Genomic DNA, 273,416 nt, shown 5'->3' with positions numbered 1-273,416 from the left:
GGGCCATGTAGGTTACCTGGTGGGGGGGGGGGCGTACGGTAGGAACGTACCTGTCTCACCTGGTTCCCATGTGCCCGCGGTGTGCATCATCGTACATTGCGTGCATTTTTGCGCCCTTACCACCTTACTCACTTGTCTGCTTCTTTTGTCTCCCACCTCCGAGGATCTGGCTTTGGGGCAGAGAGAGAGGAGAGAGAGGTGCTGGCTCCGCAGTTGTGGGCCTGCACTTTCGCTGCTTGCTGCCGGGATCGATACACCATATGGACCGCAATTTTTGTGGCCGCCCACCATGGACCGCAGTTCTTTTGCGGGCAAGCACCACCCGTGGATGGACCTATGGGTCAACGTGGCACCTATGCCATACAGGTGAACCACTTTTAGTTGGCCCCCTGACGGCCACAATACAGAAATGGACGCGGTTGGCGCCTTTCTTTATTTTTGAAAGAAGCAAGAAGGCCAAGTGCACCACATGAAGGCAAGACCAGCGGCAGAACATCGGCCGGCTGCGACACCACACAATGATTTATAGACACTTTATTGGTGCACCGGATGGTGCTGACTGTGTGATGGGGTGGTGCTTTTGATGCTTGGAAGGGGTGCTCTGCACATTATTAAAGGCCGTAGGCCACAGAGCACTCGTGGGTTGGTGTATCGATGCTGGCATGCGTGCTCTCTCTATGCATAACATCTGCATGTGTTCCTCCAGAAACAGGTCCTGGATCGTAGTGTAAATAGCAGCGTAGTGGTGTAAATAATGCTCCCTACCGGCTGTATGTTTAGTTTGCGAATTCTTTCCGGATTCGGTTATCCTGTGGGTGTGTTTCTGTGAGGAGAAGGGTGCAACGTCGCAGGGGGACATATTTACTCATTTGTGAATATCTGTAAAACTGTCGCACTCAGGGTAGAGTTAATAGTAGAGGGAACTACATCTGCGTGCCACACTAAAGTAGGTAAAAATTTATCGGGTCGGGACGCCCCGAGGGTAGAGAAGGGTGCAATGTTGCGAATATTTGGCCTCCATATCCGCTTGTAAATATTCCCCTATTTCCCCAATAATCCCCAACTATCCCCAATCCCCCATTCCCTAGTCCCATTGTCTGTAAACAACACTCTGTAGAACCGACCTTCCCCTTTTTCCCCCATTAAATGTCGTGCCCAGGTCCACCGCATCTCACGTAGACAACTTTAGGACCTCTTGCTAGTTATTCTTAGTCTATGTCAGTTAAGGACTCGTTTCCATTAATTCTGACTCTTCGTTGCACCAGAATGTGATTGTATGGCACCAGTAGTGAGTTTAGGACCTCCCAATACCTCCCCCCCAACCTCATCTCCGCATCCTCCCATCATCTCATGGAACAACAACAACTACAACCAAAGCGGGGGCGGCGCGGCCGCGGTGCGGGGAGTGGGCGTCCTCACTCCGGCTCGGTTAGCCGCCATGGCCCATGTGCTCCAGGTTACGGGGTTACCACGAAGGGGCTGGCTGTCAGCTCCTCGTCAGGGGCGGAGCCCGGTAACCCCCCGCAGCCAGTGAGAAGCGGCGGGCCGATTCCATCTGGGGCGGAGCTAACGAGCCGAGGGCGTGTCACTCCCCGCCGGATATACGCAGCCACTTACCGGACGTGAAGCGAGATGCGCCTCAGCCACGAAGAAAAACCAGTCGCGACCTCCGAGCGCTGTGACACCTCCCTGCATCTACTGGACCGTACTGTATCCTGTCCCTGAGCCAAGAGTGCACCTTGAGCCATCGAATACCTGCCCCTCCTTGCCATCAATCCCCGTGTGAGTCAGTTTTGTCCCGTTTATCTGTGGTCTGTCGGGAATAAGATAAGTGTGTCTAAGTGCCTATCTTCCTATGCTGTCTCTCTCATCCCTGTAATCTAACCTTCCGCAATATTATAACCTCTCCGGAGGCCTTGAGAACTGTACCCCTGGTGTCGTGTCATTTAACCTAGCCGTTGTGTCCTTTCCTTCATTGATCTAGCGTAGCGCGACTCGGCCAACGTTCGAGTATAATCGGGTAACTTGTGCGAACACGGCGGCCATTCCGCTCGGCCCATCATAACATCTAAGTCGTGTCCGTAACAATTGGTGTCAGGAGTGTCGGATTCGGACCTGGGACTAAATTCATTTAGCCCAAATTTTGGAACACCAATTGTACCATTAGGGTAACAATTGGTGTCGAGGAGTGAGATTCGATCCGGAGCGCGTTTTACGCGCTCGAAATTATAACGGCGAAATTTGATTGTGTTTTACAAAATATAAAAACCCGAATTTTGAAGGTCGCGCTATGGCAGACCAAGTCGGCTGGGGTCCGGTAGAGGAGAGTGAGGCAGGGTCGATCCAGGACCAAATTGAGGGACATGAGGAGAGCGAAGCAGTGAGGGTAGCAGACGCACAAAATAGCGTCGTTGCGCCCGACGTTGCGGGCGCGCAAAATGGCGCCTCGCTAGAGCGCGCGGTAGCCGAGCCCGCTGTATCAACGGGCTTTAACATGCAGCCGATTGACATGCAGGCCCTCATTGCGCAGCTACAGGCAGCTGTACAGATGAGTATGGGGAGCCAAATTGAGCGATTGGGTGAGCGGTTGGGAAACCAAATTGTGGGAATGAGGGCTGATAGTGAGCGATTGGAGGGCCAAATGGGGGTAATGGGGAACCGGATGGATGCTCAGGGTGAGCGATTGGAGGGCCAAATGGGGGTAATGGGAAACCAAATGGGGGCAATGAGGGACGAAGCGAGGGGTACCGGTGAGGGGTTAGACAAGAAATTTGGGAAGTTAGACAATAATTTTGAGGAGTTAGACAAGAAATTTGGGAAGTTAGACAATAATTTTGAGGGGTTAGACAACGGGATAAAAGAGGTAAAGAATGGGTTAATGGGGGTAGAAAACAGAATGGCCGCTCAAGAGAATCAAATGGAAGGGATGCAAAAGGGGTTAGAGGGGTTAGAAAACAGAATGGAAGGCAAATTGAGGGACATGAGGGACCAAGCGGAAAGGGAAGTTAAACAAATGGGGCAGCAGATAGAGGGGGTCAGAATGGGGGTAGAAACCAAACTGGATGCTCACAGGGAGGAAATGGAGCAGATGAGGGTGGCATCTGGGCAGGAGATGCAAGTGATGGGAGAGGAGATCAGAAGAGGTGTGAGTGAGGAGGTCGGAGGAGTGCGCGAGGAGGTGAGGCACTGTAAGGAGCGCATGGAGAAGGAGGTGAGAAAGGGGACTGTAAAACTGCAAGGGGGTATAGAGGAGTTGACGCTGGGAGTAGAACAACTGACAGTGGGACAAAAGGAGTTGGGGGACCAGGTAAAGAAGAACACAGCGGTAATAGAGGGTTTAAAATCGACACAGAAGGAGATGAAAAAGGACGTAGGGGTAATTAAAAAAGAGTGTCAGACGGTACATGAGGACCTGACGAGGAAAATGGACAAGGTGGTAGAGGTGATGGAGGTTAAAGAGCGGGAGGTGCGGGAGCACATAGAAAAAAATTAAGTGGAGTTAGAGGAAGAACTTAAAGGGGCGCACGAAGAGATGAAGGAGGTGAAGCAGAAATTAGAAGAAGTGGAAGAAGGGGTGAGCGAAATTAAGAAGCGACGGAGAGAGGATAAGAAAGAGATAAAGGAGGAAGTAAAAGAATTGGTCCAAAGTCTGTGTTCGGATCGTGATGATGTGCTCATTAACCGGATGAGGGATTCGCAGGTGATGGAGGAGAAGCGAAGAGGAAGAGGACCCGGTGTAAGTGGTGACCAATATGGTCGGGCGTATGATGCGCCAGGTGATTTAATGAGCTTGGGGGTCGAGATAGACCCGGGTGTTCGTGAGAGGCCGTTGGTGAAGTGTGCGACAGGTCTGGTGTGCGAAAAAGGAGGTGTGCAAGAAAGTCCGACTCTGGGGTGTGTGAGGAAAAAGTGCGTGCCAAGGAGTGAGGGTGCTGGCGAGAGTGAGTCGGTCGTAGCGCGTGTGCGAGGGAGCACATGGAAGCGCGGTGTGGTAAGTGTTACAGAGGGTGTGACAGGAGAGTTTGCGCGAGAAAGGTGTGTGACGGACAGGTGCATGGGGAAAGAGTGCGCTGTCAAAAGTAAGGAAGAGTGTACACCTGTGGTGAGTGTTACAGAGGGTGTGACGGGAGAGTGTGCGCAAGAGTGTGCGCGAGAAAGGTGTGTAACGGACAGGTGCATGAGGAAAGAGTGCGCTGTCGGGAGTAAGGGTGAGTGCGCTGTCAAGAATGGAGGTGAAAGTAGAGAGAGTGACAAGGAGAGTGAGTTGGTTGTGACAGGTGAGCGAGGATGTACACCTGGGATGGAAGGATGCACACCTGGAATGGTAGAGCGTGAGTGGGAATGCACGCTGGAGTTGGTGGTGAGGCACGTGGTTGGGTGTGCGAATGAGAGCACACTTGTGATTGTCACAGAGGAGGTGACAGAGGAGGGGGCGCGAAGAGGTGTGTTGGTGAGGTGTGCGACCAACGAATGTGTGCCAAAGTGTTCGGTGGTCAGGTGTGTGACCAAGGCTGTGAGTGGAATGGGTGTACCTGGGTGTGTAAGGAAATGTACGAGGAGCATGGAAACGGCTGGATGTGTGAGCAAGGAACGGGCTGCGGGGTGTAAGCATGCAGGTGAAGCATCGACGTTAAACGGAGCAGTGGTTAGGTCGACTTTTAGCCTAATCGGGCCCTCGGTGCGTGCTGGGCCTCGCTTTGAACGGCCGCGTCCGTGCTCCACTAGGCGGAGCGGGCAGCCCGATAGAAAGGGTCGTCATGGCGACCACGTTTTGTTGAGGCATTCCGGCAGGTCGAGATCGGGACATTGGATGGCTCCACGCCGAGATGGTGCGTGGGATCTCGGCCCGGGTAAGCCCCCGTCCCTGCACCGAATGCCGGACGCATCCAGCCGCTGGCACAGAACAACCCGCATTCATGGCTTGGCTTTACGAAGCCGGGCTTTGGACAGGAATTGGCGCACCGAGAGGCATTAGTGAGTAGACTGTGTGACGAGGATAGTGTTTTGGACCCAAAATTAGAGAAAAACAAAATTTGATGATTGGCAAATGATTGGCAGTAATGATTGGCAGATGATGGGTAGTGATTGGCAAAATTTTTGATTTGTTGAAATTTGATGAGCAAAATTGGATTGATGAGCGATGGGCCCGGTGGGTAAGGGTGGCATCCCTGCCACCTTTCCCAAGTGGGGCAAAGGAGCTATAGCTTATGGGGTGTATGGCAGTGAAAACTAGCCCGGGTGGGTTAGGATATTGGTAGGGATCTAGCGAAGATGACATTAGGTGACGATAAGGTTAGTTAGTGACTGATACCTGTAGTGGGGACGCAGGTAGATTAGTATGGATGATAATGACGTGGGAGCGCAATAGTTTAAAGGGACGACTGGGAAGCGCAAGTTTCAGAGGGGAGTAGTTAGATGAGATGATGCTGTGTGAGGATTGAACAGGTGTGATTGCACAGGTGTGCAACTGGACAGGTGTGTGGAGCAGTGTATGAGTAGTGAGTGTGTGGATCAGCGCGAATGCGCTTGGGGAGAGAAGGGTGCAGGCGGCACCAAGAATGAGAGCACAGGTGTGCAAGTACAGGTGTGTGGAGAGAGTTGGAGTAAGTGGTACGGAGTGGTGCGCATGGTGCGAAGGAGTGGACCCCTTTCACGAGTACCCGGGGCGGGTAGTGTAAGTGTTAGGTAGAGGGTATAGGTAAATTGTGGTTGGATATTGGCATTTGTGGTGCGGTTGCAGAATGGTATTGTGGATGGGTGCATTAGTGTTGTGGAAATGGCTGGGCGTGTAGCCTGTTAGTGTGTGTAGTTGGTTGGGCACTCCACCACTGTGAGGATGTCGGCCAGGTGAGGCCGCAGGTGGGCTCTGGGAGCCGTTAGTGTGGATGGGGCCCGAGGATCCGGAGGACGGACCCGGGTCGCCCAGTGCCAGAGAGGGCACTGAGTGGGGAGAGCGCCAGAGGGCCTTCCCCAGGTAGTTAGGTTAGGGTAAGGAGCAGGTAAGCTCGGAGGCAACTGCAGTGGTGGGGGTGTGCAGGTGGGCAGACCCGCTGGGAGAGGTACACGTCGCGGCCCAGAAATTGTGCGAGGGCACCGGGAGATGAATCGGGGGAGTGAGACCCCAAATTGAAAAGCACCACAGTTTGGTCAATGGGAATTGGTTTTTAGAACCCATAGTGTAAGAGGGCCAATGGTTTGGCCGGAGAAAGACCCCGGGTAATGTAAAGTTGTTAAAGTCATTTAGGAAATAGTTAGGATTGATGAACCTGTCGCACCATACGCAGCCACTTACCTGTGGTGATGATGACTCCACACCTGTGTTTTCTTTGTTTGTGTTGCAGGAAGGAGAATTGCTGTTGGATTTGTGAGACGCATCACGACGTGGATGAGACATTGGGGTGATTCCATCTCTCCCTCCTTAGGAGGGACTGATGATGAATTGGTGATGGCAAATTATGATGTTGAGTTGGAGATGGCAAATTTTGATGAGAGTTGAAAATGGCAAATTTGATTGGTTAGGAGGGAGAGAAGACGAATTTGGTTTATGGGAGGAACGGGGAAGACAGTAGGGACGTTTGTTGATTTGTAAAGTAGATGTTTATGGGTAGTGTTGTGTTTTGTGGATACAGTAAGGGGTAAGGGAGGGGCCATGTAGGCTACCTGGTGGGGGGGGGGGGGGGGGCGTACGGTAGGAACGTACCTGTCTCACCTGGTTCCCATGTGCCCCCAGTGTGCATTACCTTACATTGCGTGCACTTTTGCGCCCTTACCACCTTACTCACTTGTCTTTTCTTTTGTCTCCCACCTCCGAGGATCTGGCTTTGGGGCAGAGAGAGAGGAGAGAGAGGTGCTGGCTCCGCAGTTGTGGGCCTGCACTTTCGCTGCTTGCTGCCTGGATCGATACACCATATGGACCGCAATTTTGGTGGCCACCCACAATGGACCGCAGTTCTTTTGCGGCCAAGCACCACCCATGGATGGACCTATGGGTCAACGTGGCACCTATGCCATACAGGTGAACCACTTATAGTTGGCCCCCTGACGGCCACAATAAAGAAATGGACGCGGTTGGCGCCTTTCTTTATTTTTGAAAGAAGTACGAAGGCCAAGTGCACCACACGAAGGCAAGACCAGCGGCAGAACATCGGCCGGCTGCGACACCACACCATGATCATTAAACATTTTATTGGTGCACCGGATGGTGCTGACTGTGTGATGGGGTGGTGCTTTTGGTGCTTGGAAGGGGTGCTCTGCACATTATTAAAGGCCGTAAGGCCACAGAGCACTCGTGGGTTGGTGTATCGATGCTGGCATGCGTGCTCTCTCTATGCATAACATCTGCATGTGTTCCTCCAAAAACAGGTCCTGGATCGTAGTGTAAATATCAGCGTAGTCTTGTAAATAATGCTCCCTACCGGCTGTATGTTTAGTTTGCGAATTCTTTCCGCGATTCGGTTATCCTGTGGGTGTGTTTCTGTGAGGAGAAGGGTGCAACGTCGCAGAGGGACATATTTACTCATTTGTGAATATCTGTAAAACTGTCGCACTCAGGGTAGAGTTAATAATAGAGGGAACGACATCTGAGTGCCACACTAAAGTAGGTAAAAATTTATCGGGTCGGGACGCCCCGAGGGTAGAGAAGGGTGCAATGTTGCGGATATGGGATTTGGCCTCCATATCCGCTTGTAAATATTCCCCTATTTCCCCAATACTCCCCAACTATCCCCAATCCCCCATTCCCTAGTCCCATTGTCTGTAAACAACACTCTGTAGAACCGACCTTCCCCTTTTTCCCCCATTAAATGTCGTGCCCAGGTCCACCACATCTCACGTAGACAACTTTAGGACCTCTTGCTAGTTATTCTTAGTCTATGTCAGTTAAGGACTCGTTTCCATTAATTCTGACTCTTCGTTGCACCAGAATGTGATTGTATGGCACCAGTAGTGAGTTTAGGACCTCCCAATACCTCCCCCCCAACCTCATATCATCTCATGGAACAACAACAACTACAACCAAAGCGGGGGCGGCGCGGCCGCGGTGCGGGGAGTGGGCGTCCTCACTCCGGCTCGGTTAGCCGCCATGGCCCATGTGCTCCAGGTTACGGGGTTACCACGAAGGGGCTGGCTGTCAGCTCCTCGTCAGGGGCGGAGCCCGGTAACCCCCCGCAGCCAGTGAGAAGCGGCGGGCCGATTCCATCTGGGGCGGAGCTAACGAGCCGAGGGCGTGTCACTCCCCGCCGGATATACGCAGCCACTTACCGGACGTGAAGCGAGATGCGCCTCAGCCACGAAGAAGAACCAGTCGCGACCTCCGAGCGCTGTGACACCTCCCTGCATCTACTGGACCGTACTGTATCCTGTCCCTGAGCCAAGAGTGCACCTTGAGCCATCGAATACCTGCCCCTCCTTGCCATCAATCCCCGTGTGAGTCAGTTTTGTCCCGTTTATCTGTGGTCTGTCGGGAATAAGATAAGTGTGTCTAAGTGCCTATCTTCCTATGCTGTCTCTCTCATCCCTGTAATCTAACCTTCCGCAATATTATAACCTCTCCGGAGGCCTTGAGAACTGTACCCCTGGTGTCGTGTCATTTAACCTAGCCGTTGTGTCCTTTCCTTCATTGATCTAGCGTAGCGCGACTCGGCCAACGTTCGAGTATAATCGGGTAACTTGTGCGAACACGGCGGCCATTCTGCTCGGCCCATCATAACATCTAAGTCGTGTCCGTAACAATATATATATATATATATATATATATATATATATATATATATATATATATATATATATATATATATATATATTGTTGCGGATATGAGGACTGTATTTTTTTGATTGTGTGCTGTATTATTATTATTATTGTTTATTCTGCGCCCCCCTACCTCCGGAGCTGTGTAAAGGTGAAAGGGCATCCCATAATTAGTCCACAAGCATACACGTCAGCCAAATAATAGAATACCCCTGTTTGATAGTTATCTCTTATTCTGTGTTTTAGGGTAAGGCTGTGTCCCCCACGTCACTTTGATTTGAGGAATCCCCGTCAGCTATCCGAGTCATGGCACCATAAAAATGTGGGGAAAACTCCTTGATCGTAACAGAAGTCCACCAACAGATTGAGAATGACGAACTTTATTAAATACCAATTATACAGATCTGGAGGAAAACGGAGACGTCTACAGCACGAATGACCCTCATGCCATGTCAACCTTCCAACAAATAACGGCTTTGTCAGGTAGCAGATTTGTTACTGCATAAGCTCTGTTATAAATGTCGTTTGACTGATGTGTTACTGCATAAGCTCTGTTATAAATGTCGTTTGACTGATGTGTTACTGCATAAGCTATGTTATAAATGCTGTTCGAAACATGTTATTTCATAGTTAATAAAAAGGTTTTCGCTTTGCCATAGTTTAAAATGAGAAAATACTCGCTTCATCTGTGCAGAACAGATGGCTTCGTTGTATACGTGTGTTCCTTACAGGCTAGAGAACCTAGTCGTAAACTCTCTCCTTGATCCGCAGACGGCGCCTCGAGCCGCGGGCAGGAAAGCGGATTATATGCGTGTGGAATGTGAAACTTACGTAGGATGCGTGAATTGTAGACATAGAGACTGTTAAAACATTAACTAAATACTTCGTATAATCAAAGTGACGCTTGAGTTACAATAAATATGCTCTGGATTTAGGTTTAAATGAGAAAGTGAGCTGGAAGGTACATTCAACACCTGGAACTCATCAGAACGCCCTCATACATTTTATGGCCTTATCAGAACCAGGAATGCAATCCCCCTTCAGTGAGTTATATTTTCTGTCACCTCGGAGCCTTGAAACCACATCTGGTCCGGATCCTAACGGTGCGTGCTTCACTCCTCCAAGACGAAAGGACGGATGACGGTGGGGGCTTGGCCCACTGGGGATGACGGTGGGAGGAACCTTTGCCAGTTCCTTTGTCCTCTCGGAGATTCTCTGATAAAGCGTGTCCCTATATAACTGAACTGTGAATCGATGTGCTTTTAGGAAGGTTGACATGGCATGAGGGTCATTCGTGCTGTAGACGTCTCCGTTTTCCTCCAGATCTGTATAATTGGTATTTAATAAAGTTCGTTATTCTCAATCTGTTGGTGGACTTCTGTTACGATCAAGGAGTTTTCCCCACATTTTTATGGTGCCATGACTCGGATTGCAGCAGACAGAGGACAAGAGAAGCGGACCCTGAACGACAGGAGGGAGGCTGCCTGAGGCCGGCGCCGGCACGCTGATTTGTTTTAAGGTGAGCATTGTCTTGTATTAAAGGGCTACTTTTCCAAATTCGAACCTCCCTCCCTCGAGCGGGCTCAGTCCGTTTCCTTGTCATCTGCCCTGCCTGCTCTCTGAACGAAAATTGTAAGTAAAGGCTATTTACCAGCCTCAGAATGACGAGCCTTTGTTAAATTCACCAGGATAACATTAAGAGTAACGCTAAGGGTAGAATTTTCGCAGGATAACATTAAGAGTAACGCTAAGGGTAGAATTTGCGCAGGATATCAGTAAGGATAACGTTACAGTTAACAAGGAGGAGGGGGAAATGTGAGGTCGGACAGCCACAAGACTGCGCCGGTGGCCAAGAACTTTCGAGGAAGGATCAGCCCAGAGCAATAAGATGGGAAGCAAGCTAACGAAAGAGGGGGAACCCCTCAAGGGAACCCCGGCATCTTTCATGTTTAAGAGGCATCATTTTGCCGCGGTAAGACCAGGAAAGGACTGGGCTGTTTTAACTAAAGATTTGAGTAATCCCTGGCCAGAGGAGGGATCGTTTGCACTTGACAAATTGGAAGTGCTGTACGGAGCTTTGGATAAGCGAGAGAAAGAAAGGAAACACTTCCCACCCGATTATTGGAAGGTGTATGGGTGGTGGGAAAAGGAAGGGATGAAGCGACTGGCGGCCTCAAGACAGGCTAGCTTGGCAGGGGAAGTACTGAAGCTTCAGGGCCAAAAGAAACAAGCAGATGGAACAAGGGGTTAAACAACTTGCTTTCGTCTCCTGGAAAGCAAATCCAACGGAAGGAAATCTCATTTCCTTTCACAAAGCCCGAAACAAGTGTGTGTCCACCCTCAGGAGAGCCAGGAAACAATATCTCTCCGTTCTCAGGACCGAACTCTCTTATCTGTCTCCCTCTTCCAAATCCTGGTGGCGTCTGGTCAAATCTGTTTCTGGTGTTTGTTCCCCCTCCATCCCCTCCCTCACCTCAAATGGCCACACGGCTGACTCCGCACGTGAAAAAGCTGAATGCCTCAACTCTGTGTTTGCCTCTAAATCTTGTGTCCCAAACCCATCCCTCTCTGTACCCACCGTACCCAGTCGTACCCAGCTGCTCCTGGACTCTGTGTCCTTTCCTCCTGACAAGGTGGAAAAGTTTCTGTCAACCCTCGACTCGGATTCTGCAACTGGACCTGACGGCATCAGCCCACGGGTCCTAAAATCATGTGCTTCCACTCTTTCACTCCCTCTCTCTGTTCTCTTCACCCTCTCTTTTGCTCAAGGTCATCTTCCATCTGCTTGGAAATCTGCCAACATCACCGCTTTGCACAAACAAGGTGCAAAAACAGATCCCAGCAACTACAGACCAATCAGCCTTCTCCCAATTATCAGCAAAGTCATGGAATCCATCATTGCTTCAGATATGAAATCTTTCCTCTTCTCCAATGGCTTGATCTCTGATCATCAATTTGGTTTCAGACCTGGACACTCTACTCTGGACATGCTGCTTCTGCTTTCTCAACAATGGATGGAGGTCCTCAATGCCAAACAGGAAATTAGAGCAGTCTCCCTTGACATATCACGTGCCTTCGATACGGTCTGGCACCCCGCTCTGCTCACCAAACTCTCCTCTTTTGGTATCCATGGAAATCTCCACGCATGGCTGGCGGACTTCCTCTCTAGTCGTAGTCAACGTGTGGCCCTGAATGGGTTTCTCTCATCTCCTCTTCCTGTTCAGGCTGGAGTTCCACAAGGCAGTGTTCTAGGCCCTGTCCTTTTTCTGGTCTTCATCAATGATCTCTCTGACTCTCTTGAAAATCCTCTGTATCTCTTTGCTGATGACTCTACTCTCTGTCGCTCCATTCTTCATCCCTCAGATCGGCAGTCTGGTGCCTCCTCACTCTCTGCAGACCTGGACAAAATCACAGACTGGGCAAACAAGTGGAACATGTCTTTCAATCCTGACAAATCTCACACTCTTACGATGTCTCTCCGAAAAGACCGACTGGACAACCCTCCCATCCACTTTCTGAATAATCCTCTCCAAGAAGTTCTGTCACTCAAGCTTTTGGGTCTCACTATCTGCCATGATCTTTCCTGGGAAAACCACATTTCAAATCTGGCCTCCAAAGCCAGTCGCCGACTGGGCATCCTCCGTCGTGCAAAGTCCTTCCTTGGCACACCTGAGCTCCTCACCACATACAAGGCTTTCATCCGCAGCTCAATGGAATACTGCTCTCCCCTCTGGGCTGGTGCTCCTGCCTCACACCTAGCTCGTCTTCACGCTGTTGAAACCAAAGCATTCAGAATTATTGGAATCTCCCGCGATGAAGCTAACTCCAAGGGCCTCTCACTCACTCACCGCAGGCAGGTTGGTGGTCTTTCCATCTTCTACCGACTCCTCTCTGGCCTTGCCCCCCCAGCTCTCTCTGGGCTCTGTCCCGCAAATATTCCTACAGGTCGCACAAGATCTGCCTGCAACCCTCTTATGGTCAAATTGCCAAAATCAAGACTCTCTGCTCACCTTCACTCCTTCATTCCTCTTTTCTCCCGCCTCTGGAACAAACTCCCTCACTCTCTTCAATCCCACTCCACCCTCCAGGTCTTTAAAACAGCTGTTCACCACCATCTCTTATCTTCCCCCATCCAAAACCTTGATATTTTCTACCCCCGCTAATTTCACCCCAATTCCACTTTTTTGAAATGCCAACTTCTGGCCTGGAAGTCATTGGTGTCCTTGTGTTTTATACTTCTCCCTCCACCCCCCCCCCCCCCCCTTCCCATGCCTCCTCCCCCCAGGCCCTCTCCCTTCCACACATCTCCCTGCTCTCAAATGTTGTGTTTGTGTGCTTCACCTTCTCTCCCCATCTTGTTTTCCGCTCCCGCTTTTTATATATTTTGTTTGTCTGGTTGATTTGTTTGTGAAGTAAATGTTAGCTCTTTCACGAGCCTCGATTCAGTATACAAAAAAAAAAAAAAAAAAGACAAGGTCCAGGACAAAACAATTAGGGAGGTAGTTAAGCAAGCAAATCAGCGGCTAATGCCGCTCGTCCAAAATCCGGACCAAGACCCCACGGTAGAGGAGGTAGCTACCATGCCTCTACCCCCCCAAGCCCTGAGCCCTGTCCCCGGGCCACAGGCGCCACCTCTCCCACCCCCGCCCCTGTTTCCCCAGGGGTTAGACCCCCAGAGAACTAGACCAGCCGCCCCTCAGGTTCACCTTAGCCCGGGCAATCCATTTAGAGGACAAGAAGTTAGTGGGGCGGAGCGGGTTCGCGGCCCCAGTAGGGCTAGGAGAACTGTACCCCTCATTGGAAGGGTTCACGGAATCGGAGAACCCACAGCCTACAATCGGTATCTGTCCCTTAAAAACCATAGGACTGAGAGCGGGGGCACCCATTAACATCAGGGTACCCTGGAGAGAATCAGATTTGGCGTCTATGCAGGAGCGGGTGAGAACCTTGCTGGCCGACGAGCCCGGTCAGATACCGGAATTTATGCGTTTGTGGATACAAAATACCGGCGCAGATTGGCGGGACGTCTTCCACATGGGGAAGGCTGTATTGCCCGCGCGGGTGTGGGACCAGGCCAAAATACACGCACGCTGGCCAAATGTAGCACCAACCCCGGCCCAAACCGTGGCCCAGACCCTCGCCGATTGGAATGCCCTTGTCGACCTATTGTTGGCCGGGGTATACACCGCACTGATGCCAGCCGCGGGGCCAGATTGGAATAAAATATACGGCCTAAAACAGAAACATGGCGAAGCAGCCATCGATTGGAGAGAGAGGGTAGAAAGAGCAGTGTTAAAGTGGGGAGGACTGGGCCAGGTGCGGGCACAAGATCTCCCTCGCGCTGTAGTGAACAATTTTTTGGTAGAAGGGATGAGACCGGCAGTTAGGAAGCGCATTCAAACGGCTATGATAGGATGGAGAAACACCCCAACCGACCAACTAGTTGAAGCGGCCGAGCAATGTGGCGACGGCGACGATAAGAAGGCCGATGTAAAGGACGACATGTTGCAAATGCTTGTCCAGGAAAAACGGGCCCAACTCAACCAAAATAAGAAGGGAAATCGAGGCCAAGTACGGGCCCAGAATCGGAACACCAGGATAGAGCCCAACGAAGTGGGGCCGCGATAACGAAAACGACGTCGACGACAACGACGGTGGACGAGTCGACATGCGGACACAAGGGCCCCCTCCCCAAAATTGGAACCCACAAGGGCCCCCTCCCCAAAATTGGAACCCACAAGGGCCCCCTCCCCAAAACTGGGACATGCAGGGGCCCCCTCCACAGCCGCAGAGCTGGGCCGTGCAAACACCCCCTCCACAGACCTGGGCAGTACAAACGCCCCCTCCCCAGAACGGGTATCCACAGGGACCCCCTCCCCAAAACGATGGGCCTCCCCCAAGTTATTGGGCCCCAAGCGGAGCAAACGGGAATGGGCCGCCACAATGGGGACAGCGGAACCAACAGCCTGCGAGGCGTCCGACGCAACAGGGTCCGCGCAATAACAACGGGTACCCCGCATCCACCGCTCCACAAGGGGCGTGCTTCCGCTGCGGACGGATGGGACATTGGAAACGTGATTGCCGGGGGCCCCGTCAGGGATACCCGCCACCGAGAAATCAAGTAGCCTATTGATGGGACGCCGGCGGGCCGCCCGTAGAATGCCCCCTCTTGACTATGACACCAACCGAGGAGCCGACCTTGACACTAGACGTGGATGGGCAACAGGTAGACTTTCTCGTCGATACGGGTGCGACTCGCAGTACTATTAACGAAGGCCAGCTACCATCCTTGCGCCCCACAGATAGGGACGTTCAGATAGTGGGAGTTTCAGGCTTGCCCCAAGCGCTCCCTATTTCAGAAGAGGTAAGAGTGGTGTGCGGCCCACTAGAGGCTAGACACGCTTTTTTGATGACTACCACCGCCCCGACTAACTTGTTGGGACGGGATCTACTTTGCCGTTTAGGCTGCCAAATTTCATGCACGGAGCAGGGAGTTTTTGTAGATGTCGCGGAATCCAAACGCGATCTGTTAATGACGGCATTGTCTCGGCCCGGCCCCACCGCTTACTGGTGGAGCTGGACAAGGGGGCTTTGGCCACTTGGACACACGTCCTAGACACAGTGTGCTCCCGGAGCGACGGGTTGCGAGATTGGCTGCGCGTACACCAAATTACAACAGACGTAAAGGACAACCCTCCCCACTGCACGGCTTACTACGATGCCAGGGGCGATGACGACGAGTACCGAGAAAAGATAAAGGGGTCAATAGGTAAGAATTCGGACCTACTATTGTCAAATATATGGGTTGGACGGGAGGGAATAGGCGTCGAGGTAACCCTAACTGCGGAGCAGCGGGCGTTGTCTCAGTATCCCACAGGGGTGGACGCCCATGTCACCCTCACCACCGCCAAGGGGTGGCCGGCGGAAAGTGTAGGCTGGATGGTGCGCTTGCGAGAAATTCCGTGCAGCGCCATTTATGAAGTGGACCACTGGACAGTGACGATGCTCGACAATGACGAGGGGTATTTGATCACCCTTGAGGAGCAGAGTATAGAAGGAAAATTTGAAGAGACAGACCTGCCCCCAAAGGGCACCCACGTTGTACGAACGGTGTCTCAGAGCCCGGGCGAGTCCGATGACCTTTTGGAGGAGGTTCCGGCCGATTTGTGGTCCCAACACGACAACGATGTCGGGCGAATTCGCGATGCCAAACCTCTGGTAATACCGGTCCAACCAGGAATGCCCCTCCCAAATGTGAGACAATATAAATTGCGGCACGAGGCCGATGCGGGCATAGAGCCAGTGATTCAATCTTTGGTGAAACAGAAAATAATTGTGGAAACTAACAGCCAATGCAACACACCAATTTTGCCCGTGAAGAAACCAATGCAGGATAAATGGAGGTTCGTGCAGGATTTGAGGGAAGTGAACAAAGTCATACAAGGCATACACCCAGTGGTACCAAATGCGGAAGGCCTTATGACATCTATCCCACCGGACGCAACACATTTTACCGTTATTGACCTATGCTCTGCCTTTTTCTCCGTACCTATTGCACCTGAGTCACAATACTTGTTCGCCTTCACCTTTAGAGGGCGCCAGTTCACCTGGACGGTGTTACCCCAAGGGTTCTCCGACAGCCCCACCCTGTTCTCCCGAGCGTTGCACCGCGATTTGGCAGACGTGGAACTAGAGGGGGGATCGGTGTTGTTGCAATACATTGACGACTTGTTGATTTGTTCTCCTTCCAAGGAAGCCTGTGAAGGGGACTCCATGGCCCTGCTAAGAGCCTTGGCGGCCAAGGGCCACAAGGTGGGACGGAGAAAGCTCCAATTTGTACGGAAGGTAGTAACCTATTTGGGTCATGCCATTTCACACGGGAAGCGAGAACTGCATGCTGGACGGGTGACCGCCATCATGGAATCGCCACGGCCAAGCACGCAACGACAGATGTTGCGCTTCCTAGGTATGACGGGTTACTGCCGCTCTTGGATAATTGACTACGCACTACTTGCTAAACCGCTGTACGAAGCCACCAGAATAGGAGAACCGAACTACTTGGTTTGGACGGACGAATTGATGCGCTGTTTCGAGGGGCTGAAAAAGGCATTGGTAACGGCACCGACTTTAGGACTCCCCGATTATGCGAAACCATTCACCCTTTACACTCATGCAGTAAGGGGTTTTGCTCAGTCCGTTTTGACACAGACTCATGGAGATAAGGAATGACCGGTAGCCTACTTTAGCAAAAAGCTAGAACCGGTCGAGCAAGGGTTTCCGGTGTGCCTGCAAGCCGTGGCAGCGGCTAGGTACGCAGTGGAAAGGACAGCGGACATTGTGATGGGGCACCCGGTAACGCTACAGGTGCCACACTGCGTCACTTCACTGTTACTACAGCGGACAACACAACACTTGTCTACCACTAGATTAATGCAATACGAAACAGCACTGATTACGGCCGCCAACGTCACCATTAAACGTTGCACTACACTCAACCCGGCCTCACTGATGCCCACCCCAGAGGAGGGCGAACCCCACGTATGTGTCGATGTAGTACAGCAAGTCTCCACGGTACGTCCGGACTTGAAGGACGTTCCCCTCGACAACCCCGATCGTGTGTACTACGTCGACGGATCAGCTAAACGCGGATGGGACGGCTCTTTGCTATCCGGATACGCGGTGTGTTCAGATAATGAGACGGTAGAAAGCGGGCGCCTTCCGCCCACATTTTCCGCCCAGCAGGCGGAGCTGTGCGCCTTGACTAGAGCATGCAGCTTGGCGGCAGACCTTGCCGTCAACATTTATACAGATTCAGCCTACGCGCACGGGGTAGTTCACGACAAAGGGGCAATCTGGAAGATGCGAGGCTTTCTCACATCTGCGGGTTCGGTCATAAAGAACGGCGAACTGGTTGAAGGGCTACTCCGAAGCATCTTGCTTCCCCACGCTGTCGCGGTAATTAAATGTCGCGGCCACCAAAAGACAGACTCTGACGTCACCCGAGGCAACGCCAGAGCGGACGCAGCGGCAGGAAAAGCGGCCAACCAACAAATAGGACGGAACATGCCGATGGTAACGCGAGCAAAGGGGGCACACACGCAGACTGCCAACGTACCGACCTCAGGACCAACCCCCTCCTCGCAAAATGGGTGCACCATCATCACCGCCTCACCGACTAATGAGGACGTTATAAAACTTCAAAACGCAGCAACAGCAGCCGAACACGATGACTGGGTAAAACGAGGGGCCACACGCCCCGGACCAAATGTGATGTGGACCCTTCACGGAAAACCAATAGCACCCAAGGAACTACTGCCTTGGCTGGCACGTATGGGACATCAAAATGGCCATGTGTGCCAGAGGGGGGTGATGGAACAGATAAACTATACCTGGGCGGCACCGGGACTGTCGCGAATCGCCTCAGAGGTGTGCCGGTCATGCGTGGTTTGCCAACAACACAACAGGGGGGCACCACCAAGGCACCCACATAATGCGGGCCATCCCCGACCAATCGGGCCCTTCTGTCATGTCCAGTTCGATTTTATAAACATGGAACCGAGTATGTCGTTCCGCTATGTCCTGGTAATCGTGGACATGTTCACAAAATGGGTCGAGGCCTATCCATGCGTTAAGTCAGACGCCCCGACAGTAGCCAAGCGCCTCGTGCGGGATTTCATGTGCAGATTCGGCATCCCTCAGAAAATTTCGTCAGACAAAGGGGGCCACTTCACGGGAGAGGTGATTAAGGGTATCCTAAAGGCACTGGGCGTGAAACAATCTTTCCATTGCGCTTATCACCCACAATCAGCGGGACTTGTGGAACGCACCAACGGGACTGAAACTCAAGGTAGCCAAGATCTGTGCAGACACAGGTTTGAAGTGGCCGGAAGCACTCCCGCTGGCGTTAATGAGTATTCGGTCCACCCCGGGCCGCACCACGGGCCTTTCCCCCCACGAGATATTAATGGGACGACCTATGAGTTTGCCTGTTTCGGCCCCGATGGACATGTCCAAATTTGATTTGCCTGTGATGGATGACATGCTTTTAAAGTTTTGCAGAGGATTGTCCAATGTGGCGCGCAGCATCCACGCCCGGGTACGAGAGGCGTTGCCTGAACCAACAAGCCACGCCATCCACGACTTCCAGACCGGCGATTACGTGCTCGTAAAACACTTCACCCGCAAGAACGCCTTGGAACCAAGGTGGAAGGGACCAGTCCAGGTATTGCTGACTACACCAACGGCTGTCTTTTGCGAGGGCAAGACCTCGTGGATCCACGCCACGCACTGTAAGTTGGCCATACAAGCACCAGACACTACACCACAGCAACCACAGTAAGGATGGGCCTAATCATAGGTACGATACTATTGATAGCGACAGCAGCTAGGGGAAGCTCCGATTCCAATAGATGCGAAAACGAAACCCGACACCTCACCGTAACATGGGGACAAAGAGTATCACTACCATGTTTCGAACAGAAAGCCCTGCACACAAATTGGGTAAGCGTAAGATGGCTAGCACTGTCGGCAGGGCCTGGACGCGTTGGCATTGTACTACGAAAGCAACGAGAGTTCCAGGAAAACGGGCAAGCTAGCATTAAGACCTTGGCCCAACCAGGATACAAATGGGGAACCCCTGATTTTAAGCTACAAACACGCACACGCCTAGAGAAAGGCATGACTATGCAGGTCCGGTGCAGCGTCTGGACCCCTGGCCCGGCCAGTGGCGAAACTAAATACACACCATGCATCGAATACATACTCACGCCGCAACCCCAGGATAAGGCCCCAAAGAAGGGTGAAAACACATATTGGAAAGTGGCAAGGGAGGTGGCGACAATTCAAAATAGGACACACTGCTGGTCGTGCATGCACTGTCCCCAAGCAGGCACCACAGGAATACACATGATAGTGCTACCTCTGTCCCTCAATGACCTTTGCTCACAACCTATCGATTCCCCATGTTTAGTCACCACGCTGGAAAGAGAAGGGGTTGGCAACGGCAAGAGTTGCAATCGACAATTTAATTATCGCCCGTCAATGATTGCCCATGTGGCCGAGAGGCCTGCCCCCGTCTGGGTCAAACCACAGAAAGGGATGGTCTGCCTCCAGGGTTCCGGCCACTTGCGTATGGGAGAATCAGAATGCGCCTACACTCTCCCCGGGAAGCTGGGACAAGGGAGCTCGGGGATTACATTACGAATAGTACTGCAAGATAAACACAACCACAACATAACGGCTATAACATTCTCTAGGGGGGTTAGTAGGATTAATGGGGTGATAAAGGGACTCCAGTGCTTATCCACCCACCTGGTCCCACCCCATGGGACAATGTTTATATGCGGCGACAAGGCTTACCCCTATTTACCAAATAATTGGGGGGGCACATGTTATCTTGGTTCAGTCCTTCCTGACGTTGAGATACTGGATGAGCTAGACCCAAAGTCCTTGGACAGGCGACATAAGAGGTCAGTCATGAACGAAGATGGAACCACTAAACTACACGGGAGCCTATGGGAAAAGGTGTTAGGTTTCTTCTTCCCAGGTGCGGGCACAGCCATGAACAGCTTCCGGATAGATAAATTGGCTCTGGCCCTAGAAAAGGTGGCAAACGACACCGCTACGGCTCATGACATACTATTGGACACGGTAGTTCACATGCGTACAATGGTGATGCAGAATCGGGTGGCTTTGGACATGCTCCTGGCAGAGAAAGGAGGGGTATGCGGAATAATAGAGGGAAAATGTTGCACTTACATACCTGATCCACCCGAAGGAGTGTCAGCCGCAATAGTGAGACTAAGGGAAACTAGCCACGCCCTGACGATTGATCGGATCGCGCGCGGGAACTCTTATAAATTTAGCTGGCTCACTGACTGGTTCCGGGGATGGACGGGCACTATAGTGAAGTGGTTATTGACCGCACTGGCCGTGATAATCGGGGTAGTAATTTGGGGGGCACTAATGAAATCTTTAGTCCTCCTCTGTATGAGAAAGTACTTTACAGGATGGAAAATGAAGAAGCCGCCGACAACGACTATGGTTCTGACCACAGAGGCCGTCGACCTGAATGGGTCCTTCAACAAGGCAGATGTGACCGGCGCTTCAGAAAATTGTATTGATTTTTGTGATGACTGTGATACTTGTGTTGTAAACCCCTTGCGTGTACTGGCTAACGCCTCTTATGTATTACAAGCTCACAGCTGTGCACCCTCTTCCGACCCAACTATGGATCTGATTGCGACGCTGGGTCTGGCAGTCGAGGGACCCGACGTGGATATCCTAGACCCGCAAGCCGACCAGGCGTCCATGGGAGACTTTGACATAAAGGAAGTCCCTCTCTTTGCTTCAAATGTTTCGGATCTCTTTGCTTCAAGTGATTCGGATTTTAACGCTCTGTACCCTGACCAGGAACATGAGACACAAGATACTGACAACATTATGTATTTCCCAGAACAGCAGCACATGAGAGATCTCATGGGCATGATCGTTGATTAACTTCGAAGATCTGCAAGGACCGCGTCTGCAAAGGGTGGGGGGAGCAAGTTCCGCAGGGGAGGTAGCAGGCCCCCTGGCGGGGCAGAACCTCATCTGGACCAGACGCCTTCGTTGTGGATCCGAAACGTTAATGGACTTTCATGTTCTGAGCCCTCAGGTTCCAAGCACGCACCACACGACACATTCCCCAAATGCACGGGCGAGGCGCTATGGGCGCACGGTATGCCCTTGGGAGATACCCGTATTACACGATTGCCTTTCAATAAAGCCCGATGCGGCATGTTGTCTCTTGAGATACTTTGTCTCGACGAGACAAGAGGAAGGGATGTCAGGTAGCAGATTTGTTACTGCATAAGCTCTGTTATAAATGTCGTTTGACTGATGTGTTACTGCATAAGCTCTGTTATAAATGTCGTTTGACTGATGTGTTACTGCATAAGCTATGTTATAAATGCTGTTCGAAACATGTTATTTCATAATTAATAAAAAGGTTTTCGCTTTGCCATCATTTAAAATGAGAAAATACTCGCTTCATCTGTGCAGAACAGATGGCTTCGTTGTATACGTGTGTTCCTTACAGGCTAGATAACCTAGTCGTAAACTCTCTCCTTGATCCGCAGACGGCGCCTCGAGCCGCGGGCAGGAAAGCGGATTATATGCGTGTGGAATGTGAAACTTACGTAGGATGCGTGAATTGTAGACATAGAGACTGTTAAAACATTAACTAAATACTTCGTATAATCAAAGTGACGCTTGAGTTACAATAAATATGCTCTGGGTTTAAGTTTAAATGAGAAAGTGAGCTGGAAGGTACATTCAACACCTGGAACTCATCAGAACGCCCTCATACATTTTAAGACCTTATCAGAACCAGGAATGCAATCCCCCTTCAGTGAGTTATATTTTCTGTCACCTCGGAGCCTTGAAACCACATCTGGTCCGGATCCTAACGGTGCGTGCTTCACTCCTCCAAGACGAAAGGACGGATGACGGTGGGGGCTTGGCCCACTGGGGATGACGGTGGGAGGAACCTTTGCCAGTTCCTTTGGCCTCTCAGAGATTCTCTGATAAAGCGTGTCCCTATATAACTGAATTGTGAATCGATGTGCTTTTAGGAAGGTTGACATGGCATGAGGGTCATTCGTGCTGTAGACGTCTCCGTTTTCCTCCAGATCTGTATAATTGGTATTTAATAAAGTTCGTCATTCTCAATCTGTTGGTGGACTTCTGTTACGATCAAGGAGTTTTCCCCACACATATATATATATATATATATATATATATATATATATTGTTGCGGATATGAGGACTGTATTTTTTTGATTGTGTGCTGTATTATTATTATTATTGTTTATTCTGCGCCCCCCCCTACCTCCGGAGCTGTGTAAAGGTGAAAGGGCATCCCATAATTAGTCCACAAGCATACACGTCAGCCAAATAATAGAATACCCCTGTTTGATAGTTATCTCTTATTCTGTGTTTTAGGGTAAGGCTGTGTCTCCCATTAATTGAAGTACTCCATTGCACCAGTGAAAAAGAATAGATCCCCTTTCATTCCCATCCCCAAAATCTCCATTTCCTTTTACATCCCCTCTCGTGATTGCCAACCCTCGATTGCCAATTACCTCCCCTCCAAAACCGCCATTGACCACGAGACAGGGTCGGAGAAGAAAGGCATGTCTCCACCTCGTCATAGAGGGGAGGAGTGAGCCAGAGGGTCGCGTGACCAACCAGGGCCGAGGTGAGCACACCGATGGGCGTGTCCTGAAGGCCGGCGGCTTGATCGCTGGAGGCGCTATAAAAGGCGCGCACGCAAGAAGCAAGCGAGTGAGTCGTCAGAGTTGGTCGTCAGAAGAGGGTCAGTGGTTGCGTTGGTTGCGGTAAGAAGTCGGTGGTGAGAAGTGGTGGCGTCGAGTGGTCAGTGGTTGCGTTGGTTGCGGTAAGAAGTCGGTGGTGAGAAGTGGTGGCGTCAAGTGGTCAGTGGTTACGTTGGTTGCGTTGAGTTGTCGGTGGTGAGGAGACACCAGGGCCAAAAGAGAGAAGGTTCAAGGTCAATTACCAGCAGTTGCGCCAGAGACGGCAGACGCGCCCTGAGGTGAGCCAGAGAAGCAGCTTTGGCTCCACAAGCAGCGTTGACTCCACCAGGCAGCTCCAACCCGTTACCCCGCGGGGACCAGATAGCGGTGGCATCGGTGGCCGTCGAGGTCCAGCCGACGTCCCGTGCGGGATCAAGCCCGAACCATCTGCCCCAGCTGAACCTTCCCATTCCTCCTTCCAGCATTCATTCCTTTCCTCCACCCTTCTTGTGTACGTGAGTTTGTTCTGTGTGTCTTGTCCCTGGGTATTTAATTAAGTCTGGATAAGCTAGTATTTGCACTGTGTCACCTGCGTCTTATGTGTTGTAAATAAACTTGATTGCTTGCTTTTTGCTTATGTGTGTAATTAGTAAATAAATTCAGTAGTATTTCCAAACCTTTCTTTGCCTTCGTCTTCCTCTTTGCATTCGTCGTTTTAGTCTTTTCCCTCATTGAGCAGCCGCGGTGCGATCCGGCCAACGTTTGGGTGGAATCGGGTTCTAATCGGGGAATAACTGTTCGGTCGCGGAGCCTTCGCTCGGCAAAGTAACATCTAAACCGCAATCAGTAACAATTGGTTGTCAGGAGTTGGGATTCGGACCTGGGACTAAATTTGTTAGGCCCAAAATTTTGGACACCAATTGTGTTATTACAGTAACAATTGGTGTCGGGAAGTGGGATTGGACCCGAAGCGCGCTTAACGCGCTCAAAATTACGAGCTGCTGAAAAATTGTGTTTTAAAGAAATAAAACCCGAATTTTGAAATCGCGCCATGGCTGGTCAAGGCGATCGAATGCCGGTGGGTGAGTTAGAGGAGGGGTTAGGAGTAACCCAGGATCAAATGGAGGGGAGCAATGAGGAGGCGGGTGAGGGAGTATCAGACGCACAAAATGGCGTCCTCGCGCATGTGGGTGTAGCGGCACCAAATTTTGCCGCGCCCTTTGTACCAACGGTGGAAGACATGCAATTATTTATGGCTGAAATGGAGGCCCTTTTGGACAGGAACAGTGAGCGATTGTTAAAAAAAATGGATGCTCATGGTGAGCGAATGGAACAATGGGGAAACCAAATTGAAGCAACAACGAACGGAATGAGGGCCGATAGGGAGGAAAGGGAGCAGAGGAACAGAGACCGCAAGTTGGGCGAAAGGGTCCCAGGGGTGCACGAGGAGTTAACGCGGGTCGAGAAGCGCCGGTTGAGCGAAGCGGAGAAAAGCATGGGTACAATGACGGGGGTAGAAATCGCGACACGGGGTTTGGAAAAGCCGGCGACCGATGAGGTAGAGGGAATTTTATTAAAGCCAACGGTCGTCGAGGTGAACAAAGAAATTATGGGTATAGTTGAAATTGGAGAGACCGGGGACTTAAAGTTAAAAGAGCAACAATCGGAGGAAGGAATGGAAATTGCTCAAAGTCTAAATGCACATCCTGATGCTGTACTCGCTAATCCAAATGGAAGTTTGCAGGTTTTGGGGCAGGGAGGAAGAAGAACCCCGAAGGTGAGGCGTGCTGTTGTGTATTGTGCTGGGAGATTTTGTCAGAGGATGTTGAGCGACAAAAGAATTGTCGCGCGCTTGGGATCGAGGAAGCATCCGGGCGTTGGTGAAGGGTCCCGTGTGAGTGGAAATGGCACGCGTGTGAGGAAAAAGTGTGCGTCGGCGAGTGGGTGTGTTATAAAGTGTGGGAGTGAAACCGAGTGCGAGCGAGAATGCACGTCGGAGTGTACGTGCGAGGGTGAGTGTGACACGGAGAGTAAGGTGGTGGTGGAACGTGTGCGAGAAAGCACACCTGAATTGGTGGTAGCGCGGGTGTGGGAGAGCCCATGTGAGCGCGTTAGTGGGTGGATGCAAGAGTGCACGCCCATGGTGAGTGTTACGGAGGACGTAACGGAGGAGAGGTGTGGACCAAAGTGTGCGCAAGAGTGTGCGCGAGAGGTGTGGTGTGTAACAGGGAGAGCGTTGGTGGATTGTACGGACGGCGTTGGAACGCCGGGTTTGGTGAGGGTGAAAGGGGTAGCGTATGCGTGTGAGCATGCAGGTGAAGTATCGACGGTAACCGGGTTAGCGGTTAGGGCGACGGATAGCCGATGCGAGCACTCGGGGCGCGGGGTGCTTTGTTGGGTGCGAGGCCCGGCGCGGGTCGATGCTGCGTCGCTTCTCTTCGAAGCGTCGTTGCCGATTCGGGCTTGGCCCCGCCCCGCACGGTCGAGTCCGGGCTTTGTCGGGCGAGGCGACCGGTCCGGTTCAAGGGCGAGTGGGAGGAAGCGGAACGGTGCCCCCTCGTGGGGACGGGGTTCCGACCAGGGGAGATTGAGCCATCGGGCCCGGGACCGCAAGGTGCCGCGCCGAGATGGTGCGTGGAACCTCGGTCCAACCAAACCACCTCCCTTGAACCGAAAGCCGGACGGATTCAACCTGCAGGCGACCAAACCACCCGAATTCATTGCTCGGCTTTACGAACCGAGTTTAATGATGTCACGACGCACCGAGGCTAGGATATAGTGGACTGTGATGATGGTGATGATGATAGTAGTGATTTGATACGAAATTTATAATAGTGGGTAGATTTGGCAGTAAATGGAAAATTTTTGATTTGTGGAATTTGGATGTGCAAAATTGATAGTAGGACCTCCCCGATGTGGTGGGATGGCAAATCCACCATCCCTCACAGACAGTGGGGGCAGATGTGCAATAGTTTATGGGGTTGAAGGCAGTGAAAACTAGCCCGGGTGGGTTAGGATATTGTGTGTAGGGATCTAGAAGAGATGACATTACGTAACGTTAAGATTAGTTAGTGACTGATACCTGTAGTGGGGACGCAGGTAGTTTAGTGTGGATGATAATGACGAGGGAGCGCAATAGTTTAAAGGGACGACTGGGAAGCGCAAGTTTCAGAGGGGAGTAGTTAGCTGAGATGATGCCGTGTGTTTGAGGATTGAACAGGTGTGATTGCACAGGTGTGCAACTGAACAGGTGTATGGAGCAGTGTATGAGTGAGTGATGGTGATGTGTATTGTGATGACCAAATGGTCCAGGAAGAAAGGAGGGTGCAGGTGGCACCAGGTCTGAGGGCACAGGTGTGCAACAACAGGTATGGAGAATGGTAGTGTGGAATAAATGGAGTATTGGAATGGATGGTCGTGGAGTGAGTATGGTGGAAACTATGGAGTGGAGTGGATGGTGCGAAGGTGTGAATGGGGGAAGGATGGACCCCCATCACGAATACCCGGGGCGGGTAGTGTAAGCGTCAGGTAGAGGGTATAGGTAAATTGTGGTTGGATATTGGCATCTGTGGTGCGGGTGGAAGAATGGTCTTTGGATGGGTGCATTAGTGTTGTGGAAATGGCTGGGCGTGTAGCCTGTTGGTGTGTGTAGTTGGTTGGGCACTCCACCACTGTGAGGATGTCGGCCAGGTGAGGCCGCAGGTGGGCTCTGGGAGCCGGTAGTTGTTGTGGATGGGGCCCGAGGATCCGGAGGACGGACCCGGGTAGCCCAGTGCCAGAGGGCACCAAGGGGTGACAGAACCAGGAGGGGTCTTCCCCAGTTAGTTAGGTTAGGGTGAGGAGCTAGGTAAGCTCGGGTGGCAACTACAGTGGTGGAGGTGTGCAGGTGGGTAGACCTGCTGGGAGAGCTACACGTCGCAGCCCAGAAATTGTGCGAGGGCACCGGGAGATGAATCGGGGGAGTGAGACCCCAAATTGAGAAGCACCACAGTTTGGTCAATGGGAATTGGTTTTTAGAACCCATAGTGTAAGTTGGCCAATGGATTGGCGGGGAAAGACCCCGGGTAGTGTAAAGTGTGTTAATGTCATTTAGAAAGTAGTTAGGATGAAGTCTCCTCGCACCATCTGCATCCACTCACCTGAGATGAGGTAACTCCACACCATGCCATGTTTTATTATTTTTCATTGATGCAAATGTTTGGATTGTGAGACACATCATGACGTGGGTGTGACATTGTGCTTTGATGTTCCATCTCTGCCTCCTTATGAGGATTGATGATGAATTTGGTGATGGCAAATTTTGAAGTAGAGGGATTGTGGCGACGAATTTGGTATAGAGGAAATATGGGGAGACGTGACAGTAGCGACGGATTGGTAATGTGTAGATTTTGTACATATGGGGTAAGGGCAAGGGTAGTGTAGGTGACGGGGGGGGGGGGGGGGGGGTGACGTACGGTAGGGACGAGCTTTCTCATTTCGCTCTCCGTACGCATTTCGCCTTGCATTGCCTTATTGATGTGTACCCTTGTGACCTTACCCCTCGCTCATTTGTCTTTCCCCTTTTGTCTCCCACATGACCTGTGCGCCATTGGGCGCCGAGGGGAGCGTGCGTGGGTCGGCCATTGTGCGCCCGAAATTCCCAGAACCAGCTGTCTGCATCGATGCACCACATTATGGACCACATGCCTGTGGCCGAGCACCACTTATGGACCCCATGGGTTGGGGCATGGCCCCTCTGCTGGAACCGGCCATGAGGGCCCGAAATCTTGCTGGCGGACCTTGGCCACAGGGCACCGATGCCCCACAGGTGAACCACACGTAGTCGGCCCTGTGGGCCATAAATAAAGAAAATAAAAAGGACACATTGGGCACACTTTATTGCAAATAGGCCGCCAGTAAGAAAATGAAAGAATGACAACATCTGGAAGAACAAATAATAATAACCAGCAGAGGGAGCCAAAGAGCAAGAGATCACCTGCAGGGTTAGGGGTTGTTGATTTATTTTTTATTGTTGAACACTGATGAACTATGGTGACTGCACCGATTGGTGCTTGAGGGTGTGTATTGGTGCGTTTTTAGGTGCTTTCATGGTGCATTGATGCAGAGCAGACTGTCTCCCCCCCAGAAAGAACAATCACAGGTCCTGGGTTAGTTTTGTAAATAAAAATAGCGTCATTGTAAATAATGCTTCCCACCGTCAGTGTGTAGTTTGAAGACCATTCCGCAATTCGGTTAACTGTGGGCGTAAGTCTGTTAGGCAGGGTGCAATGGAGCAGCGGGACACATTTATTTATGTTTTAAAACTGTCGCACTCAGGGTCAGGTTAAAAGTAGAGGGAACTACACCTACGTGTCACACTAAATAAAAGTTGTAGGCCCGGGACATGCCTAAGAGGAGGAGGGTGCAGTGTTGCGGATATGAGGACTGTATTTTTTTGATTGTGTGCTGTATTATTATTATTATTGTTTATTCTGCACCCCCCTACCTCCGGAGCTGTGCAAAGGTGAAAGGGCATCCCATAATTAGTCCACAAGCATACACGTCAGCCAAATAATAGAATACCCCTGTTTGATAGTTATCTCTTATTCTGTGTTTTAGGGTAAGGCTGTGTCTCCCATTAATTGAAGTACTCCATTGCACCAGTGAAAAAGAATAGATCCCCTTTCATTCCCATCCCCAAAATCTCCATTTCCTTTTACATCCCCTCTCGTGATTGCCAACCCTCGATTGCCAATTACCTCCCCTCCAAAACCGCCATTGACCACGAGACAGGGTCGGAGAAGAAAGGCGTGTCTCCACCTCGTCATAGAGGGGAGGAGTGAGCCAGAGGGTCGCGTGACCAACCAGGGCCGAGGTGAGCACACCGATGGGCGTGTCCTGAAGGCCGGCGGCTTGATCGCTGGAGGCGCTATAAAAGGCGCGCACGCAAGAAGCAAGCGAGTGAGTCGTCAGAGTTGGTCGTCAGAAGAGGGTCAGTGGTTGCGTTGGTTGCGGTAAGAAGTCGGTGGTGAGAAGTGGTGGCGTCGAGTGGTCAGTGGTTGCGTTGGTTGCGGTAAGAAGTCGGTGGTGAGAAGTGGTGGCGTCGAGTGGTCAGTGGTTACGTTGGTTGCGTTGAGTTGTCGGTGGTGAGGAGACACCAGGGCCAAGAGAGAGAAGGTTCAAGGTCAATTACCAGCAGTTGCGCCAGAGACGGCAGACGTGCCCTGAGGTGAGCCAGAGAAGCAGCTTTGGCTCCACAAGCAGCGTTGACTCCACCAGGCAGCTCCAACCCGTTACCCCGCGGGGACCAGATAGCGGTGGCATCGGTGGCCGTCGAGGTCCAGCCGACGTCCCGTGCGGGATCAAGCCCGAACCATCTGCCCCAGCTGAACCTTCCCATTCCTCCTTCCAGCATTCATTCCTTTCCTCCACCCTTCTTGTGTACGTGAGTTTGTTCTGTGTGTCTTGTCCCTGGGTATTTAATTAAGTCTGGATAAGCTAGTATTTGCACTGTGTCACCTGCGTCTTATGTGTTGTAAATAAACTTGATTGCTTGCTTTTTGCTTATGTGTGTAATTAGTAAATAAATTCAGTAGTATTTCCAAACCTTTCTTTGCCTTCGTCTTCCTCTTTGCATTCGTCGTTTTAGTCTTTTCCCTCATTGAGCAGCCGCGGTGCGATCCGGCCAACGTTTGGGTGGAATCGGGTTCTAATCGGGGAATAACTGTTCGGTCGCGGAGCCTTCGCTCGGCAAAGTAACATCTAAACCGCGATCAGTAACAATATATATATATATATATATATATATATATATATATATATATATATATATATATATATATATATATATATATATATATATATATATATATATATATATAAATATATATACATACATATATATATATATATATACATACATATATATATATATATATACATACATATATAAATGTTGAGTTGGATCTTGGAGATGACATGAAGCTGGAAGGTGTGAAAACATTTTGCTACCTCGGAGACATGCTTAATGGAGAAGGTGGATCAGACTCGGCAACGGTTCCTCGAGTGAGATGTGCATGGAAGACGTTTCGGGAACTGAGTGGCGTGTTGACGAGGAGGGGAGCGTCGTTGAAGCTGAAGGGAAAGGTGTATGCTGCATGTGTGAGAAATGTTATGATTTATGGGAGCAAGACATGGGTAATGTAGAGCAGCAACGAAGGTTGGAAAGGGTGGAAATTCGAATGGTTCGGTGGATGTGCAGAGTATCGTTGAGAGAGAGGAAGACAAATGATGAATTGCGAAAGATGATGGGAATAGAGCCTGTGATGGATGCTGTGAAGAGAAACAGGTTAAAATGGTTGGGTCATGTGTTGAGGAAGGATGAAAGTGACTGGTTGAGAAGAGTGATTGAAATGAATGTCGAAGGAAGGAGAGGATGGGGAAGACCGAGAAAGACTTGGCTAAAGGTGGTGGAAGAAGAAATGCGGGCAAGGGGGTTAACAAGGAGAGATGCAGAAAATAGGGCAAAATGGAGAAGATTGTCATGGGGACCACAAGGCTAACCCCCGCTCTAGCAGGGAAAATGGCCTTAAAATGCGTGTGTGTGTGTGTGTATGTGTGTGTGTGTGTGTGTGTGTGTGTGTGTGTGTGTGTGTGTGTGTGTGTGTGTGTGTGTGTAAAGGAAGGAAATCTCACTTGCTGGCGAGCCAGCCACCAGGTGGTAAGTTGGGGATGCTTTCTGAGGACAGGAGGCGCATGATGTAAATCAGGTCAGGGATGCCCTCCCCAGTGTGCTTGTTCACGATCTCTGCACACAAAATGTTCCCATTTAATATGACAGAACAACAAGTTTGCCTTTTTGGCATTACAATCTGAGCACTTAGTTAATGCATGATGTTGCCGTCCCAGGTTCAAATCCCATATACTGTATTGGATTGTGTTTGCATTGTCTGCATAATAACGTCCTTGTCAGCCATGTTAAAGACTAAAGTATAACGGCAGCATGCAATGTCCATCTCCTACAATTAATACAAGTGCAAGCTTCTCCACAAGCCTTGGAAAACTGGTAATTAATAAAATAATAAAATTCAGTCGTGCCTTCCCTTTTCATTCAGTCGTAGGAAAGACCTCCCTTTTTACCTCTGCTACTGAAGGTGGATGGAGATTATGTTTTCACTCCTGTCGTTTGTCTGTGAGCAGGATATCTCAAAAAAATAAAAAAAAAATAAAAAAAAAATACAGATTTGCATGAAATTTGGTGGACAAGTTGGGTGTGTAATAAAAACATACCGATTCCATTTTGGTTAAGATCTGGATATGTATTCGATAATTTTTAAAGTGCTTACATCACAATTGAGAGATAGGGCCAAATATGACACATCATGCGATGGGACGATAATCGTGCTTTACATTTGCTATCGTGATAATGATAATGGAAATTAATTATCGTGATAACTGCTGCGTATGCACAGTAGGTAAATCTCACCTTGAACTCGGATATTGGCGGTGTATTGACTGTGTTTGGTGGTTAGTGAACCAAAATCTAATCGGATAGTTCTTGTCACCTGTCCAACTAATTTACCAAGTTTCATCATAACTCATCCAAAACTTTTTGAAATATTGTGCTATATATAGTTTATGGCCCTATATATAAATGGTGAAGAATCACTTAGTATTTCTAAAAACTCTCGTATCCAGATCCATACTCAAATCTTCACCAAAATACGAACCGATTCGTCCTCGTCACACACCTAACCTCTCCACCAAGTTTCGTCCAAATCCATCCATAACTTTTTGAGATATCGTGCTATGTATAGTTTTTTGCCCTATCACTTAATGGTGAAGCATCACTTGAAAATTCTCGGATCCAGATCCTAATCGGGATCTTCACCAAAGTCTAATCATTTCATACTTGTAACTTATCCAACCTGTCCACCTAATTTCATCCGTATCCATCTACAACTTTTTGAGATATCCTATTCACATACAGACAAACAGACATGGGTGAAAACATAACCTCCATCCACCTTCAGTGGTGGAGGTAAAAACAGCATGCTCCTAACACAGGCCTAAAAACAGACATTCATCTTTACATTCAATGTCCAGTGTAGTTGTCATTTTGGTGGTAGCAATATGAGCTGTGCGATTTCTAATAATTGCCTTGAAAAGCAGCAATCGATTATTGTGCAAAGAAAACCTGCTGGTCAACTCCAACCAATGGGCTCCTTTTGAAACTGTCACTGACAAAGTTTTTCAGCATTAAAAAATAATAATAATAATAATAATAAATAAACATTTTTCCAAAAACTTGGGGAGAACAAAGGCAGTCATTCAGAGAATAACTTCTCATCACACTTACCTTCCACCTTTTCCTCAAGCAGCCGGTCCAGCTCCGCCTCTTTGAGCACAGCTTCGGCAGAGACTTGAGGAGCACTGGGAAAAGCAACGAGTACCACGCTCATGTTGTCACGACTACCCTGCATGCACACAGTGGTAAGGGAAGGGGATATTTCAGATCTCTTAGCATAGAATTTGGTGATCAGCAAACATGCTCTGAGCCACTTCTCCGGGATTCAACTCCCGACCCTACTTTAAGTTGCCATCCCAGTGCTTCGCATACAAGGCATCGCGTAATCATATATGCCGCCCTCTGGAGGGGTCACAAAGATTGCTGTCCCTTCTGCTATTGTCTTGTGGATGTCAAAGTCCCTGTGGTCCCTTTTGAAAACGATGCAATCATACACCAGCACCACCCTGGTCAAAATCAAAATTCCTGCTCTGATTGATGGCTGTTTCTGCAGCACCTTGCAATAGATAGTGTATCAACTTGTCCAAAAAACAGTTGCTACCTGTTGGGTGCAGTCTCCAGATAATCTGAACATCATGCGAAATGGTGTGTATGGAGCAAGTTGACAAAAAGCCAAATCTACGGGAATAGCAAGCGGATGAGCTGACACGTGCCACACATCTCACTACCACATGGCAATGATAAGCTCATCAACACACTAATCTGATTTCACACTGAAGACTCGCCATTTTGGGGCCAAATGAGGGTGACCATGGTCGATATAGATAACAGAAAAACAGTTTTTACAAGGCCTAGTCAAGTCTGTGTCAGAGGTAAAATCAGGACAATTTGAAATGTAAAGTTGAGGGGCAAAAGCCCTTCTTTTAGGGCCCTCCTTTAAAGCAAAAACCAAACAGTTAGACAAGATGGATGCCAATGAAGAGAGATGGAAAATGTTACACTCCACCCAATAAAGGAATTTGATTTTGACCAGGGTACTGAGCCAAAGTAAAAAGAAGAACCAGTCTTGCTGGTGAAAGCCAGGGTTGATCTGCCTCAACGGACAGACAGAACAACAATGTGATGACGATTGCGGTATAGGAACCACCGTGAGAAGTAAGAAGCCGACAGTTTTTTTTGTATATATAGTCGAAGCTCGTTTTTGGCCTTCACCCTTCATTGGGGCAAAATAGAAACCCGGTGCTTCGCAGACAGGGCATTGCATCAACCTGTTATTACATCCGCCACCAAAGGTGGATGGAGGTTGTTTTCAGCCCTGTCTGTCAGTTTGTGAACACAATATCTCAAAAAGTTGTGGACGGATTTGGACGAAACTTGGTGGACCGGTTTGGTGTCTGACAAGGACAATTCAATTCGATTTTGGTGAAGATCTGAATATGGATTCGGATATGAGAATTATTTAATTTTTTTAATCATTCTTCACCATTGAGAGATAGGGCTAAAACCAGCATATAGCAGGATATCTCAAAAAGTTATGGACGGATTTGTACGAAACTTGGTGGACAGGTTGTGTGTGTGAAAAGGAAGAATTTATTCAATTTTGGTGAAGATCCGGATCCGGATCCAGCTCGTAGAATTTTTCAAGTGTCTTCACCATTGAGTGATATGGGCAACCAGGCGGAGGTATGCTCTCTACTGAGTGCAATTCTAGTCATTCTCTTGTGCCAACTTGTCCTTTATGGCCTGCATGTCGCTCTTTTGCATTGCTAAAGGGTAAATGGCCGAAACATCAGCTTATCGTTGCTTCCCACGGGGGTCAGTATACCTGAATCAACGTCCTATTGATTTCATCTGTTGTGCTGCCCCAAAGGTATACTCTTCTAAAAAGATAATATGGGATCAAAGACAACTTTGCAGGTGCGACACAGCCAGCCAAATCAGATTTGCAGCTTGTGGCGAAGTTTCATCAACATAGTGTGTGTAGTTTTGGAGAAGAGAGCAAATACCTATTTTGGGGGGTCAAACCCTCCTCCCCAGTAAACCCCCTTAATGAGCGCAGATTTTGATGCAGTCAAAATACCTTCATTCGGCATCAGATATGCAGCTTGTGGCCAAGTTTCATCAAAATCGTATGTTTGGTTCAAGCGATAATGACTGAAGTGTTTACGGATTCACTCGCTCACTGACTTACCTAAGGACACTGCTCGATCACACAAGTTCACCGGACTAAAGTCCAAGTGAGCTAAACATGCTAACCACAATATATTGGCTATTGAGTGATAAAATATACAAAAGAAGAAAAGTAATAAGAATAGCAGAAATGCAGATCTATTTACGCATACCCAGGGTTCATACACTTGTTAGAAATCAAATTAATGTCAATAAATGATACGGGAACGCAAGACAAGTGCAAGTCTATCGTAAAGTTCGGTTTCTCAAATCTCTTACTTTTAATGGGATATGTTTTTATATTCAACCACAAACCTGCTAATTTGAGCCATGGGTTTCGCCTCATCCTACCACCACCATCGGCAAAATAAATGGGCAAGCTTCACGGTCTATTAACAGGAGTTAGGCACAGAGCCAGGTTGTGCTGCGGCCTCATCAGTCAGGTCGGTGGATGGCACGCAAGCGGCAGGGGTTCCCCCCTTCCCCCATAAAAAAACAGGAGGGCCATATTTAAGCAACATTATTCACAGGATCAGTTTGATTGGATGCTTTTAGCCAAACTGTTGGCGAGGAGAGGAATAGCAAATAAACGTCGACCTAGTTCAGATTCAAAGTATAGCCCTAACAAAAGGCCAAGTAATAAAGAATATCTCTCAACTGATCAAAACATCCTGTGGTGCACCGTTCAATAGGCAGACGTCAGCCACCGGATTTTCCAAAGAACAGCATAATGATACAAGCTTGATAAATAATCAAAAGCAGTAAGACTTGTTCTTTATATTTTACGTAAATGTCTGTATGCGTGTCTGCATCTGCATCACCTTATAGAGGCAGGTGTCCACCACCTGGTTGCACACCTTCACAAGATCATCGCATACAAGCAGGCGTGACCGCACAAAATCACACAGCTCCTCGTTGCTCATCACATCCCAGATCCCATCGCATGCCAGCACTGCAAACTCGTCCGCATCATCCCGTTCCAGAGCACAAACATCTGGCTCGGGGGACACCAGCTGCTCCGTGGGACCCTTCCCATCTACTGACTTATAGTCAAAGTCCCCGAGAGCCCGAGAAACAGCCAGTGAGCCATTCACCCGTTGGATCATGACACTCCCGCCTGCATTCTGGATGCGCTCCTTCTCACGTGGGTTGCAGGGCTTGTGGTCCTCTGTGGAGAAGTGCACAGCACCTGCGCGGCTCAGCACGGCACGAGAGTCCCCACAGTTGATGAAGTACAGCCGCTGTGGGGATACCATCATTGCCACCGCTGTTGAGCCACTGCGGTCAGATCCCGAGCGCACCTCCGAGATGGAACGCATCCGCTCATCAATTTGCAGGAAGCCAGAGTGTATTCCTTTCAGGACACTTTCCACCTCCGGCTCGTCTGGTTCCTGAAGCTCATCCCCTTTCTCCAGCTCTTCTGCCTCATCCACCAAGCTATCAGACAGTCCTGTGCAAGGCCCAGTGACTCAGACAATTACAAACAATCCCTCAATAATATAGAAACTGTAGCAAAACTCAAAGTGTAATCTTTCACATCATTCTCATCATTGGACCTCACCCATTACAAAAAGGAGAGGAAGAGAAGATTCTCATCAAACCATTCCAGCTATTTTCACTATCACATCCATCCTTTTACAACCTTTTTCATTTAAAAAAAATCTGACTTTTGGCTTTCAGTTTCATAAGAATCGTCACTCAAAAACAGCAATAAGTAAGCAGGAACAAGAGCAAGACCAACAGTGAGAACTACCTTTGAAATTTGTGTTGGAAGTTATGTGACGGAGAAGGTGCTCAGAGCAGAAAGTAGCGACACGGGAACCAGCATGCCCATCGTACACGGCAAAAAAAGACCAGGAGCGCAGACCTCTTGGTAAACCAAGCACTGCCGTGTGTGCATCCTCCATCTCCACACGCCATCCTTGCATGGAACTCAGCCCAAAGCGTAGACTGTTGCCTTGTCCGTACGAGGTGTGTTTGTCCGTCTTGGGCTTGTCCAGGAAAGCACCCATGGCTGTTGGAGAGAATGTCGAGACCAAAATAAGGTACAAATGGTGAGAAATGAATATTAAAAGATCATTCCAAATAAGTAAGCAGGAACAGAAGAAGTTGTTTCTTGGGTTTGTTGATCTGGAGAAAGCATTCGATAGGGTTCCACGCAAAGTATTGACATGGGCATTGAGGAAGTTAGGAATGGAGGAATGGTTGATCAGAGTAGTGATGGCAATGTACAAAAGAGCGCGCACAGCTGTAAGGACGAAGGACGGGAACAGTGGTGAGTTTGAGGTGAAGGTGGGAATGCATCAGGGGTCGGTACTAAGTACACTACTATTTGTAGCTGTGATGGGGGTGCTGGCTCAGAACGTAAAGGAGGGTTTACCGTGGGAGTTGCTGTATGCAGATGATCTGGTGTTGATTGCGGAAAGTATGGACGGACTGAAGGAAAAGCTGAACAAGTGGAAGGAATGTATGGAGACAAAAGGTCTGAAGGTGAATATCGGAAAGACGAAGGTGATGGCAAGTGGTAAAGCATGTGGTGAGGTGGAATGAACTGGGAAGTGGCCCTGTGCTGTGTGCAGGAAGGGTGTCGGAGTGAACTCCATTCAATGTACAATGTGCGCTGAGTGGGTTCATCAAAAATGTAGTGGTCTGAGAGGGTCATTAACCAGTGTGGCAGCTACATTCAAATGTAAGGTGTGCACAGAGGGAGCTGCAGATGGAGGAAATGTTGAGTTGGATCTTGGAGAAGGCGTGAAGCTGGAAGGTGTGAAAACATTTTGCGACCTCGGAGACATGCTGAATGGAGAAGGTGGATCAGACTCGGCAACGGTTGCTCGAGTGAGATGTGCATGGAAGAGGTTTCGGGAACTGAGTGGCGTGCTGATGAGGAGGGGAGTGTCGTTGAAGCTGAAGGGAAAGGTGTATGCTGCATGTGTGAGAAGTGTTATGATTTATGGGAGCGAGACATGGGTAATGAACGTAGAGCAGCAACGAAGGTTGGAAAGGGTGGAAATGCGAATGGTTCGATGGATGTGCAGAGTATCGTTGAGAGAGAGGAAGACAAATGATGAATTGCGAAAGATGATTGGAATAGAGCCTGTGATTGATGCTGTGAAGAGGAACAGGTTGAGATGGTTTGTTCATGTGTTGAGGAAGGATGAAAGTGACTGGTTGAGAAGAGTGATGGAAATAAATGTAGAAGGAAGTAGAGGACGGGGAAGACCGAGAAAGACTTGGCTATAGATGGTGGAAGAAGAAATGCGGGCAAGGCGGTTAACAAGGAGAGATGCAGAAAATAGGGCAAGATGGAGAAGATTGTCATGGGGACCGCAAGGCTAACCCCTGCTCGAGCAGGGAAAATGGCCTTAAAATGCATGTTGTTGTTGTTGTGTATTCCAAATGCATAATTCCCTTTACAAACTATAACGGCACTCGGTAGAGCAGATACCTCTACCAGGTTGAACAGTTTACATTTTGTATGCCACAGATCTGTATCCGGACCTTAACCAAAATCACATCAGCTTGTTCTAGTCAGCTACACAACTCATTCACCAAGTTTTGTGATAATCCGTCCACACCTTTTTGAAATATCGTGCCATGCAACGTTTTTGGCCCCATCTCTCAATGGTGAAGAAAACTTGTTGATTAAAAAAAAAAATTCGCGTATCCGGATCCACGTCCACTTCTTCACCTACATCAAATAAATTCGTCCTCGTCACACACCCAACCTGTCCAACAAATTTTGGCCGAATGAATCCACAACTTTTTGAGATATCCTGCTCACAGACAAACAGACAGACAAAGACAGGGGTGAAAACGTAACGTCTGTCGTGGAAATCAATCAGGTCCACAACTTTGTCCCAGAGGTAGGTTTAATCACAATTAGATCTTTGGCATCATCCTGTAAAAATACAATCATGCAATAGATATCAGGATCTTGGCATCATATAGAAAGGATCGATAATAATAGTCAAAGCAAGCGAGTCTAGCATATATGTGCGGGTATGTACCATTCAAGACCACAAGACTACATGTCATAGTAAATGTCACAGGAGTGGCTCAGCGTCGCGGATGTCCCAGGTCTTATAGACGCCCCTCAGTGGTTTAAGCGAGCATCACTCCCGGGTTCACCTTTGGTATATTTTCACTACAACCTCTGTGTTTCTTTTAGTGTTCCTTGGTAGCAACACCTGAAGAGATTATGGAAACCCTCACTTACTTATCCAAATATTTAAAAATGCACAAGAGAACAACAAAAGAGGAAACTATCCTGCCATTAGGAGATATGCCAATGATGTAATATTTATTATTTATTTTCATGATTGAATAAACAGGAAAAAAAGGGAAGGAAAAATATTAACCTGCAAGTAAGAGCGTTGGGTTAGGAAGGGTTAATGTGGATAAGAAAGAACACGGATAGAGTTGGGGATGGGACAAGATTGTGCTGCCAGGATTGAGAAATGTGTTCCTTTGATCAGACCAGCATATAATCAATTCCAGATTAGCAGAGTGATGCAGTGGTGCATCATCCTGTTAATGTGGTGGTGCCCGTCAATGAATGGGGCTTTGCACAACATAAGGTGGAGTCATCTGCAAAAAGGGAGAGTTTTCCAGAGCATCACAGAGGTCATTTATATAGCAGAGGAATGAGACTGGGCCCAAAACAATGCCTTGAGGCACTTCAGTTATGTGAGAAAGGAGAAGAGGGTTCCATTGATGGCAACATGTGAATTGTATTAGTGGAAGAATTCATTAAGACAGGTGTGAACGTGGCACTATATGCCGCAGGTAGCGAGCTTGGCAAGCATAGACAAATGACAGGCAAGCAGAGCAGGAAGGATGCTGGGATGTCAAATGGCTGAGACATATCCAGAGAAATGATCAGGACCTCTTGCTTAATAAGATCAAGGACCTCCAATCATTGCTGAGAGAGAAGCAGCGGCATTCCCAGAGCTGAGTGACTGGGATAGTATCGAAAACAATGTCAATGATCATGGTGTATGAAAAGAGGAAAGACATTCAACAGCAATAATGGATTCCATGACTTCACTTTAAAATGGAAGTAAGTTCCTGGTCTGTAGTTGAGACGATGATTTTGCGCCGTTTTTGTGGACATTGGTGATATCTGCCGACTTCCAGGCAAAGGGGAGACAACTACGGGGCAGGCTGATTCATATCGACAGAGGATACCATCTGGGCCCATTACCGAAGCATGGTCGAGGCTGGACATAACATTCTCCACCTCCTCGGTTGAGAACGACATGGAGTCCAGTGGGTAGTGGCCACAAGGGGGTAGGAGGGGAAGGAAAGAAGCAGAACAAGAAGATTGCTTGGGACCCTTGAGATTTAGAGACAAATAACAAATAGACAAACATTCATTACCTTGATAAGGTTAATCATTTTGATAAAATAAATTGTCCCTGCACGTTAAACTGCCCAGTTAAAAGTAAAACGGAAGACATGGAACATATTCTGTGATGCAACACCTCATTTGAGGGAACACAAAACACGAAGTTGAACAATGTTGCACTCGAGATGGAGAGGGAGAGATGTATCAATACTGGCCTGGCTTAAGGGTGTAGTACTGGTGAACAGGTGATTTTTATTTTTTATTTTTTTTATTTAGCTGAACAGTTTCCTTAGTCTTATAAACAAGAATCATGCTATTAGAGGTCATAGAAGTACCTCTAATTATTGAAAAATTTCCAAATTTTCTAACATCACACATACCCCTCAATAACCGGAAGTAGAATTATTTGTTATAACTTTAATTTGCATCATTCTTTTGGGCTGAAATTTGGACAGGGTATTCAGAATATCACTTCCTTTAAAATGATGAAGGCTTTTGTTTATAGGAGTAGCCATTGTGGATTTATTGAAGGACAACCAAGTTTTATCTGGTAATTGGCATAATAAGCTAATTAGTGAACATTTGACATAATTTCACAAAATCCTCTCATCAGGTAGTAGAGTAACACATGTATAATACATGTACCAAGTTTTGTGTGAAAAGAATGATAGGTGACATAGAAGATAGAAGTAGAAATGTGTTCTTTGTTTTTCCTTGTTTTTTATTGACGGTCTAATTTATGCAAATTATATGCATGTAATATGACAAAGAAGCGTTGAAACTGGTCTGAGAGCCAAGATTATATCTTTCAAGAAAAACTGAAAATTAGATACCTCTCAAAGGTACCTATGTAGTTTTCTCAATTTTTCACCAGTACTACACCCTTAAACAGATGCTGTTCATTCATGGCAGAAAAAGGAAAGAGCTAACTTCATTTCCATTTGATGTTGGAACTTTATAAACACCAGAGTGAAGACATTGTTTTGCATTTCAACTTGTATATGATCAGAGGCAAAGATGGACGAAAATTATTTTAGTAGGATGTGGGTAGATCCCTTTCTAGATAAGAGACAGCAGTTTAGGGAGCACCGAGCACCGATTGAAATGCTCAGGAAAAAGTCAAGACTGTCAGAGGAGTTTCAATCGATTATTATGCAGCATTTAGAATGACTGATATTATATCAATACATTGTAAACAAGGGGAGACACTAGACCTGGACTGGACAAAATCACAGACTGGTCAAACAAGTGGAACATGTCTTTCAATCCTGACAAATCTCACACTCTTAATATGTCTCTCTGAAAAGACCATCTGGACAACCCTCCCATCTACTTTCTGAACAATACTCTCTAAGAAGTTCTGTCACTCAAGCTTTTGGGTCTCACCATCTGCCATGATCTTTCCTGGGAAAACCACATTTCTAAGCTGGCTTCCAAAGCCAGTCGCCGACTGGGCATCCTCCGTCGTGCGAAGTCCTTCCTTGGCACACCTGAGCTCCTCACCACATACAAGGCTTTCATCCGCAGCTCAATGGAATAATGTTCTCCTGTCTGGGCTGGTGCTCCTGCCTCACACCTAGCTCGGTTTCACGCTGTTGAAACCAAAGCTTTCAGAATCATTGGAATCTCCCGCGATGAAGCCAACTCCGAGGGCCTTTCACTCACTCACCGCAGACAGGTAGGTGGCCTGTCTGTCTTCTACCGACTCCTATCCGGCCTAGCTCCCACAGCTCTATCTGTGCTCTGTCCCCCAAATATTCCTACAGGTCGCACAAGATCTGCCAGTAACCCTCTTCTGGTGAAATTGCCAAAATCAAGACTCTCTGCTCACCTTCACTCCTTCATTCCTCTTTACTCCTACCTCTGGAACAAACTTCCTCTCTCTTCAATCCCACTTCTCCCTCCAGGTCTTTAAAACAGCTGTTCACCACCATCTCTTATCTTCCCCCATCCAAAACCTTGACCTCTTCTACCCCCTTAATTCACCCAAGATCCACTTTTTTTTGAAATACCGACTTTTCTTTCCTGGAAGTTCTAGCAGTGTCCATGTATTTTATATCGTTCCCACCCCACCCCCACCGCCCTGCCTTCCCTCCCATGCCTCCTCCCCCCAAGCCTCTCCCTCCCACAGATCTTCCGTTGCCCCTGTTCTCTGCTGTTGTACTTGTGTGCTTCCCTCTCTCTCCCCATCTTGTCTCCCACTCCCTTTATTGTATATTTTGTGTGTCCGTTTTTTTTTTTGTGATTGATGCATACAAGGCTTTGTCTCCAGCTCTTACACGAGCCTCGATCTTGTACACAAATTTTTTTTTAAAAAGACATGCGTCACAAACAATGAAAAGCAAAAAAGTCCACCTTGAAGCAGCCAGCTTCTCCAAGTACACCTGTTCTCTGCTGTTGTACTTGTGTGCTTCCCTCTCTCTCCCCATCTTGTCTCCCGCTCCCTTTATTGTATGTTTTGTGTGTCCGTTTTTTTTTTTGTGATTGATGCATACAAGGCTTTGTCTCCAGCTCTTACACGAGCCTCGATGTTGTATACAAAAAAAAATAAAAAAAATAAAAAAAAGACGCGTCACAAACAATGAAAAGCAAAAAAGTCCACCTTGAAGCAGCCAGCTTCTCCAAGTACACCTGGGAAGCACAAGGACACGTGAAATATTATATTTGAAAAAAAACATTAAAACATCTGAAAAAGTATTCATAACATATCCATCCTCCCTTTTGTTTCATATGTTGCTGAAAATAAATTTGGTTACAAAAAAACAGCAGGACAAAATAGATGACTTTATTCAAAACCTCGTTGTACATTTGAGAGCAAATGGAAAAGGTAACCAAATGGTCACCTTTATAGCTTTATCTGCAGCGCCTTCAGAAAGTATTCACACCCCTTGACTTTTTTCACATTTTGTTGTGTTACAGCCTGAATATTAAAATGGATTAAACTGAGATTTTTTTTCACTGATCTACACAACATACCCCATAATGTGAAAGTGGAAACATGTTTGTAGAATTTTTTACAAAATCATGAAAAAAATGAAATACAGAAATATCAAATTTACATACATATTCAGCCTCGAGTTAATACTTCATAGAAACGCCTTTGGCAGCGACTACAGCTTTGTGTCTTCTTGGGTATGCCTGCGTCAGCATTGCCCATCTGCATTTTGGAAGTTTCTCCCATTCTTCCTTGCAGATTTGCTTAAGCTCTGTCAAGTTGGATGGGGAGCATCGGTGAACAGCAATCTTCATGTCTTTCTACAGATTCTCAATGGGATGCAAGTCTGGGCTTTGGCTGGGCCACTCAAGAACTTTCACATTGTTGTTCTGAAGCCATTCCAGTGTTGATATGGCTGTATGCTTGGGGTCATTGACCTGTTGGAATGTAAATCTTTGCCACATTCTAAGGTCTTTTGCACCCTGAACTATGTTCTCCTCAAGCATTTGCCTGCATTTGGCTCCATCCATTGTTCCCTCTATCCTTACAAGTCTTTCAGTCCCTGCCACTGAAAAGCATCACCATAGCATGATGCTGCCATCACCATGCTTCAAAGTAGGTGTTAGATGAGCTGTGCTTGGTCTCCGCCAGATATAGCGCTTTGCATTCAGGCCAAAGTGTTCAATTTTAGTCTCATCAAACCACATAATCTTTTTCCTCGTGCTCTGAGTTTTTCACGTGCCTTTTTGCAAACTCCAGCATGCTGTCATGTGCCTTTTTCTCAGGAGTGGCTTCCATCTGGCCACTCTCCCTTAAAGCATAGATCTATGAAGGGCTGCAGAGACTGTTGGCCTTCTGGCAGGTTCTCCCATCTCAGCCAAGGAACTCTAGTTCTGTCAGTGGTCATTGGGTTCTTGGTCACCTCCCTGACCAAGGTCCTCCTTGCCCATTTGCCCAGTTTGGATGGACAGTCAGCTCTAGGAAAAGTCTGAGTAGTTCCATATTATTTCCCTTTCCTTATGATGGAGCTCACTGTGCTTTTGGGAACTTTCAACACTCTAGAAATTGTTTTATACCTTTCCCCAGATCTATGCCTCCTCAGAATTCTATCTCAGAGTTATACGGACAGTTCCTTAGACTTGATGGTGATGTTTCTGCTCTGACATGCACTGTCAACTGTGGGACCTTACATAGAAAGGTGTTTCTTTCTAGATCACTAGCATATAAGACCCGTCGCTTCGCTGACGTGAACACCCATCTTGGCGTAATTGAAAAAAAAAAAAAGGTTGTTGTTGTTTGGTGAAGACATTTAAGAATGTAAAAAGACATTTAATGAAAGAAATGTGGAAAAATAAAATTAGGACATGTATAGGGAGAGTGTTAACGAAATATCACAGCCTATTTAAATGCTGAATTGCAAATAATAATATTATACAACACACCAAGAGGAAGATCAAAATGCAAAAATTCTCACCCCCCCCCCTCCCCTCCCCTTCTTCTTTCTTTTGAATAAATTGTCTCTGGTACATATATATATATATAGATGAGTATGATTTGTATTATTTGGATTCGTGGAGATTTGGAATCAACGTGGTGGATAAAACATCTTTGTAGGGAGAGGGACATGTGGTTAATATGTCTACTTCCTGAGAGTGGTTTCATTGAAATCCGATCTCAAGTTAGCAAAGAAGGATTCCAGGGAGATCCTGCTCTCTTCTGCAGAGATAACCAATGTCACGTGTTGGCATTTGAAGTTTAGACATGCGTGTCCATGTACCCATTAAAAAAAAAAGAAGTTTTTGGATCACAAACATTCCCGGGAATTACCCGAATCCACCGTAGTTGGATTTATTGAAATCCGTTAATCTGTTCTCAAGTTATAACACGACAAACAGACAAACACGGCTCCTTTTATAATATAGATGTTCACTCAATTGAATTGGCCACAGGTGGACTCCAATAAAGTGTAGACATCTCAAGAATGATCAAAGGAAATTGGATGCACCTGAGCTCAATTTGGAGTGGCATTGCAAAGGGTTTAAATACTTATTGACTCAAGACATCTCAGCTTTTCATTTATAATTATTTAGTTAGTTAAGGCGTCGACACAGTAGTGACTGCTGCTCCCTATCCTGCCATGTTCCATAATGATGATCTGTCGCTAGACTTCGATGTTGAGCCAATGTTTGTGCCTCTGCCAGTGACGCTATTTGGCTGGCCCTGCAATCTGCCTTGATGCAGTCCATCCACCTTTTTGGTGGCCTTCCTCTTGGTCAAGTGTCATTTACTCTTTCTTCTTTGAGGATTTTTAGAAGTCTGTGTTGGAGCATCCTTTGAATGTGCCCAAAGAATGTAAGCCTTCTTTGTGTTATATTCTCTGTTATTGCGTGTTTTACTTCAAGGGTTTCCCTGATAATATTCCTTATTTTGTCCAACCTAGTCACACATTATTTTTCTGAGGCATACCATTTCAAAAACAAGGAGTCGATGTTCATCTTCTTGCTTTAATGTCGAAGTTTCTGACTCGTGCATCAAGATTGTGAGAACCAGGAAATCAACATTTCAACTTTGGAGTTTTTTTTTTTTTTTTTTTTTTTTGTTTTGTATACAAGATCGAGGCTCGTGAAAGAGCGAACATTAATCACACAGAAAGACAAACAGACACATAAAACAAATAACATCGGGAGCGGTAGACAAGATGGGGCGAGAGGGGGAAGGACACAAACACAACATTTGAGAGCAGGGACCGAGAGACATGGAGACATCGAGAGATCTGTGGGAGGGAGAGGGCTTTGGGGGGGAGGCATGTGAAGGGGGGGGGGGGGGGGGGTGGGAGAGGTATAAACATATGGACACTGCCAGGATTTCCAGGAAAGAAGTTGTAATTTCAAACAAGGTGGATCTGGGGTGAATTAGTGGGGGTAGAAAAGATCAAGGTTATGGATGGGGGAAGATAAGAGATGGTGGTGAACAGCTGTTTTAAAGACCTGGAGGGAGGAGAGGGATTGAAGGGAGTGTGGGAGTTTGTTCCACAGGCGGGAGAAAAGAGGAATGAAAGAGTGAAGGTGAGCAGAGAGCCGAGATTTCGGCAGTTTAACCATCAGAGGGTTGCTGGCAGATCTTGTGCGACCTGTAGGAATATTTGGGGGACAGAGCACAGAGAGAGCTGGGGGAGCAAGGCCGGAGAGGAGTCGGTAGAAGACAGAAAGACCACCTACCTGCCTGCGGTGAGTGAGTGAAAGGCCCTCAGAGATAGCTTCATCGCGGGAGATTCCAATGATTTTGAAAGCTTTGGATTCAACAGCGTGAAGCCGAGCCAGGTGTGAGGCAGGAGCACCAGCCCATAGGGGAGAACAGTATTCTATTGAGCTGCAGATGAAAGCCCTGCATGTGGTGAGGAGCTCAGGTGTGCCGAGGAAGGACTTCGCACGACGGAGGATGCCCAGTCGGCGACTGGCTTTGGAGGCCAGCTTGGAAATGTGGTTTTCCCAAGAAAGATCATGGCAGATAGTGAGACCCAAAAGCTTGAGCGAGTCATGTTCAATGTCTTTTGACGTCCAAATACTTTGTAGCCATTGAAATGGTCCTCGTGCTTCCCCAATTCTATGAATGGCGTCTTCATACTATGATATAGTACACCCAAATAAATAAATTCCCGAACTAGTTTTAAAACTATGCCGTTTATATTGATGTTAATTTGATTTGGGTGGTGCCTACTGATGACTTGTGTCTCTGTTTTTGTGATGTTGATCTTCATGCCCAGAGCACAACTGCTGCTGTAAACACAATCTACAAGGATTTGCAGGTCTTCTCCCATCTCTCTTAGCAAAACAATGCCGTCTGCGAATCGTATGTTTCATATAACTTTCCCTTGGATGTTAACTCCTTGCGGCATATCATGTATTGCATGCAGCATTACAAGTCCAAGCAGCAAGTTGAAGAGCTGGGGTGATATCACACATCCCTAACAGATCCCAACTGTCATGCTGAACCAATCAGTCAGATCTCCATTCACTGTTACTGTTCTCTTTGACTTGCTGTAGAGTTCCTGAAGCAGCTTGCTGTTTTTAATAGGGAAGCCAAATAATTTAAGTGCCCTCCATGAGCCAGACTGCCAGAGTCAAATGCTTTTCAAGGCCTATATAACAGCAATTTACATCCTTGTTTATTCCAGGTATTTTTCTATTATTTGTCTTAATGTGAATATAATAGGGTGTTTCAATTTTCCGAAGTTGCTATTTTCGTGTCACTTTTCTCGTCCCCTTGGTTCTATTCATCTAAGTGACCCGTATGCCAAATTTTAGACAAATTGAATAATATTTAGAGGTTGCACACTTCTATCACTTTTGTATGGCTTCAGCATTGTGCACACTGTGTTAAGATTGCATCAGTGTTGCGTCATATGGGTCACTTAGATGAATATAAATTTGGCATATATATATATATATATATATATATATACATATATATATATATATATATATATATATATATATATATATATATATATATATATATATATATATATATATATACAACTGTAAGAAATAGTAGAAACTCCACAGTACGAGCAGGGCGTCTCATTTGCATTGAATAAATAATCGTTAGATTAAATAAGACGCGGACGTAGCTTCAGGACGTCGATCTTTAATTGTCGACAAGCTTTCGACCAACAAAGGTCTTCTTCTGAGTCGGCCCCAAGTTCAACGGAAGTGAAGCGCACCGCAAACGGTAACTGGAAGGTGCGCTTCACTTCCGTTGAACTTGGGGCCGATTCAGAAGCAGACCTTTGTTGGTCGAAAGCTTGTCGACAATTAAAGATCGACGTCCTGAAGCTACGTCCACGTCTTATTTAATCTAACGATTATATATATATATATATATATATATATATATATATATATATATATATATATATATATATATATATATACACAGACTTGGCATTTAATATGGAATATATTTTTTTGTGGGGGTGAACTTACTTTTCATGATGTCTTAGAACCAAAAGTTCATTGGAATTATGTTGAAATTATTCTAGATTTTGTTAATGCGACCTTTAAAAGAAACAAAAACCACATTTGACATTTCGAAACAAATAAATTGATCCTTGAAAGTGATGTAAACTGATATCAAACTCAATTCATGGACAGTACTGTGTTAAACTTCTGTACGTTTTCCAGAAGTATCTCCTTATTTTGCACATTAGCCAAAAAATTTTTAAACAAAAACAAAAGTTAAATTATGACTGGGATTATGGACAGTAAAATTACAGTTCAGTACTTCATGTAACCCCCATGAGCATTCAGGAGAGCACGTACACGTTGAGGCATGCTGTTCACGAGATTTGCCAAGGTTTGGACAGGAATCGCTTGCCAGGCAGTGACAATATCCTGCTGCAATTCACGCACAGAGGTCGGCTGCTGGTCCAGGTGGTCGATTTGACGCGTTAATTCTGCCCACAAGTTCTCTATCGGATTCATATCCGGTGACATGGCAGGCCACTCCATATGCTCTACACCACGGTCAGCAAGAAAGTGTTGGATCATGCGAGCATGATGAGGCCGTGCATTGTCATCTTGGAAGACAAAGTTTCCTCGAAAGGCTGCATGAGCAAATGGAAGCAATGTTTCTTGCAGAATGACCCTGTACTTGAACTGGTTAAGGTTTCCATTCAGAACAACCAGGTCAGTTTTTCCCCCTGCATGAAAAGCAGCCCAAACTGTCACCCCACCACCTCCAGCTTGGACTCTTGGCACTATACCATCTTTGTTGTAGGCTTCATGCACTTGTCTGCGCACTCGGACGTGGCCATCTTGACGATAGACCAGAAATCTAGACTCGTCACTGAAGATCACGTGATTCCAGTGTCCTGGCTGCCATTGACAGTGCTCTCTGGCCCACTGCAATTGGCGCTGGCTGTGTTGTCTGGTCAGGCGTGGCTTTCTCGGGGGACGCCTGGCACGATAGCCTGCTTGAACCAGTCGTTGGTTGACTAGCCTTCTGGATGCAGGCACATTTGTCAGTTGCTGCCACTCAGCCCTAAGCCGATTAGCTGACTTGGTACGGCCATTGCGGACTAACCGGTGCAGCTGGCGATCATCCCTCCTTGTGGTTCTGCGGGGACGTCCTGGCCTCGGTATTGAAGTAGGGACACCCCTCTGAGCATTTCGTTTCAGGATCTTTGACACCTGACCTTGAGTGATGCCATACTGCCGAGCAATAGCCGGCTGTTTTATGCCGTAATTTCGTAAAGCCACCACTCCATGACAAACAGCATTGTCGAGTTGACGGACCATCTCCAGAGGAATCGGCAATAACTTTTGGAGACGTGCAGCAGTTGTTTTCCACTAATACAGAACGCAACAACCCTTGTATACCCGACTGTGAAGCCAATCATCAAATGCACCTGTCCGTACATTTTGCCTCGCCACCTGTGATATAATCCTATTGTTGACTTCTTGCTGCGACAGACAATCAGTGACATGGTTCTTTTAACAAATAAATCACCAAAGTGTAAAATAAACTCACCAGATTGATATACTGAGTTAAGAAAGTAAACCCAAGTCAAGAAAAAAAAAATATTCCATATTAAATGCCAAGTCTGTATATATATATATATATATATATATATAATTATATATATATGTATATATATATATATACAGTCATCCCTCGCTATATCGCGGTTCACTTTTCGCGGATTCGGTACATCGCGGTTTTTTCTCGCTAGTATATGTAAAATTATATCGCGGATTTTTCGCTATATCGCGGGATTTTGCGGTATAAATGTATTTTTATATACTATTATTTTAAATATTTTTGTGGTAAAATAAGCATTTTCTAGCCTAAAAAATTAAAAAACGTAAAGAAATAAGAAAAATACAGTATTTAAAACATATTACAAGAAATAAAATACTGTACATAGTGTACAATAGAAGGGTAGACAAAGAGTCGTGCGTATGGAAAACGCCAGTACATTCATCATCGTCATCACCTTCATCGTCATCAGTACTGCACAGCTAATTCATCATCATCTTCATCACGCAAGTTGTAGTATTGAAGAGCCGGGGCTCTTGCTTGATACGGACGAAATGACGGGCAAGACACAAACTCGTCCGAGAAGATATTTATTCTCAAAACCAACTCGGGAACACTGAAAAGCCCATTTATCGGGCTGCATTATAAAGCACAACCAGAAACCGAAAGCCACGCCTCTCAAGCGTGGCGTGCTTCGGTGGTCACGTGATCAACAGGTGTAGCTGATTATACCCGCAAAGCGCGGCACGCTTTAGCGGTCACGTGACCAGCCACTCTCGCGCCGGGAATCCCCGCCGGTGACGTCACCGGCTGGAGCAAGGAGATTCTGATGCTGGTCTTGCTTGGGGAACCCATGGGTAGCTACAGTATCTTCAATGGTGAGTACCCATTAGAATTTTATATGTTGTTAAAATTACGTATGTTTAAGAGTGTAAAAAGTGTTTAAGAGTATAGGAAGTGTTTATAAGAGTATGGGAAAGGTTAATAAGAGTGTGGGGAGTTCATAATGCTTTAAAATATATATATAAAAAAAAAAAAATATGGTCGCTACTTCGCGGATTTTCGTTTATCGCGGGGGGTTCTGGAACGTAACCCCCGCGATAAACGAGGGTTCACTGTATATATATATATATATATATATATATATATATATATATATATATATATATATATATATATATATATAGTTGTGGATATGAGGATTGTGTTTTTTTTATTGTTTTATTGTGGACCCTCCTTCCTCCATTTGTTGTTGTATAAAGGTCAAAGGTCGTGCCCGTAGTTATTTCACAAGCACCCACGTAGCCAATAATAGATTTCCTCCTAGTTGACAGTTATTTCCTTATTCTGTGTAGTTGGGTAAGCCCTTGTCTTCCATTAATTTGACACTCCATTGCACTGCATTAAATAAGGTAGATCCCTCTCACATGGCATCTTCAAAGTGCCAGGTTTGCCAGGTTTGCTGCAATTGCCAACTGCATTTGGGCGGTTTTCTTCATTCGCCATTGCTGCCCTTTGGCTGGGGCTTGCTCGAATCACCCCAAAACCACCATTAGCCACGAGGTAAGGTCGGGGAAGAAAGGCGTGTCTCCACCTCGTCATGGAGGGGAGGAGTGAACCAGCCCTTGCCGACTAACCCAGAACGAGGGGTTGGCTTTAGAGGGCGGAGAGAGAACGTTTGGGGGAGGTTCGCAAAAGGGTCAAGGGTGGGGCTTATATAACCCACAGGAGACGCCCCCCAGGAGAGTCGTGGAGGGAGGTGATCAGAACACAGACAAGTCTGAAGAAAGTCCTGCGAGTTTGTGAGCGAGGGAGAGAGAACCCGTCACGCCAGACCCCCCACCAGCAGCGCTGGCTCCACCAGGCAGCTCCGACCCGTTACCCCACGCACACCACAGGATCGGTGGCATCGGCGGCCATCGAGGTCCAGCCCGACGTCCCGTGAGGGATCAAGCTCCAGCCAGCTCCGTGCCTTCCTTCCCTTCTCTGCCGTCCCAAACCATTCCAGTCCTTCCATTCCTGCCTGCAAATTCCCCATTCGTGTGAGTCCGTCTTTTGTTTGTTCTGTCCAGGGTATTAATTAAGACTGTAATAGGTAAGCTAGAATTTTCACTGTGTCCTCTGGTCCGTCCCTCTTTCTGTCTTTATTTTATTAACTTTCCTTCTTCCTTGGTTTCTTTTGGTCCTGTAAATAGTAATAAATTATATTCGTATTTCAAACCTTTTTTTTGTCTTCTTCTTCTTCTTCACATCCGTCGTCTTTGTCTTTTCCAAATTGAATATCTGTGGCACGATTTGGCCCACGTTTAAGGAATCGGGTCTTCGTCATTGTTAACGGTTCGGGCCGCGGCGCCATCCGCTTGGCAAATTAACATCTTATCCGCGGTCCGTAACAATTGGTGCCTGGGAGTGAGATTCGGACCTGAAGTGCGAATAGCGCGCTCAAAATTACGGGTGGCCCAAAACTTTGTTTTATTTAAAAATCTTAAATTTGGAAATCGTGCCATGGCTAGTCAAGGCGGCGGGATGCCGGTGGGGGAAATAGAAGAGGGGTTAGGAGTAACCCAGGACCAGGGGGAAGAACTGGAGGAGAGAAATGATGATGTGGTTGAGGAGGTTTCAGGCGCGCAAGATGGCGCCCTCGCGCACGAGGTTGCGGGCGCGCAAAATGGCGCCTCGCACATGGCTACGGCGGCCGCGCCCGCTGCACAAGTGGGAGGGATTGACATGCAGGCCCTCATTGCGCAGCTGCAGGCAGCTGTACAGATGAGTATGGGAAACCAAATTGGAGGTTTGGAAAACAGAATGGGGGAGTGACTAGGAAATCAAATCGAGAGGCTAGGAAGCAAAATGGAGCGAATCGGCAAAATTGGGGACAGGATGGGTGACCGCATGCAAAAATGTGGGGAGACCATGGATCGCATGGTGGGCGAGAAGGTCCCAAGGGTGCACGACGAGGTAACGCGGATCGAGAAGCGCTGGTTGAGCGAAGCGGAGAAAAGCGCGGGTAAAATGACCGGGGTAGAAATCGCGACCCAGGGTATGGGGAAGCCGGCGACCGCTGAGGTACAAGTGGGAATTTTAATAAAGCCAGCGGTCGTTGAGGTGAATAAAGAAAGAGCAATAGTTATGGTTGAAATTGAAAAGACGACGGAGGTAGCCCGGGAATTGAAGGGAGAGATGGATAATGCTCAAAGTCCGTGCTCACATCACGATGCTGTGCTTAATAAGCCAAATGAAGATTTGCAGGTGTTGGTGCAGGGAGGAAGAAGAACCCCGAAGGTGAGACGGGCTGCATGTGGTGCCGGGAGATTTTGTAAAAGGGGGTTTGGCGCGAAGAGAATAGTCGCGCGATTGGGGTCAATATGGCACCCGGGCGTTGGTGAAGGGTCCCGTGTGAGTGGAAATGGCGCGCTTGTGGAAAAAAAGTGCGCGTCAAGGGGTGAGCGTGTTACGAAGCGCGAGTGTGAAACCGAGTGCGAGCGAGAATGCACGTCGGGGTGTACGGAGAGTGAGTTGGTGGAGGCGCGAGTGCGAGAGGGCACATCGGAGCGCGAGTGTGAAACCGAGTGCGAGCGAGAATGCACGTCGGGGTGTACGTAGTGTGACACGAGGAGTGAGTTGGTGGTGGAGCGGGTGCGAGGATGCACGTATGGGATGAACGGCGAGGGTGTGCGAGAAAGCACACCTGAGTTGGTTGTGGCGCGAGTGCGAGGGAGCACATCGGAGCGCGGTAGTGGGTGGATGCAAGAGTGCACGCCCATGGTGAGTGGTACGGAGTACGTACCAAGTGAGGAGAGTGCGCAAGACAGTGCGCGGGAGGTGTGGTGTGTAACAGGGAGTGCGTTGGTGGAATGGACGGAGTGTGTGGGATGCACTGGAGGCGCCGAGACGCCAGGTTTTGTGAGTGCGAAATGGGTCGCGTATGCAAGTGAAGCATCGACGTTGACCGGGTTAGCAGTTAGGGCGACGGATAGCGGGCGCTCGGTGCGCGGAGCCCTTTGTTGGATGCGAAGCCTCGCGCGGGGCGCCCTTTGGCTTTGTTGGATGCGAAGCATCGCGCGGGGCGCCCTTTGGCTTTGTTGGATGCGAAGCCTCGCGCGGGGCGCCCTTTGGCTTTGTTGGATGCGAAGCCTCGCGCGGATCGATGCTGCGTCACCCCGCTTCGGGGCGTTGCGCACGATTCGGGCCTGGCCCCGCCCCGCACGGTCGAGTCCGGGCCTTGTCGGGCGAGGCGACCGGTCCGGTTCAAGGGCGAGTAGGAGGAAGCGGCACGGAGCCCCCTGGCGGGGACGGGGTTCCGACCGGGCGAGCCTCGGTCATCGGGCCCAGGACCGCAAGGTACCGAGCCGCGATGATGCGTGGAACCTCGGCCCGAGCATGCCTCCTCCCAAGAGTCATGAATGCCGGACGGATCCAACTGCAGGCGACCAAACCACCCAAATTCATTGCTCGGCTTTGCGAAGCCGAGTCTTAATGATGTGACGGCGCACCGAGGCTCAGATAAAGCTGACTGTGATGATGATGATAGTGTTTTTGATCCGAAATTTAGAAAAGTGAATAGAATTGGCAGTAATTGGAAAATTTTTGATTGGTTGCAATTGGATGAGCCAAATTGGTAGTGAGAGATACCCGAAAAGGTGGGATGGCAACTCTGCCATCTCTCACAGCGGGGGCAAAGGAGCACTAGTTATGGGGTTTGTGGCAGTGAAAACTAGCCCGGGAGGGTTAGGATATCGTGTGTAGGGATCTAGATAAGATGACAATAGGTAACGGTAAGGTTTAGGTAGTGACAATGATACCTGTAGTGGGGACGCAGGTAGATTAGTTTGGATTATAATGACGAGGGAGCGCAATAAAGTAAGGGACGACTGGGAAGCGCGAGTTTCAGAGGGGAGTAGTTAGATGAGATGATGCCGTGTGTGTGTGTAAAAATGTATTGTGAATTGTATTGAGGATTGAAAGTGTATTGAGCAGGGTATGAGTAAATGATTGTGATTGTGAGTTGTATTGAGCATGGAAGTGTATGAAGCAGCGTATGAGGAATACTTGGTTGTGCATTGTATTGGTGTTGTGTTGACCGAATGGTCCACGAAGGAAGGAGGGTGCAGGTGGCACCAGGTGTGATTGCACAGGTGTGCAACAACAGGTGAATGGAGAACAGGTGTATGGAATAAATGGTCTGGAGTATATGGAGTATTGGAATGGATGGTCGTGGAGTGAGTATGGTGGAAACTGTGGAGTGGAGTGGATGGTGCGAAGGTGTGGATGGGGGAAAGGAGGATGGACCCCCATCACGAATACCTGGGGAGGGTAGTGTAAGTGTTAGGTAGAGGGTACAGGTAAATTGTGGTTGGATATTGGCATCTGTGGTGCGTGTGGAAGAATGGAGTTTGGATGGGTGCATTAGTGTCGTGGAAATGGCTGGGCGTGTAGCCTGTTAGTATGTGTAGTGATTGGGCACTCCACCACTGTGAGGATGTCGGCCAGGTGAGGCCGCAGGTGGGCTCTGGGAGCCGGTAGAGTTGTTGTGGATGGGGCCCGAGGATCCGGAGGACGGACCCGGGTAGCCCAGTGCCAGAGGGCACCAAGGGGTGACAGAGCCAGGAGGGGCCTTCCCCAATTAGATAGGTTAGGTGAGGAGCAGGTAAGCTCGGAGGCAACTACAGTGGTGGAGGTGTGCAGGTGGGTAGACCTGCTGGGAGAGCTGCACGACCCAGCCCGGAAATTGTGCAAGGGCACCGGGAGATGAATCGGGGGAGTGAGACCCCAAATTGAGAAGCACCACAGTTTTGTCAATGGGAATTGGTTTTTAGAACCCATAGTGTAAGTTGGCCAATGGATTGGCAGGGAAAGACCCCGGGTAGTGTAAAGAGTATTAAAGTCATTTAGAAGGTAGTTAGGATGGAGATCTCCCCGCACCATTTGCATCCATTCACCTGAGGTGACAGGACTCCACACCATGCCAGGTTGTTTTGATTATTTTTTATTGTGCAAATGTTTGGATTGTGAGACGCATCATGACGTGGGTGTGACATTGTGCTGATGTTCCATCTCTTCCTCCTTATGAGGATTGATGATGAATTGGGTGATGGCAAATTTTGGTTAGAGGGATTGTGGTGACGAATTTGGTATAGGAGAGATATGAGGAGACGTGACAGTAGTGACGAATTTGTGAATGTGTAGATTGTTGTACATATGGGGTAAGGGCAAGGGTAGAGTAGGTGACAGGGGGGGTGACGTACGGTAGGGACGAGCTTTTCTCCGCTCCGTCTCCATACGCACCTCGCCTTGCATTTCCTTTATTGATGTGTACCCTTGTGACCTTACCCCTCGCTCATCTGTCTTTTCCCCCCTTTGTCTCCCACATGAGGACTGTGCGCCACTGGGTGCCGAGGGGAGCGTGCGTGAGTCTGCCATTGGGCGCCCGAACCTCTCGCAACCACAGCTGTCTGCATCGATGCACCACCTTATGGACCACATGTCTGTGGCTGAGCACCACTTGTGAACCCCATGGGTTGGGGCATGGCCCATCTGCTGGAACCGGCCATGAAGGCCAGAGATCTTGCTGGCGGACCTTGGTCACAGGGCACCTATGCCATCCAGGTGAACCACACATAGTCGGCCCTGTGGGCCATAAATAAATAAAAGAACAATGGACACGTTCGGTGCATTTTATTTTCTGTGCAAATAGGCCGCCAGCAAAGAAGATGACAACACCTGGAAGATAGCAATAGCCAGCAGAGGGAGCCGAAGAGCAAGACACCACCAAGGGTTTGTTTAGTTATTTTTATTATTGAACTGCAATGACTGTGCACCGATTGGTGCTTGAGGGTGTTTTGGTGCGTTTTGGGTGCTTCATGGTGCGTCGATGCAGAGCAGACTGTCTCCCCTCCCCCAAAAGAACAATCACAGGTCCTGGGTTAGTATTGTAAATAAAAGTAGAGTCATTGTAAATAATGCGCCCCCACCGTAAATGTATAGTTTGAAGACAATTCCGCAATTCGGTTAGCTGTGGGCGTGAGTCTGTTAGGTAGGGTGCAATGGAGCAGCGGGACATATTTATTTATGTTTTAAAACTGTCACACTCAGGGTCAGGTTAAATGTAAAGGGAACTACACCTACGTGCCACACTAAAAGTAAAGGTAAGAGGCCCAGAACGTGCCTAAGAGGAGGAGGGTGCAGTGTTGTGGATATGAGGATTGTGTTTTTTTAATTGTTTTATTGTGGACCCTCCTTCCTCCATTTGTTGTTGTATAAAGGTCAAAGGTCGTGCCCGTAGTTATTTCACAAGCACCCACGTAGCCAATAATAGATTTCCTCCTTGTTGACAGTTATTTCCTTATTCTGTGTAGTAGGGTAAGGCCTTGTCTTCCATTAATTTGACACTCCATTGCACTGCATTAAATAAGGTAGATCCCTCCGACATGGCATCTTCAAAGTGCCAGGTTTGACAGGTTTGCTGCAATTGCCAACTGCATTTGGGCGGTTTTCTTCATTCGCCATTGCTGCCCTTTGGCTGGGGCTAGCTCGAATCGCCCCAAAACCACCATTAGCCACGAGGTAAAGTCGGGGAAGAAAGGCGTGTCTCCACCTCGTCATAGAGGAGAGGAGTGAACCAGCCCTTGCCGACCAACCCAGAACGAGGGGTTGGCTTTAGAGGGCGGAGAGAGAACGTTTGGGGGAGGTTCGCAAAAGGGTCAAGGGTGGGGTTTATATAACCCGCGGGAGACGCCCCCCAGGAGAGTGGAGGAGGGAGGAGATCAGAACACAGACAAGCCTGAAGAGAGTCCTGCGAGTTTGTGAGCGAGGGAGAGAGAACCCGTCACGCCAGACCCCCCACCAGCAGCGTTGGCTCCACCAGGCAGCTCCGACCCGTTACCCCGTGCACACCACAGGATCGGTGGCATCGGCGGCCATCGAGGTCCAGCCCGACGTCCCGTGAGGGATCAAGCTCCAGCCAGCTCCGTGCCTTCCTCCCCTTCTCTGCCGTCCCAAACCATTCCAGTCCTTCCATTCCTGCCTGCAAATTCCCCATTCGTGTGAGTCCGTCTTTTGTTTGTTCTGTCCAGGGTATTAATTAAGACTGTAATAGGTAAGCTAGAATTTTCACTGTGTCCTTCTGGTCCGTCCCTCTTTCTGTCTTTATTTTATTATCTTTCCTTCTTCCTTGGTTTCTTTTGGTCCTATAAATAGTAATAAATTATATTCGTATTTCGAACCTTTTTTTTGTCTTCTTCTTCTTCTTCACATCCGTCGTCTTTGTCTTTTCCAAATTGAATATCTGTGGCACGATTTGGCCCACGTTTAAGGAATCGGGTCTTAGTCATTGTTAACGGTTCGGGCCGCGGCGCCATCCGCTCGGCAAATTAACATCTTATCCGCGGTCCGTAACAATATATATATATATATATATATATATATACAGTGAAACCTTGACTTACGAGTGCACCAACTTACGAGTTTTCCGAGATACGAGCCGTCGCTCGGGCGGTTTTTTGCTTTGAGATGCGAGCCGAGATCTGAGTTACTAGCTTACGCCACCCGCCACTAGGTGGCCCAACGAGCGTTCCGGTCACGTGGTTATCTTGCCGTGCAAGCATCTCTGCCGTATATCGCTGCTGCTTTGTTTTTGCATGTTGGTTATTTTGGAAAATTTCTTAGTTTTAACCATGGGTCCTAAGAAATTGAGTGCCAAGGGCAGTACTGAGAAGAAGAAGAGGATGATGTGCTTGGATATAAAACACGCAATCGTCGAAAAACATGAGCGAGGTGTGCGTGTTGTCGACTTGGCGAGGCAGTACGATCGTAGTACTTCTACGATATGTACGATTTTGAAGCAGAAGGAGTCAATAAAGGCTATAACGCCAGCCAAGGGCGTTACGATTATTTCAAAGCTCCGGACCTCTATCCATGAAGAGATGGAGAATTTTCGAAACATTTTGAAAGGGAGGAAGAAACAAACCTCGTTGGACAGGTTTTTATTGAAACGCCCTGCAAGTGAAAGCGAGGAAAGTGTGGCGAAAAGGGCAAAAGTTATCTCCTCCACCTCCGCCAGCATCTTCGTCTGGTCTTCAAGGTAAATACACTGTAGCGCGATGCTGCGCGCGCTAATGCTTACGCAAGGAGCAAGCGGACAACGCGGTTCATACAAGAGTCTTTATTCAAACTGCAGCACTAAGCTGCTCACGGCTGCGCGCTCCGTCTATATCCTGAGGCCACGCCTCTCTCCCCGGCGTGGCCCACCCCCACTTGGTGTGCGGGGTGATGTCACCACGTCAGTGCTTTCGTGTCCGCCACAACACTTAATAAAACCAGTTTATTTCTTTACATTGAAGGAGTCTGGACTCCAGCAGAATACGGATAAAAGGATGGCAAGGCACAAACTCGTCCGAGAAGATGTTTATTTGTAAAACCAACTCAGGAACACTAAAAAGCCCGTTTATCGGGCTGCCTTATAAAGCAAAACCAAAAACCCAAACCGAAACCGAAAGCCACACCTCTCAAGCGAGGCGTGCTTCGGTGGTCACGTAATCCACAGGTGTAGCTCATTATACCCGCACGCGCGGGACGCTTTGGCGGTCACGTGACCAGCCACTCTGGCGCCGGGGATCCTCGCCGGTGACGTCACCGGCTGGAGCAAGAAGATTCTGATGCCGGTCTTGCTTGGGGGACCCATGGGTCGCTACAACATTCTCTTTTATTATGAACAGTATATACGAGGTCGTGCTTGTTTATACATTATTTGTTATTTATAAAGTACATTTTTCTTATTTAAAAACACGTAACAAAAAAAATTGGTGTGGTTTTTTGGGGGCTGGAACGGATTAATAGCATTTCAATGCCTTTTAATGGGGAAATTTAATTTGAGAAACGAGCAAATTGAGTTACGAGCTCGGTCACAGAACGAATTAAACTCATAAGTCAAGGTTTCACTGTGTATATATATATATATATATATATATATATATATATATATATATATATATATATATATATATATATATATATATATATATATATATATATATATATATATTGCTACGGTTTTGAGAATTGCACATATTGATCATTAAAGGTTAAAGGGTTGCCCCCCATAGTTAGTCCACGAGCAACATGTAGGCCACCTGTAGTATTAGTTATGTCATAGTATGTGTAAGTATAGGCCATTTCCCCGAGTAATATCTGCGTTGTGTAAAGACATGAGGTTAGGTCCCGGTCATTTTGCGTCCATCCTCCAATTCCACCTCAATGGGAATAATTGATCCCGCACCCCATTTGGCTGACCCACTCAGTTTGTTACGCTTTGGCTGACCCACTCAGTTTGTTACGCTTTGGCTGCCCGCAGCATTTGTTACGCTTTGGCTGCCCGCAGCATTTGCTGCCCATTGCTCGCTCACTAGTCGAGTAACACGAGGTAGGCCTGAGAAGGAGGAGGAGCGCGAGGTCAGGGTGGGGGGCGGCGTCAAGGCAGCGTGTCAGAGGCGATGACAGTAAGAGCCACCAGCCAACCAGGGCTCTAACGGCATGGCGTGAAGGGGCGTGGAGGCGCGTCTGGTGAGTTCTAGAAGGTTCTTGGGGCGTACCTATAAAAGTGATTGCACAAAGCCCTTGAAAGGACTCGGTCAGGACTCGTTGGGAAAGGGCGTGATAAGAGGACTCGCAAGGGGAGAGCGCACGTGAGAGGACTTGTTGATTAAGAGGACTTTGAAGAACTTGATTCGCATCGCTCGCTTTGGAGGCATTGCACTATATCTCGAGTATAACGTACGCGCCGGGGGAGAGGAAGAAGAGGCGTTGAGTACACGGCTGCAGCCAGACGCGCCGGTGACAAATAGTGCCTATTCAGCCCCATGAGTAAACGCGGTAATAACCTGCGAGCGAGTAACCGCTAACCACCGAAGTCCGCTCCCTACCAAATCGCCCCGTATTAACCCTTGTGCGCCAAACGACACGCGGAGAGCTCCTGTCCCTCTACTTACCATCTGCACGGGACGAGCCGGAGACCGGAGGGAGCTGCACGAGAGCCATCGTTGGACGCGGACCATCATCCTGCAGCTGCAAGCCCCGTGTGAGTGTGTCTGTGTGTGAGACAGGCCCGTTTGTCCTGGGTAGTAAGTTAAGACTGTTTTAAGGCTGACTGTGTCCTCTTTTCTCTGAACCATTGTAAATAGTGTAAATAAACCTGTTCTTCCTTTTTCCCATTCGACCGCTTTTGTGATTTATCCATTGACTAAGCATGGTACGATTAAGATCGCTAGAACCGGGGTCACCATATAAACGGCACGGATCGCGTATACGCACCGCTCAGCGTCTCAACACACGTGGTTCGTGCGGTGCTTATTTCCTCGCTTCCAGGGCAGCGTGAGCATTTAGGTAATAGCGAATTTGGTCCTAATACCCTATTTCTCGCTGTCCGGAAGGGACGTCATAGGTCCCGGGTCCCACCAGGCCAGTCAAAGACAAGGGGACTAACCCCCCCCCCCCCCCCTTTGGTAAGGGGAGAAGGCCGGCGGCAGATCCGCAACAATTGGTAGTGAGGAGTGGGGATCTGGAACCTGGGAGAAATTTTTAGACCAAAATTTGGACACCAATTGTACATATTGGCCGCAACAATTGGTGTCGGGGAGTGGAATTTGGAACCCTATCAAATTTTTTTGGACGAATTGGCTCCAAAATTATGAGCGACCAAAATTTAGTATTAAAAGCCTAATTGTATTCGTGCCATGGCTAGCCAAAGCGATCGGATGCCGGTGGGGGTAGAAGTAAAGGAAAAATTGATAACCCAGGACCGAGAGAGACAGTTGGTGGTAGTGGAAGCAGAAAAGGGTGCGGCAGCTGGGAAAGAAAATGGCGGCCTCCCGTACGTGACGGCGATAGCCGGGCCCGCAGTGCCAATGGACTGGGGCCTTCTTATGGTGCATTTCAGTGCATCTATGGAGGATGACAGTAAGGGATTGGATGCAATGATGGCTACACGGGGGATCGACATGGAAAAAATGAGGAACGAAGCAAGCTACAACCCGGATGGATTTAAGGAGCAAATAAACACCACGATGAAAAGAATAGAGGAGGACATGAGGCGCAGGTCGAGCGGGAAGGTCGCGGTGGTACGCAACGGGGTGAAGCGATGTAAGGAAAGCGTGGGGAGCGAGTTTGGGCAAAGCGCAGTCAAGTTGACCGAGGGTGTAGAAATCGCGACTCGGGGTGTGGGAAAGCCGACGGCTGCCGAATTGGAAAATAAAATTTTATGTGCACCGGCGGTCATCGAGCTAGATAAAGAGAAAGAAATTATAGTTGAAATTGGGGCCGAAGAGACGGCAGAGTTAGAAATTGAATCGCCAGAAAAAGAAATGGAATGTACACAAAGTCTGGATTTGCATCGTGATGTCGTGCTGCCTAACCCCAATGAGAGTTTACAGGTGTTGGCGGGAAAGCCGGAGAAGAAGGTCCTTAAGGTGAGTAGGAGCGTGTATGGCGCGAAAATGTTTGGCGCGAAAAGATTTTTGGCTCGCTTGAGATTGAGACGCAACCCGGGCGCTCGTGGAAGGTCCGTGGTGCGATGTGCGAGGGTGAATGGCGCGCGTGTGCGAACGGCACCGAAGCGCGAGGGTATAACGGAGTCCATGTGGGAAGAGTGTGAAACAGAGTGCGATAGAGTGTGCGATGGCCGAAGTGTGCGAGAATGCACACCAGAGCGTGTTGAGGAGAGTGTGCGGGAGTGTACACCAGCGCGTGGGATAGGGTGTGTACCAGAAGCGTGCACACCCGTCGTTGTTACCGAGTGTGTAACAAGAGAGTGTGCGCGAGGGTGTGCGATGGCCAAGTGTGTAACGGAGTGCGCGAGTAGTATGAGAGCGCCAGGATGTGCGCGAGGGTGTGCGATGGCCAAGTGTATAACGGAGTGCGCGAGTAGTATGAGTGCGCCAGGATGTGCGCAAGGGTGTGTGATGATGGAGTGTGCGAACGGCGTGAGTGCGCCTGAGTGGTGTGGACCTGAGTGTGCAAGAGAAGTGAATGCACGGGAGCATGCGCTAACAGAATGTACGGAGTGTATGGGAGGGCGCTGGAGCGCCTCGGTGTGCGAGAGTGGAGTGTGTCACGAATGTTGAGAATGCGACTCGGGCATCGACGCAGCCCGGGGCAGCGTTTAGGGCGACGGATAGCCGACGCGAGCCCTCGGTGTGTGATGTGCTTGGTGTGCAGCGGGGATCGTTGCCGCGGCGGCGTGCACGATTCGTGCCGGGCCCCGCCCTGTATGGTCTGTGCCGCACCTTGGCGGGTAAGGCGGTCGGCACGGTTCGAGGGGGGGGGGGGGGGTAGGAGAGGTCGGAGCTACGCCCCCTGGCGGGCGTGGTGCTCCGACCGTGGGCGGCTGGGCCAGCGTGCCGGGGACCGAAAGGCTCCGGGCAGGGATGGTGCCTAGAACCTTGGCCCAACAAAACCTTCTCTCCTGAATCGAAAATGCCGGACGGACCCAACCAACAGTAGACCAACCACCCGCATGCATTGCTCGGCTTTTCGAAGCTGAGCTGTGATGACGACAATGTATTTCCGCACCAACAGGTTCGAGTGGAGTGGACAGTTAGACATAGTGTTGGCGAATGGTAGCTTTACCATTTATCGGGGGCACATGAGCAGTTGATTATGGGGATGGCAGTGAAAACTAGCCGAGGGCGGGCTAGGATAATTGTTAGGGATTTAGAAATGACAATAGGGACGACATTTAAGTTGTGACATTGGTACAGGTAGAGGGGACGTAGAGAGATTAGATGGATGATAATGACGAGGGAGTGCTTAGTGTAAGGGAAGACGGGAAAGCACAAGTATTAGAGGGAAGTAGTTAGTTAGATGATGCTGTGTGTGTGTAGTAGTGTGGAGAAATTGTGTGTGAGTATGAGCTTGAGATTGAGGCGCAAATGAGGCATTGGTCAGGGATGACCAGAGGTGGTGTACGAGTGGTGTATTGAGGACAAGTGGAATTGTGTTGAGTGAATTGACTTGCATGGGATGCAAGTGGAGAACAGGTGTGAAAGCACAGCAGATGTGCAAGAGCTTGGTGTGTGGAATGAATGGTGTGGAATGAGTGGTGTGAAATGCATGGTGTGAAGGAGTGAATGGGGGAAGATGGACCCCTTCTTGGATACCCGGGGAGGGTAGTTTAAAAGTCAGGTAGAGGGTTTAGGTAAATTATTGGATATTGACACCTGTGGTGCAGGTAGTGGCAAGAAAGTGCTCGGATGGGTGCATGAATCTGTGGAATGGCTGGGCGTGTGGGCTTTGTTGGTGCGTATGGTTATTGGGGCACTCCGCCACTGGTAGTCTGTCGGCCAGGTGAGGCCGCGGGTAGGCTCTGGGAGCCAGTCAGAGTAGTGTTCAGTGGGGCCCGAGGATCCAGGAGAAGGACACGGGTATCCCAATGCCAGAGAGGGCATCAGAGGGGTGAGAGAGCCAGGAGGGGCCTTCCCCGATTTAGGGTAGTCGCAAGGAGCAATGTACGCTCGGGTGGCGACTTTAGTGGCGGACGTGCGCAGGTAGGTAGACCTGCTAGTGGAGCCACACGACCCAGCCCTGAAATTGTGCAAAGGCACAGTAGTGAAAAATTGGGGAGTGAGACCCAAATTGGATGGCATCACAGGATGGTCAATGGGAATTGGTTTTTAGAACCACATAGTTTAAAGATGCCAATTGGCAGGGCATGACCCCGGGTAGTGTAACTGAGTTAATGTAACTAGTGTAGTTAGGATGAGGAAGTCTCTTTGCACCATCCACATCCACTCACCGAGGAGACGGAACTCCACACCAGGTTTTGTGAACTATTTGAGTGGGTGAGACGCACCTCGACGTGATTAGACATTGTGTGTAATTCTATCTCTTCTTTCTTGGGAGGGATTGGAAGACGAATTTGGTTGAGGGGGATATGGGAGACAAGACGTAGAGACGAATTTGTAAAGTGAAAATACAGGGAGGGGTAAAGGTACTGCAGTGTAAGCTGACATGGGGGGTTACGAACGGTTAGGGATGAGCTTGCTCTGCTCGCTCTCCCGCGCCCCTCATATTGCATTGCCTTGTGTTGGGTGTACCCTTGCGTCCTTTCCTTTGTTAACTGTGCTCTGTCTTCCTCCCCACCCATGGACCCATTTTGGAGGGGAGTGTGCAGGAACCCTGAACTGTGCCGCTGCACCTGGCTACACTTGTGCGGCACCCCTGCTGCATTTTGCTGCACCAAAACACCTTATAGACCACACGTTCTGTGGCCTGGCATTTTTGCTGAGCAGACATTTGCTGCAAACTTACCTTGCACCTGCGGACCACTGGCTTTAAGTGGCGTCAATGTCACGCAGATGGACCACAAGATTGGCCCTGCTGGCAATAAAAACGGACACGGTTTGTACATTGTATTCTGGTGTGTCAGGAAAGAAGACCTTGAAGTTTTTATTATGGCACACCGAAGACGAAGCAGGAAGCAAGAAGATGCAGCCAAGCAGCCGCCAAGCAGCAAATGTGACATTTATTATGACATTTGATTTACATTTTGTATACAAGTTCTAGGCTCGTGAAAGAGCTAACATTAATCACACAGAAAGTCAAACCGACACATAAAACACAAAATAAGGGGAGCGGTAGACAGGATGGGGAGAGAGGGGGAAGGACACAAACACAACATTTGAGAGCAGGGACATCGAGAGAACTGTGGGAGGGAGAGGGCTTGGGGGGAGGTGGGAGAGGCATAAAACATATGGACACTGCAAGGACTTCCAGGAAAGAAGTTGGAATTTCAAAAAAGTTGATGTTTGACAAGGATGAAATTATTCGATTATGGTGATAACGATCCGAATCCGAATCCAGATACTAGGATTATCTAAGTGATGCTTCACCATTGAGTGAGAGAGCTATATATAGCATGATATTTCCAAAAGATTTCGACAAAACCAGGTGGATGAGTTGGTTAGGTGACCAGAGCAAGCAATTAGGTTTCGGTTCAGGTCCGGATCCGGACCCAGCTTATCTGTGCAATACAAAATATAAACTGTTCAGCCAGGTGGAGGTATGCTCTCTACCGAGTGCCGTTCTAGTTTATGATTGCTAGAGAAAGTACGATCAGGTTTCACGGTGTTTGTAAATTCCCAACAGTGCAAGGCATTTTATGAGATTGGAAAATTGAGTGCAAACTTTACACCTTTGGATAATCCTTCACGGGGCATTATTTGAGGGTTGCGAGACTACATTTGACATTGACATTTGATTGTGCATTTATGACATTATGTCATTAATATGTCACCATGACATTTGAACTTTTGGTGCCATATGTATTGGTGTATTGGTGCACTGCTGTGTTTTCTCCCCTCCAAATTTCTTTCCAGAAAAGAACAGCTCCTGGGTTAAAGAGATGTAAATAATTAGTTTAGTGTTGTAAATAACATGCTCCCCACCGGCTTTATGTTTAGTTTCAAAACAATTCCGCAATTCGGTTAGCTGTGGGTGGGTGTGAGTCGGTGAGAGTTAGTTACACAACGCAGTAGGTGGGACATATCTAGTGTTGTAAAACTGTCACATACAGGCTGTTTGCTTAAATGTAGAGGGAAACCTCATCTAAGTGTCACACGTAATTTTTAAAACTAGTCCCGAACCTTTCTCAAAACCGGTCGTTCTCACTTGTGTGGGTTCGACTCGGGGACGAGTCTGGCGAGGGAGGGGGGCAGTGCTGCGGTTTTGAGATTGTACATATGACTTCAATAAATGCTAAGGGTTTGCCCCTCATAGTTAGTTCCACGAGCAACACGTAGGCCCACTTGTAGTATTACTTATGTCATAGTATGTGTAAGTATCGGCCATTTCCCCTAATAATATCTGCGTTGTGTAAAGACATGAGATTAGGTCCCGTTCATTTTGCGTCCACCCTCCAATTCCACCTCGATGGGCGGAATCCATCCTGCGCCCCATTCGGCTGCCCGCTCAGTTTGTTAAGCATTGGCTGCCCGCTCAGTTTGTTAAGCGTTGGCTGTCCACTAGTCAAGTAACACGAGGTAGGCCTAAAAATGGTGGGGCCGGTGTTGAGGTCGGGGCGGAGTCAAGGCAGAGCGTCAGAGGCGATGACGGTAAGAGCCACCAGCCAATCAGGGGCTCTAGCGGCATGGCGTGAGAGGGCATGGAGAGGCGCGTGGAGAGACTCTGGAGAGACTCTGGTGAGCGTGGAGAGACTCTGGTGAGTTCGGGAAGGTGCGCGGGGCATGCCAATATAAGTTGCTACACAAAGCCCTTGAACAGGACTTGTTGGGAGAGGGCTTGATGCGAGGACTTTGACAGCGAGCGCATATCGAGAGGACTGAACTTGAGGGGGCGAGCGCATTGTGAGCACTTGTTGGAGCGCATCGAAAAGGACTTGTGGAGAGAACTTCGTTGCGATAGCACTTTGAGGATTTGAGGACTCGCTCACTTTGAGGCTTTGAACTGTAACTCACCATATTACGTACGCGCCAGAGGGGAAGAAGAAGAGGCATTGGCGGTACGAGTACGTGGCCACAGCCAAACGCGCCGGTGGCGAATAGTGAATATTCCAGCCACGTGAGTAAACGCGGCCCTAGATGCCAGTGATTAACCGCCAACCGCACCAGAGCCCACCCCCTACCGCTTGCCCCGTAATAACCCTGTGCGTCCAAACGGCGCGCTACAAGCTCCTGCCTTCTCCTGGATCCATCTGCACGGGACGAGCCGGAGACCAGAGGGAGCTGCACGAGAGCCATCCCTGGACACGCGGACCATCATCCTGCAGCTGCAATCCCTGTGTGAGTGTGAGTGAAACGGGCCCGTAGTCTTTTGGGTATCAAGTAAGACTGTGCAAGGATTGCCCTGTGTCTCTGCTTCTGAATCATTGTGAATAGTGGAAATAAATCTTGTTCTTCCTGTTTCCAATTCGATCGCCTTTGTGATTTCTCCATTGACTAAGTGTGGTAAGAATAAGAACCGCTTGAATCGGGGTCTAGTAAGTGATAACGGCACGGATCGCGTGTACGCATAACCGCTCGGCGTATCAACACACGTGGTTCGTGAGGGCTTATTTCCTCGCTTCCAGGGCAGCGGAAGTATTTAGGTTATATATATATATATATATATATATATATATATATATATATATATATATATATATATATATATATATATATATATATATACTGAAACGCAAAAGAAACTTACCACCTTTGAAACCTTTAAATATCAACAATAACACTGCGTGTAGTAAATGTGTGAACTTATTTGTGGACAATAGTGTCCTCGCTGTCAGACAAAACGGTCACGGATGGTCACTTGAACCTTCAATGGTCACTTCATAGCACAGCTGTTGAACAGCCGTTTTGACTGTCAGTGATTAGCCAAGGGGTACGGGATGATTTTAATGAGCTGCACGTGATGTCTTGATATTGGCTTTTAAAAGGCCAGTGCAAAATGGGCATTTCAATCAACATGCCACGATTGTCAAGGCATCAACGGCAGCGTGCCCTAGGCATGCTGCAAGGTGGACTGAGCTACCGTGAGGTGGCACGTCGCCTTGGCTGTTCACACCAGACGATAGCGGCCCTGGTGGACAGAGACACCCTCCACAACTCTGCAGATGACAGACCTCGATCAGGGAGGCCAAGAGTCACCACTGCAAGGCAGGACAGGCAGATGGTCCGAAGTCACCTGCGGGATCGATTCCGTCCAGCATCCCGCACTGCGGCAGAAACTCCGGGGCGTGCAAACCCACGGATCTCCAATGATACTGCACGAAGACGACTGCATGACTATGGTCTGACTGCCAGAAGACCATACAGAGGCCCCGTGATGACAGTTGCCCATCGCCGCAACCGTCAGAGATGGTGCCAGCAGCATCAGCGGTGGACCTTGGCGCAGTGGAACGAGGTCGCTTTCAGCGATGAGTCAAGGTTCTGTGTGGACAGTCCTGATGGGCGTGTGTGTGTCTGGAGAAGAACTGGCGAGCGATATGCCGCGCACACACGACTCGATTGCCAGAGAAGTAGGCCACAACGCATTGGTATAACAAAGAGTCTTTATTCAAAGCTCGTACTTCAGCACTGGGCGGGCTCGAGCTTAGAGCCCGCATATATGTGCCGAGGCCACGCCTAGTCCCCGGGCGTGGCCGATCGGTCGAAAGGCGGGGCATGCACGCTCACGCCACCCACTGGTGCGCGGAATTATTGCCCCTCACATGCGCCCCCCCAGAATTCCCGCGCACCTGAAGGGTGAGTTTGCGGGGAAGCCGGATGACCCGGCCGAAACGCCCCCTGACGATGGGTGCAGGGCTGGGGGGGTAGCGGGCCGGCGGGGCTGAGGGGTGCCGGGGGTCCGACCGCCGGGGGGCGGCCTCAATGCGGAGGCAGAGCTGCTGGTGGGGGTGCCGGGGGTCCGACCGCCGGGGGGCGGCCTCGACGTGGAGGCAGAGCTGCTTGCGGGGGGTGGTCCGGATCGAGGTGGGCCAGCTTGAGGCGGTCCACGGAAATGTGATCCGGGGCACGGCCGATGTCGATGGTGAAAAATTTGTCCCCGGTCTCCAGCACGCGGAAGGGCCCGTCGTACGGGGGCCGTAGCGGTGCCCGGTGGGCGTCGTGCCGGACGAAGACGTACTTTGCCGTGCGAAGCTCCGGGGCGACGTGGGAAGGTGGGCAACCGTGGTGTGCCGTTGGCACCGGGGCGAACCTCCGGGCGGTCTCCTGAAGGGCGGAGCGCTGTTGCGCCGCGGACCAAGGAGCCGTGGAGTCGGGGATAAATTCACCCGGTACCCGCAGTGGTTGCCCGAAGACCAGCTCCGCCGAGGATGCGCGCAGGTCGTCCTTGGGCGCCGTCCTGAGACCCAGCAGGACCCAGGGGAGTCTGTCGACCCAGCCGCAGCCGCGGAGGCTGGCCCGGAGCGCGGCCCTCATTGAGCGATGAAAGCGCTCGCACAGGCCATTGGCCTGGGGGTGGTAGGCCGTGGTGCGGTGTAGTTTCACCCCGAGCCCTTGCGCCACCGCGGCCCAGAGGTCTGAGGTGAACTGGGGGCCGCGGTCGGACGAGATGTCCGAGGGGGCACCGAACCGGGCAACCCAAGTGGCGATGAAGGCTTGCGCCACATCAGCCGCAGACGTCGCCGCCAATGGGTCGGCCTCCGGCCACCGTGTGGTGCGGTCTACCATGGTGAGGAGGTGGGTGAACCCCCGCGAGGGGGGCAGAGGTCCCACCAAGTCGACGTGCACATGGTCGAACCGACGCTCGGGCACCGCAAACGGGGCCAACGGGGCCTGGGTGTGGCAGTGGACCTTTGCGCGCTGGCACGCGAGGCACGTCCTGGCCCAGTCGCGGACGTCCTTCCGGAGGCCATGCCAGACGAACATCGCCACGACGAGCTTCTGGGATGCCTTCGTGCCCGGGTGGGACAGGCCGTGGATGGCGGCGAAAACGGGGAGCCGCCAGCCAGCGGGCACGATGGGGCGAGGCCGGCCGAGGGAGACGTAGCATAGGAGGGCCGTGCCCGCGGCGTCGAACGGCACCTCGGTGACGCGGAGGCCCGTGACGGCGGTCTGCAAGGCCTGGACGCCGGGGTCGGCGGTCTGGTCCTCCGCCATCCGGGCATAGTCGACCCCGAGGTGGACCGCGTGCACGACGGACCGGGAAAGGCAATCCGCCACAGGGTTGTCTTTACCCGCCACGTGACGGATGTCCGTCGTGTACTCGGACACGGCAGAGAGGTGAAGCTGCTGCCGTGCCGACCATAGCTCGGCGACCTTGGCCATCGCGAACACAAAGGGCTTGTGGTCGACGAAAGCCGTGAACGGGCAGCCCTCCAGCAGATGGCGGAAGTGTCGGACCGCCAGGTGGAGCCCGAGCACCTCGCGGTCGAAGGTGCTATAGCGGCGTGCGTGCGGGCGAAGCTGCCGGCTAAAAAATGCCAGCGGTTGCCAAGCACCACGCACCCACTGCTCGTGCACCGCGCCCACCGCGTAGTCCGACGCGTCGGTGGTGAGGGCGATCGGTGCATCGGGCGCCGGGTGCGCCAGCATGGTGGCGTCGGCCAGGGCCGGCTTTGCGCCCGCAAACGCCGCGGCCATCGGCTCCGACCAGGCGATGTCACCTTTGCCCGGCTTGCCCCGGAGGGCCTCGTGCAAGGGGCGGAGGAGCTGGGCGACGTGGGTCACGAAGCGGTGGTAAAAATGTACCATGCCCAGGAACTCCTGGAGCCCCTGATCGTGCGGGGCCACGGGAAATCCCTGACCGCCTCCACCTTGGCCGGTAAATGGACGGCTCCGTGCCTGGTGATGCGGTGCCCCAAGAAGTCGATGGTGGCGACGCCGAAACGGCACTTGGCGGGGTTGATGATTAGGCCATGCTGGCCCAGGCGTTCAAAAAGCGTGCGGAGGGTGGAGCAGGTGCTCCTCCCGGGACGCCCTCGCGACTAGGACGTTGTCCAGGTAGACAAACAGGAAAGGTAAGTCGCGCAAGACGCTGTCCATAAGCCGCTGGAACGCCTGGGCCGCATTCTTCAACCCGAAAGGCATTCTCAGGAACTCGAAGAGGCCGAAAGGGGTGATGACGGCCGTCTTCGGGACGTCGTCCGGTTGGACGGGGACCTGGTGGTAGCCCCGGATGAGGTCCACCTTGGAAAACACGGTCGTGTTTGCCAACCGGGCGGAAAAGTCCTGGATATGCGGGACCGGGTAGCGGTCGGGGGTGGTGGCATCATTGAGCCGGCGGTAGTCCCCGCACGGCCGCCATCCCCCGCCGGGCTTCGGCACAATGTGCAGCGGAGAAGCCATAGCGCTGTTGGAGCGCCGTACGATCCCCAGCCGCTCCAGCGTGGCGAACTCCGCTTTCGCCACGGCGAGCTTCGTGGGCTCGAGTCGGCGTGCCCGGGCAAAGACCGGCGGCCCGACCGTGGGTATATGGTGCTCCACCCCGTGTTTAACGGCCACCGCTGAGGTGGGCCGCGTGAGGGCCAGGAAACTAGCGAGGAGGCGGGTAAAGTCGTCCGCTGCCGGAAGCGTGCAAACTAAACTCGCCGGGACGGAACCTTCCAGCAAGCCGCTTGGCAAGCCGCTCGGTGAGCCGCTCAGCGAACAAGCGAGTGAGCTAAAGGTTTCGGCCTGGACGAGCCATCTGCGCTTCACGTCGACCAACAGCCCATTCGCACATAGGAAGTCCGCACCGAGCAGTGCCATTGGCACGCTGGCGGTCACGAACGACCATTGAAAGTGCTGCCCTCCGAACCGCAGTGAGAGGCAACGCTTCCCGAATGTGCGGATGGGTGTAGCGTTGGCGGCAAGCAAAGCGGGGCCCCGGCCCGCTTGTCGGACGTGGAGGCGGGGAGGACGCTTACCTGCGCTCCTGTGTCGCAAAGAAAACGGCGCCCGGACAAGGTGTCCATGATGAACAGGAGGCTGCCGGAGTGGCCGACGCTCAGGGCCGCTGAAGGGAGGGAGCGCCGGCCCGGTCGTTTCCCGACCTGTCAAAAGAGCACGGCGGGCGACACGTTTTAGCCTTGCGGCTGAACCTGGCGTGGTAGTAGCACCAGGTTTGCGGCGGCGGCGGCCTTGGTGGTGGCGGCGGCGGCGGTGGGCGGGGCGCGGCAGTGGCCACGAGGGAAGCCGGGGGCGCTGTAGCCTCTGCCCTGGGATCCACGACGGCAGCACCGTAACCCGACCGTGTGTCGCAGGCCGCGAAAAACTTGTCGGCCTCTACGGCCAGGGCGCGGGGTTCCTTTATTTTGGAACCGGCCAGCGCGAGGCGTACCTGTAGAGGTAGCTGGCGTAGGAAAAGCGCCCGGAATAAGAAATCCGGGGGCTGGTCACCAAGCAGCGACAGCAGAAAATCCATCCGCATGGATGGTCGTGTGTCGCCGAGTTCGGGAAGGTCCAGGAGGCGGTCGGCCCGTTCGATCTCCGTGAGGCCGAACGTGGCGATGAGGAGACGTTTGAGCGCCTCGTACTTGTCGCCCGGCGGGCGCCGAAGGATGGACACGACTCGGGCGGCAGTGCTGGGCCCGAAGGCGGCGACCACATGGTAGCACCGGGTCTCGTCCGCCGTTATGCCTCGGAGCTGAAATTGAGCTTCGGCCTGCCCGAACCAAACATCGGCTTGCGCTTCCCAAAACTCCGGGAGTTTAACTGCGACGGCGTTGGTGGCCATGGCGCGTTCGGTGGTCAGCAACGGCTGAACCAATCGGGGTCACCAGTGTGGTGCTGCGCACACACGACTCGATTGCCAGAGAGGTAGGCCACAACGCGTTGGTATAACAAAGAGTCTTTATTCAAAGCTCGTACTTCAGCACTGGGCGGGCTCGAGCTTAGAGCCCGCATATATGTGCCGAGGCCATGCCTAGTCCCCGAGCGTGGCCTATCGGTCGAAAGGCGGGGCATGCGCATTCGTCCCCCGCCTGGACGCTCGCGCCACCCACTGGTGCGCGGAATTATTGCCCCTTGTGCCCGCCACAATCTCGTTTAAAATGGTTTGGGCGCGTTATTGACTGCGCGGGGTCAGACGTTCAATTACCTCCATGGTTGTTTGTTATTTTAATCGTCAGAACAACGATTGCCGACGTGAGTTTGGTTTTTGTACGATCAGTTTGTGTTGAAGAGGATCCTCGATCACTGAGTGTGGTTTTTATTTTATTATTTAGTCCGAGAGGAACCGCGGGTTTCGACACTTGGTGCAGGCATCTGGCGGAGTATTGGGAGGTTTTGCCTGCGAAGGAGCGTCTTGGACCCTTGGTGATTTCGAGAGATAAGAATACGAGGAGAAGAATGAGGCTCGTTTGCACGACGTGCTTGAGGCCTCCTTTCCTGCTTCCTGAGGCTCGTTTGCACGACGTGCTTGAGGCCTCTTTTCCTGCTTCCTGAGGCTCGTTTGCACGACGTGCTTGAGGCCTCCTTTCCTGCTTCCTGCGGCTCGTTTGCACGACGTGCTTGAGGCCTCCTTTCCTGCTTCCTGAGGCTCGTTTGCACAACGTGCTTGAGGCCTCCTTTCTTGCTTCCTGAGGCTCGTTTGCACGACGTGCTTGAGGCCTCCTTTCCTGCTTCCTCAGGCTCGTTTGCACGACGTGCTTGAGGCCTCCTTTCCTGCTTCCTGAGACTCGTTTGCACGACGTGCTTGAGGCCTCCTTTCCTGCTTCCTGAGGCTTGTTTGCACGACGTGTTTGAGGCCTCCTTTCCTGCTTCCTGAGGCTCGTATGCACGACGTGCTTGAGGCCTCCTTTCCTGCTTCCTGAGGCTCATTTGCAAGACGTGCTTGAGGCCTCCTTTCCTGCTTCCTGAGGCTCGTTTGCAAGATGTGCTTGAGGCCTCCTTTCCTGCTTCCTGAGCCTCGTTTGCATGACGTGCTTGAGGGCTCCGAGTGCTTCTGCTCACTGAGGATCTCACCTTCGAAAGTGTTGCGTTTACATTCTGTATGCCTGGCCATCTTAGCTACTTAACATGCAGTGTAAACGAACCTTTTCTTTGTTATCAATGGTGATCTCAAGCTTGTGGAGGAGCCTGTATGTGTAATGTATTTGGGAGGACGACTCGGCCATCCTTGTACTTTTACATGAATTGACTTGGACCGGTGTGTACGGTGTGTACCCTGGTTAGAATAGGTACACCGTATCCCTGCATGTCGTAAGAGGCGACAAAGAGGGTTGGCGTCAGGAAGGGCATCCGGCCATAAAAACATTGCCTCAAAAAGAGAACCATGACAATTACAACTACATATGGGCAGGGTACAGCCCGAAGTGGAGATCGGTTTCTGAGGTTTGGGACATGGAATGTAGGGACAATGACAGGGAGATCAGGAGAAGTGGTGGAAGTATTGGTCAGAAGAAGAGTGGACATATGTTGTGTGCAAGAGACGAGATGGAAGGGAAGTGGTGTGAGAATGGTTAAGGGTAGGCAGGGACAGAAATACAAGTTTGTGTGGTTTGTGTGGCTTTTTTTTTTCGGGTCACGAAAAGAGGCGAGGTCACGTCTTTTCGAAGCTGCTCCATGCGCTCACGCTTTCGAAGCTAAGTGATATTTCTCAATTGTGTTTTTGTCGAGACTGTATCTATCTTTCGGTGTATGTACCTATAGCGTATCTTTTGGAAAATTTTCTGTGCTAATTTTTCGTACATGTATACACAATCGTCGGTTAATGGTATCGAGTATTCTGCAGCCTAGAACTCGTAGGCTTAGACTACCGTACCGTCTCCGACCTTGTGGTTTGTTTTTCTCTCAGCGATTCGTCGAATGCGCTGAAATTATTTTCGTTCTCTGTTTCGTACCAGTCGTTCACCCCGTACCTCCTTGTTTAATATCAGTACTCACAAAAAAAAACAAAAAAAAACCCCAAAAAAATATTTCCTTCCCAGGTCTTATTCGTTTATTTGTTGTTCTTTTTGTTCGTTCGTTCTTCGTTCGCGATCACGCGGTTAGAAATGTATAATCTCTCCCCTGAACAACTATTTTCTCTCATATATTATAACACCCTTTTCTTCTTTTCCTACAAAAGGATGCTTTCGTCTTGCTCACCAAATCTATTCATTCCAAAAAATATATATAATACCATCTCTTACAGTTCCTCCTTTCTACATTCCATAAACTATCCAGAACTCCATCCCTCCTCCAGTGTCCTCAAACGTATTTTTGACTCGAAGGTCTCAAACTCATTTTGCAAAAAATGTTCGTTTCCCATGAATCGTACACTTTTCAAAATCCAATCTCACCCCTCCCCTCCAAATCCTCCCCATCACCCATCCCTTTCAAATCTCCCCCCTTGCCCCTTCCCTCCCCTCCCTCCTAAACTCCTCCCACACCCCTCCCCTCCGAGACTCTCCCTCGCTCCTCCCCGCCTAGACTCCCCTCTCACCCCTCCTCCTCAAAGCATCCTCCCTGCTTCTTCCTCCTTCCAACTTTCACCTTCATCTCCCCAAACCTTCTGCCTTGCTCTTCCCCCTCCTCAAATAACACCTCACTGTGCCTCACCCAATCTCCATCAAACCTTTTGTCCGCCCCATTCTTCCCTTTCTCCAAGCTATTCTGAAATCTCTGACACACCTTCAACAGCTCTCCCTACCTCTTCCTCCTCTTCCACATCTTACCCTACCCCTCCCCCCCCCTGTTCTGGACCCGATGCTCCCCCTTCCTCTTCATTAACGGTATGGACCTCAAACATCCGGGGCCTTCGCTCAAACTTGACTGACCTCTCCATACAGGTTGCTTCTGACAAACCAGATGTGATCTGCTTAACAGAAACTTTCCTCCTTCATGATGTCTCTGATGCCTTGGTATCTCTCCCAGGTTACTCCCTCCTCCGGTATGATAGACCTGAGCCTCGTCCTGGAGGTGGGGTTGCTATCTTTATAAAAAACTCTCTTCCTCACTCGCCCTCCACTGCCCTCTCTCCACCTCACCCCCAGGAATACCTTTGGCTACGGCTTCCCCTTCGCTCCCACCTTTTGTTCATATGTGTGTTGTACCGTCCACCAATCTGCGATGACTCCATCTACATCTCACTGTCTGATAATATGGACCAACTTCTATCTACCCATCCCAACTCTCTCTTCCTCATATGTGGTGATTTCAATTGTCACCATGCCAGTTGGCTGGGTGTGGGTACCTCTCTCACCAGCCATGGCTCTTCAGCAAAGGACTTCTGCGACTCACTGGGACTGACACAATCTGTCAATTTCCCGACCCGGATCTCAGTCAACGGAGCATCTTCTCTTCTGGATTTGGTTATGACAAACTTCCCTGAAAATGTCTGCTGCTCTTCTTCTGCTCCAATCGGCTCATCTGATCATGTGCTTGTCAAAGTGGACATCTCTCTGACCATTCTCAGAGAGCCTCCTCAGCGTCGACGAGTCTCGCATTTCACTCAGGCCAACTGGCACGGTCCTCAAGCAGCCATCAATCATCTGGACTGGTCTCCCATCTCTACCGCCTCTGACATCAACTCATCCTGGGAATTCTTTCAAAGTAAATTGCTCTCTCTCATGCACAGATTTATACCATCTCGTCTTCAGTTGTCATACCCTTCCTCCCGTCCATGGTACACGGATTCTTGTGGTGAGGCTGTTGCCCTGAAACAACTTGCTTTCGTCTCCTGGAAAGCAAATCCAACGGAAGGAAATCTAATTTCCTTTCACAAAGCCCGAAACAAGTGTGTGTCCACCCTCAGGAGAGCCAGGAAACAATATCTCACCATTCTCAAGACCGAACTCTCTTATCTGTCTCCCTCTTCCAAATCCTGGTGGCGTCTGGTCAAATCTGTTTCTGGTGTTTGTTCCCCCTCCATCCCCTCCCTCACCTCAAACGGCTTAACGGCTGACTCCGCACGTGAAAAAGCTGAATGCCTCAACTCTGTGTTTGCCTCTAAATCTTGTGTCCCAAACCCATCCCTCTCTGTACCCACCGTACCCAGTCGTACCCAGCTGCTCCTGGACTCTGTGTCCTTTCCTCCTGACAAGGTGGAAAAGTTTCTGTCAACCCTCGACTCTGATTCTGCAACTGGTCCTGACGGCACCAGCCCACGGGTCCTAAAATCATGTTCTTCTGCTCTTTCACTCCCTCTTTCTGTTCTCTTCACCCTCTCTTTTGCTCAAGGTCATCTGCCATCTGCTTGGAAATCAGCCAACATCACCGCTTTGCACAAAAAAGGTGCAAAAACAGATCCCAGCAACTACAGACCAATCAGCCTTCTCCCAATTATCAGCAAAGTCATGGAATCCATCATTGCTTCAGATATTAAATCTTTCCTCTTCTCCAATGGCTTGATCTCTGATCATCAATTTGGTTTCAGACCTGGTCACTCTACTCTGGACATGCTGCTTCTGCTTTCTCAACAATGGATGGAGGTCCTCAACGCCAAACAGGAAATTAGAGCAGTCTCCCTTGACATTTCACGTGCCTTCGATACGGTCTGGCACCCTGCTCTGCTCTCCAAACTCTCCTCCTTTGGTATCCATGGAAATCTCCACGCATGGCTGGCGGACTTCCTCTCTGGTCGTAGTCAACGTGTGGCCCTGAATGGGTTTCTCTCATCTCCTCTTCCTGTTCAGGCTGGAGTTCCCCAAGGTAGTGTTCTGGGCCCTGTGCTTTTTCTTGTCTTCATCAATGATCTCTCTGACTCTCTTGAAAATCCTCTCTATCTCTTTGCTGACGACTCTACTCTCTGTCGCTCCATTCCTCATCCCTCAGATCGGCAGTCTGCAGCCTCCTCACTCTCTGCAGACCTGGACAAAATCACAGACTGGTCAAACAAGTGGAACATGTCTTTCAATCCTGACAAATCTCACACTCTTACAATGTCTCTCCGAAAGGACCGACTGGACAACCCTCCCATCTACTTTCTCAACAATCCTCTCCAAGAAGTTCTGTCGCTCAAGCTTTTGGGTCTCACTATCTGCCATGATCTTTCTTGGGAAAACCACATTTCCAAGCTGGCCTCCAAAGCCAGTCGCCGACTGGGCATCCTCCGTCATGCGAAGTCCTTCCTTGGCACACCTGAGCTCCTCACCACATACAAGGCTTTCATCCGCAGCTCAATGGAATACTGTTCCCCCCTCTGGGCTGGTGCTCCTGCCTCACACCTTGCTCGGCTTCACGCTGTTGAGGCCAAAGCTTTCAGAATCATTGGAATCTCCTGCGATGTAGTCAATGCCGAGGGCCTTTCACTCACTCACCGCAGGCAGGTTGGTGGTCTTTCTGTCTTCTACCGACTCCTCTCCGGCCTTGCTCCCCCAGCTCTCTCTGTGCTCTGTCCCCCCAATATTCCTTCAGGTCGCACAAGATCTGCCTGCAACCCTCTTATGGTTAAACTGCCAAAGTCTAGGCTCTCTGCTCACCTTCACTCTTTCATTCCCCTTTTCTCCCGCCTCTGGAACAAACTCCCCCACTCCCTTCAATCCCACTCCTCCCTCCAGGTCTTTAAAACAGCTGTTCACCACCATCTCTTATCGTCCCCCATCGAAAACCTTGATCTTTTCTACCCCCGGTAATTCACCCCAGAGTCCTTGCAGTGTTCAATGTTTTAATCCTCTCCCACCTCCCCCCAAGTCCTCCCGATGTCCCTGCTCTCAAATGTTGTGTTTGTGTCCTTCCCCCTCTTCCCCCACTCTTTTGTGTCCTTCCCCCTCTCTCCCCATCTTGTCTGCCGCTGCCCTTGTTTTTTGTGTTTTGTGTGTCGGTTTGTCTTTTTGTGTGATTAATGTTAGCTCTTTCACGAGCCTCGATCTTGTATACAAAAAAAATTAAAAAAAATAAAAAGGGTGCCCGAAGCGCATGAATGGTGTTGTGTCCTGTTTTCTGAGGAGTTTGTAGACAGTGTGGTGAGTGTGACTAGAGTGAGTGATAGGTTGATGATGGTGAAAATGATGATTGGAAAGCTCTTGGTGAACGTCATCTCGGGATATGCTCCGCAGGTTGGTCGGAGCGATGAAGAGAAGGCCAAGTTCTGGTGTGCGATAGAGAAGCTGATGGAAAACGTGAAAGATGAGGAAGTTGTTGTGGTAGGAGGAGACCTAAATGGACATGTGGGAAGGAGTATGGACGGTTTTGAGGGAGTTCATGGGGGTTACGGATATGGTGGGAGAAATGGAGAAGGTGAAAGGATTTTGGAGTATGCTGATGGAGCTGATTTGTTGATTTGTAATACTCAGTTCCAGAAAGGGGATAAAAAGCTTGTTACATACACGTCAGGTGGGTCGACGACAACCGTTGACTACCTGATGGTGCGTAGGCGAGATAGGGGGCACCTCCAGGACACAAAGGTGATCCCGGGGGAGGAGGCTGTTTCACAGCACCACTTGGTTGTCTGCGACATTTTTTTTTTATTTTTTTTGTATACTGAATCGAGGCTCGTGAAAGATCTAACATTTATTTCACAAACAAATCAACCAGACAAACAAAATATACAAAAAGAGGGAGCGGAAGACAAGATGGGGAGAGAAGGGGAAGCACACAACCACAACATTTGAGAGCAGGGAGAAGTGTGGGAGGGAGAGGGCTTGGGGGCAGGAGGCGTGGGAAGGGGGGGGCGGGGAGGGGAGAGGTATAAAACACAAGGGGACCGAAATTAGCGGGGGTAGAAAAGATCAAGGTTTTGGATGGGGGAGGATAAGAGATGGTGGTGAACAGCTGTTTTAAAGACCTGGAGGGTGGAGTGGGATTGAAGAGAGTGAGTGAGTTTGTTCCAGAGGCGGGAGAAAAGAGGAATGAAGGAGTGAAGGTGAGCAGAAATTCTTGATTTTGGCAGTTTAACCATAAGAGGGTTGCAGGCAGATCTTGTGCGACCTGTAGGAATATTTGGGGGACAGAGCCCAGAGAGAGCTGGGGGGGCAATGCCAGAGAGGAGTCGGTAGAAGACGGAAAGACCACCAACTTGCCTGCGGTGAGTGAGTGAAAGGCCCTTGGAGTTAGCTTCATCGCGGGAGATTCCAATGATTCTGAACGCTTTGGTTTCAACAGCGTGAAGACGGGCTAGGTGTGAGGCAGGAGCACCAGACCAGAGGGGAGAGCAGTATTCCATAGAGCTGCGGATGAAAGCCTTGTATGTGGTGAGGAGCTCAGGTGTGCCAACGAAGGACTTCGCACGACGGAGGATGCCCAGTCGGCGACTGGCTTTGGAGGCCAGATTTGAAATGTGGTTTTCCCAGGAAAGATCATGGCAAATAGTGAGACCCAAAAGCTTGAGTGACAGAACTTCTTGGAGAGGATTATTCAGAAAGTGGATGGGAGGGTTTTCCAGTCGGTCTTTTCGGAGAGACATCGTAAGAGTGTGAGATTTATCAGGATTGAAAGACATTTTCCATTTGTTTGCCCAGTCTGTGATTTTGTCCAGGTCTGCAGAGAGTGAGGAGGCTGCAGACTGCCGATCTGAGGGATGAGGAATGGAGCGACAGAGAGTAGAGTCGTCAGCAAAGAGATAGAGAGGATTTTCAAGAGAGTCAGAGAGATCATTGATGAAGACCAGAAAAAGCACAGGGCCCAGAACACTACCTTGGGGAACTCCAGCCTGAACAGGAAGAGGAGATGAGAGAAACCCATTCAGGGTCACACGTTGACTACGACCAGAGAGGAAGTCCACCAGCCATGCGTGGAGATTTCCATGGATACCAAAGGAGGAGGGTTTGGTGAGCAGAGCGGGGTGCCAGACCGTATCGAAGGCACGTGAAATGTCAAGGGAGACAGCTCTAATTTCCTGTTTGGCGTTGAGGACCTCCATCCATTGTTGAGAAAGCAGAAGCAGCATGTCCAGAGTGGAGTGACCAGGTCTGAAACCAAATTGATGATCAGAGATCAAGCCATTGGAGAAGAGGAAAGATTTCATATCTGAAGCAATGATGGATTCCATGACTTTGCTGATAATTGGGAGAAGGCTGATTGGTCTGTATTTGCTAGGATCTGTTTTTGCACCTTTTTTGTGCAAAGCGGTGATGTTGGCTGATTTCCAAGCAGATGGCAGATGACCTTGAGCAAAAGAGAGGGTGAAGAGAACAGAAAGAGGGAGTAAAGAGCGGAAGAACATGATTTTAGGACCCGTGGGCTGATGCCGTCAGGACCAGTTGCAGAATCAGAGTCGAGGGTTGACAGAAACTTTTCCACTTTGTCAGGAGGAAAGGACACAGAGTCCAGGAGCAGCTGGGTACGACTGGGTACGGTGGGTACAGAGAGGGATGGGTTTGGGACACAAGATTTAGAGGCAAACACAGAGTTGAGGCATTCAGCTTTTTCACGTGCGGAGTCAGCCGTTAAGCCGTTTGAGGTGAGGGAGGGAATGGAGGGGGAACAAACACCAGAAACAGATTTGACCAGACGCCACCAGGATTTGGAAGAGGGAGACAGATAAGAGAGTTCGGTCTTGAGAACGGTGAGATATTGTTTCCTGGCTCTCCTGAGGGTGGACACACACTTGTTTCGGGCTTTGTGAAAGGAAATGAGATTTCCTTCCGTTGGATTTGCTTTCCAGGAGACGAAAGCAAGTTGTTTCAGGGCAACAGCCTCACCACAAGATTCCGTGTACCATGGACGGGAGGAAGGGTATGACAACTGAAGACGAGATGGGATAAATCTGTGCATGAGAGAGAGCAATTTACTTTGAAAGAATTCCCAGGATGAGTTAATGTCAGAGGCGGTAGAGATGGGAGACCAGTCCAGATGATTGATGGCTGCTTGAAGACCGTGCCAGTTGGCCTGAGTGAAATGCCAGACTCGTCGACGCTGAGGAGGCTCTCTGAGAATGGTCAGAGAGATGTCCACTTTGACAACCACATGATCAGATGAGCCGATTGGAGCAGAAGAAGAGCAGCAGACATTTTCAGGGAAGTTAGTCATAAACAAATCCAGAAGAGAAGATGCTCCGTTGACTGAGATCCGGGTCGGGAAATTGACAGATTGTGTCAGTCCCAGTGAGTCGCAGAAGTCCTTTGCTGAAGAGCCATGGCTGGTGAGAGAGGTACCCACACCCAGCCAACTGGCATGGTGACAATTGAAATCACCACATATGAGGAAGAGAGAGTTGGGATAGGTACATAGAAGTTGGTCCATATTATCAGACAGCGAGATGTAGATGGAATCATCACTGTTTGGTGGACGGTACAACACACATATGAACAAAAGGTGGGAGCGAAGGGGAAGCCGTTGCCAAAGGTATTCCTGGGGGTGAGGTGGAGAGAGGGCAGTGGAGGGCGAGTGAGGAAGAGAGTTTTTTATAAAGATAGCAACCCCACCTCCAGGACGAGGCTCAGGTCTATCATACCGGAGGAGGGAGTAACCTGGGAGAGATACCAAGGCATCAGAGACATCATGAAGGAGGAAAGTTTCTGTTAAGCAGATCACATCTGGTTTGTCAGAAGCAACCTGTATGGAGAGATCAGTCAAGTTTGAGCGAAGGCCCCGGATGTTTGAGGTCCATACCGTTAATGAAGAGGAAGGGGGAGCATCGGGTACAGAACAGGGGGGGGGGAGGGGTAGGGTAAGATGTGGAAGAGGAGGAAGAGGTAGGGAGAGCTGTTGAAGGTGTGTCAGAGATTTCAGTGATTTCAGAATAGCTTGGAGAAAGGGAAGAATGGGGCGGACAAAAGGTTTGATGGAGATTGGGTGAGGCACAGTGAGGTGTTATTTGAGGAGGGGGAAGAGCGAGGCAGAAGGTTGGGGGAGATGAAGGTGAAGGTTGGAAGGGGGAAGAAGCAGGGAGGATGCTTTGAGGAGGAGGGGTGAGAGGGGAGTCTAGGCGGGGAGGAGCGAGGGAGAGTCTCGGAGGGGAGGGGTGTGGGGGGAGTTTAGGAGGGAGGGGAGGGAAGGGGCAAGGGGGGAGATTTGAAAGGGATGGGTGATGGGGTGGATTTGGAGGGGAGCAGTGATGGGGAAGTTTTGGAGGGGAGGGGGGATGGGGAAGTTTTGGAGGAAAGGGGGGATGGGGAAGATTTGGAGGGGAGGGGTGAGATTGGATTTTGAAGTGTGTACGATTCATGGGAAACGAACATTTTTTGCAAAATGAGTTTGAGACCTTCGAGTCAAAAATACGTTTGAGGACACTGAAGGAGGGGTGGAGTTCTGGATAGTTTAGGGAATGTAGAAAGGAGGAACTGTAAGAGATGGTATTATGTATATTTTTTGGAATGAATAGATTTGGTGAGCAAGACGAAAGCATCCTTTTGTCGGAGAAAAAGAAAAAGGTGTTATAATATATGAGAGAAAATAGTTGTTCAGGGGAGAGATTATACATTTCTAACCACGTGATCGCGTGATCGCGAACAACGTGAACGAAGAACGAACGAACAAATAAGAACAACAAATAAACGAATAAGCCCTGAGAAGGAAATATTTTTTGGGGTTTTTTTTTTTTTTTGAGTAGAGATATTAAACAAGGAGGTATGGGGTGAACGACTGGGACGAAACAGAGAACGAAAATAATTGCAGCGCATTCGACGAATCGCTGAGAGAAAAACAAAACCACAAGGTCGGAGACGGTACAGTAGCCAAAGCCTACGAGTACTAGGCCTCAGAATACTCGATACGCATGAACCGACGATTGTGTATACATGTACGAAAAATTAGCACCGAAAATTTTCCAAAAGATACGCTATAGGTACACACACCGAAAGATAGATACAGTCTCGAGAAAAACACAATTGTGAAAGATCACTTAGCTTTGAAAGCGTGAGCGCATGGAACAGCTTCGACAAAGACCGAAAAGACACAAGGGTGAAAGGTGCGATGAGAGCTCGGCGGGTGAAGTACCAACCGAGAATGAAGGTGTGGAGGTTGAAAGAGGTGACAGCAAGGGAGGCATTAAAAGAGAGGCTGAGTCGGGTGGAGGATGATGTGGTTGAGCTTGAACGTGGTTGGATGTCAATGAAAGATAGTCTGTTGGGAGCCGTTGGTGAGGTATGTGGATAGACAAAAGGACCACCGAGGCACTCGGAAACATGGTGGTGGGATGATGAAGTTGGAAAGAGGATTGACGAGAAGAGGAAGACGTTCAAGGAGTGGCAGAAGGCGAATGGTACGGGAGCAGAAAAAGCAGAGCATGAAAGTTATAAGGCAGCCAAGAAGGCTGCAAAGAAAGAGGTAGCAAAGGCGCAGGAGACATGTAGGAAAATGTTCGGAGAACGCTTGGATTCGGAAGAGGGTCAGAGAGCCGTATTCAGGATTGCAAAGCAGATAGCGAAAGAGAGGTGTGATGTGATGGGGGTGAGTTGCTTGAAGGATGAAGTGGGACAAATCGTTGTGGACCCAGATGGAATTAAAGGAAGATGGAAAAGATATATGGCAATGCTGTTGAATACAGAGAATGAATGGGATGGCAACATAGAGAGTAACCCAGTTTTAGGACCGGCAGAGAAGATAACTGAGAAGGAAGTTGAGGAAGCGATAAAAGCACTGAAGAGTAGAAAAGCGGGAGGGCCGACGGGAGTTGTGGGAGATATGTTGAAGGCAGTAGGAAGTTGGGGTGTGAAGAGAATGGCAGAGATCTGTCAGCTGGTGGTGAAAGAAGGTCGCATTCCAGTGGATTGGGAACTGAGTACCCTTGTCCCTCTATACAAGGGGAAAGGTGACCCTCTGGAGTGTGGCTCGTACCGAGCGATAAAGTTATTGGAGCATGGAATGAAGGTATTGGAAAGGGTGTTGGAGAGGAGGATAAGGAAGAAGGTGAAGATCGACGAAATGCAGTTTGGATTTATGCCAGGAAGAGGAACGACAGACGTGCTTTTTATTGTAAGGCAGTTGCAGGAGAAGTACATGGAGAAGAGGAAGAAGTTGTTTCTTGGGTTTGTTGATCTGGAGAAAGCATTCGATAGGGTTCCACGAGAAGTATTGACATGGGCATTGAGGAAGTTAGAAGTGGAGGAATGGTTGATCAGAGTTGTGATGGCAATTGTTACGGATTTATGTGAATGTATGTGAATTACTATTCAGGTCTTTGCTTATTAATGTGTAGTCGATTGAAGGTTGTTGTGATTAAAGGGTCAGGAGCCCTTCTGGGAAAAAGGAGACCGGAAACGGAAGAAGAAAAGACACGAGGTCCTGGAGAAGCGAGGATCTTCTTCCTCTTCCTCGCCCAGCTCCGACGCGAGTTGGGATCGATATAGAGCAGCGTGGAGGACGCTGCGTTTGAAAGCCCATCTGACAAAAGGAGTTACCTGCGCGGGGTAATTACCCCTTGACACGTCAAGTTGCCGTGGGTTCGTGCACGGAACCCAGCGTCCGGCACAGTTCGCCTCACCGTCTACAAGGACGCGTACGGGTCGTACCTTGGGCCTCGCGCGCATTGCAAGCCACACTTGGTTTTGCCCCGTTGCTTGGCAAGGAGGTGTGCGCTGCAGCAGCTGTCCCCGGTGCGCGACGTACACGTTTGGGAGCACGTCCGCCCGGGGTTCGTTCAACCGCCCGTGTGCGGAGAAGCCGACCATCATCTTGGTCAGGAGGGGCCCAGAGACATTGTGAGGGACAGAGACCAAAGGGGTCGTGAGTACCCAAGGGGTCGGGAGTGGGGAAAGGGGACACACATATATAAGATGGCCATCTTAATAATATTGGTGATCAATTGTTGATTGTTGATTGTTGATGGTTGTTGATTGTTGATTGCTCGGGGAATATATTATTGATTATTCCGGATCCTTGGTGTGGGGTTTCTTATTGACTGGAATTCATATCGATTGCGTTACGAAAGCGTATAAATCATTGATCTTTCTGGCGGAGTTCCTCTCACGGTCCGGGGGTCACCGAGACCAGGTAGTTACCGGGAGGACCACGTAACACAATGTACAAAAGAGCGCGCACAGCTGTAAGGACAAAGGACGGGAACAGTGGTGCATCAGGGGTCGGTACTAAGTCCACTACTATTTGTAGCTGTGATGGAGGTGCTGGCTCAGACCGTAAAGGAGGGTTTACTGTGGGAGTTGTTGTATGCAGATGATCTGGTGTTGATTGTGGAAAGTATGGATGGACTGAAGGAAAAGATGAACAAGTGGAAGGAATGTATGGAAACAAAAGGTCTGAAGGTGAATATAGGAAAGACGAAGGTGATGGCAAGTGGTAAAGCATGTGGTGAGGTGGAAAGAACTGGGAAGTGGCCATGTGCTGTGTGCAGGAAGGGTGTCGGAGTGAACTCCATTCAATGTACAATGTGCGCTGAGTGGGTTCATCAAAAATGTAGTGGTGTGAGAGGGTCATTAACCAGTGTGGCAGCTACATTCAAATGTAAGGTGTGCACAGAGGGAGCTGCAGATAGAGGAAATGTTGAGTTGGATCTTGGAGACGGCGTGAAGCTGGAAGGTGTGAAAACATTTTGCTACCTCGGAGACATGCTGAATGGAGAAGGTGGATCAGACTCGGCAACGGTTGCTCGAGTAAGATGTGCATGGAAGAAGTTTCGGGAACTGAGTGGCGTGCTGATGAGGAGGGGAGTGTCGTTGAAGCTGAAGGGAAAGGTGTATGCTGCATGTGTGAGAAGTGTTATGATTTATGGGAGCGAGACGTAGGTCATGAATGTAGAGTAGCAACGAAGGCTGGAAAGGGTGGAAATGCGAATGGTTCGATGGATGTGCGGAGTGTCGTTGAGAGAGAGAGGAAGACAAATGATGAATTGCGAAAGATGATGGGAATAGAGCCTGTGATTGATGCTGTGAAGAGGAACAGGTTGAGATTGTTTGGTCATGTGCTGAGGAAGGATGAAAGTGACTGGTTGAGAAGAGTGATGGAAATGAATGTAGAAGGAAGTAGAGGACGGGGAAGACCGAGAAAGACTTGGCTGAAGATGGTGGAAGAAGAAATGCGGACAAGGGGTTTAACAAGGAGAGATGCAGAAAATAGGGCAAAATGGAGAAGATTGTCATGGGGACCGCAAGGCTAACCCCCGCTCTTGCAGGGAAAATGGCCTTAAAATGCATGTTGTTGTTGTTGTTGTTGTATGTCAATAATTAATTGATGGGGTATACTTACAATAAATATTAACATTTGTGAATATTTGTATATGTTGAATTAATATGCCTATATTCATTTAATTATTTTGTATATGTTGAATTAATATGCTTATATTAATTTCATTGTGTTATGTTCAATGTTTTACAATTCTTTCGATGTGTTATTAATTTTTATTTTGCGAATAAATCTTCTTCTTCTTCTAATATGAACTGGAGTAAAATTTCAAAAGTGTGCAGACTGTGCAACCTCTAAATATTACCTGATCTTTCTATAAATTGGCAGACATCCTTTCCATATCAATGGGAATGAGGGCATGAGCAAAGTCAACAAAAATGCCATATTTTAATTTTAAACCAATAATATGAAACACCCTAGTGAATTAATTGGTCAACTGTTGATTTTCCTGGGTGTAATCCAGCTTGTGCTTCGTCAAGTATTTCATCTAATTTCTTCATCATTCTTCTTAGAATAATAGTTGCTAAGATTTTCCATGCGTGACTAGCCTCTGTTGTTCTCAGTTTAACTTCTCCTTTTTTGTAAACGGGGGTAATGATGGCTTTATCTCAGTCATCTGAAAATACTTCACTCTTCCAGACCAGCATGCACAAATGGTAGATTATGTCAATGCTTATTTCACTAGAAGCTTTTAGTTCTTCAGCTGTGACACTATCGTAGCCAGGTGGTTTTCCTTCAGTCAGCCTCTTTATAACACTGGCAACCTCTTCTCGAATAATTTCTGGATCCTCTTCTATACTCAGCAATTCTGTAATGTTATTTATCATCTCTTAATTTACAAAGTTTTGTTTGTTGTTGTCTTCATAGTTTTCCTTCCAGCGGTTTTAACATCCTGCAGGTCTGTTAGTACTTTCCCTTTCTTTACTGTTTGAATTTACTCATTTTTAATTAATTTGTTTAAAAAAAAAAAAAAAAACAATTTTTTTTTTTTTTCCCCACTTTCACATACATTATGGGGTGGGTATCACGTGTGGATCAGTGACCAAAAAATCTCAATTTAATCCATTTTAAATGCAAGCTGCAACACAACAAAATGTGAAAAAGTCAAGGGGTGTAAATACTTTCTGACGGCACTGTATGTAAGGCCATGGACTGATCCATCATCATAGCTCATCTGTATTTAGCTGTCTAATAATACCTTATGCATGTCTCCTAGTAGATGCAATGACAAAAACCTGTTGCATACATAAATCATCAGATGTGGCCTGAGAAATAATATTCTTTACAAAAAATAAAATGGGATAAAAAAAATTAACATTGGCTAGATTAATCTAGTTTATGGATTAGCTTAGAAACTAGAAAAAGCACACAAAATATGTGAACGTGCAATTAGAAATGACATGCAAGCGGACAAAAAAACAAACATCTGATGGAAGGTAAATAAATAAAAGGCTGTACAAGATACTGTATATACATATAGATTGGGGCTCACAAAAGAGCTGAATGTGCTGAGGGTAAGGTGTCCTCAGTATTGCCATGGGGAGACAGCATTGTCCGATTTAGATAATAAGTACACCCATTCCCTACGGGAGCAGCAGGAAGGGTCATTCCAATATTACAATATTAGTGATAACTATGCGGTGTCTTTATCACACGCTTTCTTCACCTCATGACTCATCCTGGTGTTTACTATATTTATCGCGGTGCTATCCTTGACAATTTTATGTTTCTTCGACTCCCTGGAAAGTGGACACGAAGCAAGCATTTATGTTCAGTGGGCCGACACATGTACACCCGCCCATAGGTCGAGAGAGGGTGCCCACTAGCTTACAGTCGTGGCCAAAAATATTGGCACCCTTGCACTTTTTTCAAATAATGCACCATTTCTTCCAGAAAATTGTTGAAATTAAAAACTATTTTGGTATCCACAAATGTATTTCTTTCGTTTGCAGTGGAACAAAACCAAAAAAGCTGAAAAAATTACGAAATATTAGCTTATTCCACACAGAAATCCTAAAATGGCCCAGACAATATTATTGGCACAATTGAGAAGTTGTTAGAAATAATTAGATTTCAAGCAGGTGATTCTCCTTTACTTTGGAATTGAACTCACCTATGGTGAGTTGCAGGTGCCTGCAATATAAAAATCACTCATTCAAACAGTTTGAATCGAGAAAAGGAGTCATTCTGCTGTTTTGTGTCACTGTGTGTACCGCAATGAGCATGGAGAAAAGAAAGAAAACCAGAGAATTGTCTGAGCAGGTCAGACACAACATTGTAGCCACGCATGGACAATCTCAAGGCTACAAGTCCATCTCCAGAGACCTTGATGTTCTTGTGTCCACCGTATGCAATGTTATCAGGAAGTTTAAGGCCCATGGCACTGTAGCCAATCTCCCTGGACGTGGCCGCAAGAGTATACTTGATCGAAGATTGCAGCGAAGGATTGTTTGAATGGTGGAGAAAGCACCTCGATCAACTGCCAAACAGATTCAAGCTGACCTTCAGACACAAGGTACGACAGTTTCAACTTGCACCATCCGTCGCCAATTCAAAGAAAGGGGGTTCTATGGTAGGATACCCAGGAGGACCCCGCTGCTGAGAGAGAGACATAAGAAAGCCCCACTGAAGTTTACCAAAACACACCTGAACAAGCCAAAGTCCTTCTAGTCCTTGAGCCAACCGGCCATTTTTTGAAGTGAATGCTCCGGGGGGGGGGGAGTAATTCTCATTATGATTTTCCATTAGACCAATGTCTCAAGTGTCAGAAAAGGTGTGATGGACATCTGAGAACGGTAGCTTAGTGCCCGGATGGACGCCATCTTTGAAACCACCCAGCTCGAAAATGCCCATTTGGTGGGGTACATTGTTGCACGTGTATCTGGACTTCTATACTAGCTATCGATGTGCGGTTGACGACTAAATATACGTCCGATGTGTACCGTCTAAATAAAAAATAATATGAAGCATTTTGTTTTAGATTAATTATTATAAAAATCAATTATCGAAAAAAAATCATATATTTTTCAATATTTTATTATTAGACTTGTACTTTTTTTAGTGAAACAACACTGGTATGATTTTCCAAATTATGCATTGTGCTACACCGTTTATCTGTCTATAAAAATAACTCAAAAACTAAAACATATCATCCACCACGAGTGTACACAAAAAATATATGAAAAGGCATGCACTTTCCACAAACCTAAACTATGTCAGTTGGAATTTCCCGCCGATAATCAACCCACAGAACCCAGTGCCGAAAGTGACGTCAGTCTATTCTATATCTATATTCTATATTCTATATCTCAGTCTGAGATTTGTTGCGGTGACCTGATTAATTTCTGAGGGGGGGGGGGGGGGGGGTGGGTGGCTTAAGAACTAAAAGTGAACATGTTAGATGGCGCCACATACAACTCTATTATAGAGTTGTATTGTGGCGCCATCTAACATGTTCACTGACTTGGATGAGTATGTCTATGTAAGCTGGCGAGCTTTTCGGATATCGGAGTAATCTAACGTCAGTCTTTTTGTTCTTTCAGCTGAGATGGCCGGTGTCGAGGCGAAACGGGCGAAGATTGAACCTGAGTCCGGAACGTGCATCCTGTGCAGCAAGAAGTCGCCACTCTCTGAACTAAGCAAGGCAGCGGGCAACAGTTCTTGGAAGACATTGTGTGACGCAGCCGCAGTTAGAAACTTTTATCCAATTCTAAAGCTAGTCCAAGAAGGCGCAGTTGAACTTCCTAATATTCCAATATTATACCATAGGGCTTGTAGATCAGACTTCACTCACAAAAACCACCTAGCTACTTTGACCAATGCAGCTAGAAGTTCTTCAGTTGATACTGGCGATGCGGTGCGACGGCGATCATCACGGGAAGAGACAGGATCAACTTCAACGGTCTACGATGATAAATGCATTTTTTGCCAGCGTGCTTCAAAATTCATAAAAGGCAGTCGTACCCGTGAAACAGTTGTCTTGGCTGTTGAACTTCGAGCAGATAAGACAATAAGAGATGCTGCGACAGCTCGCAATGATGAGAGAGTTTTGGCATTGACTACACGAGATATGGTTGCAGCTGAGGCTCACTACCACTTCTCCTGCTATAGAAACTACACACGGCCCCAAAAACCTCAAGTAGAAACTGACATTGAAGATAATATCGAGAAAAAAGAAATGATACGATGTATATTCAATTTCATTCGCACTGACTTGTTCTTGAACCCGAGGATTGTTCCAATAGTTGATGTTGCAACAGATATCCTGTCTTCAGATACATTTTCAGTTGATGTTCGTGACTCCATCAAGAAGAATCTGCAGCGCACATTACAAAGAGAGTTTGGAGAATCGCTCATCTTCTTCAATGTGAAACACCGTGTATACTTGATGCCCGATAATCTGACAAAGCGAGAGATTGCTGCAGAGTGCGTAAACCTGAAAGCAGAAGTGAAAGCATTTGAACGAACGGACGGTGAAAGTAACATTGTGCGTGCAGCTACTTCACTGCGACACCAGATCAAAGATGCTCATTACAATGAACGTTGGCCGCCTCAGCCAGCAGAACTCACTTCAGATTACGTGAAGATACCAGATTCTCTTCGTGTATTTCTGCATACTTTGATTTGCGGGAGTGGGGGTAGCTCTGCGCGTGCCGACACACTGGTATGGTCGATGGCTCAAGATATCATCAATGCTGTACACCGGGGTACCATCAGAACATCGAAGCATGTCCTACTTCCGTGGGTCATGAAAACGCTCACCGGTAATACAGAGGTCATCAGAATATTGAATCGACTCGGGCACGGATGTTCGTACACAGTTCTGGAAGAAATCGAGACAGCGCTATGCATAGACAAATTAGCAAGTGTGGAGAAAGATACAGTACCACTTCCGTCACATGTGCACCCTTCGGTCCCGACTGTATTAGCATTCGATAACATCGACAGGCTAGAGGAATCGCTGAGTGGTGGCGGAACATCGCATCGCGTCAACGGTATCATCGTCCAACCGAAGTCGCAGTCGTGTTTGCCGCCCCAACCTCCATCGGCAGTATCCAAAGCAGATAAGAAGCGATCTATCCCGTCATCCAGCGATTTAGTTCCAATATACAACGGTGGGAAACGAGAGGGCCCACCTGCAATCAAGCCTGCAGATCTTTCTGACACTCTTGCAGGCGCAACATCCCTTGCGCAGCGCCGAAATCACGTATGGATTATGACTCGCATGCTGGAACCATGCGACCAGACAATCAGTTCGTGGACTGGTTTCAACATCATGACTAGAGATCGTGTTCAGGTGACGGAAGATGTAGTTGGCTACCTGCCGACTATAAACGCGCCTGCCACAGATATGGCAACAGTGCAAGAAATCCTCAGAGAAGCTCTGAACATCATGTCATCACTTCAGCTTGAGCGTATACCGGTGGTGCTAGACCAGGCACTATTTGCTAAGGCGACCGAAATAGCATGGAAAGATGTCGATCGATATGGAAGAATCGTGCTCATGATGGGGAACTTCCATACCATCTGTAACTTCATGTCGAGCATTGGGAAAATGTTTGGAGATGCAGGCCTTCGGGATGTAGCTGTTGAGTCAGGAGTAATCGCTGAAGGTTCCATCAACAGGGTTCTGGAAGGCAAGCAATACAACCGTGCTGTGCGACTCCACAAGTTGATGTACGAGGCACTAATGCGCATCATTTGGAAGGGCTTCCAGGTGTGGATAGAAAGCAATCATCCTGACAAGGAACCCCAGATTCGAAGCACTGACCTCAAAATTCGCAGCATCAAGGAGGATGTTTGCCACGAGACTCTCGCTGCTGCTCTCGATGATGATTCATGTGTACAGAGCTTTGACATGTTCGCGAAATACCTACATTTTCTGCGAACCAAACATGGAGACCTGGCTCGCTTCTGGATGATGTATATTGATATGGTAGAGACCCTGCTGGGGTTGATTCGTGCGGATAGAGAAGGTGACTGGATGCTTCACTTGGCTTGTGTCAGAAGAGTGATCCCTTGGTGTTTCGCAATGAACAAGGTGAACTATGCTAGATATCTACCAGTGTACTATGCACAGATGACGCAACTCCACGAAACATGCCCCGAGTTGTACAGGCATTTCAATCAAGGCTACTTCTCCGTACAGCTTAGACCAGGGAATCCATTTGCCAGAATCGCTGTTGATCAGACAACAGAATAAACAGTAAACAAAGATACGCAAACAGCTGGAGGAACACGAGGTTTTAGTCTTCGACAAGGGGCTGTGTCACGATACTATCTAACTGCAAAAAATCGGGCTACTGCACTGAGGCAACTACGAGAAACTATCCTTGTGAATGGCAGCGACACATCTCACGCCAAGCACCCTGACTTGTCTACTTCTCGCATCAAACGTGATGAGTCTGGCGTCACAGCTATCTGTGATCTACTGGAAAATGACTGGACCAATCCATTCGCCGATGATCCGTCATGTCTTCTCAGTATATCTACCGGAGCGGCTGCGAGGGAGGACGTTTCTAATGACCTACTCAACACCCTGCAAAAGGGGGAAGCGGCGTATCAAAGCTTCCAGAAACGTCTTGAAGAGGGAACAGGCTTTCATGACACATTGAACAAGCTAAACTTGAAGACCTTTGGTAAGATCAAGCAGAAAGTTGTGAAGGGCACAAACAAGGAGATCGTCCTGAGAGCTGACAGACAACTGTTTGCCACCATGATACTCATCGCCAAGACAAGGAACCTCGACATGCAACTTGTCCTTTGTCACCCACTAGGGCCGTTACCATGGTCTTTGGCAAACGTTGATGGGTCAATGAAAAAAACGAACAAAGCTGCACTTGCGAAACACATGGAAGGTCTTGTGGAACCAGCCGAGAGCGTTGACAAGCGAAGTGCAACAATAATTGATGCGATGGCTCTCATACAAAAGATGCATGGCGAGAACGACACGTTCGAAGAACTATCTGACCGCATCCTTGCTGCAGCGCTTCACGCTGGTCAAGGCAGTGAGCGCATCGATGTTGTCTTTGACACATACACAGAAGAATCCATCAAAGCAGCTGAGCGTGTGAACCGCGGTTCAAATGAAGGCATCAGTTTCAGCGAGATCAGACCCGCACACAAAATCATGAACTGGCGGCGTCTCCTTGCTTGCAGCCAGACAAAGGAGAAACTGGTTGTGTTTCTGGCGGAGTCGTGGAAACATGAAACAAATCGCGAAAAGCTAGGCAACAGAACACTGTATGTCACCTGTGGTGAAAAATGTGTGGTACTGACCCGCGATAGGTGGAAGTTGGTGCAAGCACTCGAATGTAGCCACGAGGAAGCAGACACGCGTATGTTTCTCCACGCAAAGCACACCGCTACCCACTACAAGACGATCATCTTAGTGGCAGATGACACCGACGTTCTGATCATCAGTCTTCATCTCAGCAGAACCATCGATAGTCAGCTCTTCATCAGACGAGGAACAAAGGTTCGAGTCAGAATGATCGACGTTGGAAAGTTGGCTGCGGTATTGGGGTCTGGAGTTTGCAGTGCATTGCCAGGGCTTCATGCATGGAGCGGGTGTGACACTGTGAGTGCTCTGGCTAGCCAAGGAAAGATAAAGGCTTTGAAGCTTGTGCAAGCGAATGAGCTGTATCTTCAAGCATTCACAGATCTGGGATCTTCGTGGAATGTACCAACAGACGTCTTCAATAGCATTCAGGCCTTCACGTGTCAGCTGTACGCCAAGAACACGAAGATCGTCGGTGTTAATTCGCTCCGTTATCACATGTTCTGTGCAAAGAAGGGCCAGATCGAATCTGGACAATTGCCGCCTTGTGAAGACTCCTTGATGCAGCATACGCTTAGGGCCAACTATCAGGCGGCTATCTGGCGACGCAGCCTTGAAAACCTACCAGACGTCCCAACACCATCAGCAGGACATGGTTGGGAACTCGATGATGGCGGTTCGCTCACAATCCGATGGATGGCGGGTCGACCAGCTCCAGATGTCGTCTTGAATCTCATCTCATGCACATGCAGAAGGACGTGTCGACCGTCAGATTGCCCCTGCATACTGAATGGGTTGAAGTGCACTGTTGTGTGTAAGCTGCAGGGATGCTCCAACATGGTGCAGGATGATGCTATCGTGGCTCAGGATGCCAATGACTCTGATGGCGACTCTGATGATTAACTTTGTGTGCACTGTATATTGTATAGCATATGTTGTTCTCTATTATAATGCAGGCCAAATTGCCTGAAAATCTTTATAGACAGATAAACGGTTTAGCAAAATGTATAATTTGGAAGATCATACCGGTGTTATTTGACTAAAACATGACATGTTCAATGATACCTCCGCTTGCTTATTAGGAATATACATCGTATGGTGTTAAAATCAGCTCCATACGTCTTTCCAAACTCTAGTAATGAATAATTAATATAATTGGCGGCCATTTTGAAATCCAAGATGGCCACCAAAGTGCAGATTTCCTATGTAACAATTTCCGCCTGCTTATTAGATATCGTATGGTGTTAAAATCCTCTCCGTACGACATTCCTAACTTGCGTTATCGTCAGAATAGCTAATGCCAGCGGCGGCCTAAGTCATTTTATGCCTCTTTACATTTATTTGTTGTAAACTCGTGGTGGATGATATGTTTTAGTTTTTGAGTTATTTTTATAGACAGATAAACGGTGTAGCACAATGCATAATTTGGAAAATCATACCAGTGTTGTTTCACTAAAAAAAGTACAAGTCTAATAATAAAATATTGAAAAATATATGATTTTTTTTCGATAATTGATTTTTATAATAATTAATCTAAAACAAAATGCTTCATATTATTTTTTATTTAGACGGTACACATCGGACGTATATTTAGTCGTCAACCGCACATCGATAGCTAGTATAGAAGTCCAGATACACGTGCAACAATGTACCCCACCAAATGGGCATTTTCGAGCTGGGTGGTTTCAAAGATGGCGTCCATCCGGGCACTAATCTACCATTCTCAGATGTCCATCACACCTTTTCTGACACTTGAGACATTGGTCTAATGGAAAATCATAATGAGAATTACTCCCCCCGCCGGAGCATTACTTTTGGTCTGGCTCAAGGACTATTCTGGGAGAATGTCCTGTGGACAGATGAGACCAAATTAGAGCTTTTTGGTGGAGCACATCATCTCTATGTTTACATAAAACAAAATGAAGCCTTCAAAGAGAAGAACACCTTCTCTACAGTCAAACATGAAGGAGGTTCCGTGATGTTTTTGGGTTGCTGTGCTGCCTGTGGCACTGGGTGCCTTGAATGTGTGCATGGCATCATTAAATCAGGAGATTACCAAGGGATTTTAGAGTGCAATGTTCAATCCAGTGTCAGAAAGCTGGGTCTCCGTCGAAGGTCATGGGTCTTGCAGCAGGACAATGACCCCAAACACACTTCAAAAAGCACCCAGGAATGGTTCAAGACCAAACACTGGACTGTTCTGAAGTGGCCAGCAATGAGCACAGATCTAAATCCCATTGACCACCTGTGGGGAGATCTGAAAACAGTAGTTGGAAGAAGGCACCCTTCAAATCTGGGAAAACTGGAGCAGCTTTGACAAAAAGAGTGGGCCAAACTGCCAGTAGCGAGGTATAGAAAAGCTCATTCATGGCTATAGGAAGTGCTTGACTGCAGTTATTTTGTCCAAAGGTGTGCTACCAATTATTAAGTCTTGGGTGTCAATAATTTTGTCAATGCCATTTCTTTTTATTTTCTGATTTAAAAGGATATATTAAGTTCTGAATCTTAAACAAAGGTTCTGTAATATTAACAATGAAATAAAGAATTGTGGAGACCAAATCCTTTTGTCAATTTCAACTTATTTTTAGAGAAAATTGTGAGTTATTTGAAAAAAGTGCAAGGGTGCCAATATTTTTGGCCACGACTGCAGATAATAGGTTTAAGGTGTCCTGTCTCAATCTGTTCGCCCCTGTGAACTGGACAAGGAACTCGATAGGAGATCGTGCTAGACTGTGTGCTCTGCAGACTACGAGGTGGAGGGGTCCGACATGATCCTGATCATCTGACATGATCCTGCAGACCTGATCATCAATTAGATCAAAGAAACAAGGGAATTCAACCTTTCTCAGATATCTGCATGGACGTGTAGGATTTGTCCATATTTGATATGACATCCAATTATCAGCACGCAGGACAGTGATTGATGTGCTGCATCAGTGACCGAGTCAATATTTGGAGTACCTGTTGCATTCCAGCATGTGGAAGAAAGCGAATGGTCTGCATTCCCTCCCAGACTATAACTTAGTCCCTCCCCATCCATTGACAATGGGAAAAGGGTGAGGGGAGATAAAAGCGTGCTTTCCTCGCAGGGAACCTGGCGTCTTGGTGTCTTTTGAATCTCATATTGAGCTCTCCCATGTAGCACCTGGAATGCTCAATGGTTCCCTTCTGTCCATCAGGGGACCCTCATGGTTGAAAGCTCAAGTCCTACTGCAACTTGTTCTCCATCCTCTGCCTTTCCCCCTCTCTTGCCTGGTTGAGTGATTGAATTTATATGTAGTAGCATTCCATAGGTGGTGTAGTTTATTTAATGTCAATTTTCTTGTATAACCCGTTTTTAGTTCACCTGGAACGAAGTTCAGGGGAGCTTATGTGCTGGCGCGTTGTCCTTCCATCAGTCCATAAACACTTGAAACTTCTCCGAAACCGCTCATGGGACTGCGACCAAATTTGGCACAAATTATATTTGTTGTATTGTGACGAAAGTTTGTTCATGGGATTTAAAAAAAGAATCGGGGTCTAAGGGGGTTTACCGGGGTCAAAGTGGATCCAGGTTTGACCCCCAAAAATAGGAATTTGCTTTTTCCTCTGAAACTACACACTATTTCGATGAAACTTGACCACAACCTTCATCACTCGAGATGTACCTAAGTTTGCTCACGGCACAAATAAAATCAAAGTCTCAGGGAGTCTATGGGGGGGTCAAAGTGGGTCCAGGTTTGACCCCCCAAAATAGGTATTTGTTTTCTTTTCTGAAACTACACACACAATTTTGATGAAACTTCACCACAACCTTCACCACCCATGCTGTACCAAAGTTTGTTCACGGCATTAAAAAAAAACTGCCCCTTTTGTGGTCTACGGGGCGTAGGGGGTGGAGGGGGGGGGGGGGATTGCCCACCAAAATAGGTATTTGCTTTCTTCTTAGAAACTAAACACACAATATCGATGAAACTTAACCACAACTTCCACCACCCATGATGTACAAAAGTTTGTTCATGGCATTTAAAAAATCTGCCCCTTTGGGGGGTTCTACTGGGGGTTGCCTCCAAAATAGGTATTTGCTTTCTTCTCTGAAACTACACACGATTTCTATGAAACTTGACCACAACCTTCACCACCCGTGATGTACCAATGTTTGCTCAAAGCATTAGAAAAATTGGGGTCTTAGGAAGTATATGGGTTGGGGGAGGGGAGGGTTGCCCCCCAAACTAGGTATTTTTTTGTTTGTTTGTTTAAAGTCTTATGATAATGTTAGTATGATTCTACATGCTGCCCTGTCTTCAAGCAACCATTGAAATTGGTTTGAAATACCCTAAGTCGGTGCAGTATACTGTTTATTCTACCAGGTGAGCACCAGGGGTGTTGCCCCTATGTTTGTGTTCTGGCTTTTCATACAACAGCATCTTGGGTTTATAACTTGCATATTCCTTGAGCGATGGTGTGGGTATGGCGTTACTGCAAATTTACTGCGCTGATGTTTGGGCCAAATTTAAATCCGTGGAGGATTCAAGTAATCCTGATTTATAGTGGTATTAGACCCATGAGAGATATTGACCTCCGTTAACCCTTCGATGTGGTACTGTGTGAAAGTGATAGTGCATCTATATTTGAAGTTTATGCTTCACCATGGTCAATAATTGCTTCATTATGGCTGTGCCCTTTCAGATGGTTATCAGCCATGTGCCAATATCTAGCCATTCTGGGAATTTGGCCAGGATACCAATACGTTGGGACAAAAGGATGAATTAGCAGGAGCAATACCTGAGGAGAGGAAGTGGAAGAGAAGCTGCTAACCAACCTATCAGCAATGAGAACGAACAGCAGGCCATGCTTCTGCTCTTTGTGGGAGATACTTTCATGATTGCTTTTATAGGCATCACGCCAACAGTTAAGATGGTAACCTAGCAATATAAGTGACCAAAGAACATCTCGATTCAAAGTGGCTTGCCAGAATAAACTGAACGCACCCAAAACGATACTTCACCCACCAGTCACCACTGTGAAAGAAAAACTCAGCATACATTCTAGCCTTTTTCCATGTAGTTTCCAGCAAGTGTCAATACTTTCCCAAGTCGTGAACCTCCGCATGTCACTGCATAGAACTTAACTTATTGGATGTGAAACATTTAAAAAAGCAAAATAATTTTGATGCTTTCATACATTAATTTTGATTTTGATTTTTGATTTTAATTAAAATTTTAAATTTTTATTTTTTAATTTTGATTAATTTTTGATTATAGCCTGGTGTTGGCTTAGCGGTTAGGGCGCTAGCTTGGGATCCTAGGATCCTGAGTTCGAATCCCGGTCGATTGCTGAATTAACACCAGGGTGGTTGACTCAGCCTGTCATCCTTCCGAGGTCGGCAAATTGAGTACCAGCTTGCTGGGATGAATGATCATGGTGTGTACCACATTAGAATAGGTACACCGTATCCCTGCGCATCGTAAGAGGCGACTAAGGGTTGGCATCAGGAAGGGCATCCGGCCATAAAAACATTGCCTCAAACAGGGCCCCATGAGGTCATGGGGCCTGCAAGGCCAACCCCCACTCTAGCGGGGAAAATGGCCTTAAAACGATCATTCATACATTAATTTTGATGTATGAAAAGTGGCACCATCTATCTTGCAGTTTATGTTGCAAATTGAGTGATATCTTGGATTAATGGAAAGAGGCTGTTTTTCAGAAGAGAGAATCTCCTTGAGAATAAAGGCAATTCTTGTTGAACACGAAATTGGTCTTTTCAGCATACCAAACAGCTGCCCAGACCATCATGCCCTCCCTAGTGTTTAACATTTGCTATAAATAATCTCTGGATCAAATGTTTTAGAATGCCTAATCCGTGCCAATGCGTGTCCACTGGATAAGAAATATTGCAATCTGGATTCATCCGAAAACATAACAGACCACCAAAATAGCAAATCCTTGCTCTAACTCCTGTGTCGACATTCATACATTTGACATGAGCAGGAGTTCCCTTTGAGCCATTTACTTGCACAGCAAACTTTAAGAAGATGCCATGTGATGTCGTTTGCTGGTTTAAATGGTGCATAGAACGAGCAATGTCAGCATAGATTTTACATGGATCATTATAGACTTTGCTGATCATTCTTCAATGGGTCTATTGTTGACAACTTTTCGAAGATTCTTTTAATCGACCAGTAAAGCTAAGTAAAGCATGGAAAACAAGCAAAACAAGAAGGGCACTCTGTAGAGCACATACCTCCACCACCAGGATGACCAGTTTATGTTCTGTATCTCACTGATGGGCCAGACCTGCATCTGGGCCATGCAAAATTTGGTGGACAGTTTGGGTGTGTGACAAGGACGAATTGATCCAGATACGAGAATTTTTTTAAAGTGGTTCTTTGCCATTGAGTGTAAGGGCCAAAAATGATATATAGCATGAGATTTGAAAAGGTTATGGACAAGTTATGACAAATGTTGGCAAATGAGTTGGGTAGTTGACGAGAACAAGCTGATTAGGTTTTGGTGTGTGGCAAGGCCAAATTTAAATTCCTGGAGGATTAAATTAATCCTGATTTATAGTGGTATTAGACCCAGCTGAAATATGGACCGACATTAACCCTTCAAGATGGTATTGAGTGAAAGTGATAGTTCAGCCTCCTTTGAATTTTATGCTTCACCATGGTCGGTAACTTGTAGTTGACTTGTAGTTGTCTAAAAAGAATCTCCCACTTAACATGCACTGGTGTTCATGACATTCTAAAAAAAATAGCCTCGAGTGGGATGACGGTCATCTCTTGAGGTTGTAGTTCAGACCTTTGCAGATTTTGGGGGGGGATGGGAGGGGGGAGGCTGGAGCACCCCTAACCCTCCTGGGAATCCCCCTGATATCATATTTTAAAAAAATCTAAGACTGAGCGATCCTGCAGATCATCAACTAGAAGGGTTGCATCGGGTTTCAAAGCAATCAGTTGGTAAATAAGGGATCAAAACTTTGGGGGGTTCCCGATCCCCCGCCCCCTCCCTGGCAGCGCCCGTGATCCGGAATTCAAAAATCGAAACCTGAGTGATTGTGTGGGCTTCTATCTTGTATTCATGTATCAAGTTTCAGAACAATCTGCCAGGTGATAAGGGAGGAGTAGGAAAAATAGCAAAAAAGTTAACGGACGAAGGACAGACGACGATGACCGGACAGACATCCAGGAATCATGACCCATTTTACAAGTTAATCAATTCAAGAATCAAGATGAGATGACCTAATGAAGAGGTAGAACAATAAAATAACAAACCCTCAAGATAACATCAACACCCTCCAAGACAAGAAGCGAAGGCAGAGAAAACTCAATTTAATTTCTGAACCTTCCAATTTGTTATTCACATAGCCAAAACAGCAGACAAGGTTTCATGTCCTCTTAATTTGCCAACAAATATTCAATAAATGTGAATGAACAACGGTTAATGATAATAAAAAATACAGGCATGGTTTTTAATCCTCTGCATCCTCTGTAGAACTTAACACACACTTCCAAAACACTGCGGCTCAATATTCATTGGTCAAGTCGCTATCAGAGAACATGCCCTTCTTAATTACATACCAAGCATTGACCTATCTATCCCCACCCTGGCCACATTTCCCTAGCTTTGGGCACATTTAAACGAAAAAAACTGTGAGCTGGTATTATTCACACTTTAGCAATAGTAATACACGGCTTTCAAAATGACGTAATCTGCCCCAGAGGCTTTCTGATCAACTCAGCCAAAACATTGATATCTTGCAGCCTGTCTTGCAAAACCTCCTGCCGATTGGGCCTGTGCATGGCCTGTGGATGGCCTGTGGATGGGCACCTTCTATCCAATCTCCCTGATCATCCCTGTCAGTCAGTGGACTTTGAATCTTGTGGGATTACCTCGTATGAATATGGCAGTCTTGGCGATTTATTTAATGAAATCTGCAATTGGAAAGACAATGCTGTCATTCCCACCATTCAGGCAGACCTCCCCGAGGGAAACAACGTATCTGGTCTGCATGCTTCTTATCACCGATGTGAAGGTCATATCTGGGGCTTGTGAATGCATAGAGAAAGTTAATAATTATATTGTTATTAATTGTGTTTGGGAGGAAAATGGGGATGGGGAGTGGGAGCTGTATGGGCATTATAAATATATATTCTTGTTTGGTTCTGAGGCCAAAAGATAAATTATACTAGATTTTGCATCTATTGGTAAAAGGAGAAGTGTGTGTTTGTGTGTGTGTGTGCATGTGCTCTCCACTGCCGTGTTATCCAAGACTTGTACGAACAGGAAATGGTACGACCTCGACACCTCATCCACTGATATTTTTCGTATTTCCTATATTTCTGAGTCTGATTTGCATTCAAGACAAGAACAATTATGGTTAACCACTTTGAAATTGCACTCGTTCATCTAAATGCTGAAAATTGTCTTTAAAAGCCCATTTCATTTACAGAATTTGCATCAGCAAAGGCATGTTAAAAATGCCCGGCAAGTATAACCGGGAAAGTGCACCTTTTGGTCCATCACTGAAAACGCACACACGGCGATTGAGCAAAAGGTCTCGTTCGCATTCATACGTCATTTTGAAAGACCGGTATTGATCTAGCCCAATATCTTGTTCAATCTCACATGTTACACTACATCTCCAATTTAAATGTCCAACAAGTAAAACTAGAAGGGCACTCTGTAGAGCACAAAACTCCACCACCATCCCTTACTGAACAATAGAAGCACATATTCTCAGTATATTTCTTGCCAAAAAAAACCCCCCCAAAAAGAACAGCTCTGCAGTTTCTATATGAAGTGCATTTGCTCAAGGAAAAGAGAAGACCAAGGTAGTGATAGTTTTATATGTAATGCACAAATTAACTGTTAATAAAATGGGTGATTACACTATTTCGGGGAGGGGGTGGGGATTCTGTTTGCATTCTTGGAGCAAATCACTGACTGTTACAATAGAAGGGTTTTGAGATGACGCAGCCCAAGAGGCAAGCCAAGAGAGATAGCAATTCCTACAAACAAGCGATGATCAATATGAAAAGGTGAACGCCGTTTTTCACTAGTTAAATTCAGTGAGTATCACCACGTTTGTTTTTTATACTTTATTTTTGATTATTATTATCTCCGCAACCGAAGGTGGACGGACGTTATGTTTCCGAGTGTCATGTCTGTTTGTGAACAAGATATCAAAAAGCTGTGGACAGATTCGGATGAAATTTGGTGGACAGGTTGGGTATGTGACAAGGACGAAATTATTTAATTTTGGTGAAAATCCAGATCTGGACAAGGATACTAGAATTTTAAAGTGATTCTTCACCTTGGTGTTGGCTTAGCGGTTAGGGTGCCGGCTTGGGATCCTAGGATCCTGGGTTCGAATCCCGGTCGATCGCTGAATTAACGCCAGGGGGGGTTGACTCAGCCTGTCATCCTTCCGAGGTCGGCAAATTGAGTACCAGCTTGCTGGGATGAATGATCACGGTAAGTACCCCGATTTAGAATAGGTACACCGTATCCCTGCGCATCGTAAGAGCGTGACCAAGGGTTGGCGTCAGGAAGGGCATCCGGCCATAAAAACATTGCCTCAAACAGGGAACCATGCTAGTCATGGGGCCCGCAAGGCTAACCCCCGCTCTAGCGGGGAAAAATGGCCTTAAAACGATCATTCATTCATATTTTCTTCACCATTGAGAGATGGAGACATAAACGATATATAGCATGATATACCAAAAAGTTGTGGACAAGTCATGACAAAACTTGGTGGATGAACTGGTTAGGTTACAAGAACAAGCCAATTAGATTTTGGTTCAGGTCCGAATCCAGATCCAGCCTATCAGTGGGATACAAAACTTTAAATGTTCAACTTGGCGGAGGCTCTACCGAGTATCATTCTGGTTATTATAATTATTAAATTAGTTCCTCCTTTGGGTTATTATAATTCAATTAGTTACTGCATGGAGATGGTGAGCTATCACCGGCACCATTAACAAATTACAAATTTATGCCCCAGCTACATTGCCGAACGTCAGGCCTGGCCTGTCGGTTCGTGAAAGACTTGGACCAATGTTTCCCTGGGCCACCCCACAAGAACGTGGTGGGAATAATTGTGGCCGTCAAAGAATGCGTTACTCCTTTACTTCAACACATCGTAAAACAAGTAGGTGCTCCTGCAAGTAACCTCGTAGTGATACCTGAGCCCCTACACTTAGACTTAGAGGCAGAGCAGGTCTAAATACGCCGAGGTCGACAATCTAAAACAAAAGGGCGAGTTCAAATAAATAAATGTATCATCGATTTGTCAAAACGCAACAAGGAAGAATAATTATCGTCTAACTTCAAACGCATAACGTGATTTAAACGCGTCCCCTGACGAATTCGAATATCGACGGGAGAGTGATCAATGTACCTAACCTTGAGAGGAGGAAGAAGAAGACGACGACGACCAGGAGAGTGATCAATGTAACTAACCTTCAGAAGAAGAATATCGGTAGTTTGAGGCGATGAAGGCATCATAAACTACTCCATGCATAACTTATTCGCAATAAACCGATAAAATGACATGTTATTACACATGTTTACCGGACACAAGTCCAGAAGCTCGTCTTAAGTTATTTATTTCAACAACAACTGCAGAACGTAATGAGCGACCACAAAGAAAAAACACGCACACAAAAATCGGTGAGGAATAAAACCAGATTGAGGAGCGAGGCCATCCCGCGTGAAAGGGATTCATTCGTTACTCGGAAGCCAAACAGACTACGGTCTCGACTTAAGATGTAAGCGGAAACCGTCATCGAAACGCCGGACGAGTGACTATTCGACACCGTAGGCCTGGGCCTACACCAGGAGCTTGTCAGGGGATTACGACGCCAAACGGCAAAACCGGATAAAAATCGAAACGCATGAACAGAGCTTTTGGACACAAGTTCATCGAATTGGTAAACTGACCGGCTTGGCGTAACAGCAGCCACCGAGTGGAGGGACAGGGAAGACCAGAGCAGCGATTGAGTCAATCCGCCATTTCTATCCGCGGGGCGCGGCTATTACTATTAGAAGAGCAGGGGGCGCTTTCACTCTCCCGCTTACCCTGCTTACCTCACACAACACGACATTTAAACTGCGCTTTACCGCATCATTCGTACCCTGCATCATCATCGATCGTTGCTTTTGTTTCTCGTGTTTTTATCGGTGCGATTTAAATCTTGTTGGTTGTATTATGATTCCGCCCGTTTTCATTGTCCCTTTTTAACGTCGCTTTTCTCCCTTCCTGCTTCTCAAAGGATTTCCTTCTCTTTTGACTTTTCCTAACCCGTCTCGGCCCCCACGACGTCCTTTCGCTCTCTGTTGACCGTGCTCAAGGTCTGCTGGAGCGACAACGCTTTGAGTTTCACGAACAGGTAACACCAAAGGAATGCATGTTCGAGGGTCTGCCTGACTGTGTTTGCTGAATTCATTTTTGCTCCGAGAGTTCAAGATTGCGCATGAACGATGTGTGAGGTTAAAGTTCAATGGTGGATGAGGCTTTGATTTGAAAACTATAAACCCTTTAACGAGAGTAACTGTGTACCTGATGCTTCATTGTACTTTGATTGAATACAGTCTAGCCTCTTGTATTATAATCTCCATTTGGTTGGATTGATTCATTCCCTTATATAGTATATTATACCCTTCATTCCCCTATATAGTACCCTATATAGTACCCTATATGGTATAGTACCCTTCATTCCCCTATATAGTCCCCTATATTGTACCCTATATAGTTTAGTAATCTTCATTCCCCTATATCTTCATTCCCCTATATAGTACCCTATATAATATAGTACCCTTCATTCCCCTATATAGTATATTGGAAGTATAGTATCCTTCAGTCCCCTATATAGTCCCCTATATTGTACCCTATATAGTGTAGTAATCTTCATTCCCCTATATAGTACCCTATATAATATAGTACCCTTCATTCCCCTATATAGTACCCTATATAGTATATTGGAAGTATAGTACCCTTCAGTCCCCTATATAGTCCCATATATAGTACCCTATATAGTTTAGTAATCTTCATTCCCCTATATCTTCATTCCCCTATATAGTACCCTATATAATATAGTACCCTTCATTCCCCTATATAGTACCCTATATAGTATATTGGAAGTATAGTACCCTTCAGTCCCCTATATAGTCCCATATATAGTACCCTATATAGTTTAGTAATCTTCATTCCCCTATACATTTATTCCCCTATATAGTACCCTATATAATATAGTACCCTTCATTCCCCTATATAGTGTAGTACTCTTCATTCCCCTATATAGTACCCTATATAATATAGTACTCCATTCCCCTATATAGTACCCTATATAGTACATTGTACCCTTCATTCTCCGATGTAGTATTGTACCCTTCATTCCCCTATATAATACCCGATATAGTATAGTACCCTTCATTCCCCTATATAGTCCCCTTTATAGTATATTGTACCCTTCATTCCCCTATGTAGTATTGTACCCTTCATTCCCCTATATAATACCATACATTCCCCTATATAATACCCTATATAGTAATAGTATGGTACCCTTCATTCCCCTATATATTACCCTATATAGTATTGTTCCCTTCATGACCCTATATAGTACCCTATATAGTATAGTAATCTTCATTCCGCTATATAGTACCCTATATGTTATAGTACCCTGCATTCTCCCTCTATAGTACCCTATATAGTATAGTACCCTTTATTCCCCGATAAGACGATTGATCTCGTACCCTTTACAGGAATTCAGGAATGTAAAGCAGCTCTTTGGTAAAGGGAACACACTGGGTGGTTTGCCAGTGCTGCCCCAGCAGCACCGGCGGAGTCCAGGGGGGTGGGGGGGCAGGGTGGCAATTCCCCCACGTTAATTTTTTTCAGTAGTTTACAATTAAGATTTAAAACATCCTGTATTTAATAGTGAGTAACAATAACGAGCGTAAACTGTATTTGTGATTTCACGCACACTGTAACTGCACTAACAAACGATAATTTTGGAAGGCAGACCTAGCTACCCATTATTAATATTAAGTCTTTGCCCCCCCCCCCCCTGCCCACCTTAAATGGAGAAGTCAGACTACAGCTATGCCAGCAGGAGTAGTCAGGGCAGGAATCTGTAATTTGTTCAGGATGCCGGCGATAGCTCACCAACTCTATGCAAAACACACCATGAGATCTTTAACGTCCACCAACTCGTGCTAGCAGATGGAACACTCGGCTTTACTTGCATTGTCTGGGGAGCGATTACAGCTTCAAGACTTCTGGGGTATGTCTGTATCAGCTTTGCACATCGGGATTTGGAGAGTTTCTCACATTCTTCCTTGCAGATTTGCTCAAGCTCTATCAAGTTGGATGCAGAGTGTTGGTGAACAGTAATCTTCAAGTCTTTCCACATATTCTCAATGGGATTCAGGTCAGGGCTTTGGCTGGGCCACTCAAGCATTTTCACATTCTTGTTCTGAAGCCATTCCAGTGTTGCTTTGGCTTTATGCTAGGGGTCATTGCCCTGTTGGAAAGTAAATCTTCGCAGATTAAGGTCTTTTGCACTCTGAAGCGGGTTCTCCTCAAGGATTTGTCTGTATTTCGCTCCATTCATTGTTCCCTTTATCCTTACAAGTCTGCCCGTCGCTGCCACTGAAAATAATCCCCATAGCATGATGCTGCCACCACCATGCTTCATGATAGGGATGGTGTTAAGATGGGTGATGCGCTTTGTTCGGTTTGCCAGATGTAGCGCTTTGCATTCAGGCCAAAGAGATCATTTTTTGTCTCCTCGGACCACATGATTTTTTGCCTCATGCTCTCAGAGACTTTCACGTGCCTTTTTGCAAACTCCAGGCGTGCTGTCATGTGCCTTTTTCTCAGGAGTGGCTTCCCTCTGGTCACTCTCCCGTAAAGCCTAGATTTGTGAAGTGCTGCAGAGACTGTTTTCCTTCCGGGAGGTTCTCCCACCTAAACCAAGAAACTTTGTAGTTCTATCAGTGGTCATTGGTTCTTGTTCACCTCCCTGACCTTCCTTCTTCAGGTCCTTCTTGCCTGGTTACTTAGTTTGGTTGGTCGGCCAGCTCTTGAATGTGTCACGGTACTTCCATATTCCTTCCATTTTCAGTTGCTCTTGGCAACTTTCAACACTCTAGACATTGTTTTATACCTTCCCAGATCTATGCTTCCTCAATTTATATCTCTAAATTATATGGACAGTTCCTTGGACTGCATGGTAGTGCATGTCAGAGCAGAAACTCTATCAACTGTGGGACCTTATATGAAAAGGTGTCTTTCTTTCTAAATCATGTCCAATCAATTGCAGTGGCCACAGGTGGACTTCAATCAAGTTGTAAAGACATCTCGAGGATGATCAAAGAAAATTGGATGCACCTGAGTTCAATTTGGAGTGTCATAGCAAAGGGGTTGAATACTTACTGACTCAAGACATTTGCACTTTTCATTTTAAATGAATTTGTTAAAAAAATGTCTAAAAAATAAAAACCACTTTGACATTACGGGGTATTTTCTGTAGTTCAGTGACAAAGAAAATCTCAATTTAATCCAATTTAAATTCAGGCTGTAACAACAAAATGTGAAAAAAGTCAAGGGGTGTTAATACTTTCTGAAGGCACTGCATGTACTGCCATTTAAAGTTTGAGGTATTGCCATTACTTTCTCTGAACACTGCACTGTCAGCAAACGAATTGTGTAGAAGTTTCAACATGTGACAGACATCCAGTACAACATGTACCCTTTGCGAGGGGTCTGCTGAATGAGGGAAGGATGGGTCCAAGATCCAATTTTCATATTTGCACTCGGAGAACGCATCATTTTGAAGTGGCACAAGGGTCCATCACACGTCAGAGACATTGCACATACCCATAGGGCCGTTGTGCAACCTGTGGAAGGCTTCAGTGATGCGGTTTGCAAGTTCCTACCAAGCCATGCCATCTATCAAGAAATATGCAAATGTAATTTTTCAAGATTCTTTGACTGATACAGCCATGAACACGAGCACATCTTTGGCAACTAGTGTTGAATCATTATATGTTCTACTGCCGACATCAACGTACCCATTAAATCTTCCATTTGCATACTCTAAATGCTTACAAAGTACCATATCACCGGACACGATAGCACAAACGGTCTCCTTCCCCTTCGTTTTGTTGTCCTTGACCCATGCTTGAAGGGCAGCAAATGCTGTTTTTGTGAAGTTAGGATCTCTTTTTACGCTGCTGTACCACCGCCTAATTTTACGAGGTGAGGAAAGGCCATTTAAATGTCTCTCTCACATAGTCATGCCTTTGCTGAGTAGAACTGCAGGCAGCATCGTGGCAGATGATTTCAGTTCTTGAAGAAAAGCACGAGTGTTTTTTTATTTTTTCACCTTATTCTTGCAATTCTTGTGCGCTGCGCTTGTGTGCTTGTGCGCTGATTCAATGTGCGCTGAGTGGGTTCATCAAAAATGTAGTGGTCTGAGAGGGTCATTAACCAGTGTGGCAGCTACATTCAAATGTAAGGTGTGCACAGAGGGAGCTGCAGATGGAGGAAATGTTGAGTTGGATCTTGGAGACGGCGTGAAGCTGGAAGGTGTGAAAACATTTTGCTACCTCGGAGTCATGCTGAATGGAGAAGGTGGATCAGACTCGGCAACAGTTGCAAGAGTGAGATGTGCACGGAAGAAGTTTCGGGAACTGAGTGGCGTGCTGATGAGGAGGGGAATGTCGTTGAAGCTGAAGGGAAAGGTGTATGCTGCATGTGTGAGAAGTGTTATGATTTATGGGAGCGAGACGTGGGTAATGAACGTAGAGCAGCAACGAAGGCTGGAATGGGTGGAAATGCGAATGGTTCGGTGGATGTGTGGAGTATCGTTGAGAGAGAGGAAGACAAATGATGAATTACGAAAGATGATGGGAATAGAGCCTGTGATTGATGCTATGAAGAGAAACAGGTTGAGATGGTTTGGTCATGTGTTGAGGAAGGATGAAAGTGACTGGTTGAGAAGAGTGATGGAAATGAATGTAGAAGGAAGTAGAGGACGGGGAAGACCAAGAAAGACTTGGCTAAAGATGGTGGAAGAAGAAATGCGGGCAAGGGGGTTAACAAGGAGAGATGCAGAAAATAGGGCAAAATGGAGAAGATTGTCATGGGGACCGCAAGGCTAACCCCCGCTCTCACAGGGAAAATGGCTTTAAAATGCATGTTGTTGTGTTGTTGTTCTTGCAATTCTTGCGTGTTTCTTGTTCTTGCAATTAGGAGTTATCTTCAGGTCTTATTTTCTTGCAAGGAAGCTCCAAGTGAGTCCAAGTTGGTGACATTGTGTTTCAGGCATCCTTATTTCTCCTGCACTCTTTTCAGTTCTTTCCTGCAATTTTCCAACTGCACAGTGACTTCATTAAGCTTACGTTTCAGCTTCCTCAGAGTCTCAATAGTAGCATAGGAGTGGTCTTGTTGGGTACTGCTGTCAGCGGCTGGTGTTTTATCTTGGCAGGAAGACTCACTACTTGTGCTGGAACGCAGGATGTTTTCCTCTCATAGCAGATGTGTTCCTGGCAACTGATGCTTTACGAACTGTAATTTTCTGAAATGGAAAATTGAATATATAAACATTATGAAATAATAATTCTCATTGTTTAGAAAGATTTTTAAGAAAGCACAAAAACATTCAATAATAAATCAGTTGGCCTATTTAATAATCTGTTATGATTACCTTCTGAAAGTGATCAGCAAAGGTAAAAATAGTAGGTGCTGCAGTCGGCCTGAGGTGAACATTCTGACCAGTTCTTTCGCAGCAGTCTTCGGTGAAGTGGTTGTAGCAAAGATGAGACCTTTTTGTAGGTGTCCAGCTGTCCCTCTTCATGCTGATCACCCATTTTCTCAATCTCTCTGGATCACAGTTCAGAAACCTTTCGGTAATAAAAATAAATAATATTCAGTGGGCCTAAGCTTGTGAACAAGAACATGAAGTTACAGTAACAAAGTGCTCACCAAGTACTAGGCCATGCTTCTCCAATTTAATAAACCATTCTAGTATTAACGAACGGCACTCAGTAGAGAGCATATCTCCGCCTGGTGAACAGTTTACGTTTTGTATCTCGGAGTAGACCAGAAAATCACAATACAGAATCGTATTTAATCAAAATCAATCACAGGAATCACCATAGATCCAGTCTTTCATACCCTGATCTACCCCTCGTTTTTGGCCATATCACTCAATGATGAAGAATCACTTAAAAAAATTATATTGGCTGGATCCAGATCCGGATCTTCACCAAAATTGAATGGATTCTTCCTTGTCACACACACAACCTGTCCACCAAGTTTCGTACAACTCCGTCCATAACGTTTTGAGATATCCTACTATAATATGTTGGTTTTACCCCTATCTCTCAATGGTGAATAATCACTTAAAAAATTAAATAATTCTCATATCCGAATCCATATTCAGATCTTCACCAAAATCGAATCGATGTGTCCTTGTCAGACACCAAACCGGTCCACCAAGTTTCGTCCAAATCCGTCCACAGTATTTTGAGATATCCTGCTAAGTATCGTTTTTGGCCCTATCTCCCAGTGGTGAAGAATCACTTTAAAGATTCTAGTAGCCGGATCCGGGTCTGCACCAAAATCTAATCATTTCGTCCTCGTCACATACGTTACATCTCTGCCAAATTTCGTCTGAATCCGTCCACAACTTTTTGAGATATTTTGTTCACAAACGAACAGACAGACAGACAGACAAACAGACAGGGGAGAAAACATAACCTCCATCCACCTTTGGTGGCGCAGATAATTGTATATTTGTCTTCTGTCCCTTCAGCTGACAGTTTTATTAAGTTTTCAGTGACACACACAGATGAAGTGTTTGCAGCCTTACTGATGGAAAGTCACTGCTCCCTCTATTCATTCGCGTTCATTACGATTTGTCCACCCATAGGCGGCACACAACGACATTTTGCTTTAAAGTGGAGTATTGTTTGCAATCCAATCAGCATGAAATCAGAATATTGGTAAAACCAGTGAAATCCAACAGGTCATAGACAGCTTTCCACTTGCATTCGCACCTTCCGTGCGTGTATTGGGGGAAACAATATGGCCGCCAGTGCATTTCCGACAGCGTCATGATAAATAGGCGAATCAGCGTTGAACCTCCAATCCAGTTAGTATAGAGATCAGTGGTGCCAAAGGGTCATAATTCACCAGAGCGGTTCTGCAACCAGATATGCCTGGAACAGTCACCTCTCCCTCTAATTGCTATTCCCAGCTCTCACTCCCCATGTCCTGCTCTCAATATCCTCTCACCGGGCCCGAATAATCTTTTCTATCCCCTTATAACTCTTCCTCTCCCATTTTACTTTATTTCCTGCCCTTGCAGTTTTTTAACTCCCCATGCTGGCTGATAGCAATATAATTCATGATCATCAGTGGTTACTTATTGTTTTGTCTTTTGTGCAGTTTACTTTATATTCTCATGCACTTGTTAAAAAAATATTCTCTTTATAATAAAGTTGGTGTTACTCAGCCACCTCCATGGTGTAATTCACCTTTAAATTAAAGCATTTGGGGGATTATGTGAACTAGTATTCACTGACGGGAACAGCCATCTGAGCTCACAATTATAAGAGTTCCGCCCTCAAGCATTTCCAGAGGTGTGAGGCAATATGATGTAATATAGCTTTTGTAAGTCTAATATATATATATGTATATACTGTATATGTTTTGCCTCATTGGATTCGAGCAAATCCTTTATCCAAGTATTGAAGTATTGAGTCTTGGCCGATAAAGATATAGTGAATGTAGTGGAATTCATCTTTGAGAATTGCACTCAACTTTAACATCACTTGTCACGTGTATCGTGGTCATACTCGTACCTCGGCTCAATATTCTCTAACTTTACTCCCATCACGCCACCACAATGCGTGACACCCACCCATGTAATGCAGTCTCTCCTAAGACCTTAAAAATCACCAAACGATGATGTATCGATATTTTCACTTAAAATACTTCATCATGAAATTTCAGGACACTCACTGTATTTGATTTTTTTTTTTCTGTGTTGCCTTTCAGTAAAAGATTTGTGGAGATTTGCGTCTTTAATCTCCGGTGCTTCCATTGGATGTTGTGATGGATTTGTTGTTCTGGACAGCTGTCGTGGCCGTTGCGGCTTTCCTCATCCAGATTTTCCGTTTAATCCGAGCTGATGGTGACCTTTCACTCATGTGGGCCGAGGCTTTTGGAGCTTCTCCAGGTTTGCAGATGAGAGTTGTCCTGTTTGGCTATCTTTTCTGAGTACATAGCTCATGATGCTGTTCATCTGCTATCTAAAGTGCAAAGTCGCTAAATTGCAGGTAAACTGTTATTTTGTCTATTATATCGGTCATATTTCATGTGAAAGTACATTGATGCGTCGATGTCCTCATCCTGCATGTGATACATGTACATTGTACAAGCTCCTTCATGAGAATTGCAGTAAGTAAAAAAGACATTTAACAGGAATGAGGTGGTGTTGTCTTCCTGTCTGTCCTTTGTCAGAATACCGTGGTGCAATCAGCAACTTTGGAACTATTCTGTGGCTTTCCCTCTTTTTTTTTTTTCTTTTTTTTTTGTATACTGAATCGAGGCTCGTGAAAGAGCTAACATTTACTTCACAAACAAATCAACCAGACAAACAAAATACCCAAAAAGAGGGAGCAGAAGACAAGATGGGGAGAGAAGGGGAAGCACACAAACACAACATCCGAGAGCAGGGAGATGTGTGGAAGGGAGAGGGCCCGGGGGGAGGAGGCATGGGAAGGGGGGGGGGGAGGGAGAAGTATAAAACACAAGGACACCAAGGACTTCCTGGACAGAAGTTGGTATTTCAAAAAAGTGGAATTGGGGTGAAATTAGCGGGGGTAGAAAAGATCAAGGTTTTGGATGGGGGAAGATAAGAGATGGTGGTGAACAGCTGTTTTAAAGAATTGAAGGGTGGAGTGGGACTCCCCTCCGTATATGTTCCGTGCATTTCCGCTCCATTTACTGATGCAGTAGGTTGTTATTTGCCTGTCTGCACTTGCCACACTGTTCTCCTCCTTCATCCTAATCCTCCTCCCTCTTCCAAGGAAAATTGATTGATTTAATCCATCGTGCCGTTGAATTAACACCAGGTGGGCCGACTCAGCCTGTCATCCTTCCGAGGGCGGCAAAATGAGTACCAGCTTGCTGGTAAGGGGGCATTGCATCAGCGGCACAGCCGCTGCCCCCAGAAAACGATGCAGCCAAGCAGCCATCGGCTGCATACAAATAAATAAACTATCATTACACCACCAATTCTGGTCAGTGTCAAACTGTCAACTGTCATAAGTCTGGTAAATATCAAGCACAGACAGGCAACTTGGAAAATCGAATTGAGAACAAGGATGAAATGTCATAATAGTACTTTTAAAAGTTGCAAAGTTTATTTGTTTACAGCAGTTACGTTTTTGAGGACTTGCTACCATAGAACTGTGTGTGTGTTTAACTTCCTGAAATACAAAGTCCTCCTTTCTTTTCTATCCAGCCTCAGCTCTGCAAGGAAAAGTTGTATGGTTGACAGGGGCATCAGGAGGTATTGGAGAGCAACTTGCTTATCAGCTGGCTGAATGTGGCTGCCGTCTGGTGTTGTCGTCTCGCAAGGAGGATGAGCTAGAGAGAGTCAAGAAGACCTGTTTGGGTACTTGCTTGCAATGCACGTGTCATTGACATGTCTGAAAAGGTTTCTGTCCTGTTTTTTTGTCTTTCCTCATGAGTGGTTACTCTAACCACCTCACCCACTCGATTGACTGGACGAACTGAAATTTTGGATATGCAGTATTTAAGAAATAAGAAAGCCACCCATAATGATCCAGATTGATTGGAGGAAATTCCTTTAGTACCTTTTGAAAAGAGTAGGTCATTGTGTATCTATAACCTGGCTGAATTATATATTCCCACCCTAAGGCATTTGGATACTGTATCAACAGCATAGCCACCCTAAGGTACCTCCGGTAATGATGCAATGAGCAGGATAAATTTGTAACTAAATCCCAAACAAACATGCATTTGTTCGATATATTTGAGGAAATATTTGACTTGTCTTGTCAACTCATAGCAGTTGTCTCAAATTACGTGTTTGTGCCATTTACCCCTTCCTCATGGAGGTTTGTAATATTTGTCTGTACAGATCCTTCTATCTCAAGATTTATTTCTGTCTTGTTTTTATTAATTTAATCTTTTGTAGCTGCCATTTCTCTGTTTCTACCTATTAATAATATAATCTCTCACCATTTGCTTTCATGCCATTTTGTTTTGCATGGAAGAACGAAGCAATCTCTCCAGTGCGGATGTCTTGGTTATACCCCTTGATCTCCTGGATGTTGACTCTCACAAAGAGTGCCTTCAGTCCGTGCTTCGTCACTTTGGCAAGGTAAGTTGAAATATTCCTAGCACATGCTGTATATGTGAACACCTGAGGGTAACTCCAGGAGAAAGTGCTGATAGCATCGGAAAAGGTCATTCAACACAACCATCTCGCATGTCACAATACACACTAACTGGTAAAGCATGGTTGATAAATGTACTACTGCCATATGTGGTAAACTGTACACAAGAAAGTAGACTACATCCAACATGGTTACAGGAAGTGTCAGAAGTGATGTCTGTCTTGTTGGGTCACAAGTGTCTTTAAAGGGATTGTGCAGCCCCTGAGACGGTCTTGTTAATGAATCGGGTACTGTTTCCTAAACACATTTCCAAAAAATAAATTTTCGGCTTCCCCGTTGTGATGAAATCCGTCCTTTTCTGAAGCAGAATTGTATCATTTCTGAAAGTAAATCTCCACATCCAGCATTTCACGACTGCCCACTTGTGATCGAGAATATTAAACCGTGTCTTGGTCCCAAATGAATTACGCTTAGTCATGTAATCGACCACTTGGAGGCGAGGTGGAATAACAACTGGATAGACTCAGGCAAATTTCTGGAAAATGCTCATGTAAAACCTACAGCAACATTTTTGAGTGGAAGTCGGTAACAAGACTTAACAAGACTATTTCGAGGGTGTTGATTCTGAAAACATAGGACACCAAGCTGAAATATTGGTTTTTGACCCTCAAAATTGGAAAACAAAATGGACACCAAAACCACATAAAAGTATCACTGACCAACAAAACGTGTTCAACTGTAACTCTGAAAGTATTGGTACTGGCTTTAAAATCTAAAGACGTAAATGTTCAGAAAGTGCACATCTACCTGAATGAAATATACAAATTATATATATTAGCAACGGTACCCGCCCTACGGGCGAGGCTTCAATTGGGAAGCCCAAAGGAAAAGGCAAAATATCAGAAATTGAAGGCTTTTTTTTTTTTTTTTTTAACGATTTATATAAACATCTGTTAGATCATATCACACGCAAATCATCAAAATCTAAACAGTATTTGTAGAATTTCAATAAAAGCCACATCACTGTTCATATCGGTAAATATTATTCCATCGTGTTTGGAAAATTGGAAAAAAAAATCCTCATTGGAAAAACAATATAGCCTATTTTACTCCAGGGGGTCCCAGAGTTACCCACCCAAAATTTTGTTGCGATCGGTTCAGCCATTTTTGCAGTACCTGGGAACAGACAGACAGACATTTGGTGAATTATAGTAAGATTGATTATACTTTCTTTGCAAAAGAGTTTAAAATGTCATTGGTAGGCTGTAATACTCGTATTAAATATTAAATTTTGAATGTGTTTCTTAATAAATTAGTTTGGCATTACATTTAAAAAAATTTTGAATGCTTTTAACATCGATGCACACCTTCATGCATGTTAACACCCAAAGTGTGCACATTCACTTGAACAAATACCGATACTACCCTCTCTCTTAACCCCACATAGTCCATGCCTCTCTAAATCGAAAATGAACTATTTTTGGAAAGTTGGTCCTGTCTTGCTTTTGGATACAGTGTATTTTCAGATGTAAGAATGCATGAAGGCTATTCAAACACAGTCTACATTATATGGACATAAAGTTCTATGTAACCTTCACAGGCCGTAGAAATGCAACTGGCAATAATGCAAGGGATAAGGTGTAACTTATACATGTACAGGTAGACAGGAACTTTCTGACAGTTGCAGCGCATGGTTCATCATTTTGTCTGAGAAGAGCATGACATAAGTTCAAAACAGGATTCTGGAATTGTATTAAGGGTCGTCAGAACAGGTTGTAATCCTACCCTTCCTCTTTTCCACTCCATCTCATGCTTCAGTCACATTTGGCTCGGCGGCCGTAGGGTCTAAAAAATCTACGGCCACTAGCAATTATAGGGCGGCCGCAGTATTTCCACGGTCACACAATGTAGCAGTCACATATGTTTTTTTTTTCGGGTAGCCGCACGGGGTATTTAGAAATTGTGGAGACCGAAAACGTGGGGGTGCCGTACGGTCTTTGATTTGATGTCGCACGGTGACCTTATGGCGTCCCTGCGGCGGCCATAGAATTTTCAAGGCAGACGCAAGGTAGCCTCAAGGTGCCCGCAAGGCGACCGCAGGGGGGCCCTAAGGTGAACGTGCGGCCAGACGGACGGTAACGAGTGGGTATATATACCAGTTCTTTTTCATATGTACAACAGCACTTACAGTTGTCATGGCTACGGCTTGTCAAATTGCTACGGCCGACCTAGAAATGAAAAAAGTTATAACTCCGCGCTATAATTCCACGACGACCCCTACGGCCTGTAAAAGATAGCCATACGCCCTAGGGCCACCCTGAGGCCACCTCAGAAACTCTGCGGCCGCCGCACGTTTCTGTCAATTTAGGGGGGGTACGGCCGCCGTATCCTCGCCGTAGAGCAAATGTGACTGAGGAGTCACCAACACCCGGAAGATGTGGAACTGGCCAATGATCTTTCTTCCATAATCATGCATTGGTAATGCACATGCTGCATGTGGAAGGTAAGGGCATTGTTTGTAGGTGGCAGCATTTCTGCTTTGCAAGATTTTTCTAACATTATCCGACACACAGTATCAACCGACTGTACGTTGTCGACCCCATACATTTTGCAAACAAATGCTTCTGTTGACTTGAGTTTAGTCAGGGCCAGCATTCCCAATCGGACATCACAAATAAAGTGGTGATGAAGCAGAAATATTTTCCAGGCTGATCACTTGATGTGACCACAGATGTAGGATGTGGTATCACACCTTGTAAGAGCATGGGAACGCAGCTGGGTTTCAGCAGAACTTGGGAGCAGCTTATAATACACTGGACCAATGGTTATGTACTTTCTCTTCTTGGCAGTTCCAGTCATTATCCAGAGATTGTCACAATTCACATGAGTGAAATGTGACACTAATAGCAGAAAGACATCTATGTCTCTTTCAGACACAATAACGGTGTCAAAACATACACATATTCCAATCTATCGGTTTCACACTGCTGCAACACAATGTGGCCTGGACTGTTTTGCTGCAAAGTGATGCTGTATCTTGTTCAGTTTGGTGAGTCCAGCTGTGATTCCAACCGATTAATTTTATTTTTGTCTGTGAAGAGAGTATGACAGTTTTTATGCCAGACCAGAACAATTGATGAACATTTAGAATATAGCACCTGATCCAACCGATCAATGACTGCAGTTCCTGGAATCTCTGAACTTTTTCTGCTTTTGGTGAAGTTCATAAGAGTTTCTATACCTTGTGTACTGGCACTGCGTAACCCATCATTGCCTTTTTGGCAAAATATGCACAATGTCAAGTCTGCTAACGATGATCTTTTCAAACTAATGACAGGATCCATCACCAACGTCATTACCAGTCTGAAAAATGAAGAAGAAAAAAAACAATAATTAATGTTCACACTTTTATTATGCTTGGAAGGAGGCAGGGGAAGGGATGGGATGAGGGAGAGGAAGGGTGTGAGGAGGAACCTGGCGTTGCCGCGTACCTTTGCGAGTAGAAAATAAGTGGCAGCCCAAGAATAAGTGGCAGCAAAGTTGGAATGCAGTTTTGCCTCTACCTGTCTGGAGGTGAAATTAAAACTTATTTTGTACAACAGCAAAGTTAACAGTGACCCAAAACTGTTGAAAATTAACTTGTAACTCAAAAGTCAATACTTTATGTGCCACAGGTCGACGTGCTATTGAACAATGGCGGCCGTTCTCAGCGTTCCTTGTTTCTGGATACCAGTTTGGCTGTCATCCGCTCGTTGATGGAACTCAACTATATTGGCACGGTGTCGCTGACACTACTGGTCCTCCGTGAAATGGTGCAGTGTGGACATGGAACTGTTGTTGTTGTGAATAGCATTGCGGGAATTTGTGGCGTTCCCCTTGCTTCTGGATACTGCGCCAGCAAACATGCTCTCATGGTTTGTCAGTGTTTCTGTTTTCCAGTTTTCTTGAATGTGCATGTTAAATTACCACAATCGGTGGTAATTATAATGTGTAATGCTTGTAAAATACATTCTCTATCTTTTTTGTCTTCCCCTCTGTCCCCTCCCTTTCAATCAACAAAATAGCCTGCAACTAACCATTTTTTGCAAAACATAAGTCAATGGCTGCCAATGTTTTTGTGCATTAAAGAAAATAAAGGAAAGTACATTATAACTTGAAAACTTGCTGGATACTCAGAACACAAGTATTTTTTAATACGGGACTAAGTTTTAATATGGAGTGGAAGCAAATACACAACTAATATACTAGACTCAGTACGTATCGTGGTGAGGAATATTTGCTCCGAGTCTGGGAGGTCGGTGATTCGATTCTGATCCTGGCGAGTCATACCATAGATCCTGGGCGAGTGCTGCCTCCTCACTTGATACTCAGCATTTAGACTTTAGAGGACTAGGGCATGCCCGTACTATATCTATATCTAAAATTATATCCCCCCCCCCCCCCTCTATTTACATGAAATGGTTTGGTCCAAAGCGAACGGCTTGCGAGTACGGTGACAATCCCCCCCCCCTCTATTTACATGAAATGGTTTGGTCCAAAGCGAACGGCTTGCGGAGTTTGGTAAAGAAATCGCCATAGCGTGCACAAAGGCGCAGGAAAGCGAAAGAATCGCAAATTAGTTTTAATTAGTTTTAAAACATAGTTTAACGCCAACATAGTTTGCCAACGTGAAATAAATGAATACGCTCTCAAATGTGCCGTCCGAGGCAGAGTCTGTTCGGCACGTTCGGCACACGTGATAGCTCGCTGCTCTCTGATTGGTTGAATCGTTTTTTGGACATAGCTCGGTAACTACTTGTCCGATTAATATGAAACCTTGAAAAGGCACATCCTCGGGTCCCCAGCAATATACCTGGCAAGTTTAAAGTATATCGGACCCGTGGTTGTCGAGAAACAGCGGTCACAGACATACATACATACATACATACATACATACATACACACAGAGATTACTGGAATTATAGATAGATAGAACACGGATAAACCGCATGATTTAGGAAGGGTTGATTTTGCCTTAATTGCAAACGCAACTTGGTGAATTTCCCAATAATTTTATTGTTGACAGCCATGTCTTGTCCACGATGGACCATGGACCTATTGATGTGATGACGTGTTTAAAGCAAGGAATTCTGGGAGAGAATGAGGGTCCGATCTGCCATCTTGGTTTCCAGATACAGTTTGCAATATTTAGCTGATCAGCTGACACTGCTATTTACTGTTTGATCCAAGCTCACCCATAACCTCTGCTTCTTAGGATTGGTTGGTAATGGATAAAAGTGTAATGAGGGAGTCCTATTGGTCGATATGACGTAGATTGGTTATGCAGCAGTTTAATTTTGATATATTTTCAGAAAGACAGTATCGGCACCACATGGTCAAATAGTAAATTGCAAACACCATCTGGAAACCAAGATGGCAGATCAAACCTCCCAAAATGTTCTCCAGCATATATTTCTCATGATAAACATGTCGTGACATCTATATTGGCGGGTCCATTGGGTTTGAAACACACGTGACGTCACGTTTGTCTGTCCACAATTGGCTGCAAAATGCACATGTAACATCACATTTCGTGTTTTGGCCAATATTTGACAATGCTCACAACACGGTTGCTTCAACAGCAATTACTTGAAAATTTCACCTTTGGCAGCTCTTTGTGTTACTCCCAAAATATTCCACTTAACTTGCCATATTGTTAGGGTTGTGGCCTAATACCCACCACAGTGCCAGTTTTTAAGTCATGTTTAATTGATTCCATTGGAATTCACGTATAGAACCAAATAACTCAATGGCAGGCACCCTATTTGTACTATCACGTGATGTTTGATGGTGAATATATATGTTGTTCTCAATTCACATGGCTAAGCCAGAACTGTTGATGGGCAGAATCCCAACAACAAAGCATTGCAGGAATGGTTTTGTACGACAGGTCAAGGATATGCTTTTCCCTTAGAAGATACTTTGTTGTATACAAAGAAATAAGACAACGATTTAAACATTAGTCGCATGTCCTTTTTTATTTAGAGCTTGTGCTATTTTTACCCATCTTTAATTGAAGCCCAGCATCGAATAAGGACATTGTGGAATTACATACTGTAATGCACATGCCACCTGTACAATTTAACCAATTGTTTTTTATCTTCTTAAATATCCATTTTTGAACGATCGAAAAGAAGGTAAAATCTAAAATGAAGACCTATACAGTGCTTGCAAGAAGGTCATGAAGAAGAAGATGATTCATGTACCTTCGTTTGTGCATCTGGACAGGGTCTGTGCGACTCCCTCCAGATAGAGTTGGGACGCCAGCCAGGAATCAAGATTCTCTCTGTGTGTCCCGGTCCTGTTCAGTCCAACATCGTGAAAAATGCTTATGCAGAAGAACTTGGAAAGGTGAGCAACTGAAATGGGTTTGGTGAGAAAATGGATTGAAGCGGGATGTTGGTAGGAGTATGTTGTTGCGTATGCAGCCTGTGGCAGGTGGTTGCATCATCTTCTGGAAGCTCAGCTGTTCCACTGATGCAGTGTCCCTGTTATCAGTATGCTGGTACTCATTTTGCCAAACTCGGGAGGATGACAGGCTGAGTCAACCCACCTAGTGTTATTTAATGGCATGACAGGTTCCTTCTTGTTGTTGTTGTTGTTGTTGTTGTGTTGTACAGGGACTCAAACTCAAGACCCTAAGATCTTAAGCCAACCACCTTCGCCGTGAAGCCAACATCAGGCTTGTAGGAGTATGTCATTGGCATAAAAGGTATCAGGTAGAATCACATATCTTGCATTACTTTGGTAGAAAGACTACTTTCATACAGATATTGGAAAGATTGTGTATATAAATAAGAAAATCAGGGATATTTGTATAGACATAAAGTGACTATTTTGGCCATAATTTCTGTGTTATTTCTACGTCTAAATGAATATTGAAAATAACCTGTCCCCTCAACCTAATAGAAAACTAAATTTGAATTTTAAAAACTAAGAATTGCTATACAATACAGTATATATGATGATAATATCATCATCTTCCCAGTCGCATGCTTTAAATACAACTTAGCGCATTTCCCAGTCATTTTCGTGGAGATAGCCACATCCTCTTTTTGTGGTTGTGTGATTGGTTGTCTTCTTCGTGCATCTGCAGCACAACGCTGCAGGGTAGCATCATTGGCTGAGGGTGTAGCAGTGCTGCTGATGCAATGCCCTTCACTGGTTAGGGCAGGAATTGTTAATTTCTTAATGGTGCCGACGATAGCTCACCTACTCTTCGCGAAGGACATCGTTGGATCTTTAATGCCCACTATCAAATGGTAGGAGTCGGGACATCCGTTTAACGTCCATCTGAGGGACGGCACACACATTGATGAATCACCCTGCCTGTGAAACACCAGGATAACAGTTTATAGCTGGGTCGGGATTTAAACCCAGGCTAGACCGTTTAGAGGCGATTATGTGTACCTCTAAGTCATCCTGTCAGCCTTGTGCTTGGTTGTGAAAAGCATTTGATATTTCATAGCCAATCACAAACTTGCAAAGACAAGACATGGCCCCACCACAGAAATTACGGGGAGAATAGTCAATTAAATGGTATCTGAGTTACTACATTTGTTTTCGTGAGTACACCCACTTAACACGTAATCGGCAGGAAGGGTCGTGTTATTTATCAATGTGGGTTATTTAGATAAGCATCGATCTATGCTCAGGTCAGGTGCGTGATAACTGATAACCATAGATTGCCTCACGTATGTTGGGATTCCTCCATATTTCTCTCAGTTCAGTGTTAAACAACAGTAGCAACTGTTTAAAAAGGTAATCGTGTCAAATACATGTTTGTGGTTTATAATATTTTTTACTTCTGGTAGGTTTGCCCCCATGAAAAGCCAAGATAAGCTATTTATAAACGTTAACACAGTGTTTGTCCAAGGAGGACAAACCCCCTTGGGGAGGGGCGATATTATTAATATTGATATTATTTTGTAATAACATTAATATTCTGCGATTATCAATTGTGTTGTTATTACTGTTGTTATTAGAAGCCGCCTTGGGAAAACGCCACGACAAGCTACCTTAATATGGATATGCACCTCAACATGTAAGGTTGGGTGTGTGATGAGGACGGCAGAGAGGGAAAACTAGCAGGGAAAACTCTTGCAGAAGGGGGCAAATTAAGGCGCTACAACCTCCATTGTGTGACCCTTAGTTCTCCTCTCAAGTTTTGTTGCAATGGGATAAATAACGACCGAATGGATCGTGATGAAAAAAAAACAGTGAGACAGAAAGACATCAAATTGCATATTTTAGTAATTTTTTTAATATACTAAGTTGAGGCTCGTATAAGAGCTAAAACATAGAACATATAATAAAGGGAGAAAGAGACGAGGGGGGAGAGAGAGGGAAGCACAACAACAGGGATGACCTGGGACATCAGGAGAAATGTGGAAGAGAGAGGGTTGGGGCAGGGTATACGGGATAAAACGGATGGACATTACAGGGACTTTTAGGAAGGAAAATAAGGAGGTGGTTTTGGGGTGGATTGACTGGGGTAGAAAAGATCAACGTTTTGGATGGGAGAAGATAAAAGATGGTGATGAACAGCTGTTATGAAGACCTGGAGGGAGGAGAGGGATTAAAGAGTGTGGGAGTTTGTTCCAGAGGCAGGAGAAAAGAGGAATGAAAACGTGAAGGTGAGCCGAGAGTCTTGATTTTGGCAGTTTCATCAGAAGAGGGTTGTTGACAGATCCTGTGCGTCCTGCAGGAATATTTGGGGGACAGAGCACAGACAGTGCATGGGGAGCTAGGCCGGAGAGGAGTCGGTAGAAGAGAGAGACCACCAAGCTGCCTGCGGTGAGCGAGTGAAAGGCCCTCAGAATCAGCTACATCGCGGGAGATTCCAATGATTCTAAAAGTCTTGGTTTCTACAGTGTGAAGCCGAACTAGGTGTGAGGAAGGAGCACCAGCCAGATGGAAGAGCAATACTCCATCAAGCTGCAGAAGAAAGCTTTGTTTGTGGTTAGGAGCTCAATTGTGCCAAAAAAGTACTTCGTACGATGGAGGTTGCCAAGTCGGCGACTGGCTTTGGAGGCCAGATTGGAAATGTGGCTTTCCTTGCAAAGATCAAAGCAGATCTTTCCTGTGAAAGTTTCATATAATGATACAAAGTAAACTAGAACGGCACTCGGTCAAACGCCTACCTCCGCCAGGTTGAACAGTTTACGTTTTGTATCCCACTGATAGGCCAGATCTGGATTCAAACCTGAACCACAATATTTAATCGCTTGTTCTTGTCACCTATCCGACTTATCCACCAGATTTTGTAATAAGTTGTTTACAACTTTTTAAAATATCATGCTGTATATAGTTTTTGGCCCCATCACTTAATGGTGAAGAATCACTTAAAAACTTCTCAGATGCAGATCCGGATCTTCACCAATGTCTAATCATTTCGTTCTTGTCACATACCCAACCTCCACCAAATTTCGTTTCAATTCATCCACAATTTTTTGAAATATCCTGTTCACAAACAAGCAAACAGATAGGTAGGGGTGAAAACATAACCTCTGGGTAAAAATCAACAAAACCAGATTTAGTCATAGTTCATTTTTGAAATCTGCGCCTACATAGCATTGACTTCATGGCCCACTTGGTTTGTAAAATGGACCTTGTTATCTTTTATATGTATTGAAGGAGCTGCGCTCCAACGCGAGTCGAAAGAATTGACGCGACCAAAGACGGAATTCGTCCGAGTTGCTTTATTGAAACAAAACAGCTCAGGTATTCTCACAAGCCCGTTTATCGGGCAGCAATATATATACACATTTATGCCGGGGCGTTTGCCCGGGAAAACCGAGACCGGGCATGCCCGGGTGTCAAGGGCGAGTCCTGGAAAGGCGAGTCTGGACATGCCCGGGCGTCCTGGACGAGGCCTGGCAAGTCGAGGCTGGGCGTGCCCGAGCGCTCTGGGCGAGCCCTGGAAAGGCGAGAGCGGGCATGCCCGGACGCTCTGGGCGAGCCCTGGAAAGGCGAGTCTGGACATGCCCGGGCGTCCTGGACGCGGCCTGGCAAGTCGAGGCTGGGCGTGCCCGGGCGCTCTGGGCGAGCCCTGGAAAGGCGAGAGCGGGCATGCCCGGGAAAGACGAGACCGGGCGTGCCCGGGAGGTTCGGGCGTGCCCGGGAACAGCGAGTCCGGGCATGCCCAGGAGAGGCGCGTCTGGGCCCGTCCGGACGAGCCCGGCATGGCGATCGCGCCCTGGCCGCGTCCTGGCAGGTGCAAGGCGATTGTGTACATTCAGCGGGAACCGCTACACACGCCCCTCCAGAATCGACCTGCACCGGCAAGGTCAATTTAAGGGGGGTCCGGATGACCCGGCCGAAGCGACCCCTGGAGGGTCGTGGGGGGGGGGTCCGATCTGGTGGTGGGTGATCGAGCGGGGGGAACTGTGGACGGGGGGCGGCCTCGCCGTGGAGGAAGGGCCAACCGTGGTGGTCGGTCGACGTCCACGTGCGCCGGTTTGAGGCGGTCCACAGAGATCCGGTCCTACCGGCCGCCGACGAAGGACTTGTCGCCCCGTCGCAGGACCCGGAAGGGCCCGTCGTACGGTGGCCGGAGTGGCCCCCGGTGCACGTCATGACGCACAAAGACGTACTCCGCTGTGCGAAGCGCCGGGGGGACGTAGGACTGGGGGCCACCGTGGCGGGACGTTGGCATGGGGGCAAATCGTCGGGCGGCCTCCTGGAGGTCCGAGCGCTGGTGTGCGGCGGACCAGGGACTGGTAGCGTCGGGCACGAACTCGCCCGGGACGCGGAGCGGCTGGCCGTAGACGAGCTCAGCGGCGTACGCCCGGAGGTCCTCCTTGAGGGCCGTGCGGAGGCCCAGAAGGACCCACGGCAGCCGGTCGGTCCAACCGTCGTCCTGAAGGCAGGCCATGAGTGCGGCCTTCATGGAGCGGTGAAACCGCTCGCACAACCCGTTGGCTTGGGGGTGGTAGGCCGTGGTGCGGTGCAGCATGACCCCCAACGAGCGGGCGACCGCGCCCCAAAGTTCGGACGTGAACTGTGGGCCGCGGTCGGACGAGATGTCCGCCGGTGCGCCGAAGCGCGCGACCCAGGTGGCGATGAACGCCTGCGCCACGTCGGCGGTGGTGGTGGAGGTGAGGGGCACGGCCTCCGGCCACCTGGTGGTCCTGTCCACCATGGTGAGCAGGTGGGTGAACCCCCGCGATGGGGGCAGGGGACCCACCAGGTCCACGTGGACGTGGTCGAAACGCCGTGCAGGCACGGTGAAAGGTGCTAGTGGGGCCTGGGTGTGGCGGTGGACCTTGGCCCGCTAGCAGGCCGTGCAGGCGTTGGCCCAGTCGCGGACGTTCCGTCGAAGGCCGTGCCAGACGAAACGCGCCGACACCAGCTTCTGAGAAGCTTTCCGGCCCGGGTGAGAAAGGCCGTGGATGGAGGCGAAGATGCGGCGCTGCCAGGAAACGGGCACGATGGGGCGAGGCTGGCCCTGGGAGACGTCGCAGAGCAGGACGGTGCCCGCGAAGGGGATGTCGGCCAGGCGGAGGCCCATGTCCACCGCCCGGAGGGCCTGCACCGAGGTGTCGGTGGTCTGGTCGGCCGCCATGAGCGCGAAGTCCACGCCGAGGTGGACCGCGTTCGCACTGGCCCGAGAAAGACAGTCGGCCACGGCGTTGTCTTTGCCGGCGACGTGCCGGATGTCCATGGTGAATTCCGACACGGCGGAGAGGTGGCGCTGCTGGCGGGCCGACCACGGCTCCGTGACTTTGGCCATTGCGTAGACCAACGGCTTGTGGTCGACGAAAGCCGTGAACGGGCGGCCCTCCAGGAGGTGTCGGAAATGGCGAACGGCCAGGAATAGACCGAGCAGCTCGCGGTCGAACGTGCTGTATTTTAACTCGTTCGGCCGGAGTTGCCGGCTGAAAAAAGCGAGTGGCTGCCAAACCCCGACCACCCATTGTTCATGGACGGCGCCCACCGCGTAGTTGGAGGCGTCCGTAGTGAGGGCGATGGGCGCGTTGAGCACCGGGTGAGCCAGCAGTGTTGCGTCTGCGAGGGCCCGTTTTGCGCTCGCGAAGGCCGCGTCCATGGCTGCGGACCAAACGATGTCATGCTTGGCCGGCTTGCCCCGGAGGGCCTCGTAAAGGGGCCGCATGAGCTGAGCAGCGCGGGGCACGAATCGGTGATAAAAATTCACCATGCCGAGGAACTCTTGTAGGGCCTTGATGGAACGGGGACGCGGGAACGTGGTGATGGCCTCGACCTTGGTCGGCAGCGGCACGGCCCCGGTCTTGGTGATGCGGTGGCCCAAAAAGTCAACGGTCGTCGTGCCGAAGTGGCATTTGGCCGGGTTGACAATTAAGCCGTGCTCGCTGAGGCGACCGAACAGTGTTCGGAGGTGGAGGAGGTGCTCGGCGCGGGACGTGCTGGCGACGAGGATGTCGTCCAGATAGACGAAAAGAAATGGCAGGTCGCGCAGCACGCCGTCCATTAAGCGCTGGAACGCCTGGGCCGCGTTCTTGAGGCCAAACGGCATCCTCAAAAATTCGAACAGGCTAAACGGCGTGATGACGGCCGTCTTCGGGACGTCGGCCGCCCGGACAGGTACCTGGTGGTATCCCCGTATCAGGTCAATTTTGGAAAATATGACCCATCCCGCCAACCGGGCGGAAAAGTCCTGGATGTGCGGGATCGGGTACCTGTCGGGGGTGGTGGCGTCGTTGAGGCGGCGGTAGTCGCCACACGGGCGCCATCCGCCCCCCGGCTTTGGCACGATGTGCAGTGGTGAGGCCCACGCGCTATTGGAGCGCCGCACGATGCCGAGGTGCTCCAACGCGTCAAACTCGGCCTTTGCCACGGCGAGCTTGGCCGGGTCGAGGCGGCGGGCCCTGGCGTAGACCGGCGGGCCCGTAGTGGGTATGTGGTGCTCGATCCCATGCCGCACCGCGACGGCCGAAAACGTCGGCCGCATGAGGGCCGGGAATTCCGCGAGCAAGCGAGCGAACTCGTTCGCCGTCGGGAGGGCGCACGCCAGTTCGGTCGGCACGGAGCTGCTCATCGTGCACGCCAGGGAGCTGAAGGTCTCGGCATTGACAAGGCGACGCCGTTTGACGTCGACCAGCAGCCCGTGCGCGCAGAGGAAGTCGGCGCCCAGCAAAGCCATGGGGACGCAGGCGGTCACAAAGGTCCACTGAAAGCGCTGGCTGCCGAAGCAGAGGGTGACGTCGCGCGGGCCGAAAGTGCGTATGGCCGAGCCATTAGCAGCGACCAAAGAGGGGCCGCAAACGGCGTCCCGCCTGTCCTGCTCAGAGGCGGGTATGACGCTCAGTTGGGCGCCGGTGTCACAAAGGAAACGCCGCCCGGACGCTTTGTCCCGAATAAAAAGCAAGTTGCCCGAGTGGCCGGCGCTCATGGCTGGGAATGAACGCCGGCCCGGCCGTTTCCCGACTTGTCGAAAGTGCACGGGGGTCGGCACGTCCGAGCGTTGTGTCCGAACCTGGCGTGGTAATAACACCATGCCTGGTCAGGTGGAGTCCCCGGCCGTCGTGTCGGAAGCGGTCGGCGCGGCGTGGCGGCCGCCAGTTGCACCGGCAGTTCGGCCTCCAACCGCGCAGGGCGCTCGGGCGTCGCCTCGGACGGCAGCATGCTCCAGGTAGCCGCGCCGATGTGTTGGCCCACCGAGGAGATCTTATCGGCTTCCCTGGCGAGGGCGCGGGGATCGGTGATCGACGTGCCAGCCAGGGCGAGGCGTACCGGGTGAGGCAGCTGGCGAAGGAACAGCTCGCGGAACAGAAAATCCGGAGAGTGCTCACCGAGCAACGAGAGCATATAGTCCATGCGCTCGGATGGGCGCGTGTCGCCGAGCTCGGGCAGGTCGAGCAGGCGACGTGCGCGTGCCGCCGGTGAGAGGGCGAAAGCGTCGAGGAGGAGCGTCTTCAGCGCGTCATACTTGTCAGCAGCCGGCGGGTGCTCGAGGAGGCTCAGGGCGCGGGCCGCGGTGGCGGAACTGAGCGCTGCCACGACGTGGTGGAAGCGGGTGTCGTCCGCGGTGATGCCTCGCAGGGCGAACTGGGAGTCCGCCTGGGCGAACCAAACAGCCACGTGAGCCTCCCAGAAGGTAGGCAGTTTAAGAGTCACTGCCGTGTCCATGTCGGTAGGTCACCAGTGAAGGAGCTGCGCTCCAACGCGAGTCGAAAGAATTGACGCGACCAAAGACGGAATTCGTCCGAGTTGCTTTATTGAAACAAAACAGCTCAGGTATTCTTACAAGCCCGTTTATCGGGCAGCAATATATATACACATTTATGCCGGGGCGTTTGCCCAGGAAAACCGAGACCGGGCATGCCCGGGTGTCAAGGGCGAGTCCTGGAAAGGCGAGTCTGGACATGCCCGGGCGTCCTGGACGCGGCCTGGCAAGTCGAGGCTGGGCGTGCCCGGGCGCTCTGGGCGAGCCCTGGAAAGGCGAGAGCAGGCATGCCCGGGAAAGACGAGACCGGGCGTGCCCGGGAGGTTCGGGCGTGCCCGGGAACAGCGAGTCCGGGCATGCCCAGGAGAGGAGCGTCTGGGCCCGTCCGGACGAGCCCGGCATGGCGATCGCGCCCTGGCCGCGTCCTGGCAGGTGCAAGGCGATTGTGTACATTCAGCGGGAACCGCTACAGTATCTACATTGTAGATGACAGCCGGTTTAACATCCTTATCTGATGCACTGCATGTTCCTCACTCCAGTTCCACCTATTGGCACAACATTAGAATGGCAGTCAATATTGGCTCGAATCCAGTAGTTATCATATCCAGGATCAAACGGTTCAAAAGCACACACATTGTCACCTTGACTCACCAAAGTTTTACAGGTATGTACTGCGAACAGGCGTTATCTGCAAGCAAACAAAGCAGTTGTAACCCCATGGATTGTGGAGAAGGGTACATAATGAATGAAATTTGTTGACAAAGACGTTCTTGTTTTAACGAAGAAGATTCCAACGTCAAAATCGTATGTGCACAACACCTTTATCAACAGCTGAGTTTGAATTGCAGAAAGATTAATGGGGTCAATTCAACAGGCAACCAATAAAGTTTGGAGTCAAATTGCAGTGAAGGTAGTATAGTATTAAAGGTTTTAATGAAAAGTATTTTATTTCAATTGATATCATTCAATTCCATCTGGGGCTGGATCCGGAGGGGAGTCATAGTTCTTCAACAGTTGTGGATCTTGATAGTTCAATAATTCCCATGTTCCTTTGTAATTCAGTCTGTTTTACTCTGACCTGCAGTTTTGAATGTTGCTTCACACTAAAACATAAAAACATTGCACTGTCTCCGTCCCCCAGCCAGCAACCCACAATGAAAACGAAGGGCACAAAATGGCGACCACTCGCTGTGCTCGTCTCATCCTTATTGCAATGGCAAATAATCTACTGGAGACGTGGATTTGCAGTCAACCATTGCTCCTCTACCCATACATGTTGCAATATCTACCATCTCTCTGTCGGGCAATCAGCCTGATGTTCGGCCAGCGTCGCATCGACAACTTCCGCAGCGGCTTGGTTAGTGAGGCCGCGTGTAGATCATGATAATTGATAGAAGTGATGGATGTCCACACCTAGATCATGCATTTGAGTAAACATATACAAGTGATGTACCTCATATATCACAGAGATAAAAATACAGAAAGAGTTCATGATGAAAGAGATATTTAACCTGAAATAGGATGATTGAAACAAAGTCCTGTTGCTTAAAAAAAAATCATAATTTAAATGACTTTCAGACTGGCATTATGATTTGGAATAGCTTGGAAGCATTGTACATCCTTGGGAATATTAACCTTTGCTACAAATGTGTTTGTCTGTGATTTGCAGGATGCAGATGATTATTTCACGAGATCAACATGCAAAACCAAATCGACTTGATGATTGCTTTCTGATTGGACATTTCCACTAACTTGCCAAGACTCTCTGGGCTTTGAACACAATTAATGACGTCACAGATAATTAATTCCAATTTTTTGTGAATTTATCTATACAATAACATTTTAAGGACTAAAAACTGGTTTAACTTTGAACGCATGCATCCCACGATCTTTTTCAGTCTTTTCTTGATTGCAGAATTTGTTACATAATTACATGCCATTTCTGAATGAATCTGTGCTTTTCACATTAGCAACTGCTAAATGGTGCCAACAACTCTATTTCTCAGTTCAATGCATTGGCCACAAGGAAACCTTCATTTGGGACTCTGTAAATCAGGCATGCAAGATGCATGCAGTTCAAGGCTCATGGAAGAGCTTCATGACAAGAATAACATCATGACAAACCAATAATAGGATTTAAAGGGGACAGGCTGACATGGGTCATCACAGTGAGATGATAAAGCAACAGATTTTTTGTATATAGTGTCGATGCTCATGCAGGAGCTAGCACAGAGTGAATCAGGCCATAACAGAACGAAGAGGACAGTAGAAAGGGAGGAAGGGAAGGCAGAACCCAACAACAGTCAGGTAATACTTAGGATAAAGGAAGCGGAACGAGGCACATGGCATAATAACGGAGGAATAGAGATAAAATTGGCACACCCACTAGCTGAGGCCTTGGCAAGTAGGCCAGAAACTTACTTATAGGGACACAAATTCGACAATAATTGGATGAACATACAACCTTGTTCTTCGTCGGACGAACATTTGATGAAAACACATCCAACAACAGGTACGATTTGATACCAGGAAGACACGATGGACCTGGTCCAGAAAACTTGGCTTTGATGAACTAGAAGGAGGCACTGCAAGAGCCAACGGCCAATGCGTTCAGACCTGGAACCGGAAGGTCGCGTACATTGATGTTGGATTAGTAAAAACAAATGAGCTCATCGAGACAATATGGGATGGCAACGGGACATTCAGGGAGTACGCAAATTAACAAAGGTGGACAATGGAGTGGTGTCTTTCTCGACCCAATGGTTTTAAAATGAACCTACCATTTTTGCACCCAGTATAGCAATACCATTTTAATAGGCCTATTGGACAGCCAACTTATATCGGCAAATATTGTGTTACTAACACTGAAAAAGCATTGCTAACATGCTGAATTGACATGTGCACCTGTGTTGGGCCTCCCTTGGTGTTGGCAAGGACTTGTAAGGGACCATCAGCATATTAAATAAGAGAGAGAGAGAGAGAGAGAGAGAGAGAGAGAGAGAGAGAGACAGACAGACAGACAGACAGACAGACAGACAGACAGACAGAGACAGAGACACAGAGAGACAGAAAGAGGGAAGGAAGGAAAGGGGCGTTGAGGAGGTGGGAACAAAAGATCATTGCGAATGATACGAGGGAAAGGGGGAAGAGTGGGAGTGAAGGGGTCTCAAATACAGTATTATGAACACTTTTTTTTTTTATACACAATATGAATATGGCTTCTGTTTTCACAAATGGATATAATGGCTAAGTGGTTGGACACTGGTTTTTCTCAGTACATACTTCAAATGGTGCATTTAAATTCAGTTAAAGAGAGCAACTAGAACGCCACTCAGTAGAGCGCATACTCCCGCCGTGGGTCAAGTTGGAATAGTACGATTTCACAAAAGTTTGAGGGAGTAGTTCAGTGACAACACAAGACAGACACTGCACAGATATATATTTAGAATATATAGAAGTGTGTAGCGGCTACCGCTGGGTTTTCACAATCGCCTTGCACCTATCAAGGACGCGGAGCGATCACCATGCCGGGCTCGTCCAGGACGCCCGGGCAGGCCCGCGCTCAACTTGCCAGGCCTCGGTCGGGACGCCCGGGCAGGCTCGCCCTCAACTTGCCAGGCCGCAGCCAGGACGCTGGGCCACGCCCCCTCTCGCCTTTCCTGGGCAAACGCTCCGGGATAATATGTATATATATTGCTGCCCGATAAACGGGCTTTTCAGAGTGCCTGAGAGTTTTGGTTTGATTAAAGCAACTCGGATGAATTCCAGCTTTTTGTCGCGTCCATTCTTCCGATCGACGTGGGAGCCCCAGCTCCTTCATTGGTGACCTACCGACATGGACACGGCAGTCGCCCTTAAACTGCCTACCTTCTGGGAGGCTCACGCGGCGGTTTGGTTCGCACAGGCGGATTCCCTGTTCGCCCTGCGAGGCATCACGGCCGACGACACCCGCTTCCACCATGTGGTAGCAGCGCTCGGTTCGGCCACCGCGGCCCGCGCCCTGAGCCTCCTCGAGAGCCCGCCAGCCGCTGACAAATACGGCGCGATTAAGAAGCTTCTCCTCGACGCTTTCGCCCTCCCATCGGCGGAACGCGCACGGCGCCTGCTCGACCTGCCCGAGCTCGGCGACACGCGCCCTTCCGAGCGAATGGACTACATGCTTTCACTGCTCGGCGAGCACTCTCCGGCATTCCTGTTCCGGGAGCTGTTCCTCCGTCAGCTGCCTCACCCGGTACGCCTCGCCCTGGCAAGCACGACGATCACAGATCCCCGGGCCCTTGCCAGAGAAGCCGACAAGATCTCCGCCGCAGGACAGTGCATCGCAGCGGCGACATGGGACCCACCGCCGTCCGACGCAACACCCATGGCGCCCGAGCACCCGGCACGGTCGACGACCGAACTGTCGACGCAATTGGCGGCCGCTACACCGAGCCGACCACCTCCAGCACGACGACCGGGGCCTCCACCTGACCAAGCGTGGTGTTACTATCATGCCAGGTTCGGACAGAAGGCCCGGACATGCCGACCCCCGTGCACCTTCAGCAGGCCGGGAAACGGCCGGGCCGGCGTTCATTACCAGCCATGAGCGCCGGCCACACGGGCAACTTACTGTTCATCACGGATAAAGCGTCCGGACGGCGCTTCCTGTGCGACACCGGCGCCCAACTGAGCGTCATACCCGCCTCTGACCAGGGCAGGCAATCCGCGGTTTGCGGCCCCTCCTTGGTTGCGGCCAACGGATCGACCATCCGCACCTTCGGCCCACGCAACGTCACCCTCTGCTTCGGCGGCCAACGCTTTGCTTGGACGTTTGTAACCGCAAACGTGCCCATGGCTCTGCTAGGCGCCGACTTCCTCTGCGCACACGGACTGCTGGTGGACGTCCAACGGCGTCGTTTAATCAACGCCGAAACCTTCAGCTCCCTGGTATGCACATTGAGCAGCTCCGCGCCGACCGAGCTGGCATGCGCCGTCCCGGCGGCGAACGAGTTTGCTCGCCTGCTCACGGAGTTCCCGGCCCTCACGCGGCCGACGTTTTCGGCCGTCGCAGTACGGCATGGGATCGAGCACCACATACCAACCACGGGCCCGCCGGTCTATGCCAGGGCCCGCCGCCTTGACCCAGCCAAGCTCGCCATGGCGAAGGCCGAATTCGACGCGTTGGAGCACCTCGGCATCGTGCGGCGCTCCGATAGCGCGTGGGCCTCGCCACTGCACATCGTGCCAAAGCCGGGGGGTGGATGGCGCCCGTGTGGCGACTACCGCCGTCTCAATGACGCTACCACCCCCGACAGGTACCCGATCCCGCATATCCAAGACTTCTCCGCCCGTCTGGCGGGACGGGTCATTTTTTCGAAAATTGATCTCATACGGGGATATCACCAGGTACCTGTCAGGGCGGCCGACGTCCCTAAAACGGCAGTCATCACGCCGTTCGGCTTATTCGAATTCTTACGGATGCCGTTTGGTCTCAAGAACGCGGCTCAGGCGTTCCAGCACTTGATGGACGGCGTGTTGCGTGACCTGCCGTTCCTTTTCGTTTACCTGGATGACATCCTCGTCGCCAGCACGTCCCGGGCCGAGCACCTCCTCCACCTCCGAACACTGTTCGGGCGCCTCAGCGAGCACGGCCTCATCGTCAACCCGGCCAAATGCCACTTCGGCACGACGGCCGTTGATTTTTTGGGCCACCACATCACCAAGAACGGGGCCGTGCCGCTGCCAACCAAGGTCGAGGCCATCACCACGTTTCCGCATCCCCGCACCATAAAGGCCCTGCAGGAATTCCTGGGAATGGTGAATTTTTATCACCGCTTCGTGCCCCGCGCTGCTCAACTCATGCGGCCCCTCTACGAAGCCCTCCGGGGCAAGCCGGCCAAGCACGACATCGCCTGGTCCGCAGCAATGGATGCGGCCTTCCAAAGCTCAAAGCGGGCCCTCGCCGACGCAACACTGCTCGCTCACCCGGTGCTCAACGCTCCCATCGCCCTCACCATGGATGCCTCCGACTACGCGGTGGGCGCCGTACATGAGCAATGGGTGAACGGGGTTTGGCAGCCACTCGCTTTTTTCAGCCGGCAGCTCCGGCCGAACGAGCTCAAATACAGCACGTTTGACCGGGAGCTCCTCGGTCTACACCTGGCCGTCCGCCATTTCCGCCACCTCCTGGAGGGCCGACCTTTCACGGCGTTCGTCGACCACAAGCCGTTGGTTTACGCCATGGCCAAGGTCACGGAGCCATGGTCGGCCCGCCAACAGCGCCACCTCTCCGCCGTGTCGGAGTTTACCACGGACATCCGGCACGTCGCCGGCAAAAACAACGCCGTGGCCGACTGTCTTTCCCGGGCCAGCGCGAACGCAGTCCACCTGGGCGTGGACTTTGCGCTTATGGCGGCGGACCAAACCACCGACACCACGGTGCAAGCCCTCCGGGCGGCGGACACGGGCCTCCGCCTGGCCGACATCCCCTTCGCGGACACTGTCCTGCTCTGCGACGTCTCCCAAGGCCAGCCTCGCCCCATCGTGCCCGTCACCTGGCAACGCCGCATCTTCGCCTCCCTCCACGGCCTTTCCCACCCGGGCCGGAAAGCTTCCCAGAAGCTGGTGTCGGCGCGATTCGTCTGGCACGGCCTTCGTCGGGACGTCCACGATTGGACCAGCACCTGCACGGCCTGCCAACGGGCCAAGGTCCACCGACACACCCAGGCCCCGCTGGCACCTTTCACCGTGCCCGAACGACGTTTCGACCACGTCAACGTGGATCTGGTGGGCCACCTCCCCCCGTCACGGGGGTTCACACACCTGCTCACCATGGTGGACAGGACCACCAGGTGGCCGGAGGCCGTTCCCCTCGTCTCCACCACCACCGCCGACGTGGCGCAGGCTTTCATCGCCACCTGGGTCGCCCGCTTCGGCGCACCGGCGGACATCTCGTCAGACCGCGGACCACAGTTCACCTCCGAGCTGTGGGGCGCGGTCGCCCGCAACCTGGGGGTCAAGCTCCACCGTACTACGGCCTACCACCCCCAAGCAAACGGGTTGTACGAGCAATTCCACCGCTCTATGAAGGCCGCGCTCATGGCCGGCCTTCAAGACGGCGGTTGGGCCGACCGGCTGCCGTGGGTCCTTTTGGGCCTCCGCACGGCCCCCAAGGAGGACCTCCAGGCATCCACCGCCGAGCTTGTCTATGGCCAGGCGCTACGCGTCCCGGGCGAATTCGTGCCCGACGCTACCAGTCCCTGGTCCGCAGCTCACCAGCGCTCGGACCTCCAGGAGGCCGCCCGACGGTTTGCCCCCGTGCCAACATCCCACCACGGTGACCCCCAGTCCTACGTCCCCCCAGCACTTCGCACAGCGGAGTATGTTTTTGTGCGTCACGACGCACATCGGGGGCCACTCCGGCCGCCGTACGACGGGCCCTTCCGGGTGCTGCGATGGGACGACAAGTCGTTCGTCATCGACATCGGCGGCAGGTCGGACCGGATTGCGGTGGACCGCCTCAAGCCGGCGCACGTGGACGTCGACCACCCACCACGGGTGGCCCTTCCGCCGCGGCGAGGCCGCCCCCCGTCCACGGTGCCCCCCACTCGACCGCCCACCACCACACCGGACCCCCTCCCACGACCCGCCATGGGTCGCTTCGGCCGGGTCATCAGGACCCCCCTCAAATTGACCCTGCCGGTGCAAGTCGATTCTGGGGGGACGTGTGTAGCGGCTACCGCTGGGTTTTCACAATCGCCTTGCACCTATCAAGGACGCGGAGCGATCACCATGCCGGGCTCGTCCAGGATGCCCGGGCAGGCCCGCACTCAACTTGCCATGCCTCGGTCGGGACGCCCGGGCATGCCCGGGCAGGCTCGCCCTCAACTTGCCAGGCCGCAGCCAGGACGCTGGGCCACGCCCCCTCTCGCCTTTCCTGGGCAAACGCTCCGGGATAATATGTATATATATTGCTGCCTGATAAACGGGCTTTTCAGAGTGCCTGAGAGTTTTGGTTTGATTAAAGCAACTCGGATGAATTCCAGCTTTTTGTCGCGTCCATTCTTCCGATCGACGTGGGAGCCCCAGCTCCTTCAAGATAATGTTTAAAAAAAACAAGGCAATTTCACTTACATTTTCGGATTCAGCTTTCAATTCTATACAAGTGAGTGTATTTTGACTTCAAATAAAATTGTAAGCCAGAAAAAACGTTCGTTTCATTCCTTAGGGATACAACATGTAAAACTGGCCCAAACGTCAAAACAAAACTCGCTCATTTTAAGTCGTACAAGCTAATGCGACCACTCATTCTTCTGGGAAGAATCCCGTGCACATGCTTGTCACACTTATAACTCACCTAAGTCTTTATAAGTTCATCAAATACTGACACCGCGATTGACATTCGCTGAGGTAAGGCTGGTTAAAAAAAATTCCTGTTTATCATCACTTTTTTTCAAAAAAGTGGGTAGGGAGGGAGGGGGGTTTTTTTTTTTGGTTTTTTTTCAGAGTGAAATTTTAATGGATTATTCAACGCACAATATGTTTTTTTCTTAAATATACTTGATCGAACATATATGATGAATCATGTTATGATTTCTAAACGAGTAAACCTTCGTATGTACGCACTGATACGATTCAAATAAAGAAACCTATGTCACATTGAGTTCTGTTTACTTTTAATATTTGCCGATACATATAACAATGGTAGACCAAAACTTCGGCTTTTAAGAATAATGTCCGGTTGCCATACATGTATCGATCAGCAGCTATTGCCATAGCATCCATACATATTTGACTAGAATTCCTCGCCACGAAATATCACTTCATGGTACCGGTACATGCATATTGAGCAGTTTGGTAGACATGGAAGAGGACATTAACCACATCAAAAGGATGTCTGATTCGCATTTATACATCTATCTATCAGCAGCTACTGCTATTATAGCACTCATAGATGTGTCTATCTATCAGCAGCTACTGCTATTATAGCACTCATAGATGTTTGACTCGAGTTCCACACCAAGAAATATCACTTTACAGTACATGCATATTGAGAAGTTTGGTAGACATGGAAGAGGACATAAACCACACCAAAAGAATGTCTGATTCGCGTTTATACATCTATCTATCAGCAGCTACTGCTATTATAGCACTCATAGATGTATCTATCTATCAGCAGCTACTGCTATTATAGCACTCATAGATGTTTGACTAGAGTTCCACACCAAGAAATATCACTTTACAGTACATGCATATTGAGCAGTTTGGTAGACATGGAAGAGGACATAAACCACACCAAAAGAATGTCTGATTCGCGTTTATACATCTATCTATCAGCAGCTACTGCTATTATAGCACTCATAGATGTATCTATCTATCAGCAGCTACTGACTCGAGTTCCACATTCCCGTTTATACACCTATCAATCAGCAGCTACTGCTATTACAGCACTCATAGATGTATCTATCATCACCTACTACTACATGTAGTGTAGCGCTCGTTTAATTTTTGACAAGAAATCCACAGCAATAATTATCACGTGAGGCTCTCCCGTTTGCCGATGATATTTGGCTTCTCCTTCAGAATACCAACTACTTCTTGAACTTCCGAGTGGGCCTCTTCTCGGCAGTACGACTCTTACTGCAGGTACTGCATCTATATTAAAAGCGTGAAAGGTTGTCTGTTTGTTTGTTTGTTCTGAAACAGCGTCGCCATTTCTCAACGGATCTTCACCAAATTTGGCACGGGGGTCCCTATGCACCACAGAATCAATGATTAACCAAAAAATTCCACCGCCCAGCAGCCACCTCGGACCAAACTAACTGCATTCTTTGATTTGTGCAAACAAGATTCCTTTGCTAGAAGTCTTCTCTACTGTGAAGTGCCCAGATATTACACCTGGAAAGAAGGGAAAAAGGCATTTCAGCCAAGAAAGCAAGGTGCAACAATCCCTAGACACCCTCACATCAGATCCAGTCAAGTGTTAGATCGTGTCTACACTGTTCATCTCAGCAAATCTGAGTGCTTTTATCTCAGTCTCCTCCTGCACAACATTCATGGTCCAACCTCATTCCAGGATCTCAACACAGTTGCTGGATATGTCTGTGCAACATACCGTGAAGCTTGCCTGAGAAGAGGTCTCTTGGAAGATGATGCACACTGGAACAGTACCTTGGAAGAGGCTGCAGTCTCGCATTCTCCAAGCAAGATGAGGAGCCACATTGCTATCATTATCTGTGCCTGTTCACCATCCAATCCTGAGCAACTTTGGCAAAATCACCAGGACAGCATGACAGAAGACATACTGTATCAAGCACAACAAGAGTCAAAAAACCCAAACCTGCAATTTACCTCTGCCATGTACAGCCAGCCAAGCACTGGTACTCATTGAAAATACTGTACAGTCCATGGCTGGCAAGGATCTTCAACAGTGTGGACTGCCTGCTCCTGTACGAACTGAACCTGCAACTCTCAGTCGAGAGATGCTTCAGGCAACCACCTATGACATTCAACAGCTGCAACAGTATGTCCACCAAAATGAACCACTCTTGGTTCCAGATCAAAAAGAAGCTTATACAAGGATCAAACAATTGTTGACATCTGACTCGGGTGGAATCGTTTTCCATGATGCCCCTGGTGGAACAGGCAAAACGTTTTTGATCAACTTAATTTTGGCACAAGTTCGTTCACTACAGCAGATTGCTATGGCAGTGGCCTCATCTGGAATTGCTGCAACTTTGCTCACGGGTGGCAGGACTGCTCATTCTGCTTTTAAGCTGCCACTCAACCTGGCCCACAATGAGAGTCCTGTGTGCAATATTGGCAAAGGATCTGGACAGGCACAGGTTGTAAAGCAGGCCAAGCTGATAGTATGGGATGAGTGCACAATATCTCACAGACTTGCATTTGAGGCTCTCGATCGCACCTTACAGGATCTCAAAGGTAACACTAAAATCATGGGTGGAGTCACACTCTTGCTCTCTGGAGATTTCAGGCAAACTCTACCAGTCATTCCAAAGGGTACACCTGCTGATGAGTTGAGAGCATGCCTCAAAGAATCCTATATTTGGAGACGAGTGGAAAAACTCCATCTTTCTACCGACATGAGAGTTGCACTTTTTTTTTCTTTTTTTTTGTATACAGAGTTGAGGCTCGTGAAAGAGCTAACATTTATCAAACAAACAAAACAAGCAAACAAAGTATATAAAAAGGGGAGCGGTCGACAGGATGGGGAGAGAAGGGGAGGAAGCACACAAACACAACATTTGAGAGCAGGGACATCGGGAGATGTGTGGGAGGGAGAGGGCCTGAGGGGAGGCGGGATAGGTATAAAACGCAAGGACACCAAGGACTTCCAGGAAAGAAGTCGGCACCTCAAAAAAGTGGATTTGGGGTGAAATTAGCGGGGGTAGAAAAGATCAAGGTTTTGGATTGGGGAAGATAAGAGATGGTGGTGAACAGCCGTTTTAAAGACCTGGAGGGAGGAGTGGGATTGAAGAGAGTGAGGGAGTTTGTTCCAGAGGCGAGAGAAAAGAGGAATGAAGGAGTGAAGGTGAGCAGAGAGTCTTGATTTTGGCAGGATGACTTTTGCAGGATGACTGAAGAGAGATGTCTCAGCAGGCCAGTTTCCAAAGGTTTTGCTTCAACTGGGCAATGGTCAGCTACCAGTAGACACTGAGACTGGATATGTCACAATACCCCCAAATTGTGGAACAATCATCAACACATCTGAACAAATGCTATAAAGGTTTATCCTAGCCTCTCACAGAATTATAAAAACCATGAGTGGCTTTGTGAACGTGCCATCCTTGCTCCCAAAATGACATTGTGCAGGATATTAATGCCACCATCATTCAACAGCTACCAGACCAATCCACATGGTACAAGTCAGTTGACACTGTAGTTGATCTTGACGATGCTGTCAACTATCCAACAGAGTTTCTAAACTCTCTTCAGCTCACTGGCGTTCCACCTCACAATCTGCAACTGAAAGTGGGAGCCCCCATTATGTTGCTACGAAATTTGGATGCACCAAAACTCTGTAACGGTACAAGACTCGCTGTCAAAACTCTTATGCCCCATGTGATCGAAGCCACCATTATGACTGGTTGTGCCAAGGGAGAGGATGTTTTTATTCCACGGATTCCCATCATCCCAACAGATATGCCATTTCAGTTCAAGCGCCTTCAGTTTCCAGTGAGACTATCATTTGCTATGACCATCAACAAGTCTCAGGGACAGTCTCTCAAGGTTGCTGGAGTTGAACTGACAAGTCCATGTTTCTCTCATGGTCAACTCGACGTTGCATGCTCACGTGTTGGGGCAAGCACACATCTTTTCATCAGAGCACCAAACGGCAGAACAAGAAATGTTGTCTACCCCAGAGCTCTTGCTGACTAAAACACATGTCTGTTAATATTCTACCTAGGCAGCGCTGGTGGCCCAGTGGATCATGTGCTTGCTTGCCACACAGACGATCCGCGCTCCAAACCCAGCAGCGGCAAAAATTTGTGAAGACCACCAAATGTGGCCCGTTCTGAAATATAGTCCCTAAATGGATTGAACTTGGACCTAAATCACGAACTCACTCTTTTCTAACTTAAATGACTTAACTTATAGCAAGTTCTTATGTTATGAACATATAATTACATACAACATGAACTACATAACAACTTGCATATAAGTCAAGTCATTTACTTTCTACATATTTGGAACCTGGGCAATGCCAGGTACCTTTGCTAGTATAGTATATGACTCATCTGTGGTACCTCAGCTCCTCAACACAGGGAACGGATTTTACTGACTTCGCGAGCAAAGAAAAAAAAAGATTTTTTTAGGGGCGCACGACTTTTATGGGGCGGGCGGCGATGATAAACAGGATTTTTTTTTTAACCAGCCTAAATGTTGAAATCTCTTCTGAAGTAAAAAAAAAAAACAGTTTTAAAGCATTATACGTATCAAATGATACATTTTATGAAACGGGGAAACCTAATACACACTTTGGTAGTTTTAAAATGACAGAATATGTCTTTATGAGAAAAGGAAAAAAAGAACCTTGAAGACGACGCTGCTAACAAAATACACCGCTCTAATGCATAATCACGAGTTTAAACTACATTTACAACAAATATGAAAACTATTTTCCTATCACAATGTTAAATATAGAATATATAGAAGATAATGTTAAAACAAAATGAGCCCTGTCTTCCAATGGTAAACAATCCTTCAAAAAATTCCTGGATCCGGAATAATATCCTGAACTTCACGAAAAACTAATCAATTCTTCCTTATCCCAAGGGCAATCATCCCAGCAACTTTCATCCAAATCCGTTCAGAACCTTTCCAGATATCTTGTTCACGAACACACACGCACACACACAAACACGGACACGATCGAATGCATTACTCCCGATAAAAATATGGAGTGTAAGCTTCTGGTACTCAAATGAGTCTTGGAAGAATTACAGGTAGTGGACAAAAATGGTAACATCTGGGTAAATGAGGGACACCAAGCAATGGCCTTTACACAGGTGTGGCCCTTGTGTTAATTCAGTAAATAACATCCCAGTATGCTTAGGGTCATGTATAAAAATGCTGCACATGCTTGGTTGCCTATAATTATGGCTAGCAGGGCTGCAAGAGGAGACCCCCCTCCCAACCCCCACAATACCCCATTCCACAGAGGATGTGTGGTCACCCAATGGTTTGATGAACATGACACTGATGTTATGCATATGTAATAGCCTTCTCAGTCAACAGATGAAAACCCAATCCAGCATTTATGGGATATTCTGGAACGACGCCTGCAACATTTTTTTTCTTTCTTTTTTTTTATACGAAGTCGAGGTTCGGAGTCGAGTTTCGTGTAAGAGCAATCACATTAACCACAAAAACATAAACTGACAGATAAAACATGTACTAAAGAGAACGGGAGTCGAGAGGAGGCAGCACACAATCACATCAACAGTAGAGAACAGGGACATCAGTAGATCTGTGGAAGGGAGAGGGTGGGGGGGGGGGGGGTACACTGTATAAAACAAATGGACACCACTAGGAATTTTAGGAAATAAGTCGGAGATTGAAAGAGGTGGATTGGGATTTGTATTAACGGGGGTAGAAAGATCAAGGTTTTGGATGGGGGAAGATAAGAGATGGTGGTGAACAGCTGTTTTAAAGACCTGGAGGGAGGAGAGGGATTGAAGAGAGTGTGGGAGTTTGTTCCAAAGGCAGGAGAAAAGAGGAATGAAAGGGTGAAGGTGAACAGAGAGTCTTGATTTTGGCAGTTTCACCATAAGAGGGTTGCTGGCAGATCTTATGCATCCTGTAGGAATATTTGGGGAACAGAGCTAGGGGAGCTTTGTCGGAGAGGAGTCTGTAGAAGAGAGTAAGACAACCAACCTGCCTGCGGTGAGAGAGTGAAAGGCCTTCAGAATCAGCTTCATCACGAGAGATACCAATGATTCAGAAAGCTTTGGTTTCTACAGCGTGAAGCCGAGCTAGGTGTGAGGCAGGAGCACCAGTCCAGAGGGGAGAGCTGTATGCCATCAAGCTGCGGATGAAAGCTTTGTATGTGGTGAGAAGCTCAGAAGTGCCAAAAAAGGACTCCGCACGACGACGGAGAATGCCCAGTCTGCAACTGGGTTTGGAGGCGAGCTTGGAAATGTGTTTTTCCCAGGAAAGATCATGGCAGATTGTGAGACCCAAAATCTTGAGTGACAGACTTCTTCCAGAGGATTGTTCAGTAAGTAGATGGGAGGGTTTTCCAGACGATCTTTTCAGAGAGACAGTGAGATTTGTCAGGATTGAGACATGTTCCACTTGTTTAACCAGTCTGTGATTTTGTCCAGGTCTGCAGAGAGGGAGGAGGCTGCAGTCTGCCAATCTGAGGGATGAGGTATGGAGCGGCAGAGAGTGGAGTCATCAGCAAAGAGATAGAGAGGATTTTCCAGAGAGTCTGCTTTGAGGAACTCTAGCAGGAATAACTTGAGGAACCCAGAACACTGCTTTGAGGAACTCTAGCCTGGACAGGAAGGGGAGATGAGAGAATTCCATTCAGAGCCACACGTTGACTGCAACCAGAGAGGAGGTCAATAAGCAATGCGTGGGGATTTCCATGGATATCATAAGAGGAGAGTTTGGTGAGCAGGGCAGGGTGCCAGACCGTATCAAAGGCACGGGATATGTCAAGGGAGATGGCTCTGATTTCCTGTTTGACGTTGAGGACCTCCATCCATTTTTGAGACAGCAGAAGCAGCATGTCCAGAGTAGAGTGACCTGGTCTGAAACCAAATTGATGATCAGAGATCAAGCCATTTGAGAAGAGGAAGGGTTTCATTTTCGAAGCCATGTTGGATTCCATGACCTTGCTGATGTGTTTTCCACCTCCATAAAGCAGGTTTGAGTTGATTGACTTTCTCGTGGAAGAATGGTGCTGCATCCCTCCTGCAGGATTCCAGATGCTGGTGGACTCTATGTCACGGTGCATGCAGGCCACACATGGTGGTCCAACGCCCTATTAAGAGACTTTACATTGGTGTTTCCATTTTTTGGTACACTACCTGTATCTCATTCACCATTGGATTGCATTATGACCCCAACTACAGGGAAGGGGTAGTCTTCATACCTGAAATCTACATATTGTGCTAGTTCACATTTTATGGTTGATGCGTAAATATCCTGAGGGCAACCTGGCTACACATGCACATGTAAACTCTTGTGTCAATTCACATGGTGATTGTTTTGTAATTTTCTGAATCCTTACCACAATGCTATCTCGAGTGGCTTGGCAGTTTTTTTTTTCTCTTATATACTCAGGCTCATGGAAGAGCTTGGTTTAACTGACAGTGGGGTAACAGGGCAACAATTGAGCACAACCAGCAAGGGAATGAAAAACAGGAAATTATGAAAGAGAGGAGGGGAGGAAACACTGAAAGCAGCAATTAAGAGGGTTGGTTGTGGTTGTGGAATAGCGATAATAAAGATCATGGATCAGGAAGGGAGATGACATATGAGGTGGGGGTGTACTGACTGCTTGAAGCCCTGGAAGGAATATGTCAAGTCGTTGGACTGTCGTATATACATATACTATATGTCGCATATTCAGTATATGTTGCATATTCATATATGTCGCATATTCACACGTGTGGGAAAGAATGGCCTCTTGGAGGCAGTTCCATAAACAGGAAGAGCGAGGAACAAAGGAGTTGAGGTGTGCAATAAGCCTGGATTTTTGAAGTTTAACCATGAAGAGGGTTACTGGAAGAATGTGTGCATCATGGAGTTGCTGAGGAGGATTAGAGGACTGAGAGAGCAGAGTAAGCAGTATTCAAGAAGAGGCAGTAAAAACAGAGGGACCACTGACCAGAGAGAGTACTCCATTGAGCTGCAGACAAAGGTCTTGTAAACTGAGTCGCTCTGATTTCCCAAGGAAAGACTTGGATTGAAAGAGGAGGTCCAGTCTACGGCTGGCTTGTGGAGATCAGCTTTGCTATGTGGTTGGCTCAACAGAAGTCATGGCTGAGTGTGAGGCTGAGAAGTTCAAGAGACAACCTCTTCCAGTGGCCGACCATGGAAATAGACAGATGTGTTCGTACAATCCTTCCGGAGCGACAGGGTGAGAAAGTGAAATTTTCCCGGCTTGAAGGACATGGTCCATTTATCAGACCAGCATCTAATAAATTCCAGATCAGCAGAGAGTGATGCAGCTGCAGTCTGCCTATCAGTGGAATGGAATACTGTAAAGCACAATGTGGAGTCATCTGCAAAAATAAGGAGATGACTTCCAGAGCATCGGAGATTAAGAACAAGACTGTTCCAAAGACACTACCATGGGGAATTCCAGCCTTCACTGTGAGAGGGGAGAATAGGGTCACATGGATGGCAACATGTTAACTGCATGAGTGGAGGAAGTCAGAAATCCAAGCATGAAGTTGGTCTTTGATGCCACAGGCAGAGAACTTGGCAAGCAAAACAAAACAGGATGCCAGACTGTCAAATGCCTGAAATGTCCAAGGATACGATACGATCCTGCCATTTTGATTGAGATTTAGGGTCTACACCTGAGAGAGAAGCAGAAACATGTCGAGTGACCGAGACACGGAATCAAAACTGATGGTTAGAGATTTCGTTTAGTCGGAAGATGGGGTCCCCATGCACCTAGTTGATATATTTTTCTAACTTGCATTTTTGGAATTCTCAAGGTGTCTAGTGAACGAATTTTCATGTTCCCAAGACGAAATATTGTCCCATGGGGGCCCGTTGGCTGCCATGTTTGAGGCCATCTTGGATTTCCGATGAAAATCGATAATTGGCATAACTTCTGAACTAGACATCAAACAGAGACAAATTACCCCATTATTTCGGCTCATTTTGGCCTGAGGAATCGTTTGAGTGGGTTATTTTCATGATTTAAACAAGTTTAATACTGTTGCGGTTTTGTGTTTTTATAATAAAGGTTAATTTCCCCTCATAGTTTAGATACACTACAACATGTAGCCTCATTTAAGCTCAGTTATTTCTTAGTAAATGTAAGCGTAGACCTTTCCTGTGTTCGTTTTGCATTGAGTAGAATAATGAGAATTAGGTCCTTTACGATGCCTCAATGCTTTTGGTTTTGGCGTGAAATACCACGAGGCAGGCCTGAACAAGTCGACCAAGGGCGAAGGAAGGCGGAGGTGGAGCCGACGGTAAGCGCGAGCCGCCAATCAGGGCTCGAGGGTAGTGACTTACCACTGCGGCAAAAGGCGGGGTTTGGAACATTCGATGCGGGCTAGGATGGGGGCAATATAACCTTGTGCCCGGAGCCCCGCCTCAGTTATGAGATGCGCGCAGGGCAAGCCAGACGAGTTACGAGTTATGAGAAGGGATGCGCTCTGTTCAGTCCTCCATTGAGTTATGAGAGGGAAAGTGCTGTGTTGAGTTATGGGGCAAATGAGTTGAGTTATAAGGCAGACGAGTTATCAGTCGGGGCCATATACGTGAGTTTTCATTTGGTACGAACGTTGGTACACGATCTTTGCCCTGCTCCCCACGCTCTGCGCAGTTGTATTAATCGCGCTGTGAAAGACAGCCGTGCCGGGCCACATATGTGCGTATATTACCTTCTGCCTGCCTTTGCCGAGATACGCACCGCGAGGATTTTCCCGCCTGCCTGCCTGCCTTCGCCGGGATATGTGCGGTGACCACCAGAGGGCCACGCCGGGTGAGCTGTTCCTGGAGCGACCAGGGCAGGCACGTTCGGCGTGTGGACATTCTTCCTTCATCTCCCTGTCTGTGGGTGTGGGCTCATTGTCTGGGAAATAAGTTAAGACTGCTTAAGACTGCCCTGTGTCTCTTCTTCTTCTACCATTGCACATTGTGTAAATAATAATTAAATCTGTTCTTCCTTTGATTCGACCGTTTCGTCCCTTCCATCATTGACTTAGCATGGTACGAATTAGATCGCTCTGATCGGGTTCCAATAGCAAGGTAACAGCACGGACCACGTGGTACGCCATCCGCTCGGGTGTACTCAATTACGCGTGGTTTGTGCGAGACTCGATCCCCGCTTCCGCTGCGGCGTGGGTACTTAGGTACGTGTGAAATTGTCCCGAGACCCTTTCCCACATCTGACCGGAAGTGGCGACTCAGTCTCGCGGTTCGAAGACCCAAGGAGAAAAAGGGGCTTAATCTCCCCTTTGTAAGGGAACGGGCTTCGCAAAACCGCAACAATTTGGTAGACAGGAGTGGGATTTGGAACCCTGGAAAAAATTTTGGACACCAAATTGTACATATTGGCCGAAATAATTTGGTGTCCGGGAGTGGGATTGGATCTGGAGTGCGCTTCACGCACTCGAAATTATGAGCGAACAAAATTTAGTTGTTAAATCCAAAATTGTATTCATACCATGGCTGGCCAAGGTGGTCGAATGCCGGTGGGGGTAGAAAACGAGAAACTGATGACCCAGGTCCAACAGGGACAGTTGGTAGTGGAGGAAGCAGATGAGGGTGCAGCAGCTGGCAAAGAAATGGCGGCGCCCCGCACGTGGCGGTGGCAGCCGGGCCCGCTGTGCAAGACTGGTTTGACATTAAACTATTCCTAATCCAGATGAATGCAAAAATGGACAAATCAAGAGCAGAAATGAAAGAAATAATGAATGCCCAAAAGGACGAAATTTGGGGAATAAATAATAACATGAATAAAATGAATGAAAGAATGGACACCCGAGGGGAGACATTTTTTTAAAATGGGGGAGGGCATTGGGCGCAGGTTGAGCGGGAAGGTCGCAGTGGTACGTGACGAGGTGAAGCAGTGTGAGGAATGCGTGGGTAGCGAGCTTGAGCAAAGGACATCCAAGTTGACCGGGGATATGGAAATCGCGACGCAGGGTGTAGAAGAGCCGACAGTCACCGAATTGGACAAATAAATTTCATGGGTGCCGGCGGTCGTCGAGGAAAAAGAAATGATTGAAATTGGGGCCGAAGAGATAGAATAGAAACAAAGATAGAAACAAAAAATAAATCACGGGAGAAGGAAATGGAATCCGCGCAAAGTCTGTATTTGCACCGTGATGCCGGGCTTGCTAATGAAATAAAAGGTTTGCAGGTGCAGCAAACCCTGAGGTGAGTGAAACCCCGAGGTGAGGACCCCGAGGAGGACCCCGAGGTGAGTGAAAAAAATGATGCGAATGTGTTTGGTGCAAACGGGTTTTTGGCGCGCTTGGGACGGAGTTGAGACCCAGGCGTTCGCGGAAGGTCCATTGTGCGGTGTACGAGGGTGACTGGTGCGCGGTACGAGAGAGAGTGTGCATCGAAGCATGAGTGAGAAAAGTGTGCGCCAGGGTGTGCGATGATTGAGTGTGCGAAGGAGGAGTGCACACCCGAGAGTGTGGAAAAGGAGTGTGTAATGGGAGAGTGTGTTACAGAGTGTGCGCAGGAGTGCACATCCGGGGGTGTTAGAGTGTGTAACAGAAAAGTGTGCGATGATGGGGTGCGTGAAAGGTGCGAGTGCGCCTGGGTGGTGTGCACCAGAGAGTACGATTACGGAGTACGAGGGAGAATGCACACCAGACTGTGTGCGGGAAAAGTGTATACTGAAGTGTGTGGAAGGCGTGAGTGCGCCTAGGTGTGCAGGTACGAGTACGGAGTGTGAGGGAGGATGCACACCAGAGAATGAGGAAGGAGAGTGTGCAGTAACGGAGTGTATGGGAGGCGCGGGGACGCCTGGGTGTGCGAGTGCGCAGTGGGTCGCGAGTAGTGAGGACGCGGCTCAAGCATCGACACCGACCGGGGTAGCGTTTAGTGGGACGGATAGCAGAGGTGAGCCCCCGGTGAGTTGTGTGCAGCAGGGACCGGCGGGGATCGGTGCCGCGTCGGTCTCCCAAGGACCAGCGTGCACGATTTGTGCCGGCCCCCACACTGTATGGTTGGTGCCGTGCCGTGGCGGCAAAGGCGCTCGGTGAGGTTCAAGGGGAGGTAGGAGATTTCAGAGCAGCGCACCCTAGCGGATGCGGTGCTCCGGCCGTGACCGGTTGGGTCATCGTTCGTGGGACTGCGAGGCCCTGCGCAGGGATGGAGCCCTGCACCTCGGCCCATCCATACCTCCTCCCCTGGATCGAAAATGCCGGACGGACCCAACATACAGGAGACAAACCACCCGCATGGATCGCTCGGCCCTCCGAGGCTGAGCCATGACAAAGTACATCCACATGAAGAGGCTCGTAGCGCAGCGGACTGTAAGAGTAGTGTACCCTACGTGGAGGAATGGTAGTATTCCTCACACAGGACCCATGAGCATTGGTTTAGGGGGATGGCAGTGATAGGCACATGGAGGTGCCAGCAATGGTTGCCTCCATGGGGCACCGAAGCTAGCCGCGGGAGGGCTAGGATAACGTTAGGGAACTAGAAGACTGCTTAGATGGATGTGACACCTGTACCGTAGAGGGGAGGTAGGTAGCTTAGATGGATGTTAAAAGAAAGGGAGTGCATAGTGTAAAGGGACGACGGGGAAGCATGAGTTTTTGGGGGAAGTAGTCAGATAGGTGATGCTGTGTGTGCGAGGAATTGTGTGATGAGACAAGTGGAATTGTGTTGAGGTGTACGGAAAGTAGTGTGTGAGATAAAAGGTGTGTGAGCACAAAAGGTGTGCGAGACAAAAGGTGTGCGAGACAAATGGTGTGCGAGATAAATGGTGTGGAATGCTTGGTGTGGAATAGAAGGTGTGGAATGCATGGTGCGAAGGAGTGAATGGGGGGAGGTGGAACCCATTCGCGAAAGCCCGGGGGGGGGGGGGGGGGGTAGCGTAAAGCCAAGTCGAGGGTATAGGCAAAATTTGTATGGATATTGACACCTGTGTTGCGGGTAGTGGAAACGAAGTGTTTTGTTGGGTGCATGAGTATGTGGAATGGCTGGGTATGTGGCTTAATTGGTGCATATGGTTATTGGGGCACTCTGCCACTGGTAGTTTGTTGGCCAGGTGAGGCTGCAGGTAGGCTCTGGGAGCCGGTTAGTTGTAGTGTGAGTGGGGCCCGAGGATCCCAGGAGGGGACCCAGGTTGCCCGATGCCAAGGTGGGCACAGAGGGGGTAAGCGCCAGGAAGGGCCTTCCCTAGTTAGGGTAGTTGTGAGTTGTTGAGTGGGCCCCGAGGATCCCAGGAGAGGACCCGGGTTGCCCAATGCCAAGGTGGGCATCAGGGGGTAAAGTGCCAGGAGGGGCCTTCCCCAAATTAGGTCGTGGCAGGAGCAGGTAAGCTCGGGTGGCGACTTCAGTGGCGGAGGTGCGCAGGTAGGTAGACCTGCTGGTAGGGCCACACGACCCAGCCCCGAAATTGTGCGAGGGCACAGTATGAATATTTGTGGGAGTGAGACCCAAATTCGAAGAGCACCACAGAGTGGGCAATTGGAATTCGGGTTCTTAGAACCACATAGTTTAAAGATGGCCGATTGGCAGGGTATGACCCCGGGTAGGTTAAAAGTAAATGTCAGTAGAGTAGTTAGGATGAGAAATCCCTTCGCACCATCCACAGCCAGTCACCAAGGAGGACGAAACTCCACACCAGGGCTCTGTAAGCTGTTTGAGTTGTAAGACGCATCATGACGTAATGTGACATTGTGTTTGTTCCATTCCTTCCTTCCTGGGAGGGATTGGGAGACGGATTTGAGATAGAGGAGGACATGGGAGACAATACATAGAGACGTTGTAAATACAAGGGGGGCTAGGGTAGTGTAAGCCGATGGTGGGGGGTACGGACGGTTAGGGACGAGCCTGCTCTGCTCGCTCCTCCGCGCCCCTCACACTGCATTACCTTGTGTTTCTGTGTGCCATTGCATCTTTTCCGCTTTGCTTGTTGTGCCTTGTCTCTTCCCGCCACCCCAGGACCATTTTGGAGGTGGAACTGTGCAGCACCATCGACCTGTACAGCATCCCTTCTGCACCTTGCTACGTCTGTGCAGCCGAACGGCACAGCACTTTGCTGCCATATCCTTTTGCTGTAATTTTGCTGCACATTTGTTACATCTGTGCAGCACTTTGCTGCCCCAAACCCTTTGCTGCACCATGGACCACACTCACCACACACCATGGACCACTTCCTTATGACACTCATGGACCACAAGCCTTGTGGCCTTACACCTCTGCTGTGCAGCATTTTGCTGCAAAATCATCTTGCACCTTCGGACCACTTGTTTGCGTGGCATTAATGTCACGCAGTGGGACCACATGAGGTTGGCCCCACCTGGCAAAGAAATAAAATAAAAGCATTTTTGTGCATTTTATTATGGTGTGCTAGGGATGAGAAGATGTGTAAGGTTAGATAGCCCTGAAGATTAAAAATAGCCTGTATGCCGGTCCGGGGGCTAGCCGGTTTGATATATGCACACAGAAGAAGCAAGAAGCAAGAAGCAAGATGCAAGATGCAAGAAGCAAGCAGCAAGTGTCATGAATTATTGAGTGTGTTTTTGCTGTGCTTTCTCTCCCCTCCAATCTTCTCTGCCAAAAAGGGCAGGCCCTGGGTCATAGAATTGTAAATAAGGTTAAGTTTTTGTGCTTGTAAATATAAAAATGCTGCCCACCGGCTATGTGTTTCGTTTGAAAAATTCTGGAATTTAGGTTAGTTGTGGGCGTGAATCTGATATGCAGCTACTCAACGCAATAGGAGGGACATATCTAGTGTTTTAAAACTGTCGCATACATGGGTCAGAGTAAATGTTAGGGGGACCCACACCTATATGTCACATGTAAAAGTAAAAGTTAATTTTGCATGTCATTCTCTAACCGGTCGTTTCATTTGTTGGTTCCGACTCGGGGACGTGCCTGACGAGGGAGGGGTGTAGTGTTGCGGTTTTGTGTTTTTATAATAAAGGTTAATTTCCCCTCATAGTTTAGTTACACTCCAACATGTAGCCTCGTTTAAGCTCAGGGTAGTCTTAAGTGTAGACCTTAAGTTATTTCTTAGTAAATGTAAGCGTAGACCTTTCCTGTGTTAGTTTTGCGTTGAGTAGAATAATGAGAATTAGGTCCTTTACGATGCCTCGATGCTTTTGGTTTTGGCGCGAAATACCACGAGGCAGGCCTGAACAGGTCGACCAAGGGCGAAGGAAGGCGGAGGAGGAGCCGACGGTAAGCGCGAGCCGCCAATCAGGGCTCGAGGGGAGTGACTTACCACTGCGGCAAAAGGCGGGGTTTGGAACATTCGATGCGGGCTAGGATGGGGGCAATATAACCTTGTGCCCGGAGCCCCGCCTCAGTTATGAGATGCACGCAGGGCAAGCCAGACGAGTTACGAGTTATGAGAAGGGATGCGCTCTGTTCAGTCCTCCGTTGAGTTATGAGAGGGAAAGTGCTGTGTTGAGTTATGGGGCAAATGAGTTGAGTTATAAGGCAGACGAGTTATCAGTCGGGGCCATATACGTGAGTTCTCAGTTGGTACGAACGTTGGTACACGAACTTTGCCCTGCTCCCCGTGCTCCGCGCAGTTGTATTAATCGCGCTGTGAAAGACAGCCGTGCCGGGCCACAGACGCGCATATATTACCTTCTGCCTGCCTCTGCCGAGATACGCGCCGCGAGGATTTTCCCACCTGACTGCCTGCCTTCGCCGGGATACGTGCGGTGACCACCAGAGGGCCACGCCGGGTGAGCTGTTCCTGGAGCGACCAGGGCAGGCGCGTTCAGCGCATGGACATTCTTCCTTCATCTCCCTGTGTATGTGAGTGGGCCCATTGCCTGGGATATACGTTAAGACTTCTTAAGACTGCCCTGTGTCTCTTCTTCTTCTACCATTGCACATTGTGTAAATAATAATTAAATCTGTTCTTCCTTTGATTCGACCGTTTCAGCCCTTCCATCATTGACTTAGCATGGTACGAATTAGATCGCACTGATCGGGTTCCAATAGCAAGGTAACAGCACGGATCACGTGGTACGCCATCCGCTCGGGTGTACTCAATTATGCGTGGTTCGTGTGAGACTCGATCCCCGCTTCCGCTGCGGCGTGGGTACTTAGGTACGTGTGAAATTGTCCCGAGACCCTTTCCCACATCTGACCGGAAGTGGCGACTCAGTCTCGCGGTTCGAAGACCCAAGGAGAAAAAGGACGCCTATAAATTTTTCTCGGCCAGGTGACATGTTGGAGCGGCCACCTGGAACCCTGGGCCAACCGAGGCAATGCCCGCGCCACGATCGGCGCCACCACCGGCCGAGTTAGCACCACTGGCGGCAGCGGCCACCGCGACGCCCCGTCGGCCGAACCCGACGCGACCGCCGGAGCCTCCACCAGAGGCGGACCATGTGCTACTACCACGCCAACGCCAGGTTCGGGCAGAAGGCCAGAACATTCCGCCCACCGTGCACTTTCGGCAGGTCGGGAAATGACCAGGCCGGCGCTCGCTGCCTGCCATGATCGTCGGCCATTCAGGCAGCCTTCTGTTTATTACGGACACAGCGTCCGGATGGCATTTTTTGTGCGACACCGGCGCTCAGCTGAGCGTGATACCCACCTCGGTGCAGGACAAACAGGCCGCGCTTTGCGGCCACGCCTTGGTCGCCGCAAACGACTCCTCCATCCGCACCTTCGGTTCACGCAGCGTCGCATTCTGCTTCGGGGGCCAGCGCTTCAGGTAGGACTTCATCACGGCGAACGTGCCCATGGCCTTGCTGGGTGCAGATTTTCTGTGCGCGCATGGGCTTTTGGTGGACGTCAAACGGCGTCGGCTCATCAACATGGAGACCTTCAGCTCGCTCGCTTGCTCATTGAGCGGCTCCGCACCAACCAAGCTAGCCTGCACGCTCCCGGCCGCGGACGATTTCACCCGACTGCTCGCCGAGTTTCCCGCCCTCACGCCGCCGACGTTTTCGGCTGTCGCCGTAAAACACGGCGTCGAACACCACATCCCGACCACAGGTCCACCGGTCTATGCCATGGCTCGTTACCTCGACCCGACCAAACTCGCCGTGGTGAAGGAGGAATTCGAGACGCTGGAGTGATTGGGCATTGTGCAGCGCTCGAATAGCGTGTGGGCCACGCCCCTGCACATTGTGCCCAAACCGGGTGGCGGATGGCGACCATGCGGCGATTACCACCGCCTCAACGATGCCACCACCCCCGACCGGTACCCGATACCACACATACAGAACTTTCCGCCCGTTTGGCGGGGCGGGTGATCTTTTCCAAGGTCGACCTCATTCGGGGCTCCCACCAGGTACCCGTCCGGCCGGCCGACGTGCCAAAGACGGTGGTAATTACACCTTTTGGCCTCTTCGAGTTCCTTCGCATGCCGTTCGGCCTTAAGAACGCGGCCCAGGCCTTCCAGCGGCTGATGCACAGCGTGCTGCGCAACCTCACCTTCCTTTTCATCTACTTGGACGACATTCTCGTTGCCAGCACTTCCCGGGGGAAGCACCTCATCCACCTGCGCACGCTTTTTTGAGCGCCTTGGCCAGCATGGCCTCATCATCAACCCGGCGAAATGCCAGTTTGGCGTAACGGCCATCGACTTCCTGGGGCACCGCATTACGAAGCGCGGGGCCATCCCGCTGCCTACCAAGGTGGAGGCAGTCACAAGTTTCCCGCGCCCCTGCTCCATGAAGGCCCTACAGGAATTTTTGGGGATGGTAAATTTCTATCACTGGTTCGTGCCTCGCGCCGCCCAACTCATGCGCCCCTGTACGAAGCCCTCCGGGGCAAGCCGGCTAAGCACGACGTCGCCTGGACCAAAGAGATGGATGCGGCGTTCACGGGCGCTAAGCTGGCCCTCACCAACGTGACCATGCTGGCGCACCCAGCGCTCGACGCACCCATCGCCCTCACCATGGACGCTTCCGACTACGCGGTGGGCGCCGTGCATGAACAGTGGGTGAACGGGGTTTGGCAACCGCTGGCCTTCTTCAGCCGGCAGCTTCGCCCTAATGAGCGCAAGTATCGCGCTTTCGACCGCGAGCTCCTCGGCCTTTACCTGGCCGTTCGCCACTTCCGACATCTTTTAAAGGGCCACCCGTTCACGGCGTTTGTGGACCACAAACCCCTGGTCTTCGCCATGGCCAAGGTTGCAGAGCCGTAGTCGGCCCGCCAGCAGCGCCACCTCTCCGCCGTGTCCGAATTTACGACGGACATCCGGCACGTCACGGGCAAGGACAACGCTGTGGCCGATTGCCTCTCCCGGTCCGGCGCGAACGCCGTCCATCTCGGTGTGGACTTTGCCCGCATGGCGGCCGACCAGACCGCCGACCCCACAGTGCAAGCCCTCCGGACAGCGGACACAGGCCTGCGGTTGGCCGACGTCCCCTTCGAGGACACAGGCACAGTTCTCCTGTGCGACGTTTCCCTGGGCCAACCTCGCCCCATCGTGCCCACCGGATGGCAGCGGCACATTTTTGACGCCCTCCACGGCCTTTCCCACCCGGGCCGGAAAGCGTCGCAGAAGCTCGTGGCAGCAAAGTTCGTCTGGCACGGGCTCCGTAAGGATGTCCGCCACTGGGCCAACGCCTGTGTCGCCTGCCAGCGCGCGAAGGTCCACCGGCACACCCAGGCCCTGTTGGCACCATTCGACGTGCCCGTGCAGCGCTTCGACACGTCAATGTGGACCTGGTGGGACCCCTTCCCTCCCCGCGGGGCTTCACCCACCTCCTCACGATGGTGGACAGGACCACCAGGTGGCCGGAGGCCGTCCCGCTGGCATCAACAACATCCGCCGATGTGGTGCATGCCTTCATTGGCACCTGGATTGCCCGTTTCGGCGCCCCCTCGGACATCTCCTCCGACAGAGGCCCGCAATTCACCTCCGAGCTTTGGGGCGCGGTCGCCCAGGCCTTGGGGATCAAGCTACACCGCACCACGGCCTACCACCCCCAAGCCAACGGCTTGTGCGAGCGGTTCCACCGCTCGATGAAGGCCGATCTCAGGGCCAGCCTCCAGGACGACGGTTGGGCCGACAGGCTCCCATGGGTCCTATTGGGCCTCCGAACGGCCCCTAAAGAGGACCTCCAGGCTTCCACCGCCGAGCTGGTCTACCGCCAGCCACTGCGCGTGCCGGGCGAGTTCATCCCTGACGCCACCGGCCCCTGGTCCGCGGCTCGCCAATGCTCGGTACTCCAGGAGGCTGCCAGGAGATTTGCCCCCGTGCCCACGTCCCACCACGGCTGCCCCCAACCCCACGTCCCCCCAGCACTTCGCACTGCGGAGTACGTTTTTATCCGGAACGATGCACACTGGGGACCGCTCCGGCCGCCGTAAAATGGACCTTTCCGAGTCGTGAAGAGGGACGACAAGTCGTTCATCATTGACATCGGTGGCAAACTGGACCGCATCTCCGTGGACCGCCTCAAGCCGGCCCATTTGGACCTCGACCAACCTCCACGGTTGGCCCTTCCTCCACGACGGGGCCGTCGCCCGTCAACCAAGCCCCCCACCCGACCATCCACCGCCACACCACCTTCCACCCCCACAAGAATCGCCAGGGGTCGTTTCGGTCGGGTCATCAAGACCCCCTCAAACTGACTCTCCCGGTGCAAGTTAATTCTGGGGGGGGCGCATGTAGCGGTTACCGGAAGCATGACATAATCACCTTGCACCGGCCGATGACGTAACCAGCGGGCGGTTACTTGCCCGGACTCGCCTGGACGTGTCCGGAATTGCCTTGCCCGGGCGGACTCTCGATTTGCATACCACGTCCGGTTGAGAGGCGTGGCTGACTTATTTGCATACCACGCCCCGCCTGATAGGCGTGGCTTTTGTGTGGTGAACTTTTGATATAAATTGCCGCCCGTGTTAACGGGCTATTCAGTGCTTTTGAGTTCTTTCGAGTTGAGCTAGAATAAATAGCTCAGTGAAACTTCGTTCCTGGTGTCGTCCATTTTGTCCGGCTTTATCGTGCGAGCATAGCTCCACAATGTAATATTGGGAGACAGTGGGATGTGTTTGGGAGACATTTGGATATGAGGGGATATTGGGACAGTATTGATTTATTGAGTTATTGTTTATTTATTGAGTTATTGGGATTGGGACAGTATAGTATTGGGATATTGGGACAGTGGGATATTGGGAGAGAGTAGGAGACAGTGGATGATGTGATGACAGTGGGATGCTCGTTGGACAGTGACAAACACAGAGTTTAGATAAAATAAACATCACTCCACACTACCTGCTGATCAATAAAGCCGCCATCCATAAATACCACACCCCACAACATCCCAGAGTTTGACACCGCATGTTTGCAAAAAATATAGATTTGTAACAGCAGGCAGCAGCTTCAGGAGCTTTTCACCTGCAATCTGTCTTTCTAACTTTAATAACTCACTGATGGTGAAGGCAACGAGCTACTGGAATCCCAGCCTGCTCTATAAGCTTCCCTAGTTTTAGAGCTATTCCCAAATAATGACAGTGAGTTGGATATTTTTTCAATGATTGCTTATAATTTCTTGCCTACACAGGAGATCAGACCCAATTTCAATAGTAATATTGATAATCTCAAAATGTCTCATATTCTTGGCTTATAAAGCTGACGTTTATGACATGGAAACTGTCTCATTTATCTTCCTCACACCATAAGCCTTCTGAGTCCACTCATCCGGAAGTGTGCAGTGTTACGACTTGCAGAACAAGGTGGTCAACCCCCACAGCACCCCATTTATATTGATAGTTGTCATGAAGACGCAAAAACAAGTAGTAGCGAGTAGAACTTACCAAATCTACCCGAAATACTGAAGGGGGTTAATGTTTCATCACAAGGCAGGTTTGCTTATGGTGTGCACATTATGATGTGGTCTTCTCGCCTTTGCAGATTCCTCGGTCATCCATTAAATGAGCACCAGCAAGGGTAGAATAGGGCTCTGGTGAAGGGAGAGGTAGAAATAACACATCTCTCAGAGTCGTGCAGGCACCACAAATTGACGCAAGAGAGCGCATTACGAATTCATGAGATTTTCTCATTCCTTGCTTCGTTCCATGAGTGGACAGCCGGTGGTGGCGACTGCTGTAGCTGCGTGTGCGATCGTTCAGAAGCTGGAGGATGAGGACGGCGGACAGGGTGCGGTTCTTTGGGATTCACAATCCATGGGCCACTGGCTGAGCCTGGGAAACTGCTGTAGGTGGGAACGCGCCGTACACCCGAGAGCAATGTGCCTGTGTGTGTGGGAGGAAAAGCGAGGGAGATGAGGGTGATGTGATTGGGAGGTTTATAAATGTGCAAGTGGCAGGAAACGATTGGCATGCAGGATGATGAGTTTTATCAAGGTTGGGAAAGCAGACTGTGAGTGCATATGAAGGAGTCAAGTAAGTGAGGCTGTGGGAGCAGAACAAAGAGATAGGGGATATTAAAGGGAAACAAAAGAGTAAGCTTTTGCTATGGAAAAACCATGGATGTGCTTTCAGCGTGAAATATTAGCACAAGAGAGATGTGCGTATGTGTGCACATGCACAGTTATTTTAAGAGAGCGGGTCTAGATAAATTGAAAGCAATATGTTTAAACACATCTTATCTAATATATACATATTATCATATACAGTATATATATATATATATATATATTGTATATATATATATATATATATATATATATATATATATATATATATATATATATATATATATATATATATATATATATATATATATATATATATATACATATGTGTATAAATAAGATAAATAAATTATCTAATATATATAATATATATATGTATATATGTGTATAAATAAGATAAATAAATTATCTAATATATATAATATATGTATATATAAGTTATCTAATATATATATATATGTATGTATATATATATATATATATATATTAGATAATTTATATATATATATACGTATATTATATATAGTGGATCTCGATCGGATCTCGAGCTCGTTGACGTACTGAGGGGGGGTTAAGCCGTGCTCCCCCTCGAGCTTCGAGTCCACGAGGCCGCTACCCACTCTACACTCGTGGGGGCGGATTGCTAAGCAATTCCAGCCGCCGAACCCACAGCTAACGCGTGGAAGGGTTAACGGTCACGACCCGAGTACCTTCGACACACGCAGCCGTGAGAACGGGGGCTGAACCATGCACGAGTCACGCTGGTATGGTACGCCCGAGCGGTTTGTGCGTCGCGTAACTCGTGCCGTTAATCACTATTGAACCCGATCGAGCGGTTTTAACTCGTGCAATGCTAGGCCAATGGTGAAAGGATGAAGACGGCCAGGTTGGAAACAAACCACAGGATTTATTCACAAATGTACAATAGTTGTAGAAAAGGGACACAGAGGAGAATCTTAACAGCCTTACTCACGTTCCCAGACAAGGGCCCTCAGACTCATTCGGGGAAGGGGAGGAAGAGGGGAACGCGCACAAGGCGCGGCCACTTGGTGCAGTTCGCCTGGACGGCTCGTTTGGCGGATCGACCCAAGGATGTTCGCGGCAGGGATGTCGATCACAGTTGTGCACGTAACGGGAATCCGAGGAGCGTATCCCCAAGTCAGCGAGGCAAAGCGCACGTGCAGGGAGTCCAGGCAGAGGTCGTCAGGGCAGAGAGCACGTTCAGAGTCCCTGGCCAGAGAGAGACCAGAGAGCGAATCCAGAGAGAGAGTTCGGGGGTCCGGGCCGGGTTTTATAGCCCCCGGAGCCCCACTAGAATGTTCCATGGGCCTCCACTGGCCACCGGGGTTCACGTATCGTGACAGCCCCTTATTAGTCACTCCCTTTTAGCTCTCATTGGCCGCCGTTATTGGCCACTCCCTGTAGCTCCCATTGGCTGTTATTTCCTGGCCACTCCCTTTAGCTCCCATTGGCTGTTCACTGCTTACCAGCCACGCCCTCCAGCTCCTCCCTCGGGCCTGCTAGACTTGCCCTCGGCCCATGACATGGCATTCCAGGCTTCAATGAGGCCTACCCTTTCCCTACCTGCCTCAACGCATACTAACACTGGGAAGGAGACTATACTTCACATTTAATAAGAAATAACTAACTAAGCGAGGCTACATGTTGTGGTGCAACTAACTATAGGGGGGTTGCCTTTATTTACAAAACCACAACAATATACTAGCTTGGTGAGGTGAGCGCAGCGAGCCTCACCAAGCGTCGTTACTGAGGAACGGGCTTATTTTAGCTGAGGACAATGACTGTACCTGAGTTGCTGTGTTGTCATGATTTACACCAATCATAATACAATTATTTTGCACAAATGTATTTGTTGTGTTTGTGATATTACATTTTTATAGACAATTTAGGTTGAAGATTTAGGTTGAATCTTTTTTTTTCAAGAAAGAACCCCTCAGCACACACATAGGGGAGGGGAAGGTGCAGACTGGAAGTTTGGGACGATTACACCTCATCACCATGTAATTCAAAACACCTCACCATCAAGTCATTAAAAATACCTCACCACCAAATAATTTAAAACACCTGACCACCACGAAATTGAAAACACCTCACAGCCATAAAACACGAAATTAAAACACCTCACCACCATGAAATAAAAACACCTCACCACCATAAAATACGTAATAAAAACACCTCACCACCACGAAATTAAAAACACCTCACCACCATAAAACACGTAATAAAAACACCTCACCACGAAATTGAAAACACCTCACCACCATAAAATACGTAATGAAAACACCTCACCACCACGAAATTAAAAACACCGCACCACCATAAAACACGTAATAAAAACACCTCACCACCACGAAATTAAAAACACCGCACCACCATAAAATACGTAATAAAAACACCTCACCACCACGAAATTAAAAACACCGCACCACCATAAAACACGTAATAAAAACACCTCACCACCACGAAATTAAAAACACCGCACCACCATAAAATACGTAATGAAAACACCTCACCACCACGAAATTAAAAACACCTCACCACCACGAAATTGAAAACACCTCACAGCCATAAAACACGTTATAAAAACACCTCACCACCACGAAATTAAAAACACCGCACAGCCATAAAACACGTAATAAAAACACCTCACCACCACAAAATTAAAAACACCTCACCACCATAAAACACGTAATAAAAACACCTCACCACCACGAAATTGAAAACACCTCACCACCATAAAACACGTTATAAAAACACCTCACCACCACGAAATTAAAAACACCGCACAGCCATAAAACACGTAATAAAAACACCTCACCACCACGAAATTAAAAACACCTCACAGCCATAAAACACGCAATAAAACACCTCACAGCCATAAAACATATAATAAAAACACCTCACCACCATAAAACACGTTATAAAAACACCTCACCACCACGAAATTAAAAACACCGCACAGCCATAAAACACGTAATAAAAACACCTCACCACCACGAAATTAAAAACACCTCACAGCCATAAAACATATAATAAAAACAACTCACAGCTGTGAAATTAAAAACACCTCACCATCACGTCATTTAAAAACACCTCACCACCAAGTAATTCAAAACACCTCACCACCACGTCATTCAAAACACCTCACCACCACGTAATTCAAAACTCCTCACCACCACGTAATTCAAAACACCTCACCACCACGTAATTCAAAACTCCTCACCACCACGTAATTCAAAACACACCACCACGTAATTCAAAACTCCTCACCACCACGTAATTCAAAACTCCTCACCACCACGTAATTCAAAACACCTCACGACCATGTGATTTAAAAACACCTCACCACCACATAATTCAAAATACCTCACCACCCCATGATTCAAAACCACCACAACGTTATTAAAAACACTTCACAACCACGGAAACAAAAGTTTGAGGGAGTCGTTAAGTGACAACACAGACACTGCCCAGGTGTGTAGATATATAGAAAAATGACAGTACCCGAGTTGCCGTTTTGTCATTGTTTAAACCAATCATGATTCAAACAATTATTTTGCACAAATGTATTTGTAATATACGTGATATCACATTTTATAAACAATTGAAGTTGAAAAAAAAAATTCCCCGAAAAAATTCCAAAAATAAAAATAGGAAATTTTTTCAAAAAAACCCCCTAAGGACATACCGACGGGAGAGATATGTGCATACCAGAAGTTTGGTACGATTTCACGAAAGTTTGAGAAAGTAGTTCAGTGACAAGACAAGACAACACAACACAATACAGACACTGCACAGATATATATAAAGTAAGTACACCCCATGTAAAGTTTTGACTTTTTCAACATATTTCCACATACAGCTACTTGATCTTCATTTCAACAATAGTGATAGATTAAGGTGATATAATATAACAAATATCATGAAACATTTACATTTTGTAGTCCATTGTATAATTTATATGAACATAAATGCAAATTTTGCATGTAGTAAAAGTAAGTACACCCCTGTGGCGGACACAAAAGCCCACTGGCGTGGTGACATCATTCCACGCACCAAGTGGGCGGTGGCCACGTCCGAGGGGTAGGCGTGGCCTCATGGTATACACCGGGCGCCCAGCCCGGAGCGGTACAGTGTGTTACAGTGTAGTCTTACAATAAAGACGTTTGTATGTTACCGCTTGTCCGCTTCCTCCTTGCTCACAAGCAGCGCGCGTAACGCCGCGCTTTACTGGTGACCCTCGACGTTGGATCTGCCGTAGCGATCCTTCCGAACACGACGCCATTGCAATGGCCAACGACAAGTCAATGGCGATTAAACTTCCCGAATTTTGGGAGGCCCAGGCCGAGGTCTGGTTCGTTCAAGCCGAAGCCCAATTTCAGCTTCGGCGCCTCACCAATGACGACCTGCGCTACTGCCATGTCGTCGCCTCCCTCGGGCCCGGCACGGCCGCTCGAGTTGTGTCCGTCCTTCGCCACCCACCGGACGGCCACAAGTACGAGGCGCTCAAGCGGCTACTCCTAGCCACGTTCGGCCTCACGGATGACGCACGGGCCAATCGCCTCCTGGATCTCCCCGAGCTCGGTGAGACGCGCCCGTCGGTCCGAATGGACCATATGCTGTCACTGTTGGGCGACGAAGCCCCCGGTTCGCTATTCCGGGCGCTTTTCCGTCGCCAACTTCCAGCGCAGGTTCGCCTCGCGTTGGCCGGGACCGGGCTAACGGAACCCCGGCAATTGGCGGCCGAGGCGGACAAGTACTTTGCCGCTTCGGACACGCGGGCGAGCGTTGGCGTGGCCGTCACGGCCTCCGACGCTGCTGCTGCTGTTCCACAGCATCATCTTCTACAGCACGCTGAGTTTCAGCAGCATGCTGATACGCACCTCGTGAACGCCGCCACGCCCCGCCCACCGCCACGGCGAAAACCGCCACCGCGGGGAAACCCGTCGACTCCACCGGCCTGGCGGAGCCAGCCGCGCTCCTCCGGCTCCACCACCTGGTGCTGGTTCCACGCCAAGTTCGGCCACGAAGCTCGGCGGTGTCATCCGCCGTGCTCCTTCGACGGGTCGGGAAACGCCCGGGCCGGCGCTCCATTGTGGCGATGAGCGCCGGCCGTTCGAGCAGCCTGCTGTTCATAACGGACACCTTCTCCGGGCGCCGTTACCTGTGCGACACGGGAGCACAGGTGAGTGTCATTCCCGCCGGCACGTCAGACAAGCACGCCGCGGGTGGGGGCCCCGCGCTGCTTGCCGCGAACGGGACGCCCATCCGTACGTACGGAAAAAGGTGCCTCTCTCTGCGGTTTGGAGGGCAGGTTTTCCGATGGACGTTCGTCACCGCCGACGTGCCCATGGCACTGCTTGGCGCGGACTTCCTGTGCGCTAATGGGCTCCTGGTCGACGTCAAGCGCAGACGGCTTGTCCAGGCCGAGACGTTCAGCTCGCTCGCATGTGCGTTGCCCAGCTCAACGAGCGGCTTGCCAAGCGGCTTGCCGAACGATTCGGTTCCGGCCACGTTGGTCTGTTCGCTTCCGGCAGCGGACGCATTCACCCGCCTCCTCGCCGGCTTCCCGGCCCTCACGCGGCCCACCTTCTCGGCGGGGGCCGTCAAGCACGGGGTGGCCCATCACATCCCCACCGTCGGGCCACCGGTCTACGCCCGGGCACGCCGCCTCGAGCCGACGAAGCTGGCGGTGGCAAAAGCGGAGTTCGCTACCCTGGAGCGACTCGGCATCGTTCGGCGCTCAGAGAGCGCTTGGGCATCGCCGCTGCACATCGTGCCGAAGCCCGGCGGGGGATGGCGACCGTGCGGGGACTATCGCCGTCTCAATGACGCCACGACTCCCGACCGCTACCCCGTCCCCCACATTCAGGACTTTTCCGCCCGTTTGGCGGGCAGGTCCTTCTTCTCGAAGGTGGACCTCATACGCGGCTACCATCAGGTCCCCGTCAGGCCGGAGGACGTCCCGAAGACGGCGGTCATCACGCCATTCGGACTCTTCGAGTTCCTGCGCATGCCCTTCGGTCTGAAGAATGCGGCTCAGGCGTTCCAGCGACTGATGGACAGCGTCCTGCGCGACTTGGATTTTGTCTACGTCTACCTGGACGATATCCTCGTCGCCAGCGCGTCCCGCGAAGAGCACCTACGCCACCTCCGCACGCTCTTCGAACGCCTGGGCCAGCATGGCCTGATTGTGAACCCCGCAAAGTGCCGGTTCGGCGCCGCCACAATCGATTTTCTGGGGCACCGTGTCACCAGGCATGGAGCCGTCCCCCTGCCGGCCAAGGTGGAGGCGGTGAAGGGGTTTCCGCGCCCCCGCACGATCAGAGGGTTGCAGGAGTTCCTGGGCATGGTGAACTTTTACCATCGGTTCCTGCCCCGTATCGCCCAGCTCCTGCGCCCCCTGCACGAAGCTCTCCGAGGTAAGCCGGGCAAAGGCGACGTTACCTGGACCGAGCAGATGGACACGGCGTTCACGGGCGCGAAGCTCGCCTTGGCTAACGCCACCATGCTCGCGCACCCGGCGCACCGATCGCCCTCACCACCGATGCCTCGGACTACGCGGTGGGCGCGGTGCATGAGCAATGGGTGCGTGGAGCTTGGCAACCGCTGGCGTTCTTTAGCCGGCAGCTTCGCCCGCCCGAACGCCGTTACAGTACCTTCGACCGCGAGTTGCTCGGACTTCACTTGGCGGTCAGGCACTTCCGCCATCTGCTCGAGGGCCGGGCGTTCACTGCCTTCGTCGACCACAAGCCGCTGATCTTCGCGATGGGCAAGGTCACCGAGCCGTGGTCGGCCCGGCAGCAGCGTCACCTCTCGGCCGTGTCCGAGTACACGACGGACATCCAGCACGTCGCGGGGAAGGACAACCCGGTGGCGGATTGCCTTTCCCGGGCCGTCGCCCACGCAGTCCACCTCGGCATCGACTATGCCCGGATGGCAGCGGACCAGGCCGCTGACCCCGACGTCCAGGCCTTGCGGACCGCCGTCACGGGCCTCCGCGTCACCGAGGTGCCGTTCGACGGCGCGGGCGCGGCCCTCTTGTGCGACGTCTCCCTCGGGCGTCCTCGCCCCATTGTGCCCGCGGGCTGGCAGCGCCAGGTGTTTGACGCCATCCACGGCCTGTCCCACCCGGGCGCGAGGGCCTCCCAAAGGCTGATCGCCGACAAGTTCGTCTGGCATGGCCTCCGGAAGGCCGTCCGCGGCTGGGCCAGGACATGCCTCGCGTGCCAGCGCGCCAAGGTGCACCGGCACACCCAGGCCCCGTTGGCCCCGTTCACGGTGCCGGAACGCCGGTTTGACCACGTCCACGTGGACCTGGTGGGACCTCTGCCCCCCTCGCGGGGTTTCACCCACGTCCTCACCATGGTGGACCGCACCACCCGGTGGCCGGAGGCCGTGCCCTTGGCGTCGACAACGGCGGCCGATGTCGCGCAGGCTTTCATCGCCACCTGGGTCGCCCGGTTCGGCGCCCCCTCAGACATCTCATCCGACCGCGGCCCCCAGTTCACCTCGGAGCTCTGGGGGGCGGTTGCGCAGGGGCTCGGGGTCCGGCTGCACCGAACCACGGCCTACCACCCCCAGGCTAACGGCCTGTGTGAGCGATTTCACCGCTCATTGAAGGCCGCGCTCCGGGCCACCCTCCGCGACGGCGGCTGGGTCGACAGGCTCCCCTGGGTCCTGCTGGGCCTCCGGACGGCGCCCAAGGAGGACCTGCGCGCATCCGCGGCGGAGTTGGTCTTCGGGCAACCGCTGCGGGTGCCGGGCGAGTTCCTCCCCGACTCCACGGCACCATGGTCCGCGGCACAGCAGCGCTCCGCTCTGCAGGAGACCGCCCAGAGGTTCGCCCCGGTGCCAACGGCATGCCACGGGCACCCACCGACGCACGTCGCCCCGGAGCTTCGCACGGCGGAGTACGTCTTCGTCCGCCACGATGCCCATCGGACACCACTGCGGCCCCCGTACGACGGGCCTTTCCGCGTGCTGGAGACTTCGTGCGTGCCTTTCCGCCTTTCCGCGTGCGAAGCACTTCACCCTGGACATCGGCGGTACTCCTGACCGCGTTTCGGTAGACCGCCTCAAGCCGGCCCACCTCAATGTGGACCATCCACCGCCAGTGGCCCGACCCCCACGTCGGGGCCGCCCTCCTGCGGGCGGACCCCCGGCACCGCCCAGCCCCGCCGCCACGCCGCCCCCCGGTCCTGCACCCATCCCAGGAGCAGCCAGGGGCATCTCACCTGGCATCCCTGCACCCCGGACGCCGCCGATCGCCAGGGGGCGCTTCGGCCGGGTCATTCGTCGGCCCCGCAAACTGGCCCTCCAGGTGCGCGGGAATTCTGGGGGGGCGCGTGTGGCGGACACAAAAGCCCACTGGCGTGGTGACATCATTCCACGCACCAAATGGGCGGTGGCCACGTCCGAGGGGTAGGCGTGGCCTCATGGTATACACCGGGCGCCCAGCCCGGAGCGGTACAGTGTGTTACAGTGTAGTCTTACAATAAAGACGTTTGTATGTTACCGCTTGTCCGCTTCCTCCTTGCTCACAAGCAGCGCGCGTAACGCCGCGCTTTACCCCGACATTTATCACTACTTCAAATACCTAAAATTAGAATCAGGTGCACCAGCTCAGATGCAAATGATTAGAACATCGTCAGAGAGGATCTTGGAGGAACCTGTCTTATTTAAACCTCAGACATTTCGTTTGGTTTGCTCTTTGTTGTTGAAGTGTGCGGCGTCACCATGCCTAGATCAAAAGAGCTCTCTGAGGCCTACAGAAAGAAGGTTATAGATGCCTACGAGTCTGGGAAGGGATTTAAAAAGATCTCCAAACAATTTGAAATCAATCATTCGACTGTCCGGAAGATCATCTACAAGTGGAGAAGATTCCAAACAACTGCCAACTTGTTCAGGCCAGGCCGCCCCAGCAAGTTCAGCACAAGAGCAGACCGCAAGATGCTGAAAGAAGTCTCGAAGAACCCAGAATATCATCACGGGACCTACAGGTAGCTCTTGCCACTGTTGATGTCAAAGTCCACGGGTCTACCATTAGAAAGAGGCTGCACAAATTTGATCTACATGGTAGGTGTGCCAGGAGGAAACCTTTGCTGTCCAGAAAGAACATCAGGGCAAGACTAAAGTTTGCCAATGAACACCGAGGCAAAGACCAGCACTTCTGGAACAATGTGCTCTGGACAGATGAGTCAAAGATAGAGCTATTTGGCCACAGTACCAGAAGACATGTTTGGTGAAAACCAAAGACAGCATTTGACCACAAGAACCTGATACCAACTGGAAAGCATGGTGGTGGAAATATTATGGTTTGGGGCAGCTTTGCTGCATCAGGGCCTTGGCAGCTCACCATCATAGAATCCACTATGAATTCTTCATTGTACCAGAGGGTGCTTGAGGATAATGTGAGGCCATCTGTCGGAAAGTTGAAGCTCAACCGAAAGTGGACCTTGCAACATGACATTGGCCCTAAACATACCAGTAAATCCACCAAGGAATGGCTGAAAAGAAAGAAATAGATGGTTTTTGAAAGGCCAAGTCAAAGCCCAGATCTAAATCCCATCGAGATGTTGTGGGGGGATTTGAAACGAGCTGTGCATGCAAGAAACCCCTCAAACATCGCACAGCTGAAAGAATTCTGCATGGAGTGGGCAAAAATTTCTCCCAATCGATGTCAGAGACTGGTAGACAGTTATAAGAAACGCCTACTTGAGGTTGTTTCTGCCAAAAGGGGCAATACCACCGATTAGAGCCAAGGGTGTACTTACTTTTTCCACATGCGAAATTTGCATTTATGTTTATTTAGATTATACAATGGACTACAAAATGTAAATGTTTCATGATATTTGTTATATTATATCACCTTTATCTGTCAATATTGATGAAATAAAAGCGTCCTTAAACGTATTTTTAACTCGAAGGTCACAAGAAACTCATTTTGCAATAAATGTTCGTTTCCCATAAATCGTACACTTTCAAAAATCCAATCTCACCCCTCCCCTCCAAAAGCTTCCCCATAACCCCTCCCCTCCAAATCTTCCCCATCACCCCTCCCCTCCAAATCTTCCCCATCACCCATCCCTTTCAAATCTCCCCCCTTGCCCCCTCCCCCCTAAACTACCCCCTCACCCCTCCCCGCCAAGACGCCCCCTCACCCCTCCCCTCCTAGACTCCTGCCTCACCCCTCCCCTCCAAATCTCCCCCATATCCCATCCCTTTCAAATCCCTCCCCTTGTCCCTTCCCTCCCAAACTCCCCCCTCACCCCTCCCCTTCAAATCTCCCCACCCTCATTGCTTCTCAATTTCCCCCCTCTCACTCCCCCTCCTCAAAGCGTCCTCCCCGCTTCTTCCCCCTTCAAACAATCACCTCCAACTCCCCCAACCTTCTGCCTCACTCTTCCCCCTCCTCAAATAACACCTCATTGTGGCTCACCCAATCACCATCAAGCCTTTTGTCCGCCCCATCCTTCCCTTTCTCCGAGCTATTCTGAAATCTCTGACACACCTTCAACAGCTCTCCCTACCTCTTCCACCTCTTCCACATCTTACCCTACCCCTTCTCCCCCCTGTTCTGTATCTGATGCTCCCCCTTCCTCTTCATTAACGGTATGGACCTCAAACATCCGGGGCCTTCGTTCAAACTTAACTGATCTCTCCATACAGGTTGCTTCTGTCAAACCAGACGTGATCTGCTTAACAGAAACTTTCCTCCTTTATGATGTCTCTGATTCCATAGTATCTCTCCCGGGCTACTCCCTCCTCCGGTATGATAGACCTGAGCCTCGTCCTGGAGGCGGGGTTGCTATCTTTATCAAAAAGTCTCTTCCTCACTCGCCCTGCACTGTACTCTCTCCACCTCACCCCCAGGAATACCTCTGGCTACGGCTTCCCCTTCGCTCCCACCTCTTGTTCATATGTGTGTTGTACCGTCCACCAAACAGTGATGACTCCATCTACATCTCGCTGTCTGATGATATGGACCAACTTCTATCTACTCATCCCAACTCTCTCTTCCTCATATGTGGTGATTTCAACTGTCATCATGCCAGTTGGCTGGGTGTGGGTACCTCTCTCACCAGCCATGGCTCCTCAGCAAAGGACTTCTGCGACTCACTGGGACTGACACAATCTGTCAATTTCCCGACCCGGATCTCAGTCAACGGAACATCTTCTCTTCTGGACTTGGTTATGACTAACTTCCCTGAAAATGTCTGCTGCTCTTCTTCTGCTCCGATCGGATCATCTGATCATGTCCTTGTTAAAGTGGACATCTCTCTGACCATCCTCAGGGAGCCTGCTCAGCGTCGACGAGTTTGGCATTTCACTCAGGCCAACTGGCACGGTCTTCAAGCAGCAATCAATCATCTGGACTGGTCTCCCATCTCTACCACCTCTGACATCAACTCATCCTGGGAATTCTTCCAAAGTAAATTGCTCTCTCTCATGCACAGATTTATCCCATCTCGTCTTCAGTTGTCATACCCTTCCTCCCGTCCATGGTACACGGAATCTTGTGGTGAGGCTGTTGCCCAGAAACAACTTGCCTTCGTCTCCTGGAAAGCAAATCCAACGGAAGGAAATCTCATTTCCTTTCACAAAGCCCGAAACAAGCGTGTGTCCACCCTCAGGAGAGCCAGGAAACAATATCTCTCCGTTCTCAAGACCGAACTCTCTTATCTGTCTCCCTCTTCCAAATCCTGGTGGCGTCTGGTCAAATCCGTTTCTGGTGTTTGTTCCCCCTCCATCCCCTCCCTTACCTCAAACGGCTACACAGCTGACTCCGCACGTGAAAAAGCTGAATGCCTCAACTCTGTGTTTGCCTCTAAATCTTGTGTCCCAAACCCATCCCTCTCTGTACCCACCATACCCAGTCGTACCCTGCTGCTCCTGGACTCTGTGTCCTTTCCTCCTGACAAGGTGGAAAAGTTTCTGTCAACCCTCGACTCTGATTCTGCAACTGGACCCGACGGCATCAGCCCACGGGTCCTAAAATCCTGCGCTGCTGCTCTATCTCACCCTCTCTCTGTTCTCTTCACCCTCTCTTTTGCTCAAGGTCAACTGCCATCTGCTTGGAAATCAGCCAACATCACCGCTTTGCACAAAAAAGGTGCAAAAACAGATCCTAGCAACTACAGACCAATCAGCCTTCTCCCAATTATCAGCAAAGTCATGGAATCCATCATTGCTTCGGATATGAAATCTTTCCTCTTCTCCAATGGCTTGATCTCTGATCATCAATTTGGTTTCAGACCAGGTCACTCTACTCTGGACATGCTGCTTCTGCTGTCTCAACAATGGATGGAGGTCCTCAATGCCAAAGAGGAAATTAGAGCTGTCTCCCTCGACACATCACGTGCCTTCGATTAGGTCTGGCAACCCGCTCTGCTCACCAAACTCTCCTCCTTTGGTATCCATGGAAATCTCCACGCATGGCTGGCGGACTTCCTCTCTAGTCGTCGTCAACGTGTGGCCCTGAATGGGTTTCTCTCATCTCCTCTTCCTGTTCAGGCTGGAGTTCCCCAAGGCAGTGTTCTGGGCCCCGTGCTTTTCCTGGTCTTCATCAATGATCTCTCTGACTCTCTCGAAAATCCTCTCTATCTCTTTGCTGATGACTCCACTCTCTGCCGCTCCATTCCTCTTCCCTCAGATCGGCAGTCTGCTGCCTCCTCACTCTCTGAAGACCTGGACAAAATCACAGACTGGTCAAACAAGTGGAACATGTCTTTCAATCCTGACAAATCTCACACTCTTACTATGTCTCTCCGAAAAGATCGAATGGACAACCCTCCCATCTACTTTCTCAACAATCCTCTCCAAGAAGTTCTGTCGCTAAAGATTTTGGGTCTCACTATCTGCCATGATCTTTCTTGGGAAAACCACATTTCCAAGCTGGCCTCCAAAGCCAGTCGCCGACTGGGCATCCTCCGTCGTGCGAAGTCCTTCCTCGGCACACCTGAGCTCCTCACCACATACAAGGCTTTCATCCGCAGCTCAATGGAATACTGTTCTCCCCTATGGGCCGGTGCTCCTGCCTCACACCTAGCTCGGCTTCACGCTGTTGAAACCAAAGCTTTCAGAATTATTGGAATCTCCCGCGATGAAGCTATCTCTGAGGGCCTTTCACTCACTCACCGCAGGCAGGTAGGTGGTCTTTCTGTCTTCTACCAACTCCTCTCCGGCCTTGCACCCCCAGCTCTCTCTGTGCTCTGTCCCCCAAATATTCCTACAGGTCGCACAAGATCTGCCAGCAACCCTCTGATGGTTAAACTGCCGAAATCTCGGCTCTCTGCTCACCTTCACTCTTTCATTCCTCTTTTCTCCCGCCTCTGGAACAAACTCCCTCACTCCCTTCAATCCCACTCCTCCCTCCAGGTCTTTAAAACAGCTGTTCACCACCATCTCTTATCTTCCCCCATCCAAAACCTTGATCTTTTCTACCCCCGCTAATTCACCCCAGATCCACCTTGTTTGAAATTCCAACTTCTTTCCTGGAAGTCCTGGCAGTGTCCATATGTTTTATACCTCTCCCACCGCCCCCTTCCCATGCCCCCCCCCCCCCAAAGCCCTCGCCCTCTCTCAGATCTCTCGATGTCTCCATGTCTCTCGGTCCCTGCTCTCAAATGTTGTGTTTGTGTCCTTCCCCCTCTCCCCATCTTGTCTACCGCTCCCGATGTTATATGTTTTATGTGTCGGTTTGTCTTTCTGTGTGATTAATGTTCGCTCTTTCACGAGCCTCGATCTTGTATACAAAAAAAAAAAAAAAAAAAAAAAAAAAAAAATGAAGATCAAATAGCTGTATGTTGAAATATGTTGAAAACGTCAAAACTTTACATGGGGTGTACTTACTTTTTCACTTGACTGTATCTAATTGTGTCTTAATACATTTACCATCTTGTCTCTTTACTTTCACATAGGTTGTATCAAATTAATAGAGTATTAATTTCAGTTTGTTGGCTTGAAAGAAAGTGTGTAATTGGCTTTCCTGGAAAAAAAGGAATTTTCTGACTCCTGGTTGCTAAGGTAATTATCTATTCCTAAGAGGGAGGAACAGTGCTTGAATCAGTTGCAGATGTTAACATTTTTGCAATATAAGTTTTAACACACGACATACTTATACAAACGTACTAACAATTAAAGAGGTTCGTTCTATAGTTTAAATCAGGGGTTCCCAACCTTTTTATGTGTTATGGCCCCCTTGGCTCCCAGAGCACATCCCCAGCACCCCCTCCCTTTCGCGAGTGTCGAGCGACGGAGCACGTGTAAGCAGGCTGGGGGCCTGGGGGCATGCCTGCCAGCAAAATTTTGATTTCTAGATGCTCTGTGGTGCATTCTAAGAGGTGTTTTTTCCTTTAATTGGCTATTTTGTTTGTATGAGAATTGGTAAATTATTACACAGAAAATGAATTACAAGTAGGCAACATGAACATTTAGTTCCATAGTTTTTTTCTGTTCCTTACTGGCTCCCAACTACATCGTTTTTGGAAGAAGCAAACAAAGCAACGTCGCTCGAATGATGCATGTTTGATATTAGATTTTAATATTGTCGATAGCAACACTATGGACAGCATAAAATAGAACTGTCACACAAGAAAACAGTATGAAAAGGTTCCAAGTCAAGAATATGTGAAAACTAAAAACTCTGTTGTGTCTGTATTTAACGCAGTGTGTTATAATCTCACAAAAAGAAACTCAATTCGACAACAACTCAACTAGGGACGCGGTGCATGTGCCGTAAAAGTGAATTAAAAACTCAGTGGGTGGCTGAAATTGCATTTTGGCTACCAATTGGGGTATCCGTGGTTGAGTCATAGTCAGGGCAGAGTGGAGGTCATCTTCCATGTGGAACATCTTTCCCAAACTTATATATATTTGAAATCTGAATACATAGCTTATTTTGTTGAATATAATGATTGTATATATCATATGTTTTATATAAACAGTACATTTATTTGTTATACAGATATTTAATGAAAGAAAACTATTCTTTAGTCTATCACAAATCAAATTGCGAAGCTCTGATAAGGGAGCCAGTACACAACTCGAGCAGGCAGGTCGACCTGGAAGCGAGTTTTCCTGCAGCCTAGCCTGGTTTACGACCCTCAGTCTCAGTAAAAGAAATGTTTAGGACTGGTAGAGTTTATCGAACACGATTTAAACTGAACAATATATATTAATGAAACTTAAGCTTTATAAAAGAGACAATTTATGCTAATCTACATATATTAATGAAGCTTAACCAAGCAATTACAACTCAAGTGTTTGCAGTAAGCGGTTGAAGCGGTTGAGGCTCAAGAAAGTCACTCAGTTCACAAATTAAGTACGCAAATAATTAAATCCACTTCCACAATAGAAATGGGAATTCAGTGTAAATATTCAGTGAGCAAATGTCAGAATGGGTGCAGCTGGTAACCTCGACAATCTCGTTCCATTCTATCAGCTAAGATTTCCAATCCATGCTTGTTGTACCTCCAAAATACTGCTCAGGAGTGAGGGTGATATTATGAAAGCTCAGCTGGGAAATGGGTTTAGGCATGTTTTGGGCCTACAGCCTGACGGAAGATCACCAAAGTTCTTTCCTTACCAACAGACCAGACCACCTCCAGGCACTTATCCCTCTCCACATCGTTTCTTCAGCTCCGACCTTCCCCCTCTCTCTATATTTCCCATAGATTTGCTTTCAGCAATTTCCCACAGCATTTCATTCTGGTTTCCCATTCGATGATCCATAGATCAGTAGTTTCAGTTTCACGTTTCAACATCAGTTTCACTTTGAGATATCAGTTTAGATTCATCATCGCAACTTGTAATTCGACACGAATTGTGCATGGAAAAGGTCGGCAAAACCGATTTTGGGAGTAAATGTTTTCCAATTATCTAAGGGGTCTAAAGTTTTTTTTTTAGGGTCATAAAGGGGTCTAAAGTGTTTAAAGAATCAAGGATCTTAAAATGGCCAAATGGGGTCTAAAGGTGTCTAAGGACGAAAGAGCAAAAGGGGTCAAGAGTGTCCAAATGGTCCTAATTGGCCAAAGTGTCTTAAAAAGTCAATAGGTCTGAAAAGTGTCAAAAGGTGTATATGTCTCAAAAGGGTCGAAATGGGTATGAAAGGATCTAATGTGTGTAAAGGGTGTAAATGGTCAAAGTGATCTAAGGGGTGTAAAGGGTCTAGAGGAGTCTAAGGGGTGTAAAGGGTCTAAGGAGTGTTAGGGGTGTAAATGGTCGAAGGGGTCTAAGGGGTCTAAATGGTGAAAAGGGTCTAAGGGGTGTAAAGGGTCTAAGAATGATTTAATTTTCAAGTGATTCTTCACCATTGAGAGATCGGGCGAAAAGCTATATATAACATGGTATTTAAAAAAGTTATGCACGAGTTATGACTAAACTTGGTGGATGAGTTGGTTAGATGACAAGAACAAGCTGATTCGATTTTGATTCAGGCCCGAATCCAGATTCGGCCCTTCAGTGGGATACAAAACATAAACTGTTCAGCATGGCGGAGGTATGTGCTTTACCTAGTGCCATTCTAGTTTTGGTATGAGCCATAGCTACCACTCTTAAGTTTTTTGTTATAACAGTGGTTCATGTTGTTGCTCCAAAAATGCTTGCTGTACATGTATTTGGAGATACTTAACATAGTTATATTTATTTCCATTCTTCCTCTCTCCCCTTCCTCCCTTCGCCTTACATCCCTTGCTTCAATGATCATTCCTGCACTCTCTTAACACTCATCCCAGACGAGCCCATAACTCCATCAGGAACTCCTCCTGACTCTGTGGCTCCTGGATCAGAAGGTATAGTTATTACTTTATCAGAAGGTATTAGTTTATATTAGTTATCCAAACATGATAATTGTATGATTCCAACCTTATGGGCACATTCTTACTTCATCTGCCACCACGAGGTGGCGATCAGGCCCGTAATCCAACCAAATATGGCCGACCTGAGGCCTTTAACTCCTTACAGCAAAATTACTAAAACCACGGGGGCTATGACATTTTATTTCTTTTTCTCCTTGTTTCTGCTGGATTTTTTTTGTCTCATGCAGTCACAGACAACCCAATAAAGGTACAACTTTCATACTGTATTGTATTTGAAATGAATATGGACAAGCAGCAGCGGGGCTCTAGGCTACTTATTCTTTGCTCAAGTCAAAGATGGTGATACTGTAGCATTGAATTGTTGTAACTGGTGCAATCAATCTTGATCTGTTTATCCATGGTAAATGGTCACATTTGGATAATGTTCTCGCTGACGAGTTTTTAAAATCATACCATTATTTATCATCACTCAGTTGCCCTTACTCTGTGTCTTATGTTCTTTCCGCAGCCATGGAAGATCTGGATTCTACACTCCTCAACATTAACACAGCTGTTGCAGCTCTGGCTCTTCCCCAAGCCTCTGCTCATTCTCTCCTCAAGTGCTCTGATGAGCTTCACATTTCCCCTCAAGCACATTCTTTGTCTCGTGGACTGAGCTATGACTCTGGCGTTGAGTCACCAAATTCTGAGGTTGAGGCAGGACCTGCCACCAATGACCAGAGAGAAGGAGAGGGCTTGGGAAATGTTGAGGAAAATAATGAGACATCCTGCATGCAAGAATCACACGTAGATAGGTCCATGCATCCAGGAGATGGAGGCACTACCACAGATGTGGAAAATGTACGAGACATGGAAAAGTTGGAGCATTTCTCATTTCATACTACAGCGACCAACAAGGAGATAACTGGTCTGTTCCCCTCGCTCGATATGGATGCAGGTACGACACAACGTTAAATGATAATCAAAATAATTTATACTGAAAATGTCCCTGTTATGATGTGGGAGTAATCATGGAATAGAACATAAAATATAGACACAAGGGGAAAAGCCCCTCAAAATGACGGTTCACAAAACTCAACACAACACAACACAGAGGGTTACAATCAACACAAAGTTATGGATTTTGCCGAAGTAATTATTTGCAATATATTGTTGCGAATATGGAATTTGGCCTCCATATCCGCTTGTAAATATTCCCCTATTTTCTCCAATACTCCCCAACTTTCCCCAATCCCCCATTCCCTAGTCCCATTGCATGTAAATAACAATCAGTAGAGCCGACCTTCCCCTTATTCCCCCATTAAATGTCGTGCCCAGGTCCACCGCACCACACGTAGACAACTTTCGGACATCTTCCTAGTTATTCTTAGTCTATGTCAGTTAAGGCCTCGTTTCCATTAATTATGACTCTTCGTTGCACCAGAATGTGATTATATGGCATCAGTAGTGAGTTTAGGACCTTTCCCATACCTCCTCCCATCTTCTTCCCCGTCTACAACAACAGAGGGGCACGGCGCTGCGCGGGGGGGAGTGTGCGTCCTCCCACCGGCTCGGTTCGCCGCCATCGACAATGCGCTCCAGACGATGCGCTCCAGACCATGCGCTCCACGGGGTTACCACGAAGGGGCTCCTTGTCAGCTCCTCGTCAAGGGCGGAGCCTGGTAAACCCCCCCGCACGCACCCAATGAGAAGCAACGTGCCGATTCCACGAGGCGGAGCTAACGAGCCGAGGGCATGTCACTCCCCGCCGGATATACGCGGCCACGCGCCGGATGTGACGACAGATGCGCCCCGCCTGAGAAAGAACGTTGCCTGCAAGCGCTGAGAGAGAAAGGCCCGCCTGTGAAAGAACGTCCCCTCCGAGCGCTGTGAAACCTCCCGCATCTCTGGACCGGACCGGGTCGATTCTAACCTTTGAGCACAGGTGCACCTGGAGCCATCGACAACCGCTTTCCTGCCATCAACCCCCGTGTGAGTCAGCCTTGTCCCGTTTACCTGTCGTCTGTCCGGGGTTAAGATAAGCTTGTGTCTAAGTGCTTGTCTTTCTATGTTGTACCTCTCGTCCCTGTAATCTGACCTTCCGTAACGAATATAATCTCCTCCGGAGGTCTTGAGAACCGTATCCCTGGTGTCGTCATTTTATAACCCAGCCGGGTGTCTTCTTTTTCTTATTGAGCCAGCGTAACGCGACTTCGTCAACGTCGAGTATAGTCGGGTAATTTGTGCGGACACGACGGCCATTCCGCTCGGCCCACTTTAACATCAAAGTCGTGTCTGTAACAATTGGTTGTCAGGAGTTGGATTCGAACCTGGGACTAAATTTATTTAGCCCAAATTTTGGAACACCAATTGTACTATTAGAGTAACAATTGGTGTCGAGGAGTGAGATTCGGACCCGGGACTAAATTAGTTAGGCCCAAATTTTGGGAGGGAAAATCGAGCCGGAGCGCGTACGGCGCTCGACCAAATCGATCCGGAGCGCGGTCCCGCGGTTACTGCGCTCGACGAAATTATAACAGCAAAATTTGGATTGGTGTTACGAAACTCGAATTTTGAAAGTCGCGCTATGGCGGATCAAGACGGCTGGGGTCCGGTAGGGGAGAGTGAAGCAGGGTCGGTCCAGGACCAAATTGAGGGACATGAGGGACAGGAGGAGAGCGAAGCAGCGAGGGTAGCAGACGCACAAAATAGCGTCGCTGAGCCCGACATTGCGGGAGCGCAAAATGGCGCCTCGCTGGTCACCGCGCCCGCGACCGTGGCAGCGCCCCTGGTGGATCCGAACCTTTTTATGTTGCAAATGGGGGCCCTTATGGAGAGGCTAGAAGCAAAAATGGGGGTAATGAATAACCAAATGGGGGTAATGGGAAACGAAATGGGGGTAATGAGGGACGAAGCGAGGGCTCGGAGTGAGCGATTGGGGGTAATGGGAAACCAGATGGGGGTAATGAGGGACGAAGCGAGGGGTACCGGAGAGGGGTTAGACAACGGGATAAAGGAGGTGAAAAATGGGTTAATGGGGGTAGAAAATAGAATGGCTGCCCAGGAGAATCAGATAGAGGGAGTGAAAAATGGGGTAGAGGGAGAGGAGATCAGAAGAGGAGTGAGTGAGGAGGTCGGAGGAGTGCGCGAGGAGGTGAGGCACTGTAAGGAGCGCATGGAGAAGGAGGTGAGAAAGGGGACTGTAAAATTGCAAGGGGGCATAGAGGACCTGACGCAGGAGGTGGAGCAGCTGACGGTGGGACAAACGGAGTTAGTGGAGCAGGTTCAAAGGAACACTGCGGTATTAGGAGGTTTGAAAGCGACACAGAAAGAAGTGGAAGAGGGGGTGAGCGAAATTAAGAAGCGACGGAGAGGGGATAACAAAGAGATAAAAGAGGAGATGAAAGAATTGGTCCAAAGTCTGTGTTTGGATCGTGATGTGCTCATTAACCGGATGAGGGATTCGCAGGTGATGGAGGAGAAGCGAAGAGGAAGAAGACCTGGTGTAAGTGGTGACCAATATGGTCGTGCGTATGATGCGCCAGGTGATTTAATAAGCTTGGGGGTCGAGATAGACCCGGATGTTCGTGAGAGGCCACTGGTGAAGTGTGCGACAGGTCTGGTGTGCGAAAAAGGAGGTGTGCAAGAAAGTCCGACTCTGGGGTGTGTGAGGAAAAAGTGCGTGCCAAGGAGTGAGTGTGCTGGCGAGAGTGAGTCGGTCGTAGCGTGTGTGCGAGGGAGCACGTGGAAGCGCGGTGTGGTGAGTGTTGCAGATGGTGTGACGGGAGAGTGTGCGCAGGAGTGTGCGCGAGAAAGGTGTGTGACGGACAGGTGCATGAGGAAAGAGTGCGCTGTCAGAAGTAAGGAAGAGTGTCCACCTGTGGTGAGTGTTACAGAGGATGTAACGGGAGAGTGTGCGCGAGAAAGGTGTGTGACGGACAGGTGCATGAGGAAAGAGTGCGCTGTCAGAAGTAAGGAAGAGTGTCCACCTGTGGTGAGTGTTACAGAGGGTGTAACGGGAGAGTGTGCGCGAGAAAGGTGTGTGACGGACAGGTGCATGGGGAAAGAGTGTGCTGTCAAGAGTAAGGGTGAGTGCGTTGTCAAGAGTGGTGGTGAGAGGAGTGAGAGTGACATGGAGCGTGAGTTAGTTGTGACAGGTGAGCGAGGATGTACACCTGGGATGGCAGGATGCACACCTGGAATGGTAGAGCGTGAGTGGGAATGCACGCTGGAGTTGGTGGTGAGGCACGTGGTTGGGTGTGCGAATGAGAGCACACCTGTGATTGTCACAGAGGAGGTGACCGAGGAGGGGGCGCGAAGCGGTGTATTGGTGAGGTGTGCGAGCAACGAATGTGTGCCAAAGTGTTCGGTGGTCAGGTGTGTGACCAAGGCTGTGAGTGGAATGGGTGTACCTGGGTGTGTAAGGAAAGGTACGAGGAGCATGAGCACGGCTGGATGTGTGAGCAAGGAACGGGCTGCGGGGTGTAAGCATGCAGGTGAAGCATCGACATTAAACGGGTTAGAGGTTAGAGCGACTTTTAGCCGAAGCGGGCCCTCGGTGCGTGCCGGGCCTCGCTTTGAACGGCCGCGTCCAGGCTCCACTAGGTGGAGCGGGCAGCTGGATAGGAAGGGTCGCTATAGCGACCACGTTTTGTTGAGGCATTCCGGCAGGTCGAGATCGGGACATTGGATGGCTCCACGCCGAGGTGGTGCGTGGGATCTCAGCCCGGGTAAGCCCCCGTCCCTGCCCCGAATGCCGGACGCATCCAGCCGCTGGCACAAAACAACCAGCATCCATTGCTTGGCTTTACGAAGCCGGGCTTTGGACAGGGATTGGCGCACCGAGAGGTATTAGTGAGTCGACTGGGTGATGAGGTTAGTGTTTTGGACCCAAAATTAGAGAAAAACAAAATTTGATGATTGGCAAGGGATTGGCAGTAGTGATTGGCAGATGATGGGCAGTGATTGGCAAATTTTTAATTTGTTGAAATTCGATGTGCAAAATTGGTAGTGAGAGACCCCCGATGTGGTGGGATGGCAAATCCACCATCCTTCCCATGTGGGGGCAAAGGAGCAATAGTTTATGGGGTGTATGGCAGTGAAAACTAGCCCGGGTGGGTTAGGATATGGTGTGTAGGGATCTAGCGAGGATTGACATTAGGTGACGTTAAGTTTAGTTGGTGACTGATACCTGTAGTAGGGACGCAGGTAGATTAGTGTGGATGATAATGACGAGGGAGCGCAATAGTTTAAAGGGACGACTGGGAAGCGCAAGTTTCAGAAGGGAGTAGTTAGCTGAGATGATGCCGTGTTTGTGAGAATTGAACAGGTGTGATTGCACAGGTGTGCAACTGGACAGGTGTGTGGAGCAGTGTGTGAGTAGTGAGTGTTGTGGATCAGCGCGAAGGCGCTTGGGGAGAGAAGGGTGCAGGTGGCACCAGGTGTGAGAGCACAGGTGTGCAAGTACAGGTGTGTGGAGAGAGTTGGAGTAAGTGGTACGGAGTGGTGTGCATGGTGCGAAGGTGTGGATGGGGGAAGAGTGGACCCCCTTTCACGAATACCCGGGGCGGGTAGTGTAAGTGTTAGGTAGAGGGTATAGGTAAGTTGTGGTTGGATATTGGCATTTGTGGTGCGGTTGCAGAATGGTGTTGTGAATGGGTGCATTAGTGTTGTGGAAATGGCGGGGCGTGTAGCCTGTTAGTGTGTGTAGTTGGTTGGGCACTCCACCACTGTGAGGATGTCGGCCAGGTGAGGCCGCAGGTGGGCTCTGGGAGCCGGTAGAGTTGTGGATGGGGCCCGAGGATCCGGAGGATGGACCCGGGTAGCCCAGTGCCAGAGAGGGCACCGAGTGGGGAGAGTGCCAGAGGGCCTTCCCCTGGTAGTTAGGTTAGGGTAAGGAGCAGGTAAGCTCGGAGGCAACTGCAGTGGTGGAGGTGTGCAGGTGGGTAGACCCACTGGGAGAGGTACACGTCGCAGCCCAGAAATTGTACGAGGGCACCGGGAGATGAATCGGGGGAGTGAGACCCCAAATTGAAGAGCACCACAGTTTGGCCAATGGGAATTGGTTTTTAGAACCCATAGTGTAAGAGGGCCAATGGTTTGGCCGGAGAAAGACCCCGGGTAGTGTAAAGTTGTTAAAGTCACTTAGGAAATAGTTAGGATTGATGAACCTGTCGCACCATACGCAGCCACTTACCTGTGGTGATGATGATGACTCCACACCTGTGTTTTCTTTGTTTTGTTGCAGGAAATGAAATTGCTGTGGATTTGTGAGACGCATCACGACGTGGATGAGACATTGGGGTGATTCCATCTCTCCCTCCCTAGGAGGGACTGATGATGAATTGGTAATGGCAAATTTTGATGTTGAGTTGAAAATGGCAAATTTTGATGAGAGTTGAAAATGGCAAATTTGATTGGTTAGGAGGGAGAGAAGACGAATTTGGTTTATGGGAGGAACGGGGAAGACAGTAGGGATGTTTGTTGATTTGTAAAGTAGATGTTTATGGGTAGTGTTGTGTTTTGTGGATACAGTAAGGGGTAAGGGAGGGGCCATGTAGGTTACCTGGTGGGGGGGGGGGGGGGCGTACGATAGGAACGTACCTGTCTCACCTGGTTCCCATGTGCCCCCAGTGTGCATCACCTTACATTGCGTGCACTTTTGCGCCCTTACCACCTTACTCACTTGTCTGCTTCTTTTGTCTCCCACCTCCGAGGATCTGGCTTTGGGGTAGAGAGAGAGGAGAGAGAGGTGCTGGCTGCGCAGTTATGGCCCTGCACTTTCGCTGTTTGCTGCCGGGATCGATACACCATATGGACCGCAATGTTTGTGGCCACCCACAATGGACCGCAGTTCGTTTGCGGCCAAGCACCACCCGGGGATGGACCTATGGGTCAACGTGGCACCTATGCCATAAAGGTGAACCACTGTTAATTAACACCACTGAAGGCCACACGAAGAGCAAGAGACACCTGCAGGGTTAGGGGTTGTCGAATTTATTTTTATTCCAATGAACAATGGTGACTGCACCGATTGGTGGTGGGGTGGTGCTTTTGATGCTGGGACGGGGTGCTCTGCACGTTATTAAAGGCCGTCGGCCACAGAGCACTCGTGGGTTGGTGTATCGATGCTGGCAAGCGCGCTCTCTCTATGCATAACATCTGCATGTGTTCCTCCAAAGACAGGTCCTGGATCGTAGTGTAGATATCAGCGTAATCTTGTAAATAATGCTCCCTACCGGCTGTATGTGTAGTTTGCGAATTCTTTCCGGATTCGGTTATCCTGTGGGTGTGTTTCTGTGAGGAGAAGGGTGCAACGTCGCAGGGGGACATATTTACTCATTTGTGAATATCTGTAAAACTGTCGCACTCAGGGTAGAGTTAATAGTAGAGGGAACTACATTGCGTGCCACACTAAAGTAGGTAAAAATTTATCGGGTCGGGACGCCCCGAGGGTAGAGAAGGGTGCAATGTTGCGAATATGGAATTTGGCCTCCATATCCGCTTGTAAATATTCCCCTATTTTCTCCAATACTCCCCAACTTTCCCCAATCCCCCATTCCCTAGTCCCATTGCATGTAAATAACAATCAGTAGAGCCGACCTTCCCCTTATTCCCCCATTAAATGTCGTGCCCAGGTCCACCGCACCACACGTAGACAACTTTCGGACATCTTCCTAGTTATTCTTAGTCTATGTCAGTTAAGGCCTCGTTTCCATTAATTATGACTCTTCGTTGCACCAGAATGTGATTATATGGCATCAGTAGTGAGTTTAGGACCTTTCCCATACCTCCTCCCATCTTCTTCCCCGTCTACAACAACAGAGGGGCACGGCGCTGCGCGGGGGGGAGTGTGCGTCCTCCCACCGGCTCGGTTCGCCGCCATCGACAATGCGCTCCAGACCATGCGCTCCACGGGGTTACCACGAAGGGGCTCCTTGTCAGCTCCTCGTCAAGGGCGGAGCCTGGTAAACCCCCCCGCACGCACCCAATGAGAAGCAACGTGCCGATTCCACGAGGCGGAGCTAACGAGCCGAGGGCGTGTCACTCCCCGCCGGCTATACGCGGCCACGCGCCGGATGTGACGACAGATGCGCCCCGCCTGAGAAAGAACGTTGCCTGCGAGCGCTGAGAGAGAAAGGCCCGCCTGTGAAAGAACGTCCCCTCCGAGCGCTGTGAAACCTCCCGCATCTCTGGACCGGACCGGGTCGATTCTAACCTTTGAGCACAGGTGCACCTGGAGCCATCGACAACCGCTTTCCTGCCATCAACCCCCGTGTGAGTCAGCCTTGTCCCGTTTACCTGTCGTCTGTCCGGGGTTAAGATAAGCTTGTGTCTAAGTGCTTGTCTTTCTATGTTGTACCTCTCGTCCCTGTAATCTGACCTTCCGTAACGAATATAATCTCCTCCGGAGGTCTTGAGAACCGTATCCCTGGTGTCGTCATTTTATAACCCAGCCGGGTGTCTTCTTTTTCTTATTGAGCCAGCGTAACGCGACTTCGTCAACGTCGAGTATAGTCGGGTAATTTGTGCGGACACGACGGCCATTCCGCTCGGCCCACTTTAACATCAAAGTCGTGTCTGTAACAATATAATACAGTCCAATAAATGAGACTTTCTCGGTGGAGGATCAGCATTGAGGGGAGTAATTTGTCAACAAATCTGTCAAAACATTGCATATTGTAATGAGAGCATTGGAACTTCAGCATCAGGAGGGTAAGTCGATCTTAAACACCCCATTCCCCCAACAGGAGGGTAGAGCGATCTTAAACACCCCATTCCCCCAAAAGGAGGGTAGGGCGATCTTAAACACCCCATCCCCCCAACAGGAGGGTAGGGCGATCTTAACACCCCATCCCCCCAACAGGAGGGTAGGGCGATCTTAAACACCCCATTCCCCCAACAGGAGGGTAGAGCGATCTAAACACCCCATCCCCCCAACAGGAGGGTAGGGCGATCTTAAACACCCCACCCCCCCAACAGGAGGGTAGGGCGATCTTAAACACCCCATCCCCCCAACAAGAGGGTAGGGCGATCTTAAACACCCCATCCCCCCAACAGGAGGGTAGAGCGATCTTAAACACCCCATTCCCCCAACAGGAGGGTAGAGCGATCATAAACACCCCATCCCCCCAACAGGAGGGTAGGGCGATCTTAAACACCCCATCCCCCCAACAGGAGGGTAGGGCGATCTTAAACACTCCATTCCCCCAACATGATGGTAACACGATCCCAAGCACCCCCTCCCCTCCACCCCCTCCCCCCAACAGGAGGGTAGGGCGAGCTTAAACACCCCATTCCCCCAAGAGCAGGGTAAGGTGATCATAAACACCCCCACCCTCCTCCCCACCCCCAACATGATGGTGAGGCGATCCCAAGCACCTCCTCCCCTCCACCCCCCACCCCCAACAGGAGGGTAGGGCGATCTTAAACACCATGATTATGTTAGCATTACCATGATTACGTTAGCATTACCATGATTACGTTAGCATTACTATGATTATGTAAGCATTACCATGATTACGTTAGCATTACCCTGATTACATTAGCATTACTATGATTACGTTAGCATTACCATGATTATGTTAGCATTACCATGATTATGTTAGCATTACCATGATTATGTTAGCATTACCATGATTATGTTAGCATTACCATGATTATGTTAGCATTACCATGATTATGTTATGTTACGTGCTCCTCCCTGACCCGCTGGTCACGGTGTACCTCCGAGCCCCGAGAGGACTCACGGCAGAAAAATGTGTTATTCTGTTTCAAAAATCAATGGTGAAACCACACCAGTTGTTACCAACAAACAAATATTGTATTAAAAATCACACAAGAATAACAGTACAACAATAATAGCAATCAAAAGTACAATCAATGTATATCTTATGATGGTATCATCAGCTAGTATAAAGTAACTCACTGTGCGCCAAGTGAGCGTAACAAGAACATTCCCCAATGTCTCTTATTCCCGGCTTCAAGATGAAGTTGATTCGCTCCAGCGATCGCTAGAACGATGTCCAATCGAGACCAGAATCCCGTGCGGATGGCAAGGGCAGTCACACAGCCGAAGCTGTACAACGGCGCCCTCAAGGCGACTGGGAAATCCAAAGGCGCCCTACAGGCGACTGAGAGATCACACCCTCGGGTATGGATGAATGAGCCTTCAAAAAGCCACGTCACACACACGCCCCAGATCGACGTCTGAATGCGTTGAGAATTGTCGAAAAGAAACGAAACCGCGAGCGAAGCACAAGTCCTGCGCGAGTCAAAATGGCCGACGACCCGCTCTTGAGACGGGACGGCTCGGCGATAATACTCTTCGGAATCCACCGCCAAAAACCTGACACGCAGGTTTTTCGGTCACAGCGATGACAACTCGGTCGTAGGGATCCCTTTCCCAGAAACCCGAAAGTTCGCGAGTGACTCTTGCTCACCAACGTTCGCTTCAGAACCCGGAGCAACTCGGCTTTCTTGTCCGACTCCTTCGCTCCAGCCTCTTTCATCCTCTTCCTCTTCCTCGCCGTCCGGTTCCTGTTTCATTTAAAACATTAACTTTTAACTTTTTAAAATAGAAATGCCTATTCCCTTTAAATGACAACAATAATAATACATGGAATCAGAAATGTTTCAAGTGGATGAAAACCACCACAACGGAAGTGACGAATCCGTAACACTTCCACCCCTCAAGAAAGAAAGTTTGAACATAGTGAAAACTTTCATTGCAGGCCAAAAACATTTTTTGAATGAAGGTTAAGGGGTTGTGATCAAAAATCCAAAGTCAAGCAAATCTACAGCACTTTTTAGGGAGGCCGAGCCTCTCAAGGTTTCATGGTGGTTCGTGGTTGGGTGGTGAGGCCTGGAAGTATTTACTACATGGATGCCTTTAGGAACGTGGAGTTCACGGTTAATCCGTGTAGGAATCTTGGCTCGGCTGCTCCGCAGCATTCAGTGCCTCAAACTCTTCCTAACTTTCATAATAATCACGGTTGGAGCGCTTGTCGCTGTAGTCACGTGAATAGTGGCCTCCTTCTCGACCACTACCCTGATAATCATCCCTTCGGAAGCTGCCATAACTCTGGGAGCCTCCATAGTCACCTCGACTGCGGCCACCACCAAAACTACTACTCCCACCCAGGGAGCCATAGCCACCCCTGAAACTACCTCCACGTTTTCCTCTTCTGTAGCCCCTTCGACGCCCATGGCCTGCCTTCTCCACTGTTATGGTCCGACCATCCAAATCCTTGCCATTCAAATTCTTTTCTGCATCTTTGGCATCCTTTGTGTTTTCAAACGTGACAAAGCCAAACCCTCTTGACATTTGCGTCTCCCTGTCTTTTATCAGCAGCACATTCAAGAGCGGTCCATATTGGCCGAAGACAGAGTCCAGAACAACTTCCCTTGTTCTGAAGTTCAGTCCACCTACAAATAGCTTGCCAACATTGCCTCCATCCATGACTTGTGTGTGCTGACACTTAGTTTTTGGGTACTTGACAAGACGTGCCTGTGCAAAGCGTGACATCAGTACCTTCCTCTTCTCTTCAGAGCGCTTCATACCCATAGCACGAGTCGCGGCACAGGATGGAAAGATACCCGGAATCTTCTGCTCTAACTGTGCAGTGTTATTTTCCATGCTAGGCTTTTCAACAAACATCCGGTTTCCAGAGACTTGACCACCGGCCAAATCATTCCCGATGACAAAAGATATTCCCTCTACAGGTAGAGTGGCTTGTAAACCTACCGTGACCGGTCCTGACACCAAATCAGACTTTAAGTGGATGACATGAAGTGGAGCTTTAACACAGCCACCAACCCCCTGTAAAAGAACACTAACACCAGTTGCCGTCTTCTCTGACAAGGGCAAAATGCCTTCAAGCATTAAAGACTGATGTGCTCCTATGTCCCTCAATACCCTAACAGGTCTCTGGTTAGTCAAGTCTCCATCCAGTGACACAAACCCCTCTGAAATAAAAGGTTTGTAACCCTCTTGAACAAGGTCGTTCTGTGATGCCGTAACTTTGGCATGGGAACCTTCACAAGGCACTGTCTGTCCACCAAGGACGATTTCTCACATTTGCCAATGCATTCGGAGTTGTACTCGTCTGACTCCGCTCCTGATTTTTCCTTTCCAGGGCATAACATTGGGACATCAAGTGTCCAGGTTTCTTGCAAAAAGTGCAAGTAGGCCCAGAGGAAAAACTCGTGGTCTGCCTCGAGCCCCCCGGAAGATAAGTCTGTCTTGGAACTGTAGTCTTCTGATCCCTAAAAGTCGCAGTATCAGATTTGTCCTCATAGTCATCTCTGGGCCACCCCCATGAATATTCGTCCTCCACACCGGATGTACCATAACTCCCCTGGCGAACTCTAGGCGGGAAGTTAGGTTTGTGGAACCCCATCCTGTGTGTCAAGGCATAGTCATCGGCCATGGTTGCTGCCTCATACAACTCTGGTACCTTCCTTTCCTCCAGATGTACTTTAATGTCCTCGTGGACACACTGTTTGAATTCCTCCACCAAGATCAATTGTCGCAACAGTTTGAAGTCTTTCCCAATCCCTTTCGAACACACCACCGATCAAACATGGTTTCCTTCATTCTGGCAAACTCCACATGGGTCTCACTCACCCTCTTCCTGGCATTCCGGAATTTTTGCCGGTAAGCTTCAGGGACCAATTCATAGGCTTTGAGAATGGCTTTCTTCACTTCCTCATAATCTATACATTTGTCAATCGGTAAAGCCGAAAATATATCTTGAGCTTTACCCACCAGAACACTTTGCATTAACATAGTCCAGGACCCCACAGGCCATTTTAGCATTTGAGCCACTTTCTCAAAGTGTAAAAAAAACTTGGCTACCTCCTTTTCATTGAAGGGTGGAACCAGCCTCACATGCTTACCAACATCCCAGGTGTTCCGACTAGTTGTCGAACCAGCCGGCATGGATGCTACCTCTCCCCGTTCTCTCATTAATTCCAGTTCCTCAAGTTTAATTTCCCTCTGACACTCCATGTCACGTTCCTTTAACTCCCTTTCGGCTCTTCTTTCCTCTGCTCGTTTCTCCTCGAGTTCTCGTTCCTGTTCTACTCTTTTTTCCACGAGTTCCCTTTCAACTCTCCTTTCCTTTGCTCTTCTTTCTTCTTCAGCTCTCCTTTCCTCTGCTCTTCTCTCCTCGGCTTCTCGTTCCTGTCCTACTCTTTTTTCCTCGAGTTCTCGTTCCTGTTCTACTCTTCTTTCCAAGAGTTCTCTTTCAGCTCTCCTTTCCTCTCCTCTGCTCTTCTCACCTCGGCTTTCCATTCCAACTCTTTTAACCTTTCCTGGCTCTGCAGTTGCATCTCCATTTTCCGGAGCTCCACATCTTCTTTTTCCTCGGGTAACCAATCCAAGGCTACCTCTGTCCATGTTCCCTGTCCCACCAGAGATTCTACCACCAATGTCTGCATCTCTGCTTTCTTCATACTAGGGCATGCCCGTACTATATATATATCTAAAATTATATCCCCCCCCCCCCCTCTATTTACATGGAATGGTTTGGTCCATTCGCAAAGCCAAAGGCAAAGCGAACGGCTTGCGAGTACGGTGACAATCCCCCCCCCCTCTATTTACATCAAATGGTTTGGTCCATTCGCAACGACCACAGAACCCCCCCCCCCCCCCCTCTATTTACATGAAATGGTTTGGTCCATTCGCAACGCCAAAGCGAACGGCGAACGGCTAAATCGCCATAGCTCGGTAACTACTTGTCCGATTAATTTCAAACCTTGAAAAGGCACATCCTCGGGTCCCCAGCAATATACATGGCAAGTTTAAAGTATATCGGACCCGTGGTTGTCGAGAAACAGCGGTCACAGACAAACATACAAACATACAAACATACACACAGAGATTACTGGAATTATAGATAGATGAGCTCGGACCTGCAAGTTAAAATGTTTGGCCAATCTCAAGAGTTCCGATCTTTTTAACGCTAGGTACTGTGCCTCATTAGGGGATGCCGCAAACTGTTCTGCGTCAAACACCATGGTGACTATTAGTTAACACCTGTTAACCTTCACACAAAAATTTCCAAATTTTTGAAAAATTTGGGAATGTTAGAAAAATTCCAAATTTTGGAATTTTGGGAATGCTCGGGAATTCTATCCCAGACGAATATTATTAGGGAATTTAATCCCGGATGGATGTTATTAGGGAATTTAATCCCGGACAAAGACCCAATTTTGAGCCCCCGAGTCAATTGGACGAGCCCCCAATTTCTGTTACGTGCTCCTCCCTGACCCCTGGTCACGGTTTACCTCCGAGCCCCGAGAGGAGTCACGGCAGAAAAATGTGTTATTCTGTGTCAAAAACAATGGTGAAACCACACCAATAATTGTTACCAACAAACAAATATTGTATTAAAAATCACACAAGAATAACAGTACAACAATAATAGCAATCAAAAGTACAATCAATGTATATCTTATGATGGTACCATCAGCTAGTATAAAGTAACTCACTGTGCGCCAAGTGAGCGTAACAAGAACATTCCCCAATGTCTCTTATTCCCAGCTTCAAGACGAAGTTGATTCACTCCAGCGATCGCTAGAACGATGTCCAATCGAGACCAGAATCCCGTGCGGATGGCAAGGGTAGTCACACAGCCGAAGCTGTACAAAGACGCCCTCAAGGCGACTGGGAAATCCAAAGGCGCCCTACAGGCGACTGAGAGATCATACCCTTGGGTATGGACGAATGAGCCTTCAAAAAGCCATGTCACACACACACGCCCCAGATCGACGTCTGAATGCGGTGAGAATTGTCGAAAAGAAACGAAACCGCGAGCGAAGCACAAGTCCTGCATGAGTCAAAATGGCCGACGCCCACTCTTGAGACATGACGGCTCGGCGATAATACTCTTCGGAATCCACCGCCAAAAACCTGACACGCAGGTTTTTCGGTCACAGCGATGACAACTCGGTCGTAGGGATCCCTTTCCCGGAAACCCGAAAGTTCGCGAGTGACTCTTGCTCGCCAACGTTCGCTTCAGAACCCGGAGCAACTCGGCTTTCTTGTCCGTCTCCTTCGCTCCGCCCTCTTTCATCCTCTTCCTCCTCCTCGCCGTCCGGTTCCTGTTTCATTTAAAACATTAACTTTTAACTTTTTAAAATAGAGATGCCTATTCCCTTTAAATGACAACAATAATAATACATGGAATCAGAAATGTTTCAAGTGGATGAAAACCACCGTAAAGTGGAAGTGACGAATCCGTAACAGTTAGAATTACCATGATTATGTTAGCATTACTATGATTATGTTAGCATTACCATGATTATGTTAGAATTACCATGATTATGTTAGCATTACCATGATTATGTTAGCATTACCATGATTATGTTAGCATTACCATGATTATGTTAGCATTACTATGATTATGTTAGCATTACCATGATTATGTTAGCATTACTATGATTATGTTAGCATTACTATGATTATGTTAGCATTACTATGATTATGTTAGCATTACCATGATTATGTTAGCATTACCATGATTATGTTAGCATTACTATGATTATGTTAGCATTACCATGATTATGTTAGCATTACTATGATTATGTTAGCATTACTATGATTATGTTAGCATTACTATGATTATGTTAGCATTACCATGATTATGTTAGCATTACTATGATTATGTTAGCATTACCATGATTATGTTAGCATTACCATGATTATGTTAGCATTACTATGATTATGTTAGCATTACTATGATTATGTTAGCATTACTATGATTATGTTAGCATTACCATGATTATGTTAGCATTACCATGATTATGTTAGCATTACTATGATTATGTTAGCATTACCATGATTATGTTAGCATTACTATGATTATGTTAGCATTACCATGATTATGTTAGCATTACTATGATTATGTTAGCATTACTATGATTATGTTAGCATTACTATGATTATGTTAGCATTACTATGATTATGTTAGCATTACTATGATTATGTTAGCATTACCATGATTATGTTAGCATTACTTTGATTATGTTAGCATTACTATGATTATGTTAGCATTACCATGATTATGTTAGCATTACCATGATTATGTTAGCATTACTATGATTATGTTAGCATTACTATGATTATGTTAGCATTACTATGATTATGTTAGCATTACTATGATTATGTTAGCATTACTATGATTATGTTAGCATTACCATGATTATGTTAGCATTACTATGATTATGTTAGCATTACTATGATTATGTTAGCATTACTATGATTATGTTAGCATTACCATGATTATGTTAGCATTACTATGATTATGTTAGCATTACCATGATTATGTTAGCATTACTATGATTATGTTAGCATTACTATGATTATGTTAGCATTACTATGATTATGTTAGCATTACTATGATTATGTTAGCATTACTATGATTATGTTAGCATTACCATGATTATGTTAGCATTACTATGATTATGTTAGCATTACTATGATTATGTTAGCATTACCATGATTATGTTAGCATTACCATGATTATGTTAGCATTACTATGATTATGTTAGCATTACTATGATTATGTTAGCATTACCATGATTATGTTAGCATTACTATGATTATGTTAGCATTACTATGATTATGTTAGCATTACCATGATTATGTTAGCATTACTATGATTATGTTAGCATTACCATGATTATGTTAGCATTACTATGATTATGTTAGCATTACCATGATTATGTTTTATGGCACCCCGGCCACTTTGGCCTCGAGTTGACTGACATTACGTGCACGATTAAATCTAAATAAAGGTGAATTAAACACTAAATTTGTGGGATAGTTGCCATTTTATAATCCGTATCAATTCTTCAGGAAATGCAGTTGCAGATTTTTTCAGATGCGCCACTAATGCGGACGCTGTCCAGATAAGCGGGCTGCTTGCAGTTATTGAAGTTATAAAAGCAACGTTCGCTCGCCATGGAAGTTTCCATGGAACAACATCCCTCATCCTCTTGTTCTTTCATGTGTTTCTAAATGCATTTTGCTATCTGCTTTATGATTGCTTAACTCATTATAATAGGTTTCTGTTAAACGATATTGTGTCTTCCAAGGTATCCCAGTCGACAGTTTGGGTTATGCAGTCACATCATACGTGACATATTATACACATTATGTACACACACACCGCCACACACATGTGAATCGTGATCATGCATGCACACTCATACACGGTCGTGATTGTACATGCACATCAATTGTGATCACACACACACACACACACACACACACACTCACACACTCACACACACACACACACACACGAAGATGGTGGTGGCGATCGGGAGGTGGCATGACTTGCCGGTCATGCCACCTCCCTCTCACCTGGGACGGGGAGGACCAGGAGCTATGTCGAATGAATCCGTTTTGAAAACTGTAAAGACTGACCTGAGAACGAGATGGTGGTTGGTGTCGTGCTGTTTGGCGTGCGTTTGGGCGACCTTGCTCTAAAGTTTGGTGGGACTTGTAGGTTCCATCCTGCCGGGTGGGGCGTCCCGGGCTTTGTCGGACCTCTCCTCCTTTAGAGCTCCATCCGTTGAGGGATGTGAGATCGAGGATTCGTGCCATATGCGGAGGCTTTGGAGTCGTGTGGATCATCTGGGACATGGCCTGGCCTGACGACTTGCTGGGTCTCTCCGACGTTGTCATGCTGGGAGCGAGGTTACGGGAGTTGGCAACTCCCTTTATGCCATGTTATGCCTGCAGGAAACCGAGCTCAGTGAGATCCATTAGCATGTCGAATGCAACAGCTTCGTGGGCGGTTTTGGCAAGGGGAGTCGAGGCGCCCGTGGCTTGATGGGTTTTTCCGGCTCTGACCCGCTGAGGAGGACATGCACACATGAACAGGGAGGGGGGCTGAGATTTGGCAGACCCGAGTGAAAGGGGGGCCTGAGAAATGGTGTACCTGAGTGGAAGGGGGCCTTTGATTTAGTGGACCGGACGCCCTACCCGGCAGGATGGTACAGATGCACGATTATGGTTTATAAACGTTTGGCTTTGGTTTTGCTTTGGCATGTTTTGTTTGTTTGGCATGTTTTGTTTGTTTGGCATGTTTTGTTTTGTTTGGCATGTTTTGTTTTGTTGGGCATGTTTTGTTTTGTTTGGCATGTTTTGTTTTGTTGGGCATGTTTTGTTTTGTTTGGCATGTTTTGACATCATATGCTGTGTATGCACACATTATTTATATGCGTTATATACATATATACATATTGTGCACATGTTTTATTATGCACGTTATATTGTGCACATATTATATACACACGTGTTGTGTGTGACATGTGCGGTGGTGTGCTGTGTGCATGCGTCTTGTGCATGACGTTGTACATAATTTGTGCATGCACACATGCACACACAATCACACATACACACACCCACACACACACTTGTATCTTATTTCACCTGTCTACAGGTGTTCTTACTTCACCTGTCATGATCATCTCTACAGGTGTTCTTACTTCACCTGTCATGATCATCTCTACAGGTGTTGTTACCTCCACACTGGAAAATTACTTCCGCATTCCTCTCTTTTGTACTGAAAAGGACAATTAAACCTTCAATAGATATCCTTTTGGTGTTTAATATACCTGTTGCCAGAGCATACGCCCTCCTTATGGGCAGACTTAGATGAGTCAGTCTTTACCAGATGGTTTCTGGAAGCCGGATAGTGACATGATGGTTGTCTCTCAGGCCAGAAATTCAGTCAGTCGTGGCATACCCATTGCTGGGGAGAAGTGGTCATACCAGACTCACATTTACGGATGATCTGCTTTCCCCCAGCAACAGATATGCTACGACTGACTGAATTTCTGGCCTGAGAGACAACTGCCATGTCACTATCCGGTTCCCAGATTCGGATATGATGTGTGTGTGTTGGTGCGTGTCTATACATGCATGTGTATATATGTGTGTCTGATTCGAAAAAATTACCTCCACACCTGTCATGATCATCTCTGCAGGTGTTGATCTCTACAAAATTATTAACACTGAAAATTTGAGTGATTTCTTCGACAGTTATTTGGTGGCAGTGGTGGGATCACAAACTCCGGAGGAGAGCGAGGAGACCGGAGAGCTGCGACCGGGTGGCAGCAATGCTGAAATGGTTGCTATGCGATTTTGCATAGTTACTGTTCGCATAGCAACCATTTCAGCATTGATGTCAGCAAGGCTATCGGCAGTTTCATTGGCAAGTGATTCCAGGGCTGCTGCTTTATAAATGAGCTCATGAGCTGCAGTACTGAGGGAAATTAGGCATAAAAAACCACTCTGCCATGGAGATACTTCATTTACTCCGGTTTTGGCTTTGGAATGGAGAATGGGTGAGCAAACGCTTATGAGGTATCACATAGCCTAGGTAACAAGAGCCTGATCCATTGAACGGGAGCCAGGGATAAGCTTTATACCCACATATGAAATACGTGTTATTTAAAGCTTCTTGTGGGTCATTTAAGTAGGTCCTCCGTGCATATATTTGGACATCCGGGTTACCTGATAACCATGGGATTGTCATGTTTTTATTTGTTATTCGGATTCCTATACAATTACATTGTATAGGAATACCTTTTGTTTTTCCTCTTTTTTTCTTTTTTCGCTTTTTTGGGGCACCGTTGTCCCCCTTTTTGAAGGAATGTTTTACTGCCGGATGCCCTTCCTGCCGCCATCCCTGTTAGTCGCCTCTTGCGACACACAGGGAATTACCAGTGAACTGGTACTCAATTTGCCGACCTCGGAAGGATGACAGACTGAGTCAACCCCCCCTGGTGTTAATTCAGCGATCGACCGGGATTCAAACCCAGGATCCTGGGATCCAAAGTCGGCACCCTAACCGCTGAGCCAACACCAGGCTCATGTATACACTCAGGGGTTTTGGTGAACACGTTGTCATTTTTGTGTTAATACTTTTTCATCAGGGTGAGTTTTTTTTTTTTACTTCTCCCCAGAAATACAGGGTGATTCACATACGACGTACTATTTTGTTTTTGAATAACTCTGTGTTGCGTGAACCGATTTACTTGTAATTTGTAGCACTTATAGACAAATGTTCCCCATTTATTATGTGAAAATTTCGTTTAAAAATAATTGATACAAATTTAGTTATTGGTCTCGATATGGCGGCCGTCATTTTTGATGATGGGAAACAGCCTGACCTCTTGACATGACATGGCATGTCGATTAACATGTCGATTAAATTGCTCTTAAACGTTGATAATTATGGAACCGGTCTTAGAGTCAGCTTTAGACTTTTTAGCAGCATAATGTAAAGAAAAAATCAGCAAGAATGGCAAGTTACAACAGTCAGGAGCGTGCAAAAGCTGCAACCTGGTATGAGGCCACAAAAAGCTTCATCGAAGTGAAACGACGTCTTCGAACGGAGTTTGGTCGAAGCTGGGTGCTGCCAAGCAATGTCCAAAGTGTACACGACTCGACCAAGAGACTTGCTGGAACTCAAGCACCGCATCAGGATTACCTTCTGGGAGATCACTGATGAAATGCGGCAGAAAACCATGCTCGAATACAAGCAGAGACTGTTCCGAGTGATCGAAAATGACGGCCGCCATATCGAGACCCAAAACTAAATTTGTATCAATTATTTTAAAATGAATTTTTCACATAATAAATGGGGAGCATTTGTCTATAAGTGCTGCAAATTACAAGTAAATCGGTTCACGCAACACAGAGTTATTCAAAAACAAAATAGTACGTCGTATGTGAATCACCCTGTGCACGGCACCATAATCTCTGCTCATGTTTTTGTGACCCTCGAAATGTCAGGGAAGAATACGACACTATTAATATGAACAAGTGATACTCGTGCATCGAGGAATCGTAAGATCCTTTTGTTGGAAATAAAATTTGACATTATTATTATACAACGGTGAGAGCGGAAACTCCTTTGGCAAATTGGACATTCGCTATCATTTTATTTAACCACTATCATGTCAGGTCTTTAACACAAAACAGGTGCAAAAACAGATCGCTGCAACTACAGTCCAATCGGCCTGCTCCCAATCATCAGCAAGGCCATGGAATCCAGCATTGCTTCCAATATTAAATCCTTCCTCTTCTCTAATGACTTGATCTCTGATCATCAATTTGGATTCAGACCAGGTCATTCTGCTCTTGACATGCTGCTTCTGCTGTCTCAATAATGGAGGGAAGTTCTCAATAACAATAAAGGAAATCAGAGCCGTCTCCCTTGATATATATTATGCCTTCGATATGGTCTGGCACCCCACCATGCTCACCAAACTTTCCTCTTATGGTATCCATTGAAACCTCCATGCTTTGCTCGCGTACTTCCTCTCCTTTCGTAGTCAACGTGTGGCTCTAACTGGAATTCTGTCATCTCCTTTTCCTGTCTAGGCTGGAGTTCTTGAAGGCAGTGGTCTGGGCAATGTGCTTTTTCTGATCTTCATTAATCTGGGCCCTGTGCTTCTGGGCCCTGTGCTTTTTCTGTGCTTTTTCTGGGCCCTGTGCTTTTTCTGATCTTCATTAATGATCTCTCCAACTCTCTGGAAAATCCTCTCTATCTTTATGCGGATAACTCCACTCTCTGTCGCTCCATATCTCAACCTTCAGATCAAAAGGCAGCAGCCTCCTCACTCTCTGCAGACCTGGATAAAATCACAAACTTGTCAAACAAGTGGAACATGTCTTTCAATCCTGACAAATCTCACACTCTTACTATGGCTCTCCGAAAATACCGTCTGTACAACCCTCCCATCTACTTTCTCAACAATCCGCCTGAAGAAGTTTTGTTACTCAAGCTTTTGGGTCTCACTATCTGCCATGATCTTTCCTGGGAAAACCACATTTCCAAGCTGGTCAAATACAGTCGCCGACTGGGCATCCTCCGCCGCGCGAAGTCCTTCCTGTGCACACCTGAGCTTCTCACCACATACAAAGCTTTCATCCACAGATTGATGAAGTACTGCTCTCCCCTCTGGGCTGGTGCCCCTGCCTCACACCTATCTCAGCTTCACACTGTACAAACCAATACTTTTAGAATCATTGGTATCTCCCGCGATGAAGCTGATTCTGAGGGCCTTTAACTCTCTCACAGGTTGGCCATCTTTCTGTCTTCTACCGACTCTTCTCCAGCCTAACTCCCCGTGCTCTCCCTGTGCTCTGTCCCCCAAATATTCCAGTGTGATGCACAAGGTCCTGCTAGCAAGCCTCTTATGGTGAAACTGCCAAAATCAAGACTCTCTGCTCACCTTCACTTTTTCATTCCTCTTTTTCCCACCTCTGGAACAAACTCCCACACTCTATTCAATCCCACTCCTCCCTCCAGGTCTTCAAAACAGCTGTCCACCACCCCCATCCAAAACCTTGATCTTTTCTACCCACGTTTATACACCCCAAATCCACCTTTTTCAAATTCCGTTTTATTTCCTGAAAGTCTTCGTAGTGTCCATTTGTTTATTCCGTGTACCCCGTGCCAGCCCTCTGCCTTCGACAGATCTCCCGATGTCCGTATTCTCTACTGTTGTTGTGCTTCCCTCTCGCTCCCCCTCTTGTCTCCAACTTCCTTTATTATATGTTTTATGTGTTAGCTCTTGCCTGAGCATCGACTTATTATACAAAAAAAAAATGCTACAGAGAAGAAAAATAAAAAACACAGAGAAAGAAAAACTCCCGACATGTTCGCAGAACTTTGGAGAAGCTAAAGGAAGAGGTGCACCTTGATTGATGACCAAAATAGCTAATCAGTGTGGGGCGGACAAGGTGGGCAACGTCACAGGGCTGGACTTTGCAGAAGATACAAAAGCTACACGGACACTCTAAGAATGAGAGCCTGGGGAGTTGCGCGCACGTTCCATACCCCAAGGATTCACGGATGTGCAGTGGAGCGGCGAGCTTGTGATTGGTGATTCTTTGCCGCCAAACCGATCATTGCTGGTCTAGCTTTGGCTGTTCCAGCTGTGGGCTAGACTTGGTCAGAAAGCTGGGAGTCCGAACTGCTGCCACAGAGACACTGCCCGAGTCCCGCTTGTTTCAGCCACACATCGGTCGCATGGCCCACATCTAGGTCGCAAAGGGTATTCGATTGTGCCATATTTTCTCCCTGGTCCTTCCCCTGTGGTATGCTATGGTCACAAAGGTTAAAGGGTATTCCATTACCCCGTCATTTCTCCCTGGTCCTTCTGTGGTATGCTAAGGTCACAAACGGTATTCCATTGTCCCACCTTTTCGCCCTGGTTCTTCTCCTGTGGTATGCTTGGGGCCAAATAAGATTAGGTAGTTAATGATCTCCCACGTGTATTTTGTGTTGTAAATAGTACTGTAAAATAAATGCCCTCATGTCCCTTGGTTCCCTCCTCTGTTGTAATACTCGTAAATACACATGAAGTCACTTGGTCTCTGTGAGTGATCTGAGTTGCCCTGATCGCAATTAAAGCCGCATTCAGATGCCATAGGCGGAGAGTTTGGAGAGTAGTGCGGGATGCCAGACCGTATCGAAAGTTGTGTCTCGAGAAGGCCCCGGTCACATGTTCCTAGGTTGGTACTGGCAATGGCAACGGCAAGACATGTTACTCGGTTTGTGAATATGACATACATGATGTACGAAATGGCCTCATCTCGTCATAAGTCTTCTTGTATACTGTATAAAGTCGTTTCCTCAAACAAACATTTTCTTACATGTTTCCTAACCCTTTCCACAGGAGCCAGTGATCACGTGCATAAAGACAGCTCTATACCTGTTTCAGAAAGCTTGCGTGCATTGCACATGCTGGATGCCGCGTGCCATGATGGAAAGGAGTTTGGGGATCTTCTGCCATGGTGTCATAAGGTTGGAGCAAAAGCACTTTAAATTGCACATCACTTACAATTGATATTATCAAGTGAAAATATAAGACATCAGTGTTTTCTTACCAATGATATCGCTCGACTTGTATGTCTTATACAGATGGTCACTTCTTGTAGTGGAATGCTTCTTTTGGTCGTTGCTTTTAGGGTTAGGGTTCGGGTTCGGTGATCACACTGCTGTGGGTGATCACTGCACCCACATTCATTCAGGAACATTTGTCCTTGTATAACTGCTTATCACTTTATTGATGATTCCACTCTCTGCCATAACCTCACTCATCCTCCAGACAGACATGAAGCAGCCTCTTTTCTCTCTCTGCAGACCTTGATAGAATCAGCAGCTGGCCAAACACTTGAAATATGTCTATAATATTTTTATTTATTTATTTTGTGTACAAGATCGAGGCTCTTGAAAGAGCTAACATTAATCACACAAAAAGTCAAACCGACACACAAAACACAAAAAAATAAGGGGAGCGGCAGACAAGATGGGGAGAGAGGGGGAAGGACACAAACACAACATTTGAGAGCAGGGACATCGGGAGAAATGTGGGAGGGAGAGGGCTTGGGGGGAGGTGGGAGAGGTATAAAACATATGAACACTGTAAGGACTTCCAGGAAAGAAGTTGGAATTTCAAAAAAAAAAGTGTATGTGGGGTGAATTAGCGGGGGTAGAAAAGATCAAGGTTTTGGATGGGGGAAGATAAGAGATGGTGGTGAACAGCTGTTTTAAAGACCTGGAGGGAGGAGTGGGATTGAAGGGAGTGAGGGAGTTTGTTCCAGAGGTCGGGAAAAGGGGAATGAAAGAGTGAAGGTGAGCAGAGAGCCTAGATTTTGGCAGTTTAACCATAAGAGGGTTGCAGGCAGATCTTGTGCGACCTGAAGGAATATTGGGGGGACAGAGCACAGAGAGAGCTGGGGGAGCAAGGCCGGAGAGGAGTCGGTAGAAGACAGAAAACACATCACTGTTTTCACATCAAATTGAATTGAAAACATCAAATTGTGACAAATCTCACACTCGTGCATTTGCAGCAAACCACACTTCCAAGTTGGCCAGCAAATTGCCAGTAGCTGATTGGGTATCCTCCATGATGCAAACAACTTCCTTGGAACACCTGAACTTTTGACAACCTACAAGGCCTTAATTCTCAGGTTGATAGAGTACCGTTCTCCCCTTTTTGCTGGAGCCCCTGCATCACAACTTGCTCTTCTTGATGCTGTGGAAAGCCAGGCCCTCAAGATTACTGAAATCTCCCATGATGAAGCTGGGTCCTTGGGCCCAGCTATCACTTTCACATGTAAGAGAGATTGGCGTTCTCTACTGCCTCCTTCCTGGTCTTGCATCCTCTGCTCTCTCTCTTGGCTCTATCCCTCCAAGGTTTCTACAGAGTGTACTTGGTCTGCCATCAACCATCTTCTTATTAAAATTGCAAAATACAGAATCACTGCTTAACTCCACCCATTCGTTACTCTTCTTTCTTGCCTGTGGAGCCAACTTCCACATTCTCTTAAATCTCATTCTTCCCTCCAGGTCTTCAAGAGAGCTGCTCATCAACCTCACATATCATCCCCCATCCAAAGCCATGATCTTTTCTACCCCCATTAATGCCCCCAAACCCACTTCTTTCCAGTTTTTCCTTCCTGAGAATTATAGCTTTTGTATCCATCTTATCCACCCCTTGTGTACTCCCCTGGCCCTCATTCTTCCCCTCAACCTGCTGCTTGATGTGTTCCACCCTCTCTTCTGTTCCTTATTGTTTTGTTTTGTCCTGATCCGTTCTATGTTCGAACTCCACCACTAGCATTGAGTTTCTATAGAAGAAAAAAAAACTTGCCTGAGACGAATACATGTGAGTTGCATGTTATGTTAAGCGCAAGAAGAATCTGTCAAGTTAGGGACTTTATCACTAACTAGTAAAAAGCCCGTCAAAATGATGGATTGGAACAGTGCAGCCTCATGAGCATGCCAACGTCTGAAGCCTCGGACTTTATTTATTAGACATCATAAGGACGTAAATGAACACTCGTTACTCCCTGCATTTGATCGTGTCCGTCCGTCCGTGTGTGTGTGTGTGCGTGTGTGTGTGTGTGTGTGTGCGTATGTGTGTTCGTATGTTCATGTGTTCGTGTGTTTGTGAACAAGATATCTGGAAAAGTTCTGAACGGATTTGGATGAAAGTTGGTGGGATGATTGCCCTTGGGATAAGGAAGAATTGATTAGTTTTTGGTGAAGCTCAGGATATTATTCCAGATCCATGAATTTTTTGAAGGATTTTTTTACCATTGGAAGACAGGGCTCAGCAGCGGCCACCAACGGCGGGAGTATGCGCTCGACTGAGTGGTGTTCTAGTTTTACTATGTGCGCATTGCACTTCATGTGCAGCGAATTTCACCTCCCTGTGCATTGTTATTATTGTTATTTTAAAAAACGCTTCTGTACACCGCCCTTGAAGCTCGGTTTGCAAGCCACCGTCTACAATTCCAATAGAAGAGACATAATTACTTTTTTATGGAAAATGTTTTTGGAGGGGGGGGGGGGGCAGACATTTGTACAAACACACAAACTGACATTGTGTTTTATATGGTAGATTGTAACACGTAAAGGACAAAATCAGCTTGAATTTTAAAATTAAAGTGCCCCTTTAAATATAACACATCCTTTGTTGTTTAAACGTTTCAGTGAGTACATAAATGAGATGATGTAAAATGTATTCTTTCAAGGCCAAGGAAAGAGCAACATTAGAAATATAATTTTTTAACAAGATAATAGACAAAATGTGCCAGGAGTGGTGGCATAAGGCATCTTGTTTTTTTGAAGATGTTATAAGTTGCACCTGAGATCATACAAAGGCAAAATGAAACGCTCAATCAAAGTAGCCAATAAACATTGAGGGGGTCTTGGGGGAGAGGGGGAGGAGCTGGGGAGTGTCAAAGGAAGATATAAAATCCAAAAATTAAAATATCAGCTGACATTCAGCAAAAAAGGGCATGTTTAGTAGAATTGATAGTGAAGAGTTCCATGAGTCTCAGAACAATGACCAACGACTATGTAGAACAGCCATCAGTGTGGGATGAACAGTGGGGAGATCCTTTGAACTGTCTAACCTGGTTTTGAATTCCGGCCCCACAATAAACTGTCATCCATCATATTTCGCATCCAGGACGAGGCATCAATGTGACAATGTGTGTGTGTGATGTCTCGCCCGCTCGCATTTGATGGTGGACGTCAAAGATCCCACAGTGTCCTTTGCGAAAAGTCGGCGAGTTATCGCCGGCACCCTGAAACAAATTTGATATTGCTGCTCTAACCTACTGCGGGCACTGCATATGTCACAGGTGATCACATAAGCTGCTTGTTCACTGTTGGTCAAAACATTGCCAACGTGTTGCCAGAAGGTCAATGTAAAGACATCCAAGACAATGATATAACTGTCGGTATAATATGCCGAACAACTTCTTGCTGTGTCAATGTTTTCTTGTTTTAACACATTGCATGCTATTTTGATTGCTCAATTGCGATGATGGCTTACCTGTACCTTGCAGGGTGACACAGATGGCTCCGGCTCTCTGGAAACCCACGCTGGCATCACATCTCCATGTTACAGTCTATTGCGTGCAGAACGTGAGGCAGAGTTAGATATGGAACTCTTCCTTGACTCTTCATCCTCGTCAGAAGAGCTCTTGGACAACTTGGATCTCTCTTGTCCACCAACCAAGGATACCATACTGCCATCGGATAAAGGAGAGTTATCAGCGGCTTTGCCTTGTGTGGTCGAGAAATCACGGATGTCACCTCATTCTGCAATCTCAGGTTATTCGCCAGCACCAGGTCCTGTGACCCACACTCCACATTCAAGGAAGTTGGGTTTATGGCCAAATCTCTGGTGGTTTGGGATTACTCGCTTTTAGTGCACTGATCACATCAACCACAACAAAGGTAACATGGAAGAACCATAATATGCGTGTCAAAATATGTGATGCATTGGAAAGACAAAGTCATGAAGATGCGGTTAGATTGTCACCACTAATGGATAATGGACAAGTATTGTTTGAAGTAAACATTGTGGCTTCTCTGGCCACAAGGTTATCTTCTTTGAGAGCATTGTTATTGTACACCGCATTTCCTATTCCATCGCCAGGCGCCGCATGACGTCATCACCGGGTACCGAAGGGAGCCCGGCGATGACCACGCCGAAAGGGAGTACGCAGTTTTGACTCCATTTGTTTGTTGTCTTTCTTGGTTGTCCGGGCGATATCTCGGCCATCCTTTGAGCTGGGAAGCTGAAATTTGGGCACAAGAGTAAACACGTGCTTTGGCAAAAACCGGATTTTTATTTTTTGATTAATCAATTAATTAATTGATTATTTAATTATTATTAATTCATGAAGTACTTATTTATTTTATTTCTCATCTGGGCAATATCTCAGGCACCTTTTGAGCTCGGAAGTTCATATTCGGACACGACAATGACCAAGTCCTGATGGTAAGTTGGATTATGGACTTGCTGTCAATTTGTATGTATCAATAAATCTAATATTTTGGTTTTGTGAGATGGGATTGATTTTGGAAATGAGATGTATTTTGGTCTATATTAGGAATAACTGATATGCATTCTGTGTTTTGATTAGTTCTTTTATGAATAACTAAGTATCATAGACCTCATAACCTCATACCATTGTTATGAGGAAAGACTGCTGTGAAACAAAAAGTTTAAAGTGATAGCACAATGGGTTTATAAAAGGACGAATTATAGTAGAAAATGGCTTTAGTAAAGATTTTAAAGTACCGAATCCCTTGGTACCGTGCGTTAGCCCTGTGTGGTATTCATATCAAACTTTTCAAAGCATCTGGCAATGCAAAGCCCGTCCGCTTTTGTGTTCAGATTTCTTCTTCAGTATGCTAAACATGACAAAAACAGCTTTAGAAATGCAAAAAGATTGAAGATTTTAGGCGACCTTGACATTTTGACATTAAAAGCAATAGGCTTCAGTGACCCAATATGCAAACTCTGCTCAAATTTCAAATCGGTCAGATGAACGTTGACAATTTTGTGACCTTGACCTTTGACCTTAACAGAATACAGGTTACACTCGATGAATTGGGTCATATTGTGTCACTGACATATTGATATGACTGACATTGATATTTTATACACGCTTTACCTTTGACATTTTGATCAAAAAGGAAAAAAGCATTCGGTTTCTAGCTTTTGAATGACCAAAAGATGTGATCCAATATGCAAATTCTTAAACTTTCAAGTCAATGCGATGAAAATTGATGATTTTATGCAACCTTGGCCTTTGACTTTTTGATGATTCTACAGGTGGGAAAAAAGAGAAACAAATCAGTGGAGGTGAGCAGTGATAATGGATTTAGGTAGTTTTACCAGAAGACGGTTGATGGTGGACAGTGTGAGCCCTGCAGAAATCCGAGGGGGCAAAGCATGGAAAGAGCAGAGTGTGCAAGATCAGAAAGGAGGTGGTAGAAGACAGAGAGACCACCGACCTGGATGCGATGACAAACCGATAAGCCCTTTGACTCAGCTTCATCGTGGGAGATTCCAATAATTTTGAACGCCTTGGTTTCCACGACATCAGGCCGAGCAAGATGGGAAGCAGGGGAGCAAACCCAGAGAGAAGAGCAGTACGCCATAAAGCTGCAAATGAAGGCCTTGTAGGTGCATAGGTGTTCAGGTGTGCCAATGAATGACTTTTATGACAGAAGATGCTCAGTCGGCAGCTGGATTTGGCGGCCAACTTTGAAATGTGGTTTGCCCAAGAAAGATTATGGCTGATAGCGAGCCCCAGGAGTTTGAATGACTGAACTTCCTCAAGAGGATTGTTAAGAATCCATTTGGTCCTTTGGCCAGATGGTCCTTGATGTTGGCCAGATGGTCCTTTCGGAGAGAGATAGTGAGAGTGTGAGATTTGTCAGGATTGAAAAACATATTCCAAGTGTTTGACCAGCTTGTGATTTTGTCAGTCTGAAGAGAGGGAAGAGACTGCAGCCTGCCTGTCTGAAGGATGATCTTCAACAAATTTATAAAGAGGATTTTTCCAGAGTCACATAGATCATTTATGAAGATCAGGAATAGGACTGGGCCTAGAACATTGCCTGGGACACTCCAGCTTTGACAGAGAGAGGAGATGAAAGGATTCTGTTGAGCGCCACACGTTGGCTATGAGAGTAGAGAAAGTCAATAAGTCACGTGTGGAGTTGGCCTTGGATGCCATAGGCAGAGAGTTTGGAAAGAAAGGCAGAATGAGGAGAGACAGAATGCCAGACTGTATCAAAAGCACTAGAGATGTCCAGAGAGATGGCTGTGAACCCATGTCTGACATTGAGGGCCTTCATCCATTGTTGGGTAAGTAGAAGCAGAAGTTCCAAGGTGGAGTGACCTGGTCTGAAACCAAATTGGTGATCTGAGATGAGATTGTTGGAGAAAAGGAAGGATTTCATATCAACTGTGATGATGGATTCCATGACCTTCCTGATGATTGGAAGTAAGTTAATTGGTCTGTAATTAAGGGGGATCTATTTTTGCACGTTTTTATTTAATGCGGTGATGTTGGCTGATTTCCAAGCTGATGGAAGATGACCTAGTATAGGGTAAACGATGGGGTAAAAGGGCAGAGAGTGGATGTGAAAGAGCAGCAGAGCTGGATTTGTATGTAATGATTTTTGCAGATGAATTTTTCTCAGTACTCTTTTGTGAAAGATTGTTTAAAATTATATTTGGTGATTTTTTAGTCTTTATATTTAGAAACATTGTTTGAAGTGATTTTGGGAGACGAGATTTTCTCACTATTTATATAAAGTTGGTTTAAAATTATTTTTGGAGATGCCTTTTTCTCTATTTATATTGATAAACTAGCAGAGGTACCCGGCTTTGCACGGGAGTGGGAGGAGGAGGGGAGGGGGAAGAGGAGGGGAGGGGAACGGGGGGAGGGGGGAGGGGGAAGCGGGGGAGGAGGAGGGGAGGGGGAAGAGGAGGGGAGGGGAATGGGGGGGGAGGGGGGGAAGGGGGGGAGGGGGGAGGGGAAGGGGGGAGGGAAGGGTGCGGGGGTGCCCAGGGGAAGAAGGGCCCCTCCCCTCCCCCTCCCCTCCCCCCTCCCCCCCCTTTCCCCTCCCCCCCTCCCCCTTCCCCCTCCCCCTCCCCCTTCCCCCTCCCCCTCCCCCCCTCCCATCCCCTTCCCCTCTCGTTCCCCTCCCCTTCTCTTCCCCCTCCCCTCCTCCTCCCCCTTCACACCAGGGGGGTTGACTCAGCCTGTCATCCCACCGAGGTCGGAAGTCGGAACTCATTGTCGTCAAATAAATGTAGCCTGTATGTTTCACTCTTTGTCACATGCCGTTGGTCCCATGTCAATCGGATGAAGTTGAAAAATTAACGTTACGAAGGTTCTCTGGGACGTACTGATTCCGAATAATGAAGTTGAAAAATTAACGTTCCGAAATACGCTAATTACGCTAACAGAAGCGCTGGAGGGAGCACTGCGCTCCCTCCCTTAGATTCCCTCCCTCTTCTGCTAGCGCTAATTACGCGTAACACACTAATTTTAAAACCCGAAGTTTTTTTAATTTTAAGGTGTGCTGTAGTCAGAAGCGCTAGAAGCGCTGCGCTCCCTCCCTTCGAATCCCTCTCTCTTCTGCTAGTGCTAATAATACGCTAATTTTAAAACCCGAAATTTTTTAAATGTTTATGTCTCCGTGACATTCCTGGGACCATCCCGAGTCGAACAGTACTTTCCGCTCGCAAATCCGTCCACGGGTTCTCGAGATCTTAGAGATCATAGATACATAGATCAGGACCAACTCTACTTTATATATATAGAAGGTGTGCTGTAGTCAGAAGCGCTAGAAGCGCTGCGCTCCCTCCCTTCGAATCCCTCTCTCTTCTGCTAGTGCTAATAATACGCTAATTTTAAAACCCGAAATTTTTTAAATGTTTATGTCTCCGTGACATTCCTGGGACCATCCCGAGTCGAACAGTACTTTCCGCTCGCAAATCCGTCCACGGGTTCTCGAGATCTTAGAGATCATAGATAGAGGCCAACTCTACTTTATATATATAGATATGGTTTAAAATCATTTTTGGGAGGCAAGATTTGCTCACTATTTATACAAAGAAAATTTGTTTCAAATGATTTTTGGGAGATGAGGTTTTTCTTCCTATTTGTAGAGAAAAATGATTATTGTTTAAAATGATTTTTGGGAGACGTGATTTTCTCACTAAGTATTAATATAGAGAAAAAATATTTTTGTTTAAAAAGATTTTTGGAGATGTATATTTTTCTCACTCTTTATTAGAACATATCTTTAAAAATGACTTTTGCAGCTGTTGCATTTAATATATATTTCGCTGTTCATTTCTAAAAAAAAGAAAATAAAAAAATTAGAATTTATTTTCAAATTTTTTAAAAAACTTTTTTGCCTTTTTAGAATTTTTTTTTGGCTCCGTTGGTTTAGAAAATGCGATTTTTTAAAAAGTGATTTTGTTTATTTGTTTTATGTTTTTGAAAGAGGTTTTCTGGGTTTTGTGAATTTTAATGAAATTATTGGTAAAAGTACCTTAAAAACTGCCAATTTTGGTGAGTGTTCAAGAGGATGCTTTTTACCAGAACCCCCGTTTTCACACTTTTAGACCTGCTGTGGATATGGGTATGGCTCAGAGTGAGATTCAGTCTTTGCCACTTGAATATGTCAGCCTTACGCAAGGGAGAAATGTTACTCCTGTTAAAATCCTTTTTTTGGAGAGATAAAGTAAAATATTTTTTGATTTTCCCAAAGACTTCAATGTTAATCTGATATGCCTTAGAAACCCCCATTATCTTTGCTCTTTGCTTATTCAGGTTCCTTCTCATGACATCGATGCATTATTTGGTTTTTCATTCGATTATATTTGTGCCATATTCTGATGCTGTGTGGACTGTGTTTCCCCGCTGATGGACCACTGGTAGCTTATAGTTACTTCCGCCACCTAAGTTGGACAACCTCCGCCACCAACTGATGCTACCTGCGCCACCTTATATTTTTACCCCTGCCTGTTTGTCCATTTGCCTGTGAGCAGGATATGTCAAAAAGTTATGGACAGATTCAACTGAAATTTGGTGGAAGTTTGGGTGTGTGACGAGGATGAATGGATTAGATCTTGGTGAAGATCCGGATGCGGATCTGATATTTTTTTTCAATGATTCTTCACTATTGATTAATAGGGCTAAAACGATATATTATATGATATCTCAAAAAGTTATGGAATGGTTTGAAAGAAACTTGGTGGACAGGTTGGATGTGTCCACACCAGGATGAAGATCCAAATCCACACCAGGATAAGAGAGGTTTAAAAAAAAATCTCCCAAGTGACTTCTTCACCATAGAGAGATGGGGCCAAAAACGATATAACTCATGATATTTCAAAAAGCTGTGGACAAGTTATGACAAAACTTGGTGGATGAGTTGGTTAGGTGACAAGAACAAGCTTATTCGATTTTGGTTCAGGTCCAGATCCAGATCCGGCCTATCTGTGGGATACAAAACGTAAACTTTTTAGTCTGGCGGAGGTATGTATGCTCTCTACCGAGTGCTGTTAGTTATAGTTATACCTGTTGCTGTGTTTGAGCCTTGGGAAGTAACTCTTGAAATATATCTATCCAGGTTTTTCTGACATCTTTGATCATTAATCCTTTCTCTTTCACATCTCTCATAAGTCTTTCACACTTCTTTCTACTTTTTAACTTCTCTCTTTATCTGTGCAAATGCCTGCTTTCTTGTTAATTTTCCTCTTTTCTCTATCTTTTATTTCTCTTTTTCGTCATCTACCTTTTACGTGAATGACGTTAGGATCCGGCTCACATTTCTTAACTCCTTCTGCCGAATAGTTATTTGAAGTGGTTAGTGAAATGAACAAAAAGGTAGACATAATAGGAGTAAAGTACATGGCATTCTGTCACAAATCGGGGACATATACAGAGTAGAACTGACTGACAAATTTGCTATAATTTCGGTTTAAAAAAAAAAAACGAAGTCAAGGCTCATGGAAGAGTGATCAGGATGCAATGGAACAAGGAACAGTAGAAAGAGGGGAAATACAAACACAAAGTGGGTTGAAGGACAAAATATAGGTAGACTTGGACAGATAATGGATGTGGGGCAGAATGAGGAGTAGGAGAGGGTGGACAAGATGGATACAGATGCAAACTCTCATGAAGGATTTGGAAGGAGGTCGGGTTAGGGGTTGGAGGGGGGGGTTTGTTGTGAGATTAACAGGGGGGGGGGGGGGGTGGTAGAAAGGTTCATGATTTTGGATGGGGGGGGGGGGGTGGGGGTGATCTGAGATGTTTGAAAAAGAGGAACGAATGAGTAATCATGAGCAGTGATTTTGTATTTTTGGAGTTTATTACTTAAATGTTTTTTTTTTTCATACAGGGCTCCAAAGAGGAAAAAATACTCCAACTGATACTTTGTAATATTCCTCAGATTTTGAAACAAGCGTAGTTAATCCCTTTAAGCTTGGATTCTGTCAGAAGTTTACAAAAAATGTTATCTACATATCTCTAAAAATGCCAGGATGACTGAGTATTGCTGCATTATTTGAGCCAGCAATGGCCATTGCATTTGCAGATGTAAATAAGCACAACGCATATAAATAATGTGCTTGAGACTTGAGCAGAGTGCAGAGTGCAGAATGCACACTCGGCACATAAGGCGCATGGTCGGTCACACGGCCTTTCATTTTGAAATGGCAATGGTTATTGCTCATGCACACAGGTTTCTCTTAACATTGATGCCATATCAAATCTGCATCGCCCAACATTTGTGCATGTCTCAAAATATCTCCTCCAAATAATTGCCATGTAACTGGTCATGTGAACTGAGAGGAAAATATTCTGGTCTTCTTCGTTATCCATTTGAGCAACAGGTTAATCAACATCTTAATATAATTCACCAAATGTCCGTCTGTCCGTTCGAAGGTACCGCAAAAACGGCTCAACCGATCGCAACGATATTTTGAGTGGGTATTCCTGGGACCCCTGGGAGTAAAATAGGCTATATTGTTTTTCCAATTTTTCAAAGTTTTCCAATTTTCCAGTTTTTCCAAACACGATGGAATAATATTTACCGATATGAACAGTGATGTGGCTTTTATTGAAATTCTACAAATACTGTTTAGATTTTGATGACAATTATGAACCTGCCGCCAATGCGGAAGTGGACAGATGACGGCAATGCGGGGGTTTGATAATATCCAAATACAACCGTCATTTAATCGTAATGTTAAATAGTTAAACGTTAATCGTGTTAATCATTTTGTTAAAGTATCAATTGATGATTGGAATTGAGTGAATACAATTACGATTTTGAATTCGTAATTGTATTCACCCAATTGTACAGAACTTCACATCAGGATTTAAATATTTGTTTATGTCACGAATGTTGTTAAAAGTTAATTTTTTTATATTAATGTTATTTAATTTGTGATTGGAGTTATGCTGTTTGGAATGAAAAAAGAGATACTGAGTTCAAGTGAATGACGAAATGCCGTGACGGTTTCTACTTTCTAAATGTGAATTCGCAGATCGCCATATGCAGATTCGCCATTGACTGGGTATGGAACAAACGTACCCGTTTGTTTGCCAACGGGTACGCTTTTCATGGAAGTCCTTCACAAACTTGCTGTCCATGTCTGACGTGCGACTGAAGGTGCTACAGAAATATGGAATTTATTGGTTTCATGCTTTAGCATTTGCCGTTTCTGCATTGTCTGTTTGCTGCTTCTGGCCTCTCACCCGTGTGTAGCATGGGTACCTCACTCGTTAAGATAATCTAATGTAGGTAAAGAGCTTCATATATATGGAGAATCATGACAATACTTTGGAAAAAGAGATCTTTTTCCCACAGATAAATTTCTATTCAGTTTTATTTCAGTTTTGTATCCCACAGATAAGCCGGATCTGGATCGGATCTGAACCAAAATCGAATCGGCTTGTTCTTGTCACTTAACCAATTCATCCACCAAGTTTTGTCAAAACTCGCTCATAACTTTTTAAGATATCGTCCGATATATATATATCGGTTTTAGCTCCATCACTGAATTGGTGAAGGATCACTTAAGAAATTCTCAGATTCAGATGCGCATCTTCACTGAAATTGAATCAATTCTTCCCGGTCACACACCCAACCTGTCCACCAACTTTGTCCCTCCGAGTGGACCAACTGGCAAACCTTCCCATATATTTCCTAAACCAACCAATTGAAGACGATAAGTCACTCAAACATTTGGGGTTCACCCATGGGCGCGGGAAGTGGGGGTGCTGAAGGTGCTGCAGCACCCCCTACTTTTTGGCTATTTCCACCTCAGTCTTTTATATCGTTAGATATATTAGATATAAATTAGATATAAATCATTAGATATAAATTATCTTGTCTGTTTAGTTCAATGGGGTACAAGTACAGCATATAGTATGACATTGTACTATACACTGTATGTATGCCACTGATCTTCAGCACCCCCAACTCAAAATGCTTTCCAGCGTCCCTGGACTTTCACCTACAGCCATGATCTTTCTTGGGCAGACCATATTTCCAAGATGGCCTCCTAAGCCAGCCGCTGACTGGACATATCCTCCGTCATGCAACGGCTTTCCTTGGCCAAACTTATGACATTATACAATACCTACTTCCACAGCTTTATGGAATATAAGCCTGGTGTTGGCTTAGCAGTTAGGGTGCTGGCTTGGGATCCTAGGATCCTGTGTTCAAATCCCGGTCGATCGCTAATTAACGCCAGGGGGGTTGACTCAGCCTGTCATCCTTCCGAGGTCGGCAAATTGAGTACCAGCTCACTGGTAATTCCCTGTGTGTCGCAAGAGGTGACCAACAGGGTTGGTGGTATGAAGGGCATCTGGCCATAAAACATTGCTTCAAAAAGGGGTCCACGGTGCTCGAAAAAGGCCAACCCCTGCTCTGCGGGGTAAAATGGCCTCTAAATGTGGTATATATATATGTTTATGGAATACTGCTCTCCCGCTTTGTCCCGCTTGGGCTGCCGCTCTGCGGGGTAAAATGGCCTCTAAATGTGGTATATATATATATGTTTATGGAATACTGCTCTCCCGCTTTGTCCCGCTTGGGCTGGCACCTCTGCCTCTCAAATTACCATTCTTGATGCTGAAGAAAGCAAGGCCCTCAAAAATATTCGGACTACCCATGACGAAGGTGTTTGTGTAGACATGTTACTTCCACATTGTGGCCAGGTCTCTGTATTCCACCACCTCCTTCTGCCTGTCTTGGTTCTGTAAAATACATGTATAACGACTAACGAGACTCGATGGCGTAATAGTTGAAGTGTACGCTTTGAGTCGGAAAGGTCGTTGTTTCAAATCCCGTCTAAGTCATACCAAAGACTTTATTTTTCGCTCACCTGGAACGAAGTTCAGGGGAGCTTATGCGATGGCGCGTCGTCCGTCCGTCCATCCGTCCATCAGTCTGTAAACACTTGAAACGAATTCTCCGAAACCGCTGATGGGATTGCAACCAAATTTGGCACAAATGACATTTTTTGTGTTGTGACTAAAGCTCACGTTCATGGCATTAAAAAAGATCGGGGTCTAAAGGGGTTTACCAGGGGTCAAAGTGGGTCCAGGTTTGACCCCCCCCCCCCCCCCCCCCCAAAAAAAAATAGGTACTTGCTTTTTCCTCTGAAACTACGCACACTATTTCGATGAAACTTTTCTAAAACCTTCACCATCCATGATGTACCAAAGATTATTCACGGCGTTAAAAAAAAATCTTCCCTTTTTGGGGTCTATGGGGGAGTTTCCCCCCTAAATCGGTGCTTGCTTTCTTCTCAGAAACTATACACGCAATTCTGATTAAACTTCACCACAACCTTCATCACCCGTGATGCACCAACGTTTGTTCACGGCATTATAAAAGATGCCCCTTTTGGGATATATGGGGAGGCGGGAGTGGGGGGGGGGGGGGTATACCTGGATCCACCCCCAAAATAGGTATTTGCTTTCTTATCAGAAACTACACATGAAATTCTGATGAAACTTGACCACAATCTTAATCGCCCGTGTTGTACTAAAGTTTGTTCCTGGCATTTAAAAAATTGGGGTCTAAGGTGGTCTATGGGGGGGGGGGGGGGGACTTGTCCCCCAAAATAGGTATTTGCTTTTCTTCTTAAAACCTATACACACAATTTTGATGAAATTTCACCACAACCTTCATCATCCGTGATGTACCAATGTTTGTTCAAGGCATTGGAAAACTTGGGGTCTGAGGAGGTACAAGGAGTGGGAGGGGGGGGCGGGGGAGTTGCCCCCCAAAATAGGTATTTTTTTGTTTGTTTGTTTAAAGTCTTATGATTATGTTAGTATGCTTCTACATGCTGCCCTGTCTTCTAGCAACCATTGAAATTTGTTTAAATTACCTTTAGTCAGTGCAGTATACTGTTTATTCTACCAGGTGAGCGCCAGGGGTATGCCCCTATGTTTTAAAAATGGTACGTGTTGTTCCTTGCCTACCGCGCAGCATTTAAAAGGATAGAGCAAGGGAAAACAATGCTAGGATGGCAATGGCAAACCTCCCAGTATAACCCTTGCCAATAATTTGTTTTGGCAGCGCTAACACTAACAGTACATGAAATCCACTCGCTCCACCCCTCACTCCCCCAAAACAAACCCTTCACCCCACAGTCCAAATCATGCCAGGCTGATGGAAACAAGCAAAAATCCTTCCCATATCTTGGTCATTGCTGGCTTGTACATGCGTATTGGATCGAGATTCAATAACGGATTCACCCAGCAGGTTGTATCATTACTGAGACACAGCCTTGCTACTCATGTGGTGCCCTTGCACTCTGGGCTGATATTTGGGATTTGGACTGACGATACACCTGGCTTAAGGTCCATCCGAGAGACAGTATACATATTGATGCAACTCCCTGCCGGTAAAGCACTGATTCGACAGTTTGTAATGAGGTCAGGAATCAAACCGAGACCAGACTGGTCAAATATGTTCTTTGCCTCTGAGCCATATTTTCGGAATTCACATCGGTACTGAACTTAATCTGCTGACACTTCAATGTACTGCGACAATGCTTTACCACAAATCTGTAAATCAGAGGCTGATATTGCATTATTTGAGCATGGTGCAACTTGTTGAGTCAAAGCAATCTTGTTGAGCGTACCCATTCTGATCCAAGTTTTGATCTCTTGGCACAATTTGAAAATGGAGATGTAGGGTTATTGTGCCAAGAAAATGGAGATGTAGGGTTATTGTGCCAAGAAAATGGAGATGTCGGGTTATGGCGGCAAGATAATATTGTTGCGGATCTCCAACGTCGGCCTTCCCCTCACCAAGGGGAAGATTAATCCCCTTGTCTTTTTCCTAGCTGACGCAATCCGGGGTTATCACGTTCCTTCCTGTCAGCGCTGAATAGGGTGGTTGGTCGAATTATTCCTATTATCTAATTACCAGCGCCTCCCGGGAAGCAAGGAAATAACCCCACCCGAACCACGGTTTTGGTGAACACGCCGAGCGATAGCGAGCCGCAATTCGTGCCGTTAACAGGAACTAACCCAATTGGAGCGGTTCCTAATCGTGCCACGTTTACCCAATAGAGAAATCACTAAGATGGTCGAATTAAGAGGAAAACAGGAAGAACAAGTAATTTATTACACACTTTGTACAATGAAGAAGAAGAAGAAGAAGCAATATACAGTGAAGAAGAAGAAGCAGATACACAGGGCAGCCTTATAACAGTCTTAACTTATCCCTGGACACGGGCCCGTTCACACACAGACTCAGACTCACACGGGGGTTGTAGATGGTCGGGTTGAGGGTCCACAGATGGCGTCCACAGCTCGCTCCAGTCCCCGACTCGTACGGCGGTGAAGATGGTAGACGGCAGTCAAGATCTCCGCGTGTCATTGGCGCGGATCGGACAATTATATGGGGGGGGGGGGGGGAGGGGGGTGTGAGCTAGGCTGGGTGGTTATTCCACAGCTCACGGCCACGTACGTAATCAACGAACCAGCTAGGCGGTTATACTGGCGGTCTCAGCAAGCCCCAAAGCCAAACACCCATCGAGTCCTTCCACCAGTGCCAACGTGACAATTCTTTCACAAAACGCTTTTCCTAATAGTCCTTTGACGCTCTTCACTTGCGAGTCCTTTCACCATCAAAGTTCCCCCAGCGAGTCCTCTGGTAAGTCTTCTGGTAGGTCCTCTGGTAAGTCCTCTGGTAAGTCCTGTGGAAGGGCTTTGTGTGCGCGGTTATATAGCGCCGCTTAGCGAACCCTCTCAAATGTGGTAGATGCACACTCACCACGCCCCTTAGCCATGCCCACTCGAGCCCTGGTTGGTTGTTGGGGTCTTACCAGCTCCGCCCTTGATGGCTGCTTGACGTGGCTACACCCCCGGCCTTGCGCTCCACCCCCTTTTCAGGCCTTACCTCATGGCATTTGGGCTGGTTTGAGCATCCTAATGCGAGTGGCAATTGGGTGCAGACTGGATGGGCGCAATGGGGCATGGGGTGCAGACTGGATGGTGTGCAATGGAGTCGATTGGAGGGAGGGCTGCAAAATGAACGGGGCCTACTCTTATTTATTTCTTTTACACAACGCAGGTGTCACTATTGGAAATGGCCTTATCTCACATATACTAAAAAATAACTAACGTTCTAAGATGACATACGTGTTGCATGTGGACTAACTATGGGGGCAGAACCTTTAACCTTTATTAATCAAATATGTACACTTTCTCAGAACCGCAACACTGCACCCCTCCTTTGCCAGGCTCGTCCCCGAGCCGAACCCACATACCAGTGAGCCCGACCGGTTCTGATGCAAGGGTCAGGACTACTTTTTAACAATTAGTGTGACACTTAGGTGTAGTTTCCCTCTACTTTTACTCTAACACCCTGTGTGCGACAGTTTTAAACACTAGATATGTCCCACCTACTGCGTTGTGTACTAACTAACTGACTCACGCCCAAAATTAACCGAATTACGGAAAGAATCCTCAAACTATAGATAAAGCCGGTGGGGGCATGTTATTTACAAGACTACTAATTATTTACAATACTACATCCCAGGAACTGTTCTTTTTGTGGGAGAGAAAAGGAATTTTGAGAAGAGGAAACACAAAATGCACTGCACTGCACCAAACACCATACACCCATATGCACACAAATTTAAAAAATGCACAAAAAGCACCAAAATGCACCATCATGAAAAATGCACAATCATCACATTTCAATAATCCATGGTGTCTTGTGCTTGGCTGGCTACTGGGCTGCGACGTCTTCCTGCTTCATGTTCTTCGGTGTGCCATCGTCAAACTTAAAGTCTTCTTGTCCTGACACACCAAAGGAAATTAATAAAAAGTGCACAACCCGTGTCCGCTTTTTATTTTGGCCAGCAGGGCCATCTTAGGTGGTCCGACTGCATGGCATTGATGCCACTTAAACACAGTGGTCCGCAGGGCAAGGTAATGTTTGCCGCGATTGTCTGCCCAGCAAAGGTGCCAGGCCACAGAACGTGTGGTCCATATGGTGTACCGGTGCAGACAACAGGCAGCAGAGTGCAGCACAAGAGTGCAGCCACACAGCTCAGGGCACCTGCACACTCCCCTCAACAAAGAAAATGGGTCCATGGGTGGGGAGGAAGACAAAGCAGAGGTTAGCGGGGGCAAGGGCGCAAGGGTACATGTCAAAACAAGGTAATGCGACATGAGGGGCGCGGACGAGCGAGCGGAGAAAGCTCATCCCTAGCCGTATGTGACCCCCCATGTCAATCTACACTACCCTTGCCCTTCCCCGTATTTACACTTTACAAATTCCGTCTCTACGTTTCGTCCCCCATATCTCCCCCTAAACCAAATTCGTCCCCAATCCCTCCAAAGAAGGAAGGGATGGAATACACACAATGTCTCACCCACGTCATGATGCGTCTTACATTCCAAACATTTGCAAAAACCTGGTGTGGAGTCCTGTCACCTCGGTGAGTGGATGTGTATGGTGCGAAGAGATTCTGATCCTAGCTATCCTTTTAATTGACATTAACTCACTTTAAACTACCCGTGGTCTTGCCCTGCCAATCCAATTGGCCTGTTTACACTATGCGGTTCTAAAAACCAATTCCCATTGACCATCCTGTGGTGCCTTCCAATTTGGGGTCTCACTCACCCATTTTTTCTATCTGTGCCTTCGCACAATTTCGGGGCTGGGTCATGTGGCTCTACCAGAAGGTCCTACTTACCTGCGCACCTCCGCCACTGAAGTCGCCACCCGAGCTTGCCTAGCTCCTGCGACTACCCTAACTTGGGGAAGGCCCTCCTGGCGCTCTCACCCCGTGATGCCCTCTCTGGCATTGGGATACCCGGGTCCTTCTCCTCGGATCCTCGGGCCCCACTGAACACTGCACAACTCTAACTGGCTCCCAGAGCCTACCTGCGGCCTCACCTGGCCGACAGACTACCAGTGGCGGAGTGCCCCAATAACCATACTTACCAATTAAGTTCACACGCCCAGCCATTCCACTCACTCATGCACCCTTCAAAGCAACAACTTGCTACTACTCGCACCACAGATGTCAATATCCAAACAATTTACCTACTCCCTCTACCTAACTTTAAACTACCCTCCCCGGGTATTCGTGAAGGGGTCCATCTTCCCCCATCCACTCCTTCGCACCATGCACTCCACACCACTCATTCCACACACCATTTACTCCACAACATTTATTCCACACCACTCAGTATTCTTACTTGCCCCCCATGCAAGCCAATCACTCAATACACTTACACTTGTCCACAATACTCTACTCATACACTTTCACACACACACACACACACACACACACACACACACACACACACACACACACACACACACACACACACACACACACACACACACACATCATTCTCGACCATGGCCTCATTTGCTCACTCTCACCACAAAGATTCTCATTATCAATTCCTCATTTGCGCCTAAAGCGCATCCTCATACTCGCAGCATCATCTAACTATCTCCTTCCCTCTAATACTAGTGCTTTCCCCGTCTTCCCTTATACTAAGCACTTCCCTCGTCATTAACATCCACCTAATCTCTCTACGTCCCCTCTACCGGTATCAATGTCTCTACTTAAGTCTCATGTCCCTACTGTCATTTCTAAATCCCTATCAGTTATCCTAGCCCGCCCTGGCTAGTTCACACTGCCAAACCCCATAAACTACTGCTCCTCTGCCCCAAGGAAGGGATGGTAGGTTTACCATCCCTCTACACTGGCTACCATCACCAACACTATCGCTATTCCAGTCCACTACTCTCGAGCCTCTCAGGGCGCTGTAATACATTTTCGTCACAGCTCGGCTTCGAAAAGCCGAGCAATGCATACTGGTGGTCTGTCTCCTGTTGGTTGGATCCGTCCGGCATTTTCGATTCTGGGGAGGAGGCAAACTCAGACCGAGGTTCCAGGTGCCATTCTGGCGCGGAGCCTTCCGGTCTCCGGCGCGATGACCCAACCTCCCCCGGTTGGAGCACTGCGCCCGCCAGGGGGCGAAGGTCCGACCTCGCCTTTCTCCCCTCAAACCGTGCCGTTCACCGCTACGATGCGGCACCGACCATACAGGGCGGGGCCCGGCCCGAATCGTGCATGGCGCTCCTTGCGAGACCACCGCGGCAACGATCCCTGCCGGCTCCCGCAGCACACAAAGAACACCACGCCCCGAGAGCTCGCGTCGGCTGTACGTCGGCCTAAATGCTGTCCCGGTGTGCGTCGATGCTCGGATCGCATACTCACATCCACACGCGACCCTTTCTACACTCACAAAACTCGGCGCTCCAGCGCCTCCCATAAATCTCACACATTTCGTCACCGCACTCACTCGTGTATACCACCCAGGCGCACTCATTCTACTCGCACACTCTGTTACACACTTCTCTTCCACACACTCCTCTCGTGCACTCTCTCCCGTTACATCCTCTGTAACAACCACGGGTGTGCACTCTATTGCACACCCAATCACGCACTCCCGCACACTCTCTACAACACGCTACGGGGTGCATCCTCGCACACTCTCCTCAACACGCTCTGGTCTACATCCTCGCACACTCTCTCCGGCCAACTCACACCCTGTGTCACACTCTTCACACATACACTCCCTTGTGCATTCACTCTCACTTTCACGCTCTCCTGTTCCACACCCGTGCTTCGGTGCACACTTTTTTCTCACACGCGCACCATTCGCTTTCGTACACCTCACCACGGACCTTCCACATGTGCCTGGGTGACGTCGGGATCCTAAGCGGGTGAAAAATCCTTTCGCGCCAAACCTTTTCGCACCATACACAGCCCTACTTACCTTCGGGATCCTTTTCTCCTGCACCAACTGCAAACTTCCATTGGGGTTAGGCAGCACGACATCACAATGCGAATGCAGACTTGGTGTACATTCCATTTCTTCCTCCCGTGATTGCTTTTCTAAGTCTGCCGTCTCTTCAGCCCCAATTTCGATTAGAATTTATTTTTCCTTATTAAGCTCGACGACCGCTGGCGCACATAAAATAAAATTTTCCAATTCAGCGGCCGTCGGCTTTTCTATACCCCGTGTCGCGATTTCTACCCCGGTCCACACGGCTGTGCTTTGCTCAACCTCGCTTTCCCTGCGTTCCTCAAGTCGCGCTACCTCGTCGCGTACCAATGTGCCTTTCCCGCTCGACCTGCGGTCTATGTCCTTCCACATTTTTTCTATTTGGCCACCTATTCTATTACCACACACTTTGAACCCGTCTTTCATCCCTTTCATTCGATTTTCTTGGGTGCCCATCCTGTTTTCCAACCCCACTAACCCCTCGTTCATTTCTCCCATTTGGCCACCCACGTCCTTCAATTGGCCCCCCAATTTGCTTTCTAATCCTCCCAACTTGCTTTCTAATCCCCCAATTTGATTTCCCAATTGCTCCCCCATTCTGTTTTCCAAATTATTTAACCTGTCTTTCATCTGGCCACCCATCTCCTTTAATTGGCCCCCCATTTCTTTTTGCTCCCGGGTGGATTGATCACTTTGGGCGTCCAACTTACCATTTACTTTATTTATTTCATTCTGTTGGGCGCCCATCATTTTTTTCATTTCTGCCATAAATTGCGCCATGAAGGCTTGCATGCCTACCACGCATTTTCTTCATTTGCCACCCCTACTGCTGCACCCTCTTCAATGTCCTCTTCCATTTCTCCCAATTGTTCCAATTCTTCCCGGGGGTCCTGGGTTATTTCTAACTCCTCCTCATCTACCCCCACTGGCATCCGACCGCCTTGGTTATCCATGGCACGATTCAAATTGAGATGTTAGTACAATTTCGGCTGCTCGTAATTTTGAGTGCGTTCGGCGCACTTCGGGTCAAATCCCACTCCCCAACACCAATTGTTGCGGATCTCCAACGTCGGCCTTCCCCTTACCAAGGCGGTAGCCTTACCATATTATATATACATACATACATACATAAATACATACATACATACATACATACATACACACATAATATTTTGGGTGCTCCACATGGCTCCACTCCACATTAACATGGCGTTTGTTTATGGAGAAAAAAAAAACCCTTTAGTAAGGGGAGGGGGGATATTATTGGTATTAATATTGTATTGTAATAACATCAATATTATGCTATTATCATAAGTGTTATTATTCGAATTGGCCTTGGAAAAAAGACATGATAAGCTATCTTAACATTGATATACACCTTAACATGGATTTCACCCAAGATGGTAAACCCCCTTGGGGAGGGGGGCAAATTAAGTTGCTACAACCTCCATTATGTGACCCTTTGTCCTCCTGTCAAGTTTGGCTGAGATTGGTTGTATAAGTAACGACCAAATGTATCGCAGACAGACAGAGAGACACAAAATTGCATATTTTAGCCCTTTCCGTTTGGCTGTGCTTGGTAGATTCCGCATTCTGACAAATATGGCGGCGCACAGTGTTGCATGGATACCATAAACGCCTGTTTTTCAACGTTCACGAACAAAGCGGACATAGATCGTGCTCGGAAACACAAACCTTGTGTTTAAAAGACTCTTCCCATGCCATTCTTCCTCAAGACTGCACAGGGTATTCTATGAACTATTTAGTTGTTTATGTCTTCCCAGTTGATTTTATATCATTGGTTAAATTAAAATAGTAATGAAGCAGTCTCTCGGCAAAGGCAGAGGTGAAAAGCAGGAGGGGCCTTGTGTCGCAAAAGCTTTTTCAGTCCTATACACTGCCCACTCCCCACCATCCCTGGCTCCCTCTTCCTCTTTAACCATCCCATCCTGTTCCCCACAGTTCGTTCCCTCTATTCCGACAATCTGCATTCTCTTTCCTCCATTCCCTTCATTCATTGTAACACCTTTATCATCAGTCCCCTTCCTTATTAACTTCCTCTTCCCTCCCTTTATCCAGCAATCGTCCACCCCCAACTCTTCCCAACCGTGCGTGTCACACTGCAATGGAGCATCCGTGGGGTGTTTGGAGAAGCCGGGGTATGAAAGACCTGTGTGCTTTGAGTCTCTTTCTTCCTTTTTCACCCACAGCTCATTTACTGGTCATCTCGGTTTTTTTTCCATCATTATTGCTCCACCTGTTTCTGATTTCAACCCATCTTATCATCTTTCTGTATTTGTCTGTTTCTGTCTCACATTGAGAATGCTATCTTGGATTGACACAAATAAGCTCTAACTTTGATGCTTCCACAGAGCAAGGTAGTGAGGTTCTTTATACACTTTAACGATGTGGTCTGATGATATTTTTGTCTGCAAGTATTATAACTGTGTTTTCCTTGCGAATTGCTGAGGCCTCCAAATGCCCAGTACAGTAGCTCAATGCAAAACCTTCCGTTAAAAGAGCTACGGTAATTATTGAAACCTAATTTGTGGCAGAAAAGACTTGATTTACTGTTCCACAAGGTCAGTTGAAGGCTTGGGAGGCCATGAGACATTGGTAATGGCGATTCTGCCAGCAGGCTATTAATGGAACAGCCACCCTGGCTTGAACAGTGCAACACGAGCTCCTGCACACCCTCTGTAATTGCAGAACCTTAGAGGCTGCTGTCAATTCCATTAACGTTTTGCTTCATTGTCGCTTTTATTTGTGATGTATTATTTTGCATATTCTGATGATTCAATTTGAAAAACAAAATGATCTTATCTTATTTAACACGTGTATATGTATGTATATATCTTCCTCTTTTTACTACTACTAGACTAACAGCCCCAATTATTCACACCTTCATGTGGGGACAGCCAGGAAAAATGTTTTGCCCAATGTTGCATGAATTTTGAATTTGCTTATGCTGCCAGTGATAATTAAAATATTAATGTATGTATATTTGTTTATGCTGTACGCATATGTATTCATACAGTGCCTTCAAAAAGTATTCACACCCCTTGACTTTTTCCACATTTTGTGCAGTTACAGCCTGAATTTAAAATGGAATAAAGTGAGAATTTTGTCCCTAATCCACACATAATACCCCATAGTGTCAAAGTGGAATTTTAGAATTTTGTACATAATAATTAATAACTAAAAGGTGAAGGAATGTATTGCGTCAATAAGTATTCAACTCCTTTGCTATGACACTCCAAATTGAGCTCAGGTGCATCCAATTTGCTTTGGTCATCCTTGAGATATCTCTTCAATTTTATTGGAGTCCACCTGTGGCAAATTCAATTGATGAGACATGATATACAAATAAACACACCTTTATATATAAGGTCCCACAGTTGACAGGGCATTTCAGAACAGAAACTCTATCTACCATGAAGTCCAAGGAATTGTCTGTATAACTCCGAGATAGAATTGTGAGGAGGCACAAATCTGGAGAAGGTTATAAAACAATTTCTAGAGAGTTGCAAGTTTCCAAGAGCACAGTGAGCTCCATCATAAGGAAATGAAAATAATATGGAACAACCCAGACTCTTCCTAGAGCTGGCCATCTGACTAAGCACAACAATATCTGCAGCACTTCACAAGAGGCAAGTGAAAGACACTGAGAACATGAGGCAAAAAATTCTGTGGTCTGATGAGACGAAAATTTAACTCTGGCCTGAATGCAAAGCGCTATGTTGGGCGGAAACTGAGCACAGCTCATCACCCATCGAACACCATCCCTACCGTGTCAGGCATGGTGTTGGCAGCATCATGCTATGGGGATGCTTTTCAGTGGCAGGGACTGGGTGACTTGTAAGGATAGAGGGAAAAATCAATAGAGCCAATCGTAGGCAAATTCTTGAGGCGAACCTGTTTCAGAGTGCAAAATACTACAGACTGCGGTGAAGATTTAACTTCCAACAGAACAATGACCCCAAGCATACAGCCAAAGCAACACTGGAATGGCTTTAGAACAAGAACGTGAAGATCCTCGAATGGCCCAGTTAAAGCCCAGACTTGAATCCCATTGAGAATCTGTGGAAAGACCTGAAGATTGCTGTTCACTGATGCTCCCCATCCAACTTAACAGAGCTTAAGCAAATCTGTAAGGAAGAATGTGAGAAACTCCCCAAATCCAGAAGTGTAAAGTTGATACAGACGTACCCAAGATGAATCGAAGCCATATTCATTGCCAAAAGTGCTTCTATGAAGTATTGACTCAGGGGGTTGAATACTTATGTAAATTGCTTATGTCTGTATTTTATTTTTAATTAACCAGTAAAAAATTTCTAAAAACAAATTCCACTTTGACATTATGGGATATTATGTGTAGATCAGTGAAAAAAAAAATCTCAATCTAATAAATTTTAAATTCAGACTATAACACAAGAAACTGAAAAAGTCAAATGGTGTGAATACTTACTGAAGGCACTTTATATGTTGTTACGGTTGTGAGTCTGCAAGATCGTCACGACAACCAAGTGGGTAGGAGACAAGCATGTCTCCGTTTCTGCCTGGGTTCATTTGAGCGTGAATCAGGGTTTCAGACCACATGACCAATTAGCCCAACAGAAGTGGCCGGGCGAGAGCCGACAGATGATTCGATCACTTTTCACAAGCGCTTTCATATGCAGACTGAACTTGCCTAACGGATTTATTTCCAATTCTCCATACACTATGGCATTCCGGGACGATGACCACAAAAGTTCTCATTTACAAGCAAGATTCATGGCAATAAAATGGGGTGTGGAAGAAGAAGAAGACTGCCTCATATGCGGCGATCACAAAACTATACCAAATCTACAACTACAAATTCTCTCTCTCTCTCTCTCTCTCTCTCTCTCTCTCTCTCTCTCTCTCTCTCTCTCTCTCTCTCTCTCTCTCTCTCTCTCTCTCTCTCTCTCTCTCTCACTCTCACTCTCACTCTCACTCTTCTATATACTCTTCTATATACTCTTCTATATACTCTTCTATATACTTCTGAACCCTGGTGTTGGGCTAGCGGCTAGGGTGCCAGCTTAGGATACCTAGGATCCTGGGTTCAGAATCCCGGTCGATCGCTGAATTAACGCCAGGGGGGTTGACTCAGCCCGTCATCCTTCCGAGGTCGGCTAATTGAGGACCAGTTCACTGGTAATTCCCTGGTTGTCGTTAAAGGTGGCAAAAAGGGTTGGCGTCAGGAAGGGCATCCGGCCGTAAAACATTGCTTCAAAAAGGGGACCGAAAAACAACAACAACCACGGTTCCCGAAAAAGGCCAACCCCCGCTTGCGGGGAAAAATGGCCTCTAAAGGTGGTTTTTATACTCTTCTATATACTCTTCTATACTTCTGGACGGATTTGGACCATATTTATCACAGAGGTAAAAGGTTGTACCGGCCAGGTTTCAGTGGAGTTAGCGACTCCATCGGCCACCGGGAAACACCCGGGAATCCCCAGGAAAAATGATAAGGCTATATACTTCCTTGCTGTTGCTGTTGGCTTGAATAGCGCCACCTCTGGTGAAGGCGAGCGTTACAGGATAGATGGAATTTCCCCGGATAACTGCCTCATTATCATCTTCTGTGGTTTTTCTCATCACCTTCATGGCTAGCTTTTCCCGTCACTGGGGATGGGTACTATTGCTCGTGAATCATAAAAACTAGAACAAGACTCGGTAGAGAGCATACCTCCACCAAGCTGAACAGTTTACATTTTGTATCCCACTGGAAGGGCGGATCTGGATCCAGACCTGAACCAAAATCTAATTGGCTTGGTGTTGTCACTTAAGCAACTAATCCACCAAGTTAACTCGTTCACAACTTTTTGGAAATATCGTGCCATCTATCGTTTTTGGCCGGATCTTTCAATGGTGAAGAATCACTTTATATTTATAAAATAATTCTCGTATCTGGATCCGGATCTTCACCAAAATTGAATCAATTTGTCCTCGTCACACACCCGACATGTTCACCAAGTTTCGTCCGAATCCGTCCCACAACTTTTTGGGATATCGTGTTATTGAAGGTATGGGAAGGATATTTCAAAGAGCTGTTGAACCATGTGGTAGTTTCCATGTGGCAGCTGTCATCCAGAGGTGCGGTTTGATTGAGCACTTCTTCATCATCGATTGAGGATATCACTCCTTATTGCTTGTTGGATCATTTTCTCACGAGAATAAACAAAAATATAACTAATATTGTGCATTATGAGACAAGAACAAACAAAATCAACCAATAACATAAAATATTGTAGTTAAATACAAATTTTAGACCACCCCTCTACATGGATGAAAAAGAAAACATGGAAAAAATGGATTTTATGTAATTCCAATGTGTCTTTCATCTGTCCTTTCTTTCCACCTGTCCCTCAATGTCCCTTCCTTATCTCCAATTTTACCCACATGTCAATATCCCTAGTGGAGAGCCTGCTGCTCTGGAGAGACGTGCGGTTGTCTGGCCTTGTGCTTCTTGCACTTCTGATTCTTCTGCTGTCACTAACACAGTGCAGCTCCATCTCGGTGATCTCCCATGTAGCACTGGCTACGTTAAGCATCACTGTTTCTTACCGGATCTATCGTTCTGTACTGCAGGCAATACAGAAATCTGATGCTGGACATCCATTCAAGTACCGTAACACTTTTGCTCTTCTTTTTTTTTTTACCTTTTCCTTTTCTTTCTTTAACACTGTATGTCTTGCCTTGCAACTTTCTTTTATTGTTGTACTAATTCACCTCGACATTTACAGAGAAGTGAGTTGGCAGTTTAACCAGTGTCGTAAGGTGGTGATTTCTGGGGGAGTCTACAAGGGATTCTGTAGAAAGTTCAGTGATCGGTGCAGCTAGTTCAGGCCTGCAGTACGTAGGGGTATGTTAACCCTGTAGATTAATCATTATGAAAGTAGAGGTTGTTTTCCACCAGGATTGTGCACTACATCCCTTCCTTTTTGTGACGGTGATGGACGTGCTGACTGAAAACAGAGATGGAGAACTGTGGGACCTCCTGTTCGCAGATGACTTAGTCATAAGAGCAGAGTCAAAGGACGAGCTACAGAGAAGAGTGTTGGAATGGCAAGAGAGCTTAGAGATGCAGGGATTGAGGAATAATGCGAGAAAGACAAAGGTTATGGACTTATGGTGTGTAGTAAGACTGGAGCAGCGGACATCAAGAATGTAGATAAAAGAGGTGAAGAGGTGAATGAAGTGGAGAAATTCAAATACCTTGGCTCAGCACTGAAGGAAGAGGGAGGTTGTGAAGCAGAAGTCCAGAACAGAGTGAAGGTGGAAGGATAAGACATGCAGCATGGATAAGGTGGAAGGAGGTTTGTGGTATCTTCTGAGAGAGAAGGATACTGAGAGAATTGAACGTAAGAATGTTCAAGACAGTGACCAGGCTGGTCATAATGTATGGGACAGAAATAGAGACTTTGAGAGAAAGGGAAGAGGAGTTGCTGAAGAGGACAGAGATGAGAATGCTTCGGTGGATTCTCGGAGTATCGTTAAAATAGTCGTTGAGGAAGAAGGAGATAGGCAAGAGAGCTGGAGTTGCATGTATTACAGTGAAGATTGGAGGCTAGGTTGCAGTGGTTCGGGCATGTGATGAGAAGAAAGGATGAGGAATCAATCAAAGAAGGGTTCTGGGTTCTGGGTTTGAGCACGTTAAACGATGGATCGTGCAGGTCCTCTTTCCAGTTCATCAAAGTTATGTTTTCCAAATCAGATCTGTCGTGTCTTTCTGTTTTATTTTCGGCCTTGTGTTGCTGTTTGTGCTTTCATCCCATTTTTCATGTTGAACCGTACCTTATTGTGGTGTACTGTCCAATTTGTGTCCCTGTGGTTGTTTGGCCATCTCATCTAGGTCTCAGGTAGTTGGAATGCAAATTATTTATCTGCTTGGATGCCAGGTGTGTTGGCCCACTCTCTTTCTCCCAAAGTATTATCCTTTCAGCTTCCTCAGCTTTATCATCTCCCCTCTCCTCGCTTCAAAAAATAGAATTCCCCAAAAAATCATAAATTCATTCTGCTCAATGTACTTCCTTCCTTCGTTGATTTTTTTAAAATCCCTTCCTTCTCTCACTATCTACAAATTGGATCTTGATTGAATGAAATGCTTCTTCCTTTTAATATATGTTTAAAACATATTAAAATGCTTATTTCTCTGTCAGGAACACCCCACATGTTCTTCTTCTTCATCACAAACTATTCTTCTTATTCTTCTTCACAAGGCTTTTTTCCCAAACCTGGCTCACTCCAAAACGCTTGGTTCATCAACCCTCCACTGGTACCTACAGCACCGCTTTCCGAGGTGCCTCCAACAACCATTCATTTCACGCCTCCCATGAAGTTTGTCTCTGCATATCCAGATTAGGAATCTTCATAAGTCCAGTTTGCAGAGGTTATATGTGCACACGACCATCAATTCCCTTTCACTTACAAACCCTTCAATGTCAGTACCCTCCCCTACATGCCTGCATCCTCCAAACCCCAACCCTTCTTTGTGTCCCTCTCTTCAGCATCCTCCAATTCCATGTCCCCTCTTTCTGCATTCCTCTGTCCCCACCTCTTCCCATCCTTCCCTCACCCCAACTCCTCCCACCCCTAACCTCCTTGGTTCTCCCCCAACCCACTCCATCTCAGCTTCCCCCCACTCCATCCCAGCTTCTCCCCCATCCCACACCTTCCAGCTTCCACCCTGCCCTGCTCCCTCTCCTAGAAAGGTCTCTCATTCCAGGATGCAGCTGATAAACCGGACATAATCTATTTAACCTCCCACAGGATGTCTCTGACTTCTTAGTGTCTCTTCCTGCCTATTGTCTCCTAAGGCTTCATCGGCCTAAAACCCTATCCTGGTGGTGGAGTTGCACTTTACATCAACAACTCCATTTCTCACTGTCCATGTACTGCTCTTACACCTCCCAACCCACAGGAGTACGTTTCACTAAGACTTCCCTTCTGGTCCCACCTCTTGTTTTTTGTTTTGTCAGATAAATTTGCTCTCTTTCTTGCACAGATTTATCCCATCTCAGCTTTTCATACCCTTCCTCCATCCATGGTACACTAAATCTTAGGAATAGCTCGGAACAAGTGTGTGTCTATCCTCAGGAGAGCCAGGAAACATTATCGCTCTACTCTCAAGACTGAACTCTCAAACCTGTCTCCTTCCTCCAAATCCTGGTGGCATCTGGTCAAATATGTTTCCGGTGTTTGTTCCCCTTCCATCCCCTCCCTTACCTCAAACGGCTACACAGATGACACTGCACATTTAAAAGCTGAATGCCTCAACTCTGTGTTTGCCTCAAAATATTGTGTCCCAAACCCATCGCTCTGTACCCACCTTACCAAGTCGTACCCAACTGCTCCTGGACTCTGTGTCCTTCTCTCCTGACAAGGTGGAGAAGTTTTTGTCAAACCTCGACTCGGAATCTGCATCTGGACCAGGCGGCATCAGCCCACGGGTCCTAAAATCCTGCTCTACCGCTCTATCTCACCCTCTCTCTGTTCTCTACACCCTCTCTTTTGATCAAGGACATCTGCCATCAGCTTGGAAAACAGGCAACATTTCCGCTTTACACAAAAAGGTGCAAAAATAGATCCCTGCAACTACAAACCAATTAACCCTCCCCAAGCACACCTCTTTCCAAGTTTCCATTTTTTCCTAGCTGAGAGGTTTCGGTCGCATCCATGTTTTCACAGCCTGTGTCCTCCCCCAGCTCACATTCTTCCCCACATCCCTTATATCCAAGTGCTTTTCTATTTTTCCCTCATCCCTGTTGTTGCTGTTTTTCATCCCCCCACTCCCCCCCCCCCCCCCTCACCCCACCCGTCCCCCTTATACTGTTTCTTTTTGTGTTACGTCCTGATCCGTTCTGTGTTCTAACTCCCCCAACCACGAGCCTCGACATTTTATATCAAAAGGTATGGAATGTTCAAATTATAAATAAAAGATAAATACGAAGACAAAGATTACTTTGGAGGGATGAAGTGGAAAGACTTGAAAAACAAGGGATTGAGAGAAGATACAAAAGACAGGTGAAAGGAGAAGGCAGTAGCCGACCCCAATCTGTTGGATTAATGCTTAAGAAAAAATAAGACGAAGATTCATCAATATATGATGTATTATTTCATGGAAGATATCAGTGTTTGCCAAATACTATAAATACCAATATTTATGGCTATACAAGGAGAGTCAAAAAGTCCTTCCCCACATGCTGCTTCCTCCCCTGATCATTGATATCACTGCACGAATTTCCTCATGCCATTGGGATGTAGGTTGTGCTTGTTCATGGCTCTGAAACTTATTGAAAGGGGATATATTTTTTGACCATCCTCGTACAATGGGGATCATTAGGATTTTTCATTATTGTAATCATGTTGTTCTCCCAATTATTCCCTTACCATTTAATGTTCCATGTCAGGACTTTATTGGATACTGGAGTCGGGCTATCACAGGCCGAGGCACGACGATATATAGAGGGGACTCTCCCTTTGCTGAATGGAACAACAAGGGAACTTCGCCGTCTCTTCCTTGTCGAAGACCTGATCGATTCACTGAAGGTTTGCCTTTCTTTTCAACTCTGGGGTGATCATTTATTATAAATGCCCCATAAAAGTGAAGATTTTACATTTTGAAAAGTTTAACTTGAGAAAGGCACCACCACTTCCATTCACTTAGTGAACATGATCAACACACTCACATGGAGGGATTTGTTTCACTCTTTGTGCATCTTTGTGAGAAAGATGTCAAAGTGGATTCTTTACAGGAGTTGAGATGGCTGGCCATCTTGGGAGATTATATATATATATCAGTTCAGATTATATATATATACACATAGTGTAGTGTACAGTGTATATATAGTTTGAGTTATTTTCAAATTTGTGGTGCTTGTCCCCATTTAACATTTATGGGAAGTTAGAAATGTGCAATATCGCTAAAATTCAAATTTCTGTGAAAGGCAATTTAATGTCAGTTACCTTTAAGTATATAAAATAAATTAGGAAATTGAACATTTTATTTCTGCTGTACATATCATGAGGAAGAGTATTGTTCAAAATTTGAATTTTATTTGAACAAATTTGAACAAAAAAAAAATCAAAATTCAAAATTCAAAATTTGAATTCCCCAGTGACGGGAAAAGCAAGCAAAAGTACTGTACCCAGTGATGGTTTAATTTAAGTTAATCAAGCAATTTATATTATTTCAGGACTTTAAAAAGGTTAAGTGTATTGCATTATTGGTTATACTCAGAGCCAGAGCTTTGAGCTACTTCTACCGGTCACCGCCAAATGGTGGTGCAACATCGGGTTGCGGAGGTTGGATTTGTCCAAAAAGAGGGCAAAATATCCTGTTTCCAAAGACAATTTGGCCTCAACATTATTCATGCCTGTTCTCACATCATTTCAAAAGTGAACGTTTAGCTTTTCAAATGCAGCATGGGAAGCGGTCACTGTAAATGGGAGACAGACGAACGCACAGACAGACACCATGATTAGCAATATATAATAGACGACTTCTCTTCCAAGGAACTTCAATGCTTGGACCATTCCGCCTATCAAGGCAACTACACAATGGTTGCCAACCTATGACAGTTTTTTTCTGGTACACAGGGTCGAGGCTCATGAAAGAGCTAGAACACTGCATGGATCAGGGAGGGGTGGGTGGTGAAAGTTGTTGTTGTTGTGCTTGTTGTTGTTGTTGCTGCCATTATGTTTCTCAGGCCATTGCCAATTCAAACGTTTACCGGATTCGAACCATTAACCAATTCAAATGTTTACCCGATTCGAACCATAAAAGGCCCGTTCTCACTTGAGCGATTTTTAGTACAACTGCGGTGTGATAAAAAAATCGTACAGCCGTGCGATTTATGTACGAATTTCCCTGTTTTTTTTTTTCCGTGTAGTCTCACTTGTACAACTGCCGTGCGACTGCCGTTAAACTCTCGTGCGACTTTTCCGGTTCAAGTTGCGTGCGACTGCCGTACAACCTCAACGAGTCCCGTGCATGCGCCGTGCGATTTTTGTTCAACTCGCGTGCGACCTGTGCACATCTGGTACAACCGCGGTACAACCAATCAGAGCGCCGTGCGTCCGCTGTACAAGCGCCATTCGATCTGCGCGAATCGCATAAAATCGATGCGACCAATGCGAACTATGCAAGACGTGCGACAGCCGTATGGAAATTTTCAACAGTTGAAAAAGCTCGCACGGTCATGCGACCCGTCCGAATTACCAGTGATTACACACGACACCCCTACAAGCTGTGCAAATAATCAACAGACTGCCGTGCGACTCCTGTACGCCTTGTGCGATTTGGTAGTCGCACGGCATTCGCGTAGAAAATCGTTCAAGTGAGAACGGGGTATAACCGATTCAAATGTTTACCGGATTCGAACCATTAACCGATTCAAACGTTTACCGGATTCGAAGCATTAACCAAGTTACTTTATTTTATATTTGATTAGTGTGGATGGGCTCACTATGCTCACCTCACCACACATCGCTATAGAGGCACGGGTTTGTTTTAATTGAGGATAATGACCTGACTGAACTTGCGTTGCTGTGTTGTCATGATTTACACCAATCATAATACAAACAATTATTTTGTACAAATTTATTTGTAATATTGGTAACATTATTTATTTGTAATCTAAAAAGGTCCAGGTGGTCTAAAGCTCTAAATGGTCAAGGGTCCAAGCTGGTCTAATGGATCTTCAGAATCTTAGGGGGCTTTTGGATATTTTGGGTCTTCGGGGTCTTTAAGGGTCTTTGGGGTATTCTGAGGCATCGGGGTCTTTTGGGTCTTCTTGGTATTTTGGGTCCTCTGGGTCTTCAATGTCCTTTGGGTCTTCAGGGTCTTGGTGGTCTTAAGGATTTTGGGGGCCTTAAAGGGTGTTCAAAAGTCTACGGGATCTCAGCAGTCAAAAGGGTCGAAAGGTATATTTCAATATTACGTAATTAATAGACGTACATAATTAATAGACAGGATGCAACTGACTTCAAAAAAGTACACAATTAATAGACATATTAATCACATGGCTTCACGGATGGACCGTATTTTTTGGTTATATATATATATATATATATATATATATATATATATATATATATATATATATAGATATATATATATATATATATATATATATATATATATATATATATATATATATATATATATATATATATATATATATATATATATATATATATATATATATATATATATACATATATACATACATACAGTCACGTGAAAATGTAAGGACACCCCATGTAAAGTTTTGACTTTTTCAACATATTTCAACATACAGCTATTTGATCTTCATTTCAACAATATTGATAGATAAAGGTGATAGAATATGACAAATATCATGAAACATTTACATTTTGTAGTCCATTGTATAATTTAAATAAACATAAATGCAAATTTCGCATGTGGAAAAAGTAAGTACACCCCTACATTTATCACTACTTCAAATACCTAAAATTAGAATCAGGTGCACCAGCTCAGGTGCAAATGTTTAGAACATCGTTAGAGAGGATCTTGGAGGAATCTGTCTTATTTAAACCTCAGACATTTAGTTTGGTTTGCTCTTTGTTGTTGAAGTGTGTGGCGTCACCATGCCGAGATCAAAAGAGCTCTCTGAGGCCTTCAGAAAGAAGTTTATAGATGCCTACAAGTCTGGGAAGGGATTTAAAAAGATCTCCAAACAATTTGAAATCAATCATTCGACTGTCTGGAAGATCATCTACAAGTGGAGAAGATTCCAAACAGCTGCCAACTTGTTCAGGCCAGGCCGCACCAGCAAGTCCAGCCCGAGAGCAGACCGCAAGATGCTGAAAGAAGTCTCTAAGAACCCCAGAATGTCATCACGGGACCTACAGGTAGCTCTTGCCACTGTTGATGTCAAAGTGCACGAGTCTACCATGAGAAAGAGGCTGCACAAATTTGATCTACATGGCAGGTGTGCCAGGAGGAAACCTTTGCTGTCCAGAAAGAACATCAGGGCAAGACTAAAGTTTGCCAATGAACACCTAGGCAAAGACCAGCACTTCTGGAACAATGTGCTCTGGACAGATGAGTCAAAGGTAGGGCTATTTGGCCACAGTACCAGAAGACATGTTTGGCGAAAACCAAAGACAGCAGACCTGATACCTGATACCAACTAGCACCTGATACCAACTGTAAAGCATTGTGGTGGAAATATTATGGTTTGGGGCAGCTTTGCATCAGGGCCTGGGCAGCTCACCATCATGGATTCCACTATGAATTCTTAATTGTACCAGAGGGTGCTTGAGGATAATGTGAGGCCATCTGTCGGAAAGTTGAAGCTCAACCAAAGGTGGACCTTGCAACATGACAATGACCCTAAACATACCAGTAAATCCACCAAGGAATGGCTGAAAAGAAAGAAATGGAGGGTTCTGGAATGGCCAAGTCAAAGCCCGGATCTAAATCCCCTCGAGATGTTGTGGGGGTTTTGAAACGAGCTGGGCATGCAAGAAACCCCTCAAACATCGCACAGCTGAAAGAATTCTGAATGGAGGAGTGTGCAAAAAATTATCCCAGTTGATGTCAGAGACTGGTAGACAGTTATAAGAAACGCCTACTTGAGGTTGTTTCTGCCAAAGGGGGCAATACCACCTATTAGAGCGAAGGGTGTACTTACTTTTTCCACATGCGAAATTTGCATTTATGTTTATTTAGATTATACAATGGACTACAAAATGTAAATGTTTCATGATATTTGTTATATTATATTGAAGGAACTGCGCTCCAACGCGAGTCGAAAGAATTGACGCGACCAAAGACGGAATTCGTCCGAGTTGCTTCATTGAAACAAAACAGCTCAGGTATTCTCACAAGCCCGTTTTTCGGGCAGCAATATATATACACATTTATGTCGGGAAGTTTGCCCGGCAAAAGCTATACCGGGCATGCCCGGGTGTCAAGGGCGAGCCTTGGAAAGGCGAGTCTGGACCTGCCCGGGCGTGTTTGGCTGCGGCCTGGCAAGTCGAGGCTGGGCGTGCCCGGGCGCTCTGGACGAGCCCTGGAAAGGCGATAGCGGGCATGCCCGGACGCTCTGGGTGAGCCCTGGAAAGGCGATAGCGGGCATGCCCGGACGCTCTGGGCGAGCCCTGAAAAGGCGATAGCGGGCATGCCCGGACGCTCTGGGCAAGCCCTGGAAAGGCGAGAGCGGGCATGCCCGGGAAAGACGAGACCGGGCGTGCCCGGGAGGTTCGGGCATGCCCGGGAACAGTGAGTCCGGGCATGCCCAGGAGAGGCGCGTCTGGCCGTGTTCCGGCCGGTGCAAGGCGATTGTGTGCATCCAGCGGTAACCGCTACACACGCCCCTCCAGAATCGACCTGCACCGGCAGGGTCAATTTAAGGGGGGTCCGGATGATCCGGCCGAAGCGACCCCTGGAGGGTCGTGGGGAGGGGTCCGACGTGGTGGTGGGTGGTCGAGCGGGGGGAAGTGTGGACGGGGGGCGGCCTCGCCGCGGAGGAAGGGCCAACCGTGGTGGTCGGTCGACGTCCATGTGCGCCGGTTTGAGGCGGTCCACAGAAATCCGGTCCGGCCGGCTGCCGAAGTCGACGATGAAAGACTTGTCGCCCCGTCGCAGGACCCGGAAGGGCCCGTCGTACGGCGGCCGGAGTGGCCCCCGGTGCGCGTCATGACGCACAAAGACGTACTCCGCTGTGTGAAGCGCCGGGGGGACGTAGGACTGGGGGCCACCGTGGCGGGACGTCGGCACGGGGGCAAATCTTCGGGCGGCCTCCTGGAGGTCCGAGCGCTGGCGAGCGGCGGACCAGGGACTGGTAGATTCGGGCACGAATTCCCCCGGGACGTGGAGCGGCTGGCCGTAGACGAGCTCGGCGGCGGACGCCTGGAGGTCTTCCTTGGGGGCCGTGCGAAGGCCCAAAAGGACCCACGGCAGCCGGTCGGCCCAACCGTCGTCCTGAAGGCCGGCCATGAGTGCGGCCTTCATGGAGCGGTGAAACCGCTCGCACAACCCGTTGGCTTGGGGGTGGTAGGCCGTGGTGCAGTGCAGCGTGACCCCCAACGAAGGGGCGACCGCGCCCCAAAGCTCAGACATGAACTGTGGGCCGCGTTCGGACGAGATGTCCGCTGGTGCGCCGAAGCGCGCGACCCAGGTGGCGATGAACGCCTGCGCCATGTCGGCGGTGGTGGTGGAGGTGAGGGGCACGGCCTCCGGCCACCTGGTGGTCCTGTCCAGTCGGCCCAGTCGGCGGATGGCCCAGTCGCGGATGTTTCGTCGAAGGCCGTGCCAGACGAAACGCGCCGACACCAGCTTCTGAGAAGCTTTCCGGCCTTGGTGAGAAAGGCCGTGGATGGAGGCGAAGATGCGGCGCTGCCAGGAAACGGGCACGATGGGGCGAGGCTGGCCCTGGGAGACGTCGCAGAGCAGGACGGTGCCCGCGAAGGGAATGTCGGCCAGGCGGAGGCCCGTGTCCGCCGCACGGAGTGCCTGCACCGAGGCGTCGGTGGTCTGGTCGGCAGCCATGAGCGCGAAGTCCACGCCGAGGTGGACCGCGTTCGTGCTGGCCCGAGAAAGACAGTCGGCCACGGCGTTGTCTTTGCCGGCGACGTGCCGGATGTCCGTGGTGAACTCCGACACGGCGGAGAGGTGGCGCTGCTGGCGGGCCGACCACGGCTCCGTGACCTTAGCCATTGCGTAGACCAACGGCTTGTGGTCGACGAAAGCCGTGAACGGGCGGCCCTCCAGGAGGTGTCGGAAATGGCGAACGGCCAGGAATAGCCCGAGCAGCTCGCGGTCGAACGTGCTGTAGTTTAACTCGTTCGGCCGGAGTTGCCGGCTGAAAAAAGCGAGTGGCTGCCAAACCCCGTCCACCCATTGCTCATGGACGGCGCCCACCGCGTAGTTGGAGGCGTCCATAGTGAGGGCGATTGGCGCGTTGAGCACCGGGTGAGCCAGCAGCGTTGCGTCGGCGAGGGCCCGTTTGGCGCTGGCGAAGGCCGCGTCCATGGCCGCGGACCAAACAATGTCATGCTTGGCTGGCTTGCCCCAGAGGGCCTCGTAAAGGGGCCGCATGAGCTGAGCAGCGCGGGGCACGAATCGGTGATAAAAATTCACCATGCCGAGGAACTCTTGGAGGGCCTTGATGGAACGGGGACGCGGGGAACGTGGTGATGGCCTCGACCTTGGTCGGCAGCGGCACGGCTCCGGTCTTGGTGATGCGGTGGCCCAAAAAGTCAACGGTCGTTGCGCCGAAGTGGCATTTGACCGGGTTGACAATTAAGCCGTGCTCGCTGAGGCGACCGAACAGTGTTCGGAGGTGGAGGAGGTGCTCGGCGCGGGACGTGCTGGCGACGAGGATATCGTCCAGATAGACGAAAAGAAACGGCAGGTCGCGCAGCACGCCGTCCATCAAGCGCTGGAACGCCTGGGCCGCGTTCTTGAGGCCAAACGGCATCCGCAAAAATTCGAACAGGCCGAACGGCGTGATGACGGCCGTCTTCGGGACGTCGGCCGCCCGGACAGGTACCTGGTGGTAGCCCCGTATCAGGTCAATTTTCGAAAAGATGACCCGTCCCGCCAAACGGGTGGAAAGGTCCTGAATATGCGGGATCGGGTACCTGTCGGGGGTGGTAGCGTCGTTGAGACGGCGGTAGTCGCCACACGGGCGCCATCCACCCCCCGGCTTTGGCACGATGTGCAGTGGCGAGGCCCACGCACTATCGGAGCGCCGCACGATGCCGAGGTGCTCCAACGCGTCGAACTCGGCCTTTGCCACGGCGAGCTTGGCCGGGTCGAGGCGGCGGGCCCTGGCGTAGACCGGCGGGCCCATAGTGGGTATGTGGTGCTCGATCCTGTGCCGCACCGCGACGGCCGAAAACGTCGGCCGCGTGAGGGCCGGGAATTCCGCGAGCAGGCGAGCGAACTCGTTCGCTGCCGGGAGGGCGCACGCCAGTTCGGTCGGCGCGGAGCTGCTCATCGTGCACGCCAGGGAGCTGAAGGTCTCGACGTTGACAAGGCGACGACGTTTGACGTCGACCAGCAGCCCGTGCGCGCAGAGGAAGTCGGCGCCCAGCAAAGCCATGGGGACGCAGGCGGTCACAAAAGTCCATTGAAAACGCTGGCTGCCGAAGCAGAGGGTGACGACGCGTGGGCCGAAAGTGCGTATGGCCGAGCCATTAGCAGCGACCAAAGAGGGGCCGCAAATGGCGTCCCGCTTGTCCTGCTCGGAGGCGGGTATGACGCTCAGTTGGGCGCCGGTGTCACACAGGAAACGCCGCCCAGACGCTTTGTCCCGAATAAACAGCAAGTTGCCCGAGTGGCCGGCGCTCATGGCTGGGAATGAACGCCGGCCCGGCCGTTTCCCGACATGGCGAAAGTGCACGGGGGCCGGCACGTCCGAGCCTTGTGTCCGAACTTGGCATGGTAATAACACCACGCCCGGTCAGGTGGAGGCCCCGGCCATCGTGTCGGAAGCGGGCGGTGCGGCGTGGCGGCCGCCAGTTGCACCGGCAGTTCGGCCTCCAACCGCGCAGGGCGCTCGGGTGTCGTGGGCGTCGCCTCGGACGGCAGCAGGCTCCAGGTAACCGCGCCGATGTGCTGGCCCGCCGAGGAGATCTTATCGGCTTCCCTGGCGAGGGCGCGGGAATCCGTGATCAACGTGCCAGCCAGGGCGAGGCGTACCGGGTGAGGCAGCTGGCGAAGGAACAGCTCGCGGAACAGAAAATCCGGAGAGTGCTCACCGAGCAACGAGAGCATATAGTCCATGCGCTCGGACGGGCGCGTGTCGCCGAGCTCGGGCAGAGCGAGCAGGCGCCGTGCGCGTGCTGCCGGTGAGAGGGCGAAAGCGTCGAGGAGGAGTGTCTTCAGCGCGTCGTATTTGTCAGCAGCCGGCGGGTGCTCGAGGAGGCTCAAGGCGCGGGCCGCGGTGGCGGAACCGAGCGCCGCCACAACATGGTGGAAGCGGGTGTCGTCCGCGGTGATGCCTCGCAGGGCGAACTGAGAGTCCGCCTGAGCGAACCAAACAGCCGCGTGAGCCTCCCAGAAGGTAGGCAGTTTAAGCGTCACTGCCGTATCCATGTCGGTAGGTCACCAATGAAGGAACTGCGCTCCAACGCGAGTCGAAAGAATTGACGCGACCAAAGACGGAATTCGTCCGAGTTGCTTCATTGAAACAAAACAGCTCAGGTATTCTCACAAGCCCGTTTTTCGGGCAGCAATATATATACACATTTATGTCGGGAAGTTTGCCCGGCAAAAGCTATACCGGGCATGCCCGGGTGTCAAGGGCGAGCCTTGGAAAGGCGAGTCTGGACCTGCCCGGGCGTGTTTGGCTGCGGCCTGGCAAGTCGAGGCTGGGCGTGCCCGGGCGCTCTGGACGAGCCCTGGAAAGGCGATAGCGGGCATGCCCGGACGCTCTGGGCGAGCCCTGGAAAGGCGATAGCGGGCATGCCCGGACGCTCTGGGCGAGCCCTGGAAAGGCGATAGCGGGCATGCCCGGACGCTCTGGGCGAGCCCTGAAAAGACGATAGCGGACATGCCCGGACGCTCTGGGCGAGCCCTGGAAAGGCGAGAGCGGGCATGCCCGGGAAAGACGAGACCGGGCGTGCCCGGGAGGTTCGGGCGTGCCCGGGAACAGTGAGTCCGGGCATGCCCAGGAGAGGCGCGTCTGGCCGTGTTCTGGCCGGTGCAAGGCGATTGTGTGCATCCAGCGGTAACCGCTACAATATCACCTTTATCTATCAATATTGTTGAAATGAAGATCAAATAGCTGTATGTTGATATATGTTGAAAAGTCTAAACTTTACATGGGGTGTACTTACTTTTTCATGTGACTGTATATGTAGAAGTGCATTGGAGATTAACTCATCTACAATTTTAATAAACAGGAATTGAATTCCGGCGTGGGGCTAGTGTGAAAAATTCTGACTCAACCCGGGACTCGAACCTAGGAACCTCATCACTTACGCGGTGACAGCCCGCTGCGCTATTTGTGTATATATATACTAGCAGAAGTACCCGGCATTGCCGGGTGGGGGAGGGGAGGGGAGGGGAACGGGGGGGAGGGGAGGGGAGGGGAACGGGGGGGGAGGGGAGAAGAGTGGGAGGGGGAGGGGGAGAGGGGAGAAGAGGGGGGGATGGGGAGGGTGAGGGATGGGAGGGGGTGCGAGGGGGGAGGAGGGGAGGAGGGGAGGAGGGAGGGGGGAGGGAAGGGGGGGAGGGAAGGGGGGGAGGGGGTAGGGGCCGGAGTGGGGAGGGGGGAAGGGGGGAAGGGGGGAAGGGGAGAAGGGGGGAGGGGGAGGGGGAGGGGGGGACCCAGCAGAAGTACCCGGCATTGCTGGGCGGGGGAGGGGAGGGGGGAGGGGAGGGGAGGGGAACGGGGGGGAGGGGAGAAGAGGGGGGGAGGGGAGAAGGGTGGGGGAGGGGAGGGGGAAAGGGAGGGGGAGGGGAGAAGGGGAGGGGTAGGGTGGAGGGGGTAGGGTGGAGGGGGAAGGGAGGGGGAGGGGGAAGGGGGAGGGGGAGGGGGAAGGGGGAGGGGGGAGGGTGGAGGGAGAAAGGGAGGAGGAGGGGGAAAGGGAGGGGGAGGGGGAAAGGGAGGGGGAGGGGGAAAATGGAGTGGGGAGGGGGAAAGGGGAGGGGAGGGGGGAAATGGAGGAGGAGGGGAGAAGGGGAGGGGGGAAGGGGAGGGGTAGGGTGGAGGGGGAAGGGAAGGGGGGACGGAGGGGGAAGGGGGAGGGAAGGGGATGGCCAGTCAACAATGACGTTGCAGTTCTCATGGTCGGAGAGCAGCACAACAATCGGACATAGTCCTGCATATTCGCAACAGCACGAAGCGGATTTTGGAGACTCACCGATCCTGTGACGTCCTCCAGTACCGGCGTTGCCGGGCGGGGGAAGGGAGACCTGTACATTCCCAACCCGTACATTCGCCCTCTCGACTCAAGCTCACTCAGACAAAAGCCTCGCACAAATTACACCGTGAAGGCCCAATGGTCATGTCTATGCCACAAATCACGGGCGCACTGAATTGAAAATATATAGAACGCTCATACTCCGTGAAAAGTGAAGCCGCCCTGTCGCCATCTTGGTCAGCACGACTCGACCAACTCGCTTCGCGGATCTCGTTTTGTGCAGCAAGAAACTGCTCCAATCGGTTACGGAAGGATTGTGGAAAGACGTTTCACAGCTGTTTCAAAGACATTTAATTCATATCGCACAAAATCGATACAAAACACGATCGCATAAAAGGTGAAGTGACGTGTGACGGGATGGAACATCACGTGATCGCTCTGAGCGAATCAGTCTGGCGACGGGAATGGAACATCACGTGATCGCTATGAGCGAATCAGCGAGCTGCTCTGGAACCGGCTGAGATTAGCGGGTACTTCGCTGAAATGCGCTGAGGTAAATATGAATAAAAAATATGGATCGTCAAATATTTTGTGTTCGGCCATGTTCGTCCCACGCTCAATGGCCATGTCTATGTCAAATATCAAGCACGTAAGCCTCTCCGTTTAGGAGTCTATCGGTAACATTACACACACACACACACACACACACACACACACACACACACACACACACACACACACACACAAACTGTGTTATATATATATATATATATATATATGGATATGTGCTCGTAATATTCACTTACCACAAAGAAAATATGTAGGAAACAGTTTTGGGATTTTTATACAGTAAATAATAATAAATTATTGAAGTAATCAACACCAGTTACATAAATAGAAATTACAAGAAACTACAATAAAAGTTGCAAATTAGGAAATATTTGAAATTAGTCTTTCATGATGATGATTCAAAACACACCTGCAATATAGTAAAACAGTATTTGGAGAACAAGATTTCAGCTGGTGTGATCCCAGTGTTAGAATGGCCACCCCAGAGTTTGGGCATGAGTCCCATCAAGGCCATATGGAATTATCTGGATATGTCTTATGCTTCGATGCCAAGATTAAGGAAAATCAATAAGCAAAAAAACAGCATAAGTTCACGATAGCCAGTCGAGAGGCACAGCAATGTGTTTGCGGTTGAGAAACTGCTGGGAGAAGGAGGGACAGGGTGGGTGCCCGCGGTGGCGTGTACATGCTACGCAGACAAAGGAAATACAATGCACAGTATCAACATCTGCACACCTCCTTCTCATGTCCGCCATGTTGATGGTAGTTTGGGTGGGAGGCAACACGGTTAGGGGCAAGGGGGGGGGGGGCTTGCAAACTCACGAATACGAGACGTTGATGGGTTGCATATTATAGGAATTGGTATACATTTACCAATTCGTAAATACGTAGAACTCGTGAATAAGGAGGGCTTACAGTATATCGAAAACTATTCGACATATAAAATATATATGCAGTATATCTAATTTTTAAAATCAAATAGCACAAAGAGGAGCGATGTTCAGTGTGTGAAGAAACCATTGGCTACATCAAGTAGCTCAACATCGATTATGTGTTGTTAATTAATATTTCTCAAATATTATAGTCTGTATACATTTTATGAAGAGTGTGTATGTGTTTTTGTTAAATTCATGAGATGCGATATGGTGCGATCTAGATAGTCAATAGGTTGAATCACTTCATCTAATCTATCTATAATTCCAGCAATCTCTGTGTGTGTGTGTGTGTGTCTGTGTGTGTGTGTGTGTGTGTGTCTGTGTGTGTGTTTGTTTGTCTGTGACCGCTGTTTCTCGACAACCACGGGTCCGATATACTTGAAACTTGCCAGGTATATTGCTGGGGACCCGAGGATGTGCCTTTTCAAGGTTTTAAATTAATCGCAGAAGTAGTTACCGAGCTATGTCCAAAAAACGATTCAACCAATCAGAGAGCAGCGAGCTATCACGTGTGCCGAACGTGGCGAACAGACTCTGCCTCGGATGGCACATTTGAGAGCGTATTCATTTATTTCCCGTCGGCAAACTATGTTGGCGCTATGTTGGCATTAAACGATGTTTTAAAACTAATTAAAACTAATTTGCGATTCTTTCGCTTTCCTGCGATATGCGACCTTCCGGACAGTCAAATGAGGACGTCACTTCCGGACTTACGGATAGTCATAGTGACGCTGAACTGATGCTGAACGTGGCGAGCAGACGCTGCCTCGGACGGCACATTTGAGAGCGTATTCATTTATTTGACGTTGCAATCTGTGTTGATTGTTGTAAGGTACGATCGATTGTAGTACATACATATTTATATTTTGTACATATTCATTACGGGCACGTCACGGGTACGGGTACGGTACGGGTACGGTACGGGTACGGTACGGTTACGGTACGGTTACGGGTACGCCACGTACGGGCACGTCCTAGTTTACTTAATTTCCAGATGTTTTTGCTTGAAAACGTTCATCCTCACCATGCTAAGTATTTCTTGCTGTGATATCTTCTTCCCTTCTGGTTTGGCTTTTCAGTTTGCTGCCCTCATGTGGATTCTTACCTATGTTGGTGCTTCTTTTAATGTCCTCACCCTGTTAATTTCAGGTAAGCTCTCCTTATGTATTTCTTTGTTTATTTTTAGTCGTTGATTTCTTCCCTTCAGTTTTTGATTTTGATTTTGATTTCAGTTTTGATTTCAGATTTTGATTTCAGTTTTGTTCACAACTTACTGTTGGATTTGTTGCCCGAGGGAGGTCTGTGAAGCTCGTAGGTATTTGACCTCACCTCGACTTTCCATTTACAGCATTTGTTTACAAACGCAAGCATGCCCCATAGTGGAGCATCTGTTTCTAAAAGGAGAAATGTGTGTGGGTGTGTGTGTGTGTGTGTGTGTGTGTGTCACATGCTCTGTTCTAAAGGGTTCCTGATGTCGTAAAATAATAAAAATGGTTAAAAAAGAAAAAGAAAAAAAAAAGCCTGGTGTTTGCTTAGCGGTTAGGGTGTCGGCTTGGGATCCTTGGATCCTGAGTTTGAATCCAGGTCAATCGTTGAATTAACGCCAGGGGGGTTGACTCAGCCTGTCATCCTTCCGAGGTTGGTAAATTGAGTACCAGTTTGCTGGGATGAATATGCCGGTGTTTGCCCTGGCCTAGAATAGGTACACCGTATCCCTGCGTGTCGTTAGAGGGGACTAAAGGGTTTTTTTTTTTTTTTGTATACTGAATCGAGGCTCGTGAAAGAGCTTTGGCGTTAGGACGGGTATCCGGCCATAAAAACATTGCCTCAAAAAGGGAACTATGATTGTCATGTATAGTGAGGTCGATTGTCATAATTGCGTACTGATTGTCATGCATACTTAGCATAGTGAGGATGGTTAGCAAGGCTAACCCTTGCTCTAGCAGGGAAAAATGGCCCTAAAAAAAGGTCTGCTGCTGTACGTTGGAAAGCTATTGTTGAATTTCCTTGGATTAAAAAGTTGTCTGTTTAATCATAAAAACTCCTGTTTTAAAAGCCCGTCTTTCTGGGAGGAAAGAGAAAGAAGCGGGACTTGGTGCTTTAATGTAGCGATTACAAAGGTACAACAGCAGGAACCCTTTAGAATATAGTGTGATGGACCTGGAAGGAGCACACAAAATCATATACAGTAATACTTCTTGAAGAAATAGGAAAATACTGTATATAATAGTACACGGAAGGAACACATAAATATTAACAACCACAGCCGCAATGACAGCAGCAGCGACACCATCAACAATGGCAACTATTGGGGATGCCTTTTCTGGCGCTTGTATCCCCCTCCCCTAAAGTCAGGGGCTAAATCTTCTCCATTCTTCTCTGCTGTCTGGATTCATCAGGGCAGCATGGCCTGGGTTAGAGCGCCAATCGGTCCCCATGGACCGGCCCACTCCCTCTTTTTTTTTTTTTCTCTCTCTCTCTCTCTGTCTCTCTCTCTCTCTCTCTCTCTCTCTCCCTCTCCCTCTCTCTCTCCCTCTCCCTCTCCCTCTCCCCCTCACTCACTCACTCACTCTCTCGGCTCTGGCTACACCATTTTGGATGTAGGACATCTCTGGGTCGCTCCTCGGAAGTTGATTGGCTGTGGGACTGTTCAAGATAATTGTTCGGGGCTATACAACAACAACAAGGTGTTGTAAAACATCCGTTTTCATGTTTCACTTCATTTTACATCCTTATTGAGACTTACAGATTTATATACAATATGTTTGTGAAGTGCAACATGCCTTCCTTTGATTTAACCCAGGGGTTCCCAACCTTTCTTGTGTTATGGCCCCCTTGACTCCCAGAGCACATTCCCAGCACCCCTCTTCCTTTCACGAGGGTCGAGCGGCGGAGCACATGTAAAAAAGCTAGGCTGGTCTGCGGGCATGCCCCCCAGGAAAAATTTGATTTCTAGATGCTCTGTGGTGCATTCTGAGAGGTGTTTTTTCCTTTAATTGGCTATTTTGTTTGTATGAGAAGTGGTAAATTATTACACAGAAAATGAGGAATTCCAAGTAGCCAACATGAACATTTAGTTCCATAGTTTTTTTTCTGTTCCTTACTGGCTCCCAACTACATCGTTTTTGGAAGAAGCAAACAAAGCAACGTCGCTCGAATGATGCATGTTTGATATGAGATTTTAATATTGTCGATAGCAACACTATGGACAGCATAAAATAGAACTGTCACACAAGAAAACAGTATAAAAAGGTTCCAAGTCAAGAATATGTGAAAACTAAAAACCTCTGTTGTGTCTGTATTTAACGCAGTGTGTTATAATCTCACAAAAATAAACTCAACTCGACAACAACTCAGGTAATCAAAACTAGGGAGGTGGTGCATGCACCGTAAAAGTGAATTAAAAACTCAGTGGGATGGCTGAAATTGCATTTTAGCTACCAATTGGGGTATCTGTGGTTGAGTCAGTCAGGGCACAGCGGAGGTCATCTTCCACGTGGAGCCGATTACGCTGTTTCGATTTGATATTCAACAGCGTGGAAAACCCCGCTTCGCAGAGATGGGTAGAGGAGAATGGCAGAAGCACCCTGATAGCTATCTGGCTGATATTAGGGTAGCGACCCATTCCCACCCAAAACTCCGTCAAGGTCTTCTCTTCGAAATGTGTCTTTGGCAAATGAATCGTTTCGGAGATCCAGGAATTCATCTTGCATTGCCTCCGGCATGCTCTCCACGCAAAGGTTGCCAGAAAAAGGCTTCCTCACAATTTTTGCCTCATTGTTGTCTAAATCAGGAAAATACTCATGAAATTCTAGCTCCAGTGACTGCAGATGCTCAAGATTATCATTTTTCAGTACGGGATCAAGCTCTTTTCCCATGCTGTCTTGCAATTCAGACATTCTTTCGAACATAGCAATGTTTCCTGTGTTCACTTTCCTGCGCCAGTTTTGGAGCTTGGCAACAAATCCTCTGAGATGATCGTGGAAAGAATAATATTAGTCGCTCTTCCTTGGAGCTTGAGGTTCAGCTGGTTCTGCTGCTCGAAAATGTCAGCAAGATAAGCAAGTCGTTCGTTCCACAATTATTCGTCGTAATGCTGCAGGAGGTCATGTTTCCCTTGGAGATTCAAGAAATGTTTTACTTCCGCACGAAGTTCAAAGACGCGGTTCAGAACATTCCCTTTCGAAAGCCAGCATACAGCTGTATAGTACATGTTCCGCATTCATGTCTTTGCACAGCTCCTTGAACATTTGGGTGTTGAGAGCCCCTGCCTTGATGTAGTTAACAATCTTGATCACGACTTCAAGAACTTTCTTCAATGAGAGAGGGAGAGTCTTACAAGCCAGGGCATAGCGATGAATCATACAGTGGGTTCCTTTCGCTTGTGGTGCCAGCATCTTCACTTTTGCTTGGAATCCGGATTTGGAACCAAGCATGGCAGGAGCACCGTCAGTACAGACACTGCATACATTCTCCCACTGAATTCCTCTGGCATCGAAGAACAACTTCATTTTTTCCATGACGTCGTTAGCTTTTGTCGTTGTTTCCAGGGCACTGCAGAACAAGAATTCTTCCTTGATATCATCTCCCTTGACATAGCGAACGAATGCCAGTAGCTGGGAGCAGGAACTAACATCGGTCGATTCATCAAGTTGAAAAGAAAACAAGCCAAAAGGCCCCGCCTTAATCCCATTAATGATCTGTTGTTTCACATCTTCCGACATGTCACGGATACGACGCTGCGCTGTGTTATTCGATAAAGACACCTGTTCAACTTTGCGAGCCTCTGCCTTGCCGAGAACCCGTTCGACAATGAGGAGGGTACAAGGTTGATGAGTGTCTCCCCAATCGAGTGGGGTTTTTTCTTCCTTGCAATTTCAAGAGAAACTTCATAAGAAGCCTGGACAGTTGCTACATTTTGTTGTTGAAAAGCTCCTCCCTCATCCAACTTCTGTTGCTTTAAATTTCTTTCATGCCGCTTGAAAAATTCGGGATCCTGCTTTGCGTGTTGTGCGTGATTCGTCTCGAGGTGCAACTTCAGCTTGGATGGCCTCATGGATTCAGTACTCAAAACCTTGTGACACAGCACACATTGTGGTTTCTCTTGGCCACACATGGGAATGAACGTGAACCCAAGCTTTATGTATTCGTCAAGATACTTTCTTTTTTTACTCCCAGAAGCCATAACGTCAAATCTGCAATAGGAAAAAAAAAAAAAAAATCAAATTCAAAACAATATTTAAAAAAACAACAACAATATTTAATTTTTAGTATGGTTCAAATTACCCCATGGCCCCCCAAGAAATACACCATGCCCCCCCCCCCGAGAAATACACCATGGCCCCCCAGGGCACCATGGCCCCCAGATTGGGAACCACCGATTTAACCCATCAGCGAGGTTGTATGACATATAATCAGACCCCAACGTTCGTTGGGTATATGCTCCTGGAAAATGCAGGGGAATGTTGAATCCACAAATGTGGGGGCATTGTTTCAATGGGAGAAGGGGGGATAGGTTCCCGGTGGTTCATAATTCATAAGGGAAAATAAAAAATCGCATGAAAAACGGTCAATACACCCGCGAAAAACCACGAATACATGAAGCATAGGTCAGAAAAACCATGAATATGGCACAAAAAACCGCGAATACATGAAGCATAGGTCAGAAAAACCATGAATATGGCACAAAAAACCACGAATACACCCACAAAAAGAATGTCGAATCACATGGTTGCGCAGTACATCGGCTTAAAGCACGAGTGGAAGATGCTTTTAGAACTGTAATGTGCACAGCTGGTGGGAAATGTTTATTTTTGTGCCTGTGAAAAAATGCGAATACACGGGGCACAGGGCCGCAAATGTAGAAACAGCTCACATTTTATAAATGTTGGAGTCTGACTGTATAACATAAATGTAAATTAAGATAATGCAACAGAAATTTCTAAAAGCCTGATCACTGATCATCAGTTTGGATTATGTCATGGTCACTTAACTCTGGACATGCTGCTGCACCTCTCTCAGCAACGGTTGAAAGCCTTCAATCTCAAACAAGTGATCAGTACTGTCACATTGGACATTAGATTTGAATTCATCATTCATTTGAATCCATCATTGCTTCGGATATGAAATCTTTCCTCTTCTCCAATGGCTTGATCTCTGATCATCAATTTGGATTCAGACCAGGTCACTCTACTCTGGACATGCTGCTTCTCCTGTCTCAACAATGGATGGAGGTCCTCAATGCCAAACAGGAAATCAGAGCTGTCTCCCTCGACATATCACGTGCCTTCGATACGGTCTGGCACCCAGCTCTGCTCACCAAACTCTACTCCTATGGTATCCATGGAAATCTCCATGCATGGCTTGCGGACTTCCTCTATGGTCGTAGTCAACGTGTGGCCCTGAATGGATTTCTCTCATCTCCCCTTCCTGTTCAGGCTGGAGTTCCCCAAGGCAGTGTGCTGGGCCCTGTGCTTTTTCTGGTCTTTATCAATGATCTCTCCGACTCTCTGGAAAATCCTCTCTATCTCTTTGATGATGACTCCACTCTCTGCCGCTCCATTCCTCTTCCCTCAGATCGGCAGTCTGCAGCCTCCTCACTCTCTGAAGACCTGGACAAAATCACAGACTGGTCAAACAAGTGGAACATGTCTTTCAATCCTGACAAATCTCACACTCTTACTATGTCTCTCCGAAAAGATCGACTGGACAACCCTCCCATCTACTTTCTCAACAATCCTCTCCAAGAAGTTCTGTCGCTCAAGCTTTTGGGTCTCACTATCTGCCATGATCTTTCTTGGGAAAACCACATTTCCAAGCTGGCCTGCAAAGCCAGTCGCCGACTGGGCATCCTCCGTCGTGCGAAGTCCTTCCTAGGCACACCTGAGCTCCTCACCACATACAAGGCTTTCATCCGCAGCTCAATGGAATACTGTTCTCCCCTATGGGCTGGTGCTCCTGCCTCACACCTAGCTCGGCTTCACGCTGTTCAAACCAAAGCTTTCAGAATCATTGGAATCTCCCGCGATGAAGCTATCTCTGAGGGCCTTTCACTCACTCACCGCAGGCAGGTAGGTGGTCTTTCTGTCTTCTACCGACTCCTCTCCGGCCTTGCTCCCCCAGCTCTCTCTGTGCTCTGTCCCCCAAATATTCCTACAGGTCGCACAAGATCTACCAGCAAGCCTCTGATGGTTAAACTGCCAAAATCTCGGCTCTCTGCTCACCTTCACTCCTTCATTCCTCTTTTCTCCCGCCTCTGGAACAAACTCCCACACTCCCTTCAATCCCACCCCTCCCTCCAGGTCTTTAAAACAGCTGTTCACCACCATCTCTTATCTTCCCCCATCCAAAACCTTGATCTTTTCTACCCCCACTAATTCACCCCAGATCCACCTTGTTTGAAATTCCAACTTCTTTCCTGGTAGTCCTGGCAGTGTCCATATGTTTTATGCCTCTCCCACCCCCTTTCCCATGCCTCCCCCCCAAAGCCCTCTCCCTCCCACAGATCTCTCGATGTCTCCATGTCTCTCGGTTCCTGCTCTTAAATGTTGTGTTTGTGTCCTTCCCCCTCTCTCCCCATCTTGTCTACCGCTCCCGATGCTTTTTGTTTTATGTGTCGGTTTGTCGGTTATGTATCGGTTTGTCGGTTTGTCTTTCTGTGTGATAAATGTTCGCTCCTTCACGAGCCTCGATCTTGTAAAAAAAAAAAAAAAAAAAAAAAAAAAATACAGTCTTGCATCCTACTCTGCATGCTGAGCTCAAGGCCTGCAACTTCCAGGCTACCTTGCCTGACTTTCTGACTTCATCTTGTAGCGCAATCAATATGTTATCAGTGGAACCATCTCCTCTCCTCACCCAATGAACACTGGAGTTCGCCAAGGCAGCACCTTCGTCCAAGTGTTTTGTTGATATGTTAGGGATTTACCTTGCAGTACACCCCCAGAGATGATCATTTGACCAAACTCAGACAGTTACAGGAGAATTTATTAAAGGGAGGGGATACACGTACATGGGAAAGCTGCCGTATAAGCAAGTAACGGGCCAGCTTCTCAAATTAGAACACAGCAGGCCAGGGTTTATATACTGTACATAAAATAATGAAAGGAGACTTTAAAGATAAGAGGGGAGGCATACCAATTGGGGGATGTTTAGTAAGGGAAAAGCTATCTTCTTATCCATGCAACTTTGCCCAAGGTCGGAGCCTTGCATAACTTCAACAACAGGCTATGTTATTACAGGTGAGGGGTCGGTGCTGCAAGGCTCTGTTCAGTTCCCAAATTGCTCAAGGGCTGCCTGGTAACAAAGCCAAATGTATGAAATCCCAGACAAATACACCGAAACGTCCTCTCTGATGCTCTGAAAAACCCTGTCTTCCTTTTTGCAGATGGCTCCACATTATGTTATACAGCATCACACTCACAGACTGGACTTGACTGCCCCCCCCAATGTGGATGGCTACCACCTCCAAAAAATGGTGTTCATTGAGGTGCCTCATAGTTTAGATGGCATTGCTCCCCCATGGGTCAGATGATGTTTGTGTGTTAAATCGATAAGGCAATTGCTGTTTGCACTTCATGCAAGGCTAAAGATGGAATGGGTTGTTCAGCAGCCAGTAGCCATTTATAATGTTTTGGCATCACTGTAAAGATGATAGCTACTGCTGTGAATAGAGGTATCATTAAATTGCAGTTGCCAAATACAGCCAAATTAAACATTACAACACGTCGATGAAAACTAAATTAAACTCAGGTTTAAAATCTGAATCGTACCACTCTTCAGGGCAGTCATCATCGTCATCACCAATCCCTCGATTATGAGGATTTCACACCATGGGATTATCGATGACTTTTGAGATGGCAGTAAAAGCTGAGTCTTGATCGGCATACACAGTGGCAGATGTGGCAGGTTGTTCCTGGAGGAAAATGTTCCCTCGTATTAGGATTTTGTTCTTGCACCATCACTTATCAATTGCGAGAGTAAGGCGATTTGCCTCGAAAAGGGGCGGCACCTTGAAGGATCACATGATGCACTGCGGTGTGTTGCTGGTCTTTTCTTCCCAGGATTCCATGTCATCGTCGGTCATCTTGAGAAACGTTTTCAGGTTAATAATCTTTTTAATTTCCAAGGACCAGCAAGAATTATAAGTGAAAACTTGAGGTTTGGTTCTTATGTCTTTTCTTATGTGTATTCCCTTGAATTGCTCAAGTTTCCTGGAAGCATGCGTTACAAACTGTTTGCTGGAGAAACAGGACTTAGGTTGTTTTAGTGGACACGAGAAAAGAGTTGTGATAAGCACACTCTGTCCAGTATTTTTAATATACAATTACAACTTCCTAAATTGTGACTAATGCATAATGCACATATTTGGTAAGTAGCAGTGTTTTACATTGATACTTTAGGCTGGTACCCTTGGAAAATTCCAAAATTGATACCCAAAGCAGTTAGATTAAGGGAGTTCGGTGGGGCACTGCAACAGTGGTTTTCAGAAACTTATGATTGCCTGATACAATTGCGTCTCATAAATGAATCCCGAAACTAGTTTTACTACATTTTATCAGACTCAGTGGTTTAATGGTTAGAGCGTCCGCTCTGAGTTTGGGCGGTCGGTGGTTCGAACCACGACCCAGTCATGCCAAAGATTTTAAAATTGGTATGTGCTGCTTCCTTGCTTGACACTCAGCATTTAAAGAAGAATCGAGCATGGATAAACAACCATAGCGCATGCTTTAATGGGCCTAATTGCCTCCTTCCTTGTAAGGAAACCAGTATTATATTTGACTAGAATATATATGTACATCCAGTGGTCTTTGTCTTTTTATTATTACTAGCAACGGTACCTGCCCTACGGGCGGGGCTTCAATTGGGAGGCCCAAATGAAAAGGCAAAATATCAGAAATTGAAGGCTTTTTTTTTTTTCTCTTTAAACGATTTATATAAACATCCGTTAGATCATATCACACGCAAATAATCAAAATCGAAACAGTATTTGTAGAATTTCAATAAAAGCCACGTCACTGTTAATATCGGTAAATATTATTCCACCGTGTTTGGAAAAACTGGAGAATTGGAAAAATTGGAAATTGGTAAATTGGGAAAACAATATAGCCTATTTCACTCCAGGGGGTCACAGGATTACCCACCCAAAATTTCGTTGCGATCGGTTCAGCCGTTTTTGCGGTACCTGGGAACAGACAGACGGACGGACGGACAGACATTTGGTGAATTATAGTAAGATTTCTCTTCTGCATTCCCCTCACCACTCCCACACTCCCCACAGCTCTTATTTATTTTGAAATAACCTTTTTTTTTCATGTCACTTGCTTTGCGTATTTTGGTAATGCTGAATATTTTCCGTAATACCGTGTTCCCCACCCTGTTTTCATTGCAGGCGTGTTACTTTCATTCACCTTGCCTTTGTTGTATGAGAAGAAGCAGGTGTGGTAATTTGTCCTACAACTATGGCTTTTATTTTGTGACTTCACATAATCTGCAATATCAAACGAAGCTTGTATTTCCAAAGTACATCTCCAACTGTGAAGTATTTAACGCTGATTTTGATGTCAAAATATTTCCTTAATTTGAAATCCCAACAATAGGCAGCATCACAAGCCTTCTGTTGTTTTGTTCAAAATCAGCTGTGTGAACAGTATGTGGTCAAACATGTAGGACGGTTCCAAAGCAGAAGCCAATGAAGGATGAGTACAGTACCTTCATTTCAGCAACATCATTGATAGGAGCTCCTTTCCAATGACAAGAAGCAAATCCAAGAATAACATGACAGTCTGAAATTTAATTCACGATCAATTGTTTCTCTTCCTAATTAAACTAGAACGACACTCAGTAGAGAGCATATCTCCGCCTTGTCACTCAATGGTGAAGAATCACTTGTAAAATTCTACGAGCTGGATCCGGATCCGAATCTTCACCAAAATTGAATCGATTCTTCCTTGTCACACACACAACCTGTCCAACAAGTTTCATCCAAATCCTTACATAATTTTTTGAGATATGCTGCTATGTATCGTTTTTAGCCCGATCTCCCAATGGTGAAGAATCACTGAGAAATTAAATAATTCTCATATCCGAATCCATATTCGGATCTTCACCAAAATCTAATCGAATCGTCTTTGCCAGAGAACCACCTGGTCTACCAAGTTCCGTCCAAATCGGTCCACAACTTTTTGAGATATCTTGTTCACAAACAGACAAACGGACAAACAGACGAGGGGTGAAAACATAACCTCCATCCACCCTCGGTGGTGGAGGGAATAAACGATGTTTGGCTCATGTACTTTTACAAATTATGTGTTCACTTCAATTAAATGTTCACAAAAATGTGAGATCTGTCGAAAAGGAAATAAAGAAACACAACCAACTCAGGGTTTAGTCGAGCCAAAAGCTCAAAAAGGCCAACATTTCGGCCACAAAGTGTCCTTCATCAGGGCCGAGCACAGAACATATACGTTGATATGAAATGCCCTTTGAGAGGGATCGAGTAACACAGACCTGTAATAGACCAGTGAGACCGAGTCAATCATTCATCTATTTCAGGCCTGTGTTCTTTTGCCCCTTCAGGGAGGGCATTTATAAATCTAAGTGGACATTTCCTGATGAATGCCACTTTGTGACTTTCTTAATATTCAATGTGCAAAACTTGAATAAAACCTGGCAAGAAATCACACAAAATCAAAATTATGAACGATGTCTAAAAACACCGACCCGAGCTATGCAGCTGTGAATAATTGCAGAGTTTTAGGAGGCAAGAATTAATTTAAAATGCTTGTTGGTGATTGACGGGTTTCTAAGGGTACATACTGCACCTCGAATACATCATACGTGTAATAGATAGATAATTACCTTTGTTACAAGAAATGAAGGGATATATGATTTGATGAGTGATATTTGTCCTTGTTGCAGGTGCAGATCAATCACTACACGAAGCTTGCCCGGAGCACCACCAGTGGAATTATTAGCAAGTAAGAATATATTTGTTACCTCTGCTACCAAAGGTGGATGGAGGTTATGTATTCACCTCTGTTTGTCTGACTACGAACACGATGTCTCTCAAAAAGTTATGAACGGATTCGGACAAAACCTGGTGGACAGGTTGGATGTGTGACAAGGACGAATTGATTAGATTTTGGGAAAGATAGGTGGGTTTCAGGAAATGGAACGGAGATCTACCTGGTCTCAAAGAATCCACCTCCGGTGTGTGTGTGTGTGTGTGTGTGTGTGTGTGTGTGTGTGTGTGTGTGTGTGTGTGTGTGTGTGTGACCATTTTTCTCAGAGATGGCCAAATGGATCTTCATCAAATTTCAGAGGTTCATTAGTGAGTGCCAGGGAGCGCTTTAGGCAAAAAATAAAAATCGAACAAAACAAACGTTGAATTTTTTAAAATTGCTCTAGAGTATCTAAGCCTTTGTTACCTATATATATATATACAGTCACGTGAAAAAGTAAGTACACCCCGTGTAAAGTTTTGTCTTTTTCAACATATTTCAACATACAGCGACTTGATCTTCATTTCAACAATATTGATAGATAAAGGTGATATAATATAACAAATATAATGTTACATTTTGTAGTCCATTGTATAATTTAAATAAACATAAATGCAAATTTTGCTTGTGGAAAAAGTAAGTACACCCCTACATTTATCACAACATCAAATACCTAAAATTAGAATAAGGTGCACCAGCTCAGGTGCAAATGATTAGAATATTGTTAGAGAGGATCTTGGAGGAACCTGTCTTATTTAAACCTCAGACATTTAGTTTGGTTTGCTCTTTGTTGTTGAGGTGTGCGGCGTCACAATGCCGAGATCAAAAGAGCTCTCTGAGGCCTTCAGAAAGAAGGTTATAGATGCCTACGAGTCTGGGAAGGGATTTAACAAGATCTCCAAACAATTTGAAATCAATCATTCGACTGTCCGGAAGATCATCTACAAGTGGAGAAGATTCCAAACAACTGCCAACTTGTTCAGGCCAGGCCACCCCAGCAAGATCAGCCTGAGAGCAGACCGCAAGATGCTGAAATAAGTCTCGAAGAACCCCAGAATGTCATTACGGGACCTACAGGTAGCTCTTGCCACTGTTGATGTCAAAGTGCACGAGTCTACCATTAGAAAGTGGCTGCACAAATTTCATCTACATGGGAGGTGTGCCAGGAGGAAACCTTTGCTGTCCAGAAAGAACATCAGGGCAAGACTAAAGTTTGCCAATGAACACCTAGGCAAAGACCAGCACTTCTGGAACAATGTGCTCTGGACAGATGAGTCAAAGGTAGAGCTATTTGGTCACAGTACCAGAAGACATGTTTGGTGAAAACCAAAGACAGCATTTGACCACAAGAACCTGATACCAACTGTAAAGCATGGTGGTGGAAATATTATGGTTTGGGGCAGCTTTGCTGCATCAGGGCCTGGGCAGCTCACCATCATAGAATCCACTATGAATTCTTCATTGTACCAGAGGGTGCTTGAGGATAATGTGAGGCCATCTGTCGGAAAGTTGAAGCTCAACCGAAGCTGGACCTTGCAACATGACAATGACCCTAAACATACCAGTCAATCCACAAAGGAATGGCTGAAAAGAAAGAAATGGAGGGTTCTAGAATGCATCTGAAATGCATTTGTTTTTAATGTTAGCTCTTTCACGAGCCTCGATTCAGTATACAAAAAAAAACAAAAAAATTAAAATCTAAATCCCATCGAGATCGAGATGATCGAAATAATCTAAATCCCATCGAGATGTTGTGGGGGGATTTGAAACGAGCTGTGCATGCAAGAAATCCCTCAAACATCGCACAGCTGAAAGAATTCTGCATGGAGGAGTGGGCAAAAATTTCTCCCAGTCGATGTCAGAGACTGGTAGACAGTTATAAGAAACGCCTACTTGAGGTTGTTTCTGCCAAAGGGGGCAATACCACCTATTAGAGCCAAGGGTGTACTTACTTTTGCCACATGCGAAATTTGCATTTGTTTATTTAAATTATACAATGGACTACAAAATGTAAATGTTTCATGATATTTGTTATATTATATCAACTTTATCTATCAATATTGTTGAAATGAAGATCAAATAGCTGTATGTTGAAATATGTTGAAAAAGTCAAAACTTTACATGGTGTGTACTTACTTTTTCACGTGACTGTATTATAAGGGAAGCGGTAGACAAGATGGGGAGAGAGAGGGAAACATACAAACACAACATTGAGAGCAGGGACATTTTCCTGTGAAGGAAAACCTGTGAAGTAAACACCTGTGAAGTAAAGTTTTTTAGACAACTTAAGTTGAAACAGATGTGATTGCTGTGTGGGAGAGGGGTGAAACAGAGAACATGCATATTGCCCAAGGTAATAACACAAGATGTTTTTTGATTTTTTTTTTGTATACTGAATCGAGGCTCGTGAAAGAGCTAACATTTATATCACAAACAAATCAACCAGACAAACAAAATATATAAAAAGAGGGAGCGGAAGACAAGATGGGGAGAGAAGGGGAAGCACACAAACACAACATTTGAGAGCAGAAAGATGTGTGGGAGGGAGAGGGCTTGGGGGGAGGAGGCGTGGGAAAAGGGGGTATAAAACAGGGGGGGAGGGAGAAGTATAAAACACAAGGACACCAAGGACTTCCAGGACAGAAGTTGGTATTTCAAAAAAGTGGAATTGGGGTGAAATTAGTGGGGGTAGAAAAGATCAAGGTTTTGGATGGGGGAAGATAAGAGATGGTGGTGAACAGCTGTTTTAAAGACCTGGAGGGTGGAGTGGGATTGAAGAGAGTGAGGAACTTTTTGTTCCATTTGTCGATGGCAATGGGAGACATATGGCAAAATGGCCATTGTATCTTTCGTCTCCCAATCCAAGCATGTTTTCTTTACGTCAGACTGTAATTTCGCATTTAGCCTGTTTAGGAAAACATGGAACATGGGAATTTCAAAAATTTTTGAAATTCCCGCCGAACAAAAACGACTCCTGCGAACAATTGACGACGCTTCCAAACCCCCGCGCATGTTTGGCGAACTTTTGGAGCCTAAAATACGAATGTTGGACTTTGCCATTTTTTCGGCATTCGCATCCTTCGCGAACCGTTCGCGTGTCCCGTGAAAACCCACCTTAAGCAGTTCCTTTATTCTCTCAACTAATACATCTGATCCAAGTAGTGGTCCATCTTCAGGCTTTGGCCAATGGGCTTTCTGTGTTAATTGGAGTAACAGCCCTTCAGGTATAATCATATCCAGGGTTCGAAATAAGCGCTGGCCCGGGTGCCAATGGCCATCAAAGACTCCGTTTGGCCACCATAAATTGGCCCAAGGTGGCCTGGTTGGCCACCTGTGTCAAATTCGTCGATATATTTTCATCGATGTATTCGGTTGTTACTTGTCATTATTATGCAATCTCAAAGAAGTAAACTTATGATGGGGACTAAGGGGCAATACGGCAAAGGTTGTACTTGTGGCGACTTCATTTGATTCCCTTACCTGGAGTTACGAAGTGCAAATCATCTTTGTAAACCTGCAGCGTGTACCGTGCAGCGCCGCTTCTGTTGTCGGTGGGAAGAGGGTATTACGACTGATGCTTTTGAACCCTTAATTGTAACACGAGTAAAATAACTCCCTCCATGTATTTTCACACTTGCTAAGCCTATGTTGCTTTAGATTAGACTTGACCTGCAAAAAATTGGGAGAAATTCCCACGTTTTATTGCCGGTTTCCGCATTTAAAAAAAAAAAATTTTGTATACAAGATCGAGGCTCGTGTAAGAGCTAACATTAATCACAAAAAGACAAACTGACACATAAAACATAAGATAAAGGGAGAGGGAGACAAGATGGGGAGAGAGAGGGAAGCACACAAGTACAACATTTGAGAGCAGGGACATCGGGAAATTTGTGGGAAGGAGAGGGCTTGGGGGGAGGAGGCATGGGAAGGGGGGGGGGGGGGCTGGGAGAGGTATAAAACACATGGACACTGCTAGGACTTCCACGAAAGAAGTCGGAATTTCAAAAAAGTGAATCTGGGGTGAATTAACGGGGGTAGAAAATATCAAGGTTTTGGATGGGGGAAGACAAGAGATGGTGGGAAGGTGTACATAAGCAGCTTGAGCAGTGTGTCGCGTTATCGTGGCATTTTTCCCAGGCTACTTCAAATTACAAGAAAAGTAATAACACGAATAACGATAATATGTGACGGATTCGTCACTTCCGTTGTGGTGGTTTGCATCCACTGTAAATATTGCTGATTCCATGTACTATTATTGTTTTCAAAAGGTTTATTGTTCATGAACTGTTTTCAAAAGGTAAAAAAGTTAATGTTAAAAGAAACAGGAAACCGGATCGGGAACCGGACAACGAAGAGGAAGAAGAGGGGAAAAAAGAAGGTAGAGCGAGTGAGTCGGACAAGAAAGCCGAGTTGCTCCGAGTTCGGAATTGAACATTGGCGAGCAAGAATCACTAGCGAACTTTCGGGTTTCCGGGAAAGGAATTCCTGCGACAGAGTTGTCATCGCTGTGACCGATCAACCTGCGTGTCAGGTTTTTGGCGGTGGATTCCAAGGAGAATTATCGCCGGGCCGTTACGTCTCAAGAGTGGGTCGTCGGCCATTTTGACTCGCGCAGGACTTGTGCTTCGCTCACGGTTTCGTCTCTTTTCGACCATTTTCACCGCATTCAGACGTCGATCTGGGGCGTGTGTGTGACGTGGCTTTTTGAAGGTTACTTCGTCCATACCCGAGGGTGTGATCTCTCAGTCGCCTGTAGGGCGCCTTTGGATTTCCCAGTCGCCTTGAGGGCGCCTTTGTACAGCTTCGGCGGTGTGACTGTACTTGCCATCCGCACGGGATTCTGGTCTCGATTGGACATCGTTCTGGCGATCACTGAAGTGAATCAACTTCGTCTTGAAGCCGGGAATAAGAGACATTGGGGAATGTTCTTGTTTCACTCACTTGGAGCACAGTGAGTTATATATTACAAAACTGATGGTACCATCATAGGACATATTGATTGTACTTTTGAATACTATTGTTGTTGTACTGTTATTCTTGTGTGATCTTAATACAATATTTGTTTGTGAGTAACAATTGGTGTGGCTTCTCCGTTGATCTTTGACACACAGAATAACACATTTTTCTGCCGTGACTCCTCACGGGGCTCGGAGGTACACCGTGACCAGGGGGTCGGGGAGGAGCACGTAACAAATAGCATAATAATAATATGATAACCTTAGTTACAGCACCATAATGTGAAATAATAATAAAATTAATAATAATAGTACAATAATAATTGCCAATAATTAAAAGATTAACGTGATCCCCCCTGACCACTCCCATAGATAGATTTTAAATTATTTTAGGCGATTATGAAACAGTAACAACCTAATCTCACCTGACACCAAGTCATATACACAAACTCGTGCAAAAATCCATCCAGGCGTTCATGTTCCCAATCAGCTTGCTGTCACTTGCAAAGCCAACCGTTCCTTGTCAACCATTTCGTTGGAGTGCTTGCTTGAGGGTTTAAGCCACTTGGAGAGCGCTCTACAAACTGTATGGTAATGGAACACACCGACTGGTATCTATAACTGGCTCGATCCCCGCTGTGGTCATATTTAGGCAGCGAGTGGCGTCATTACTTCCACCTTGGATTACCATAGCCCAGGTAGGCTGTTCAGCTCACTGGTTTCAGGTAAAAAGATGATATTTGTGTTCAGTGTTCTGCTGCTCTTTCTGCTGCAATCGCAGGCAATCCCGCCAGTTAAAAGTGATCAAAACCATCAGTTTTCAAAAGTAAGGAAAATTTATTTTATATTAAATAAGATTTTTAAATGTTTAACGATGTTATTATTGTTATTAGTTTGTACACCTAACGATATTGTACACCCTACCGGTGTACACTGGAGGGGACTACAGGTTTGCACGCCTTCCCTCCGTCCGTCAGTCCGTCAGTCTGTCAGTCCGTCAGTCCGTCAGTCCGTCACGCAAAGAACAGTTTTCCGGACTTTTTTTCTAAACCCTTAATGCTAATGATTTCAAGCTTGGCACATGGTTTCCTCATGATAAGTTACAGATCAGGTTCGAACTTCACGACGTTTCGGTCGTTTTTGACAAAGTTATGGCACTTTGAACTTTGGGAATTCTGATAATTCTGATGATCCTTAACTCAGTGCCATTTTAAGTTTTAATTTCCTTTAAAAAACATTTTCTCTGCAATAATAGGACCGATTGAGATCAAATTTTCACTATAGGAGGGAGTCGGTCTGTAGAATATTTTAATGGTAATTATGACGTCACAGGTCACGTGGTTCAGCCGCCATATTGTTTTTCGTGAAAACACAAAAACCCCTTTTTCTCTGCAACGGCTGAAAAGATCGAGGCCAAACTTTGCAGGCAGAATCGCATACCCATGATGAACAAAAAAGTCAGCGAGCATGATGTCATGCGTCACATGGTTTCAGAGTTATGACGTTTTTAAGCATGAACCTTTAAAACCGAGCTCCTCCTTCATTTTTGATCCAATCGAGGGGAAACTTCACAGATCTGTTCAGCATGTCAATCTACTAAAATGTCCTTTTGGAATTTGCGATAGGGCACGTGGTTTGGCAGATATCGTTAATTTAACAGAAAAAAATAAAAATAAAAATGGATATCTCTTGTTTATTCCAGAGTTCTCCTCAAGCCGCACCGCACACCGTCAGCCTCGTCTCGCGAACGTCAACAGCGCGACACAGCGCGCGCTTTCCGGAGGGGCGGAGCCAAGCCGAGCAACATATATATACATATATATATACACATCGATCATTGATCGTGAACCGGAAAATATAATAAATTACTGATATTTAGCGACTCGAAAGGTTCTTTATCAACAACTTATTTTCTCGTACTTCTGCTGACCTGTCTGCAAGGTGTATAAATCGAAGTCCCGAGTGCGAATCACAGGTGAGCCCGTCCGGAGGTAATTTGCGATTGGGAACGATTCAGAATCTGTGGGTAAAGAACCCTTGGTAATTTCCCCAACAGTTTTCCGGACGACAGACTGCCGGTAGGGGACATGTATTGCAACGCAATACTCAGAATGCTTGTTATTATTATTTTATTGTTTGGCTCTCAGCAGTGAAGTATCAACTCTATAGTATTTGCCTGATCTGTTGCCGATTCGGCTTTTGTTTATGCTGATGTGCTTAATTTATCATGTGAACGTAAATTGTTATAATCACCAGTAAAATGTTTCACAGTGATAGAGTTATTGTGTGTGTGTGTGTGTGTGTGTGTGTGTGTGTGTGTGTGTGTGTGTGTGTGTGTGTGTGTGTGTGGGTGTGTGTTGGTGTGTGTGTGTGTGTGTGTGTGTGTATGTACAGTCGTGGCCAAAAATATTGGCACTTTTGCCCTTTTTTCAAGTAACTCACAATTTTCTCTAAAAATAAGTTGACATTGATGAAAGTATTTGGTCTCCACAATTCTTTATTTCACTGTTAATATTACAGAAACTTTGTTTTGATTCAGAACTTAATATATCCTTTTAAATCAGAGAACAAAAATAAATGTCATTGACAAAATTATTGACACCCTCGACTTAATATTTGGTAGCACACCTTTGGACAAAATATCTGCAGTCAAGCGCTTCCTGTAGCCATGAATGAGCTTCCTCCACCTCTATACTGGCTGTTTATCCCACTCTTCTTGTGTAAACTGTTCCTGTTCTCCCAGATTTGAAGGGTGCCTTCTCCCAACTGCTGTTTTCAGATCTCCCCACAGGTGTTCAATGGGATTTAGATCTGGACTCATTGCTGGCCACTTCAGAACAGTTCAGAGTTTTGTCTTGAACCATTCCTGGTTGCTTTTTGAATTGTCCTGCTGCAAGATCCATGACCTTCGACGGAGACCCAGCTTTCTGACACTGGGTTGAACATTGTGCTCCAAAATGCCTTGGTAATATCCTGATTTCATGATGCCATGCACACATTCAAGGCACCCAATGCCAGAGGCAGCACAACAACCCCAAAACATCACTGAAGTTCCTCCATGTTTGATTGTAGGGAAGGTGTTCTTTTCTTTGAAGGCTTCATTTTGTTTTCTTTGAAGATAGAGTTGATGTGCTTTACCGAAACTCTAATTTGGTCTCATCTGTCCACAGGAAATTCTCCCAGAAGGATTTTGGCTTGTTCAGGTGTGTTTTGGCAAACTCCAGTCAGGCTTTCTCAGCAGTGGGGTCCTCCTAGGTTTCCTACCATAGATCCACCTTTCATTGAGTTGGTGACGGATGGTGTGAGTTCAAACTGTCATACCTTGTGTCTGAAGGTCAGCTTGCATCTGTTTGCCAGTTCATTGAGGTGCTTTCTCCACCATTTGAACAATCCTTCGCTGCAATCTTCGATCAAGTTTTCTCTTGCGGCCATGTCCAGGGAGGTTGGCTACAGTGCCATGGGCCTTAAACTTCCTGATAACATTGCGTATGGTGTACATAGAAGCATCAAGGTCTCTAGAAATGGACTTGTAGCCTTGAGATTGTCCATGCTTGGCTACAATCTTTTGTCTGACCTCCTCAGACAATTCTCTGGTTTTCTTTCTTTTCTCCATGCTCATTGCGGTACACTCAGTGACACAAAACAGAAGAATGACTCCTCATCTCTATTCAAACTGGCTGAATGGGTGATCACACCCTCAGCCCAAATTGGGCTAAGGGGTATTGTCGTCACAGGCGTCCATCAACTTTTGGTTTCCGTCAATTTCAAGCAGAACGGGTTGTCCGATGAAATCCATTTTTGCAATGTGTGTTGGGGTTGAGTAGAGGAAGGTTCCTTTCGAAAATGGGCGCGCTGCGATTTTCAATATAGCCGCCACGGCAGCCATCTTTAAATTGGTTTCCGGCAATTTCGAGCAGAATGGCGTGTCCGATTAAATTCATTTTTGCAGTGTGTGTTGGGGTTGAGTAGAGGAAGGCTCCTTTCTAAAATGGGTGCGCTGCGATTTTCAATATGGCCACCACGGCAGCCATCTTGAAATTGGTTTCCGTCAATTTCGAGCAGAACGGCTTGTCCGATTAAATCCATTTTTGCAGTGTGTGTTGGGGTTGAGTCGAGGTCGGTTCAAGGGTGCGTTGCTATTTTCAATATGGCCGCCACGGCAGCCATCTTGAAATTGGTTTCCGCCAATTTCAAGCAGAATGGCTTGTCCAATTAAATTCATTTTTGCAGTGTGTGTTGGGGTTGCGTAGAGGAAGGTTCCTTTCGAAAATGGGCACGCTGGGATTTTCAATATGGCCGCCACGGTAGCCATCTTGAAATTGGTTTCCGTCAATTTCGAGCAGAACGGCTTGTCCGATTAAATCCATGTTTGCAGTGTGTGTTGTGGTTGAGTGGAGGAAGGTTCATGGACATGCTGCGATTTTCAATATGGCCGCCACGGCAGCCATCTTGAAATTGGTTTCCGTCAATTTCAAGCAGAACGGCTTGAAAGTTAACGGCAGAACCGCTGTTAAATTTTCAAGTCAATGGGAAGAAAATTGATGATTTTGGAAGTTTGACCTTGAATTGTCCTTTGACTTTTGACCTCAAAAATAGTTTGTTTCCCAATTCAGTGAGACGCAATGCAAATGCTGTTAAATTTTCAAGTCAATTGGGTGAAAATTGATAATTTCTCAGATGAAAATTGTTGATTTTGGAAGTTTGACCTGGAGTTGACCTCATAATAGTTGGTTTCCCTATTTAGTGACTCAATATACAAATGCTGTTCAATTTTCAAGCCAATCCGCTGAAAAATGTCGATTTTAGAAATTTGACCTCCAGGTGACCTTTGACCTCAAAATCAATAGGCTTCTCAAATGTGACGACCTCTACTGCTTGGTGAAGTTTCATGACGATCAGTTTAGAATTGTGACCGGTAGGCGAGTGACAAACAAAGAGACAGACAGACAGGCAGGGGTGAAAACATAACTTCCATCCACCTTTGGTGGCGGAGGAGGTAATAAGTAATGGCCCATTATTTCGCATTCATTACAAATAAAGCAGAGATGGCTGTCCATTCCGTCCGTTAGTGGTTATGCTGATTAGATGGTGTGAGGCTAGGTGCAATCGGTGCAATTTTAGGTAGTAGGTGATAGAGAACTACCGTTCGGACTTAGGAGCATTAAAGTGGTGCCCGGAACCATCTTACACATTCCGTGTCAGGTTTGCTGGTCTTGCTTTCTCTCTCATTCAAACTGTAGCTACCGGGCTAGCTTCACTCTCTTTCTTGCAAACAAACATTGGTTCACGAGTTATCAAACAGAGTGACCGCTATATTCGTCATGGGTGTGTATCTGTCTGTCTGTCTGTCCGCAGCATAACTACCCGATGATATCATCCGATCTTGATGAAACTTGGGTTGGAGGTTGATATCATGATTTAGTTGTGTCCTGCCTAGAGTGGGCGTATTGCGCCCATTGTGGGTGGAGCGACGCCCAAAAAGATGTCTTTTTAGGGGGTAATCGAGTTCAAGCGACATCTTCTCCGAGGGAGTTGGTGGAATCTGACAGGGGTTTTGGTATTTGGTTAGGCCAATGTCATGTGTCTAGCCCCACGGAGCTCGATTTTTCTTTTTCGCCCCAAGGTCAAGGTCACAAGGTCACGAAATTTAGAAAAGTCGATTTTTGATGGTTTTATTACATTGTTCGCTTCCTGATAGGGTCAAATGTCGTACATGATCTTATATTATCACATACATCATGAAATACAAGTTTTCCAATAAATTTCAGAATCTTCGACCTTTGACCTTTGAAGGTCACAAAGGTCAAATTTTCAAAGTTGTCGGAATCGAACCGAATTTTCGGTATTGTGTAGCTAACTAACCTCATAACTGATTATACATTATTTATATCTCATTTCAAGGTCAGTAACCTTCGTTTTGACATTTCCGGGCCTGGCCTGTCCGGGCCTGTTTCGGTTATAGTCCGTCCTTTGTCATTGAATACCGCTCGCTCGTGAACCATCGTCGTCTCCTGACTTGTCATGCACTTTTCTTACTCATTTTCACTCCTCAACTTTACATTATCTCTCTTTTATTTATCTTTATGCAGTTATTTTACTTAAGGCCTGGCCTCCATGAGGACTTTACAGTCTGTGACTGGAGCCTTTGACATAAAAAAAGATTTTTTTAATGTGATTGCGTCCTCGCAAGATTGAATAATGTATATAATTTTTCTTTTATGTTGAAGGCTCCAGTCACGGACAATATAGTCCTCATCGTGCCCAGGCCTAAATAAAGGAGCTGCATTGATAGAAAAGTGAAGAAATAGGGAAGAGTCTTAGAGTTTTTGAGGAAGTAAAAAATCTGCTTTTTGAAAAGGGGAGAGGGGTGAAACAAGGGGAGAGGGTAAGTGTTTGGAAATACATGGGAAGGTAAAGAGTTCCAAATTTTTGCAGTGGTGGGGAAGAAACAAACCTCATAACGGCCCACCCTTAAGTTACCAATGGCCACACAATAATCATGAGATGTAGTGGCTTGTAGAGTATTCCGTGGTCTCGCTAATGGTGGAGGTACACAAGTAGCAAGTTCTTGGGAGCAGAAATCGAAGTAATATCTGTAGAAAAGAGAAAGAGAGCCTCTCTTGTGGCGCCGAGACGGTTGGGTTTTGAGGTCAGATTGGGAGAGTTGATATGTAGGATTACTTTGGATTCAATTCTGTCCAGAACGTTTGTGAAGCTAGAACCTCCCCAGATGTGAGAGCAGTACTCCATACAAGGACGAACCAATCCTTTATATAGTTGAAGCAACTGTTGAGAGGAGAATAATCTTCGACATCTGAACAGGACTCCATGTTTCTTTGAGGCAGACTTAGCTATTTGTGTAATGTGTGGATTCCACGATAAATTTGATGTTGGGGTAACAACTAGTAGGTTTATTGAATCGCATGGTGTAAATGTGGAGCTTTCAAAGGAGATTAGAGAGTTGAGAGGAGTTGTAGAGAGAAAAATGGGAAGAAATTGAGTTTTTGAAGAATTAAACCTAATCTGATTACATTTTCCCCACTGGGAAATCTTGTCCAAATCCGAATTTAAAGAGGTGGCTGTGATCAAACAAGATGTAGGTCGAGTGAGGGAAGATGGGGCAGATGGGGAAAACATGAAGGAATGTAATGTCGAGTCATCAGCATACGAGTTATTTGTAGAAGAAAGAAGGTCATTGATAAAAAGAAGGAAGAGTGTTGGAGACAGGACAGACCCTGAGGGACGAAAGAGTTGTTGATAGGGAAGGAGGAAGATGTTGAACCATCAACAATTATAGAGATAGAGTGGTCAGAGAGAAAGCTTGATATGAGAGAACAGAGTGAAGGAGGAAATCCGAAAGAGGGAAGCTTTGATATCAGACCTCGATGCCAAACTCTGTCAAATATTTTGAGATATCAAGGACTACAACAATGGATTCCCCAAAGTCTCTCAGAGAAGACGCCCAGTTATTCGTAATGTAAGAAAGGATATCACCGGTAGATATTGCCTTGCGAAAGCCATATTGATGGTCAGACAGAAGACTGTGAGATTCAAGATGCTTGAGGAAATGGGAATTGAGAAGACATTCAAAGACTTTGTAAATAGTAAAAGTCAGAGCAATTGGACGGTAGTTGGAAGGGTTTGAATGATCACCCTTCTTTAAAATATGCTGTACTGAGGCATGTTTCCAGGAAAGAGAAAAAGTTTGGGTTTTTAAACAAAAACGAAACAAATAAGCAAGCACGAGAGCAAGTTCAAGAGCAAGAGCAAGATCTGAGGCACACTCCTTCAAGACACGAGGAGGAATGCCATCTTGTCTGTATGCCTTGCTTGTGTCCAGAGAGAGGAGTACTTTTTGGACTTTGTTGGTAATGGGTGCATCAGAGGGAGATGGAATGTTAGAATCATCCAGTGTGGAGAAAAGCGAACCAAAAAGAGTTGCTTTATCAGTCGGAGAGACAGCTATGGTATCATTGGAACGGAACAGTGAAGGAAGGGTAGAGCGACAAAAGTTATTGGAGATACTTTTAGCTAAGGATCAGAAAGATCTATTCGTGGAAGAAGATGAGAGGTTGTCACATTTATTTTGGATAAAGGAATGCTTCACCTCAAGAATAACATGTTTGTAATGATTTCTAGCAGATATGAAAGCTGAATGTGAGTCAGAGGAAGAGTTTTTCCATGTCCGATATGCTGCATCTGTTGTACGAATGGCCGCAGAGCAGGAATTATTGAACTAAGAGTTGGTAGGTGAGATATATTTGAAAGAGAAGGGGATATAAGCCTCCATTCCTTCAACAACTATATGGTATTCATAGAATACTTACCCTGCGCAGTCAACTTGTTGCAAGCCAACGCTTCTGTTTTTGAACATTTTTTTTCCTTTGATCCAATATGGCTGCCAGACCACGCGAGTGATGACATCATATTTACATTCTCTAATATAATTGTTGCTTAGATCACGCAAAATAAATTTCAAACTGATCAGACGAAGCGTTGTCCCTGTCGAATTATGACATCATTATTAAGGCACCAATGACGTCATCGTTAACAACACCTATTCCCCATATGGAGTTCTTGACAATGAGCCATGTTTCAATTTTTGTCCATGCAGCGGTTTTGGAGATATAGAGGTGCAACATTTTTCGGTTTTTCCAAGATGGCGCCTGTACCACGTGACCTATGACATCATGATTATCATTAAAATATTATGCAGGAGGAGGTGCTCCTCTAGTGAAAATTTCGTGCCCATCAGACCAATAGTTGCTGAGAAAAAAAATTCACAATGATCGGATAAGTGTTGTACTTGTCGAATTATGACGTCATAATGAAGGCACCGATAACATCATCATTAACCTATCTTATTCCCCAAGGGGAGTACTTGACAATAAGCCATGTTTCAATTTTTCCATGGAGCCATTTCGAAGATATAGAGGTGCAACATTTTTCGATTTTTTCCCAAGATGGCGTCTGTACCACGTGACCTATGACGTTATAATTATCATTAAAAAATTATACAGGAGGAGCCGCACATATTCTGAAAATTTCGTGTCGATCGGACTAACAGTTGCAGAGGAATTTTTGTTTTATTAATACTGATCAGATCATGCGTTGTACTTGTCGAATTACGACGTCATAATTAAGGAACCGATGACATCACCATCAACATATCTTATTCCCCACGGTGAGCACTTGACAATGAGCCATGTTTCAATTTTTTCCATTGAGGGGTTTGGGAGATAGAGGTGCAAAGTTTTTCCAAGATGGCGTCCATACCACGTGGCCTATGACGTCATAATTATGAATAAAAAAAATTATACAGGCGGTGAGGCTTCTATGGTAAAATTTTGTGTCAATCGGACCTACAGTTGCCGAGAAAATGAATTTTTAAAATGCAGAAACGTAAGGCACATGGCACACGTACGCAACTGAATGCTTTACCCCGCAATTTCGCTTCGCGAGTGCAGGGTAATAACTTCAGCTATACATTCAGTAGAGATAGAGGTATTGCCCGAGGAGAGGCGAAAGTCCAGTCTTTCCAGGGAAAATCAGAAAATACGTTTTGTAAACCAGTCCAGTCAATGCTATTGAAATGCCAATACTGGCATTTAGTCAGAGCAGAAGGAGTGGTGATAAGTAAAGTGATGTTCACAAGATTATGATCAGAAGAAACAATTGGAGGTGAAACTGTGTAGCTGTAATGCAACAAATTGGAGGTGAAGAACAAATCTAAAGTATTGGAAGAGTGGTCATGACGATCTGGGATATGGGTAGGGTGGGTGACAATTTGTTCCAAATAATTGCGAATGGAAAATGTAAGAGCTTCAACTCCCACAACATCCATGTGGGAAGATTTCAACCACTCAATGTGATGTACATAGAAGTCTCCTAAATAGAGTAATTCTGCTTGAGGGTGTTCGGATGTCATGGTCGCATGGCAGGAATTAAGATTGTCAAAGTTATAGAGTTTGTGGAATTGGGAGAACAGTAAGTGAAACAGAGAGAATAAAGTGATGGTCGGGAGACAAATCTTAAGCTAGATGACATCAATGTGTGGATATTCAAGGTCCAGAAGGCATACAGCAGGCGTGTTGATGTTGGAGTAGATGCACACTCCTTTGAAGTGGAATCGTGAGTGAAGGTTGTAGTTTGAAATGTTAAAGGAGTTAAGAAGAACATCATGTGACAATGGTCTCTGAGAGAAGCAAGATATTGGGAGAGGTACTTGCTAGATGATGTCTAACAGAGGAAAGATTTGAAGAAAGACCACGAATGTCAGTGATCGCAGTGCGTTAAAAATGAAGGTAGGACCTCGACTGACCGGATGACCTCCAAGGCATGTTGTGCGAAATGATTTTTTGTGCTTTTTCATGTAATCATTTTTGTTGTCCCCACTGAATGTAGATGCACCTTGATCATTTGGCCTGTTTAGCGTTCTCAGCTGAGACCACAGCTCATTATTTTGGGATACCAGTTTCAAATTCCATTTGGGGAAACTGAGCTACATTGGGACATCCCCTCTAGCAAGTAGTTAGTTATTCTTAGCCCATGAAATAGTGCCAATGTGTTGGCTCTTGATATCATTGGCCAAGAATAGCTGCTGAAGGAAATGTCCCAATGTACTTCAGTTTCCCTAATGGGGTAATTGGCAATTTTTCTTGAAGTACTGTACTTGTCATTCATGTCACCATATTAACCTCACAACGCATCTTCCTTGCAGATTACAAGCAAAGCTGCCTGGTGGGAAAAAGTCTGAGTGAATGCAGACAAGAACATGAAGATCAAAAGTTTTCCAGTGTTGATGATCCAAGAAGTTTCACATCAGACTGATAATAAAACAGCCCATGCCAATTAAAGACTGTGAAGATCAACTTATTACCACTTGTTTTTGATGAGTCATACTTGCCCACATTTATGTACAAGTTCCATTTTTACACTTTTATCAAGCAGAACCTTACCATCTAGCCTTGTCAGAATGCTAACATGGCCTGAAAGACTAGACTGTGCGGAGCCAAGAAAATAAGCGGCCATCTATTTATTGTGTACACATGAAGGCGGGGTGATGGGGAAATGCTAGAATCAGAAAAAAAGATTGAGAAAACAGATGAGGAAGAAGAGGATGAGAGAAAAAAGGGAGGCAGGGTTTGAGTAAGGAATAGGGCAGAAAGGTGGGATGACAATGGGGAGAAATGGGAGTAAGAGGAGTGGTAGTACGAGGAGCGGCGGTATATCTCAATAATTTTTTGTGTATGTCGTAGGTATAAATGGATTCTAATTTCCGCTGTTCATAAATGTAATGTGTAGACGTCTCGTCTTCCCACCAACAGACTTTATGAAACGATGCTTTGAATAATTTGAGGATTGGATGTATAGTTTTTGGATTAAAATAGGAAATAATAAAAGACAAATGTAAAATGAATTGTCTGGTAAGAGAATGAAATCACTGTTTGCTGTCGCTGATGAATGTTTATTCATTTAATTTATTTCTATTATCGTTAGTTTGTGAAGAGAGCATTTTGCATGAGCTTGTTGAATCTGAACACCTGTAGGCTACCCAAAAAGAAGGGGAAGGCCTCTACTGCCAAAGTCACTACTACAATTGTATTTGCTTCTGAGATATCTCAATAAACACGAGATTGAAATGTGGGTCATATGTGTACCTCAATAGCACTTCATACAAGTGTTATGCTAACTGTTCATGTACGTACTTCACTAGGACAAAGATCTTGAATCGTTCAAGAAGACCCTTGCTTTTCCATTTGGGGGTATTATAATCTTATTTTATTGATTAACCCAATGCATCGGGTTGACATTGTGTGGTGGATTAATAAAAATCAGGAAATATCTTGCACTTTGACCTCATCAATCAAACTTGAAGACCCCAGGAATTGTTTGGAGGTATATGTATGTCCTGCAGGTCCGTTGGAATGCCCAAAAGCAAGGATATTGTTACGTTTGTAGGGGGTAGGCAATGATTACCTTAGAACCACATAGAATTGTATAGGTAGTGTGCTCCGACTGTCGTGAAGAAGAAGAAACCCCATGTATCATAAGTAGGAAATTCGTTCAGACCATATGTCGTGTAAGCGTGTATCTTTGTTCCCATCACGAAGGGTGGGGTTATGTTAATTAGTTAAGGAGTATGGGTAATTAATCCCCTGTATGTAATGGCCTCTGTTATTTTTCCTCTGTTCCTTATGACACCAGCAGCGCACACATAGCCAGGCAATCAAGTATTTATAACACTAAATAAAAGTGATCGGAACCAGGACATTCAACTACCGCTGGCACTGCCAGCCGCCACATCGCCACATCTAGCAGGCAGGGCCGTAAGGCCATGCCCCGAAGAAGAGGGATTGGTCCGGATTGATTGGAGCAAGGACTGCTGAGATGGGACTATTGGATTAGTGGAACAGGCACGAATTACATCAGAGCCTTGAGTATAAAAGAATGCTCTCCCCGACATTTTTCTCTCTTGGCTTGCTCTGATTTTCGGGATTCGGCAACGAACGGTCGAAGTTCACGAGTATTCTTGCCTTCTTGGCTGTCTCTCATCTTCTGGCTTTGGTGGTGAGCGGTGATGATTTCGTATCTCGCTCTGCTTTGGGATTTGATGGCGAACGGTCGGAGTTCATAGCGCTCCTGTGTGAGGGGGATTCATTGACGAGAACGTGAACATTCTGTAGTGCTCTTGTGCCGGGGACATTGGAAGTCTGGACGATCGGGAGGAGGAGCGCGGCTGATTGAACGAGGGCGCGCGGAGGCCTTTTTCCTGCCAAGGCCGGTGCCGCGTCCGGATTGTGCGGACGGGGCCTGGACGACTCCTGACGAGGTTCAAGAGCAGCTTGGAGCTAAGTGCCCACAAAAATAACACGCATTTACTTTCACCTTTATTTTTCCCTTTGTGTGTATTCAAGTCTGTATGGGGACCTCCCATTTAGGAATCTTATTTTGCCGTGTTTTAATTCGTTACTGGCATTCTTAACTCTGTGTCAGCTTGGAATTGATTATCCAGGTGCAAAGATGGCCGATGGACCCGTGCAGGTAAGTGCTCTCGGCTCTTCCCCCACTTCCCTCCCCCCCCCCCCCCCCCCCCGCACGTGCGTATAATGAAGGTCTGCCATTGGATTGAACGTCTTGGAGTTAAAGCTCGTTTGGTCATCCGTGTCGCCCTGCGGTGTTCACTACAGGGTAGGCACACGACAATATTTAATCTGTTTTTTGACTGAACAATGAGAGTGGGGTGAAAATGACAGTTATGTGACACTTACTTTTGTTTTTCCTATAGAGTTTTTCTGATTAGGTTTCATCTACATGTAATGTAGAGGAATACCTATTATTATTCCTGGAGTTTTTCTTATTATTCTTCCACCCTATTTTTCACTTCCGAAAACATTAAAATTCATGTTCTCAGCAACTGTTGGTCTGATTGACATGAAATTTTCAACAAGTGATTGGCTAGGCATGTAGAATTTTTTTTACTGCCAATTAAGACCTCATAGGTCACGTGGTATGGGCACCATCTTGGAAAATACCTTAAACTTTGCCTCCATATCTCCAAAACGGCTCAATGGGAAAAATTGAGTCATGGCTCATTCTAAAGAACTCTGCAATCGGACCAAAAAATGTGTTTATTTAGGATATTAAAAGTGATAACATTCCGAAGTTAAAATTCGACAAATAGACCCTTGATGGCACAAATGATGGTTTTTTACATGACCTTAGTGAAAAAATATCCAAAATGCAAAACAATTTGACATCATATGGCA

The 273,416-nt window shown here is 47.5% G+C and overlaps 3 protein-coding genes across 10 annotated transcripts; 2 read left to right on the top strand and 1 right to left on the bottom strand.

Annotated features, from left to right (window-relative positions):
* Positions 1-30,689: 30,689 nt before the first annotated feature.
* LOC137436839 (protein phosphatase 1B) lies at positions 30,690-104,952 on the bottom strand. Of its 2 annotated transcripts, XM_078787155.1 has the most exons (6): positions 104,827-104,935; positions 100,930-100,984; positions 36,189-36,449; positions 35,257-35,885; positions 32,378-32,495; positions 30,690-30,826 (listed from the first exon to the last, which is right to left on the bottom strand). In XM_078787155.1, exons 3-6 carry the CDS (start codon positions 36,445-36,447, stop codon positions 30,711-30,713), a joined length of 1,122 nt encoding a protein of 373 aa, XP_078643281.1. In that variant the 5' UTR covers positions 36,448-36,449; positions 100,930-100,984; positions 104,827-104,935; the 3' UTR covers positions 30,690-30,710. The 2 variants fall into 2 exon arrangements, with proteins under 2 accessions (XP_078643281.1, XP_078643280.1); XM_078787154.1 differs by lacking the exon at positions 100,930-100,984 and having other exon boundaries at positions 104,827-104,952.
* On the top strand, positions 104,908-138,146 carry DHRS7 (dehydrogenase/reductase 7). Of its 6 annotated transcripts, none has more exons than XR_013625053.1 (10): positions 104,908-105,066; positions 105,159-105,275; positions 112,955-113,135; positions 114,426-114,578; positions 115,204-115,310; positions 119,001-119,240; positions 121,594-121,716; positions 130,653-130,868; positions 131,181-132,970; positions 137,589-138,146. XR_013625053.1 is itself a non-coding variant. In XM_078787157.1 (10 exons), the coding sequence occupies exons 4-10, from the start codon at positions 113,012-113,014 to the stop codon at positions 131,229-131,231; spliced, it is 1,014 nt and encodes a 337-aa protein (XP_078643283.1). In that variant the 5' UTR covers positions 104,930-105,038; positions 105,159-105,275; positions 107,230-107,315; positions 112,955-113,011; the 3' UTR covers positions 131,232-131,462. The 6 variants fall into 6 exon arrangements, 4 of the variants coding, with proteins under 4 accessions (XP_078643282.1, XP_078643283.1, XP_078643284.1 ...); XR_013625054.1 differs by having other exon boundaries at positions 104,915-105,038; XM_078787157.1 differs by lacking the exon at positions 137,589-138,146 and adding an exon at positions 107,230-107,315 and having other exon boundaries at positions 104,930-105,038; positions 131,181-131,462.
* A 20,742-nt stretch (positions 138,147-158,888) lies between these two features.
* LOC137436845 (reticulon-1-like) lies at positions 158,889-271,289 on the top strand. Of its 2 annotated transcripts, none has more exons than XM_078787153.1 (11): positions 158,889-159,045; positions 176,019-176,075; positions 176,611-177,039; positions 199,794-199,921; positions 203,482-203,749; positions 226,760-226,967; positions 230,754-230,892; positions 243,773-243,842; positions 253,081-253,127; positions 254,610-254,668; positions 270,368-271,289. In XM_078787153.1, the coding sequence occupies exons 3-11, from the start codon at positions 176,613-176,615 to the stop codon at positions 270,405-270,407; spliced, it is 1,386 nt and encodes a 461-aa protein (XP_078643279.1). In that variant the 5' UTR covers positions 158,889-159,045; positions 176,019-176,075; positions 176,611-176,612; the 3' UTR covers positions 270,408-271,289. The 2 variants fall into 2 exon arrangements, with proteins under 2 accessions (XP_078643279.1, XP_078643278.1); XM_078787152.1 differs by having other exon boundaries at positions 158,945-159,041.
* Positions 271,290-273,416: the final 2,127 nt, after the last annotated feature.

The sequence above is a fragment of the Myxine glutinosa genome, chromosome 11 (genome assembly GCF_964187855.1).
Source record: "Myxine glutinosa chromosome 11, kmMyxGlut1.1, whole genome shotgun sequence".
Classification (NCBI taxonomy): domain Eukaryota; kingdom Metazoa; phylum Chordata; class Myxini; order Myxiniformes; family Myxinidae; genus Myxine; species Myxine glutinosa.
This window is presented reverse-complemented; position numbering and strand designations above follow the sequence as displayed.

Coding starts and splice junctions, on each gene's coding strand:
- LOC137436839 (XM_078787154.1), bottom strand. CDS start 36,447: ATGGGTGCTTTCCTGGACAAGCCCAAGACGGACAAACACACCTCGTAC. Junction 32,496..35,256: donor TGGACACCTGCCTCTATAAG/GTGATGCAGATG, acceptor GTGTGCATGCAG/GGTAGTCGTGACAACATGAG. Junction 30,827..32,377: donor GCTTGAGGAAAAGGTGGAAG/GTAAGTGTGATG, acceptor TTTTGTGTGCAG/AGATCGTGAACAAGCACACT.
- LOC137436845 (XM_078787152.1), top strand. CDS start 159,011: ATGGGCCACTGGCTGAGCCTGGGAAACTGCT. Junction 243,843..253,080: donor CCTCACCCTGTTAATTTCAG/GTAAGCTCTCCT, acceptor TTTTCATTGCAG/GCGTGTTACTTTCATTCACC. Junction 254,669..270,367: donor ACCAGTGGAATTATTAGCAA/GTAAGAATATAT, acceptor TCTTCCTTGCAG/ATTACAAGCAAAGCTGCCTG.
- DHRS7 (XM_078787156.1), top strand. CDS start 113,012: ATGGATTTGTTGTTCTGGACAGCTGTCGTGGCCGTTGCGGCTTTCCTC. Junction 119,241..121,593: donor CCAGCAAACATGCTCTCATG/GTTTGTCAGTGT, acceptor GCATCTGGACAG/GGTCTGTGCGACTCCCTCCA. Junction 121,717..130,652: donor ATGCAGAAGAACTTGGAAAG/GTGAGCAACTGA, acceptor TCCGTCCCCCAG/CCAGCAACCCACAATGAAAA.